The sequence below is a fragment of the Eublepharis macularius genome, chromosome 14 (genome assembly GCF_028583425.1).
Source record: "Eublepharis macularius isolate TG4126 chromosome 14, MPM_Emac_v1.0, whole genome shotgun sequence".
In the NCBI taxonomy this organism is placed as follows: Eukaryota; Metazoa; Chordata; class Lepidosauria; order Squamata; family Eublepharidae; genus Eublepharis; species Eublepharis macularius.
This window is the reverse complement of record NC_072803.1, coordinates 58,011,072-58,235,103: the sequence shown is the minus strand read 5'-3', so window position 1 is coordinate 58,235,103 and position 224,032 is coordinate 58,011,072. Positions and strand designations below refer to the sequence as shown.

Here is a 224,032-nt window from a genome sequence, read left to right as displayed (position 1 = left end):
CTAAGATTTCTTTAATCAGAGTGGAAGCCCAACATGACCGGGTTCATTTAATCTTATACTAGAGCTATATGTTGGGGGAGGCAACAGTGACAACACCAGGCCCTCCTCCTCCTCCTCGGTGCCCCATGGCATCAAATCTGATGCTCACCTGGACTAGTGGGTCATAGACAGATTCTGTAAAGATCCACCTGCCAGTGGCAGCAGGCCCTTTAACAGCCAGGCACCAGAAGCTCTGCCCTGGGAAAGGGCAGGGAGAAGATTGCTCCAGGGCTTTGGCCATGCCCCCGCAGGGTTTCTGGGTAGAGGGAGGCCACTGGGCATGCTCCTGGCCTGCCTAGGGCCTTTAAAGGGTTTGAGGTAGGAGGCTGAGGAGGAAGCACCACTTCTGGTTTCCAGCACGGAGGGGAGAGCAGCTGGACTACGGTAGTGCTCAACCCCCACCTCTCTCCATCTAGGGTTAAGAGGAGGTTTTTCATCCCAGGTGGATGCTGTTGCACAATGGCCAAAGTCCAAAACCTGATACCCTCTAAGCACTGACTCTGTGATCAGGAAGAACCTGCTCACGTTGCCGAATATCCTAGCAGCAAAATCTTGGTTCTGATGGCTCTTAGCCCCACGAGGATCTCGAAGTTCCGCAGGCGAAGAGGGCATAACTGGCCCAAAGTGAGTCACTGGCAAAGTGGGATTTGAATTTGGCTTTTCCTGGCACTCTGAGCATCGCCAGCCGTTGCAGCTGTAGCAGAGTGCTAAAGTAATTCCTAGCCATGGGTGAAGTTCCCAGGTTCCTGGGCTAAGAAATGTGGTGGTTAAATGGATCGGAGACTGGTTTAAGTTGTCGAACAGAGAGAGCCTTAATCGTGGGCAAAACTGTGTGCAAAAGGGATATTGATGCTGCTAAGTTTTGCAGGCTTGAAGTTTCAGAGTATCAGAAGGGACCTCTGAGCAGGCCACGGGTGGGTTGCTACTAAAAGGACATCTAGTCTCCTCTTTGATGTTACAATGACTTTGAAGTTTCCCTTCCCTCAGAGAATACTTTGGCAAGGCTGCCTGCACTAAATGGTGCTCCAAGCAAGGAGCGTCTTTGGTGTCGTTCCCTGCCCACCCCACACTGTTCAACTTTCAAACACAACTGTGACAGTACTCCACCACCACCACCCCTTGCTGATTTGGTGCCCCAGATGGTTTTTTGTCGGTGTTGCTTGCCCCAAATCTAGCCCTAAGCATTTCTGCTTGCTGAGGAAGGCCAGTGAATTCTCCATACTTGTCAAGGGGTTGTCACCAAGGAAGTCCTGATGGTCCCACAGTAAAGGCAAGTTGGTTTAGCTCTCCAGGGCAGAAATTCATAGCTGGAGTGTCCCTTTTTTGCCTCTATTGACCCCTCTCTGTATCCTGTTTGTATAACAAAATAAGAGTATAGCATTGCAGTCCAGTTGAAGGTAGGGACAAATCCAAGAGCAAGACTGTAATCTAATATACGCTTGCCAGGGAGTAAATTCCACTAAACACAGTGGGGACTTCCCACTGAGTAAACAAGCCTAGGATCACCTTGTAAGGCCCCTATCCAGTTTGGGAGTACTTGTGCCTAACTTCTTTGAAAACAGCGAGATGAGATATTGTAACTTAATTCATCCTGTTGATCTTCCAAGGGGGCAACTTGTGCACAGCAGCCTTTAGCTGGCTCTAGAGCAAACTGGACATATTTGCAGCTGCAACAGGTAGCTGTCTGAGAGTCTCAGTTTGCTGTGATTTGTGTGGCAAATTCCTTGCTTTGCACCTGATTGTGTGACCTTAAAACATGTGAAGTGGCCCTTAGTCCATCATCCCCCCCGCAAAAAAAGACTGGTAAATGCTGGCGGAGGTCACCATCTATTTACTTTGTGGCTATCTGCTGCATTTTGTACAGCTAAAATTATTTTGCATCCTTTACATCATTTTTTAACTTCTGCCTCAGTGGCTGGCTTGCCAGAACTGGGGAAGAAGCTCTTCCATCTAGCAAGAGGCTCTTTCCTGCCTTCTGATGGCGCCAGTTCCCTTTTGGCATGGAAGGCTTACTTATTCTGCTGGCAGCCAGCTGCGTTCCACGCCAGAAGGGGGTTGGCTCCATCAGAAGGCAGGAACGAGCCTCTTGCTAGGGAAAAAACCCTGGTGTTTCCAGGACTGGCCTAATTCATTGGGGGCATTAATTATTATAGGGTACAACCCACCAGAAAAGCATTTTGCCCAAGAGAGAACTTCCCCTGTGAATTAAAACTTCCCCACGCTGCACTTTGTAGCTCAAATCTGTCCATCTCCCACTTGAGCACCCTTGATAGCAGCGCAAATCTATCATGATCCATGGTAAGGCCACCTTTGGATCTTCTGTTGCATTCCATAAGAGATTTGGTTTCCTCGGGCCAGTAAAATGTATACCCGACTTGTTGGGAGTGCAGGGAAGAAGAGAGATGAACGTCGATGCCTTCCAGTTTTGGCTGTTCAGAGAAGCAGCTTCACGGCCCTTCGACTTCCACATTTCAGAGTTCCGTGTGCGTAAGCCTTGAGCGCACACCTGTTCTTCCCAGTGCCGCTTTCTCCCTGACTTGAAAGTGGAAGAGAAAGCTGCATGCATAAGAGGGAGGGAGGAGGCCCTATTCTGAAAGCGCCCTGCCTGCTGCATTCCCAATTTGGTCTTGATTCCAAATAATCATTCTTGTGGGAGGTCCTTGCTTTATTTATCTTTTATTCCCGAAAACTCACAACAGGTGGCATGGCTAGAAATTGATCCAAAACGTGCCATTCCTTATTAAAGGAAAGGTGGTGACTTGTGTGAGTGCGTGTGTGTGGATATTACTAATCTCTGCTTCCACTGTATTTCTGGTTAACCGCTAAAAGTGGTCTGGGTTACATACTTACAGCAGAAAAGAAGGAAGAGGAGCCGTGCCCCTTCTGCCCCTGTGCAATTCTAACAGGCTTAACTAGTCCACGGCGTCTGCTGGGAGGCACGCTCCGTTTTGAACCTGCCATGTTAACTGCCTCTTCTGGCATCTTTGACAAGAGTGTGATTTGGACAAATGCCTGGCTGTTCCGTTTGCTGTCATGTGTTCTAATTAAATAAGGAAGAATGATTTTGTCTCAGTCTGGTATCCGTTTTGTTGCTTTTGTGTTTGCGCATTTCTTCACACCACAATGCATTATCCAGGTAGATAGGCATTCTGCAAACTTTACCATCTTTTTTGTGTCACATACTCAGGGCTTTTTTTCTGGGAAAAGAGGTGGTGGAACTCAAGACCGCACAATGATGTCCCTTTTGGTCAGCTGGAACAAGGGGGGAGTTTTTTAAATTGGCCTCGGCGAAAATGGTCACATGGCTGGTGGCCCCGCCCCCTGATCTCCAGACAGAGGGGAGTTTAGATTGCCCTCCGTGCCGCTCGGCGGCACGGAAGGCAATCTCAACTCCCCTCTGTCTGGAGATCAGGGGGCGGGGCCACCGGCCATGTGACCATTTTTAAGAGGTGCTGGAACGCCGTTCCACCGCGTTCCTGCTGAAAAAAAGCCCTGCACATACCAATAATACCGGTCTTGGAAAAAATAGGACCACCGTCTTTTAGTCACGAAATTCAATTTATCACTTGCCTTTCTCGCTGAGGCTGGAGGCAGATTACAAAATATTAAAAGCAATTCAATCAGACCTCAGAGGCCACCAGTAAACAGTACGGATTACCGAACTGGAAAAGAATGTAAACAAAACTGTATTTATTTATTTACTTCATTTGTACCCTGCATTTCTCTGCAATGGTGACCCAAAGCGGCTTACATCATTTTCCTCTCCTCCGTTTTATCCTCACAACAGCCCAGTGAGGTAGGTTAGGCTGAGAGAGCGTGACTGGCCCAGGGTCACTCAGTGTGCTTCCATGGCAGAATGGGGATTTGAATCTAAATCTCTCAGATCCTAGTAGGACACTATGTCAAGCTGGCCGAAGGAAGAAGGTTACAAAGGGAGAGGGTGTTGTAGTAAAAAGGGATGTGGTACATGCAATAAACACTGCATTATTACCATCATCATAATTATTATTAAGCATAAAGTGACTGGTCTGTGAATCTGTTGGCTCGACTACCTCTAATGCCATGAGCTCTGCAGGTGGCCTTGGGTCAGCCACTCCTCACAAACCCAGCTCCCCAGCTTTATCATGGGGATAATAATAATCAGGACTTTTTTTCTGAGAAAAGAGGTGGTGGAACTCAGTGGGTTGCCAGCACAGGGGGCAACTCTTGGCAGGAGGTAGTGCCCCTGGTACCACATGTGCACACACAAAGTGCGCACACACACCCAGGACTGCACAATGACATCACTTTGGGTCAGCTGGAACGAGGGGGGAGTTTTTTTAAAGTTTAAATCACCCTAGGTGAAAATGGTCACATGGCTGGTGCCCTGCCCCCTGATCTCCAGACAGAGGGGAGTTTAGGTTGCCCTCCGCACCGCTGAGCAGCACCAGAGGGCGATCTAAACTCCCCTCTGTCTGGAGATCAGGGGGCAGGGCACCAGCCATGTGACCATTTTCAAGAGGTTCCAGAACTCCGTTCCACCGCGTTCCAGCTGAAAAAAAGCCCTGATAATAATACTGATTTTGTTCACTACTCTGAGTGTGGCACTAATCTATCCAGAAGGGTGGTATATAAGCACACCGTTTTTATTTATTTATGTTATTTGTAGTCCATTTTTCTAACTGAGACTCAAGGTGGATTACACAGTGTAAGTCAATACAATCAACTACTGGGACATTCAAAAAACAAATCCTGAAAAATAAAGAAAATAAATCCCACTGACTAAAGAAATATATCCCCCTGATACTTATACCCTAGCTTCTGAACAGTCTTAAAAGCCAATCCTGTAACACGTTGCTGTAATCTAATATTTCTTTATATTAAATAAATATAGCAATAGGCTACAATACTGATCCTTATACTAACCTCCTGAGCTGTCCCCATTAGCACAACGGGATTCATGATGACCTGTCTGAGATAGATAAGGTTATGTATAAGAATATTTGTTAATAAAATAGTGGATAAAATTGTTTAAATTCTACAAAATACACAGATAAAACTTAAGGTTGAACCTTGGTTGTAGATCACCCTCCCTGTGTGACGACCCGTCAATCAATCTTTATTAAAACGGTCCTAGACCAGCACAAAATGTAACAGCATTCTTATTCTCAAGAGATCAAAGGTAAAAATCATTAGCTCCCACATGACTAAAAAAAAATTAAACAGAATTTAAAATACAATAAAAGCATTTCATCACATTTTTATACCTTTGACGGGTGGATTTTATAAGCTGCCATGAAAAACTTCATGTTACATGTAACCTTTGTGTTTTCCTCTATTAATAGCATTCTAGCATATTTATTGTTGTTATTAATGTCAAGGAGCAGGTGTCCTCCTTCTTCCATCTAAGACCACCACTTCTTCTGGGGCTGCCCTTGGCCATCTGCTATGCCTGTATACGGACTCCCAATATTTGTTTAAATAGCCTGCTCCTGGACTATTCTAATGATTTTTTAAAAAATTATTGATTTTATGTTATTGTGGTTTTAATGTATTTTTAATGTTCTTAGCTGCCCTGAGCCCATCTGTGGGGAGGGCGGGGTATAAATCAAATAAATAAATAAATTTATATTCCACTTTTCTCACTGAGGCTCAAGGCGGATTACAGTGTGTGCAATTAGCACAGTCAGTTTCAAAGACATTCCCATCAACAATGCCACATGGCAAAGAAATACAAGTTCACAAAGCCAGAGCGTTAGCAGGAATCCCATACACGATTTGAAGAAATGCTGAAACAGAACATCAGCAAATCTAGGGCTGACACTAGAGAGCATGAAGCACAGGTTGCTCAAGGAGCACATATTTAAAGCAATACATTGCGGTGAAGTCTATGGCCCTTAACTCATTAGATCCAGAGGAGTTAGCCGTGTTAGTCTGTAGCAGCAAAATAGAAAAGAGTCCAGTAGCACCTTTAAGACTAACCAACTTTACTGTAGCATAAGCTTTCGAGAACCACAGGTCTCTTCGTCAGATGCATCATCAGATGTATCTGGCAAAGAGAGTTGTGGTTCTCAGAAGCTGACGATGCATCTGATGAAGAGAACTGTGGTTCTCGAAAGCTTATGCTACAGTAAAGTTGGTTAGTCTTAAAGGCGCTACTGGACTCTTTCCCACTTAACTCATGAGAGAAGCACCTACAATACAAAAGCCTCAACTACTGAGTGGAGGGCGTGCCTATTGAGCAACAAACTTGACACTAGTTCTATCTCCCCCCTCCCAAGCCACCCCCCATTTCCAGCTGGCTTCAGCCGGAGCCTCCGAGTTGCAAAGGTGCCGCCGGCTCCTCTCCCGCTGCAACAGACCCGCCCGGCCGCCTCCCCTCCGCCGCGACAGCGGCAACGCCTTCCCCGGCGAATCAAAGCGCGGGGTTGTCCGAGGGACACGCCCCCTTTCGCCATGGCGACCCTTCCCGTCCAATCCGAACACGCGGAGGGAGGAGCTCGGCGGCTTCCGCCTTGGGAGGCTGGGCGGGAGGGAGACGCCGCGCGGGGCGCCCCTCGGCGGGAGAGGATGCGGCTGGGGCGGCCGTGGGGCGGCGGGTGCCTGGTGCGGGCCGCGCACACGGGGCTCAGCTGGGGCATCGCGGTGGGGCTTTTCCTGTACCCGACAGGTGAGCTGTGTTCCGCCCACCCCCCAAACAGGCTTGCCAATCTCCAGGTGGTGGGTGGAGATCTCCCGGAATTGCAGCTAATCTCCAGGCACAGGGATCAGTCCCCCTGGAGAAAATGGCATTATACCCCACTGAGGTCCCTCCCCAAGCCCTGCCCTCTCCAGGCTCCACCCCCCCCCCCCAAACTCCAGGAATTTCCCAACCTGGAGCTGGCAACCCTACAAAAAGGCATGGGACGAGACAAATCCTCCTTACCCCCCTAAAGTGGAACTGAGGGGGGATAAGTGCTGGGGCTCCGCGTCTCTTTTCACCTGGAGAGCCTAATTGCAATGTGGTTGGAGTTCAAGAGTGAGTTTGGTCAGTGGTTATGGGGGAAAGCACTTTGCACATGAGCATAAATGTTTTTGATCTTTTCCCCTTCTCTTAATTATTAGTATTTTTTATTATCTATTTTATTTGCATATGTCATTTATAGTCCGCCTTTCTCACTGAGACTCAAGGTGGATCACACAATGTGAGATTAGAACAGTCCATTTCAAGGACATTTTCATAAACAGTGCCATAGGGTAAAGAAAGACAAGTTTACAAAGACATGAGCAAGATTCCAATACAGAGTTGAAGAAATGCTGAAACAGAACATAAGCAAGTCTAGGGCTGACATTAGACAACATGAAGCACAGGTAGTATTCAAAAGTACATATTCAAAGCAAAAGTTAATATGTAAGGCAACATAGTGGTGAAGTCTATGGTCCTTCACTCATTAGCAGAGCATCTGAGACCCCCTCCCTACAATACAGCCCTCATAATTCAGTTTTGCATCGTTTTCAGAAAGCCCGGAGAGTGGGGGCTCTCCTGACCTCCTCAGGCAGGCCATTCCACAGGGCAGGGGCCACCACAGAGAAGGCCTGTGTATGGGCTCCTGTTGATTCTGCCCAGGTAATGCTGCAGAAAGCTCCTGCTGGCCGTCTCAGCTGGCTTCTTTCCCTGCTTCCAACAGACGTGTAATTTCAAATTAATCTAAGCCATTCCCGGAAGTGTTTGGGCAAGTCTCCTGTTTTAAAGGGGGAATGTTCCCTGTTGAAGGGAGAGAATAGATTGGTGTGTGGGATGCATTTCCTACTAACTAAGCAGCAACTCCCCCTGAATTCCAGTTGCTGGGGGAGCAATGAAGGGCAAGGCTGTTCCCTCATGTCCTTCTTGGGGGCTTCCCGAGAGTAACTGTCTGGCAGTGTAGGAAGCAGGATGCTGGTCATCATGACAGGCCTTCGGTTTGATCCAGCAAAGTGATTCTCTCTGCTCTCCTTAATCATGACAGCAATGAATTGTACTCCCCACTTTCGAGGGAGTTTGTTTGACCCTCGCTGACTCGGTTAAGAGCCTAGGAGTTATACTAGATCCAGTGCTAGTACTAGAAAAACAAGTTAAGGCAGCAACAAAAAATGCTTTCTATAACCTCCCTCTAGCCTGGAAGATGGCTTCTTATCTTGACACGGCCGACCTGGATCCATGCTATGGTAACATCAAAACTTGACTATTGTAATGCATTATACATTGGTCTCCCATCTAAGTTAACTAGGAGGCTCCAATTCGTGCAAAATGCTGCAGCTCGACTGTTATCAGGAGCGAGTAGGAGCATGAACATCACTCCCATCCTACAGTCGCTCCATTGGCTACCCATCAGTTACCGTGCTCAGTTCAAGGTATTGGTTATTACATATAAAGCTCTTCACGGCCTTGGTGTGGCATACGTACGGGACTCCCTCCCTCCCTATGTTCCTCCATAGCAGCTTTGCTCATCTGAACAGGGTCTCCTGCAGGTGCCAGGCTGCACATAGGCGAAATCAACAGCAGCCTGTAAATGGCCTTCCTCTGTGGTGGCCCCTACCCTGTGGAACAGCCTGCCTGAGGAGGTCAGGAGAGCCCCCACTCTCCTAGCTTTCTGCAAACGATGCAAAACTGAATTATTCAAAAAGGCTTTTTACTCAAGGATGGGGTCTCAGATGCTTCGCTAATGAGTTAGGGACCATAGACTTCACCACTATGTTGCTTACATATTATCTGTTGCTTTAAATATGTACTCCTGTGCTTTTATGTTGTCTAATGTCAATCCTAGAAGTGATTATGTTCTGTTTCAGTATTTTCTTCTTCAGATGCATCTGACGAAGAGACCTGCAGTTCTCAAAAGCTTATGCTACAATAAAGTTGGTTAGTCTTAAAGGTGCTCTGGACTCTTTACTACTTTGCCGCAAACAAGTGTACTTTAGTAATATGCTGTGCCAGTCAAATTGACCCCAAAGTAATTGGAGTGGAGAGGGGGAACCAAGGAGATTGCATTGAGCAATTCACCCATTGCCAAGGGGTGTGTGTGTATATTATATTAAAATATATTATACAATTATATTTTATAGAAATATAATTTTATAATAAAAATTTTATAAAATATTTTCTGTTGGCAGTAAAGGAACAGAACAGTAGCAGACCCACAGGAGAGAAAATGGACTTTTTGTCAATTTCATCCTAAGGGCCCATATCAGTTTCCCATTTAATGCAACTGGAGGCAGAAATGACCCCAGTACCAGTAGACTGTATTGCTGCAGTTACAAGAAGGGGTGGTTGAGATGTGAAGCGAGTCATTTCTTTAAAGATGAGGGAGGCATAGAAGATTGAAAACAAAGTCTTGTCCATCCTCCTACCTCTCCAGGTATAGGTACACTTTTCTGTGAAGATTTGTTTGTCTTTCAGACCTGCGGCGCCAAGAGGAACGGGGCCAGTTGATTCAGCCCTTGTTCTTCGTCTTGTTGGTTCTCTGCTCCGTCTTGCTGTACTTCATTGTTTCTCTCATGGATCCCGGCTATGTTGAGCACGATGAGGAAGTGAAGGTACGTTGTTGCTCGGGCTTCCTCGGCTGCAGACTTCCCCCTCTGAAAGCTGCTTTGCCTAGCAGCTGAGTTTGCCGGATTTTATTGCATGCATATCTTTTCATTGTTAGGTTCGCATTTATTTATTATTTTATTTTATTTTTAACCCGCCCTCCCTGCAAGCGGGCTCAGGGCGAGGTACAACATTGATTAAAAAACAACTTAAAATCAATTAAAAAACAGATAAAATACTGTGCCCCTTTTGGGGCAACCAGCGGGAGTGGACTCTCCATACCCCTTGTAGAGGGAGACCGGTGGAAGGCTCGGCAATGATGGGCTGAAATTAGCCTCCACCATATGCCTCGTGGAACATCTCTGTCTTACAGGCCCACCTAAATGATAACAAGATCCTGGCGGGCCTGAGTGTCCTCAGACAGAGAGTTCCACTAGGTTGGGGCCAGGACCGAAAAGGCCCTGGCCCTGCTAGAGGCCAACCGAGCCTCCCTAGGGCCAGGGACCACCAGTAGATGTTTTCTGGTTGAACAAAGTGCTCTATGGGGCACATACAGGGAGAGACGGTCCCTTAGGTATGCTGGTCCCAGTCCGTTTAGGGTCAAAACCAACACCTTGAACCAGATCCGTAATTCTACTGGGAGCCAGTGAAGCTGCTGCAAGATAGGCATAATGTGTGTCCTACACAAAGCTCCAGCATGAGTCAAAATGATGCCTTGGCAATGGGTGAATTTTGCCCCCCCCACCACAAGCTTCAGGGAGGCAGTGTGCTTTTTAAAAAAATATTCCCTTTATAGCGGGGATAATGATAATGCTGACTTGTTCACTGCTGTAAGCAGGGCACTAATCTGCCTAGAAAAGCGGCGTATAAGAGCAGTTACTATGTACTAAGTTACTGTTCGTTCCTCTTTTTAACTTTTATTTTAAAAGTGCGAGTTTTTTAAAGCTGCAAAATGACTTTTGGGATGAGGATGGAGGAGGTATGTTGCCTGTATAAAGTTCTTTCTTCCTGCAAAAAGAAAATATTGGGAAGGCTCAGTGTTTACTATCATATGATTACTTGTTGGACTTACCTTTCTGACTCTGGGAATCAAGCAGCAGACTGTGGGGTGTGAATTGCATTGGATTCTCTGGTGGTACATTATTGTGACTAGATTCATCCTTGGTGTTGCACGTCACCTTGTGGAACATTTTAGGATTGTACTGTTTAGACTTAAAAGAGGTATTTTATTTTATTTATTTTTGATTTATTTTTGATTTATGTTCTGCCCTCCCCACACCAGCAGGCTCAGGGCGGATTACAAACACATACAAATTAAAATACATAAAAACATTAATATAAGTTAACAACCATAAAAACAACCAGAATTATACAATTTAAAATACATAATTCTGGTTGTTTTTATGGTTGTTATATGAATGGTTTTATGCATTTTAGCATTTTTGTAGAGGTTATAACTTAGTTTTACTTTTCCAGACTATATATTTCCAGTTAAGCACATGTCACTTTATGAATTACTGAGGGGATGATATCATGTTTCATATATGAGATTTATATGTGTGAAATGTATTTCAGTTTGTTTAAACTACTGCATGGAATGGTCTTTCTTAATGTGACTGATTGTTTTAGTTAGACAGTTACGAGGGGTTTGTCTGTCTTGGGCTTACATTTCGTAACTCTCTTTGTTTTTGCTGTATAAAGGGGGCTGTCAATTTTAACTAACCAATTTAGGGCCTGCTGTTAGAATGAAGTGGTAAAGCCCTTCTTGGATTGTACGACTTGAGGATGCAGGTGAGAAGGCTTCACGTCGGCATACTCCCCCGGGTGAGGAGCTGCCCCTGCATGCTGCATAACATGACGGAGGGAAGGATTAAAAGCAGGCTTCTCTTCAAAATGCCCTTGGAACATTTTCTCCTAGAGGAAGCATTTAAGCATGCAGTGCTCCACCTCCATCCTGAAGTGGTACAGTCCAGTTTGTATGAGTATATGCACAGGGGGGAATGGCTCAGGATGTAACATTGCGTTTAAAGAAACACGCCCCTCAGTCTGGGATTGTTTTAAGTTTTCCTTGTGACCCTGCCATACTGCGTCTTTCCTGTCCTCATTACTGTTTTGTCTCCTCTGGATCTTTCTCCATTCCTCTGTCTTGTGTGTATAACTTGATTCTAAGCTCTCTAGGGCAGAGACAGCCCCTGTTCCGTCCAGCACCACTCTTGGTACTAATCTGTTTTATAATAGCCACATTTAGCCATTTTCTCTCTTAGAGCCTTGCTACAAGTGACATTTTATACATGAAGGATAAAGGATCATTTTCGCAAGTCTTTCTGGGAACTGAAGTTCCTCTCCCCCACCCCTTTTCCTTCTGTTCCTTCCCCTCGCTGCCTGAAGAGTCAGAGAGAGCCTACGGCAACATCAGCTTTTGCAAATCATCTTGCTGGGGGGGTGGGGGTGGGAATGCTCTGGAGAAAGCTGAGAAAGTTGCAGCTGCCTGCCCCAAAGATCATTGAGAGCAGGCTTGTGACTGGAGAAACGATTTGCAAAAGTTGCTGTTGCCGCAGGCTTTCTGTCTCTTCAGGCAGCAAGGGGAAGGAATAGAAGGGAAAGGGGTGGGGGAGAGGAACTTCAGTTCCCAGAAAGACTTACGAAAATGATCCTTTATCCTTCACGTGTAAAATGTCACTTGTAGCAAGGCTCTAAATTAATAACTGTAGGTGTAACTTGAAACTCCTGTTGCTTTTCCCCTTCTGTAGGAAGTGGTGAGGGAAGAGGAAAAAGCAATGATATCCCAGCAAGTCCCAACAACCATTCGGCTCCGACGTTGTGGATACTGCATGGTGAAGGTGGGTATTTTGTGGACCCCTTATGGAAAAACGCCCCCACCACCCAAGAAGCCTACATTCAGGGCTCCACGTGCTTTGTAGTCTCTTGAATCAACTGAAAGCTCATCGTATTGGAAGACAGCACCTCCTCTAGCATAATGGGTCTGTGGGATCCAACCCAAGGTGTTAGATCCAGAGGAGTTAGCCGTGTTAGTCTGTAGTAGCAAATTCAAAAAGAGTCCAGTAGCACCTTTAAGACTAAGCAACTTTACTGTAGCATAAGCTTTTGAGAATCACAGTTCTCTTCGTCAGATTGCGTCATCAGATTTCAAGAATCACAGTTTGTTGCATCACAGTTCGTTGCATCTGACGAAGAGAACTGTGATCCTCGAAAGCTTATGCTACAATAAAGTTGGTTAGTCTTAAAGGTGCTACTGGACTCTTTTTGACCTCCCAGGTTGGCTCTAGACTAGCTGCTTTAAGGCCCAGGATCTAGTTTTAATTCCACACAATGAGTAACCCATTCTCAATTATTTTTTCCTGTCAAGATGCAGCAAATAGCCAGCCCTGCTGGCTCAGAGCGCAGGTCCATCTAATTCAACATCCCACTTCCAAGAATGACCAGCCAGATGCTTCTGGGAAACCAGAAGGAAAACCCCCTCCCTGTTTGTCTGCCCCCTGTAACTGGTTTTCAAAGGTAGACTGTCTCGGACTATGGAGGTTTTTTCTGCTTTCATGGCTGGTAGCCTTTGACAGACCTCTCCTCCGTGCGTTTGAATCTTTTTCATGCCCTCTGTCACGTTTTTATCATCTCATTCCTTGGAGGTGCTCAAGATGGTATGGATTCTCCTTCATTTCATGCTTACAACCGCCTTATGAGGCAGGTTAGGCTGAGATGGGTCTGGCTCAAGGTCACAGAATATGGTTCAAGGCAGAGTAGGGAATTGTATGCGAACCTCCCAGATCCTAGTCTAACTCTACACAAATAGGCTAGAAACCGAAAGCGATTAATGCCCCTTTTTCCCCGGTGGTGTTCTGTAGCAGCCAATGAGAGCCAAGCACTGCCAGACGTGTCAGCAGTGCGTCCGTCGCTATGACCACCACTGCCCCTGGATTGAGAACTGCGTGGGAGAGAGGAATCACCCGCTCTTCATCGTCTATCTGGCTGTCCAGCTTGTGGTTCTGCTGTGGGCCCTTCAGGTGGCCTGGTAAGTGCGGTAAAGAGGGAACATTCCTTAACCTCTTTAATGGGGCAGAGTGGGAAGGGAAACGGCCCCCATCAATAGCTAAAAAACCTCCGTTGTTACCTAAGCTAGCCCGGAAGTATGTGGTTTGCGACAAATGGGAGATCCTCAACACACAATGGTGCTTTAGACTATTGGCCCACATAGCTTGACTGGCAGCAGTTCGTCCAGGATACAAGGCAGCCAGTTAGCTGAGATCCTTTTACACCTAGAGATATCAGGGGTAGCATCTGGGACTTTTCATATGCAACTCTGGTGCTCTGTCACAATGGCTGGCTTGCAAAGTGATTGGTGGGAGGAAGAAGGGCCGTTTGCGGGAGTGGAGAAGCCCATGGAGTCTTTCCTCTATCCCTCGCTTCCTGCTCTTCCTTCTCTTAGATGCTTCTTCCCCCCCCCCCAACTGCAGGGCTAGAGTTGCAAAGGAAAAATTAGCTGACGGGGAAGCATGAAGCAATTCCTGCCGATCCTCTCTCTCCCCCACCCCCCATGTCCAGTTTGGTACTGCAATAGTAACTTTTAGAATTGAGCATTCCAGTGTTTACAGCTGAACATGCAATCCTAGTCTGGCAAGCAATATGTAAGCTAGAGCTCCCCTGCTAGATTCAAGCCAAGGGTGTTTAAAGCCCTTCACGGACTGGGACCTGCATACCTGCGGGTCCGCCTCTTCCATTACGTCCCCTGTAGGGTGTTGCGCTCTGCAGACAAGCAACTCCTGGTGGTCCCCGGCCCGAAGGACATCCGTCTGGCCTCAACCAGGGCCAGGGCTTTTTCTGCCCTGGCCCCGGCCTGGTGGAACGCTCTGCCACTGGAGATCCGGGCCCTGTGGACCCCGTTACAGTTTCGCAGGGCCTGTAAAACGGAGATGTTCCGCCGGGCCTTTTGCTGAGTGCCAGCGGGTGTCCTCCTTCTTCCATCTAAGACCACCACTTCTGGGGCTGCCCTTGGCCATCTGCTAGGCCGGAAACAGACTCCCAATATTTGTTTAAATAGCCTGCTCCTGGACTATTTTAATGACTTTTAAAAAATTATTATTGATTTTATGGTTTTGTGACTTTTAATGTATTTTTTTAAATGTTGTTAGCCACCCTGAGGCCATCTGTGGGGAGGGCGGGGTATAAATATAAATCAAATCAAATCAAAAAATAAATAATTCGAGAGGCTGGGGGCCCAATTGGAGGATATTGTTGGATCTTTCAGCGGCGTTCAACACGGTCAACCATGAATTGTTGGCCCACCGCCACACTGACGTGGGGATTCAAGGGATGGCCTTGCAGTGGCTTGTCTCTTTTCTCCACGGTCAAGGACAGAGGGTAGCACTAGGGGAGGAGGTGTCCACGTGCCAGTCATTGGTGTGTGGCGTCCCACAAGGGGTGATACTCTCTCCTCTGTTGTTCAATCTCTATATGCGCCCCCTCACCCAGCTGGTGTGGTGTTTCAGACTGGGTTGTCTCCAGTATGTATCTGTTGATGGGCGACCAACCTGACTCTGCCCGATGCCTTTTTGAGAGCTTTGGAGGCCGTGTCTGGTTGGGTGCAGCAGAGCAGACTGAAGTTGAATCCTGTGAAGATGGAGGTCCTGTACTTGGGCCATGGGTTGTCGGCTGCGGGGATCTATCTCCCGGCCTTGGGGGGGGGGGGGCGCGCCATTGGTGCCCATTCCATCGGTCAAGAGTCTTGGCGTGATCTTGGATTCCTCCCTTTCTATAGAGGCCCAGGTCGCGGCTGTTGCCTGGACTGCCTTTTTCCATCTTCAACAAGCCAGGCAACTCGCCCCCTCTCTCTCAGCCCGGGACCCAACAACAGTGATCCATGCAACAGTCACCTCCAGGCTGGACTACTGTAACTCGCTCTACGCAGGGCTTCCCCTGGGTCTGATCTGGAGATTACAGCAGGTCCAGAATGTTGCTGCGTGTGTCCTGATGGGTGTTCCATTCAGGACATATATTACACCAATTTTACAGCAGCTTCACTGGCTCCCTGTGGAATTCCAGATCCGATTCAAGGTGTTGGTTTTAACCTTTAAAGGCCTAAACGGATTGGGACCAGCATACCTGAGGGACCATCTCTCCCCGAATATGCCCCGGAGAGTGCTTTGTTCAGCGGACAAGCAGTTACTGGTGATCCCTAGCCTCAGGGAGGCTTGCTTGGCCTCGGCCAGGGCCTTTTCGGTCTTGGCCCCAACCTGGTGGAACTCTGTCTTTAAACACCTGGGCCCACCAAGATCTTGCATCTTTTAGTGGGCCTGCAAGACGGAGATGTTCCGCCAGGCATATGGTTGAGGCCGGCATTAGGACATCATTGAGTCTCCCACCGGTCTCCAGTAAAGCGTGGGGCTATTTAGTTGTAGTGAATTGCCCCACTTATATATCCGGTAAGCATCTCATCTATCTGTTTTTCCTCCCTCTCTGTAAATTGGGGGGCAGGAATGTGTAAGCAACCATTTTGATTCTGCAAATGATTGTTTTTGAAATTGTATTTTATGATGTATTTTATTATTGGTGTACCCCGCCCTGAGCCCGCTTGCGGGGAGGGTGGGTTAAATATCAAATAAACTAAACTAAAGTCCAGTAGCACCTTAACAACTAACAAGCGTTCCAGGATATAAGTTTTTGAAAGTCAAACTCCCTTCATCAGAACAGACCTTCCCTGCTGTGACCATATAGAAGTACAAAATGACTTATATATTCCTATGGGGAAGGGGTAGAGGACCGTATCTTCCATCAACTTCTGCTGGGCTCTTTTCTCGCCCACTGTCCACCTTTCGCGCAATCAACCGCTGCTATGCTGGTCATGATTGAATGTACCCAATCATTGCTGGTAACATCAGGCCCACTGGAACCTCACAGATCAATTAAACCATGCCCAAGTCATCTGCTCAAAAGGAAATGGAAGTTTCCTTGGCTGTAAACAGGATTTTTTTTCTGGGAAAAGTGGTGGAACTCAGTGGGTTGCCCTCGGAGAAAATGGTCACATGGCTGGTGGCCCCGCCCCCTGATCTCCAGACAGAGGGGAGTTTAGATTGCCCTCCGCGCCAATCTAAACTCCCCTCTGTCTGGAGATCAGGGGGCGGGGCCACCAGCCATGTGACCATTTTCAAGAGGTTCCTGAACGCTGTTCCACCGCGTTCCAGCTGAAAAAAAGCCCTGGCTGTAAATATCAGAGCTCGACCTGCAGAAAAGAATTCCCAAAGTATATATATTAAAGGGCGGGGGGGGGGGAAATTCCTATAGAAATGGCCTTGATCAAGACACGTGAAGCTGGTTTATACTGAAGTCAGTATTGTCTGAAATAGAGTCACAGACGACTGCTTACACAACTCTCCTGTAAATAGTAGTAGTAGCAATAACATTTATTGTTTGAATTCTCAAGCAGGCGCCGTGGGCGTTGCAGCCAAAGCAGCCTGGCTTTTCAGTGATGCCCTTTATTGCAGCACACACTTGCAGGGAGTAAGGCCTGTGTCCTCAGATGCCCGAGGCAGATCCTCAGGCGTCAGATATATATGCACATGTATTGTTGCGGAGGAAACAACTGAACAGCAAGTTCAAACTACCGTGAAATGCAGGCTGTGTTTAATTTTGACATAATCAAGAAGTGAGTGTTCACATCACAACAGCGATAGCTGGTGATATGGCCGTCTCCCTACTTATAATTTCCTTAAGTTTCAATCATTCAGGCTGTTTTAGATCACTGAAGGCTGGCTACCTCCCCAAACTGAGAGCTGATCTTTGGTCTGCAGCTCAAACTCCTGGCTTGTTCGTTGCAGCATTGGCTAGGTACTTCCAATGCCTTCTTTTCCCCTCTTAAACACAAGGTCCGGCCTGAGCTTTGAGCTGTCGTGGACGTGGCTCCAGTACAACCTCCTCCTCCTCCTCTCCTTCCTCGTGATTGTCCTCTTCACCGTTGTAGTGACGCTGCTGCTGGTTTCACACCTGTACCTGGTCTCGTGCAACACCACCACCTGGGAATTCATGTCCCGCCATCGCATTTCCTATCTGAAGCAGTGCAAAGAAGAGAACCCTTTTGACCAAGGCATCTTCCGCAATCTCTGGCGGTTCTTCTGTGCCTGTCGCCTAGTCTCATGGGAGAATCTGTACTTCCAAGACGATGGAGACACGGTGTGAAGGTGAACTGCCCTCGAGGGAGCCTACGCGCTGGGATTTGGGCCGAATGGTCCACAAGCTTTCCCCACCCTACTCGCTGTTCTGCAGCAAGGGTTCTTGTGGGCTGTGACACATGGAGACATTACAAGAGCTGGGCGCTGTTTTCAGCACATCCCAAGGGAATGCTAGTTTTGAACAAGAAACTCTTTTGTTGTTGACACAAAGTGCTTTTATGTACGGGGTGGGGTGGGCAGGCCAGCTGCTGCTGAAAGAGCCAGAAGGCTGAAAACAGCTCTTTGTGGTTTCTGAATATATGGGTATTGTCCCCAAAGGGGCAAAATCGCTGTGCAAGAATGGAGCTATTTCTTTCTTTCCAGCAAAGCTAAAGTCTCAGGTGATAATTTAAGATGTACAACCTAGCAGTAAGATCTGCTTTTTATTCTTAATTTAACTAGGAAGGGTTAAGGAGGATGGACCGCAGGAATTGCAGGGCTCTTTACAGATGCTGTATTCAGGAATCACCAACCAACCTTGGTGTGGTCTTCAGAGCAAACCGGGAAGTCAGCAGCCTCCCGGGTGTGGGGCCAAGACAACAGTTAGATGGGAAGTAGGAAGTTCTCTGTTGTGGAGGCTGAAAATGGGGGAAATGATAAATGTATCCCAGTCTTCAATCCTGGTTTGAAGGTAAGAACAAGCCACTCCCGCCAGATTCAGGAAACACAAAAATTATTTCAAAGCTAAGACATTTTTAGAATTCCGAATGACCTGGAGGACTTCTTGGCCTGTTCTTCAGAACAATCCTAAGTTGTTTGTGATGTTTGAGGACAGCCACGGTGGGCAGTGCAGTTGAGACGTTGGCTCCCTTCAGACTGTGGTAAACACATCATCTCCCTTAACCCCTAGCAACAGGGCTGTGCGTTACAAATAACCAGGGTTTACCTTAACCGCTCATCTGAAATCCATTGCAAACCAGGAGGTTCAAGGTCTGGTGAAACAGGCTTAAAACTGTAACTGTGGTTGATGATGCCGTTGAACTTGCTTGTCAAAGGAGCAAGATTTGTTTCCTGAAAAGAAGATGTATGCCAGAGGCCAGATTTGTTAACCACAGCAAACAAGGAGTTGGTGTTGGGCCTCCAGATTTTACATTGTGCCTTAAACCAGCAGAACTAAATAACTCGTACTAAAGCTTATGTAACAGAACCACATTTGGATGTGATGAAAAGTTTTTAAAATACTAGGCATTGTTTCAGTCTGTCTAGAACCAACAATTTTTCTAAAGATTTTCATTAAGTTATAGTGACTGATGTACTCCCAAGCTGGCCTTGAAAGGGAACCTAAAAGGGGAAAACCTTGAAAAATCACGCCATGCTTTTTTCTAAAACCTCAACTCCGCAATGAAAGGAGAAACAGGGAATAAGTGGTACTAACGTCCTTCTGCTGAGACTGTTCCAGAAAGGTTGCTTGCACATCTGCCTCCTCAAAGTAGGACACACTGGAAGAAACAGTCATCGTGGCGCACAGAAAATACCGAACGAATTCAGCTTGCAGAGGGTGATGGGTCCAAGGGCAGCCGTTTGACATTCCAAAAGAGACACTGCAACAACCAAACGGAATCTCCCTGCAAGGCTAAATATCTCTTGCCAAATTACACGTAAGTAAATTCATTTAAAGCAATTAATCAACAATAAGACATTTTTTATATTTCAATAATAAAGTGCAACATGTTCCAAGAACTAGCGTGTCTTCCTATAACCACAATGTATTCAATAACCTAATTCCTGCAAAACCTAATTCTATCATAAATATAAACAGAATATAAAGATTAAGAATATATTGATACGAAAGTTAAGACTATTGTTGACCCTCCAACTTGACTGTAAAGAATCCCTAATGGGAAGAATTCCCATGTGGTTATTTATAGGAAGACACACTAGTGCTTGGAGCACGTTGCACTTTATTCTTGAAATATTAAAATTTCTTATATTTATAGTTGATTAATTGCTGTAAACGAGTTTACTTACGTGTAATTTGGCAAGAGATTTAGCCTTGCAGGGAGATTCCCTTTGGTGGTTGCAGTTCCGTTTGCAAGGTTGCCTCTTTTCTGGTAGATTCCAAAAGAGACGGCCTGCTGTGCCAGATTTTGGGCCTTAGCTTGAATCTCTCTCTGTTTAGTTGAACACCACCGTTCAGATCATGGAAACTGTTCTAGGATGGGGCAGAGGCTTCAACACCCTTCAAATCAGGTCCCTGCATGCATGATCCCCCCCCCCCCGCCCCAAATCTCCTCCAATTGGCTCTGTTTATGGAACTCCCAGCGTCACTTCTAATTGAGCCCGTAGTGCCACCGGGGGAGAAGGGGATATAGCACTGCTCTGGGAAGACACAATCCTGGTGCAGCCTTTTGGGTTTTATAGTTGTCAATCACTTAAAACAGTTTCAGATCTTAAGAGAGAAGGTAGACACTCTTTCTCCTGCCTCCTCCTTCCATTTCTTGCTGCCTGCAGGTGGGTGGGAGTGGGAAAGAGACCCAAATGGCTGCATAACAGCAGCTAAACAGCCACTCTCTCCACCTTTTCCAGTCAGTTATCTATGCAAACATTAACTTCTAGGAACAATGAGATGTCCACGTTTTGTGCCTTCACAGGCAGCAACTTGGAAGTCCGCGCTAGCCATTAAATCATGCAAGAAACAACATGTTACAAGGTTAAGTAAATGTTTTCAAGATGGAATATACATACGTACAATTACTTGTACCTGCTTTCAGTGTACGGTGACTGAAACGTACAACTTTTAAAAGCGGAGTATGAGTATACCTGTCACCATGTCTCCACTTGCCTCTAGCTCAAATTTATAAATAGCTTCATTCTGATGAGCGGAGACTGGTGCCTGGTGCCACGCTTGTACATGCGTCATAACTTCCTGGTTTGATCGTGCTCCAGTTCATTGTGACAGGCAGGTGCTGAGGAGAGGGGAAGATCCTCAACCCCCCCCCCCAATTCAATAGCCAGGGTAGGTGGGGAAACATATGGTGAGAATAGGCGCCTGCATCTGGGCGTGCAAATAGGTTGGAGCTGCACGCATGGAGGGAAGGGAGAAATGGCAATAAACTGTAGCAAGGACAAAGTGCAGACTGTCATGACAAACCCAAGCAGCGTTTGAGCGTACAGAAATATCCAAGGCAACAAGTGGGTCACTTTCTGCAACTGGTATCAATCTGGACAGCAAGACGCCATGTTCAACCCCTTCAGAGTTTCTAAAAAGGCTGGTCTTTAGCCGTGTGGATCCTGCAAGCACCTGAAAGCGCAGTTAATGGGGAGGAGATTTAAAAGCTGGATTGATGACTATTGCCTTAAAAGTCTTGCTTAGCAGATCTAAAGGAATAAACATTGTTGGAACCCTTGACAGTTAATGCTATTAAATCATTAAAGACTTTAACTTAAAACTTTGACCTTGTCCCTTTTCTCCTCTCCCAGTTCAAGTTTGGTTCTTTCAAACTGGCTCAAGGTTGCGGCGCTATCCAACTAAGCTTCCATGTATGACAACTTTATCACAACTAACCTCTAAAGAACTGTATCTGATTAACCTCTGTATTCATGGCTGCTGGTTTTGGCTTGCTATGATGGCTGAACTTAAGGTAAAGGTAGTCCCCTGTGCAAGCACCAAGTCACTACTGACCCATGGGGGGGACGTCACACCATGACGTTTTCTTTGCAGACTTTTTACAGGGTGGTTTGCCGTTGCCTTCCCCAGTCATCTACACTTTACCCCCCAGGAAACTGGGTACTCATTTTGCCAACCTCAGAAGGATGGAAGGGTGAGTCAACCTTGAGCCGGCTACCTGAATCCAGCTTCTGCTGAGATCGAACTCAGGTCATGAGCAGAGCTTGGACTGCAGTACTGCAGCTTACCACTCTGCGCCACAGGGCTGAACTTAGTCTTGATTCATGTTTCCTTAACCGTAAGCAAGGCAGAAAGGAAGGAAGGATGAGGAAAACGAGACACATTCAAAACCAACAGCAGCAGGTCCTAGATCTGTTACCAGAGAAGACACATTTCATTCAAAGTTCACGTTCTAAGCAATTTAATCTTAAATACAAATCACAATAGGCATTTTAAGGCATTCATTACATGCATCTGCTCCACACCTACCCATTTTGGCCATTTTCCCATTCATTACCAAACCTTTCATTTTCTCTTTAATATAAAGCATCCATTTTACTAAACATACACAGTCAGAGCTGCAAAGAAATTTCACAGAAAAAAGTACAAAAAAAGAACATCCGTTGCAGTGAAATTTTTACTGACAAAGAGGGGAATAACTCCATAGGCTGGATGTTAGCACATCCTTAGAAATATAATACGAAGTGTTCATACAGTATTTAAGGACGCTACCCTCTTACCAAGCAGAATATAGGATCGGTGGAAACTCTGCAACCCCCCACTGCATAAGCAAACGCTGTGAAATTTTAATACAATCTTCATAAGAAAATCATTATATGACTAAGCAAAAGACTGAGAGTCTTTTCCCTTACCAAGCACCAGGGCTGATTCAAATGAATCTCTTTACAAATGTAAACTTGCGGCAGAAGTCCCATGGTTTGGTGTACGTGTGAAAGGGTTCATGGGTAAAATTTTCTCCGTGGTGGACTTGGGCACTGAAAATCAAGTCTGCAACAGCTCCTAACATCAACAGCAGCACAACGTACGCCTTACCTGCCTACCACGTTAAGTCATTTGCACATCCGGAGAATTGCCCTAAGAGTTCTCCTTTCTCTTGGAAACATCCCATCAGAGATGCGATTACCTTCTATTCCACAGATCCTTCACCACCTTGGTTTTTTAAAACTTCATCCACAGTATACCACAATAACAAACCCAAGCCCTGCTTGGAGAGGCAAGCAAAGCCTTATTGATGCCAACCATCAATCCCTGAGAAAGCTTGTTAGATCTTTCTCGATCTTGCTTACGCGGGGAGGGGTATGTATTTGGGGTGGCTGGGGCATGGTGAGATATAGGGAAGCTTCAATGTCTTGTGCTTCCTTGCCCGAAATCAAACTTCCAGAGAGGTGGTCCATCAAAGGGAGAGAGTTTCCAAAGTTCTACTTTAGGCAACAGGTGCAGGAGGAGGAGAAGTGACCCATGGCTCATATTTCCTCCACAATACCGTCACAGCAGCAGTAGCTCTGGGCTCCAAACGGAATCCGGTTTTCATTGCCCGCAGCTTTTCCAGCAGTCTCTGCCGACGGCTGTGCAGAAGGTGAAGTTCTCCAGGTAAAAATACTTCATCCCCGTCTGTACTGGAAAATATCATGCCATTCCCAACAAACCTTCACGTGTGTCTAGTGCATTCTGCAAACTTCACCATGCTCAACCCGTGTCAGAGTCTTCCCTTTGGCAGCAATGAAGGTGGGCCTTCAGCCCTACCAAGTCATACCCCGAGGAGGTGTTGGGAGACAAAGTCAAAGTCCTTGAAGATGGCCTGCTCCTCTGATGTAAGGGCCGGGAGGTCATCAGGTGGAGTCAGGATGGCCTTCTGAGAGGTGAACTCCTGGTCGAAGTTGCTGATGTCAGTGGCCCCTCTCAAGGTAGGCACAAATGGGGGCTTTACAGCTTTGGCAAACAGGGCATCCCAATCGATCTCCTGGAAAATGGAACAACATCAGAATAGTCAATGCAGAGTCCCAGATAACAGGAGAAAAAAAGATTCTCTTGTTTGATGTATTGTCGAAGGCTTTCACGGCCGGAGAACGATGGTTGTTGTGGGTTTTCCGGGCTGTATTGCCGTGGTCTTGGCATTGTAGTTCCTGACGTTTCGCCAGCAGCTGTGGCTGGCATCTTCAGAGGTGTAGCACCAAAAGACAGATCTCTCAGTGTCACAGTGTGGAAAAGATGTTGGCAGGTCATTTGTATCTACTCAGTTAGGTCACAAGGTCTACAGGAAACCAACTCACACTGATCGGTACTTACACAAAAACTCCGATCACCACCCCCGACAGAAAAGAGGCATAATGAAAACATTAGTGGATCGCGCAAGACGGATATGTGAGCCGCACTTTCTCAATGAGGAAATTAATCATCTAAACCACGCACTTCAGGCAAATGGCTACTCCAGAAATGAAATCCGAAGAGCAATCAAACCCAGGATGAATCAAACAACCAAGGAAAAACAGTCTCCTACAGGAAAAGTGTTTTGCCATATATCAAAGGAATTACTGATCAGATGGGAAAGCTTATGAAAAAGCATAACCTTCAAGCAGTATTCAGACCCACCCGAAAAATACAACAGATGCTACGATCAGCAAAAGACAGTAGAGACCCCCTCACCTCTGCAGGAGTATACCGTATACCCTGCAGCTGTGGACAAGTTTACATCGGGACCACAAAGCGTAGCATCCAGACAAGAATAAAAGAACATGAAAGACACTGCAGACTTGGACAACCTGAAAAATCAGCAGTGGCTGAACATAGCCTAACTCAAACAGGGCACAGTATCTTATTCCAGGACACCAAAATACTGGACAACACTTCCAACTACTTTGTCAGACTGCACAGGGAAGCCATTGAAATTCACAAGCATAAGCAAAACTTCAACAGGAAAGAAGAAACCTTAAGAATGAACAGAGCACGGTTTCCAGTTCTGAAAAACACCAGGCTAACAAAACACTCCACACCCGACAATAGCCCTGCAGAGAAGATTAGCACATCAAGCACCAATCCATATGCAAAAGAACCTCCTCGGGATACAGTGAAGCCTCCCGCCATTAGCATTCCACACCCTGGGAAACTCTTACAGGATGACTCAGCTCAACCCCACCCCTCCTGAGTAGATATAAATGACCTGCCAACACCTTTCCCACACTGTGACACTGAGAGATCTCTGTCTTTTGGTGCTACACCTCTGAAGATGCCAGCCACAGCTGCTGGCGAAACGTCAGGAACTACAATGCCAAGACCACGGCAATACAGCCCGGAAAACCCACAACAACCATCATTCTCTTGTTTAATACCTAGAACACCAATAAGTTGAATCCAGACCAGATGAACAACTGGAACAGTCTGTAATGGAAAAAGTCCAATGGACCCTCTAGCTCAGCAGAGTTCCCTGCCTACAAAGCATGCCCACCTCCTACTAGGCTATGCACATTTTGCTTTATACCGAGTAGCATCTCCGGCATAGATCTGTTTTCTTTAACTAGCAACAGTTCTCTGGGTTCTCAAGAAAAAGGCCCTTTCCAGCCCAGGTACGCAAGATCCTGTAAATATGGGTGCCTGGCACTGAACTCAGGATCTTCTTCATGCGGCTGCTCTACAGCTGAGCTATGGCCCATCCCCATAATTTAACGACGACAACAGAAGCAGTTCACTATATACCACTCTTCTGGATAGATTAGTGCCCACTCAGGGCGGTGAACAAAATCAGTGTTATTATCCTCACAATACAGCTGGGGAGCTGGGCTGAGAAGCGGCTTACCCACAGCCACCTGGTGAGTTCATGGCAGGAGTGAGAGTCGAACCAGCGAAGTGCTGCTCAATTACTTAACCACTGCTCTGCTTTATATCAAGTGAGTCTTGGTTTATCCAGCCCCAGGGCTTTTTTTCTGGGAAAAGAGGTGGTGGAACTCAGTGGGTTGCCAGCACAGGGAGCAACTCCTGGTGGGAGGTGGTGCCCCTGGTACTGCATGCGCAAAGTATGCGCACGCTCCCAGGACCACACAACGATGTCACTTAGGGTCAGCTGGAACAAGGGGGGAGTTTTACAAAGTTTATATCACCCTTGGCGAAATGGTCACATGGCCAGTGGCCTGTCTCCTGATCTCCAGACAGAGGGGAGTTTAGATTGCCCTCCGTGGTGCGGAGGGCAATCTAAACTCCTGTCTGGAGATCGGGGGTGGGGCCTCCGGTCATGTGACCATTTTCACGAGGTGCCGGAACTCCGTTCCACCGCTTTCCAGCTGAAAAAAAGCCCTGTCCAGCCCAATACTGTCCACTTCAACTGGTTACAGCTCTCCAAGGTCTCTCGCAGCTGTTCTCTCTCAGGTCTTAGATCTGGAGGAGTTAGCCGTGTTAGTCTGTAGTTGCAAAATAGTCAAGAGTCCAGCGGCACCTTTAAGACTAACCAACTTTACTGTAGTGTAAGCTTTACTGTCTCTCAGGCCTGCCATCCAAGACCTTTGAATCACACGAAGGTCCCAGGTTCAAACTTGGGCTCTACCATAGATCTGTGGCTCCTCCCATAGATCTGTGATCCTCCAGACATCTTGTGGCTGCTCTCATACTCCTGGCTGGTCAGTCTCCCACCAGGGCTGTGTTCAGGACTGGACACACTTGGTTCAGCAGAAGAAATGCACTGTTCTTTTAGGGCAGCAATGGACCACCAAGAAAAAGCAGCTCTCTCCCAACACGAGATGGAGACAACTCCCTACCGTGTAAAATGGATGAATTTTAATCTCCTCAGCATCTGCTGCTCCTGCCCCAAGACGCCGCTCTGGACACTTCCGGAGAAGCTGCAGGAAATGATAAAAAGCAAAACACTGTCCCAAAAGACACAGTGAAGACGAAGACTGGCACATCAGCTAACTGGTGATCTGTCCAGTCGCAGGTTAGGAGATCAGATAGGCCCTGATGAACTGAGTACAATCCACCAGAATGTCCCATTGAAATGAATGGGAGTTGCACGAGACCACCGCTCTGAAGACACAACGCAGAAGTAAAAGTGAAGAGTCACATCTCCTTAAGCAGGGGTCTCCAATTTTGGGGAATCCTGTGGGCACTTTGGGGAGTTTAAGAACAGGCAGCTGACATAGGTTTGCCAAGCTCCTAGTGGGGACAGGTTAAGTAAGCCCTGAGCATCCACAGCTTCTGCTGCTGCTCCAAGCAGAGGCAGAGAGAAAAAAAACAAAACAAAGGCATTGTGAGCAAGATGACATCACTTCCAGGGAAAACCAGAAGCGAGAGTGGTTAGTTCTAGGAACTGCTGGAATCTCTATGGTTTCGGTACTGAGATCTTCTCAATTCCTAGAACTACCCACCATCACTTCTGGGTTTTCCCCAGAACTGACATCATGCTTGTGACGACACTTCCTCCTCAACCTTCTTGCTATTTGCCAGGCTTGGTCTTGCAACCGAAGTAGGTGTCTCCACAAAATGGTGACCATAGAGGGCTGGGGCCAATTTAAAAAAAAAAAAAACATTGGGAGGTTGCAGCCCTGCTACATTGGAGACTGCTGTTTCTGATTGAGTGCTCCCTATGACGCCTTCAGGGATCTTCTGAAACACCTTCCACTGAGGTGGAGAAAAGTCAGGACTACCCAATTTGCTTTGGAGGAGAAACAAATTGGTGTTGGGAAACCCACCAACAAGTGCCCTGTTGGGGATCACTGACCTTGAGCAATGACTGGACCATACCTTACGGATTATGGAAATCGTTTCTGTAGAAAGGAATCGTGGGTAACGGACATCTTCATTAACAATGCTGTCAAAAACCTCCTCTTCGTTGTCACCAGGAAACGGAGACTAGAGGAAAGGAAGAGATTGCCCTATAGCTGGTAGGTATACTTCCATCTCAGTCAAGATTTACAACTTAGGTTAAAATAATTTACTAATTTCATGCTCCTTCCTCTGCTTGGAAGCCTCTGCTCTCTCAGGGAGGCCAGAATCACTTCACAAAACCTCCCATGAAAGAGGATTCACACACCTCACCAACAAGCATCTCGAAAATGAGCACGCCCAGCCCCCACCAGTCTACTGCCCGGGTATACGAGGGATCTGTTAGCACTTCTGGAGCCAGGAACTCTGGGGTGCCACAGAAGGTGCTGGTCCGGTCACCAAAGCCCATTCCTAGGGGATTAAAAATAGAAGGCCGTTTTAATATATCAGGAAGATATAGCCAGAACTGCCACCCACTGGCCGTGGGCTATCTGTTCTCGGTATTGACAATTCAAAAATCGGCATAATTCTTACTTACCGCAATAGAAGCTGAACGTTTCAGTCTTTACACATCATGTACACAAAACGTGCCTGCCTGCCTTCCCTTTGCATAACTGATCCTGTTGCTTCCAGTCACAAGGAGGGATGAGGGGCCAGGCACATGTAAGTTCCATCCCCTGACCTCACTAAGCTCCACCCTTCTGAACTTCTGGAACTCCTTTAGCTCCTCCCCAGAGTTCACGACCTGCCTGTGAAGATGGGCCTCAGGCCTAGAGCTTGGGACTGCGTCTCTAAGCCTGCTGAGCACCCACAGCCCCCCTCGCTTCTTGCAATGATGCCAGCTAAGCTGCCTTGCTTGTGAAAGGGATACTTAGCAGGACGCTGAGAATCCACGGCCTTCGGACCTTTGTCAGCAGCACAGCTACTCCTGATACGCTTGTGAGCCTTCCGGCAAAAGGGCCAGTCCCCCAATTTTGCTGCCTCCAACCTATCATTGGTTTTGTGGAAAGATTATGGGCTTGCTGCCTTTGGCCCTCAGGGTTAAATGCTTTCTGGCAGGTACACGGACATCCATACATCGATCCAGGCGTTTCCAGCTAGGCCATGTAAACATCGAGTGATGCCGGTCAGGCTGCGGGTCACTGCTGATCCCCAAAGGGCACAGCTCCTGACACCTAAACTCTTTGGAACTCGTTTTTGCAGCCACGGTGGCTAGAAACTTGGGTTTTCCTTTTCAAATAAGTGAGAGCTAGCTGAGATCAGCAGGGCTTTGAAATGTGTGCCTGCTATCCCAATAAAAATTTGCTCAAAATCTCACAGCACTCGCTTAAATACTGTAGCCCAATCACTCGGTTTAAGAGAGATCAATTTGGAATAAGGTTGCCAGCTCTGGGTAAGGAAAATCCTGGAGATTTTGACAGGTTTGAGGAGGGGAGGGACCTCACCAGGGTATAATGCCATAGAGTCCATATTGCAAAGTAACCATTTTCTCCAGGGGAACTGATCTCTGTTGCCTGAAGATGATGTAATTCTGGAAGCTTTCCAGCCATCACCTAGAGGTTGGCAACTCTAATTTGGAGCAAGTCTGTTTAGGATTTTCCCATTTCTGAATCATTTTGGTATCACTCACAAACTGGACAACCTTCTAATTGATCCCCAACTCCAGATGTATTTATGAATCTAGGAAGTGTTGCTGAGGAAATTCCATACAGGTATTGCAACTCAGATGCTGCAAACTAACCATGAACCGAAGTGCATAACTAGCGTAACTAGCATATGCATGGCCAAGATTACTCACCTTCCTTACAAAGTCCAAAATCGGCAATCTTTACAAAGCCTCGCACATCTAAGAGCAGATTATCCAATTTTAGGTCCCTGCAGACAGGGAAAAGGAACATGGTGAAATTCAGAAAGAATCCAGATTACTTAAGTGCTAACAGACCTTGAGTCCACAATTCATCAGCTCGTTGTTCGTGGCTGGGGCTTGAGACAGAAGATGCAGCCATATTATCTATCACTATTACTATCAATAAATACAAGTTCAACTTTGCGTTGACAGAGGTGCAGAATGAGAAGGGCCTTCTTGTTGTTGGCTTTAACCATCTGAAACCAATTACCAGTGGTTAAGAGCAGTGGGACTCTAATCTGGAGAATGGGGTTTGATTCCCCACTCTACCGCTTGTGGGTGACCTTGGGTCAGTCACAGCTTCTAGGAGCTATCTCAGCCCCACCTACCTCACAGGGTGATTGTTGTGGGGCTAATAATAACATACTTTGTAAACCGCTCTGAGTGGGCATTAAGTTGTCCTGAAGGGTAGTATATAAATCAAATATTGTTGTTGTTATTGTTACCCATTGCCCATGTTCTGTTTAGGGCCTTTAAAGTATAGTACTGCCCTACAGAATGATTCATAGGACTTCTACAGCACATTTAAAGGACCAAAGCATTCGATGGGGCTTATCCACACCATAAACTTAAATTAGTTTAATAGCTATTTTCTCTCCACAAAAAAATCTGGAAATCTTCGTTTTATGAAAGGCATGGTGGTGATAATCTCCAACAGAGAATGCTTAGTACTTAGCAAACAGCAATTGGGCGAAATTATGGTAGTAAAATTGGTACCAAACTAGAACAAGAGTGTAGTGTAGATATGACAGTTGTTCTCAGCAAGGGTTTAAACGAAGCTGCAAGGCAGTCCGTTTTCATTATCCTCGGTCTTGCAGATCTTGGACAGAGACAGCGGCTCACCTAAAGGAGCTTGTAATAGAGGCAAGATCTGGACTAGCAACTTCCCAAGCCAATATGCTCAACCTCAACAATTCTGGTGTAAGCAAGAGAAGTCATTCATTTTGTAGTGCAAAATTATTCAGACACCCCAAATAAAACATTAATGTGTTTGAAAGCAATAATGTACAGAAAAGATACAGATGTATGCAGCCGAGATACACTCTCCCAAGTTTTGGGTTGAACTTTCAGCCTCAATCAGTTTCCAATGCTTGTATATAAAGATAAGTGAATAAGAGTCCAGTAGCACCTTTAAGACCAACCAATCAACTTTTGAGAACTACAGCTCTCTTCGTCAGATACGTCTGACGATGCATTTGACGAAGAGAGCTGTGATTCTCGAAAGTTTATGCTATGAATAAGTTGGTTAGTCTTAAAGGTGCTACTGGACTCTTTACTATTTTGCAACTACAGACTAACACGGCTAACTCCTCTGGATTTATAGTGAAGGAATAAGAAAGCAGTGTCCCTGAGCACATGCAAAATGCAGGCTTCAGTACCATTCAGTAACCACAGCCAGTCCTCACCAATCTAAGATTATTATGGACATGTTCCAATAGGTCAGAAGTAGTTCTGGGATCACAGATACAATGTTTGAAAGGATATTATAAGTGTTCTAGAGAAAATTGAAAATGATTTCATATATGTCTCATTTTTCTCTAGTTTCTGTTCTTTTGTCTGTTTTATTCTTTTTTCCTCTTTCTTTTCCCTTTTTAATGGGATTTTAAATTTGTCAATAAAATAAAAATTGTGAATTAAAAAAAGAAGAGGTCGGTCTGGGATCAAAATAAATTCCTCTTCCCTCTCAACTAGTTTGCCTTTAAGTTGAGTGTCAAGTGACAACTGCAAACTGCAACAGCAACGACCATCCATTTACTCTACATCCGAAGAAGGATGGTTGGCTATTTCATTTATTTATTTGAACCACTTGGTCCCAGGGCCCACTTTGGCAGCACTGACCCTCAAATTGGAGTGATACAGAGAAGATGAGCGCAGCCCCTGGGCAAGAACACCAGACAAATTTAGGAAGTGTTCAAGTTAAAGTTTAAAAAAATGGGACGAGGTAAAGTGTAGATGACTGGGGAAGGCAATGGCAAACCACCCCGTGATGTGACGTCCCCCCATGGGTCAGTAATGACTTGGTGCTTGCACAGGGGACTACCTTTCTCTCTCTCTCTCTCTCTCTCTCTCTCTCTCTCTCTCTCACACACACACACACACACACACACGTATAAAAGAGTATCCCATATGCTTAGCCAGGGTGACTCCTGAGAAGGCTTCCAAATTTCCAAAGCACTGAATCGAAAGTTCAACCCTAGTCCCAATGACCACCCCCAACATTAAAAAAAAACTAGAACAGTAACAGCAGCATAAACTTAACATGCATGTTATTTAGAAGGTCAAATCAAAGATTTGAACTTTATTTCGATTTGGGGGGAAATTCCTTCGTATGAACTCGCCTGCAACTTTCCCTAGACTCTTTGAATACTCAACAATTTTACCTGTAAATTATCTTCTTGTCATGTAGGAACTGGAGGCCCAAGACCACACAGGCAGAGTAGAACCTACAAAAGCAAGATTTCAGCCGAGAAATGGCAACTACACACAGTAGGCAAAATTGCAAACATCCTGTGTCCCTCCCGTTCCACTCCAGCAACACCATACCACAATCTATAATAGCAGCAACTGTGTCCGCCACACATACATTATGCCAACATAATCCTCACAACGCCCCTTTAAGGCATATTCTCCTTTATAGATGGGGGGCTGCGACAGGCCTAAGGCCACTTGGTAAGCGGCCAGTTTGGTGTAGTGGTTAAGAGTGCGGGACTCTAATCTGGCGAGCCGGGTTTGATTCCCCACTCCTCCACTTGAAGCCAGCTGGGTGACCTTGGGCTAGTCACAGCTCTCTCAGCCGCACCCACCTCACAGGCTGACTGTTGTGGGGATAATAATGACATACTTTGTCAACCGCTCTGAGCGGGCATTAAGTTATCCTGAAGGGTGGTATATAAATCAAATGTTATTATTATTATTAAGTTTTGTGACAGGCAGGGGTTTCCTGATTCCATTATGTTATACCATATAAGATACGGTTTTAAAAAACTACCAAGCTGACATTCTTTATTATTATTTGCCTTTTTCATTTATACCCCATCTTTCTCCTCAACGGGGACCCAAGGTGGCTTTCATCCTTCTCCAATCCTCCGTTTTATCCTCACAACAACTCTGTGAGGTAGGTTAGTCTGAGACAGTGTGACTCAAGGTCACCCGCAAGCTTCGATGGCAGAGGGGGGATTCAAACCTGATTCTCCCAGAGTTCAACGCTCTGCCCATTACATCACACTGTCTCTCATGCATCTTCGACCTTTTCCCATAACTACATAGACTTAACACCAACCACCCTGTAGAGAACGTTTAACGGAACAAAACCATTTCAAAGCTCACCAGATGCCCAACTCTGTATGCATGCCCTGTCCTCACCTCTTCTCTGATGTCGTCTACATCAGACATCTGTACATTTTGCCTGCCATGAATCTGCTGAATCTTAACTGCCAGGCAAAATCCTATTTAGTATCTATCATATACTTTTGTTGGCTGAATTTCATTTCCTTAGTTGTTTAATAGTTCGCATTTTTATGACGTATTGTTGTGGTGTTATGGACCTCTGGTTTTATTGCTCTGTTTTTAGGGTGTTTAAATGTGTTTGTCGTTTATTTGCTCTAATTTTATAGCATGCTGGAAATTTTATGATATGGTTGTTTTTGTGCTGCTATTTATTGGTTATCGTGGTTCCTTGTGTTGCTCTGGTAAAAGCCACCCAAGGAAGCTCTTGGAACTCAAAGTGCAGGATAAAAACATTTAGATGAATACAGGAGATCTACTCCTGTAGATCTGTTCCTCAGTTCATCCCACATTCCTCTGGGGCAAGGAGCCTTCCACTTGCTGGACAAGCCAGAAACCAACGCCATTAGCACAAAGAACCCACAGGCGGCAACTGAACATTCAGAAGTCCAAACCAGATTGTAATGATTTCAAGTAAATGTGTGCATGTGTCTTTAAATGCTTGGTGTGAGATAGGTGAAGAGTCGGGTTGAAGGAGAGGGATGAGTGAGTGATATGATTGGTTGATGAGTGTGGGCGGAGTGAATGCAGTTGGAGACTGAGAGTGAAAAAAGAATATTTAGTCAAGGAAAGAGAGGCTAGCTGTGTGCTGCCTGAGTAACTTTAAGCAGTTCTGAGAGAAATACAGCCTGTATGGAACCTGAACTGAGCATGTTTGTGAAAGAACACTCAGGGCCAAGCTACACATGACAAATGACACTTGAACAGCAAGTGTATTTCTCCCTGTTCACTTGCCCTCCACTCAATCCACTTGCCGTTCAAGTGTCATTCGTCATGTGTAGCTTGGCCCTCAGTCAGGGAAAGAGAGGCCAGCTGTGTGCAGCCTGAGGAGGTTTAATATTTCTGTGAAAAATATTTAGTCAGAGAAAGAGAGGCTAGCTGTGTGCTGCCTGAGTAACTTCAAGCACGTCTGTGAAAAATATTGAGTCAGAGAAAGAGGCTAACTGTGTGTGAAGCCTTAGAAGAGACCTGTGTGAATGAGTTTAAATGAAGTAACTTTAAGAACCAAGAACTACTTTTATGAAACCGATACGCTTCTTGAAAAAATAAACGTTTATCTTGTTTTTGTTATACCCCAGAGTAGCTGTCATTGCTATATCCCATTCCTATCCTCAGGGCCACATAGAACCACGAAGGAGCCTGACGCTTAGGCATGTTACTAAAAGGAAAATTTAAATAAAATATCTTGGAATATAATATTCCTGGTGGCGACAATCTACCCAGAGGGTGTTAAGGGAAAGATTAAAGGCAAAATCTACCCAAGAGAAAGAAGGGGTCATAACACAGATGTTGCGCCGTACGTGATACAAAAGGGATATCTAAAGCAGTATTTACAGAGGTCTGATCTCAAGCCACTCACCGTGTCACGTGCTCCGGAAAGACATCAGAATGAATGCGCATCATGAGGTCCCCCCCAGGGGTGTATTCCATCACAAAACAAGCATGGCTGGGTGTCTGGAAGCAAGCGAACATGTTCACCAGGAAAGGGTGGCCAGAAGAGTTGACCACTTCAAAGATTCGCTTCTCGCAATTCAAGCTGCCAGAATCAAACAAGGGAAAGTGTCAGGCCAAAACCTTGCACTGAAGAAGAAACCGAATTGAAGGAGTTTTTTTTTTTTTGCATCTCCCTATAACCACAAGGACTAGAAATCTTTTTTTTTTTCAAATGAAGTATCGGACTTGAAGAATTTGGTGTTCCTTAATGCCTTAGCAACCTGCCAAGCTGCTTTTATTCAAGAGGCTCAATGCAGACATGATAGTGCAGTTTCAGCTAGCCAGAGCTTAGAAACCTTCAACCACGGTTTGAGGATCAAAATGTACAGGCAAACCATAGTTCATAGCTACTGGTCTCATTAGCATGCTAGACTCTAGATACACTGGCCTTTGAAGAAACGACAGGGTTTGTCAGTGCAGGCATCATGCCAAGTCAGTTACCACAAACCGTGGTTTGAACACTCATTCATACTTCCCTTTCTGATTCACCCGCTGATCACAAACCATGACTTCTCAATTTAGACAAACCACAAGTAAGGTTCCTTAACCATGGGGTTGGCATGATGCCGATAAAACCAGAAGCTTCTCAGTTCTTAATAGTGGCTGAGACTCATTTCAAATCAGGCATGCTGAGCAGCTGCCCAGTAGAGATCTTGCAGGGCATCCAAACCAGCTCTGGGCAAACCCTCACCTATCCATCTCATCCCGGCTGAGGATATCATGCTTCTTCAGGGCTTTGATAGCATACAGCCTTCCTGTTGCCTTGTACTGTGCCAGCAACACCTAAAACAGACAACAGAAACAGTTCAGAGCTCTTGGCAAGGAAGAAGTCCTCCTCTTTCTGGGATGGAACTGTGCAGGATTTCACCAATAGACACCCCCCACACACACTGCAGCAGTTCTATGCTCCTCTAACCACTGGCTAGACAGACAGCTGTTGGGAAAAGAACATCCAACCAGTTCTTCTCTGTGTAGAAGGCTGTCACAAAGTATGTGGAGGAGACACTAAGACCTCTCCCCCCACCCAAATTTTATTGTTGATTCTAACATTTACAACATATCCTATTGACATTTCATTTGAATTACAACGTATCTGACAACGAATTACAGATAATAGGTCCTATTATCAGAGCCAATTAAACATATCAAGTTGGAGCTAGCACAAGTTGCAAATGAGAGCGATATGAGCAATAACATTCTACTAATGATATCAGTATGTACTTCATGGCTTAACAGTGCACACAACAGAGAGTAAACTTAGATAATTTGTACTATTAAGGCTGATTCCGCACACGTTGGATAATGCACTTTCAATGCACTTTAGCTATCGTTTGGAAGTGGATTTTTTGTTTCACACTAAAAAAATTCAGTTCCAAATGATCTCTAAAGAGGATTGGAAGTGCATTATCCAACGTGTGCAGAATCAGATGGCTAAATTTTATACATAAAGGAGTTTTAGACAGAATGGGTTTGGGGGCTGGATATCCTCTTTGGTAATGTGCTCAAGAAAAGGGAGACATTTCTCAATGAACTCAGTTGTTTTAAGGTAAATTTCAGATCGAAGAAGACCATCTGAAATCTTTTCCATTATCAGATGATCCCATACACCAAGACCTTTCGATATATTCTACAGGAAGCTTCACAGCTAAGCGGGGTTTGAACTTCAGACTCCCTGATCCTAGTCAGATGCTTTAACCTCTGCACCACACTGGCTATCTAACAGGCTGCTTAAGTAGGGAAGCTATACCTGTCTTATTCTAGGTTGTTGCTGAGTGTGGTCTGTACACATCATAGATGCTGGACACCCAAGTTCTGTGAGAAGGAGCCACACAGCCTCCCGGTCTGGGCACAGAGTTGCATGAAAACAGCCAAGTGTAGCAAATTAGAACCGTTCTTAAAGATGTGGGATCATGAATAATCAAACTAACAGCAATTCAAAATTCTAAGAGTATTTTCGATGAGAAAAATTGGCCACAAGTGGCTGCATTTTTTAAAAATCCGTAAGCTATTGGAAATAAACAGATAAGAAAGGAACAATTATATCTATGTTCCGTTTCTTCCTTCCTTCATTTTAAATTTGTGAACTAAACATGCTTGCTCTGTGTACTAGATTTGATTATGTATTGTAGTCGTTTAATAAAAAATTACTACAATATATAATCAAACCTAGTACACAAAGCAAGCATGTATTGTAGTAGTTTAATAAAAAAAAAATTAGAGCCCCGTGGCGCAGAGTTGTAAGCTGCAGTACTGCAGTCCAAGCTCTACTCACGACCTGAGTTTGATCCCGGTGGAAGCCGGGTTCAGGTAGCCGGCTCAAGGTTGACTCAGCCTTCCATCCTTCCGAGGTCGGTAAAATGAGTACCCAGTTTCCTGGGAGTAAAGTGTAGATAACTGGGGAAGGCAATGGCAAACCACCCCGTAAAAAGTCTGCCAAGAAAACGTCGTAATGTGACGTCTCCCCATGGGTCAGTAATGACTCGGCGCTTGCACAGGGGACTACCTTTACCTTTACCTAATAAAAAATTAACACACACAAAAAACCCCTATTCAACTGTAGGAAAGACACCCCCATCCTGCAGACTGAAGTTCTAACACCCAGTTGCCCAAATCCCCCCATTCCGTCCTTCTCTTGCATGCAAAGGCAACACTGAAGACTTCCTCATTTGAAAACAACCAACATTTTCCCAGTGTTGTTTTTCCCTTGCCTACAGATCAGAGTTCTTCTGAACAAACAGCACGTAAAAATCCCATCCTGGAAAAAAAAAACCCATCAAATTATTTCATAGAGCTAGGCTTCAAATTTTCAGCACTTCTTTCACAGTTTTAGCACCTGAGTTAAGAATGCAGCTCTTTGCCTCTTAAAAATTCTACCCAAACTACTACTACTCCTTTTGGTGGGAGGAACAAGAGTAGCTTTGCAGGTTGAAATTCATGGCCCTGAGCATGTTTCTACTCGTGCACACCCACCCTGCTCTACGAATTTGAAAATTTACTTGGGTGGAACTACAGGCTCAGATATCTGTTTCACTCATGCAGGAAAAGTATTGGGAAACTGGACTGAAGTTCAGACAGCAGGTGTGGGATCGCATTTTGGAAGGCTTGCCTGTATCCCCTGCAACCAGAAAAACCAGCACAAGAAGCTGAGAGAAAGGGAAGAACCTACTTTCTCTTTGCTGAGCTGGCTTTCTATATGCAGGGAGGACAACTCAAAGTGGAACCAGCCACCTGCAGTCTGAAACCACCACGTCCATTCCACCATCTTCCTGCATGTCTAAGCCAAGCAGAGCCAAGACATCCTACTACAAGAAAAACATATATCCTCAAACGTCACCTTTCCAAAGTGGCCTCGTCCCAGCATGGCGAGACAAGAGAAGTCCTCAAGTTGGACGGTTTTCTTCCTGTTGGCAGAGAAATGCATGGCTGAGACAACTCTTGACAAAAAGGTCCCGGGAAAGAAAAGCAAGTCAGGGTTAGGGCAGTCTTCAGCAGAGAAGGGGAAAGGGGAAAGGAAAGGGTTCTAGAGATCAAAAAGAAAGACAGGAGAGCAAGAATAGATCTAAAGGGGACCAGAGAGATGAAGGCAGCATGTCAAAAGGCGAGAGGAAGATCGTAGATCAGCACAGAAAACCAACCACTATTATAAATGAGTGCTAGAGGGAAAGAGAGAACACAGAGCTAAAGCTAACAGATGCCCTAGAACATTTTGTGGACCACAAGCTGTTACCAAGGAAACCCTGAAGTAAATTCCAGGAACTGGGAGGAGGGAGGGGGGAAGGAAAATTAGACAACTTAAAAAGCTTCTTCCAAGACGATCCTAATGCTAAAGGCAAACTAAAAGCCTAATTTCCCTCCTGAAAACTGCCAGCAGGGGAATTATCATCCAAGGCAGTTATTGGGGGCAATACTAGAAGCACCGAGTACCTGGGCAGCCTGGCTTTGCAGCCCTCTTCCCCAAACAACGGCAGAGAAACCCAACACAACCACTCAGGAGAGGGGGCCGTTCCAGAACCCAAACGTTTCTTCAAAGACAAACCAACTTTATTGTAGCATAATACAATAAATAATACAGCTCTCTTCATCAGATGCATCATCGGCTTTCAAAAATCACAGCTCTCTTCGTCATATGCATCTGACGAAGAGAGCTGTGGTTCTCGAAAGCTGACGATGCATCTGACAAAGAGAGCTGTATTATTTATCGTATTATGCTACAATAAAGTTGGTTAGTCTTAAAGGTGCTACTGGACTCTTTAAGGGGATTTTAAAGGTCTTTTGTTATAACCTTTTTAAAGTCTAACTTCTTTTTTGGGCATTGAGAGTGAGGCTTAGCTGCCTACTTCCTAAATTGCCCTTCCCCCTGCTTTTGCTGTTTCTCTGTAGGTAAAAGATAAGTAAAACAAAAGAGGTGTTTGGAATTACAACAGGACATAGCCTGCAAAACACTTGAACATTACAGCTTATAGCGTTCTGCCTCTTAAAAATAACAAGAGGTGACATATGGGTGCCAAATGACACCCTTCTAATCTATATGACCGGTCATCTTTTTAGAAATTACTGATTTAATCTTATTTTTCTTACATACACTATCCCGTTTTTGTAAACAATTTTCTGATGACTTCGTAAAGAAGTTGTAAGAATGGGTGATTTCTTTGTAAGATATGCACTTTGTCAGACTTGTTTGGAGTGCGTCAGTTCATTTGAGTCATTTTCTCCAATAGAGAGCCAGTTTGGTGTCGTGGTTAAGAGCGGCAGGACTCTAATCTGAAGAACCAGGGCCGTTTCCACACGACTTACCTTATTCTGCAAAATAGCGAAATCTCACGCGAAATCTCGCGAGAAGACGCAATAACAGCGTCTTCTCGTGAGATTTCACACGAGATTTCGCTATTTTGCAGAATAAGGTAAACTGTGTGGAAATGGCCCAGATTTGATTCCCCGCTCCTCTGCTTGAAGCCAGCTGGGTGACCTTGGGTCAGTCACAGCTCTTCCACCTCACAGGGTGATTGTCATGACGATAATAGTAACACACTTTGTAAACTGCTCTGAGTGGACTTTAAGTTGTCCTGAAGGGCAATATATAAATTGAATGTTATGATGTTATTAAACTTTTCCAGTTCTTGCTGCCTTGGTTTAACTGAGATCTAGTGGCCTGGGTAGGAAACCCCCATTATTGGGACCAGGGGTATCCCCTCACATTAATAATCCAAGAGTGCCCCCTTTTCATCTTCTTCACTTCGGATGACCGTCCTCTCCACTTCAGAACCCACCTCAAGGAAGTCCGGCCCACCGTTTCCGAGCCAAGAGGCCTTTCTTCGAGGTGCAGCTTTTTGAGAGGCTGTAAAAGCAGAAAAAGGAGAAACTGTAACAGACCATCGGGGAGGAAAAGACTGTTAAAGTCCTGCTAGAGCAAAATGGAACCCAAGTTACTCAGTTCCATTTGGGCCTTCCTTGAAAAGACTGGAAAAAAACATTCCAAGGAGGGGAAAGACACAGGCCTGGGCTCCTAGGAATGCCCTCAAGAGAACTGAATTTTTCTTCCCCAGCCTGAAGTCACATTTTCCACTTCACTTGAACATCCCCGAGGGCTAGATACTTCAAAGTAAATGAATCAGGTATGCATTTTCTTTAAAAGAGTCCTGCTCTGTTCTTGCTGAATGAGGAAGCTACACAGCCGCATTCCTACTCTTGAATGGAAAAACCAGTATCTTATAATGGAGAGTCAAGATGTTAAATCAGGATATTTGTGTTCAAATCCCTGTTCAACCTTGAAGCTCAGAACTAAACTAATAATGAATACTTTGTAAACTGCTCTGAGTGGGCGTTAAATTGTCCTGAAGGGTGGTACCTAAATCGAATGTTGTTATTGTTATAAACTAAAGGAGATGGGGCAGACATGGCCCACCCTGTTCTTGCATAAAGCGTGCAAGGAAGCTAAAATCTGTCTCCTCCTTTGCCTTATCAGGCTTGAAGGATTCTTCCACCAGCCCAGCCTAAGATAAGCAAAATGAGTCTGGCTGGGAAGGAATAAGGGTTTCAAAAAGAACTCGGTAAGAGACAATGGATGATGGGAGTGTCCCAAGCTCTCCTTGCCCCCAGACTTCTTTTCCTACAAAAAACATGCAAGAAAAATTGCATTATGTCTAGTCTGGTCCCCACAATGGGTGATTTGAAGCCAGTCCCCTGAGCGCTTTGAATAGTTCATGGACTATCACCCTACTTTCAGGTTTTAAAATGCAAGAGATGTTATCACGTGGCAATGGTGGGGAGCAACTGAAGGAATGGTTGAGTATCCATGCCTGGCCAGTTCACACACAACACTTATTTAGACAGCAAACAAGCCAGCCACACATTCTCTACAGAAACCTAACTAGGCATGAACTCTGTACTGATCCTGCCATCTTACCAAAGAATCCACAGGAATCCGTTCCAGTTTTGGGGGAGAAGGTTCCAGGAAGAGGCGAGGCGGTTTTGGTGGCGGCTCATTGTCAAATGTCAATTTAAGCACTGGGCAGTCGCTGCATTTGGGAGACATATTTTGGGGGGGTCTTTCTTCCAAAGTCCTGCGGGTAGACACCACATCATACACCATGCACTATCAATAGAACAACTTTAGAAACAATACAGGTGCTGGTTTTGCTTCCTTCAAAGGCCTATTCCACCATCACTGCCACTCCAAGCTGCTTTTCAATGCTAAACAAGTCTTGAGAGATCCAGTGATAGTTCTCCCACACAGTCTGCAGTTTGACCCTTCTAGGTAAAGAAAACTCTGTCTTTCAAAACAGTTGAGTTGTTGCTCAGAACAAAACATAAGCTGACAACCAGTTAAAATATTTGCAGTTGACCCATCACCAGCTGCCATGTAATCTAAACATACTGGAATACTGCCACTCAGTGCCTTTCTGAGCTACTGAAACAAGAATGAGAAACTTTTTAAAAAATTTAGTAAGGCAGGCCGTGTTAAGTATTTTTCTTGTTCATTTACCATTATGTTAACTCACAAGACAAAAAAAGGCCTCAAAAGATAACCAAGGGGAATTTTTAACTCTCAGCTTCATTAATAAAACCTGACCATCCTCGCAACCAATCAGTTTATAGTTAATTAGCTTGATATCCGTGCTTCGCTACGGTATTTAACTCCCTAAATCCAGAGAGGTGCAAGCAGGCAGGAGCCGGCCAGTCACACATGAAAGCCAGGCTCCTCAGGGAGATTGGCAACCCTAGTGCACTTTTAGGTGAAGAATGGGAGGTGCATTTGATCTCAGGATACATTCAATGACTCCCAATAGCAACTGCATACTATTGAAAATGTGGGGGGTGAGGACCAATCAGCCTGCATATGCAAATAACCTTGAAAGGCTGGCCCAATAAGGGAAGAGTGGCTGAGCTGGCAGTGGGGGGGGGGGCGGGGGGGACAAGCAGACTGCAGCCTGCCAGCCACACAGGGAAGCTGGATCCCTTTGGAAAAACACTTAAGGGGCCTTAAGGGGCGAATTTCTTAAAATCCCTTCTTAGTGAGTGTTTACGTCATGAAAGGAATGTTCTCCCCAAATTTCATGTTTCTAGGTCCAGGGGTTTGGGCTGAGCGTTGCTGAGTCAGTCAGGACACTTGTGTTTATACATATATAGATTAATTTAAAAAGTAAAGATTGCAGCCGTGGTATATAGGGTTCAATGCTGAGGAGGCAAATTCAAACGTGCAAATTCTCTCAAAAACCACCTCTCATTGGGAGAACCACACAACTGAGGGTTGGCCTGCAGGAAGTGCCAGGGCCTGTCGCTGGCATCTCCAGGTAAAGAGTCATGGGAAACAAGGCCTTGGAGAACTGCTGGGAGTGGGAGTAGACCACACTAAGCCAAATGGGCCAGTGGGCTGACTGAGAAGAAAACAACTTCATGTGAGGTTGGAGATTCTGTGTTCCATATAATCTTCTTGTCCTACCAATTAAATGTAATGTAGAGTCCTCTTCCACTTTATCCACAGAACAACCCTGTAAGCAGGGCTTTTTTTCAGGGGGAATGCGGTGGAACGGAGTTCCGGAACCTCTTGAAAATGGTCACATGGCTGGTGGCCCCGCCCCCTGATCTCCAGACAGAGGGGAGTTTAGCTGGAGGGCCATCTCAACTCTCCTCTGTCTGGAGATCAGGGGGCGGGGCCACCAGCCACGTGACCATTTTCTCTGAGGGCAACCCACAGAGTTCCACCACCTCTTTTCCCCGAAAAAAAGCCCTGCTTGTAAGTTAAAGTTAGGCTAAGAGAGTAACCGGCCCAAAGTCACCCAGCCAGCTCCATGGTTGAGTGGGGATTTGAACCTGGGCTTCTTTGATTCTAGCTAACATATTCTTAATCACTATACTATCTCTTCCTACTCCCCATTCCCTCCCCATGTATTTTTAAAGTTCCATGCAACAAGCTGTATTATCTGCTATGCCTGAAACCGAATACACTCATTTTTGTTTTTTAAGAGCACTTAGATGCACTGGCAACGCTCACAATTTGCTGGCACTGATCAGAACGTATTTGTTTACCGATCCAACACAGCCACTGGCTCAGTTTGGCTCTGAGAAGGTACTGTGGAAGAGAGATCCGTGCGTGTGGAAGCCCGAAAGGGGGGGCTCAAGGTGGTCAGGGAACTGCAAGGTGGTAAGATGCTCATCATCAGACGCCCCCATGTGGCAATGTTGATATTCATCTGAGAGGCACGGAGGAACTCCTTCCCTGCGGGAATCAAAACTTACCAGCTCAGGAGACGGTTTTAAAACAACCATGCCCTGAAATTACGTGTGTTCTTTAATCTCTCAGTGGTTCCCAAGAGACAAATCATTAAGAACACACTAAGATACAGACACCACCTTTAACACTTTCAAGTCAATTTCTTCCACAGAAATTCAATCTGCCAAAGACATTCTACAGAAACACCTTGTATGACAGCAAAATAGTAAAGAGTCCAGTAGCACCTTTAAGACTAACCAACTTTACTGTAGCATAAGCTTTTGAGAACCACAGCTCTGTCAGATGCATTGTCAGCTTTCGAGAAACACAGCTCTCTTTGACAATGCATCTGACAAAGAGAGCTGTGGTTCTCGAAAGCTTTTGCTACAGTAAAGTTGGTTAGTCTTAAAGGTGCTACTGGACTCTTTACTATTTTGCTACTACAGACTAACATGGCAAACTCCTCTTGTATTACAGAGAATTCTAGGGCATGAGCTAGGAAGCACTCACCTCCAGTGGGGTATTGCCAAGCTCTGAGTCAACAGGTTTCCCCATATACACCATCAAACATCTTTTGAAAAGCAAGCCACATGACTTATTGGCATTATGTTGGACATGTTATTGTCAAAATGTACAAACTCTTATTGAAATTTGAGACAGAGGAAGAGCAAGTGAAAGAATTTATGATTAAATGGACTAAACATCTGGGGTATGATATACAAATGGAACAATGGGAAAATATGAGGTTAAAAGGGTTGTCATTTACATTTAGCTCTGGTCTTAAAGAGAGCTTTTATAAGATGATGTATCATTGGTATATGACTCCAGAGGAACTGGCCAAAATGTACAAAGCTATCTCAAGTCTATGTTAGAAATGTGGACAATATGAAGGACAGGTGCCTTCCCAACAAAAATAAAGAGGGATTGTGCCTATTAGACCTCCAGTTGGCTGTTCCGTAAAATTAGTCCTACGACAGAGCAGAAGACAACCACACAGCTCCAAGAAGTGACTGAAAGTAAAACACAACTCAGCTTCATACAAGGAGTGTGTGGACCTTCAAATGCCTAAGCCCCAGGCCATGAAGAGATACAGGACAACAGGATATTGTTCATCATTCATTGAGGAATCCGCAAGATGTTTCCAAAGAACCTCTGCAGCGTAACTGGATAGGAGGCATGCAAGAGAGGCCATGACCACGTAAGAAATATGAACTAGCAACATGACTATACACACTCCTACAGGTGTAGCTGCCCACCTGCAACCACCCACTAACCTTTTTGTTTGGGGAAAATGCGTTTCTGGCGCTGCAGCTTAGAGCGCCTCTCAATCACAGGGTTGCTGAATGTTACCTACAGAGGAAAAATGGGGGCAAATATTATTTTTTTCCTATGAAGACAACGTATCTATTTTTCCTTGTCCAGTTATAATGATTAATAAGTCAACTTGTAGTAATGAGCTTTCCAGACAGTTTGCAAAAAGATGAAAATGTTAACATCACAACCATAAACAGCAGCATATAAAACAAGGGAAAGGAAACCACCACACTGTAAAACTGCAGCAAATACCAGGGGAAAAAAATAATAAAGCAGAATTTCAGAGTTCAAACACTAGCCAACAATAAAATTGGAGAGAAGGCCGAGAGTGTAAAATCCTAGGCAAGGAGGAAGTTCTGCAGACGAGATGCTGCTACCGAGAAAGCTCTGTCCTGTGTAGTCACCCACCTCACCAAGAGAAGCAGCAAGCCTTTTGATAACAATCTGTTTACGATTTTAAAAAGACAGCACTAGCCCTTTAAGTTATATCCAGAAACATACAGGCAGCCAGAGAATCTCTTTTACATTCTGCACCAACTAAAACTTCTAAATAGCCTTCAAGGGTAGCCCCAGGCACAGCGTGCTACAGCTGCCTAGTAGGGAGTCTATCCAAGCTTGAATAACTGCAGCCTAGTCTTCTAGAAAAAAAAAGATATTGCAACCCAGCTGAACCTGGTTAAGAAGTCACTATCCACCACAGGTAAGGTCTCATTATCCTCCCAAGCTACAACTTCATATTTTGAGGACAATGAAGCTCCATCAAGACCCAGTGCCATGCAGTGGCTAGAGTTGGACAAAGACAGGACGGGGAGGGGCGGGGGAGAGGCCTGAGTTCAAATCCCCACTAAGACATGAAGCTTAAGTGGTGACCTTGGGCCAGTCATTCTCTCACGCAGGATTTTTGTGAGGATAAAATATGGAGAGAGAACATTGCATGCTGCCTTGAGTTCCTAGGAGGAAGGGCAGAGTTAAAAAGAGAGTGCAATCTGGCTAACCCTTCCTTATCAACAAACAGAATCTTAGTTTTGCTTAACTAGTTTTGGCACCTTATCCCTGCTAGCTGAAATTCTCTAATTGTTCATGTCAGGAACTGAACCTGGGATCCTCAGGATGCAAAGCCCAGTACTGAGTTTTATTCCTCTCAAGTTTGAGTCAAGATGCTGTATTTTTATACCTCAACACCCCATTTTCCCTCCCAATTGCTTATACGTGTTTCCCAAATGGCCTCCATTCAAGACACTGCCTGGCCAAACCTGCTTCGCTTTAGCGGCAGATAGATGCCCGAGACCATTCTTGGGACGGAAAGAAAGCCCTTGCTGAAAGGGGCTACCCAAAAGGAGAAAGCACAATCTACCCTTTACCTCTGCAAAAAGCATCCCTTGGGGTTCAAGGGCGAGGCACATGCCATGGCGTTCATTATCAAGGAAGTCATCCAGGCGCAAGTATTTCACCGCGCACAGCTCTCTCCAGTCACGCCAATAAACAGAAATCTCCAGTTCTCGGGACTGCAGAGAAATGGAACAGGAAACACGGAGAATGTTAGCCCCTTAACTATAAGGAAGCAGGTCAGCAACTGGCAAACCTCATATCGTATATAGTTAAAGGAATGAGCCCTAAATGCTGGCATTATGGTCAAGAAGTTGGCATATATGCGCATATGTGGTGGGATTGTAATGTGGTCAAGGAATATTGGCAAGAGATTATAAGGGTAATGTCTGGTTTATTTCAAGTTAATATAGAGGTTAATAGGGACCTGCTTATCTCCGGAAAATTGGGAAATAAAAGAGTAGATGGAAATAAGCAAGATCTATATAAAATTATGATTTTAGCCAGAATGGCTGTAATAGCATTGGGATGGAAGGACAAGCATAAATGGACAATGGAAAAATGGAACAATTATGTCTTTGAACGTGTACAATCGGATATATTTGTACAGATAACTGCTGATGAGACATGGGAGGATAAGCGTCAAAAGATTACAAGTAAATGTTATAGGCACTGGGTGGAAAGGGGGGAAGCCAACCCAAGCATTCAAGCCCGAATGAAGAATCTGTGCACATGGTTAAAGATATGAAGATATAATGGGGGGGGGAGGGAAGGGGTAAAAATAGATGTATACGGTTCAATGTATGATTATGTACATATGTTATAATAATAAAATTAATTTTAAAAAAAAAGCAACTGGCAAAGCTCAAGCAAATGAATGGAATTAACAGGTGCCCCTTTTCTTTCACTCAATGCTTGTGTAACCCCTATGAGCTAATTGGTGTAGCCCAGGAGGGCAGAATCAGTACCTACAGCCAGGCGGCTGAGGAAGAAGCTGGTTGCGGAGGAGCTTGATCTTAACCAATGTGCTCTTATCACCGTGAATAAGGTAATCAGAAGAGTTGTGTGCAAACAATATCACTAAAAGTAGTGTGTGTATATAGTGCTTGGTTGGTGTTTTTACTGGGATTGTATTGTTCTTACAGGGCTGTAATGCCCCAAGAAGAGGACCGAAGCCTGGGTTCCGGTTGCTTCAAATTGGAAGGACTGTGACGAAGGACTCCATCACTTGGTAGAATGTGACCAGTTGAACCGTTTACCTTTTCAAAGATATCGTTGGCTAAAAGTTTCTGTATGGTTGCACTCAGGGGTCATTTTGTGGAAAAAGAGCGGGAGGAACTCATTAGCATAACTCATTAGCATATGTCACGCCTCTTGCCAACACCGGAAGGGTCATTAGTACAACTGATTTGCATATGCCACACCCCCTGACATCACCTATTCTGGCTGTTTTGGACCTAATCCTGGCCATTCAGGGCCGAAATTGGGCCCAAAATGGCAAGAAGGGGCTGAAAATGGCTGAAAAGGGGCCCAAAATGGTCAGGATCAGGCTGCTGATGAGTGGGAGAGTGATCCATCACCCGTCAGAGGCCCGATCTGGGCCATTTTGGCCCCAATCCAGGCCAAAATGGGCCCCAAATGGCTGAGAGTCAGGTGGGCGGGGCCACCTGACATGTGACCTCTTTGGGAAACTGCGTTCCTGTGCATTCCCCCTCGAAATGAGCCCTGGTTGCACTTATGAGTTTAGTGAAAGAAAAAAAATAGTTGTATTGTATTAAAAGGATTAGGGAAAAAAGCGTTTTTTCTTAACTTACATGTGTGTGAAAGTTTGCTTCCTAAAGTAGCCCCGTAGAACCCATACAAAAGAGGTTACGCTTGTGTAACAGACTGTGCTGAGAAAATCGTAAAGGTGGGTGCTCAGCAAGAGAGAGAGAGTAAAGAGCTTAAAGCTTTTCAGTCGGGCATTTTAAGTACACCATCCGAAGTAGCCAGATAGATGCTGGGAGGTAAAGCAGACCAATCCATTGGGAGCGTGGAAAGAGAAAAGACACTGTTAAGGACCGGAGACGGTAATATTGCTTTTGCAGAGGACCACCGGTCCAAGGAGGGCGGTGGAGAGACAGACAGAAGAGTGGAAGCAAGAGAACAGAAGGCATAAGAAACATGCCCCGGGAGCCATCTCTCTGACAAAGGAAGCTTGACTCTCGGAAGCTCACGCCCTGGAAATCTAGGTGGCCTTTAAGGTGCTCCTAGACCCGAATCTTGCTATTTTACCCACAAGGGCTTTTCTTCTGGAGCTAGAGCTGCTTAGCAATTTGTCAGCACCTCTGGCCCACCAGACCGAAGTGCTGGAGAGCTGGGTGATGCTCCCTACAAAACTGGTGAACAGTTTGAGGGCCAAGTGCTGTGAAGTGCAGCAGAGTGATGAAGAAGGCCACATCTGGGTCCCTCCAACCTGCTTTTGAAGGCTCTGAGGAGGATACGCTGCGAGTGCATTTTCAGTGCTGGAAGCAAGAGCAGTCGTGTGTCCATCTCACAGCCCTACAAAGCGGGAAGAGACCCAATAGTGGCCTACCAGCCAAAGCAATTGCCCACTCTGATGAACTCTGTCCAGCGAGAACAGTATTCAAAGAACTGCTCAACCATCAAATGCACTAATTCGATTAATAGCAGCTAAAACATCTATTGCTTCTTGTTGGAAATCTCCATACCCACCTGATATAAATACATGGTACAATAAAATATGGGAATATATGGCAATGGAAAAAATAAACATAATACAACGCTCAACTGACTATGCCAAATTGTTAAATTTTACAGAAAAATGGCAACCTTTTCTAGACTATCTTGCTACTAAAGATGTACAGGGTGCGATAGCCCCATATCAGAAATTTTTGAAATTAGAACTCTGATGCAATAAAACTTGGTCACATGGATGCATACTACTATTCAAACTCTGAATACTCTAGGCCCACAATGATAAAAGAATATAAATATTTATAAATATTTAAGATAAGGGAAGAGAGAAGAAAAATGACACAATAATGCAACATCTATGCTGTTTATGTAGGATAATGTTTATCATATATTGTCGAACTCTGTTGAACTATGCTTGTTATTGTATATATGTTTAATAAACTATTTTTAATGCACTAATTAGATTGGGGCCATAGAGCATGTGTGAGACCACAATATGGGGAATACTCTGTCCAGAGCAGAGTGGCTGTTTTTATGCCTATCTAGGCTTTCCCATGTGAGCTCTAGAAATAAACTGTAACAGCACTAATGCAGGATCCATAGCAGTATATTTAATGGGATTAAAAGCTCCAGGTATCCCTAGCCTAGAAACAGACATACTTACTCGATCCAGTTCAATGACAAAGGTTTGGTCCCAGGCTTGGTTGTTCACTGGTCCCCAGTTCGTATGCCCAACCACTTTGTTGTCCACCTTGAGCAGAGCAAGAACTTCACCTGCAGCCAGGAAAGAAGTGAAGTTACACAGCATCGTCGAAGGCTTTCACGGCCGGAGAACGATGGTTGTTGTGGGTTTTCCGGGCTGTATTGCCGTGGTCTTGGCATTGTAGTTCCTGACGTTTCGCCAGCAGCTGTGGCTGGCATCTTCAGAGGTGTAGCACCAAAAGACAGAGATCTCTCAGACAGAGATCTCTCAGACACTGAGAGATCTCTGTCTTTTGGTGCTACACCTCTGAAGATGCCAGCCACAGCTGCTGGCGAAACGTCAGGAACTACAATGCCAAGACCACGGCAATACAGCCCGGAAAACCCACAACAACCATTACACAGCATCTCTTAGAAGGTCTACCTCACTTACTCAGGAGGAGACTGAGTAAAGATTACCAACCCATCCAAGAATCAGACTCAAATGGAGCTACTAGAGCATACCAAAACCAACAATCCAGTATTTTTTATTATCTTATTTTTACTTATTTCAAATTTCTATTCCGCCCTCCCTGCAAGCAGGCTCAGGGCGGATAACAACATATTAAAATACAAAACACAATAAAAACAACGTATTAAAACACAATAAAAATCCATACACATTTAAAACAGGATGGTGGACAGCCTTCACAGGGAGGGTTAAGATTTTATACACCTCCTTTTTTCCGCCCCCAGCCTCAGCCATATGCCTGGCGGAACAACTCTGTCTTGCAGGCCCGGCGGAAGGATAGTAGGTCCTGCCGGGCCCTGATTTCAGCAGACAGAGTGTTCCACCAGGTGGGAGCCAGGACTGAAAAGGCCCTGACTCTAGTGCTGGCAATTTCCCAGTGTCTAATGAGATGCCTCCAGATACCTCGATGTGGCTGACCTGGCCACCTGGATCCATGCTATGGTAACATCAAGACTTGACTACTGTAATGCACTATACATAGGTCTCCCATCTAAGTTAACTAGAAGACTCCAATTGGTGCAAAATGTTGTGGCGCAACAATTACCAGGAGCATGAACATCACCCCCATTCTACATTCACTCTTGGCTACCTCTCAGCTACCGTGCTCAGTTCAAGGTATTGGATATCACATATACTGCTCTTCATGACATTGGTCCGGCATACCTACAGGACCACCTTCCTCCCTATGTTCCTCCAGGGCAACTTTGCTCATCTGAACAGGGTCTCCTGCAGGTGCCAGGCTGCACATGGGCAAAATCAACAGCAGCCTGTACATGGGCTTTCTTTGTGGTGGCCCCTACCCTGTGGAAAGGCCTGCCTGAGGCGGTCAGGAGAGCCCCCACCCTCCTGGCTTTCCACAAAGGATGCAAAGCCGAATGATTCAAAAAGGCTTTTGTATTGTAGGGAAGGGCTTTCAGATGCTTCGCTAATGAGTGAGGGACCATAGACTTCACCACTATGTTGCCTTATGTACTATCTGTTGTCTTAAATACAAGCTCCTATGTCAGCCCTAAAACTGCTTATCTTCGGGTTCAGCATTTCTTCAACTCTGTATTAGATTCTTGCTCATGTTATGTCTTTGTACACTTGTGTTTATTTACCTTAAGGCATTGTTTATGAAATTATCTTTGACGCTGACTGTACTACTCTCACACTGTGTAATCCGCCTTGAGTTTCCGTGAGAAAGGCGGACCGTAAATGACATTAAAAAAAGCAGGGAACAGAATTCCAAGCCTTCTCCGGTTGCTTCCCTCCCCCCACCCAGGGTGCCCTATGTTAGCCAATAAAAATCAGTATTTTTTTTACCTCCACTGATAGAAGAACTTAGCCCACTTCCAAACACGCACTGCCAGCAGCAAAATCAAAACAGACACCACCAAGCAACCCAACCAGAAGTGGCAAACTTACTGCCCAGCTCCTCGTTCCGAATGGGTTTTGTAGCAGCCCCCCGGCCGTGGATGCTCACGCCGGCCCACGTCCGAGTCAAGGGCTTCAGATCACTGGGGCTCCCAAAGACAGGTGTTGAGCTAGCCACTCGAGAGCGGCCCGGGACCCTTTCCAGCAGGTCCTGGCAGCCCATCAATCGCACTTCCAACATCCCTGAGAAACGTCGCCGAAAATCAGCAGAGGGAAGGAGAAGAGGAAGATGACCCAAGTAGCAAAATTTCAGCAGGTTCACAGAACATGTTAAGTTCAAAAGGCACTCAAGTCCAACTAATTACCTAGTCATATCATAAAATCAGAGTGTAAATGGATTCTCCATTTATCAGGGCTACTGACTGAGTGATTTAAAGCACTTCTACCCTGTTTTTTCTCCGGCACAGAGGACTCAAAGAAGCTTAACATCTTGCAAGCACAGTAAAGCCCGTTCGCCATCACAAACAGCCAACGGGCCATGTCAGCTAACCAGCTGCGCCCGCACCATGAAAGAATCTATTCATATGTGCTTGTATGGAGCTCCGCCTTCATGAAGATATGGAGCTCAGGCGCTCTTCTCAGCATCTCCAGTGGATTTTTCCACGCAGAAGGCCCAGGCCAGGGCAGTTACCAGAGGCCTCCAGCAACAAAGCCCAAGATTTGGACGAGACAGCCAACAGGCATCCCACAGAGCGGATACTGTCGTCATCGTCATCCCCCCACCCCCCATCAATAATCCAATTTAAAATTTGGATACACTAAAAAGTTTGCTGCATTTCACCCATATGGAAACTCATTTTCAAAAGCCGTACTGGTCATACCCCACCCATTTACTGGCACATCCTGTGCAATACGCACTGTCATGTACCAGCAATGTCCTTCTGCCATTCATGGGGCCAGATTGGGACCATGAGAGGCTGGCTCACTGCACAAACTGTCCATTCCTGATCGCTCTCTTTGCCATCTCCTCAGCTGGGGGAAGCAGGCCGTAGCCACTTTATCGGGACTGCTTGCTCTTTCCAATGGGATCTTCTTTCGTCTGTTCTCAGCAATATAATGGAGCATACTGATGTCTTGCACTGCTGGAGTTCTCCCCTCCCCGGAGTACTTCTGCCTACTGGGTATACCAACTGATGTACAAGATAAGTAGGCTCTTCCTCACAATCGGTTCTGCCACAACACATTTGGTAGCCTTTCAGGTGCCACAAAGACTTGCTTTCCTTTTGGCTGCTGCTAATTCCCCTTAGGAATTCATCTTTCATTAGCTGTCAAGCCCCAGCCCTACCCATGTCCCATAGAAGACTTTTCTCTGCAGCCAGTGGTCCATTCCTTTGATAAGCAAATTGCTGGTTAATAGCCCAGGATGGCTGGCTGATGTTTCATCAGTGGGAGCTAATAATCTTCTAATGGTTGTGGTATCTGCTCTGCTTGGCCGCATAATCCCAGATGGGTAGCAATTTAAGTCCATTGCAGCAGAAGACAGCGCTGAAGACTATCAAGTTTTTTATTCTACCATAAACTTTCCTGGCCTACAGCTCCCTTCCCCAAATGCAATGGCAGGATCCTCACAAGGCTAGCACATCACATATGTAGTTACCTATGGAATTTTATGTGATATACTTCACATACCAGCAGGGTGGCCAAGTACGTCTTAGGAAATTCCTGGAGAATTGGGGGCAGTACCTGAGAAGGGACTTTGATCAGGTATCGTTCCAGGAGAACTCCAGCCCCCACTTGGAGAGGTTGACAACCAAAGCAATATGAAAGGAGGAAGGCAGAGAGTTATAAAGTCTGACCAACTCTGAAGGAGTTGGCTTGCGCAGTAGAAAGTACTTTCACCGCCTAGACCACTGGAGAACAGACTGGCGTTTGAAACCACAGACTATCCCCAACTGAGGACAATCCCCTAGGCAGTACCACCCATCTGCTTTCCCTGAAGATTGACAAAGGCCATCTGTAAACAAGTCCAGAAATATGAAAACGTGATGTCCACAGCATCTCCAAAACACAATCCCAAATTTAGCCTTACTGCCTGAAAATAACAACAACAACATTAGATTTATATCCCGCCCTTCAGGACAACTTAATGCACACTCAGAGTGGTTTGCAAAGTACATTATTATTATCCTCATGACAATCACCCTGTGAGGTGGGTGGGGCTGAGAGAGCTCCGGGAAGCTGTGACCGGCCCAAGGTCACCCAGCTGGCTTCAAGCAGAGGAGTGGGGAATCAAACCCGGCTCTGCAGATTAGAGTCCTGCCGCTCTTAACCACCAAAGACAAGGAGTTCATCAAAGAAACTCCCCAGGGCACTTCACAGAGAGGTGGATATTTGAGTGCTGCTGTGGTATAGGGGGGTTAAGAGAATGAGCCGTGACCTGGGAAGCCTCCAGTTTGAATCTCACCTCTGCCACTCACTAGATGGCCTCAGGCATGCCACTCAACTTGTCTCCTCATCTTGAATATAGAGATAACAATAATGCTGGGGTAAGGATTTATTAAGCTAGAATGTGAGTCCATCAGTCCTTATATCTTGGAGATGGAGTGATTACAGAGGCCGAATGATAATAGCCGGTGAATGACAAAGGCAGGCATGATTGAATAGGGTAGGGTATGCAGAGGGGTAGTGAGTGTGGAGAAATTAGCATTGATAATGAGACAGGAAGTCTTTGTTTCGATTCAGTCCAGGTGGCTGCGTTGTCTTGAGCTTTGTTATCAGTTGCAATTTAGCAGTCTCTCTTTCTAATCTCCCTTTGAAATTCCCCTGTAGGCTTGTAGGAAGAGGAAGTTGAGCTCTTCATTTCCACAGAGAATCATTTCCAAGCCGCTCTCCCACCCACTCCCAAATCCCCCAGAATGGAAAAGTTACCCGTAATGGCCGTGGGCTTGATGAGAGTGGCAACTGGCTGCCCACCGCCCTGCTGAGCACCAAGACAGAAAGTGTTCACCAGCTCCTGTTTGATGAGCGCCCTCTTGGGGTGATCGGGAGAAAGTTCGCCCAGAAGCTGCTCGAGAGAGAGGCGCAGTAGGTCGATCTTCTGCGCAGATTCTTGCAAGCACGCCTGAGCCTGGAAGAAGGAGAAGGGGTCAAAAGAAAAGCTCGGGCATTAAGGACCACCACTGCCTGCACTCAAAGGCTGCACTCCAACACCCTCTTAGACAGCATTTGCGTCAAATGCAGCGCGTGCATTCACTGTATCGTACCATCTTTCACTGCCCAACGCATGAACTAGCCAGATAGAGAGTCCTTAAAAATGGCCACTGAAGCATTCAAACATTCCTGATGCCTTAAAATTAAGACTATTACTGAGTAGCCTTTGCAAACGCTGCACTGCGGACGTGACCACCTTTTCTTTAACTCTTATTTTTAATTCTTGAACTTTGTTATAGTGTACGGCCTATGGGGTGTTAAGCTGAATAGTCTAAATTAAAGCGCATGCTTGGATGATTCTGCCAAATTTAAGTGAAAGGTCTCTGGTTGCTTCCACCAGCACCTCCCGCTCCGCCTTGCACCTCCAAATGCAGCGTCTCTTCTGGGGACTTCCACAGGACATCACTCATCTTTCCAGGTTGTCAAAGCAGAGCTATACTTTTGGTACAATCTTTCCTAAAAAAAGGTACCCAGAGCAGGTTTGGGGTAAGTGTGGAAGGGAAAATGTAGGTTTCTGCACCACAATTGCCCCCATCTGGTGCCACTTCCTCTCCTGCCCACCGGGGTTTTTTCCCAGAGTTTTAAAAATCATTGATAGTACATACATTGCAATAGTGTTAAAATATCATGATATACGAATTACTGAGTGATTTTAAAAAATTGCAAAAAACTCTCTGGAGGGAGGAGAGGGGGGAAAGAAGGGGGAGAAGGGAATCGCCCTGTGTGGAGGCTCTACACTACAATGGATGGCTTTCCATTTGCTGCAGCAGCGTGATATAAAAACAGGGAATCAGCCCCCTTCCCAGTGCAGAGGTAACCCCTATTTGGTGTAAACTCTCATCTGTCCAGTTCTTGCTGCTTTGCCATCTCCCATCTCCGTGGCCAGAGGGCGCAACACTATGCAACCGGCCGCGGTTTGTCAATTCAGACTCTTGAAGACCAGGTTGCTTTTGTTGACTCTCATGCTGCTAAACGATGATGATGAAAACTAGTCAATTGTTTTTGATGTATCCATTATCCCTGTTTATTTTCCATCTCTACCATTGGGCGTAATGGGGGCACGGGGGAGGGATCAACTTGAATTGCAGCACACAAAGGTTAACAAAACAGCTACAAACTCTGGTTTGGAATCGCAGCTTGGTCCCAATCATCAAAGCAGGGTTTGCTGGATTGTCTGCATCCAGACAGCCAACCAAAGTTTAATTAAACCATGGTTTGTTGTTAAGGTCTGAATGCATCCAAAAGGCCCACAAGCCAGTGTGGTGCAGTGATTGGCGTCAGATTAGGATCTGAGAGGCCCAGGTTTATTGCCCACTCTTCCCTGACTCACTGGGTGATCATGAACCAGTCTGTCAGCATAATCTACCTCACAGGGTTGTAGTGAAGATAAAATGGTGAGGGGAGAATCATGAATGTTGCCCTTTGCTTCTGGGAGAGTAAACAAAATATTCCAACAGAACACTGCATGAGAACAGCTTGGTGCCTGAAATGGAAACTCCAAGTAGCATCCCTTTTTCTACTCCTGCCCCACACCTCCTCTCCCCACCCCGTCAGCAGAAGGACAAATTCACAGGCAGTTGTCAAACTGAAACTTGCTTTGTGCAGCTACCAGGTGGTTCAGTAGCGTTTGCACAGGCAGGTCATACTTTGTGGGTTAGATACATCCCCACCTGCCCCTGTTCTGCTACACTTAATAGTGCCCCAACCTGAATGCCTGCAGCGGATGCTGCCCCTGGCCTCATGGTACGGTCCGCTCTAATAGAACAAAGATGGCGAACAGCCATTAATTGGGCCAGTATTCAAGAAAAACTTAAACAGCCATGGTTTTCTGTAGTTTTTCAGACTAGTTTCAAGTGGTGGCTTTAGCATTTAAAAGAGGAGCTCCGCTGAATCACGGGTCCGTTAGGAAGATACTGATCTCAACCCCTCAGGGAGGGGAAGGCCAGATTGGATTTCACTGCAGCTGCCCTAAAGCTTTCGAATGTCTTTCTTACCAGCATCAAAGTCTGATGTTATCAGGCAGCTGCTAAAACCCTGGGGCCACAGGAGGACTTGAGAGCCAGTTTGGCGTAATGGTTAAGAGCAGCCAGACTCTAATCTGGAGAACTGGGTTTGATTACCCACTCCTCCGCTTGAAGCCACCTGGGTAACTTTGGGTCAGTCGCAGCTCTTCCAGAGCTTTCTCAGCCCCACCCACCTCACAGAGTGATTGCCATGGGGATAATAATAAAATGCTTTGTAAACCGCTCTGAGTGGGCGTTAAGTTGTCCTGAAGGGCGGCATATAAATCAAATGTTATTATTATGTTATTATGGTTGACCTCTCAGACCCAGCACCCTGGGGCAGAGTGTATAGACAGCTGCCAGTCTTCATAATGGCAGTAAGACCGAGCCCTTGAGATATTCCCTCTTCCAAGAATTAAGAGATGAAGGGAAGAGAGTGTGTACCTGCACGCACATACAAGTGAGAGGTAGGGGAGTGCTTCGAGGATGCTGGAGATGACGAGTTTATGACTATAACTGTGTATTTAATTGTTATTTCTGTTCGCTTCTTTGACATGCTTGAAAAGTGCCCCAGAAACCTCATAAACTGCTAGTTTAAATGTTTTTAAAAGGGGATTACATAAATTCAAGGCGGAGAGTTTGGTTCTTAGACATGTTAATTAGAGGGAATATCCATGATTAGAGGCAGAACACCTCTGAAAGTCACTGCTGGAGAAGCAGATGCTGCAAGTGAGCAACTGCCTTGCAGCCCTGTTTTGGGGAACCTTGAGAGATATCTGTTGGCCACTGTGAAAACCTAAATGCTGTTCTAGATGGACCCATGGTTGGATCCAGTGGGGCCTGCATACCAAACTCTGAATACATAACCAATGGGAAAGCAGGAGTCAAGCTTGCCTACCTCAGCCAAAACTTTACGGTCCTGCACCCGCCTGCTGCCCAGAATCTTCACCACGTTTTTGGCTCCTTCGGCCACCGCAGCTTCAATCCGCAGGCGATGCCGGAGCTCCTCTAGGCGCAGGTCCAGCAGGCTGATCGTGCCTCCATTCCTTACTGAGGAGATCAGAAAAATCAGGTCACTTCCCAGTAAAGCTGCCCGTAACCTGGGTTCTGTGTATTGTGGAGTTGGAGGGCATGGAGGTGTAGAACTTGGAAGCAGCACAAGAATTTCAGGTTGCCTGCTTTTCGAAAGCAAGGCTCTGGTCCTAAGGGCTGCAGAGACAGGCTAAGAAAAGTGTCATCAATGTCTGGTGACCCCCACAAGGGGGGGGGCGCAAATGTGATTTTCGGTGCTTCCAAGAGTGGGGCTGCAGTGCCTTTCATAGCTGCTTACCCCTCTCCATGAGCAGCGGAAATAAATGATGCTAAATTAGCAACAACAACAGATTTATATACTGCCCTTAAATGGTTCAGGCCTAATCCCCTCCGGATGGAAGCTGAGCATAGTGGTACCTATGCACAAAAAAGGGGATAAATCTGACCAGGGCTTTTTTTCTGAGAAAAGAGGTGGTGGAACTCAGTGGGTTGCCCTCGGAGAAAATGGTCGCATGGCTGGTGGCCCCGCCCCCTGATCTCCAGACAGAGGGGAGTTGAGATTGCCTTCCGCGCCGCTCCAGTGGCACGGAGGGCAATCTAAACTCCCCTCTGTCTGGAGATCAGGGGGCGGGGCCACCGGCCATGTGATCATTTTCAAGCGGTTCTGGAACTGCATTCCACCGCGTTCCAGCTGGAAAAAAGCCCTGAATGTGACCCGCAAAACTATAGACCAATAAGTCTACTTGACACAACAGCAAAACTGTATAGCAAATATCTGCTGGAAATATTGGAAGATTGGGTGACCACCGAAAAAATAATTCATCCCACACAAGTGGGATTTTGGAAAGGTTTTGGAACTATAGACCACTTTCAAATGCTATACCAACTGCCCTTCATGACAACTTAACACCCACTCAGAGCGGTGTACAAAGTATGATATTATCCCTGCAACAATCACTTCTCCGTGTTCCCTTTTTAAAAACAGATTTGCTTCCGTTTATAGAAGTTAGGCTTCATTTTTTTTCTCTGTGAAGACTGCGAGTTGTTTCGGAGCGAGGCTCCAGCACCGCATCCCTTTACCTGCTGGATCCACTGCACTGTCTGCGCCACCTGCGGACTGAGACACCTTCGCAATCTGCATCCGGATCAACTCAACCTTGGTCTTGCTGTCCTGGAGCATCTGTTGAGCTGCGGCTAGCAGTTTCCGTTCCTGGGAAGAAACGGCAGCAGAGATCCTGGCTGTGCAAGACAGGCTTCTGGCACACACCGCAATATGGTGCCCTTAGGTACGTCCAGCAGCATCCTGCACTTCTCTCTGTGTGCTGCAGGTATCGGATAGGAGCCTGGGATGCGTCTCCAAGAAAGGTAACCCTTTTTCGCTTCAGGGCACCTCTGAAGCCAGACCGGTGGCCTTCGTGGCCCACATCAGCATCCATCAACTCACTTGGAGACTAACACGTGCTGAGCCCCACACGTCTGGAGCGGGGTTAGGGGGCTCCCAATCTTAATATTATAGCTGTTTGATCAGACTTTTTTTAATTTACTAGCATAACACCCATTCATTCTAAAGGGGGAAAGGTACACATACAGAGAGAGGAACTTTTACACTGCAGAGATAGGCAGGTATTATAGATCTGTGTAGAAACACATTGCAATGCTCCGCAAGCGCCCCATGAAAAGGGGCACAGCCTCCCACCACTGAGGGTGGTGCATGTGTTTAGGCACCACTACAACATTACACTACCTCCCCCTGTGCATCTGTGCAGACTGTGGAGGGGGGAGGAGAATGTAACACATAGCTTGGGCCTGAGCAAATACTTATTTGTATAGTTGCCCCCCCCAACACACCTGCACACAGGAAGGGATCAGCCCTGGAGCCAGCCAAGCCAAGCCGCCTCTGCAGGGCTAGTTGTGCCACAGGATCTGCTTGGCTTGGCCCTGGGCTGCGGTTATGATGGCGGTGCCTCTACGTGTGCCCACCCCGTTCCCATCATCTCCAGGGCCCATTTGGCTCAGCTTGTTCCATGCTGCCTACTGCCCTCCATGATAGCTGCTCACCGACAACCTTCCCGGTAAGTCCTTCCCGGCCAGCCCTACCAACACATCCCCATCCCGCTTCCCCTTCTTGGCATTATGTTAGTATTTGATGCATCCACGGCAACTTTTTTTAAAAAGATACTGATTTATTTCACATCTACCCTGCCAAAACTCCAAGCAGCTTACTCTTAGAAATTCAGAAGAACTCTCCAATTCACGAGCATTCATTTAAAATGTATAATGCAAAAACCAAGTCACAACAAAACTAAAAGCCATGTTAATAAAAAGATTTTTAAACACAAAGTGAAGATCTGCCATAGTGTCCTCGCACCTTGCTAAGCACAGCCTTTTACTCAGTCAAACTCACCTTTGGGGCGCTAGAATACATCTGGATCATGTTCTCTGCTCCCTGCTTCACCTTCAGCTCGATGTGGAGCTGTTTCTTCAGAGCCTCTATTCTCCTCGCCACTGGGTCTGGGCTCCTCTCCCAGAGGCAAGGGTCAGGGGACACATTTCCCTCTGTGCAAAGAAAACAGACACCCCCGTGATGCTGCATCACTCAGGCCCCGTCAGATTTTAGTATTTCCCAAGCAAGGGGATCAGAAGTAAAACTCTTGCTCCAGGAAACATCTAAAATGTTAACGGCTCCAGATGAGATCTCTAACCCAGCGGTTTCCAATAAAGGCGGGCACAAACTGGGAAAATGGTGGCTTGTTGCGGTTCGTGGTTCATCGTGTTTCACGAATCATGACCCGCCATGAATTTGCCCGGTTTGCATACCGGTTTGTTTGGTTCATCGCTTCCAGGGCTGCATAAGATCTGCAGAAAGCCCATCCCCTCGTTGACTAGGTAACAGACTGATCAGCGCCAGGCTGTATGCAGTGACGAACCAAAAAACGAACCATACGAACCGCTCTAAAAATAATAGCTGTTCGTCACAGTTTGTCAGAAATGAGCTCCAACAAACCGCCAGTTCACGAACCAAAAACCGGCCCAGTTTGTGACAAACTTTGGTTCGTATTTGGTTCCTGTCCATCTCTAGTTCCCAACCTTTTTGCGTATGCCGACCCTCAAGTCCAAATTTATTTCATATGGTGATCCATCCAAGGCTGGTCCAAGAGATTGAGAAGGTGCTGGGGGGGGAAGGGCATGCTGGGTTGAGGAGATGCAGGAAGATGGCAGATGTCACCAAAGATGCGGGTGGCAAGCAGCTCAGTGAAATAAATCTCCCACTGCAGAAAGAGGGCAGTGGGGCACCACAGAGGGCTGGGCAAGAGGTTGGGCTCCTGAAGGAGCAATGCCAAGACACAAACTGCATTCACACCCACCTCTTTCTTTCCCCCTCTAGTTTTCCCATGCACTGAACTCCCACCTTCTCTACAGCCGTCCCCGCCTTCTTCCAGCTACTATCATAACATTACTAGTTGCCAGACAGCTTCCCCCACCTCATTATTGTAGCAAAGAAGGAGGGTGAGGCAAAAATGTGAGAAACTGGAAAGGAAGAAGAGGAATGAAAGAGAAGGGTGCAAAGAGGAGGAGCCACTATTAAGAACGGCTGGCCTGAGACCCACTTTCAGAGGCTTTGAGATCCACAGGTTGGGAAACACTGCTCTAACCAGATTCCTGGACGCGTAACCAAGAATAAAGACCACTCTCACTACAGTGTTCAGCCTTGAAACTGAATGTATGAAACAGATATCTTGGAGGTATCAAAACTACAAGTATAATGTTTGTAAAGATAGGACAGGTGTTGTAGGGAAAAATAGAAAATGAAATATGTACGATTTTTCTTTGTTTTTTTCTTTTAATTTTTGTTCTTCTCTTTTTATCTCTCCTTTTTATTCCTTTTTCTTCTTTGCCCTTTTTATTGGGCTTTTAATCTTATCAATAAAATAAAAAGTATTCTTCAAAAAAAGAAACAGCTATCACATCAGATCACTGACTCATCTAGTTCAATACTCGGTCATGCAGTGATTCCACACACATTGGATAATGCACTTCCAATCCTCTTTATAGATCATTTGGAATGGATTTTTTCGTGTGCGGAACAAAAAATCCACCTCAAACGATTGATAAAGTGCATTGAAAGTGTATTATCCAATGTGTGTGGAATCAGCCATAGTCTTAAGTCTTTGACTGCTCCAGACCCAGCTTGAACACTCAGGCAGCAGCCTGGAGCCGTTGGAAAAAGGTAACGTTAGTCACATGACAGGAAGAGGAAATACCACATCCTCTAACCTGCCTGTGCTCAAAAGGAATCCTCTGGACTGAGTGACTTCCCATTGCTCTCCTGCCGTGCCTTTCAATGCGCAAAGGAGGGGGGGGTAGCACCCTTGCTTCCTACATATAGACCTTAGCAGAAGGTCCTTCCATGAAGAAACATCCCCAAGCATGCAGCTGTGTTGGGGCTTGCGACCCAGAAGATAGATCCTGACCCAGGAGCTGAAGACCACCAGGCCGAGTCAAAGGAAAGTCATTCCAAAGTGACTGCTACCTAAGATCCTTCTTGATGGGACTTTCTGTAGGCAAAATATGGGCTCTGCCACTGAGCTACATGCTCCTCATGCCACCACGGCTGTTTTCACACTCTCTAACATCGTGCAAAACTCACGGAACGAGGGCGTCTTCACAGCGCGATTTATGACGTCATCCTATCATGATTCCGTTTTCATAGTGTGCTGATGATGTCAGAAATCGCGCCATGAAGACGCCCTCGTTCCGTGAGTTTTGCGTGATGTTAGAGTGTGTGAAAGTGGTCCATGTTTCCGTTGTCATGGCTTTTTATCACTGGATTTTCACTGTGTGCATCCTGACATCTTATCGTAGAATTCTCATTGCTTTGATGTCCATTGTCGGAAGTTGCCTTGGGAGTAACGAGCTGTGCGGCAGGTGTAAACATTTTAAACAAACATGCTGTCCTGTCTTTGGTCTGTTCCAGAAGGGCTCTGACGTTCTTAGGAGAGGCATTTTGCCAAGTTCTCTATAAAAGCCAGCTTATTTATGTATTACATAAGATAATCACACAGTCAAGGGATTCTCGAGGGGACTTCCAACAGACCAAAACAAGATGATTAAAAAATTCAGCCCAACTGAACAGCAGCAGAAAGAAAAAGGCTCAACACCACCTTTGAAGCCTTGACCTGGATAGTCCAGCTCGTCAGATCTCAGAAGCTAAGCAGGGCTGGCCTTGGTTAGTAACTGGATGGGAGACCTCCAGCGAAGACCAGGGTTGCAGAGACAGGCAATGGCAAACCACCTCTGAGAGTCTCTTGCCATGAAAACACTGCCAGGGGTCGCCATAAGTCAGCTATGACTTGAGGGCACCACATACACACACCACCTTTGAAACAACATTTTGCTCTTCTTATCATAACAGAACAATTCCAGGGCAGGGTTACTCAGATGAAGGGGTGTCTCTCTGAAGACAGGAGCAGGCTTGATTCTCAAGAAGTCTCTGGGACCACCAGAAGCAGATTTATCTAACACCGCCTCACCCCACTGTGTCTCCTTTAATCTTACTATATTTAGTGCCAGCTTTCTGGACCAACTGGCTGCCACGGGAGCTAACAATGAAAATACAGCAGATACAAAATTCATAGTTGGGTATGCAAGTGTATGACGGGGGGGTGGGAAAGAGCCTGCGCTGCTCACAATTTTCTTTCTTTCTTGTCTTCTGAATTGCTGGCTAGTTAATTCTTGCCGCATCTTTTCATCTAAATGCAGGGCCAAACCCTCCAAGAACCACCATCAGTCTTCCAAAGACAGCAGTCAGATGCTAAGCTCTGTGCATTTTATTGTTTTTTTAAAAAAAAACATAGAAAGAAGCCTGTTAATGTTTTTGCTGGTTTTAATCGGGGTTTGAGTTACACAATTTGTATTTAGAACTTCACTTAGATTCGACTTTCTCCCCAATATGGACCCAAGGTTGCTTACATCATTCTCTCCTCTAATTTATCCTCTCAACAACCCTGTGAGGTAGGTTTGGCTGAGACTGTACGACGAGCCCAACGTCACCCAGCAAGTTTCCATGGAAGAGTGGGAATCTGAACCCAAGTCTCTCAGATCTTGGTCCAACCATTACATCATGCCAGTTTTATCTCCTATCGGCTAGCTTTAACTTCCTGCTGGTTTCATTCCGCTGCTATCACGGTCTCGTCATTTTGGTTTTGTGATTTGTAAATCACTTGGCAACTCTACCCTTCATTCAAGAGAAAAGCAGGGTAACTGGTAAGCTGGTTAAGGGGTTTTTCTGAGGACCCCTCTCCTAAAATCCAATGTGAGCTTTATTCAAGCTGAACACCCACACAGGAGGCAAATTTGCTTCAGTAGGCAGATTCTTTCTCCCTCACTTTAGAGATTAAATTGCAGGTCAGCTCGATCTTACAGAGAGACGAGAAAGTTCCTTTCAACTTGTAAACATTTTCTCTTGTTTTTACTTCATAACTAAGTTTTAGCCTTGGAAGAACAGTTTCCCAGAAAAGACTCGAACCCATAACAGAAGTGTGGCTCCAAGCAGTGAGATCATCACACTGAACTGTCAATCAGGCTTGTTGGGTACCATGCATCCTGGGAAATGTAATTCTGAAGAGATGTTTGTATTAACCTTTTTCTGTTCTCTGATGGAAATGGTATTTATGCATATGATCCAGAGAGAGGCAACAGGCACCTGGGCTTTATTTGAAACACAATAAAACACGTATTTCCTTGTATCACTGAGACTGGAGTCTTGGAATATATGTGAGTAAGGGGTAGCAGGGGAATTTGTAATTGGCAGCAGAGTACTATTAAAAAATTCCCCTATCACCACTGTGTGAAACGGGGTGTTGGACTAGAAACGGCACTAGAAATCCAGCAGGGCTCTTCTAATGTTCTTAGGAGACACTGTTGGAGCAGGACCCAAACCTGCCATTGCCACCCCAACGGGAAAAGGGCGAAGCGCCCTTAGAAACAGAACAAAGCTATCCGAGTGGAAAACCACATCTAAGGGAACAGAACAATATAACCAGGGCTTTTTTTCAGCTGGAACGCGGTGGAACGGAGTTCCGGAACCTCTTGAAAACGGTCACATGGCTGGTGGCCCCGCCCCCTGATCTCCAGACAGAGGGGAGTTGAGATTGCCCTCCGCGCCATGGCATGGAGGGAAATCTCAACTCCCCTCTGTCTGGAGATCAGGGGGCGGGGCCACCAGCCATGTGACCACTTTCTCGGAGGTAGCAACCCACTGAGTTCCACCACCTCTTTTCCCAGAAAAAAAGCCCTGAATATAACAATAAAGAATCTTGTAGAATACATATTTTAGAATTATTAAGTGATTTAAGGAGATTGCCTGTAGGTTCTCCACAATATGCAGACCTCATCTCTGACTGGACTGTGCTCATCACAAGACCAGCAACAGAAGATGCCCAGCTGGTCCCCAACACTCGACCTCCACATTCATCCCTGGCCCGTTACAGGTGCCACCACCCACCTGGAATCTTCTCCTTCTCTTTCTCAGTGGCCACAATCCGAGCATTGAGTTCCTGGAGTTCCCAGTGCAACCGCTCCAGCTTGCGGTTGGAAGATTTCAACACATTCTCCACGTGCACCAGGTTCTTCTTGTCGGTGGTCACTCGCCGCAAGTTTTCGGCCCCTTCCTTCATCTTGAGCTCCTTCTGGATGGCCCGACGGATAAGCTCTTTCTCATCCTCCAGTTTCTGTTGGAAGCCGGGATCCATGAAGTTTGCACCGTTGTTCAACTGCTGGAGACAGCTGCCCTACAATCAGTCCAATTCCAACAAGAGAATGAAAAGGATGATACAAGACAAATGCAGTGCTTCAGAGTGGCGACGATGACGGCTTTGCTCTCCTATCATGAGCTCAGGGGAAGGGCTGTGGTAGAGAACCAACTCCGCATGCAGAAGGAGCCATCTCTACTTAAAAGGATCTCAGCTTAGAGGTCTTGGGAAGATTCTCTCTGCCAGAGTCCCTGGAGAGCTGCTATCCATTGGAATAGACCAAAAAAGAGCATCTCTGCAAGGTCTTTGGCCGAAGAAGGTCTTTTCAATCACCAGAAAACGGAGATGCTGGGGACTGGACCAAGGACCCTCTGTAAAAAACACGTGCCCTGCTGAAGCATTATGCCCCCACCCTAAAAACAGACTGCACAAAGCTCAGAGATGGTTTTACTTATGGGGCAGCATGGGCAATTACCTAGGGCTCCACAGTGGGTGGGCCCATATGGCCAGCAGGAGTGATGAAAAATGGTGGGTGGAAAACAGAGCGAAGTCAGAACTGTGCTGCACAGTGAAAATCCCGAGCTTTATTCTTACTCGGAGAAAATAAAATGGGTGTGGCCCCCCCCCATCTTTGACTTTTGCTCAAGGCCCCAGAATCCCTAAGACAAGAGATCCCAGAGAGGGAGAGGGAGTCTGACCCACCCCAACCCCCAAAAAGCTTCACCTTCTGCAAACTCACAGCTTACTCTCGACTCTCTTTCAGACGTTTGTGCCCCTTTCCCTCAGCCAAAAGGGAATCCTTTTCTCTGAGCTCTGATTTGTTCAAAACCTATCTAGAGACCAGCTTTAAGGCAGGTTTTTTTAAGAAGGGGTGGTAAAGTCCACCAATTCCCTTTTCCCTCTGAAGACCCCTGAAGGAACATTTCATGAGTCTCTGAAACAGGAGAAATAGGCAGAAATCGCTGCCTATCAACATTATTTTGTCATAGGCCCAGGATCTAGTCCATCTTTGCTACTGGAACAGCAATAATTTCTGACCCGCTGACAAGAGCTGGCCACATTTCAAATGACAACCATACTGTTTGCACAGGTAAATCAGAGTCTGGGGCGGGGGGAGAATGGGACCTATCCTCCGTTATATAAAAAATGGGTGAATAGTATTACTCCTAAATTACCAAAGTGCCGGATTCTGTTTGCCTTAAAAAAAAAATCTCCAGATTTTGGTTTTTCATTAGGGCTATAATTTAAATGCTTCTTCAATCTATTGAAAAGTAATTAAATCAGTGGAAGCCAATTTTAGTCAGAGGCACTGCAAATCATAGGCATGGGCAGGGCTTTTTTTCCAGCGGGAACATGGTGGAATGGAGTTCTGGCACCTCTTGAAAATACTCAGCAATAGGGCTTGAAAATAATATTCTTTCAAAGAATCCCTTGTGTTTCTTCCTCATTTCCCTCTTGAGAGTTCTGCCGCCTCTTTTCCCAGGGGAAAAAAAACCCCTGGGCATGGGCGTACTGAAAGGGGGCATTTCTGGCTCAGAGGTCTTGCTGCAACTTTCGGGTTACATTTTAAAGGTATGGCTGGATCTGGCAAAGAGTTTCTGCAGATAGATGAGGCAGCGATTTTTGTTAGCTCCCTGCTTACGATATTCCTGGGTGGCCAGGCAGGCAGGCCGGGGGCAGTCCCTCCAGGAGCAGCGTTTCAGGGGATATTTGGGACTGCAGGGGGAAGAGGCAGAAGAACTTTATGTCCCTTCAATCATTGGAAATTTCCTATTATTATTATTATTATTATTATTATTATTATTATTATTATTATTATTATTATTATTATTATCCCACCCTCCCCACAAGCAGGCTCAGGGCGGGTCACAACAATAGATAAATATACAGAGATAAAATCACAATCATTTAACACAGCCATCTAATAAAACACATGCTCACCGTATAAAAAAACATATAGCATCTGACGGAGGTGGAGGTGCAGCTTAACCACGCATGGTCACTCATATATGGGGGGTAGATGGTCAATACCCCCCCCTACAGACATAAGGGAGACCGGGAGAGAGGCTCATTTGGTGGAAACCCTGAAGGCCTCAACCATACGCCTGGTGGAACATCTCTGTCTTACAGGCCCGCTTGAAGGAGACAAGATCTTGGTGGGCCCGGGTGTCCTCAGACTTACAGTGCCACCGGGTTGGGGCCAGGACCGAAAAGGCCCTGGCCCTGGTTGGGGCCAATCAAGCCTCCTTGGGGCCAGGGACCACCAGTAGGTGCTTACCAGCTCATCGCAGCACCCTCTGGGGAGCATATGAATTCAAGCCATAGCTTTTACCTGCTGAACTGGAAGCTTTAAAAAATGCTTCCCATTTTGCAACATTATTTTGTGGATAATGCTCCTTCATATTTCCCAGCACACAGCATACGTTTACTTTTTCTGTAATACTTTTTTTTAAAAAATCCATTTCCAAAAAGCAGCATAAAGCCAAAACAGCGTCTACTGAGAACTAACCCACCCCCCAAAGATTAGCTGCAAGAACAGGAAGCAGGCTTTTATTTAACGTCCTAACTCCAGGAAGTTCTCGCCCCAGTGAGTAAGTTGTCCAGGAGCCGAGCCAAAGACCCAGAGCGGGAAAAATCAAGCTTTTCGCTTCCGAATGACATGCGCAGGGCCTCAGCTATTCTGGCTAAATATTAACCAGGGTGAGGAAATTCAAAAGTCTGTTTGTCCAGAGAACAAAAGGCTGACAGTCTGCAAAAGAACCTTTTGAAAGGAATTCTTCGTGTGCAGGGAACAGATTTCTGATGATCTTATAATTCATATTGATTGTTCCCTGCCTGAGAAAAAGTGATCCACTAAATAAAATCGATAGCAACAAAGGGACAAGAATGGAAGTCTGAGATGCCAATGCGCCCCCCCCCCCCAATCCTTCCTCAAGGAAATGGGTCAGGGACACATCTATTTAATAATCTGTAAATGGGTTAATCCGTACCCTCTCCTCACAGGATTCTGGGAAGTGTAGTTTTTTTCTGATGAGGGGGCTAAGCCAGGGAACTCTGATGGAGAATTCACCAAAACCACAATTCCCAAGTATTCCTCAGGTGAAGACATTACAGATTTACTGCAGCCCTTTCTCCAAAAAGGCAACGTACACGGCTCCCCTATCTCCTTTCCCATCACAAGAATTCTGTTAGGTGGGTTAAGGTGATGGACACAGGTCTGCTTAAATCTTATGCAGTTACTCCAGTATAAACTTATTTTAATGGGCTTAAACTGGAATAACTGCATAGGAACACTTGGCTGCAAAGCAAGAATATAAAACCCAATTTCCTCAGTTTAACTCACTAACTCACTACCCAAATTAATTTATATTGGGTTTGTGCCAGTTTAACTATTAAGTACATTTTAATCCCATCCTTCGTCCAAAGAGTTCAGGTGGTGTTTTAGCCAGGGGTCATTTCGTAGAAAAAGAACTGGAGGAACTCATTAGCATAGCTCATTAGCATAACTCAGCATATGCCATGCCCCTTGACAACCCTGGAAGTGTTTCATTAGCATAACATTTGCATATGCCACACCCCCTGACATCACCTATCCTGGCTGTTTTGGACCCAATCCTGGCCATTCAGGGCCGAAATTGGGCCCAAAATGGCAAAAAGGGGCTGAAAATGGCCAAAAAGGGGTCCAAAATGGTCAGGATCAGGCTGCTGCTGAGTGGGAGAGTGATCCACCACCCATCAGAGGCCCGATCCAGGCTGTTTCGGCACCAATCCAGGCTGAAACGGGCCCAAAATGGCTGAGTCAGGTGGGTGGGGCCACCTGTCATGTGACCTCTTTGGGGAACTGCATTCCTGTGCATTCCCCCTCGAAATGAGCCCTGGTTTTAGAATAGATCTGCTGAAGATTCAAAGACTGTCTGGACATTTCTATAAGTTCAAAATGTGGTTGGCAAGTTTACCATCTGCGGCAGATAAACTCCCTCCCTCAGCCCCAGTCCCCCATCCTTAAAAAATTGATAAGCAAGAGAAAAAAAGTCAGTAAATGGCTTCAATAGTGACTCTCTAGGATTTCCCCCATGTCTCTACATTTTTTACCATAGAAATAAGGTAAAATTCCTATAACTTCGCTCTAAAGTGATGTCAGATCCTCTCCAAACTCCACCTTCCCCAGGCACCACACTCAAAATCTCCCAGCATTTAACACAGCAGTGTTGGCAACCCTAGTAGTGGCCAATCAACTATTGGGGAAGGGAGACGGGATCGTATCACTCCTGTGCTCGAAAATCTGCACTGGCTGCCTACACATTGGTGGTGATGGAAAGTGCTGTTAGATCAAGTCATCTGTGCAAAATAAACTCACATGTCATAGATGTTAAAAAGGTGTAAGCTAAGGCTACATCCCTACATCAGTTCTGGAGGCCTCACTTCAAAAAGGATGTGGACAAAATCGAAAGGGTGCAGAGGAGAGCGACGAGGATGATCAGGGGTCTGGAGACTGAGAGCCAAGCTACAAGTGACGCCTTACCCAGGTTGGACACTTGTCAGCTTCCCTCAAGTTTTGATGGGAAATGTAGGCATCCTGGTCTTGCAGCTGTAATGGAGAGCCAAGCTGTAAAAGCAGGACGCCGACATTTCCCATCAAAACTTGAGGGAAGCTGACAAGTGTCCAACCTCGGTAAGGTGTCATTTGTAGCTCGGCTCTGAGCCCTATGAGAAAAGGCTGAGGGCCTTGAGAATGTTTAGTTTGGAGGAGATTGAGGGGGGACATGATTACTCCCTTTAAGTAATTGAAAGGCTGTCATTTGGAGGAGGGCAGGGAGCTGTTCCAGTTGGCAGCAGAGGGTAGGACCCGAAGGACCCGAAGCAATGGGCTTAAATTGCATGCACAAAGGTACCGGCTGGATATTAGGAAGAACTTTTTCACGGTCAGAGTAGTTCAAAAGTGGAATCAGCTGCCTAGGGAGGTGGAGAGCTCCCCTTCACTGGCCAATTTTCAAGAAGAGGCTGGATGAATATTTGTCAGGCTGATCCTGCACTGGGCAGGGGGTTGGACTAGATGGTCTGTATGGCCCCTTCCAACTCTATGATTCTATGATCATTCTAGATCGTGCCTAGTCCTTTTAACTGGACGTGCCAGGGATTGCATCTGGGACCTTCTGCATGTCAAGAAGATGCTCTGCCACTGAGCCGTAGCCTCTTCCTCTTCGCATGCATAGGACTGGGCTGCACACCCAAAGCGATCAATCTTAAAAATGCTTCACTCCAGCGGACTTGTTTCCAGCCGGATCAATGTAAACAGTTAAGACGTTTTTTAACCCTTTCCAAAATTATCCCAGAAGAGAGAGGAGATCGCACAGAACAGGCAAAGGTTAAATCAAGTGTGGGCCCATGGAGACTATTTTGGGTGACATGTGCTGCTGCAAGAAGAAGATTAGAAATGCATTTTAAAGATAAGCTTGCTATTCCAGGGAGTCTACTGTCCCACAGAAATAATCTTCTAGGAAGTTTGTGAAAAGACTACATGAGAAGAGGGGTGGGCCCTTTTCTGACAAAGCATGGAAATGGGCTCCTTAGCACTGAAACAAAGAAAGCTCCAATTGCCAACACATTTAAGAACAAAAGAGCAAAAGTATTTCCTCCATACCCTTTTTTTAATCTCCCAAAGCAACTAGTTACACAGACATCTTGCTTTAGATGTAATGTTAACCTCACAATCTACATATATCAAGGGTTGGGAGTGGTCTTCACTCCTAAAGGACTGATGACTCTCGATTGGATTTGGTTTTAAACGGGCATTTCTTTGTAATTGCTTCCCCCATCCCCACCCTCATTATTTGCCGCTTTCAGAACAAATGTATCTGCCTAAGGGAGGCCTCCAATCCCCAACAGACAAAACTTTCCCTGAAATGAAACCTTGTTAGTCTTTAAGATGCCACAGGACTAGGGTTGCCAGCCTCCAGGTAGTGGCTGGAGATCTCCCAGAATTAAAACTGGTCTCCAGGCCACAGAGATCAGTTCACCTGGAGAAAATGGCCACTTTGGGGGGTGGACTCTATGAAATTATGCCATGCCAAGGTCCCTTCCCTCCCCAAACCCCACTTTCTGCAGGTTTCTCCAGGTTTCACCCCCCAGATCTCCAGGAATTTCCCGATTTGGAGCTGGCAACCCTACACAGGACTGTGGTTTTATTTTGCTCCTACAGACCCATTTAGAATGTTTGTCCTCTATGGTGGGGAGGGTTCTGCCATTCAGGACTACTTATTTTAACAAGGTGCTAAGTGTATACTTTTATTCATTGTATTTTTATCCACCCTTCCTTCAAGCCAGTAAGGGCAACATCCATGATTTGACCCTCCTCCACGTAATCTTCACAACAACCGTGCAAGGTAGATTGGGCTCGAAAGTGCTACCTGGTAAAAATTTCATGGGGTGTGAGAATTTGAACCCAAGTCCCCCAGGCCCTAGACCAGTACTCTAACCACTGCAATATATATTGGCTCTTCTCCTAAGTTTCTAGTTCTATTGAAGCGTACAGATAATATTTGAAAATACAGGCTAAATATTAATGAAAGGTGATTAGGGGCAAATAAAATCAGGCCCAGCTGATTTTCAAATCCATTCCTTCCACCGCCATTCTTTCTGCCTCATCTCCTCTCTAACCACCTGTACGGCCATTGTTAACACTTCCTACTGTCCTCTTTTCTCTAGTATTAATTTCCCCCCATCTCCAGTATCTTGCCCCAATTCCTACGTGACCTGGGGATTCAGTACACTGCATATCTGCGGCAAAACAGAAAATTTGGGGAGCAGCAGAAGGCGCTCTTCCTTCAGCATTTTTTCTTCCCCGTTTTTCGCAAAGGAAAAAAAAAACCTGGAAATTTTGAGTGAGCTCTGAAAACAAGTTCCTCTTTTGGAACAAGTGGGATGCATTTTAAGACATGGCTGAATGTACTCAATACAAGGCAATGTACATAATTAAAGAATGATAACTCCGGAGTATCCTGTAAACAATATATTATCAAAAGGAATGTTCACTACACTGAAAAACAAATTCCTTACCCTAACACTTGTTTTCTAATTTCCGCGTTTATTTTTTCCTTCTTCTCAGATGGCAAAAGTTAGCTAAGGTACCGCATGGTGGTTTGCAGTTTTGCTTACAGAAAACAAAGGCATTTATAATTGTCATAAATATGTCAGCTTCTACAATTTATATGTATTATAAATGATCCATTTTATGTTCTTAAACAGCAAAATAAGTTTAGACTTTATAGGAAAGTTAAGCATTGCATGTATTTCACACCCCCTCATGGGGGGAGGAAACCTCTTTACCTCATGGATTTAAAGTTTGAGGAGTTTTTACTTCTCTCTGGCCAAACAACATTCTTTCCTTTTGATTGTTTATTACAAAGCTTGCTTTCAACTTTTATTTTTCCCATCCATTAGGTAGAATCACAGAGTTGGAAGGGGTCTCCAGGACCATCTCTAGTCCTTAACAATGCAGGAAATTCACAACTACCCCCCGCTCCACCTAGTAGTAGCACAATTTTCTGCAATTTGTTTTCCAACATAACCCATTTGATAAAAATCTCCCACATGCCTAACATTTCCAGAAATGTTGGACCTTTAACCATGCCCAAAATAAGCCAGAATACCCAGCAAAACCACCCTTTCCACTTTGTCTCTCTAACTAAAAATGGTCAATTGAAAAATTACAAGACTTGAACCTGCCTCTAAAATCCCGTTTTGTATCATCTGGAAGCCCCGTTTCTATTATTAAATGCTTGCCCAGGGCTACAAATGAGGCTCTAACTACTTGGTGCGTATTCTGTTATATCTTCTTATGAATTTAATCCATGTTGTAGCTGCCAGTAAAATAGATTTATTTTGTTCTATTTCACAAATATTAGGTACTAGCAACAGAGCCCATTGTGTTTAAAAATACAATGGGCTCTAGCGGGCCTTGTGAGATCTCTGCTACCTTGCTGCATGGGCTTGAGAGGTCTGTCACAGCACCACGCAGCGGGCCGTTTGAGGCCAAACCGGGACCGTTTGAGGCTGAAATCAGCCCGCTGTGGAGCGCAGGACCACTCCAGGGCCCATTGCGCTGCCCTGGCCTGCTTGGGGCCTGCTTCAGGCCACCACCACCCTGGGCCTTCCCAGGCCTCCAGAGGTCCAGAGGAGGCCAACCAAGGCAGCGGGAAGGCAACCTGTGTTGCCGATGACTCACTTCTTATCCCCACGGATTGGGAGCTATTGACTTTTATGTTGTAACTTTAATACATTTTAAAATACACCATTTAAATAGAGGCAGGGCTTTTTTTCAGGGGGAACGCGGGGGAACGGAGTTCCGGCACCTCTTGAAAATGGTCACATGGCTGGTGGCCCCACCCCCTGATCTCCAGACAGCGGCACGGAGGGCAATCTCAACTCCCCTCTGTCTGGAGATCAGGGGGCGGGGCCACCAGCCATGTGACCATTTTCTCCAAGGGCAACCCACTGAGTTCCACCACCTCTTTTCCCAGAAAAAAAAGCCCTGAATAGAGGAATGCACTTTGTACATGTTCAGGCATGCTCCTTTATTGCTACTGCCCAAGTTTAAGACAGCGAGTCTTAAAGTCACCATTTAAAAGATTCCAGGCAAGACTTGGTGAGAAATTAAGGCCTGCTCTAATCCACCCACCCTCACCTCAAAAACGTTCCAAACTTGGCCACCCCTATCTTCCTGGGGGTACTCCTCCAAGGCTTACTTTCCCTCCCCTCTTATGCTTTGCCCCAATGCCTAACGTGAGTGAGAGTTCATCAGGGTTAACGCCCTGCCTTATCATCAACAATCAGTGCTTTTTTGTTTAAAAAATGGCGGTACTCATAAGGTTGCACTGATTTTCACCAATTCCCACCCCCAGGGCTTAAGAGAGTTCCCCCCGAAGGTGTCAGTACTCAGTATGAGTGAGCACCGCCACGAAAAAAGGCTTGTAATAACCATTAAGTGCCATCAGTTGGGAGTTTCAAGACAAGAGATTAGCAGAGTTTGCCACTGCCTTCCTCTGCACAGCAAACTCTGGTCTTTCTTGGTGGTCTCCCATCCAACCTTCACTGATTCTGCTTAACTTCCAAGCTTTGACAAGCTCAGGCTAGTCTGGGCTATTGAAACTCCTATAGCAATGGGCATGGCTTAATCCAATGCAGCAAAGAAAGTAAAGCCCTCAAAACATGCGCTGACTGTATTTCCTTCATAATTGCACAATCGCCCTAAACCCCACAAAAAGCATCTTTCATCAGCATCTTTGAGTGCAACAGACTGCAGACACGGGTGCTACCATACCCACTAACAGCAAAGCCATACATTTCTGCGCCTCCCGTCCATTTCTTTCCCATCATGTCTTTAGAAGAGTTCTGTAGAAGTCAAAACCAGATCCCAGGAGAAATTCACACATACCCAAGATAAGGGATGTGCGTGAGTGTACGGCACACAATTTGCACTTCCAAGTAGGAAGCGAAGCCAGAGCTTAACTCAAAACAGAGACCAGTTCGTTTCTGACCATATACTGGCGCATAATCCACCTTGGGCCCCTTTGGAGGAGGAAAAGACCAAAAGCAAATATTTTAATTAATCAGCCTGTTATAGCATAACCAAAGCATCTCCTGTGACACCTTAAATTTATTGTGGCAGAAACTTCTGTGATCCATAACACTCGCCCTCAATTGGTGCATGCATTCACCAGCTCAACTACAGAAAAATAAAAACAGTAGAAAACACAAATGAAGGAGGTCCAACTTGTGACGTTGCTCAAATGTATAAAAGAGCAGAGTGACCATTTAAGCAGCAAAAACACCGTTCCACTAACCTGGCAAAGCTAATTCCACACCTGCAGTTCCAAGAAGTGCCCAGGATATCAGCCAGCTAGAAGAACCCCAGCCAAACACACTCCACAGCTCTAGGATAATGGGGCTCAACTTCCAGGTTTTCAGAGAGAACTATATATTGCAATGTATACGGCAATACATCCCAAGACATTAAAGAACCAAGAACGTTACATTCAAGTCTACTCTGAATTCTTAGCCATTCTCTCTCTCTTTCGTACCCATTCCTGAACTTTTTAAAGCAGCTAGCCTGAAAAAGAGGTCTGGAGAACATACAGGCTTCCACAATATAAAATACATACCTAAAATGATAGCAGAGTGAGGATCCAGTCATTGCACCTGAAGAAGTGGGAACTAGGTCCACAGCAACTTCTACTGGAATAAAACCTTGTTAGACTTTAAGATGTCAAAAGACTCCTGTTTATTTCTGCGGCCACAGAATAACACAGCTACCCCAGTGGAATTACAGTGTTGCATTGGTCCTCATTATTATTGTCTCTCTCCTTATTATTACACGGCTTTCATTTTCGAAAGCAAAATTCAACCAATGCAGCCACCTGCAAACTGTTTATTAAAAAATATATGTGGGCTCAACAAACCCCAAACCTCTTTATTTACAGTTGTGGTTTCCAATTATGCTTCATAGGCTGATTCCGGACAGCTGCTAACACAAGGGAAAGTTTTAATTTACAGTCGTGTTGCTTACGCTTTGCATGGCTCAGGGGCACAGCACCCTGCACCCGAAGCTCAAACTCGGCAACTCCAGTTAAATTCAGATGGGTAGCCTTGTTATTCCAGAGCAGAAAAACAGAGTAGGAGTCCAGAGGCAACCTAAAGACCGGCAAAAATGTAGTCCAGCATAATTTTTGTGAGGCAAAGCTCACTTCATCAGATACATGATGAAAATGCATGAAGATGTAGATGCAGCTTTTATCATAAACAGTGAAGCATGCAGTAGCACCTTTAAGACTAACCAACTTTATTGTAGCATAAGCTTTCGAGAACCACAGCTCTCTTTGTCAGATGCATGGCGCAGAGGGCGATCTAAACTCCCCTCTGTCTGGAGATCAGGGGGCGGGGCCACCGGCCATGTGACCATTTTTGCCAAGGGCAATTTAAACTTTAAAAACTCCCCTCTTGTTCCAGCTGACCCAAAGTGGCATCACTGTGCGGTCCTGAGTTCCGCCACCTCTTTTCCCAGAAAAAAAGCCAGGCATACATGGCAGAGTGAAGATTCAAACCTGAGTCTCTCCGATCTTAGTCCAACACTCTAACCACTAAACCACGCTAGCTCTCACAGAGAAGACTGTACCAAGCTAGACAGAGTAACAGTCGGATGAAACGTATTCGTTTTTCGGACACGCTAAAGTACAAAAGAGCTCAACCAAGTAAAAAGGAAGACGATACAAAAATCTCAGGTAATCAGAGAAAGAGAACAGAGTTAGGAATTGTTAAATCAACAGGAAAAGATAACAATGTGGGACAGGAGTATTCCTTTATGGCAACTGTGCATAGCAGGCAGATTCTACCTTGGAGGAATAGAACTGGTTCCTCGGCATCCATGTGAATCTCGAAGGCTTTTGTTGGCAATTCACAGAGCCTTGTGCTGCACAACAGTGTAACAGATGTATTGTGGCAGAAGCTTTTTGGGCCCTTGAGCCCGTTTCATCAGATGTAGGAAACATGCCCTCAGTTGGCAAACACAGGGGTACAGGAGGAGAGAGAAATTTGAGCAGCGGCGCCAAAAACCCAGAAATTGTGAGAGGCATAAATGTGACATTTGCACAAAATATTTGTTTGGTTTTTAGCTCTGTTTTCAGATTTTTGCCTGTTGCCAGATTTCTAACATACACTGGATATCTCAGCCATTGATCATATTTGTCTTGCGCTATATAATCAGCCTTGAGGAAAGGGTGTGTGGAGGGGGCTTTTCCACCCCACCCTGTCACAACTTTTCCTTCATTTCCCTCCCACCCTTTTCTGTCTCTTATCACCGCTCTTTCATTGGTGACGCCTTTAATTAACCCTCACACACACACACACACACACACACACACACACACTAATTTAACCTGCGACCCTCCCAGTAGGAAGAGCAGGCTTTGGCTTCCTCCCCCACCCCCCAAAAACCCTCCCTTAAGAAATACTTTTGATCCTATCCAGTCTACTGAAGTGCTCTGGGGAGCTTAGGGGTTGGTTACCCCAAGCACCGAGCTACATTGTCCGCGTCTCTCACTGCTCGTGCCCTTGACCCTTCTTCCCCTTTAATCCTTGCAACAACCCTGCCAGGTAGGCTAGCTGGAGAGAGAAAGGAAGCGAGGGGGTTTGAAAATCCCCAGACCTCCAACCAGGGCTGCCAGCCTCCAGGTAGTGGCTGGAGATCTCTCGGAATTACAACTGGTCTCCAAGCCAGAGAGATCAGTTCACCTGGAGAAAATGGCTACTTTTGGGGGTGGACTCTATGGAATTATGCCATGCCAAGGTCTTTTCCCTCCCCAAACCCCACCTTCTCCAAGTTTCACCCCCCACACACACACCAGAGCTCCAGGAATTTCCCAACCTGGAGCTGGCAACCCTACCTCCAACACTTTAACCTCTACCTCCAGTTGCACAGGTAGGGTTGAGGAGGCGGGGAAGAACACCACCGTATATTTGCTGGCGGGTTCTCCTCCTCCTCCTCCTCCTCCTCCCGTGCAACCCACCCCCTGAGAATGTGCAGAGCGCCCTTCCTTTCTGCGCCCCCCCCCCCCACAGGCAGAGGCCGGAAACCTTCCAAGCCCCCCGCGCCCCTTCGAGGCGAGGCTTCGCCCAGCAAAGGCGGCTCCTTCGCGCAAAGGCTGGACGCCGGACCCCGGCGGCCGCTTCCCTCTCACCTGCTGGACCTCTCCGGCCGCCATTGCCGCCAGCGATCCAGGCGCGGCTCTGCCGGGCAGCGCTCAGGTCCGGCCAGCCCCGCCGGAGCCGCCCGCAACTTTTTCAAACTACTCCTGGAAGAGCCTCAGAGGGACCTGGCTGGGATCCAGCGCCCTCTGCTGGGCTTCGCCCGGGACCGGGATCCGCTCGTTGAATCCAGGGCTTCTCTTCGGAGGGAGATTGGCCTTTATTAACCCCGTTTAAATGGCTTTGCTGCTCCCCAATCCAGGGTGAGTTGTTTCTTCTTTCTTTTTGAGGTTTCCCAGGACCAGATTTTCAGCCAGACTTGATTCCGGGAACAAAAACCAATAACAGCAGCAACAAATTAAACAAATCACCCAATTAAAGAAAGTTAAGGTTGCCAACTCCAAGTGGGGAAATTCCTGGAGATTTGAGGGTGGAGCCTGGGGGGGGGGTGTGGCAAAGTTTGGGGAGAGACTTTAGCAGGGTATAGTCCCATAGAGTCCACTCTCCAAAGTGGTCCTTTTCTCCAGATCCAGAGGAATTAGCAGGGTTAGCCTGAATTTGCAAAATATTAAAGAGTCCTGTAGCACCTTTAAGACTAACCAGCTTTATTGTAGCATAAGCTTTCGAGAACCACAGCTCTTGTCAGCTCTCGAAAGCTTATGCTACAGTAAAGTTGGTTTGTCTTAAAGGTGCTACTGGACTCTATTTTCTCCAGAGGAACTGATCTTTGTAGTCTGGAAATCAGTTGTAATTCCAAGCCTCACCTGGAGGCTGGCAACCCTAAAGGTCACTGAATTAAGCATAATCCGGAGACCCCTTTCAGATTCTACTTTTTGAGCAAGATTTTAAAGCCCGTGCTCTTGGGTATATTTATTAATCGTTATGAAGTATTCATCATCGTTGTTACCAGGGCTGCCAACTGATTAAAGGGATTTAGTTTGATCCTATACTGTGCTTTCTTGGAAGGAAACCCCACTGTGTTTAATGGGAGGGGGTGTCTTTGTTCGTAGTAAGTGCGCACAGAAATGCAGCCCGTGCCACTGAAGGCGCTGGACAGCCATTTCAGATTCCAGATTCTCAGCAAGGCAAAATATCTGCTCAGATACAATAAACAGTTTATTAAATTGTGATCAGGGCGGCCATGCAGTTAAAGGAAATTGATTAAATCAAACATGTGCTTGAATCAGCTGCTCTATTAAAAGTGTACATTTAGCAACCTAGATATAAACAGCAGACCAACAGTTTACAGAAAGGGTAAGCGCTTGGCCTTGGATGTTGTAATAGGTGCCATCTTAGAAGAGGCATTCCCATCTGTGTGAGAGAAAAGGAGAAACACTTCTTCTAAAATAGTCTCTGTTTAGGATTGCTTACCTCTAGGTTGGGGCTTGAGAAGATCTCTAGCAATTTCCGAATCCATCCTTGGCAACGCTTCCCAACCACCTACGCCTTTTCCCACTGCCTATTTGGGAATTTCTTTTAAATAAAAAAATGTTAACTAACATAACAAAAAATGCAGCCCTTGTTTTAAAACAGTAACATGGCAGGACAGTTCATCTGGCGTATCTTCTGAAGGGTACACTCAACAATTTTATGAGACAGTTTCGGTTGTGTGTGACTGCTCCAAGAGCACTTGGTGAGCTTCCATAGCTGCAGGTGGATTTGAACCCAGGCCACGATGAAAGCAGCCTTAATTGGTTAACTATGAGAACATCATTTCAGACCTACCCCTTCCATCACCCTGATGATCTCAGAGTTGCAAATAAATAATAAAAAAACGTATTCTTAAGAGAGCTGTGGCAACTTCACAAACTGAATTTATTTGGAGATCATTTCAGGTGAGTAGCCGTGCCGGTCTGTATTAGAAGAGCAAGATCTACGCTCAGTTGCACCTTAAGACCAACTAGATCCCTAAGGGGTGCGCTTTCAACAGTCAGAGCTCTTTTTGTCACTCTCAAAAGCTCATGTCCTGGAAATCTAGTCCATGTCTAAGGTGCTACTGGAGCCAAATCTTGCTCTGCTTTTATTTTGGTCCATTTTGATCCTGCCCTTTCTCCAAGTTGTTCAGGGCCAGGTATATTGTTCTCCCTTTATTCACAACAATCCTGCATGGTAGGGTGATTGACCCAAGGTCACCCAGTGAGTTTTTTTGGTAGAGCAGGGCTTTGAATTTGGGGTTTGCCAAGCCTAGTCTGGCTGTCTAATCAACAACCACACAGGCCACTCACCCTTTTCATTTAAGCCACGGGACCCTTGGCATGCTGCTGCTGTAACTCCCATTGAGCACCTTCTGAAAAAACGTTATCCTTAAGTGTTTAGGCAGTTTAGCTAACTGATCTGTGAACGATTTGGTCCTCAGGTCCACAGATTCACTAGGGAGTCTTAGTTAAGTATCACTGCCTCCCCTGCTGTATGGGGTAAAACCTTACTAGCACATGTAAAGCTCACCAGATAAGGTGCTTTAAATACTGAAAATACTCCAGATTGTAATAACTTGTAGTTGAACCTAACAAAAGTAGTATTTGTCCGTTTTGTTTTTGCTAAGAATTATAACCAAGGAAGCTGGCCAGTAAGATGTACTCAGGTGCAGGAGAGCCTTGGTTAGTAGTTGGATGGGAGACCTCCAGCAAAGACCAAGGTTGCAGAGGCAGCAATGGCTAACCACCTCCGTTAGTCTGTTAGCTATGAAAACCCCACCAGGGAACACCGTAAGTCAACTATGACTTGAGGGCCGTATTTCATTACTCAGGGTAGGTGGCCAGAAAACCTGGGCACTAAATAGCATCATTTGAAAGTAGCTGAGACTTAGCTCCTCTCGTCTCAAATAGGAGCTAGAAGTGTTTACTCCTAGCCTAAGGTCAAAAGCACTTAGCACACATTCTCTTTACCGAGCCTCCAAGTTACTTTTTGGCAGAAGCCGCTTGTAAGATTCATAATATATGAAGCAAACACCTTTCAAGTGTCAAGTTTCAGCCATTTTATTGGCTACTGCTTTTGGCAAATGACGTTCTCTTGCACTTGTTGCTGCTTCTGTTACATTAAATCGATCTAAAACTATCTTATGTGGAATTTGACTTATGTTTGATAAGCCGCCTTGAGGACCTTGTGGTGGAAAAGGCAACACATACAGTTTTGGTTGCGGCAAACACTACAGTCCAAATATATGCACAACTAAAACCTGTACAAAATTTAAACTCTGAGCAGTTTGTGTGAAATGGTTCATTTTAATAGCTTAAAAGCACGTTACAATCCTGTACACTTTCCCCAGTTTCTGCCATCTTTGAAACATGTCAGTTTTGACTTTACAAAAGTATATAGATAATAAGATTGTAACTGCATTGTTTTGACAGTGCAAACCTAAGAATTACTCCAGTCTAAGCTCATCAGAGTCAATGGGATTAGAAAGCAGCAGCTCTTTTTAGGATTGCACTATAAATGTAAATAATGGTCCCCCCACAATTTAAAAATGCACTTTATTCTTAATTTCATTGGAAGTCACAAATTTTTAAAACAAGGAAAACGGAACCTCTAAAATACAGGAGTCAAGACACTTGAGCGCTAACATAAACGAATGAGGATGCTGACAGCAATCTATGAAATACGTGAGAAACATACATGTTGCCAAATATATGGTAAAACTGTAATTGAGCAAAAGATGGTACACTTTAATCTTTCCTGTAATGACTCTAGTCTGCCGTTCTATCAGTCAGTTGCGTCTAGATTTAAAAATCCCAAATACACAAAAGCACAATTCTCCAAGTGTATGCCAAATTGAAACTATTTAACTACTTGCAAAACACAAACTGCTAGGTCAGTTAATCCTGAAACTGATGAAGATATGCTCCTACTGGGTAGTTCCACGTCATGCTAATTATGATTTCAGAAAGGTTTCTTGTGTTTGGCTTTACACTAGTTTTCAAACTTTCTGCTGCCATACCCTACTGTATCTTTGTTCTTTTTGAATGTCTTAACTGTGGATCATACTGTATTTTCCTCCATGTCCTAGTTATTGATTATATTGCATTCACTTGTAGTGTGTAATCTGCCTTGGATATGTGAGAAAGACAACTTCCCAGTCTTATATAAGAGTACAAATTGAATAGTAGCAAATGGGCAAATCCTTTGCACCTTTTAAAGATCTGCTAACCTTGATCTGAAACACACCATTTTATACTTCATGCAGAATATGGTAGAATTTTGAGCATTGGGCTGTACCACTAGACCTGTGTCCCCTTCACATCAAAGCTGCCCACAAGTAATGAAGTAGCACAGTGGACTGCACTAGTGCTTTCTAACGTGTCGTTTACTTTATGGAAACTTCTAAAAACGTGGGAAGTATTTTTAAAGTGCAAGACTGCCACCTCACTCAGTTTTGCTACCTTGTTCTAGATAAATACATGAGCTATTCTATGCACTAATATTTAACTGCTTTTTCACTGTTTCAGGAACTAGAAACCTAAAGTCAAGACACAGCACAACCCAGCCTGATCAATATGAAAAAGCCCTGCCTCATCTCTTTTTTAGCCCTCGTTGCTTCAGAAAACAGCCACACTTCTGGCATCTAGAGTGCATCTATAGAAGAGCAAGGATTAGATCCACTAGCACCCTTACCAACTACATTTCCAGGGTACGAGCCTTCCCTGACACATCAGCTCCAAGCCCCCCCCCCCAATTCCCAAGGCCATCCTTTTTTGTGTTTCCGTATCTTCAAGGCCCCTTTCAAGTCTCCTTCCAACCTTCCTTCAAGTTTCTTAGCCCGTTACTTAATATAACTTTCTTCACTCTTTCTGCATCTTTCTTCTGCTTGTTGCCCGTTTTAGGTCACTCATTGCCTGCAGCCTCTTCCCAGTTTTTGGGCTGTCCCGCAAAACTTCCTGCTCAAGTGAGGGCTTTGTGCCAGCAAAATCTGAGTTACTCTTTCCCTCAGAGAAAATAAGCTGTAGACATTTCCTGACAACAGCATCTAACTTGCTGCCAATAGGACTTACCGACAGGGTGCCTGTTTAAAAATCATACCCGAACAGCCTGATCATCTGTTACAAGTTTTGGAATTAAGACGCCTAAAATTTCAAAGTTCTTACAACAGAAGACATTAAATCAAAAATAGTTTTTGCCACTTTTCAGTGTAACACACTTTAGCAACCATGTGGCATCTAGATTCACAGGCCTATACAAATAAAGTGTTAGCCATAAATTATTGTTTTCAGTATATCGATACAACATCGATATACTGAAAACAGTGTTATCAATGAATGGTTTTTATGTTGGACATACATTTTTACACATTGTACTGGAGAAAAAGATTCTGTTAATACTCAACATTAATACTTTTTAGGTATTCATCTAGAACATGTTATGGCAATGTTTTTGGCTAACCTATTTTTATGTGTTCTTGCTTAGTTGTGTTGTAATCTAATTTTTCACTTCTTACTTTATATGGAAGCCTTATTTACATACTTCACAAGCAGGAGCAGTGAAGGTTCTTCCATGGCCAATTAGGATTACTGTATGTCAGAAGAACAAGAGTTCGATCCAAATGAAAGCACTGCCAAGGAGAAGAGACTAGAAGTCAAAAGACTCTAAAGGACCAACACCCACTGACATGTGCCAATCCAGTGATGATCTTTATTGATATCAATAGATGCTGTTACAGTTAATTCCACCTACATTGAATATAATTATTGAAGTTTTACTCCTAGATCTTGAAACAGGTCCTCTCTCTCTCTACCCAGATACCACAAATGACTGAGTCCAAATTCAGAGAGCTAGTTAAAACAGCTTAGCTTGATTATCCACTGATGTGGAAACTGCAGCCATCTTCTACATTGACTGAGAAAGCAAGCCCCAAGCAAGTTTTGAAAAAGTAGGGATAGCATGGACAGGCAAATGCCTCTTCCACCTAAACCCTCTAGCCTCTCCAAAACATTAATCTTTGAGAGCATTAGGATGTATGAAGGACTTACTAGTTTGGTTAGAGGAAGGGAGGAAATGGCAACAATTTATATGTACATGTGGATGTCGCTGTTTATCATTCTTTCCTGCAATATATATATTTAGTACTAATGAAACATTTGTACACTGAGAAATCAAACCAAAGGTTTTGGGTCAAAGCATGCTTCTTCAGTGAAGACTATCAGCCCCCTCGTGTACACATTAAGTTTTATTGTAACAAAGCAACTTGTACACTTTTAACGTTTAAAACTGAGCATCTTTCTTTTCCAGTGAAACAAAAAAAAAATTGAAAAAACAAAACAAAGAACAAAATTACAATAGAGAATGTCAATTCCAAATAAGATCCTACAGGTTCTGTTGATTCTCCATCAAGTGGCAGGGCTCAAAAGTCATCATTAGGAGAGAATTTTATTTTAAAAGTGTCATCTTAAACTGTAAGGATGTTTGTTTAAACATCACAATTAAACATGCCAAAGGAGAAGTCATGTTTTGTCAAAATGCCCACTTAACCCACCCCCAACATCTGAAACCCACCCTCGCTTACCCTGTCTATAACCCCTTTTTTTAAGCTTTTTCATTTTTTTTTAAACAAGAGAGTAGACAGATACATGTTGGTAAATGCTAACTGTCCATATTCACATAGAGACACAGTGGAATCTCCGAGCCCGATATACAGAGAAAGAAGGGAAAAGCTCGATTCTATGCACTACTACACGGGGGCCCAGCACTCTTCCGCTTCCAGCAGAGTGAAGGGAGCAGAAGATTCTCTTTCTTCCCCACAGAACACGTTGTGTTGATTTCATTTAACAGTTTGTTTCAAAACAGAGGGATAAAAAAAAAATCGAAACGAGTAGAGATATTCTTTTACACTGTATTCTGCTCAAGATATTTTCTCCAAAATTTGTGAACCATGGTGAAGAGGAGAGAAAAAAAGACCTCAAGAGAACAAGGCGACTGAGCACAAAGGGGTGGGGTGGGGGGAATAGACGGTAACTTGCTCCCAGGGACTGGAGGAGGGGGGGAAGAGGGGAGGGGTAGAGGGTGGTTGGAATCCATCAGTGTTCAGTCATCTTCTCCTTCATCCTCCTGTTGAAAGAAAAGTAACTTTTAGAATATTGCTGTTTACAACCTTTTAAATCAAACTTCATCAAAGATTTTTAAAAGCTCATTCATTGCTACACTTATTTTTCAGGTATTCTACAACTCTCTACAATCCTACATACTTCTCTGAACAGTCTTACAAACTACGTATCGGTACTGGTACTGTTTTTGCTTTCTAGGATATTTTTGTGAAGGGATTAGGGTGAGAGTCAAAGACCAAACTGCATAGCACTTGGGCAAAGTTCCAGAATCCATATTATGGACTCTGTATCCACCTCCTTCCAAAATATACCACAACCGCTTTGCCCAATTGAGTTAGATAGTAAATGTGCCATAAAGGAAATCTACAAACTCACACACCGGCTCTAAGCCAAGCTGCAAAGTAGCTAGCCCCTGGCAAGTTCAGCATCACCTCCAGCCAAGAGATAGGGAAAGTTTTTTCTCCCTATTAAAAGAGCTTTTCAGTTTATTTATGCTCCAAAGATTACCTAGGCACACACAAGCAGGTGAACAAGTAAAAATCATGTGTGCGTTTATAATTGGGGCAGAGGAGTACTCATTTGCAAGGCTGCCCCAAACAGCTTCCTGAAGCCAATGCACAGATTAAGGATCAGGATTCAAATACTTTGCACAAGAGTAGTTAATTTTATGTACAATTTACCTGCCTGAACTCAAAAGTATCCCAAATGGCAGCATGTGTGATGCTGTTACTTAACTTGTGCCAAGTTCAGCTCTACTTACAGAGCAGCCTCTGGCACAGGGGCCATTGCACGATTACAGCTTTAAGTTTCTAACCTCTCCTTCTTCACCCTCATCATCATCTTCATCTTCTTCACCCTCATCTTCATCACCTTCCTCATCAATGTCCTCCAATCCTTCCTCCTCTTCATCATCGTCGTCATCCTCCTCTCCTTCACCTTCTTCATCATCCATATCAGGAACCTTATTTAGAACACAAACTCAAAATTAGTCCATCTTACTAAGCCATCTGTAAGAACAGAACTTCAAATGTACTGAACTTATAGGAGATTCTTACCAAGTAGTACTGCAAAGGATTTGGCCAGATGTCATCTTTAATGACCTCGCCTAGCTCGTCAGCTCCGGCATCAGAATGGTCAGTGAACCAGGTGAAGAAGCTTTCTGGTTCTTCATGCTGCCTCTTTCTGCTGGCCTTGTTCTGTGTCTGGCTTGAACGTTTTGTCAGATCCTGAAGCAGGAATACAAAGGATGTTAACATTGCTCTCCTGAAGTATGGGCTTTTCACCTACATGACTGCCAAGTACCTGTCGCCTGATTCAGACATGACTCAAGGCACTTATTGGAAAAAAACACTGGGAACTACCCTGGATATGCCATATTTTCCCCCTTAGAGAAAGACCCTCATACTACAGCACAGAAAACTTTTCCAGAGAAAGCAGGCCACAGAGAAACCCAATCCTAAACCATGCACAGAAAGCCATGAAGTTCTTTGGGGAATTGGCCGTACTGAAGCATCACTAACTTCAGTGGGGCCACTGATAGGGCTGCAATACCCACAGGGTACTTACATATTAGCTAAAAGAGACTCTTACAGTTCTAATTTAGTCAACAATTACTTTGGTATTGAGGGGAAACTATTTTTTGTTAACATGGACAGCTTTTAACAATGACAGTGAAGTTTGGACTACAAAGCCTCACTGGAACTTTCTGTAACTAAATCAAAGCACTTCAATTAATCAAATGTTAAGTATCACTTCATGTGAGAAATTTAGAGAACAGAGCCAGAGATTACACATGCTTCCTCCTCCAACAACTGTTTGATCTCCTTTAGAAAGGTTTCAATAGGAGACCACACGAATTCTCTACAGAGATGCAGCCCAGCTCAACTTCTCCCATCAGGAAACAACACATTCCGGTTAGAGGGGTCATGATGGACAGCCATGTTAGTCTGTCTGTAGCAGGATAAAAGAGCAAGAGTCCAGCAGCACCTTTAAGACCAACAATATTAGTGACCGAGTATGAGCTTTCATGAGTCACAGCTCACTCATGAAAGCTCATACCCTACCACAAATGACACTTGCAGTTAGAGGGGATAACACATCAATAGCCAGAATCAAACCCACAAGGAAACCAAATTGTCATCATACTGCAGTTCTAAAAACAAGACAGATACATACTTTCCCAGATTTCCATTTGATTTCACTGGACTTTGATGACGGGTCCCCACTCTCATTCAGGTGAAACTCTTTGGAGAGCATCTTATTTTCAAAATATGGATTCTCATCAAAATACTGTGGCAGAGAAAACACAACGTTAATATAGATACTGTTACACAGCATGCAATTGTCAAAGGTATGTATCAAGGAGCATAAAATCTCCTTACCATGCAGAAACATGCAAGAATGATGCAATGCACCGACACTTACAAAATCTATTCTGTAACCTGATTTGATGTCTTCAAACTCCGTCACCTCAACTCTGGTCAAATAATGCAGTGCTTCTTCATCTTCTTCTCCCAACAGTGCAGATACTAAGACAGAATTATGAAATGCCCATCACAAAATTGTTTTGCATGCTCTCTAGCAACACAGAGTATCATTGCTTCTACATAACCAGTTTTATATGGCCTCTCAAAACATAGAATAGTTGGTTCAGAGCGCGTCTGATAAAAGCATCACATCATACAACATTCAAAACTTTTAATTTTTTGAAACTCTTCTCTAGTCTCTCTACTACAAAGTTATTCCACAACTACCACAGAATAATTAAACTGCAGACTCCACCATGAAGTTGTTGATGGACAAGTCAAAATAAAGAGGGGGGGGGAGTGAAATCTGCATTATTAATAAGCAACAGACTTGCTTGCAAAATAGGTAAAAGGTACTGACTTCGGCTTACCTTGTGGGTGGTTGACAAATGTTGTTACCCAAAAATTTGGGATTTTGGCGATCAATTCTGACCTCTTCTGGAAGAATGGTTGGCGGAGTTTGTTGTATTTCTGTTCTACTTTCAAAATTTCCTCACTGGCTTGTTCATTCAGTCTGCAAAGATAAGTCAGATATAGCACGGTGATCTGAAGTTTACAGAAGTACTAAAGCGGTAAGTACTCAACAGACTTAAATAATTAAGATACTCATGTATGATTGTCCTGTGATGACAAGCTAGTACAACTAAAACTCAACAACTATTCTGAACTATTATTATTGAATGTAATATTTATCTTGATGCCAGTTGAACTCAATTCCTCACTTGACTGTACTATGTTTCCCATTGAAGTAACGATGAAACAAGCAAAAGGTTAATTGCAGGCAGCTAACAGTACCAACTCTTGCATATGTTTCCACTAACCAGAAGCCTACAATATGTCTTTTTTAAGGAATTCAGCGTTTAATAGTTACACATGTTCTCTGGTAACAAAAATGTGCAAAACTTAGCATATTGTTAATATCATGCAAGTATTTTACTGCATAGCAGATTGCATATTATAATAACGTTTCTGGCAAAACTTCTATTCATGTTAACTCAGAAGTGCAAAACATCAGCAACAGACTGCACTGTCTGCATATAACCCATATCTGACTGTTTGGAATCTCTGATTAAGGTGACTTGAATCAAAGCTCTAGCAATCTGTGCTTAAAACCCTAAGGGGCTTCCCTTCAACTTAAATTGACGGCAATAGGGCTGCATGAACCATTGGATTTACTCCATATAAAGAGGCTCTTTTATTCAGCCCTGGTACAGTTGTATAGGATTCTGTAAAACTGCTAATAATTTAAGGAATCTGCATTAAAGCAATATAACTAGCATTTGAGTTTTGTTTTCTAGAATCTACTTTTGGTACACAAGGCACCAATATCATTGTAATACTTCTGGCCTTAACCAAGTATGCTTACTTTCTTTTCAAGTAAGAGCTGAATGTTTGCATACATCTCTTACTAAGAAACTACTTAGATCCCAATTAGCTTTATAACTAGAGCAGGGTGAGTGAGTAGCGGCTTTTCAATCAAATAATCAAATTTTGGGAACCAAATATTTTGTACAATGCCAACATTAGCGTAATATAACTTATTTAACTTCCACAGAAGAAACATGAAGACTATATATAGATTACCTGTCAATTTCATTCTGTACTTCATCAATATGTTCAATTGCTTCCTGTTGCTCTTTGTCTGAAAAAAATACCAAAAAACATTATCAACAAAATGCTTAGGGCAGGATCAAAGGAGTTATAGCACAATTCAACACAAATAAAGCTAATTTTCAATATTATGGAGTAAAAATTACTTGGATTGATAATAAATCTTCAAACTCTCTCCTGAGAATAAACTTGTCATCTTCCAGCCCATCTCAGAGGGAAACATGTAAGTTTACTACGTAGGTTGCAATCCTGAGCACACTTATTTAACCTGAATTCAACTTTGAATTCAGCAGTGTATATACTTCCAACAAATATATAAAAGCTTGGTGTAAATGGTAAGCTTGGCATAAAAATTTTGAAGAACATTATAGTTAAGTAGTGAAATATCAGAAACTCAGTTCTCAAAACTCACAACATTGCTGTGTTTTAGACAAACCAATAAAAGGGTTTTCATCCTGCATTCCACCACCATTAACACTGATCTAAGATAATTTTGTCAGGAAAAAAAATTAGAGCTCTTTAAAGTTCAGAATTACTTTGCTCAACAGTGCAATCCTAGGCAGCATTATACCAGTCTAAGGCTGCTGATTTCAATGTGCTTATACTGGAGTAACTCTTCTTATGATTGCATTTAAAGTATATTAAGAGAAAAGTTCTTTGAACTGAAAGGTTGTAGCAAGCACAGCTAAATACCTGAGTCTTCTGACCTTAAACACAGGCAGACCATAATCACTAAACAATAATCACAATAAGTTTGCCTTGAGTCGGGCAATATGTCTGGTACACTTTGGGCCGGAGGAATGGAACAGAAAAGGGCCGTTTAAAAAGTTAAAAGGCGCGATTCAACATACGCCCTCGGGCTATGCAATGAGAGTATTTTTATACCGCCCATCCAAACGCTCAACTAGGGCTACAATCTTTTCCTTGCACACTTATTTGAGGTCAAGGCCCAGAGAACGCCGTAACGCGTGTACATGTTCCCGCAGCCAATTTACAATGATCGAACAGAAATCTTTAACAATAAGCACAAGCATAACACGAAAGGAACTCAAAGACCTCCGCACGTGTCTTTGCACGCTTGCCCCAGCCAGCCCGCGGGGAGGGGAGGGGGTTACAAGCAACAAAGTTGGGGACCGAAGCAGCAGAGCCCGCTGTTTTCCCTTATCAGAAGGCCGCGGTCTATTTTATGCATCTCGCATTTTTTTTTAAAAAAAAACTCCTCCCATTTTCAAAAATCCAAGTCTCCTTATTTTTTTAAAAAAAGCCTCACCAACTCATAATCCAACTGCGATTGGTGATTTTAAAAAAATAAATTTCTCCCCCGCTTTTGCAAAGTCATAAGTTTGGAACCGCACGTGGCAGCGAGACAACTTGCAAAGCGCCACCCGAACGGCGTTATAAAAAGCGGAGCGGAGGGGGGAGACTGGCGCGTCCAAAACGCCGCCGCCGCCGCCCTTCAGCCACACTCTTTACATGGAGGTGGAAAGGGCCGCCCTCCCCTCATCTCGCCTCCCCTCTGCCCCCAACGCGCCTCCGCCAGGCCCGCGAGGCCTCCGAGGCGAGCGGCAGCCTCCGGCCAACCATGCGGCGGAAGCAATCATGGCGATCCCCGCCCGCCCTGCACAATAAAAAAACCCCACGCGCTGGCCTGGAAGCACGCGGAGGAGAGGGGGGGAGAGGAGGGAGGGGGGAGGCATGGGGGCCGGGAGGGGGCGGCGGGGAGGGGGCCGCTCCGCTCCGCTCCGGGCGAGGCGGGAAGAAAGGCCGGCCGAGGCGGCGCGCGCCGAGACAAAAGGGGCGCCGAACATGGCCTCCGCCGCCGCCGCGGCCTGCACATCCGGCCCGAGTCCCCCGCGCGCTTCCCTTCCCGCCTCCGGTGATGGCGGCTGCTGGGGAAGATGGCGGCGGCTGTGCCAGCCTCGGCGGCGGCGGAGGGGAAGGGGCGCGCGCCGCCCGCCCCTCGCCGGCCCCGCCCGCCCGCCCGGGCCCGCCGCGGCGCCCACCTGAGATCTCGTCGGCCCCGTCGTGGTTGGAGTTGAGCTCCTTCTTGCTGACTTTGGCCGCCGGCGCCGACATGTTGGAGGGGAGGAAGGGAGGGAGGAGAGGGGAGGGAGCGCGCGAGCGAGCGAGCGGGGCTGTGCGGGCTGGGGCCGAGCCGAAGCCTCGCCTCAGAGCGGGCCTGCTCGAGCCGCTCGTCCGCCTCCACAGGGCCCTTCCTGCCTTCGCTCCCCGCGCCCGGGCTCTCCGGCGATGGGGTGGCGGCGGCGGCGGCGCCTGGGCTCCCCTCACGCTATCTCCACACAGCCAGAGCCTCCGCCTCCTCCTCTTCTTGCTGCTTCTGGCGAGAGGCGAGCGAGCTCCGCGCACGCGCAGAAAAGCTCTCCGCTTTCCCCCCCTCCTCCTCCTCCTCCCGCGGCCACCACCACAGGGATAGGGATATCTCTCGGCGCATGCGCAAAACGAAAAAAAAGCTTTCCCTCCTCCGCCTTCCTCCAGCGCGCGAGAGAGAGGGAGTTGTGCGCAAGCGCAGAAAAGCTTTTCCTTTCCCTCTCCCTCTTTGCTCGCGGCCACCATACAGAGAGAAACACCCCTAAGGCGCCTGCGCAAAACTCAATCTTCCTTGCTCCTGTGCTTGTGTATAGATGTGCGCGCGGGCGGGGGGTTAATACGCATGCGCACAAGTTTCTATCGGGGATATTCTGCGCAAGTGTACAGGTTCTCTCCCCCTCCCATCGGGTACAGAAGAAAACCTTACGGAGTAACAGCGCAAGCGCATAAATGCCATCCTGCCCTACGGGTACAGGAGAGGTTTGTCGGTGAACTGCGCAAGTGCGTCAAATCTAACACACACACACACCACCCTCCATCTAGAGGAAGAAGGACAGTGAGAGAGAGCCTACGCAAGCGTGGAGATCACTGTCGGACCGCCCACCTCACGGGTAAAGGAAAAGAAAGATGAGCGCAGGCGCAAATAGCCTCCCCGCTTTCTCTCGTAACGCTTTTTTCAAAAAGGCCGGTCATGAGCGCAGGCGCACACCTCTCGCGTTTAACCCCAGCTTTGCCGGCTGCTACAGGCAGAGCGGGAGAGGTAAGTGGGCGGGGCTCAGAACACGCGCAGAGAACAACTGGAGAAGAGAAAGTAGGACGGGGCAGGCGCGCGCACTAGCGCGTGCGTGCGGGGACGGGGGCGCGCCTCGCCTGTGCCGCTGATGCACGTGGGTTGGAGGAGAAAGCGGAGGGGCTGCAGGGCGCCGCCGCCGCTTTCCAAAGCCCGCGCCTCGGAGCCCCTTCGCCCGAGCAGCCCGCTTCAGTTCTCCCCTTTAGAAAGAGGCGCTTTGCCTTTTTTTTTTTGAGTTTTATTTGAAAAGAAAAAGAGAGATAACAGTAGAAAGTGCATAGAAACTTATACAACATACTAAATTTAAACAACAAAAAGTATATTCAAGAATTTCATTTTTTTTTAAGTAAAGGCGCCTGCATTGAGCCCAAGCTGTCCCTTTTCATCTTCGTGGCATCGCTGAAGGACAGAGCGGGCCCAAGTCTGTCTGCTAGCCCTCTTCTGGTTCCCTGCGCTGTTTTAAACGAGTGTGTGGGGTTGCAGCCTTGCACTCCACGTTACTCAGAAGGGACGCTAAGGCTCAATGCAGATACAACCCCAAATTGTTCTTGACAAACACGAACCTGCAAAGTCCTTGGGCTTGCATGACCTGTCTCTTTTTCTTCTTATGCGTGCGTACCTCATACTTCCCAAGAAACCATCATTCATTGTAGTACCAGAATTGGTCAGTGGCCCTTTGACCTACAAATCAGAGTTAAACTGTGGTTTGGAGTCCTGGTTAGTTGGCAAGGTGAGTGAAAGTTTGCTGTTAGGTTTGCTCTTTTGTTTGATTGATACCACAAACTGCAGGCTCAACTTTTCAGTAACTCGAGTCCTACATACTGTTTTGGGGTTCTTGAGCCGCCAAACCCAAGGACTTGCCAAGGCCCGTTCAGCTTATGAACAAACTCTGGTTTCCTCATTTCATTTGACCAAAGCCTCATATGGCTTCAGTATGGAGATCCCCCCCATGCATGAAATGCAGCATGGCCCTGCAGGGAGGGGCATCAGCATAGGGTGTACATGGTGCTCACCCTCACACACACACACACACATGCACACACACCACCACTCATGGCTTTTTCTGCAGTGGATCACCTCTCTGTTGCCCCCATGTGGAAGCAGCTTAAGACCACCATGTGCTATGAGCGTTTAATCTGTGCACAGTTGGGATTGCTTCTGAGCAAGCACGCAGAGCAGGATTGGGCTGCTGTTGGAACATGCCTTTATCTTTTTCTAGTGTCTGCTGTTAAGAGTACTATCATATATTGTCGAAGGCTTTCACGGCTGGAGAACGATGGTTGTTGTGGATTTTCCGGGCTGTATCGCCATGGTCTTGGCATTGTAGTTCCTGACGTTTTGCCAGCAGCTGTGACTGGCATCTTCAGAGGTGTAGCACCGAAAGACAGAGATCTCTCTGTGTCATCATAGTTTTTCTACAATGTGGTTTTCCCATTGTGGATAGTGCTGTCAAGTCAGAGCTGATTTACAGTGACCCCTGATGGGGTTTTCAACGCAAGAGACTAACAGAGGTGGTTTGCCCTTGCCTGCCTGTACAAAACTGGTCTTCCTTCCCATCCCAAGTACTAACCGAAAGTGATCCTGCTTAGCTTCCCAAGATCTTATGAAATCAGGATTGCCTGGGCTCTCCAGGTCAGGGTTTCCCCATTGTATACCCAATGGGATTACCTTCTGAGTAACTTTGCACAGTGTGACAGTGTAAATGTGCAGTCCTAGGCACGTTCATCTTTTGGGAGCAAGTCACATTTAACACAGCAAACTTACTTCTGTGTGAACATACCTTGGATTGTGCTGTTTGAGCTATTTTTTTTCCTGTAAAACCTCAAGTTCAGTATCCTAAACAGGGTTGCATTCTTCTTGGCCCTGGCTCCCGCCTAGTGGAACTCTCTGTCTGTGGAGACCCGGACTCCGCAGGAATTGTTATCTTTCCACCAGGCCTGTAAGACAGAGATGTTCCACCAGGCATATGGTGGTTGAGGCGGGGGGGGGGGGGGGAGGCGCTGTGAAACCAGTCTTCTGCCCTGGGAGGGGGTGGGGGTTACCCCCTGTTCTGTTAACATCTAATAGTTGGCCATCCGGCCCCATGGGCTGCTGTTTGGGTTGTGCAATATTTGTGCTGCTGTCTTTTAGAAATTCTAATCCGCTCTCCCCCGTGGGGAGAGCGGATTAGAAACATAAATAATAATAATAATAATAATAAATCCATTGAAGTCAGCGGGCTTAGAAAGGTGAACTCTTAGTAACCGTTCACTGGGACTGTGTTATATGTGAAGGATACTAATGTGGTCTAAGGAAGTAGGGTGGGGGGAGATCCATTTTCAAGGCATCTTTGTAGATGCTGCATTCTTGCATATTCTCTTTCCAGCCTCACTTCCGTCAAGGGATGTCTCTTTTGCATTGTGGGAAGGTCACTCGGCCCTAGATGGAAATGAAGGTTTTGAGGCAGAAAATGACTCCTTTGGTGGTGATCAGTCTGTTTAATAAAGACAGCAGAAAGGGATTCTAGAAGGGTGGCTTGTATTTGCTGCAGCGAAAATACAGAAGCCTCTTATGGCATGTTAAAAACTAGCACATTTATTGTGGGAGAAACTTTGGCCACAGCCCACTTCATCAGATGTAGGAAGGATTTTGTATTTAGGTGGCACATGAATTCACACCTGAGATCACCATGGCGATGGAGGTGGGGATGGTGAGAAAGCACGTATATGTAAAAGAGAATTGTTCAAGAGAACATTTTTATAAAGGAAATTGGGAAATATTATCATGAACTGGATCACGAAGGTGCTTTTATAAAGAGAATGAGACTCTGTATAGTATGTATTGTTTTGCTGTATGTATTACGCCGCTGTCACTTTATTGTTTTATACTTACATAATACCCTTTTTTTGCATTGTGTAGTTTATCATCTCTAATGCTTCATGTTTTGTTTCAAGTTTTTGTAATCCTGGTCCTATTATGTTTCTTATTAGATGTCTCCTATTGATTGCATTGGCTTGCACTGTTTTTTAATTTACATTATTTATAGTCTGCTTTTCCATGAGCCTCAAGGCAGATTACACAGAGTAAATCAATATGGTCAACAGCAGGGACATTCACAAACAATGCAATGGGGTATGCAAATGCAAATTTATGAAGATTTGGAAAAAAGCAGAACTCTGCTACAGAGCTGAAACAGTGCTGAGAGTTATGTAATCCACTGTGAGTCTCAGTGAAAAAGTTGGACTCTAAACAAAGTAAAAAAATAAATAAATTGCTCTTTGAGGTATAAATGTATGTAGCTGCCTTATACCAGGTTACACCCTGGTTCTTTTCTTTCAGCATTGCCTATTTTGAGTAGCCATGGCTCTCCCAAGCTCCCATGCAGAAAAAAGTATCTTTCCCAGTGCTTGCAACCTGAAAATCTTTTAACTGGAGACGATGGGAATCGAACCTGGAACCTTCTGCATGTAAAATATGCTCTATCGCTGAACAGTGGCCACTCAAGAAGCACACTAGCAGCAGGCATCTGCCTGTCTGGCATGCAGGTGAGGTAGTCACACAATAAAATAGTCATGGTATCTCACCAAACAGCTGGCAGCAAAAATAAACCCCCCAAAAGAGGTGAGGATTTTGACTGATCTATTTTATTTTGAACAATTTCTCCCTACCCTTCAACCAGAGGCTTCACAATAAATGCCACAAAGGACCACAAATTTAAACAATTCAGTGAAATTCCTAAATGCACAATAAAGCAATCAAGATATCCAGTTTCCAGCAACATTTGGTAAACCAGTATTCACTGTCCACACTCAAAAAAGTGTACAATCTCCATCTCTCACAGCTTTTAACATTTTTAGCGCATCTTGATTAAAATGTGGTAGGGCTGCTGGGTGCCAAATAAAATTGTTCCACAGGTTGCCAACTTGGCCATCTCAGGCCTCTCTGACTAAAAATATGTTTCTTCTGAGCGGAAATAGTAGTCACACTTCTGTCGAGGAGCATGCTTCACCTTATATTTCCAAATAGGGATTAATGTTTGACCCAAAATAGGCAGTGGAAGATAAATTAGTTGAGTTTGCCCCGACCTTAGGGCAGAAGATGCTGATTCCTAGAGCAGACAGGTCAAAGATAGGAGAAACTTTGAAACGTTGAATTCTTGTACATCTGAGGAAGCTGATGAGCACTTCTCACAGGACAGACAAAAGAAAGTACTTCACATAATGTTGTCTTACCTTGTGGAATTCTCTATTGCAGGTTGTGGTGGCGGCCAGTTGCACAGGTGGCTTTAAAAGGGGTTAATAAATTAATGCATCCATTAATTTATTTACATATCTATACCCCACTTTTCTCCCCACTGGAGGCCAATGCAGTTTTCGACATTGTTCTCCCCTTCATAACAACAACTCTATGGGGTAGCTTAGGCTGAGAGAGTGACCGACTCTGGGTCACCCAGCTACCTTCTGTGGCAGAGGTGATTTGAGCCTGGACATTCATAGACAAGGGGCCCATCAATGGCTATTGGCTATGACAGCTACATGGAACCTCCATGTTCCGAGGTAGTGTACCTCAGATTACAAGTTTGTGTTGTGGTGGAGGAGGAAACTAAAAGGTTTTCTTGTTATTCCTTGAAGGCTTTCTAGGAACATTTGGCCAGTGGCTATGGTAAACAGGATGCTGGACTAAATGGACAATTGGTCTGACACAAGAGGGCTCCACTTACGACCTTAACACTCCCCTTGGCTGGCTTCTCTCTTTCCAGATAACGCCTCCCCTTATCTGTCTCCCCAGGCAGTGCTCTGACATTGGGATAAAAGTGCTCGGGGGGGAGGGTTAGAAATAAGCAAGCGCTTATCCCTCACCCCACTTGGAGATGAAGTGGAGATTTCCAAGATGGTTCCCACCTCTGATTCGGCACAAACCCTCACATTTGTTATCGCTATATCCTTAAACTGTTCGTCCCTTTGACCATTACCAGAGTACTGGTCATACATCTGTACCTAGACAGTGATGTGAATGATAGAGAAGGATGGTAAAGCTTCATGAATAACTGTAACAAGAATCAGATTCCAGCAAAGTAGACAAGCGACTCGTCACTGCAGTCATGGAGCCGAGACTCCTGGAGTTATTCAGATAAATCTGATGTATCTGAGGTAGGGGTTTGCAGCCAATGGCCCCAGGGTCAAATGTGGCTCAGTGCAGAATCAATTATGATGACTTCTTTTCAAAATGAAATCTTTACCCTAAAGTGTATTGAGGGGTAGGAATGATGCTCAAATAACTAATACAGGAAGGGAATAGCAGGCAAAGATCTTTATGAGACTTCTTAGAGATGCTTTACCAAAAGGGAAATGCTAAAACAATAACACAGGGTGCTTCTGTGTGTATTTATGACTTATTGAAAGACCTTGTGTGTGCCACTTCATAATAAAAGACATGCAACAACCAGTGTTTGGGTTTCAGAATCTTTATGAATTTATTCATCCACAACTCAGTTATCAGCAATGTTATATTGTTTATTTAGTTCTGCAGCCAGGCTTTTTAATACTGGCTCTTTGTTGATCCTTTGCTCTGAATTTTGATGTGGTTTGGCTCTTTAGTTATAGAAAGGTTTCTGACCCCCTAAAGGAAGCTTGGCTTTCTCAGGCTCCATGCAGTCACCCGGCTGGAATATGTTTAATGTTAAAAGTGTGGACTGGTTACGGTCCATCTCCAATTAACAATTCGAGGTGAGTGTTATTGAGAAGCCAAATTCTAACATTCTGTGTTGGATTAGGGGAAAAGGAGACGACACCCCCCCCCCCCAAATTTGTAGTACTCGCTTTCCATAGAGCTAGAAAGGCATTGCAACCATTTTAAATCAAGAGCCAGCAGCTGTTCCAACAGCATACATCCGCTGTTGGACTCGGCCTGCTTACAAGGTCAAATTAACAGGAAGGGAAATCTCATTTGTAGCACAGAGTAGGGGGCGGGGGATGCCCTGGTTATTAATACCTTTGAATTACTTGGAACAAACCCAGGGAGGCCCCAACAAGCTACATTCCCAAGTTTCTGTGAGAAGAGAGAGGTTTGTGTGTCTGTTTGTATGCCGAGCAGGGAGCACAGCCGAGCTGAGAAGGTCATTCCAACCATTTCTGTGTGCGGAATTTCACTTGACAGGCGGCAGAACCACTTTGTTTCCTAAATTCCATAAAGGCAGATCAACAAACACACAAAATAGACAGATGTCTCTTATGGGGTTGTTTCTTTGCTAATCTCTCTCACACACACAATCCCGCAGATCACGAATTTAGTCCTGACTCCTGAGCGATTAGATTTAGGGGTTACCTCACGTTACAAACCTATGTACGTGCCACTGAGAGCTGCCTCTCTTTCCTGAGGTACAGATGAATAAAAGTGTAATTCAGTAGGATAAACAGCCTCCTCCATCTCCTGTTACATCATGATCAATTTCTGGCAGCTCTGCAGTCCTTCATAATAAAAGTTTGAAAATAAAAGTTTATAAACAACATAGTGCGAAGAACGTTGTGGTAACTTGACTTATATTAAGTGAAGAAACACAGAAAAGAGAGGTGTAAATAACTAAATAATACTCAGGCTACCAGAACACTATAAAGTTTGTTAAAAATAGTAACAAAATTAATAATGACACAAGTAAAAATACAGGTAAATAAAGTAGTATTTAAATGTAATTGACGCAGTCGAGTGATGTGGTAGAATGAGCCTATCTATATATGAACCAGGGCTTGAAAAGCAGTATTTTATCGTCGCCATCTGAAGAGAAGCTGTATTGTATTTATTGTATAAAGTTGTTTTATTGTTATTTGTATAATGTTTTATCTGTTTTTAACTGTTGTTTATGTAAATTGAAATGTACTCTGCCCTGAGCCCACCTGGTGGGGAGGGTGGACTAAAAATGTAATATAATAACAACAACAACAATAGAATCCAGAAGTGGTAGAATGGATTGTACCAGTTCAGACTGCAGGTGGACAGCACATTTTTTAAAATGTTCCCTGATATTAAAAAAAAATTCCCTGCAAGCAGAAAATTAGCTCAGCCTGATGAAGAAGGATTTTTTTTAAAATGCAGGGCACCATTACAAAAAATATGACCCTTCACTTTCAGTCTGATGGGATAATGCATTCAACCCCTTTATTCTGCTGCATGAGTAGACCAGGCTTCAAACACATACAAATCTAAGAACAACCATAAAATTGCATGCATTGGTAGGCATTCAGCTATAGGCCCAAGCTCTCATCCCTTTCAGAAGGCAGACATGAATAAGTTCCCCTTTCCTTCTTGAATCAGACTGAACCAGTCTGGAAGAAGCATACGGCTGCCAGTCCCCTGGTGGGGGCAAGGGATCCCCCACTCCCAGCCTCTGCCCCCTGTCACCACTCACCTGGTTGGCAGGAGAAAAGGCCCAAGGGAACGGGTCCGGGAGGGAAAAATTCTTCCCAGACAGTGCATGAGCATGATGACGTCACTGATGACATCACTCCTGGAAGTGATGCCATCGCGCCGTGCCAGGATCACATATGCACATGACTGTTACTAAAACATCTGCAAGACAAGCAAGCAAGCGTTCCCTCCCTGCTCAGGGTACCTTTGCATATTCTCAGAGGACTCAGAACACCGGCAATAAACACAGAACATCACTGAGGCATGAATAAAACGCCACCATGACAGATATGCCGGGGCTTATCTGACAGCACAAGGACTTAGAAAAGGTGAGTGCCCCCACACGCTGGGAGGGTAAGGGGACCTCGCAACCCTAAGCAGTGGAGTAAGCCCAGTGCCACCTGTGAAGAAACTAGTGTTGCCCCTGTCCAGTTTTCCCCAGGACAGTCTGTTTTCTTGTTGGACTATCCAAAGGAAACAGAGTTAAAATACCAGACAGGTGTATTCGTCCTGGCTTCCTATGTGCCGGGGGAGCGGTGCTCACCTGACTACCTGGCCTACTGCATGCCGGATGAGCAGCCAACTGGCTAGCCTACCCAGCCTCTTGTGCACCAAAATGTCACTTTGAGAAGTCACGTCATCACGCTGGGGCTGATTGTGCCCCCATGTTAATAACCAGTCATAGAAAGAAGGGGCTAGGGGTACGGTTTCCAGGTCCAGTTTGGGAAATTCCTGAAGATTTGGGGGGTGGAGCCTGGAAAGGGTGGGGTTTGGGGAGAGGAGGGCCTCTGTGGGGTTAAATGCCATAGAGTCAGGGCTCATTTTGAGGGGGATAGTGCAGGAACGCAGTTCCGGCAGTTCCCCAAAGAGGTCACATGTCAGGTGGCCCTGCCCACCTGAATCTCGGCCATTTTGGGCCCATTTCAGCTTGGATTGGGGCCCAAACGGCCTGGATCGGGCCTCTGACAGGTGGTGGATCACTCTCCCACTCAGCAGCGGCCCAATCCTGACCATTTGGGAGCCCTTTTCGGCCATTTTCAGCCCCTTTTTGCCATTTTGGGCCTAATTTTGGCCCTGAATGGCCAGGATTGGGTTCAAAACTCCAGGACAGGTGATGTCAGGGGGTATGGCATATGCAAATCAGTTATGCTAATGACACCCAGTGATGTCAAGGGGCATGGCATAGGCTAATGAGTTTCTCCAGCTGTTTTTCTAAGAAATGTCTGCTGCATAGAGTTCATCCTTCAGAGCAGCTATTTTCTCCAGGGGAACTGGTCTCTGTTGCCTGGAGAGCAGCTCTAATTCCAAGAGATCTCCAGCTACCACCTGGAGGCTGGGAACCCTAGCTAGGGGCCATTTTGATTCCTTTGGCCAGCACCAAAATGTCTTGGGCCTCCCTGTTGCTTTTCTCTTAGAAGTGCTTCCTTGGGAATGCAAAAGCATTTTTCTGAGATGAATGGCCTGGTACCACAAGTAATAACAACAATAATAATATTCGATTTATATACCACCCTTCAGGACAACTTAATGCCCACTCAAAGTGGTTTACAAAGTATGCTATTATTATCCCCACAACAAACACCCTGTGAGGTGGGTAGGGTTGCCAGCCTCCAGGTAGTGGCGGGAGATCTCCCGGAATTACAACTTGTCTCCAGGCCAGAGATCAATTCACCTGGAGAAAATGGCTACTTTGGGGGGTGGACTCTATGGAATTTTACCATGTCAAGGTCCTTTCCCTCCCCAAACCCCGCTTTCTCCAGGTTTCACGCCCCAGATCTCCAGGAATTTCCCAACTTGGAGCTGGCAACCCTAGAGGTGGGTGGGGCTGAGAGAGCTCTGAGAGAGCTGTGACTAGCCCAAGGTCACCCAGCTGGCTTCAAGTGGAGAAGTGGGGAATCAAACACGGCTCTCCAGATTAGAGTCCCGCACTCTAAACCACTACACCAAACTGGCAAGCCCTAGGTGGCTGTATCCCCCCCACCCCCATATCTTCTTGCATGAGGTAATCGTGTGTGGGATTTTCTTTATTCCGTAGGGTTTGCCCTTTTTAATGAAGCTTTGACGCAAAGCGAACAATTGTGACAATTTTATTCTGCCCTTCCTCCAGGGAGCTCCCAACAATGTACACAGTCACCCCCTTTCCCCCACTTTATCCTTACAATAGCCCTTTGCGGTAGGTCAGAGTGACCGATGAGAGGGGCTGAGTGGCCAAAGATCACCTGGTGAATTTTGTGGCAAGAGGGGATTTCATTCTAGGCTGAGAAAACTCTCTGAAAACCTAAACAGGGACAAACCAAATCCATACGGTCTGGGATGGGTGATTAAATTGAGCTCTCCCACAATGCAGTTCCTTTTTTCTGCTCCGTATAACGCAGTGGAGACCTTTTCTTAATTCATTTGTGGAGAGTGGGAGAAAGTGGCTACAGTCAGGAAAACTGTGAGGAGGAGGGAAGGAGACAATTGCATACTTGTCTCAGATGTTGCAGTTCCGAAAATACGGGGTGGGTGAAGAAGCTTTTAATTTTTTTAAAATATCTGTATTTTAATAAAGACAGTAGGCAACAATGAAATCCGTATCACATTGGATCACAGTTTAAAATCATCAAGGAAATTGTTTACATCCATACATTATCGGGTCTTGCACTTGACTTTATCAATAATTCGCAACTGAATTGCCTTGTCCACCCAGGAAAATTCAGTTGCAAACAAGTAGTATAGTATAACAGCTGCACTCTGTCAACTGATACATGGATGCAGCCCCAACCTCACAAACAGCTCCACGTCAGAACAATACCTAGGTAAGATGTGGTGGGGTTAGGTTTGCCAGCCTCCAGGTAGTGGCTGGAGATCTCCTGGAATTACAACTGGTCTCCAGGCCACAGAGATCAGTTCACCTGGAGAAAATGGCTACTTTGGGGGGTGGGCTCTATGGAATTATGCCACGCCAAGGTCCTTTCCCTCCTCAAACCCCGCTTTCTCCAGGTTTCACCCCCCAGATCTCCAGGAATTTCCCAACTTGGAGCTGGCAACCCTAAGTGGGGTCCAGTAAGAAAAACATTTCCAACCTAAAGCCCGTTGCTGATGCATCCATGGGATCTTCTCTTACCAGATCAGCGGGGGGGGGGGGGACTTTTCAGAATTTAACAGCCTTGAACAGATACCTGATCGGCCCTTATGAGCAGATCCCCTGCTGTTCTTTTGTAAAGCAAGATGCAAAGAGCTATTCCCCTCCCCATGGTCCCCAAGTAGGTTGGATCCAATTGCAATTTGACGCTACAAATCATGGGACCTGTTTGCACAAAAGCCATGTGGGGGGAGGGCTTTTTGTGTAGAGGGAATTGGATTAGATTGAGTGGAAAAGCTGGCTGGAGCCAACCCCATATGAGGAAGTGACACAACTCCTGATATTTTCAAATAAGTGTCATTATATAAATGTCTGTCCTGAGGGCCTAAAGAATATAATAAATACTCTGAAGAAGAAAACCTGTGCCTGAGGTACTTGGATGTTACAAAGGAAACAAAAGATTTCTATCCCATTAATGCTCATACAGGGGCCGTTTTCACATTGCTTACCTTCCCTCGCAACGACCCGGAACATCGCGCAAAAACCGCGCAAGATCATGTTTTCTCGTGCGAGATGTGCGCGACATCGCGCAAATCTCGTGCGAGAAAACGCAATCTTCTGCGTTTTTTGTGCAATGTTCCAGGTCGTTGCGAGGGAAGGTAAGCAGTGTGAAAACAACCAGAGTCTGGGGTGTGTGATTTTCTGGGGAGAATCAGTGAGCAGGACGAGAGCTAACTGCCCCCCCCTCCCGTGAAATCCCCTTACTAGTCATCTTGCAAACTATGTAAACAGAGTTGATTATGAGGGAATTTTTATAAAGGTAATAGGGCTATAGATTAGGGATTGGTGCAGGAAGATACTTTTTAAAAAGAGAACAGGACTGTAGTCTATTTATTTATTTATAACATTTGTTAGCTGACTTTCTACCAGACAGAAACTCAAGGCAGCTTACAAGATAAATAAAAACAATAACAGATAAAAACAAAGTTTAAAAACACACCCAGTAACATTAAAAATGATAAATAAATTGTATGTAGGCCCCAGAAACCTAATTAAAGGATTCCATGTTTGTTCTGTTAGCAGTCTATCGTTTAGCAGAGGAAGCGTGATTATAGGTGGTTGTGAGCTGGTTCTGCTGGCTGCTGTGTGTGCAGGAAAGAAAGTAACAAATCATACACTTGCTTTATATTTAGAAAAGAAATAAGAGTTCTTTATTGTAGGAATTCCATACTCTGGTAGGAAAGGAGGACAGATCCTAACTACCTGTCTAGTCTACGGATGTACATGGATACCAGGACAAGTCCTGCATCCATGCTTCCAAGATGGATGGAGGAGAAGGAGAGAGATGTTGCCTGGAACAATGCCAGGAAGAGAAGAGGTTAGAGGAAATCAGGAGGAGGAAGTCCTGAGAAAGCAATTTACATATCAAAGGACAGTCAGAGCAGTAAACAGTGCGCCCTGACCTCTCTATCTTTCTAACTCTTTGGTTTGTCCCCCTCTGAAACCTGAGGAAAGGGACAGCGCAACTCTTCCAACAAAAAAATTAATTAAATTCAGTTCTAAATAAAAAATGTGCCCTGACATAGATGGGCCAGCCAAACCTTATCTTGCTAGATCTGGAAAGCCAAGCAGGGCCAGCCTTGGTTAGGGAGATCTCCAAAGAAGACCAGAGTTGCAGAGGCAGGCAAGAGCAAACCACTTCTGTCTCTTGCCTTGAAAACCCCACCAGGGGTTGCCATAAGTTGACTGTGACTTGACAGCACTCTACACCACCACAACCAAATAAAAATGACTTCAGCTGCCTCCCGAAGATTGATAGTGAAGGGGCTAGGCACACTTCCCTGAAGATGCTGTTCTGTCATTGTGGGACTGCCATCAAAAAAGGCCCTCTCTCATGTACCCACCAGGTGAACATCTTTAGCTGATGGGGACAGTCAGGCTTCTTCCTGTGATCTTAATTCCCGGGCAGGAACATATGGGAAAAGATGGTGCTTCAGATACCCTGCTCTCAAGTTGATCCTGCTGTTGACACCATTTGCTGCTGTTACTGAAAATACGAAGTTGCTCTAGGACAGTGATGGTGAACCTTTTTGAGCCCGAGTGCTCAAACTGCAACACAAAACCAACTTATTTATTTCAAAGTGCCAGCACTGCAATTAAACCTGAATACTGAGGTTTTAGTTAAGAAATAACAACTCATACAGTTGTCCCAACTAATTAACATCTCTCTCTCACTCACTCACTCACTCACTCAAGAGCCACGACTGAAAGTAAAGCAAGTTAAATCAAAGCAGTTTGCCCTTCTTTAGACCAGCAGCCCGCTTGCAAGCACTCTCCCTCTCACTCACTCACTCGAGCCACGACTGAAAGTAAAGCAAATTAAATCAAAGCAGCTTACTCTTCTTTAGAAAGCCAACCCCAGCAGCCTTACTGCTGCCTCCGCTTCCTGCTGCTAAAGAGACGGGCAGCAGGGAGGCAGCCTTGAGGCAAAGGAATCACGTGGGCAGGGCCAAAACCCATGTGATCTCTGCTCAGAGCTACTGGAACGCTGTTGCAGGCGTTCCCCCTCCAAATGAGCCCTGGACCTAGCGATCAGCGACTTGGCTCGCGTGCCCACAGAGAGGGCTCTGCGTGCCAGCTGTGGCACGTGTGCCATAGGTTCGCCATCGCTGCTCTAGGATGATTTCATCAACAATGGCTGCAACTCTGCAAAACAAAACAAAAGCCCAGTCGGTGGCACTTTAAAGACTAACAATATTTATTCCAGTATGAGCTTTCAGTGAGGATGCCAGAACCCCAGTGGGGGTGGGGGAACCCCCGCCCCTGCTCCCTACACCCCGCCCCCACTTACCTAACCAGCGGGGGGTGCACCTTCCATGTGCGCTCCCCCGCGGCACTGCGCACTGCCATGTGCAGCAGCCGCCGGGATTGGGCCCCTTTTGGTTTGGATCGGGGCTGCTGCGGAGCGCGGGAGCGCTTCTGCGCTCCACAGCGCTTCAAAAAACACACATCCCATGACCCGCCTGTTTGTGAACACCGAATTGGGCTGGTCTGTGTCAAATTTTGGTCCGTTTTTTGGTCCGTGCCCACCTCTGCTCCGGAGCTTGCCTGATGCACCTCCCAGATCTGCCCTGCCGCCACCACTTGGAAGAAGAAGAGCCACAGGTAGCATTGCCAGTGCCTCTGGGGTTTATCTTGCACCTGTGTACAGCTGCTCTCTTGAAAACATAGTGCCGTATGCAGCCACGTGTTTCACTCTAGTGGTGAACCAGGGCGCACTCATCCAGAGAAAGCCAAGTCCTGGCAGCCCTGCCTTTGGATCTTCTTACTGCTAGGGAAGTGGCAAGTGCCTAACTGTATTTATAGTTCAACTTAAGTTTGGTTTGGAAGTTTCTTACGATCTCTTCCTATCCATAGGACACCCAAGAACAAGATTAACAGGTGTGAATTTTAGCCCACGTGTTTGTTTTAGAACTTGTCCAACTATTAGAATGCAAAACGCGCAAACCACAATCTTCTACGAGTCCTCAGAACATAAGAACAGTCCCCGATGGATCAGGACGATGGTCCTTTCTGATCTAATTTCCAGATATGTAGATGTGTACACCAAATAAACTTCCACTCAGAACACACCCATCATAAATTAGAACTGCAAAGAAGCCTTTAGTATCCCAGTATCCCTTGACTCCAATAACGATACAAATTTCAGTACACAAAGATCATATTGCAGAACAATGCAACAGCGTATGAGAAAAAAATGATCAGTAATTCAGTAGTAAGTTGTTGCCATAGCAACAGCCAACAAACTTAAAAGGCAATGTGATAATTTTTATTGATTTTATATTACTTCATTTATTGTAACAACAACATTCAATTTATATACCGTCCTTCAGGACAACTTAATATCCACTCAAAACGGTTTACAAAGTAAGTTATTATTATCCTCACAACAATCACCCTGTGAGGTGGGTGGAGCTGAGAGAGCCCCGAGAGAGCTGAGATTGACCCAAGGTCACCCAGCTGGCTTCAAGTGGAGAAGTGGGGAATCAAACTTGGTTGTCCAGATTAGACTTCCGTCACTCTTAACTACTACACCAGACTGGCTCTCCCCAAGGGGGACCCAAAACGGCTTATATCATTCTCCTCTACTCCATTTTCCCTCACAACAACCTTGTGAAGCAGTAGACTGAGGGTTTGTGACTGGCCCAAGGTCACCCAGCAACCTTGTATGGCAGAGCGGGGAATGGAAGCTGGGACGACACCCAGATCCCAGTCCATCACTCGAGCCACTCCACTCCACTGGCTCTCTTATATATAATTAAACATAAGTATTTGAATATTGACCATGTTACCCAAAGTTTGATAAAAATGCATTCGTGTAAACTTTCCTGGTATGATGGTATCAGAAGGATACTACCATATTAACACGGAAGCAGCAGCACATATGGTTCAAGCTCAAACTAGTTTTTTTTTAAAAAAGGGCTCCATTATAGGCAAGGGTGCACACTTTGAGGCTCCCATACAATGTGGAAACTCCCCTCCCCCAGCCCTCCTGTCAATAATTTGGCTGTCTCAGTTAATACGAAGGACTCTGTTGCCTGACACACTTGGTTTAACAAAGGAGCTCGATTACAGAGATGCAAGAAATTTCCTGCGTTCTCAAAACAAAATTTTTTGTTGCCACCTTAGGACTTCTCACTGCTTGAAGAAGTGAAGATTTCTGCTTAATAATTGTGTATAACTACTAGTAGTGGTGGTGAAGAGAGCCCTCAAGTCAGAGTTGATTTATGGCGACCCCTGGTAGGATTTTCATGACAGGAGACTAACAGAGGTGGTTTGTTATTGCCTGCCTCTGGAACCCTGGTCTTCCTTGGAGGTCTCCCATCCAATTACTAACCCAGGCCAACCGTGCTGAGCTTCTGAGATCGGATGAGATCAGGCTCACCTGGGCTATTCAGGTAAGGGCATAACTATTCTTCTTCTTCTTCTTCTTCTTCATGGATGTTTAAATTAAAACATGTAAACTATAGATCCAAACCTTGGAGATGTGGGTTCAAGCACTCCCTCTTTAATACAGGCACTAAGCATTAAATGCTTCAGAAAGTCAGACTAATAACTGAGCAGGAGTTGATGTGGTCTGAACGCTCAGGATTCCCTAGGACTGGGTTTCAGAGGTTTACTCTCTCTGAATGTGAAGGCTCCTTTTAGTCACCATGGCCACTGAAGGCCCTCTATGATTCTGTCCAGTCTCCTTTAAAGCTGGCTATGCCAGTGCCCATCACTACATCCTCTGACAATGAATTCCACATCTTAATCACTCACTGAGTAATGAAGTCTTTCCTGTTGTCCTTTTGCCTCCTTGAGTTTTATGGATGACAGACAGACAGACAGACAGACAGACAGACAGACAGACAGACAGACAGACAGACAGACAGACAGACAGACAGACAGACAGATAGATAGATAGATAGATAGATAGATAGATAGATAGATAGATAGATAGATAGATAGATAGATAGATAGCTGGGCCTCCATAATCAGTAGAAGGGTAGCAGAGGAGCATCAGTTGCAGAGAAAACATGATGGGTGTTTGGATTTTCTGGCTGGTGTGAGTGTGTGAGAGAAAATAACAAATTTACAGCAGGCTTAACTTTTGAAAAGAAGTAAGAGTTCTTTATTATAGGAACTCCGTACTCTGATAGAAAAGTGGAGAGATAAATTCCTATCCACCTGTCTAGTCTATGGTTGGGCATATATGACAGGACAAGTCCTGCATCCATGGTGCAAGATGGAGAGAAGAGATAGTTGTGTGACAAACAGAGGAAGAGAAGGGTGTCAGGAGGAGAAAGTCCTGATATTAACAATCTACACATCAAAAGATAGTTCAGTAAATAGTCAACAGATGCCCTGATCTCTCTATCTTTCTAACTTTCTAAGTATTTAAATTTTCACTCCATGTATCAAGCACTGAAACAAGTAATGTGATAGCTCTTCATCAAATGTCGGAATTAAAATGTTTGCAGCTGAAATAAAGAATGCTTCATTTACTTACTTAAAATGTTTCTACTCCACCCAGTAAAATGTTATTAGGTAGCTTTCAATCATCAGTTAAAAAATAAAGCCCATTAAAAACATACCAAATACAGCGCAGCATTAAAACAGAACAGAGCAAAACTATTAAAAACAGCATCAACAAGCAAAACTATCAAAAGCAGTACCGAGAAGACAAAACCTTTATGTATTTATTTATCTAGATATTTCTCCCTCTTTCTCCGCAAAGTCAACCTGAAGCTGCTTACCGCATCATTCTGCCCTTATAACAATAATCCTTTCAACAGGGCTTTTTTTCTGGGAAAAGAGGTGGTGGAACTAAGTGGGTTGCCCTTGGAGAAAATGAGCAGCGCGGAGGGCAATCTCAACTCTCCTGTCTGGAGATCAGGGGGCAGGGCCACCAGCCATGTGACCATTTTCAAGAGGTTCCGGAACTCCGTTCCACCGTGTTCCAGCTGAAAAAAAGCCCTGCCTTTGAGGTAGGTTAGTTAAGAGAGCAACTGGACCAAGGTTACCAGCGAGCTTCCATAACCAAGTAGAACATGGATGTCTCCGATTCTGACCACCATACAATGCTGGTAGTGTAGTGGTTAAAAAAAAAGAGCCGCAAATTCAAACTATCATTAAATCACCAATATCACAAATCAAATTAAAAATATCACAAAAATATTTTTTTTAAAAAAATTAAAATTTAATTAAAAATCACAATGGAGGATTGTTATTCAAAACTTTGGCGTCTAAAAGACTGCATACTTAGTGCCTAGTAAATTTTGTGGGGAAGGAGTTAAAGGGTCATGCTGCCACAAATGAAGTCCACATCTCTGGTTACCCACCTGAGTTGGGGCACACAGAACACAACCTCTGAAAAATGCTGATCAAAACAGTAGAATAATATGGATTTTTTAAAAAAAAGCATTCTAATTTGTATTATTAAAACAATTAAGCGCCAGCATGGAGCACCTATCAATTAGGGAGAAGATAACCTCATTTGAAATGTTTGCATCTCTTCCAGTTTTTATATTTATTTTAATTTCCGTGGGGAACCGTAGCAGCTAAGCAAACTAAATAACTTTCTAACACATTAGATCTTTGCTTCTCTGAAGTTTACTTTTATAGCACGATTGTAAAAAGATTCCTGCTGGCATTGAGCTGCTTCCTATCCCGCTACATCGGTAAGCTGAGCTCCAATAAAGACCGTTTTTATTGCATTTGTGAGGGGTACATGACCAACCCCCCTTAAGCATCTCCAAGCGGTAGTCTGCCAGTGTGCTGAGAAACGGAGCTTTTCCTGAAACTGTTAAGACTACAACTTTGGCAATAATGGGAACAAGAGTGCTGTTTTATGATACAAGAGTCTGGTGGGTTCTGAATTAATACACTGTGAGGCAGAACAGCTACATTTTGCTCCAGACAAGAAGCTGGATTCCTGCTGTGAGGTAAACTAAGCGCCCCTCTTCAGAGCTGTAAGATTCTCTCTTTTTTAATTGCGTTATAAACATATTTGTAAGATGGGTATGTTTCCTGGGTCTTCTATACCCTCCGATGTTTTTATGTTCCATCAGTGCTTTAACTCTCATGCGATCTCTAAGGAACTTTGAAATGCCGAGGTGCTGAGAATTCTGTGAGGAGGGTCTGTACCCTCCAGGTTTCATGGCAGGTGGGATGAGTTGAGACTCGGGAGTCAGTTCACATCAATTTAGGCTCCTAGCAAAACAGACTTGGAACACAGAAGGTTTTTTGCATGTGTAATTGCTAGTTCATCTAAAATGTTTACCTTGCTGTTCAGCCAAAGGCAGCCCACACGCAGTTCATTAACAGGCATATAAAATTCACTAAAACAAACACAGAAATCACAAAATAAGTTGCCAGTAAAACACGCCACAGGCCTAACAACAGCCCAGTTGAGTAAAGAATTGGCAGAGCAAGGTTTTTAAGAAAAGAGTCCCATAAATAACTTCCTGACAGAGCGGTCCCTCAGTGGAACAGGCTTCCTCAGGAGGTGGTGGGCTCTCCTTCTTTGGAGGTTTTTAAGCAGAGGCTAGATGGCCACCTGACAGCAATGCAGATTCTGTGAACCTGGGCAGATCATGAAAGGGAGGGCAGGAGGGGCTGCATCAGTGCTTAGTTCTCATGGCTCCTTCTTACATGCCCAGGGTAAGGCCAATTTAGGGTTGCCAGCTCCAAGTTGGGAAATTCCTGGAGATACAGGGGATGAAACCTGGAGAAACCTGGAGAAAGAGGGGTTTGGAGACGGAAAGGACCTTGGCATGGCAAAATTCCATAGAGTCCACCCCCCCAAAGTAGCCATTTTCTCCAAGTGAACTGATCTCTGTGTAGACCAGTTGTAATTCCGGGAGATCTCCAGCTACTACCTGGAGGCTGGTAACCCTAGGCCAATTGCCACCTTGGGGTCTGGAAACAATTTTCCCCAGGCCAGTTTGGCTAGGGATGCATTCCTGACAATGTTTTGCCACCTTCTGGGCATGGAGCAGGGGTCACTGGGGTGTGTGGGGAGGGGAGGTATTTGTGAATTTCCTGCATTGTGCAGGGGGTTAGACTAAATGACCCCAATCCTATGATTCTACAGTTCTAAGTTTCTTAATGCTTTCAGACCCCAAAAATAAAGGAGCAGAGACTGAACATGTTGATATAAGAATCATTGGCTTCTATAAATCCATGCACGGAAAGCCAATTTTCCTGCATTCCATTCAGTGCCACCTTCTGAAATCATTCTTAGGTTTGTTGTGGCTGGGATCGACACAGAGGAACAGCCACGAAGGGGGTAAAACCGCTGATGGGACAGAAAGAGGGGGTGATTGTACCCCGTCCTTCTCTGCACCGCAACATCCTGACCTTCGTGGCTATTCCTCTGCAATCCCAGAACTGTGAGGAATGCAGGAAGACTCCATGTGCATACGTGGCTGGAAACAGAACAGTGTGTTTTCAAGCAGGCCTCGATATATAACAGTAAAGCACTGAAAGGAACATTCACTAATCCTCTTTCTGTGGAGTAAATTCTCCCATTCCTATTTATTTCAGTTTAGGAAGAACCAAGAGCACCTGCATTGCTGGCAGAACCTAAGACAAAAAAATCTCAAGCGCCATTTGTTAATTGGGTTACCGTACAGCTTAATTAATTGAGCAAAGAGATGGCTTCAATGGCAGGTCTTCTAGGAACGTTTACTGCAAAGATGTAATCATTAGACATGCATTCATCACTGGGTCAGACATTTTTCGAGCTTCAGTTCAGTTGCGTACCCACCAACATTTTATAAAGGGAAGATACTTGTAAGACCTACCCTCATAGGATCACTTTCTGAGCTTCTCTACCCCATTAATGGGGTTTGTTTATTCAGATATTTTTATCTGAAGTGGCAAGGCTTTTGCGGCAGTTTGCAACATCGCTCAAATCAGCATAAAATGCCAATAAACAAGACAAGAAAGGTGGTAGAAAAAGAGTGGCAATAATAAAAACAAAGAAAACCTACAGATCAGTAATAAAAGCAAAAGTGTTAAGCCATAGAAATGTTCTGAGGGGTTTTGTCTGCTGAATTCTACAGATGAAACTTTAGATAAAAAGACATGATCAGGGCCGATTCCAGACGACTAACCTGAAGGCGCTGCATGCCGCCATGTTCCGGATCGCGACGGGGAAAACGCAAAATATCGCGTTTTCCCCGTCGCGATCTGGAACATGGCGGCATGCAGCGCCTTCAGTCTTAGTTGTCTGAAATCGGCCCAAGCCAGGATTTTGTTTTTTCCTTTTTCTGGGCAGTTGGCATTTGGCAACCTCACCTCTTCCACAAAGTAGAAGTCTCTTCCGTGTTTTGTATTAAAGTTGCTGTCAATTGCCTCTCCTGCATTGGTTTCTGATACAAGAAGAAGGTGCCAGCAAATCACAATCAACTCATGGGACCCCAAGGTGGTCCAGGGAAGAGAGAAGCGGAGGCGGTTTTGCCTTTGTCTTCCTTTGCATAGCAACCAAGTCTTCCTTGGTGGATCTGAGTCCACCAAGGAAGTCTTGGTTGCTATGCAAAGCACTGACCGTGGCTAACCCTGCTTACCTTCCAAGCTTTGATGAGTTCAGGCTAAGATGAGCTATTCAGGCTTCTCTCTTATATATAAAATACTAGGATAACAATCCCCCATAGGTAAATAACTATACACACAAAAAATCTCACGTATCGTTATAAATATAAAGTGCAAGGTGTACATTTGTAAATAAAGTAAATACTGCAGGAATGCTTTAGATGGTTAGCTGTGTTGGTCTGTATTAGAAGAGCAAGATTTGGATCCACCTTAAAGACCAACTAGATTTCTAGGGTATGAGGTTTTGAGAGTCAAAGGTCCCTTCCTCAAGGATGCTGTAAGTCTCCTCTGCTCTCTTGTCCAAATACAAAGCCAGGTAAGTGTTATCTCTGGTACTTTACACCGTTTGGGGAAATGGACCATGCATAACAATAGGAAATCTATTATCAGATCTTTTCATCATATTTTAATCTTAGAAAGCAGCTACAGAGATGTGTGTGACTTGGATTGGGGCTGTCGCACTGTAAGATACATTGTTTTAAGAGCTGCTGTAGCACAGTGGTTAAATGGTTCAGTTGCGAATCAGCACTCTACTGGCTTGAATCCCCGTCCTGCCATGAGCTCAGTAGGTGGTCTTGGGGAACCCACTCCTCTCAGCCCCAGCTCCCCAGCTGCATTGTGCGGATAATAACACTACATTGTTCGCCGTTCTGGGTGGGACACTAATCTGTCTAGAAGAGCAGTATATAAGTGCAGTTATTGTTGTTGTTGTTATCCCTACACAGTTTTCCTGGTAGAAACTGCTCCTCCTTCAAACTGCTGTTAGGCTCATAACAGGCATATAATCAAATCTCCATCTTTGCTCTATTGGGGCTAAAAGCTGCTCAGGAAAGGGCCAGTTTATGTTGTGGAAATGGTGGTGAAACACCACAGCCCCTCAACAAATTGCACCACACCAACTCTCTCTCACACACAACTCTCTCTCAAGCTGTGGCCAGGACTTCTCCTGGAATTACAACTAATCTCCAGACACCTTTAAGTGCAACAGAAGTTTTGGATGGTGGACTCTCTCCATACCATAGAGTTTACAAATGGAAGTTCTAGAGTGACATCGTATCTCTGTTGAGCTCACCTCCCTCCCCAAACTCTGCCTCTCCAGGTACTAGCCCCAAATCTCCAGGAATTTCCCAAACAGAATTGGCAACCCTATCACGAGATTACTTTTAAGGGTTTAAAATTGCACCAGGAGACCTGATTACAGATAGGCCACACAGGTAGGAAACAAGAGGATAAGTTTATTTCCCCTAGAATGTAGATACAACTATCAAGAGAAAAGAGCAATGCTGATTTCTAGCTACTTCTGTTTCTATGAGTTTTTAAGCTATCTTCTTGCTTCTGATGTAAATACCCATGTGGATGACGAAGATCTGATATGCAGAACGTCACAGAAGGCTGGTGATTTATTTTCAAAACCCCATTGGACAGCTGATTTATTATTTGCTACATCAGGAAGCCTTGTAATTAATGCATATATCTTGTTGTTAGTACTACTGCTGGTGCTTTCTTACTACCAAATCTGGATGGGATCTTGTACTATTTGGAATATTATTTTGACAACCTCATTGCCAATCTGGGCAAACTTCAATGGTGGCCCCTTACATGAGTTCCTTCTCTATAGCTGATTCTCTGCTGATTTACTAGGAAGTAAGCATATCCCACGGAGTTTAACCGGACTAGAGTGTTTAAGATACCAGCCACAGTGTTTTTATTGTACAAGAGGAAAACTTAACTGAAAGAGTTTTGGATACTAATTCCTCTAACATTTTTTCAGTGATCTTTTGCTCTTATTTTTATAATTATTATAGTGAAAAACAGATTTGCTGCTATGACAAAATTCAGAATGTAAGCTTATCGGGGCGAGGAATCTGTCCTTTCCCCCTCTTATTACTCTGAAAATTAAGGTCTAGATGGAATCTCCATGTTCAGAGGAAGCAACCAGTTCCGGGAAGCAAGAGCAGAGGGGAGGCTTTGACTTCTCAGCTCTGCTCATAGGCCATCTGCTTGGCCACTGTTTTAAAAGGATTGCTGGATGAAATGGATTCTGGCCTCATCCAGCAGGGCTTTTCTTACGTTAAAGCGAGGTGTGTTGTTGGTGCCATAGAAATAATGATAATCTACCCTCCACAACATTTATGCCACAATAGCTCCTGCACCGAGGACATAACTCCTCATTATCCATGAAGTCAAGCCGAAAGTCATGGAATCGGGTTGTATGTGGCTGTTCACACCTCTCATGTTTGATCCCCGTGGCCCTATGGGGTTTTTTTTGTCATATTTGGGCAGCTCCATTCCAGCTGGTTCTCAGGTTGAGAATTGGAGGGTTGGAGGAGGCACGGACAATGACAACCTGCCTGCCTTCAACAAGGCAGCTTTAAAAAAATTTCTATTCCCAACATACCTGAATGGAAATGGGAGTGTAATTGACCAGCCTCCTCTACTTAGCTAGGAGGTAAAATTGATGAAGGTCGGTCAAATTCAGTTGTACAAGAATGAAAAGGAAACTTCCCTCTTCATGGTCGAATCCATATTCACCCATTACCCGCATGTTTATTGGATATCTTCCGTTTGCCTCCAATCCGCGATTTTTTCCTCTTCGTTCACATTCCTGCTTCCAGTCTGTCTTTCTCGCGCGTCCCTCCAGTCACATGGCCGCTTGAAAACCGCTTTTTTGGGCGGGACCTTTTTTCCCCGCCCTTTTTTATTATTTTTTTGAGTGCACTTTTCCGTTATTTCGATCTTGCCTTATAAAGAAACATCATTGAAGATAATGATGCCTCTCTTTCCCCCACTGACAGCACTGATGGCTCTCTCCCATTTCTTTTTTGGAAATTTGGAAGCATGTGGGAAGCTTTCGTGGGCATTTCCTATGCAGGACAGTTCAGTACCTGAATTTTACTGAAGTTTCACTTCCTTGGAGTGTCATTATTTCGATATTTCGTAATTTCGATATTACAGTAATATAAAATTTAAAAAAAAACAGTTAAAAAGGATGTTTCGCGAGTCCGTTCTGAGGATGGATTCACCCCAAAATGATTTTTCAAACTACCAGATTTGATCCAGAAACAGCATAATCAATAAATCCAATGCTATGAAGTCAAAAACAGTCTTTTGCAGACTACGGAGCACTTGCAAGTTGAATCAGCCAATAGGAACTCTCGGAACAGCCGGGGAGAACCAGGAAGGGGGGTGGTTTTTTAAAAAAATGCGTAAATTGCACATTGGCCCATTCACGGCCACCGTGAAACTCCCGTTGAAAACCTGTGACCACATATTCGGGAGAAATGTGAATGAAATGCGTCTGTTTAATGAGGTAATGTGACCGGCGCTCGGGATTGCGTGGGGAATGCGGGGAACATGCGATTTAAAATGAGTAATGTGGATTTGACCCATGCTTTCACACCAGCCTTCATTGATCCTGCACTGAACTTAATGTTAAAAAAAGAGAGGCAAGAGAGAATGGGAGAGGAGATGGAAAGGAGGAGGAAGGGAGTGGAGAGTAGCCAATCACATTGAAGTGGGCTGGCAGAGGACAGGAGAAAGAAGAAGAGGGTGGAACGCCCAAAAATGGAATAAAGAATGTGCACAGGAAAACAGAAGACCGCAAAGTGGATTTTAAAAAAGAGTACTTCTATAAGCACTTCCAGGACAGCTGCGGAAAAGCTGCATAGTGGCAGGAATCATTACTAATGGAGGCAAATCTGGTGCAGATGGTCAGGCAAAAAAACACTGCAGTATGGGAACTAAACCAGCAAAATTGACCAGTGCAGAAGGGGTTAATGTGTGTGTGTTTTAAGGTGTCACAGGCTTCTCTGCTGATTTTCATTACTGCCACCCATTGTAACACTTTATCCTTCCTCTGCCGCATGTTCGCCTTTCTCATTGCCTTTCAATGGGGGTCTTGTTCACAGAGGAGATTTCTCAGCTGTCACACAGAGGATCTTTCTCCTTTTGGTTCTGGGCTCGGAGGTTCATCCATCCTCTCAAACATTCCATAAATGAAAATAAAGGCACACTTGTACCACATCTGTTCTCCCATCAACAAGTATTTCTACCCACTCCCAGTATTACACCTGTTGTGTGTTGCTGTTCTCCACTTGCTGTATGTTGCTTTTGCAATTGTGTGCCCTGCACGGGGTTCTGAAGCAAAGCATGTTAGAAAACTAACCAGAAGCCCAAACTTTTCTTAAAACATAGGAATACTGAACAGAACATATATTCTCACAATGGATAGGGTTGAATTTATTAAAGAAAAGCTGCTACAGAAACATTAATCAATATTCATTTTCTTTCTTTCTATAAAAAAGTTCTATGCTGCCTTTCCACCTGAATAGAATCCCCAAGGCAGTGAGCATCAGACATCTGAACATTTCAATGGTAAAAAGGAAATAAATCATATATTAAACAAATCAATAAAAACATATAAACATACATAACATCAAAAACCAGGGAGATCAATAACAGTTATTGGGGGTATGCCAAAGAAACAAAAAAGTCTTCACTCCCTGGCAAAAGACAACAATACAGACAATACCTCTTTGCAGGGAGTTCCAAAGTTTTGGTGCCATGACCTGACTAGCCTCAGATAATAGAGGCACTTGAAGCAGAGCCTCTGAAGACGACCAAAATAGATGGGTAGGATTTTAAAGGACAATACCAGCGCCCTTAATAGGAGCTAAGTATCAATGGAACGAGCTGTATGGCACCTACAATCCACTCAACATTCTGGCTGCAATATTCTGTACCAGCGGTACTTTCTGGACAGTCTTCAAAGTAGGGTTGCCAGGCCCCTCAATCTCCCAGTGGGGGCCTGGGGCCTGGCTCTTTTTGGCACGGATTGGGCCCGTTTTGGGCTGCTGCGGAGTGCAGGAGCCTTCCCGCGCTCCGCAGCGGCCCTGATCTGGCCCCAAACGGGCCCGATCCTGGTGGCTGCTGTGCGCAGGAGCACACAGCACTGCAGGGGAGCATGCATGGAAGGTGCGCCCCCTGCTGGCCAGGTAAGTGGGGGTGGGGGGTCCAGGATCCCCTGCCCCCGCCAGGGGTCTGGCATCCCTACTTCAAAGGCAGCCCATGTAGAGCACATTGCAGTAATCTAATCCAGATGTTACCAAGGCATACACCACAGCGGCAAGATCTTTCCTGCCCAGGAAGGGCTACGGCTAGCTCAAAAGATAAAGCTGGTGAGTGGTACTCCTGGCCATGGCTGACACCTGTTTGTCCAGTAGGAAGTCTGGGCCAAGAGCACCCCCAAGCTATGAGTTTAACCTCATCCAGAAGAGGAGATATGATCTCCAGACCGATCTAACTGATCTCCAGACTAATAATAACTGCTCTTATGTACCTCTCTTCTAGAAGGATTAATGCCTCACTCAGAGTAGTGAACAAAGTCAGTGTTATCATTATCCCCACAATACAGTTGGGGAACTGGGGCTGAGAGGAGTGGCATACCCAAGGCTGCCTGCTGAGCTCATGGCAGGAGTGGGATTTGAACCTTGACAGCAGCTCCCTACAGAGATCAGCTCCCTTGGAGAAAATGGACGTTTCAGAGGGTGGGCTATGTGGCATCCCATTGTTGCTGCGTTCCCTCCCCTCCCCAAGGTCTCAGCACCTCCCCAAACGTCCAAAAATTTCTGAAGCCAGAGTTTGCAACAATATTCTAAACCCATTGACTTCAGTTGGTTTAGGATCATGTAATTTTGTTTAGGATGATACTGCTAAAGACTTGGATTGGGGTCTAAACTTGAAAGAACTGTGGTGGAGCAAGGTGAGAGGCCCCTGGAAGCAGGGTCTCCTAAGTTGTGACACCTCTACTGCCAATAGCAATATATATTCTATGCTCCAAGTTTATCTAGTTGTTAGGGCTGCCTGCTAATTCCTGGAGACTATGAAGGCGGAGCCTAAAGAGGGGTTTGGGGAGGGGAATGATCTCAGCGGGGTATAATGCCCTAGAGTCCCCCCTCCAAAGTAGCTGTTCTCTCCAGGGAAACTGAACTCTACTAGTTGTACCAGCTTTTTAGTTAGGAGTGTTTGTGCTTTGCTTCCCCTGCTGATTTTTATGTTTTGTCTATTTATCTGCTGACTTGATGACTATAGGCTTTTATTTGGTAGTTTATTTTGGTTGTATTGGTGATTTGTGGGGTAAGCCACGAAGGCACTTCCTGAGAGGGTGGGTTAAAATTTTAAATAAATAAAGAGCAGGACATATGTGAATCACTCAGAAGGGGGGGGGGGAAGCCTCTCAAACGTAGGCAAAATAAAATTTATGGCCAAAAAATGGGGACTGTGATGCCCATGGCAAACAGAAACGGTTGGAGTGTGTGTTTCTTTCTGGTCCCACAGCAAAACATACTGCCTTTTTGTAGTCCACAGCGCAATCCTAAACAGAGTTACGCCTGTCTAAGCCCATTGATTTCAATGGGCGTAGACTTGTATAACTGTGTTTAGGACCGCACCGGGAATGTGGCTTCTCAGAAGGACTCCTGCTCTGGCCGTTCTCCTCGACGCCATAAGCAAGTCCACAACGGGCGCCATTTTTATTCCTGGCAGCCTCCCACCCCCCTATCCTGGAGTTGAAAATACCGTCCCTTCGATTAAGTTTCTGTCAGTCTACGGCGAGTCAAATTCAGCATCCTACCCAAAAGCGAAAATCCGCCCTACGGAGAGCGACGGGCGGGCAGACGGCGGAAGAGAGAATTCTCGCCCGTAACAAAGTTGGCGTCCAAGGGCAAAACGCGCAGTATTTCGTGCCCCTTATGCAAGATGGCGTCTTCCGCGCCGTTTCCCCTCCCTCGTCGCTTTACGGTGACGCAATTCCGAATCGCCACAGAACTCTGACTTTAATGGTCATTTGGTTGCTATGGTTACCGGGCCTTCGCTGCGAAGAGCCGGCCTCTGGAGCGGTTTATCGGGATGTTCGGGGACTCGGAAGCCAGCGGGGTTGATGTGGAGTCGGTGTGGAGGAAGGGCTGGGGGGCCCGCTGCGAGGAGGTGAGGGCGCTTTTCTGGAAGGGAGAAAAAAGGCAGACGGGCCAGTCCGCACTGCATCTGTTGATCTTGATAGCTCGTAATGGTACCTCCATGTACAGGGACAGTCTACCGCTGAATGGCAGTTGCTGGGGACGGGCGAGAGACATTGGGAAAGGGCTTTTGCCTTTCGCTACTTGCCTAGCTTGTGGGTTACCAGAGGCATCTGGTTGACTTAGGGCTGCCATCCTTCAGGTAGTGGCGGGAGATCTCCCGAAATTACAACTGTTCTCCAGGCCAGAGAGATCAGTTCACCTGGAGAAAATGGCTACTTTGGGGGAGTGGACTGTATGGAATTATGCCATGCCAAGGTCCTTTCCCTCCCCAAACCCCACTTTCTCCAGGTTTCACCCCCCAGATCTCCAGGAATTTCCCAACTTGGAGCTGGCAACCCTAGGCTGACGCCTCTTGCAAACAGGATGCTTGGCTTAGACGGATGGTTGGTCTGATCCTGCAAAGCAATTCTAATGTTCATTTATTTATATCATTTATAACTTGTTTTTTTCTATCAGATTGACGGCCAAAGCAATGAACAGTGAAAGATTAGATAAATTCAAGGTCAATCTGTAGCTCATAATCATAACTGTGAATGGAACTTGCATGTGCAGAGGCAGTTTGCCTCTGAATACAAGTTTCTGCTAGTGCAGAAGTGTGACAATAGGGGAATGTTGCATGCATGCTGCTTTCTGGAAGCATCTGGTTGGGTGGTGATGGACTCCATGAGACGTTTGTCTGATCTTAGGAACATTTGAATAAGTATTAGTTCTGCCTGTTTCCCATGACACAACTTAAACCCTGATGCTCCCAAAGTAATGTAAATTGATCATGCCTTTGAAAGCATGTGGTGTGCAAATGAAAGTGCAGATAATTATCGGGGGAGGGGAGCGAAGAATCCAGGTCTTTGTTTTAATGATGCTGTTAATATATTCAATAATCCTGATATTTAAGGGCTGCTTTTAAACTATGAAAAAACGAACACAAACTCTAGGTCCTTATTCACAACCGCAAACTGGTCTATTGTCCCATGTTAAGGTGACTTTCATTACCAAGGAACCACAGCCCAGCGCTCATTCTGGCAGTATGTAGGATTGGGACTGAGGCTGTCCAGAGTGAAGGATTGGTTTGACTTCCATTAGTTGTTTGGACTCCCCCCTCTCCCACATGGCAGGGTATCTAATAAATGTGAAGAGCAGAACTGGGGACTGGATGCATTGGGGGGGGGGGTTTAAACTGAGACATAGAAGTATTTTTTTACAGAGGGCATTTCTTGAGTATTCGTTCTTAGGGGAATATCCGGTGCATTTATTGTATTCCATTATGTATTCTTCAATTTATGTGATTGCTAGAGTTAAATCCAAGGAATACAAACTACAGGGAGCAGAGGAGTTAGCCGTGTTAGTCTGTGGTAGCAAAATCAAAAAGAGTCCAGTAGCACCTTTAAGACTAACCAATTTTATTGTAGCATAAGCTTTCGAGAATCAAGTTCTCTTCGTCAGATGCCTGATACAGAGACTGGTGTCTCTGTATCAGGCATCTGACGAAGAGAACTTGATTCTCGAAAGCTTATGCTACAATAAAATTGGTTAGTCTTAAAGGTGCTACTGGACTCTTTTTGAAACTACAGGGAGGTTACTGGGAAAGCAGTTTTGGTTAAAATAATTTTAACCAGGGTTTTTTTTCAGCTGGAACGCGGTGAAACGGAGTTCCGGCACCTCTTGTAAATGGTCACATGGCCGGTGGCTCTGCCCCCTGATCTCCAGACAGAGGGGAGTTTAGTTTGCCCTACTCACCACCCCTCTGTCTGGAGATCAGGGGGCGGGGCTACCGGCCATGTGACCATTTTCACTGAGGGCGATTTAAACTTTAAAAGACACACCCTTGTTCTGGCTGACCCAAAGTGACGTTATTGTGTGGTCCCAGAAGCGTGCACGCACTTTGCGTGTGTGCATGTGGTACCAGGGGCACCACCTCCTGCCAGGAGTTGCCCCCTGTGCTGGCAACCCACTGAGTTCCACCACCACTTTTCCTAGAAAAAAAGCCCTGACTTTAACCAAATTATACTTATATAATTTGTTCAGGCTTCTACGTTATGTGCTAGGACAATGATCGTTCTTTGACCACTGGGCTGAAAACAGTGAACATTTTTGTCTTTCACAGAACTGTTAACTGGGAAAGGAACAGTTCTGTGAACCTAGGAAGCCTGCATATTCCTGTATATATCAAGGCCCTAATCAGCAGCTAGCTGTTTTGAATAGCCGCACTGAGAAACAAGTGAGGGATGATGAATCACCATTTAAACCTCTACTTTTTAAAAGTTCTGCCAGCAAGTTCTGTTGCCGTGTGGGCTATTTTTCCCCATACCTTTTTGGCCCCTAAACCAGAAAGTGAAGAATTCACTGAAGATAGGGGCTATACTGTTGGAGCTGTGGAAGAGCGACTTACAGGAATCTGGTGCTTAGTAGCTGGGACGGTGGAGGTAACAACATTGATTGATTCTTTCAATGTGCTAAGCATTTAATATTATCCCAGTAATATTCCTTTCCTTACAACAATCCAATAAGGTGGGATTTGTTTTATTATAAGTGAAAATAATGACTTCTAAGTAATGTTAAATATGGGAGGCTGAGAGGCAAGTGGCTTGTTTAAGATTGCTTCTTGGCAGAGCTGAAATTTAACGGGAATCCCACTGCATGGTTTTACTTACCCATCTGCATCACTGTATATACTGAAAAGTGTAGATTAAATGGCTTTTGTGGAAGTAAAAATGATGTTAAAGTACAAAATAGAGGGAATTATTGTTGTAGTGGTTCTTTGCTTTAAAAGATACCCCTTCCACCGAACTCAAAACAGCACGATTGCTTATAAAATCCATCCTGGCACGTTTTGTTCTGTGTCTAAGAAGGGTGGTCTTGCAGTACATGCTTTCGACCACAAGGTGCAGACATAGGCCTAGTTATCTCCCCCTTTGCTGTGTAGTAGGATGCTGTTTTTGAGCTTTCCTTTGTTAGGGGCTCAGGAGTTTTGGATTAGGATCAGAATCCAATCCGGGCAGCCCGCGTGGTTCAACAAGTGAACCAAACCAGGGCTTTCTAACAGGGCTTATATTTGGTGCAGAATTCGCTTGTATGGCCATTGTCAGTTTGCTTCTGTTCTAATTTCAGGGCACTGAAAGCTGCAGAAATTCCAGCATAGATGTGATTGTGAGCGAACTCAGTCAGTACTAAAGCCTTTGATTTGGAAGGGTGAAAAGGCAACATGGCCCATGTATCTACAATTTGATCTTTGTCAACATTTGCTTTACATTAGAGATTTACTCTCTTTCCCTGTGATTTGGGTCCGTCTTCTGCAGGGCTTTTTTCCAGTGGGAACGCGGTGGAACGGAGTTCCGGAACCTCTTGAAAATGGTCACATGGCTGGTGGCCCCGCCTCCTGATCTCCAGACAGAGGGGAGTTTGGATTGCCCTCCATGGAGGGCAATCTAAACTCCCCTCTGTCTGGAGATCAGGGGGTGAGGCCACCAGCCATTTGACCATTTTCTCCAAGGGCAACCCACTGAGTTCCACCACCTCTTTCCCCAGAAAAGAAGCCCTGGTCTTCTGTACAGGAAGTTAGTAGGGCATTAGGCACTAGCTGATAACTTAAGGGCCAGTGCCAGGTTAGTCCCTTGGTGCAGGGTATCTCTGTATTTAATTGCAGGGTTGCTCCTGGCAAACATTTACCTCTACTCTGTGATGTGGCATTCTCCCCCCTTCTTCATTAAAACTTATGAAACATCCTGGGTTAGTGTCTTCTTTTATCTTGGGTGGATTTTGAAAACGGGGAAAAATATATCACCTTGTCCTCTTGAACAAGTATAAGGAGCCAGTGTAAGAAGAACATCCTTTTGAATAAAAATGATGCTTCGCTTATCTCAGCAAAGCTTTCTCAAGGTGCCATCCAGCAAATAGTCGAGATCGATAGCTGCCTGTTCAGGCACCTTCTCTGTGGTAACCCCGCCTTGTAGAACAAGCTGCCTCGATTGGTCGGGAAGGATCCTGTCATTCTGCAGAATGTACAAATCAGAAATGTTCAGGAAGGGCAAAGGATTAGAACAGTAGGATAATAGAACATCTCAGGATGTTGCTTTTGAAGGGATTGCGTTGTAGTCTATGGCAAAGTTTATTTATTTATAGTCTATCTCAGTGAGCCTCAAGGCAGGTTACACAGTGTAAGTCAATACAGTCAAGAGGGTGGAACACCCAATAAAAATGCAATAGGGTTTGGATTGCAAAAATCTAAAACCAAGCAGAAATCTGAACAGAGCTGAAACAAAGCGTAAGCATTTAAACTTGACATATTCAATTATGCAGAAACTGCGAAGTAGGAGCCTACTTGGTGGTGGTGGAGAATGCCATCAAGTCATAGCTGACTTATGGCAACACCTGAGGAGCCTACTTACAGCAGTACTTTTAGTATAGTCCACATTTCCTATCCCTTTACCAAAGTGTCTTGCTGAACCATTTCATTACAGTAGAGTATGAGGCACTTGGCTGTACTGGACTTGATATTAACCAACAAGAAAGAGTTAGTTGATGGGGCAGAGGTGGTAGGAATCTTAGGGAGAACTGATCACATCCTCCTAGAATTTCTTTTGTCAAGGGAGTTTGTAGCCAAACTCGCAGGATAGATTTTAGTAGGGCAAACTTTAACAAACTTGAGATATGATGAGAGCTATTCCATGGACAAGAATGCTAGAAGGGAAAGGAGTGAGTGACGGGTAGGTAAAGGTAAAGGTGTGCAAGCACCGAGTCATTACTGACCCATAGGGGGATGTCACATCATGACATTTTCTTGGCAGACTTTTTACGGGATGGTTTGCCGTTGCCTTCCCCAGTCATCTACACTTTACCCCCAGGAAACTGGTTACTCATTTTACCGACCTCGGAAGGATGGAAGACTGAGTCAACCTTGAGCCGGCTATCTGAACCTGGCTTCTGCAAGGATCGAACTCAGGTCGTGAGCAGAGCTTCGATTGCAGTACTGCAGCTTACCGCTCTGCGCCACGGGGCTCCTAGGAGTGAAGGGTAGGCTCTCTTAAAAGAAGAACTCTTCTTGCAGGCTCAAGCTATTACCATTCCAGCAGGACAGAAATGGAGGGTCTAAGAAGGCAATGTGGATGAACAGAGAGCTCTATGATGAGTCAAGGAGGAAAAAGCAGATGTCCGAGAAAGGAAGGGAAGGAAATGCATCCAAAGAAGAGTAGCTAGGAGTAGCTGGGCATTGTAGGGCAGCTGTCAGAGAGGCCAAAGCTCAGAATGAGCTGAGATTGTCCAGGGGGGCTCGCGACACCACAACAAAAAGATGTTCTTCAGATATGTGAGGAACAAATGGAAGGTGAAGGGGGCGATATCCCAATCGCTGGGTGAAAATGGAGAAATTCTGACAGAGGACAGAGAGAAGGCAGAAAGGCTCAATGCCAGTTTGGTGTAGTGGTTAAAAGCGCGGGACTCTTATCTGGCGAGCCGGGTTTGATTCCCCACTCCTCCACGAAGCCAGCTGGGTCACCTTGGGGGTCAATCACAGCTCTCTCAGAGCTCTCTCAGCCCCACCCACACCACAGGGTGTTTTGTTGTGGGGATAATAATGACATACCTTGTAAATCGCTCTGAGTGGGTGTTAAGTCAGCCTGAAGGGTGGTATATAAATCAAATGTTATATTATTATTATTATTATTCAAATTACACGCAACACAATAATAAATAAAGATCACATGTTATCATTGATTGGCCTTGTTGAGCTGAATACAAGTTTCCGCCAGAGACCTAAGTATCAGCCAGGTATTGGTGCAATAGGTACGCGGTTCCAAGTAATGCCGTCTTTTGCAGTTCTGTAGGTGTTATGTCAGAAAGCTGCAGTTTTTCCATATAAGTTGCAATTTTTTTTGAAATAGTTCCCAGCGTCCCAATGACAATGGGGACTGCTGTTGCATTCTTTTTCCATAGTTGGGTGGTTTCTGTTGCTAGATCTCTATATTTAATCATTTTTTCTTGTTCTTTTTCTTCGACTCTGGCGTCTCCCGGAATTGCAATTATTATCCAAACTTTTCGATTTTCCACAACTGTTATGTCTGGTGTATTGTATTCAAGGTGTCAATCAGTTTGTATTCTAAAATCCCACAAGATCTTGACTTGATCATTTTCTATCTTTTCCACCTGATGTTCCCGTGAATTCTTTGATACTGGCAGATTATACTTTTTCTCAATGACCAATGAATCAGCTTTGCGACCCTGCCATGTCTAACTTTGTAGTCCGTATGATGATGATGATGATGATGATGATGATGATGATGATGATGATGATGCCTCAGTTTTCTCCCTGAAGGAGAGAACAGGCCCACCTAGAGATGGCAGTAAGCAAGGCATGACTTTGGGGCTGCTGGTTGATATAGGAAGAGAAGTTGTGGAGAAGCACCTTGCTGCACTGGATGTGTACAAATCCCCTGGATTTAAAATTATAAATAAATATGTATGTTTTCTGTAAGAAAAATTGCAAGTATGCCCAGTACTTGAGAACTAGTTGCATACTCTTGCACCTTTGTTACCATTGCACATCTCTCTTTAAATTTTTGCCATCTGAGAGAGAGAAGAAAAAGTTGAAAGCAGAAAACAAATTCCGTAGTAAACAAAGTAAAGTTTATTATTTGAACAGACTAATAGAGTCACGGTAAGCAGGACTACCAGTGTGTTTGGATACTAAGCTAAACTTTATAGTATTGAAAACATTGAACTCAGTCTTTAATAATTAACAATTAAGGAAACACATTATAACATACTATTAGTTGCCAAAAATATTTACATTTACAGCCAAAAAATCCTGAAAATTTTGTATATGTCTATAATATGAATTTTTCAATATTTCCTGAAATTTCCAATTGGAAATTTCCTTTGGAAAAATTGAGAATGTCCTCTTAGTTTTTCATGGTGTACCTTTGGTAAGAGTGACATAAGGGTTTACTCACTCAGAAAATATTTAATAGAAGGTTTTTTTCAGTGCTTCCCTCAAACTTGCCAATTTTTCCACTGAAAACATTTCCTGGAAAAATGGGGAAAGTTTTCAGACATTTTCATGCTATACATTTTGAACATGAAAACCCTTGCTTTGGGGAACATTTGACTCATTCTAAACCAGAAAATATTGCTTAGGATTTTTTCCCCAGTGCTCCTCTAAATTTTCTAATTTTTCAATTGGAAAAATGGGGAAACTGTCCTTGGAAGAAATATACATCCCTGCTGAATTTTTCCTGGTTTTTGTGCCCTTCACATCTTTAGCCAGAAGTCTTTTGATCATCTGAAAGTGTTATGCAAATGCCAAGAATTATGAGTGTTGTTGAATGCAGGGCTTTTTTTCTGGGAGAAGAGGTGGTGGAACTCAGTGGTGGAACTCAGGACCATACAATGACGTCACTTTGGGTCAGCTGGAACAAGGGGGGAGTTTTTTAAAGTTTAAATCGCCCTCGGTGAAAATGGTCACATGGCCGGTGGCTCCGCCCCCTGATCTCCAGACAGAGGGGAGTTAAGATTGCCACATGGTGCGGAGGGCAATCTAAACTCCCCTCTGTCTGGAATCAGGGGTGGGGCCACCGGCCATGTGACCATTTTCAAGAGGTGCCAGAACTCCATTCCACCACGTTCCAGCTGAAAAAAAGCCCTGGTTGAATGGATACTAAGGAAGCCATGAGGGACATGGGAAAAGAGGGGAGGTCTGAGTTAGAGAGAAAGTTACCCAGGGTTGACTCTTTCCAGTCTGACTGTGCAGTTCTAACGCTCACTTTCATAGAGGAGCACCCAGACAGGGGTGATCTCCACGGGAGAAGCCCAGACCCAGTCCTGCTGCTTCCAAGATGCTGGCGTGCAGACAGATGCGAGTGGAGAGAGACTCCAGGCCGTGGGGCTCCAGACACCAGCAGCTGTGGATTATGCTGGCCTGCTCTCCTTCCTGCAGAATGTGGAAGAGGTTGTCATCAGGGAGCTCAACAAGAACTGGAAAAGCCATGCCTTTGACGGCTTCGAAGTGAATTGGATGGAGCAGAACGAAACGGTAAAGTGCTGCCAATGCAGGGGGGTGATGCCGCTGAGATGTGAGGTTGCTCTCCCCTCTCTCTGCCATCTTGAAGCAAGCTGCTTCTGTTCTCCTGGGGTCTCCCTCCGCAAGTGAATGCAGGACACGGAGAGGCTAAATCCCCATCTTGGCGCCCCAAGCAGGATAGACTCTCTTGCCTCTCCTGACTGGTCTTGTGTGGGAAAACAGGAGAGGCAGAGGGCAACGGGGTTGATGTAGGAGCTGCTGTGGGTCTCTTTGTTCTGGCTCCCTTTCGTTTACCTCTGTATGAGGACCAATGGGAGCTGGAAGAGAGCGTCAAACTAGGATGTGCAAGATCTGGCTCTGTAGCCGCACTCTGCTGTGAAGCTTTCTAAAGGACCTTAAGCCACTAGCCCACTCTTTCAGCTTTGCCTGCCTCATAAGATTGTTGTGAGGATAAAATAGAGAAGGGAGAACTGTTTGCACAGCCTTGAGCTCCTCGGGGAAAGGCAGTGCAAAAGTGAGACTGCTAATTTGATTGGGGAAGTGGTGCTAAGGGCGGCCAATGTTCCCTTCCCCTGCAGTGGCACAGTCAGGACCTAAATTGCTGCAGCACTGGGCACGGAACAGGGCATGAGCACCCGGTGGAATCCCCCTGGCACTGATGTTGAGGCTCTCGTCAGAATGGGGCCTCCAGTTGCTCCTCTGAAAAAAGGGGGGGGGAGGGATCTAATCAAGGATTCACCACATCACATCTGTTTTGGCCTTGTCAACTTTCAAACTGCACATGCAGGCATCATATTCTTCCTAGTGCAATTAGTACATTGTTTATTTATTTATTTGATTTATACCCCACCCTCCCCACAAATGGGCTCAGGGCAGCTAACAACATTCATAAAACACATTAAAAAATCACAAAACCATAAAAATCAGTAATAATCTTTAAGAAGTCATTAAAATAGTCCAGGCGCAGGCTATTTAAACAAATATTTGGGCGTCCATATATGGGCATAACATGTCCGAGGGCAGCCCCAGAAAAAGTGGCGGTCTTAGATGGAAGATGCACTTGCTGGCACTCAGCCAAAGGCCCGGCGGAACATCTCCGTTTTACAGGCCCTGCAGAACTGTAACAGGTCCCGCAGGGCCCGGATCTCCAGTGGCAGAGCGTTCCACCAGGCTGGGGCCAGGGCAGAAAAAGCCCTGGCCCTGGTTGAGGCCAGACGGATGTCCTTTGGGCCGGGGACCACCAGGAGTTGCTTGTCTGCAGAGCGCAACACCCTGCAGGGGACGTAACGGAAGAGGCGGTCCCGCAGGTATGCAGGTCCCAGTCCGTGAAGGGCTTTAAACACCAAGGTTAACACCTTGAACTGGATCTGGAACTCCACTGGGAGCCAGTGCAGCTGGCACAGCACAGGATGAATGTGCGCTCAGATTGGCATACCAGTAAGGACACATGCCGCTGCATTCTGGACCAGCTGTAACTTCTGGGTCAGGCCCAAGGGCATCCCAGCGTAGAGTGAGTTGCCGTAGTCTAGCCTGGAGGTGACCGTCATTATAAGTTCTTGAAAAATGGATGGAATGAGTTAGACAGATGATTGTCTGGTTCTATGTAAGGCAGAGTGTACTTATGAGAGAAGCCAGTGCCTCTTCCCTCGTCTTGCCCAGCCGGCACTGCTTATTCTCTTCCTCTGCAGTTCTGCCTGGCTGCAGGCTGGGATCGGCCTTATTGAGGACTACTGTCCCAACAGCTGGTCATGCTCCTACTGTGAGGGTTGTGGTGGCTTCCTCTCCACTACCCCAGAGACTCTGTTCTCTAGGGAATGGTTTGGTGTAATGAGTGCCATGCTCGTCAGGAGCAAGAAGCAGAGGCGGTCATCGTTTGTCCAAGTCTGAAACATTGGGTTTCAAAGTCGTGCTCTTACAGACCCTCTTGCTTTTCTCTTTGTAATCAGCCCTACATGTTATTCTGCCTGTCGGCTGCCATCCTAAAGGGGTTACGTCTGTGTAACATTTGGATCTGTGAATGGGCAGAGCAGGGTGGGTTGCCCGCTCTTTCTGATGATCTTGTGGATGTATTCGGGGACGTGATTTGTTCATTCCTCGGTCTGTATAGCAGCAACTTAGTTTTGCTCTTCGTAGGTGTCTTGCCTGCACAGTCTAGCATATCCGGAGGCTCAAGAACAGAAGCTCCAAGTCACCAGCGTTTCCTGGAATGCCACTGGGTCAGTCATTGCATGTTCGTATGGCAGGTGAGTTGACCCTGATGAATAGGGGCTGTGGCTCCTGCTGGGTACAGGCAGAAGGTCCCAGGTCCAGTTCCCGGCTCCTCTGTCTGAAGGATGCCAGGTAGCAGGGCTGCTGAAGACTCTTCCTGTTGCCGTGGGGAGCGTCTGCCAGTCAAAGTAGACTATGTTGAGCTAGGTGGACCAAGGACCTGACTCAACGTACAGCAGCTTCATGGGCTGCCTTCAGTCTCAAAACTTCCCAGAGGGCTCCTTCTCTTTATTCTCAGGCCGTCTGCTCCTAACAGAAATTTTGCAAGGTTCCTTGGTTAATTTCAAATTCATTTAATAACCTTGTGCTTAATAACCTTGTGCTTTACCAACAACTTGATATAGGTGCCCATTTGAGGTATTGTAGGAGCGGCAAGGGCTTCAGATTTCTGTTGTATGGTTAGAAAGAGAGGCCAGCTTTGGTATTTTGTTTGTGGTCACTATTACTGCAATGCAATCTCCCCTCCCCCCCCCATAGACGTAATCTAAAAAATGGAACTGATAAGCCTTTAACTGACTTAAATGTCATATTTGAGAGTAAGTCCTGTTGAAAACTATGGGGCTCATTTCAAAGAGGAAGGGGGCAGGATTGGGGAATAAATCATTGTCCAAGCCAGTTGGATGTACAGCTGGGGGCAACCCCTATCTGACCACCCCCCTCCTTCCAGAATGGAAGACGGTGATTGGAGCACTGAGAAATCGTACGTCTGCACCTGGAATCTCGATCGCAGGGGGCTGAACCCAAATCGGCCTGATCTTGTGGTGGAAATCCCCAGTTCTGTGATGTGCCTGGCTTTCCATCCACTGCAGCCTTCACTGGTAGCCGGTAGCTGATCCTCCTTTTTATTCTAATCTTCATGCATCTCCATCTTGTTGCCTGTAACTAGAGTCACTGTTTTTCTGTGTGCAGAGAAGTTAGCCGTGTTAGTCTGTGGTAGCAAAATCAAAAAGAGTCCAGTAGCACCTTTAAGACTAACCAATTTTATTTTAGCATAAGCTTTCAAGAATCAAGTTCTCTTCTTCAGATGCCTGATACAGAGACTGGTCAAACTGGTTTGACCAGTCTCTGTATCAGGCATCTGAAGAAGAGAACTTGATTCTCGAAAGCTTATGCTAAAATAAAATTGGTTAGTCTTAAAGGTGCTACTGGACTCTTTTTGTTTTTCTGTGGTGCACCCCTTCTTTACTACTTCAGCAGAAACCAGCCTCTTGCGGGCACTTGAGTGGGTGCACTATGATGGTAGCGAGGGAGAGGTTTATTTATTTATTTATTTTATATAATTGATAGTCCATCTTTCTCACTGAGACTCAAGGTGGATCACACAGTGTGAGATTAGTACAGTCAGTATCAAGGACATTTCCATAAACGATGCCATTGGGCAAATAGATACAAGTTCACAAAGCCAGAGCGTTAGCAGGAATCTAATACAATGTAGTGGTGAGGTCTATAGTGGTGAAGTCTAGGGAGGAGGAGGAGCAGGAGGACTCGGCTCATGGAGAAGGATGGCTGGTGTGTAAGAGGTCCCAGCAACAAACCCACACATTCATGCTTTTGTTTCCAGCCCTGAGGGATAGCAACTTGTCCTTTTATATTAAAAAACAAAGCCGAACAACTGTGTGACATCCTAGTTAAAGACCATGCAACTGAAATGCATCTCTTTCCCCTTGGTTCTTTGAGTTTAGAGTAGGGAATTGGAGACGCGTGTTGGACCAAAATATATCAGGTTTCAAACCTCCACTCAGCTGTGGTGGGCCACCTTAGGCAAGGCACTTTCACCTTATTTTCTTGCACGTAATGGCAGAGGGATGTTTCAGAGTTCTAAGAGCAACAAGGTAATCAATAATCATAACGTAATAACAGTCAATTTATATACCACCCTTCAGGACAACTTAATGTTCACTCAGAGTATGTTATCATTATCCCCACAACCAGGGGTCATTCCGTAGAAAAAGAGCTGCAGGAACTCATTAGCATAAATAATTAGCATATGTCACGCCCCTTGTTCGGGCCGAAATGGCCAGGATTCGGCTGCTGCCAGATGGGGGAGTGTTCCCCCACCTGGCAGTGGCCCGATCAGGGCCGTTTTGGTCCCAATCCAGGCCAAAACGGGCCCAAAATGGCTCAAAATTGCCATTTTGGGTACGTTTGGGCCTGGATCAGGCCCCAAACAGCCCAGATTGGGCCAGTGCTGGGCAGGGAAGGGGTCCCCTGCCAGACACCAACCAAATCCTGGTGGTTTTGGCCTTGACTCCGGCTGAAATGGGCCCCAAAAGGCCAAAAATGGCCATTTGAGGCCTGTTTGAGCCTGGATCAGGGCCAAAACAGCCCGGACCTGGTCAGTGCCAGGCAGGGGAGGGTTCCCCCGCCCGGCACCGACACGATCCTGGCCGTTCCAGCCCCGATCCCTTCGGAAATGGGCCCCAAATGGCCAAAAATCAAACCCAGTTCTTTATTAAGAGTCCCGGCATTCTTAACCACTACACCAAACTGGCAAATAGTCTGTGTAGAGTATGAAATTACATGTTAACATTTTACACATTGAGGCTTTCGCATTGTTTTATGATGGTCTCTTGTCCATTTCAGGAGGTCTTTTCACTGGGGAGGTCCTGGTATGGGACACCAGCAGGATAGAAGACCCGTTGGTCTGGAGGACGGGCATGACAGATGACACTCACACTGATCCAGTTTATCAGGTGAGGGAGGGAGGGTTTTCCAAAGGCCATTGCCATAATCTCCTCTGGTTCTTGAGCACACAGACGTTCATGGGATTGGAATCCCTTTGTCAGAAGAGGGTGAGTGTTTCAGGGATAGCCTCTTACAGCTGAGCGCACCCAATCCTTTTGACTAATAGATAGCAAATTAAGAGGCTAGTGAGGCAGAGCTTTAATGCTGCCTCTGGGTACACTGCACGCTTTCCCCCTTAAATCGTGGCCCATGGGCCTACAAAATGGCACAACTTCTCACTTAACTCTGTGTATCAATAATTCTGACCTTTCAGTCACGTTTGTATCCTTTCTTAAATGAAACCGGGCAAGGCAGGATTGTTCTAAAGCTTAGTGGCTATTGGGCTTGGTTATACAAGCTAACTATCTTTTTGCCAGAGCAGTGGGGTCTGTGATTGCACAAGGTGCCAAACTCAACCTCCTGCAAATTTTTTGCTTTTTATTCCCCAAAAAAGTGTCTAGTCCTCACAGCTGCGAACAGGGCTTTTTTCAGCTGGAACGCGGTAGAACGGAGTTCCGGAACCTCTTGAAAATGGTCACATGGCTGGTGCCCCCGCCCCCTGATCTCTAAACTCCCCTCTGTCTGGAGATCAGGGGGCGGGGCCACCAGCCATGTGACCATTTTCTCCAAGGGCAACCCACTGATTTCCACCACCTCTTTTCCCAGAAAAAAAGCCCTGGCTGCAAATATCTGACTAATGTTCCCCAGGAATGGATACTCCCTGCCAAAGGCTGAGAGGGATTCAACTTGGGAAGGCCCCACCTCAGGAAGTGGGTGGGCAGGGGGCTACTGAGCACTTTAATAATATTTGATTTATATACTGCCTTCAGGACGACTTAACACCCACTCAGAGCGGTGTACAAAGTATGCCATTATTATCCCCGCAACAAAACACCCTGTGAGGTGGGTGGGGCTGAGAGAGCTCCAGGGAGCCGTGACTAGCCCAAGGTTTGGCTTCAAGCGGAGGAGTGGGGAATCAAACCCGGCTCTCCAGATTAGAGTCCCGCGCTCCTAACCACTACACCAAACTGGCTCTCTTCCTTCAGAGGCATGCCTTCTCTCCAGGGTCTTGTCTTGTCTTGCTTGCTTAATGCCCCAGTGGATTCAGCAAGGTGCTGGCTTTGACCCCTCACTTTTGTGTCAGGTTGGCTGGATACAGGGCTCCAAGCACGGCCACCCCTTCCACGTTTTGAGTGTGTCCACAGATGGGAAAATCTTGGTGTGGCAGGAGGAGAGAGACGGCCTGCTTAAGATCACGGATGGCTTTTCCTTGGTGTGTCAGCAAATCCCCAGGAGCACTAAACTGAAGAAGGTGAGAGAGCTGCAGGGTTTGCAATGCGGAGGCCTGGCCAAATTGGCACCCAGTCTGAAAGGCCTTCGGGTTTCTGCCTTTGGGAGAAGAGCAGCAGCATTTGTGACCACGAGAGAGAATCTAAACTACCCTGCCTTCCCTCTCACTTCCTGTCCTCCTCAGGTCAACAGCTCATACATGATGGCAAAACTACTCGGTTCTGCTCCCTTTCCACCCAAGCTAGCTAAGCCCAAGGGACAGGCAGGTTAGTTCATTCAGACTGTGCTACCACAGTAACCCACGATGGAGAGAACTCAGGAAAAAAACTCATCATTGCAAGGCAGGAATGACCGGTACTTAGAGGAGTTACCTGCTCCAGTTACCTTCCTCCCCAGATGGGGAATGCCCACTTGACAGTCTGGGCTGGATCCAGTGGAGGATTTCAGTAAATGGAAAGGGGGGCCAGTTTTTGTCAATTCTCTCCTCATGCCTGGGCGCACATGTAGCCAGGCTGGGCTGCGGCCTGAAGGCTCTGGGGGGGTCGGGCCGGGGGAGGCGATGACGCTCCAGCTCACCTTGTCCATTGCAGCGCAGCCTGGCGTGCCTGCTTGGCCAGGCCGAGCTGGGCCCGGAGTTGTGGTGTAGGGAGGGAGGGGGTGAGCAAGGGGCGAATGCTCTGGCCAGCTGCCGTGCTGCCCTGGAACAGCCAGGCATGGATGCTCGGCCAGGCAGCGGGGAAGGGGAAGCGCTCACGCCCCCCCGGGCATCACCAGCACTGGGAATGCGGCCCTGGTTCAAGGGGGCAGGCGAGGGGCCCTGAAACCCCCAACACACACACCCAGCAGAGGGAAAGGGGGGTGCCCGGCGAGAGCCCACTGCCAGCCCTCCCCTGCCAACCGTATGTTCTCCCTTCAATTAAATGGGCTTTTACACAGAGAGCCAAGCAGCAAGACCAGGACACCTACACTTCCCATCAAAACATGTCCAACTCGTGTCAGGCATCACTTGTAGCTTTGGCTCTCAGTGGAAATTTCCATTGGATTGAGATTACACCTTGGAAGTATAGTGATAGGCTTAGGCTTTCCACTGGAGCAATAAGCGGCCCTCGTGGTTTCTTAGCAAAGATTGTGAAAAGGTGCTGGTTTTGCTTTGGCCTGTGAACCTCATGACGTCTTCCCTTCTGCTCCCAGCATTCACGGGGAGACATGGTGGTGGGCGTGACATCCCTCTCCTTCTCCCACTTCGAGCCTAGCGTCTTTGTCACTGGCACGGAAGGTGGCTTTTTGCTGAAGTGCTCCACTGCAGTTGAGACCATTGCTCTGCAGAGAGGCTGCTCTTTTGCACTTAAGGCTCCAGCACAATTTGTCTTCTCCCCACATGGAGGACCAGTCTATTCTGTGAGCTGCTCACCTTTCCACAGGCAAGTAATGTGCACTGCTAGACTTCAACCTGAACAGCAGTTTGTAGGTCAATGGAGGATTAGGTGAAAAGCCAACCAAGAACTGTAGCAAGCTGGCAAGTGCCTGAACGGTTTTAGCAAGGGGATCCGTGAATTTGTAACTTTACTTGCTATGGAGATCAGCAGCTACTTTATAAAAGTACATGGCGTTACCAGTGTCTCTGAAAGCTGTAAGGGAGAAATGATCTAACTTTCTTCTCTTAAGTGCTGCGGCCCACATTTAAGTAAGTTCAAGCTGTGTATCAGCAAAAGGCTCTAAAAGGTTTTAGTTCAGAGATGTGCTTTAGTGATTTTAGACAACAAACAGGAATCATTTGCCTTATTTAGACAAGGCTGCAGTCACTTAAAAGTATACCTCTGCAAAGAAGTCACCCTGGACGGCTGAAAGTTTCTCATCTCCTTACTCAACATTTGTTTACTTCCAGGAATCTTTTTTTGAGTGGAGGAACTGATGGCCACATCCATTTGCATTCCATGTTACAAGCTCAACCACTTATTTCTCTTCAGTTATCAAAGAAATATATTTTCAGTGTGAGGTGGTCTCCAGTACGGCCTTTGGTTTTTGCCGCTGCTTCTGGTGATGGTAGGTGTGCGCTAGCTTTTAAAAGGGATTAGTGCTAGGAGAAAACTTAAATTGGAAGTTGTATCATTAGATAGCATTAAAATTAGACTGACAAAAAGAATGGTCGTCGTCTCTCAAGCCAGTTTGAGAGCCAGTTCGGTGTAGTGGTTAAGAGCGCGGGACTCTAATCTGGAGAGCCGGGTTTGATTCCCCACTCCTCCAGTTGAAGCCAGCTGGGTGACCTTGGGTCAGTCACAGCTCTCTCAGAGCTCTCTCAGCCCCACCCACCTCACAGGGTGATTGTTGTGGGGATAATAACATACTTTGTAAACTGCTCTGAGTGGGTGTTGAATCATCCTGAAGGGCGGTATATAAATCTGTTGTTGTTGTTGTTATAAGCAGAGATTTAAAAAGGTCAGTCTAAGAAATTCTGTGCTCTAACTTGGAGCAGCAACTAAAACGGATAGCAATGAAGTGGTGCTAGTTTTAAAATTAGATGGTGTGGAGGGTGAAGAATCTTGTTATGATTTAAAAAACCCTTGAAATTAACTGCTGCCTGATGGCTTTATGTGAGGCACCAGATGCAAAGCAGAGGATTTATTCTATACTGGCAGAAAGCATACGGATTAATTTTCAGACTTGTATGTGGCTGCCCAATTTGCCTCAAATTGAATTTGAATTTTGTTTTAGGCAGTGAATAACTGGCAAACTAAAGGAGTGTTGAGGCTCCTGAAAGGCCTGTGGCCACACTGCAGGCAAGGGGCCATGGGTCTGGCTAGTAAATGCTCACGTGTGACTGCTGACATTGAGATTTAGCACATGGCAAATTGCGCCTGGATTGCATCCTGTGGCAACAGCTGTGCATTGATCAGAACCAAAGACTCTTTTAAACTCTTCACATAAAATTTGACTTCAGTTTTTGTCTCTCTGCCTGCTGAGGCTCACAGGATTTTGTGCCAGGATTTATTAAGAATGCATATTACTACAACGGTGCCTTAGCAAAATAGTTGCTGTTTTTAATGCGATTACACATAGTACAACATGTTAATGTTCTTTGTTTTGAAGGGGAAGTGCAGCTGTTTGACTTTGGGAAAAGCTCTCAGAAGCCATCCGTTTCTATCCAGCAAACGCCTGACCAGACCCCCGTATACTGTTTAGAGTTCAACAGCAGACAGACCCAGCTTCTCGCTGCTGGAGATGGCCGCGGCACGGTGAAAATATGGCAGTTAAGTTCAGATTTCACAGCAGTAGGACCACGCGAAATGAATCACCTGGACCAGTTGGCAAACGAGATCACAGATTAACAAGGACACTAATAAAAGACCCTTAAATATCTATATAAGGTGCTGCATATTGTTCAGGCTACTTATATTGCTTGATGGAGACATGACCACCAGCTGAGTGGGGGCTGGGAGAAGAATGCATTTTCCTCAGTCGAGAGGAGCAAACTTTTTAGGGCATCATTAACCAGCCATAACCAAGTCTCACTTGGACCAGTAACTTTTATTGAAGCATACACAGCAACGGGTTTGGCTCTTTGTACTAAGAGGAGTTTAAGCTATGCAGGTTAAGGTTACACCAGAGAGTCACATGGATTATCTTAGAGCACAACGGTGGACACATGCAGAGAGCGAAGAGGCAGCGGAGGCGAGTGCATTTGGGGAATCCCGTAGTGCTGGTGCTGGATATCAATTCACAAAGAGCGAGCGTGTAAATTCAATGTAGTCGTAGGCAGAGGGAAGCTCCCTGCCTTTGCTGTCCATGTAGGGCTTCATGTGAGAGATGCAGTAGTCTGCCTGTTCCCGGGTCAGGTTCTGAAAGAGAGAATCAGTGAAAGGGGGGGGGGGGAAGCATTTGTGTAAAAAGTGGGGGGGGGGGGTAGCAGCTCAGGTCTCGCTACGCATGACCCTGTCAGTAACCGGCTCCTGCTGCATTTTCATCAAGCACAGGCCCTCCTGCTGCAATCAAGGAAGCCGGGCCTGGCATCAAAGAAGCAACGCTAGGGAAACAAAACCTGGTGGGCCACAGCCCGCTTTCCCATCTACACAAAACGTAAGACCCAGCATGGTTTGAAAGAGTCAGAAGGCCCACCCAATGCTGGTCCACAACCTGCATGCACTTCGTTCAGTAGCCGCTTGTATGATTTTAAAACAGCCATAGCCAACCTTTCCACAGCACAGTCTACAATTAAGGTCAACACTGACTTACACATGCACCGGAATAACTAGAGCCAAATAATGAGCAGCAGCAGGGCCCACCAGTCTGCTCATCACGAAAAGCTGGTTGAGTTATTTGGGATAGAGAGAGCTGTGCCATGGTCTCCCTGGAGCAGGAGAAAGCCCAAGGGCAATCCCCCCCCCTCCCCGCCACCCCCCCCCCCTGCAATATGCCCTTACTTGGTAGAGTTCCTCCTTGGTCACATAGGGCTTGCCCTCTGAGCTGAGGGCACGGAAAGCACTTTCAATCCCCCCTCCCCACCACCCCCCTGCAATATGCCCTTACTTGGTAGAGTTCCTCCTTGGTCACGTAGGGCTTGCCCTCTGAGCTGAGGGCACGGAAAGCACTTTCAATCCCCCCCTCCCCACCCCACCCCTGCAATATGCCCTTACTTGGTAGAGTTCCTCCTTGGTCACGTAGGGCTTGCCCTCTGAGCTGAGGGCACGGAAAGCACTTTCAATCCCCCCTCCCCCCCCCTGCAATATGCCCTTACTTGGTAGAGTTCCTCCTTGGTCACGTAGGGCTTGCCCTCTGAGCTGAGGGCACGGAAAGCACTTTCAATCTCTTCGCTGGACTTCACATTCTCGGTCTCCCTGCTGATCATGAAGGCCATGTATTCTTGCAGAGAGACGTGGCCATCCCTGTAGAGAGGAACACACGCTGGGAAACAAGAGTTTTTTCCGCCCCTCTGCATGCTCAGTTAAACCAAGGAAGGAAGAAATACCTAACAAAATTTCTGTTTGAAAGGGCGGGGCTTTTAGGCTGGAAAACAAGTTTGATGGTGACCAGGAATCTAGCCAAGTCAGTCTCAGGTCTGAAGACCATAATAAAAAGTCAGAGGTGAACAGTTTATACTTGGCTTCAAGGACCACTTTGGAAGCAGGAAAAGAAGTGTAATCAGGACAGACTCTATATGATATACATCTAATTTAAAGTTATATTAATAAGGGGAGAGCTTGATTCAAAATATAAAGACTGAAAGAATTCCTTCAACACCTGCCTGATCTGTAACCATTTCTGCAAGTGGGGAGGCTAAATGTTTTTCAAAGTAAAGGGGGTTTTCAGAGTGGAAGCGATCCCCTGGCTCTGGGTAGTGCCCGATTTAGAACATGCCTGATGGCTGTGTACCTGTTGGGGTCAACGGTGTCAAGGATAGCCTCAAATTCTGGATCCGGCTCTCCTTCCTCCACCATAGGCAAGTCGTAGCCTAGAGAGCGCAGGCAAGATTTAAACTCCTGGTGATTCAGCCGACCAGATTTATCCTTGTCAAAGTGTCTGAAAGAAAAGACGAAAAGCTATTAAAGTAACTAGTTAACCACCCACAGTCCTTTTCAGGCAGTTTACAAAGGACCCCCCCAATGACACTTCCATCTGCAAAGGAATGCTGGGATTAATAATTTATATCGATATCCAATAACTGGACATCAGGAATCTGATAGCCCAAGCCCCTTCCCAAAATCTGTGGTGAAGGGGCTATTTGGAAATCCTTCTTCCCCAAGTGTCTCCTCTGAGGAGACTACAAGCTCTGAAGAGCTAGAGCAAGCTAATCCCCTGCGCACGACCCCCCCCCCTCCAGTTTAACTGCCTCTCAAATGCTGCACCCAGACCGAGGGCAATGAGCATGCTCAGTATACTCATCAGGCTCCTATTTCCTGGCTGGGAGCAGCGTTGTGCTTATTCTGCATATCCGGGGAGTCTCCCACTCATGCGGTATTTCCAGTCTTGTCTGTCGGGGCCCTTTCACTGCCTTTGTGATTACAAATGGAGGCCGGGGGGGGGGGATCCCTGTGGGAGGGGAAGATTTTGAAGTCTCCCTGTATAAAGCTTCTATGGCTTGAGCAGGCCAGTTTCCTTATCTTTCTGCACTTCCCCCTTTGACTGGACATCCTGTGCCTTCCAGAGCACACACAGGCCTCATCGCCCCGTTCTCAGTGCTCAGACAGCCCGCCCGCCCCGTTACTTTACAATCACTTTTCCTGCATACCGAGGGGGTTCCCACCAGTATGTAAAAACCCCAGCTTGCTTGTGGGCAGTCTGGTTGTGCTGCTTTTCCTGCTGGGCATGAGACACCCACTTGACCATTACTATATTTAAGCATTAATGGTAAACTTCATTCAAAGTATGGCCTTGGAGCTTCTCAGTTATCCTCGTGCCTTTTCCTCCAATCAACACAATACTGGGAGGCAGCTTTACATCCTAGAGAGCAACACAGCCTGTTTGCTTTTCCCTTGTACTGTCGGAAGTACGAGGGCTAGCAGTTTACTGTTTAAAAAAAAAAATGACAAAACATTCAGAAAAGGGCCCTGGAATATCCTTCCTGACTCCACCCGAAGAGCCTAGCCTCCGCTGCAGAGCTCAACCAGAGCGAAGGTTGGTGGACAGAAGGGATTTGGAGTCCCTTCACCGTTTTGTGCTGTAGGCTGACCAAATATCAAACTCTGCACTTACTTAAACATCATACTGAATTCCTTCAGGGCTTCTTCAGTGACTCCAGTGGTGTTCCTAGAAGGAAGAAGTACCAGTTTAGTGAGAGTGGCTTGTAAATAAACCCAATTCACACAGCAGAGTGAAAGCCTCTTCCCCATGGTTGTTCCTTGCACTGTTGGAGTAGTGGGTGTATGTCGGAACCATGAACCGTGCAAACATGGCTCTCCTGGGGGTTGGGAGATGAGCATGGGAGGATTCACGTCAGTTGCCCCATCCACATAACTCCAGTGCACGTGACCGTGGCTGGGTGAATCCAATTCACGGGGAAGCAACTGAAACTGAGGTCGTCTGATAAAAAGAACGATGGGTCAGCTCAGTAGCAACTTTTTCTGCTAAAGGCATAGGCTGCTGTCTATTGAGGCCAGAAATAAGGTCCTAATTTAAAAAGGGTCTTGAGCAGGGAGAATACGTGACCGGTCTGGCTTGGAACATGCCCAGCATCTCATTTTAACGCTGCAACACACAGTATTCTCCTGTCAGAGAGCTGTAGCCCAGTCAACCATTGTGGTGGCCCAGCTGACGTAAGATGCTGGGGCATGTGCAATGTTGCATGGGTAAGCTCTTCCTGACAATCAGTATTGTGTTTAAACAGGGCTGGAGTTAAAATAGGAGAAATGTCCCCTGGGTTATAGGGTTCCCCCATCCTTTTCCAACTTTCCTTCTAAGCAGCCCTGCCCCCAAGAGAGATCTTTGCTTGGCTCAGCCACCCATTTGCAATGCTCAGCCACCATTAACATGGTGTTACCTGGCCTGTATTTGCTGTTCTAGATTGTGTTGCATTCTCATGCCGAGTTGGTCCAGCTGGTCCCACTGCTGTGCCAGCCCCACCGTGCTGTGCTCAGTGTACTTGTTGTCCAGGATAAGAGCTTCCTCCATAGCTGCTCCGAGGTCCTCAATCTTCTTGAGCTGGCTCCTCATGGCTCGGATCTCCTGGTGCTTGCGCTGTAGGGAAGAGCAAACGCCATTAAGCAAAGTATGCGAGTGGGGGTGGGGGTCTTTTTGGCTGAAACGAGAACAATCCCACAAAAGACACCTTGCTTTACATCTTGGATTAGCAGTGTCCACAAGGACTTCCATGCTTCGCTCTTGTAATTACAACTGCTAACAGGGCTGAATTTCCACTTCGGAAGCAAGTGAGCATTGGAAGGTTGGGACCTCTGGTATCTTCCTGGCACTGTACAGTAGGCAGGACCTGAACTGGGAGGAGCTTTTCCCCTGCCAGCGGCGATGACAACCTGTCTAGTTTAAACAGCCCTGCCTGTGGAGCAAGCAGAAGAGTGGTCCTCATCAGGACACCTCCCCGCCCCCCCGCCAGCAGAGGACACGGCATTGCAGAAGCAGAGAAAAGGACATTAGCAAAAGTGCTAGAGGATCTTTACAAACCGGATGCACTCGAACAGCCTTTTGGTCCATTACCTTATCTGACTCTCTTTTCAAAGTAGATGCTTTTAAAAAAAATCTTAAAAACAGGCTATTTTGTTGATGGCTGGAAACAGCTAATTTAATTTAATTTAATTTAATTTATTATATTTATATTCCGCCCTCCCCGCTTTCGCAGGCTCAGGGCGGATAACAAATACAAACATGTTTAAAAACATTAAATAATACGTTTAGCAAGTATTAGCTAGCAAGTCAAAGCACATTGTACAAGGATTGGAATAACCGTGCGAGTAATTTACTTATAACCTTTAGGCCCCCGTTTTTCCTCCATCCTGGAACGTGAGGTGGCCTATGCTGGGTTCCACAGAGGTCCTCCATCCGTCCTGGCACGGACCAGACCCGGACCTATTTAGTTTCAGCAAGGTCATGTGCCTCCCTAACCCCCCCCCCCCGGGGCTCACGTCCAAAAACGTCCCTCTTTGGGGGGGTTCATGTGCTGCCCCGAATCCTGTGCTTGGATTTTTGTGGCGCCCAAAATCCAGCTCTGCTATCACCACCAGAGGAATACTCTAGAGTCACTGTGTCACCCTTGCCGCTGACTTGCAGTGACTACAAACTGTGCACTATTATCGCAAACCCTTTTGGATCCAAGCCTTGCTTCCTTATAAAGCAAGCAGGCCACAGTCTACTCTGAATATTTTTCTCACTTTCAGTTCAAGGAACACAGTCATTAAATGAAATCTTCCCCACCCCCTCTGATTAACTTCAGGGGAAAGTACATACTTTAGTCGCTTCCAGCTGTGACTCCAGGGTTCCCGATTCCTCCACCATACAAGACCTAGACACAAGAGATTCAATGAAGGAGGGGTTCTCAATAACCGAAACAAAACAAAAACTCATTGGGGCTCAAAATCAATGCCATGCCTTTTCGGTGGATCACCTAATTTCGCTGCCAAGGCAGGATTTTTTTTACATATGAGCCCTGGGGTCAAAAATCCATCAGTGTCTTTTGCACAACCGAGAGATTTTCCCAGAGGCCGAATCTCTACTGCAGCCTTTTAAGCAGTTTCTAATGAGAGAAAGGCTTCAAATTCAAACTCGGTACTAAAAAAATATATGCCAGTGGGATCTTCCAGATCCAGTCCTGAGCTGGCTACGTTTGGCAGCTGCAGGCAGTTAATTTCCAGCCCCATGCCACAAGCCATATGGAAACACATGCCAAATCCAAAGCGCTCACCTCCTCGATGGACTGAGTAGGCTTCCCAGTGCAACTTCACCCACCCTCCCTCCAACTGTGCCCCACACACACAACCACAAGTGATTCGCTTGAGATGAGCTTGGATTGCCGATGAGCGACAGGAGCTCTAGCGAGGCTTTGCACAGAGAACGTGTGTGGAAAACCTTCATAAAACTACTGGCTCAGTTTGAACAGCAAAGGTAATGGTGTCTGCAGGGCGAATATGCCTCAGTACAGGGGTGGTTCGTCAAAGACCACCTCGGGGGGAGTCCTACGAGGGACCCATCCCTCTTGCACCCCAGTGGAACAGAGGGGTAACTCTGGCACAGCCGTAATTTAAGGATTTGTTTTATCGTTTGTTTTCATCTTTGGCATAGAGAACTTAATAAAAAGGCCCTTGGAAGGCCAACCTAAGGTTAACTCTAGAGGAATCAACTAGCCAAATAAAATTACTCTGCGTTTCCTTCTAAACAACAAGGCAGCAGTTTTTCAAAAAGTATTTAGAGCCTCTGTCCTGAAACATTCATGGTGCAAGATCACAATGGATAATCTGTGTACAAACAGCGAGTCTCGGCTGCCGTGCAGGTGGGTTGCACTTCCTTTGAGTCCCTGTGAAATGTAAGTTCTTGGTGGGAAGTCAGGTGCCCTTTCTCATCCCAACCAAACTCTGCCCTCCAAAACGCAAGGGGGCAGACTTCCAAGCTAAGTTTGGCAGTTAAGAATACTCCATATTAATATAAAGGTACCAAATTGCCTGGGCGATTTTCGCTCCCAGAAAGTTACAGCTCACAGTGCTTGTTTAAAGAGGTCAAAATGTGTGCCCGGGGTATTCCGGGCAGCAAGCTGTGAGCCAACGCAAGGAAACACACTCCCTCCCCGCCAAAAGCATCTCACAGCAGTGACAGTTAGTCAAAAGGAAAGCGAGTCTTTGGGATTAGGAGTGCGCAGTTTAAAAATTAAAAATAACACAGTGAGATAAGAAAAATAAGGAGAAAAACCTTCCAGACAGATCATCCCCAACTTCATACTGATAGACACGAATGACACGACGGTATGCTATGCTAGTCAAAGAAAAGAAACCAAGTGAATTCCAGATGGAAAAAAGGGAGCACAAACTGCAAACCAGCACCAGCTCACAAACAGCAGCAGTCACAAGCGACGCCGTGCCAACTGCCACAGCAGGCGCCAGCACAGGCAGTAGGGCACATTCCACCTCTCCAGGCACTCAACTATGCTTCGCACCGAGGAGCAGAAGCCCCCACAGGCCGGAGCCTTTGCTGGGCGACAAGTAGGGCAGCGCACATACAAAGCTGCCCTCTTCAGAGTCAGGACACAGGCCCAGCTAACTCTGGGATCTCGGGCAGAGAAAGATCCTTCTTCCCAACGTCTGTCACCTGGAATACTTTTAAGTGGAGATGCTGGGTGTACCTTGTGTGCGCAAGCAGATGCTCTACTATGGAGCGAGACTGAACGTATCAAGAGGGACCAAGAACAAAGTCTTTTGCATGAGTCCACCTCTGAATGGAGCGGGAAAAGTAACTCACTTGTGGACACCATCTGCCACTGAAGGACCAGCAAGTCCTCCTTCCCCCAACCCACTGCTTTTCTGAGTGGGGGGTTTCCCCCACCTATGCAGGAACACTCCATACTGGACCCCCCACCGGCAGTCGGAAACGGTGCAGCCCAGCAACAGAGCTATCGTCTGGGGATGCTGTTGATTTGCTCCAGTTCTCAAATGGTGCGGAAGGGCAGAAAGAGATCATCCTGTTAAGTGCAGTTTCCCATATACAGAGGAAGAAGAGGGAAGGCGCTGGGTTGACACAGAACCCTCCTACGCTTCAGCTAACTGAACCACCATTTTGCAGTCAGTGCTGAAGTCTGTTAATTGATAAGAGAGGCTGGAAATGCAAATCAATGCTCTCAATTTTTTTAAATAGAAGGATCCCAGCCTGTTACCGGACACTCAAATGAATCCATCTGCACTCAGAACACAGCGAGAAGAGCTAGCGCATGCAGCACCCGGGCCTGGTGGCTTCCAGCCAGACCCACCAGCACCAAGGCCAAGAAACTGGGTCTCATCAGGAGCTGTGTCTAAAAGTGAGGAAATTACCATCGATTCCCCCCCCACCCAAAAACCCCCAGCCATTTCACTTCTGATACAGCTGAGGGTTGATATGGCATTTGAAGCAGCTGGCTGGCCAAATACACCCTTTTTCTTCAAGGTGAATAATTACATTAAAGAAGGGACAAACCACCTGTTCCAGGAAACCCATTCCTCCGTTTTAGGAATATTGTGTTTTTTGCTGCAGGCAGTTGGCTTCTTTGCCATTTGAACTCAGCTGAGAACTGAAGGACTGAGGACGTATTTTTTGTCTCCCAACTTCACATGTGTGTGTAAGAAGTGCCTCCAGGTTACAGCCGACTTACAGCGACCCTGCAGGGTTTTCAAGACAGGAGACGAGCAAAGGTGGTTTGCCACTGCCTGCCTCTGCGCAGCAACCCTGGATTTCCTTGGTGGTCTCCCATTCAAATACTAACTAGGACTGACTTAACTTGGCTTCCAGGAGCAGCCTAGCCTGATCCATAACTTCTAGGACACTAGAAACCTAAAATTCCTTTATTGCAATTTAGTGCCTAAGAGAAGAACTTTACTTTCACGGTAGCAGAAAAAGCAGCTGTCAAGTTAAGATGCTAAACCACAGTTGTTTAATCCGATAGTCCAATGAATACACACAACCCTTTTGATATCATGGGACATTACTAACGGGCAAAAAATGAACACCTTACTTCCTCCACTATCTTGAAAGGCGAAAAATATGGTTTGAAATACAGTTGCAGGCCAATGCACAGCTTAAAATGTTTGCAGGGCAGGCTGGGGGGGGGGGGGGGTGACGCTCGCTGAGAACTGTAGAATAATGGAAAGAAGCTCGACGGGAACTTCATGTTCCTGTCCAGATCCCCTTGTCCAGGAGATGGGGCAGGAAAGGGACTTTTCCCCTCATTAGCTGCCCTGTGTTCTGTTTCCTGTGCCTCTGACAGCAGATGGGGAAGCTGCTCATGCACGTCCCAGGCAGAGATTCTCAGACAAGACAGCTTCTGACACAGCTGTCACAAGCAAAGCAATGGCAGAAGAAAGCACGCTCACGCACACCCCCACAAACAAGAAAATTTGTGAAATGTTTCATTTTGTACTAACCCATCAAGCAGGTAGGTCCTGTTGAAAGGATGGTCCAAACACCAGGCCACAGGAGAAAAGGGAACCAGATGAGGGGGTGGGGGGCGGTGAATGGAGAAAGAAGAGAAACACAGATGATCAGAGGTGGCTCCTGTTTACATTTCAAAACCCAAGCAAAAACAGCCAGACGTGGTGCTTTGGGGCAGAGCGTTTATTCTGTGAGCTGGCTGTTCTCTCCCCAAACCTTTTCTCTAATGCCTTTGTCAAACTGTAAATGCTTTGAACACTTGAAGCACAGGAACAAATGCAAACATAAATGAGATGAAAGCACAGCATTCATTTCAAGTACGGGAAAGTAGTGTTCCCAGATAACTATGCCTTAGGGTCTGCCGTTTCAGTATTGAGTCTCTACACACCATCTTTCAGTAAACAAAATGCTTTGTTACTTACCACATTTCTCTTCAATTTTCTCTGTGAAGTAAGATAATTTATGACGGTGGCTTGCACCAAACCACCCAATGATAATTGATGGCCGAATAAGGATTTTACTCCTAACACCAGCTACTGCCTCAGACAGGACTGCCCCCCCCATGTCCTAAGGCACGATCACTTGGAAGAGGGACAACAACCTGAGGTAAAAGCCAGGATACGCTTTTCTCAAAATAACCTCTGATTTCAGATAAGCATAATCAATGCCTTCATAAGAGATGCCTAAGCACCACTAAAAAGTCAAAGGAGCTTCCCATCTGGAGCAAAAGTAGCTGGCAATTCCCCACTGGGGCTCTGAAAGGGTAGTCTGTGGTTTGTCAGAGAGTAAGAGAAGATTGCATGGGGTGGGGGGGAGAATCAGCACCTGGTCTCTTGAATCCATTGGTGGAAAGCATTGGCATGCTGAGCGAACTCCTGGCGCAACTTGTCATTCTCCTCTTGCCTGCGCTGCTCCTTCTGCAGTTCCAACTCACGTTCCTGAAGAACGAAGAGACATTTGAAATCCCAGGGCGGGAAATACAGGCTTCACCCTCTAGAAATCTGGGAGCTCAGCAGAGGCTACGGAGGAGGGCCGGAGTTCAGTGACAGAGCATCTGTTTTGAAGGCGGGTCCCAGGTTCGGTCCCCACCGTCTCCACTTAAGAAGGGTCTGGTGTTCGGCAAGACCCCAGAGAGCAGCTGCTGGTCAGAGTAGACAAGCCTGACCAACTGTCTGACTCCGCGTAAGGCAGCTTCATGTGCAAAGGATTGTGGATTCTGCTACGAGCAATTCTGTATTTCTGATACCCTGGAAGGTGACGGGTTTTTTTCCTTTCCACTATCTATTATGTTTGTTATCATTTCACTTTTCCTTCACAGAGGCTCAGGGCCTGGTATGTGATGCTCCCTCATCTTTTATCCTTGAAGTAGGTAAGGCAAAGAAACTGACTGGCCCAAAGTCAACTAGTGAGCTTCGTGGCTGGGGGGGGGGGGGAACCTGAATCCAGGCCAAACTGGCTCCTAGCTATTACTGCTGCATTATTTCTGCAACACGCAATCAAACTGGTGGGTGGGCAGTCTTCCTCTGAAACAGATACGACCCACAAGTGGAGCCCTTCGGGGTGGGAGCACATTTCCCAGCATGCCTCAAACCCCTGCCTCAGTACCACAGCCAATGCTTTCGGCCCCCTTTCCATCCTGGCTTCTTCATCCCCCCTTTGTGGTTTCAATAATTAATCCCTCCTAGAGACCTACTTATTATTGGACCCGTGGTTAGCTTAATACTCAGAAGTGATCAAAATCTGGTGTTTGTCCCCAAATGCCCGACTAGCCTCACGTGCAAGCAACGCTCCCCACTGATTCCAACATTTGTTTTAAAAAACAAAATATACCGCTCCACAGCTCCAGGCGCCATGGCTTGGGTAAGTGCGGGTCATGTTACACCTCTTGTGCCACTAGACACTGCCATGGATGAAGGTCCCTTTCCTAACCCAAACGGCTAATCTGGGGAAAGGTGGTGGGGAGTAGGGGCGCTCAAGGGTGAGAGCGCCTGGTCTGAGAAAAGTCTGCGGAAAAGGAGCGGCATGCGCCCCGAAAAGCTGGCCACTGCAGAGCAGACCGGGACAAAATGGGGTGGGACGAGCCTTGCTCACTGGAACGGACAGAGTCTCTGCTTCATTTGTACAATCCCTATTCCTCACAGAACAACACAAATAGAAGATGCAGGACGATGAGAAAAAACAATGTGTTCAAACAGCAGGACTGAGGGTGAATGTTCAGAAAAAGTCCACGTGGATATGTGGCTGAGAGCACCCTCTTGTTGTTGGCAGCGCACTGTCTGCAAAGGAACTGAGGAACAAAGGAATGTCCAGGAACAGGCCTCACTGTCAATTACCTTGATTATTTTCTGCAGGTTCCTCCAGGTTTCCTCGAGAGCTTCCATAGTGAACCAGGTATACGGGTTGGAGGCCACCCGGAAGCTCTTGATCTGGCGGTCCAGCTCAGCTAACTGGTTGAAGTCGGCCTGGGCGGAACTAAGTGAGGAGCGGAAAGCATCGTGGGCCTCCCGCAGCGCTTTGATCTCCTCCAGTGAGTTGCAGCGCACGGGATCTGTCAGGTCCTCCTCGGCATTCTCAAACCAGCTGTTGAAGGCTGAAGCTTTCTTGGCAAAAGTCAGGAACAGGTCTTCAACCTTGGAAAGAGAAGACGACCATCGAGGTTCGTTAAGGAGTGAAGGGCCATTCAGGGAGCTCAATGCAAGACTGAGAACACATACGGAAACACTAGCAACGAAGCCCGTTGCGTGAAAAAAATACAATGGGCTCTAGGAAGCTGTTGTTGGTCACTTCTTTATTTTTCATGAAACATAACAGTCATCAATGTTGAAAGACTTCTTTGTATACAACATTTTTTGCAAAGATTTTGTCGGAATTGGGAAGTAACTTGGCATTCACTGCCACCAGGGCTTCCGTCTTCTCCTCAGTGACCTCAGGTGAGGTGCAGGGAGGAGTGCTTGGGCCGTCAATTTGGCAGGCCCCCTCTCGGCAATGTGCCTATGCAAAAATTAATTTGTATTCTGCTCTTCTTCCCCTCAGCAGCCTCCTGCTCTGTCCTGGGGGCCACTGCAAAGCACCTGCTTGCAACCGCAAGGGGGCCCGGCGAATCAACGGCCTGAGCACTTCTCCCAGTGGCAAGCAGGCACTACACAGTGACCTGGAGGCCAGAGTGGGAGGGCTCTGAGGAGAGCTGTGGGGGGGGGGGCGTCCTTAGGCTGTCGATTTGGTGCGCCCCCTCCCGGCAGCGAGCAGGTGCTTTGCAGCGGCCTAAAGGCCAGAATGCACCTGCACGAGGATAAAAAGTGAGTTGTTGCCAAAACAGCTTGCCTTTTATATGGTAGGATTAGCATTTAGGATGTTGTTATGGTTAGGAAAGAGGGGGAAGTGGCTTTCCTTGCTGGAAACAACTTTAGACCAAAGTTTTCCTGGAAAGCACCCAGGTAGTCGCTTGTCACCACTCAGGTACCTCCTGAGAACAGCTGGACTGATCCACTGGGAAGCAGCCCTTCCAGTTCAGTCCTAGCAAAATAACAGAGTAACAAGGTGGAAATCCTGAAAAACTATCTTATAGCTAATTGGATAGTACCCAAACGGTCTGGCATGTAGGGAAGAGAATCAGAGAAATATCCCAGAGAAATGGATTGTACCAAGGAAGCCAAAAATGCCTTTATATAAAAAAAAGGTTTATTATAGAAAAAATGAAGAAGTGTGGGTGGATTCAAAGGTTCCTCAGAGCATATACAGAGTTCCTTGCAGTACCAAGACAGTGGAGAAGTCCTTAACCTCTGGCCCACCGGTTCTGGGGTCCCCAGATGTTCCAAAGTGGGGACAAAGAAAGTTCAGAGCTCCCAGATATTGATGGGCAACAGAGTCTGATTTAAGCCAGTCTCCTCAGAGCAGAACCACAAGTGACGCCTGACACAGGTTGGACACTTGTCTGCTTCCCTCAAGTTTTGATGGGAAATGTAGGCATCCTGGTCTCGCAGCTTCACTCTCTGACTGCTGTCCAATGGACTTTTCAACGGTCACTTGTCCAACATTCCGCCAAGCTGCCTACATTTCCCACCAAAACTTGAGGGAAGCTGACAAGTGTCCAATCTGTGCCTTTTGTCACTTGTGGTTCTGCTCTCAGTGAGATTGATTAGCAGATCTAACCAATCCCAATCAACACTCCATCTCTGATGTCAGAGACTATTTCCACCAATCAGAAAATTATTACATTTTAACGGCTCTGTACGAATATAGCAAAAAGGGAATCTGGCCCAAACCGGCTGTCCTTTGTCAAAAAGGGATTAAGTTGGCCAGGCAGTCCTAATGTGGTATAAAGCGTTATTCTCATATAAGCCCCGGGGGTCCAAGAAGCCAGGTGCTCTAGCTGGCACCCTTGAGCCCTATGGAATCTTCGGGTTCTGTCTAGGGATGCGTGCTTCAGGATTCAGGTTTTCGACCCGAATTGGGCCCGATCCAGAAAGATTTGGCACTTCTGAATCAGCCTCAGCATTGCTGAAGCAATTCGGAAATGCCTAAGCAAAGCTCACCTAAGTGCTTTGGTAAGGTTCCAGTGGTGGGGCAGCGCCTTCTCTTGCTGTTCCTGCAAACTTGCAGGAAGAAAGTACTTCCTGCAACTTCCTGCCTTTTTTTCACCCGATGGGGAAGGGGGAGAGGGAGGGAGAGGGAGGGAGAGGGAATAGAGGGGGGACTCAGAGAGTGTCCAATCCCTAGAGCAGCTCTCCTTCTCTGGGGATTCTCTCTGGAAGTAGAGTGCCTTTTTGGAAATGCTGCAGGGATTTTAAATTGGAGGCTTGCCTTTTAGCCAGCCTCCATTTTGCCCTGGCCTGGAGACATGAGACTGGTGCCTGCTTCCTGCTGGCTTGCCTCTGTCTCTGGGGTCTGGGCTGTGACTTGGCTGGCCTGCCTGGGACTTACTGCTGGACCTGCTGTGCTGACTGCTGGATCTGCACCTGGAGACTGGGTAGGAGACTCGCTCTAGACTCGCAGGGTTTTGTTCTTTGGGAGGAGGTAGATAGGGGAGGTCAGTGTCAAACCTTGACACTGAGAGATCTCTGTCTTTCGGTGCTACACCTCTGAAGATGCCAGCCACAGCTGCTGGCAAAACGTCAGGAACTACAATGCCAAGACCACGGCGATACAGCCCGGAAAACCCCCAACAACCATCGTTCTCCGGCCGTGAAAGCCTTCGACAATATAAAGAAACTTGTGTCTGAAGACATACTTTCTACGAGTTGCAAAAGCAGCTACGCTTCCCTGGATCTGTGCAGTTTTCCCTCTCTAGCACTCCAGGGCTTGGATCACTTGCTTAAGTTACTTAGGCTTCCCAAAAGCAGCTGCAGTCTGTCTGCCAGTTAATGTGGGCTGGCTCATGTAGGATGATGAGGGGAGCAGAAGGGAGATAATCCAGCCTTGTAGCAGGTGGTCTGTAGAGATACGGGCCTCTTCCGTGGGTACTAGCTTGACTCTCAATTACTGACGCCTACAGATTTTACACTCACCTTTCTGAAATGCTCTTGGGCTTCCAGGAGTTTCTTTTTCCTGGCAGCTGAATTTGCCAGCAGCTGGTTCCAGCGTTTCATGAGAGAGGCATGCCGCGCCTCAATGGCTTTGGACTGGATGTGTTTGGCTGCGAGAAGCTGATCTTTGAGGGCCGTGATGTTGGCAATCCCTTCTTGCTGGAAGGCCTGCAGTCCAGCATCAAAGGTTTCCTATAACATTAAGAGAGGAAAAGATTATGCTTAAAACTTTGCTGTGTTTAGGGATGTTCAGGAAATCAGTGCCAGTTCCTGAAATACGCCTGTTGAGGTTCACATATCCAGCCTTTACCAACCTGTTTGGTTAGGAGCGTTTGCACGGAAGAGAGATCTCGGCCATAGTCGTCTGTCTTGAGGCTGTTTTCCTTTTCACCTACAAGAAGAGAAAAACATAGAATAAATCCTGTGCTCAAAAACCCACTTCCTAAAATGAAGCAAAAGGAACTCTGGATGGGGGCAGGATGAGGGAAAGGGACTGCTTTCTTGACACTGGGTTTCCATTTTCCTCCTTTATTTAGTTGGGGGATTGACAGGCTTCACAAAACTAGAACCCAGGGGAAATAAAGGAGGAAAAAAGAATGCTCATGAACGAGAACCAAAAAAGCAACAAGATGGTTTCCTAAGTTAAAGAAGACAGAAACCACCAGATAATACATATTTGAAGAACTGGCACATTAGTACTAATTGTATTACAAGACCGATAATCAAATACAACGGCCGGGATCCCAACAGGGCCCTGTCAAGTTCCTCTCTTCACTGGACGGGAAACTTCTCAGCCCTTCAGATGAGGTGGGTGGGTGCCTCTGTCCTCTCCGCCTGTCCTCGAGGCACTGCACGTACCTATCCACGACTCCACCACATCAGCTTTCCAGTTGAACTGGAGGAAGGCAGAATTCTCATCCAGCTTGGCCTTCCTCTGGGCTGCCGCTTTCTCCAGCTCAGACACTTTGCCCCTCAGGCTCTTCATCTTTGCAGTAATATTCTCTTCATGGTGATTGTTCTGCCAAAGGAGGGGAAAACATGCATGTTGCTCCTAACTAAAATGTGCAATTCTGTCCCACTTTGAGCATTAAATATCTGGATATGCTACCTAGGCGAGATTTTATAGCCGAGCGTCATGAAAGTGTAAAATGGGAGCACCCTTGAGCCAAGGCGAGATGGGGTGGCCTTAGCTATCTTGCTGATTTAGGTTAAGAAGTCTTTAAAAAGGGACAGATCGCATGAATCACGTGAAAAGGGTCACATAAATGGATGTATCAAAGAGTGACAACTCCACAGCACCTCAGCAGGAGCGGCTTCTTTTGGTTTACAAACTGCTTTCTTATATGCAGACCTTGTACTCAACCTGAACAGCTGCACCAGGGTCCCCGCTCACCTTCTTAATGAGATCTTCACCGTTAGCACAGACATCATTCACTCTGTCCTTGTGCACTGTAAAATCGGTCTCAAACGCTTCATGCTTCTTCAGCAAGCCCTGGAAGGAAGGCACATTTGTAAGAGCTGGAACAGAACTGTTGTGGAGTGCTGGTGAATACTGCTTTTTGTAAGCTGCCCTGACCTGCCATTGATGGTGAGATTGAAGTATTTTAAATAAAGTAAACTAAACAAGCCCCAAAATATTTCCCAGAGACACAACCTGCTGTAAGAGAAAGCTTACAAGTGGGGGACCTGCAAAGACTTGTTGGGAGGGTCTCATTTCCCCCTTCCCACTATTTCCCTGTTTCCCTTCTCCTAGCAGCCCTCATAGCCTGACATTTTCCTACAGTGTTAACTGGCCCAAAGTCATCCAGTGAGCTTCCATGGCAGAGTGGTGATTTGAACTTGGGTCTCCCAGATCCTGGGATGAAACTCTAACCATTACACCTCATCAGCTTTTGTGGGGAGGACTGCTTTTTAACAGTAGCAAGCAGCCAGTCATAGATGAGTCATGCAACTCGTGTGGCATCAAGTTACCCAGTGGTTGCTGCTGGGCCTGGCCCTAATGCGTCTTCTCTCAAAGGCCAAAAGAACCCTGGAAAGGACCTGGCCCCTCACCCCTGTCTTTTACTGACAGAAACTGAGGCTTGAAGCCTTGCAATACTTTTATGGTTGCCTAGTAATGGTCTCTGAAGGCATTTGCATCTCTGGATTTAACTATCTATAGATTTGGCTATGTTGAGAATTAGATATACTGATGATATCTGAAGTGATCTGAAAGTTAGTTTAACAACTTGCTATTCAGTGGAGATGTTACTTTTCATGCACATCAAGTCTGTATGAAGAGGACTTGGTGCTAGGCTGCATGGGCTGCCATTCTGCTCCAAATGTATCCAGTGGATCCCTCCAGACCAAATGCTAAGGGATGTGGCACAATACTAGCGGGCAGTGTTCTAAAAGGCTCTCTGCTTTACATGACCAGAACTCTTTCTTCCTGCTAGTAAACTGGTATTTGCTGAGAGCCCTCGCGGTGCAGCGGACAGGACATTGCCTCCTGCACACCTGGATGGCAGCAAGGGTGTCACCGTAATCTTCACTGGCCACCAGTGTCATTTTCTCGTTGATCCAGGCTTCCTCTTCTTCCACGTTAGCCACAAACTGCTGGTACTCCAAGGACTCCTCTAGCCTCTGACCACTGTCAACAGAAGTACAAGAAAAAATATCGTTTTGTGTGTCGTGTCTTTGATTCTTCATTTCTAAACCAAACAGATATTATTCTCCCCATCTGCTTTCTCTTTCGCACAGGGACTTTTTCCAACAGATCTTGCCCATAAGGCCTACTTGGAATCCAATTAACAAAGCTTCTGAACTCACCAGTCTGATGTTTCGCCCAGAATGGGACTAAATAGGACTACAAAAAGAGCATAGGTGCAATGTTTACCCACTTGAAGAAGAGTTCTGTGTTTCTCCAAGGCTTGCTTACTGAAAACATTTTAAAATGTTGTTTGATCCACAAAAAAGATTTCCTCTTACACTTGGCTCTAGGTTTACTTAGACCTCTTCCCCAAGAAGAAGGCAAGCTGGAATTAAAGCCCAGCTATCTCAGAACTGGGTCTCACTCACCGAGCGGCAGCCAGTTGCTTGAGCTCTTGCCAGTGCTCCACAAACTGAGCCAGTCTCTGCTGTATCTCTTCCTTTCCAATGGTGTTGTCATCAGACAGCTTCTTTCCTGTGTCCAGCACACCCTGAGCAACAGACGAAAGTCAGAGGCTGTTGGAAGGCGTGCACGGTGCCCTGCAATTTCTCTGCACTGCTACGTACATTTCCTCACTTTAGCAGATGTGTAATTTTTTAAAAAAATCACATATTTATAAATAATTTAGTGTGCTTTGTGAAAGTATAAACTACTTGATACATACTTATAAACTGAGGAAGAGTAAATCCAGTTGGCCTGCTCTATCATGACAAAAGGTAAATATAGGTTTGCATGGTACTGAATACTCATCATCAGCATGCTCGGCTTGCACAGCTCTCCATAACACTCTTAAAGGGGTTTTTATTTTATCTCTGCTACAAATACCAATCGAAGCTCAAAATCTGGATAATCTCTGCTTTTTACCAAGAATACGATTTTAAAAAATAGAAGACAGATGGGAGACATCCAAATGTATTTTTAAAATGGCCAAAGAACAAAGAAACCTCCTGCTCTGGATAGAGTTCCCTGTGGCGAGGAGATAATACAGTTCTTTACTGTGCAGACTTCATCCTTAATACCCCCAGCTCTCCAAGACTCAAATCTTCTGCCCTCCAGCTAACTCCTCTACTCCTTTCCAAACAATACAAAGTTTTTAGAAATTCTACAAATCACAGATGTTACCCAGATTAATACAAGGTATGCTGAGTTTTCATGATGTATCCTAAAGCTGAGTTTTGGCCCTGAATACACATGTAGGTGTTATTTTAGTACTCTGCACAGCTCCATAATTGGCGATTTGAAGATACAATGTTTATTCGGTTGTAACAGAATTGTTATCCAAGAGGACCCAAACCAGGGTTAACGTGGAGAACTGTGCCAAGAAGAATCTTCAGTGCCCTATTCCAAGCTTCTACCTGGATGGCAGGTTCGTGGGCTGCCAATTCTGCCTCCAGCCGTTTATGCTTCTTTCTCAGGTTCTGCACTCCAGTTAGGTCTCTGCCGTAATCCTCTGAGCTGACCAACAGCTTCTTCTCCCTGAATGCCAGAGGGAAAAGAGAGCAAATAGGTTTTTTAAAAATCCCCTCTCGAGCCCAACAGCTACCTTGTGTGGACAACACCACAGAGAGTGCTGTATATTAAGCCTCTGAAGTTCTTACTTGATCCAAGACTCCTCGTCATCCATGTCCCGGAAGAACTGATGCAAACGATGGGACTCGTTCAGTTTTGCACGGCGGGCGGCTGCCATGCTTTTGATCCGCTGGAAACGTCCATTGATAGTGTCGCGCTTGTCCTTAACTTGGGAGGTGTCGAAAGCACTGCTGGTCATCAGGCTGTCGGCTTGGCCATTCAGGTCTTTCAAGCGGTCCTAGAAAAACATGAAGAGCAGGTGAGAGATAAAGCACACAATTTGGGCCCCTAAATACTGGGCTCAGCACAAATGCCAGGGAAATGAAATTCAGCCCAAGTGCCAGGGAAATGAAAGGTCAAGATGCCAGCCAATTCATATTTTTTTCTGGTCTGGTGAGTAAAACCATGGCCCTTTTCACACTACTTACTTGCTTCCGGAACATCGCGAAATGTAGTGCAAAACCCACGGTAGATAGCGTCTTCTTGCAAGCGTTTTCCGCGACGTCGAGCAAAACTCTCGTGAGAAGACACTATCTTCTGCGGTTTTTGCGCTACATTTCGCGGTGCTCCGGAAGCAAGCAAGTAGTGTGAAAAGGGCCCATGTTCTTTTCAGCGACCGATACTGGGGCCTGATAAGGGAGCAGACTTGGTATCCTTCGCCCGCCAGATTCCACAACAGCATCACTCTAGCTTGCGAAATCTTGCTCCCACATCCCAGATTTTGACCTGGCTGCTGTCTTGCCCTCAGCCAGTGCTCGCTCCGCAGCCTTGCCTCACACAGGCCCACTTTTGACCACAAGGAAACAGAGCATCTTTCTAAGGAACACTTCAGAACTGCTTGGAACTTTTTCACTTGGGGGAGAAGGCGAAAGCTGTGTCTGTGTGTTCTGCTTTAAATGTTTCTCATGTATTTCATCTTGTTTTAATTTTTTTATTGTTTGTCACCTTCGGAGCCCTTAAGTTGGGCGAAAAGGCAGCTTAAAAATGTTTTGAATAAAAATGAGTAAGTAACTGGTGTATAGTGGCATAGCCTTCTGATCCCGCTTGCAGGGCGGGCGGGCTAGAAACCGAGTCAGAAGATAAAAAAACAAAATTAAAGCCTGCTTTATCAGCTACTAATGACATTTTCTCATTTGTGGGGAGACGCTTCACCTCATGGGCAGAGATATCCGCTTCCAGCAACTGGTGCTTTTTGAGGAGGTTGTTCACAGATGCCAGGTCCTTCCCGTAGTCTTCTGATGCAAGGAGTGCTTCCACCTACCGAAGGAAAAGAGCCCAGCTTTGTAATGCCTCACGATGGAAAAACTGAAGATGTGTTTTTAGCTTGTTAAGTATTTATTCCTGATTCATAAAATTAATTCTTTAAATTTTTTTAATGAAATATTAATTTTTTAAAAAATATTAAAGACCAATAGATTGTAAAGTAAGCTTATAACTCAATAGACCAACATTCAACCTGAAGTACCCCAGAAAATAAAGTAGTTACACAATAGAGTACTAATAGTTTCGATACAAGTCCTTATCTAATACCAACATATACAAATTTCAAAATCCAATATTTACAGGGGATAGAATAAACTTATTTAAGTGGACATCCGTATCTTATAATCAGAACAGTTTGGTATAACGTTATTGGTTCAAACTTAAGCAATAACTGGATCCCAATAAGTTTGCATATGGTTAAATTTAGAAAGTACAGAATCTCCCATAAAAAAACAATTTCGAGTAATTTGAGACATAATAATTGAGACATAATTATATAACTATATAATATGATAGGATTTGGGGAAAAAAATAAAATTAATTCAAATTGACGATCCCATCCATCTCCATGCGACTGAGGTTAGAGTATAGGAATGCACATATTGTTTTAACTTAGTCCTTTAAACAAGTTTTTTAAAACAAGGAGCTCTGTCAAAAAAAAATGCATGCTTTCCCATAATCTGCAAATGGTTTTCCTACAGTATGACGCAATCTAAAGGCAATTCAAATCAGAGGAGGGGTTGGGCTACCTCCGACAGCCAGAAGTCAAAGTCCTTGATCCCAGTGTTGAAGTTCTGCTGTTTGTTGGCTTCCTTCAGTTTCTGGCTCTTCTCTGCCGATTTCTGCACCAGGAACTGCCACTGGTCAGCCAGAGCAGCCAAGCGGGCCTAATCCGAGGATCAGAAAGAAGGTCAGGAGCAAGAAGTATGAAAACAAGATCCCTAGCAAGTGGCACTTGGGAACAAACTGCGGGCTCCCCTGATTATGCCACCCAGATGGATCCATGAACACTAAAGCAAATATGAATCTAATCCAGAGAACCAAGCTAGGGAGCATGAATTGTTTAGGAGACAGCCTCCCCCCCCCATTTCAGGCTATGAATTACTAACATAGGAATGCATTGGCAAGTGGGCCAGTAAAACGCTTTTGTGGTCTAATAATGTCTGTGGACTTACTTGCTAGGCCAGGGTGATGTGCCTCTTAAAATCTGCTCTGCTTATCAACACTGCCATCTGCTTATTCCCTACTCTATGACACCACTGGCACATTTCAGTTGATAATCACTGGTGAAGAGAACAGTTATCAGTCTTTTAAAATTGTTGAGGTGTATCTTTGGCTTTTCCACAGGTTTGGGAATCCCACAGTATGAGTGAGCTCCTCCTAGAAACCCCAAATCACTAGCCATTTTCACCCAGAAGCTAGGCTCTGATATGTGACAATGCCTCCTGAGGAAGAATTTCTTCCAGCTTACCCCCTCTGAAGGAACAATCCCCATCGCCTAAAACGTTTACTGTTTTAGCCTACTTTTTCCAAAACACCAGGCTCTGAGACAACACAGTCTCCTGAGAGAAAGGATTCTTCCAACCTAACCCTCTTGAGGCACACATCTGGCAGCTTAATGGATTCTTCCCTCCACTCCCCCCTTCCATCTGTCTCCTCCAGACTTCCAAGGTCTTGATGGGCTGTTAGCTGCTCTGAACGAACACCTTATCCTTTAATATAAATAAATAATATAAATATTGAAAAAATAAAACCAAATGTAGGGCTTTTTGAAGAGTTCTGTCCTATGAGAACAGGTCACTTCAGATAGTAACACCCACCTTGACGGCATCTTCACTGCCAGCACAAGCTCCACGGTCAATGAGGCTATTTCCCACATCGATGACGCCACGGATCCGGTCAGCATTGGCATGGAGCTCAGCCTCAAAGGCCTGGTGCTTCTGATGTTTGCTCTGAAGGCAACAAAACAGCAACCCCTTAACAATGAGCACTGGCTCTCAGACTAAGCCTTTTGTGGGCAGGATCTCCCTCAGAGAACACATTTGGTAGAAACAGGAAGTTGGATACACTTGACGGGAATCAGAAACGGGTGAGCTTGTTAACTGTTCCCATCCACAACTGTTCCCATCTCCAACCCCACTCCATCATGAGAAATTCTACTTGTAGGGGAATATTGAGTGTTTCTGACTTGAAAGGAGGAAACAATGAACCCATTTATGTACTATTTTAAAAAGCTGATTTTTATTCTCTTTATTGTTCACTGCCTTAGGATCCTAATTGGATGGAAAGGCTGCATGCAAATATTTTAAATTAATAAATACTTCCAACCCTGGAAGAGTTTTTGGTTCATTATATCCTGAAACAGACTTGATCTCTGAACTGAATGCTCCAAAGCTGTTTGATGGGGTTGTTATCTTTGCCTCTCTGTTTAAATTGCAGGCAGAAGGAGGACCAGCGTCTCCTCCCCAGGGCTTTTTTTCAGCGGGAACGCGGGGGAACGGAGTTCCGGAACCTCTTGAAAATGGTCACATGGCTGGTGGCCCCGCCCCCTGATCTCCAGACAGAGGGGAGTTCAGATTGCCCACCGCGCCGCCAAGCGGCGTGGAGGGCAATCTCAACTCCCCTCTGTCTGGCGATCAGGGGGCGGGGCCAACAGCCATGTGACCATTTTCTCCGAGGGCAACCCATTGAATTCCCCCCACCTCTTTTCCCAGAAAAAAAGTCCTGCTCCTCCCTCACATCAGTCCAGGGTTTCAAAAACAACAATTCTGTCCTCAAATGCTTGAAAACAGAGAAGTAATTTCTCTTGTGGGCTCTTGAGTTTGGACATCTGAGACAGTTCTATTGTAGAAGGAAATTTCAGCAACGAGCTCCACTAATCTTTGGCACTTCGTTTCAAGGTGGCTCTAGGGGTTCAGAAAAGAGTTTCCAGAACATTTTAAGGGGACTGACAAAAAGAGACATTCCTTAAAGAAAATTCTTAAAGGCACAGCTTCTCAAAATTGCCTAAAACGCAAGGAGCCAGTCATAATGAAAATATAGAAGCAGAACTCTGACTTGAGGGGAGAGAAAGGACGGGCTCTCCTAGAAAGTTCTGGGCTTGCTGCTTCGGCAGGTGGGAGGAGTAACCCATGAAAGATGCCCTCCTCCGCTGACAGAGAAGGGCCTTCGCTACAGTAGCACCCCAAATGGCATTAAACTGACGGGTTTAATGCCATTTAAGTTTGAACAGAAGTAGCTCTCCAAGGCCTATCCGAAACCGACTATCCAAGATAGCAAAGATAGTCCCTGGAATCTTATGAGGGCAAAGCATGATCTTGGGGGGGGGGGGGGGTCTTGCAACTTCTCTGTTCACACAATGAAAACATGATGCAGATATTGCAATCACAGACTAAGCCTTCTGTTAACATTCCATCTCTCCCTGAGAGAATAAACAAAGCATGGCAACAAGAGGGCAATGGGGGCGGGGGAATATGGGTCATGCGTATACCCAGAGCAAGCATAAATGAAAAGAAAATAAATGACAAGAAAGCATTTAACAAACGCCAAATAAAAAGACTAACAAAGGCTGACGTGGCAAAATATGCTGTGCTGCAGAGCAGCAGAAGAAAAACAAAACATGGAAAGCTCGACAGCACCATCATCAAGAATTCTGCATGAACCTCTTTGCACTGGAAAACAGCTGTTGCTAAATGCCGGTGTCACCTGGTTCACCATCTAAAGCTTAGTATTCACACTGTAATTTCCACTTAAATTCAGCATTTCGTGTGTGTGTGTGAGAGAGAGAGACAGAGACTAATATTTTCATCTTATACATATTACCATTATCACAGATTCAAAATTCTCATTTAAGTAGCAGATAACTCTCTGTACATGCCTATAAGACCGTAATAATTTGACTGGGCCCCAGATGCCAGAGACAGGGAGAATGTTTTGTTCTCATGTTGTTCCATCTCTGCAATTTCCTCTGCTTTCTACTCTGCATCCTTGAAAATATCAGTAAAGGTTTCATACACCCCTAAAGATAGTTAGTGCTAAGCTAATATGCAAGAACTATCTTTTATTTGCTTAACCCTGAACTCTGGATGATATTAAGTGCTTCCAGATGAATCATCTGTCCTCATTTTGACTTAATTACATTTACTGTTTGTTTACCTAAGGGAACTGTATTATGAATGCTTGAGAATCCTGTTCTAAATCAGTCATCTTGTTTCTGGCTACATTTCACAGCCAGTGGTAAAAGATTCACAAAGGGAGATTTTGTTTTATTCAGAAAGTCTGAGCAGCAGCAAATATCCCTTTTCCTGGGGATCTGAGACAAGAAGTACAGAACTGACTTTACTAGTAGGGGAGGCTCCCAAATCCCAGACTGGGAAGACAAGGAATAAAGGAGTAACTGTTATTTATTTATGTTATTTATAGTCCACTTTGCTCAGTAAGACTCAAGGCAGATTACATAGTGTAAGTCAATGTGAGCTATGGCTGGAATACCCCATAAACCATGAAATAGGTTACAGCAACAGTCAGTATACAGTAATGTAGCCTGTAGTCCCTATAGTACAGCCCTCCTACCTGTGTAAAAAACCCCGCCTGAATAACTGAGTTCTGTATAATTTGTGGAAAGGGCAGAGAGAGAGAGAGAGGGGGGGGGGGAGAGGGAGAGGGAGAGAGAGAGAGAGAGGGAGAGAGAGAGCGCATGAGAGCGAGAGTGCGTGCGAGAGAGAGGACAGCTGTCAATTTTGCCCATGTGCAGGGTGCTACCAGGGCTTTTTCTCTGGGAAAAGAGGTGGTGGAACTCAGTGGGTTGCCCTTGGAGAAAATGGTCACATGGCTGTTGGCCCCGCCCCCTGATCTCCAGACAGAGGGGAGTTGAGATTGTCCTCCGCGCCGCAGAGGGTGATCTAAACTCCCCTCTGTCTGGAGATAAGGGGGCGGGCCACCAGCCATGTGACCATTTTCAAGAGGTGCTGGAACTCCATTCCACCACGTTCCCACTGAAAAAAAGCCCTGGGTGCTACCTGCAGGAGTCCTGTTCAGATGAGGGAAGCTGACATGGTGGAGCTAATACCTTGAACAGAGCCCAGCAAACGATGAAGTGACTGCAGAATGGGAGTAACATGTATGCTCTGCCTTGCTCCCAATAATAACCAAGCTGCAGCGTTTTGCACTAACTGAAATCTCTGAGTACGCTTTGAGGGGACACCTGTGTAGAGTGCATTACAGCAGTCTAGTTTCAACCAGGAAATGGCAGTTAGCTATCTGAATATTCTCAAGGGGAAATGAACAGGACCAGGATGCAAAGTCACCAAATGGAGATTGACAGGGTAAAGCAAAAACACCCTTTCGAGGGAGGGGCTTATAAAAGCAGCAGATGCAACAAGGGCCAAAGAGACTGAGGCGACCTCCTGGCCCAATGTCTGTCACAGGCAGCAGCAAGTGATGAAGATTCAGTTGTTTTAATTCCTAGCGAACAAGGGTGGGTTTGCTCAAGCCAGGGCCGTACCTCTCTCCTCTAACGGAGGAATGAGCAGCAGAATCGGCTCCCTGGGGATGTGGGGAGTCCCCCCCCATTGGCAGTTTTCCAGGAGCTGCTGGATGATTACTAGTCAGGGATGCTTTAGGCTGTTCCTGCACTGGGCAGGGGGTTGGAATTGATGGTCGGAAAGACTCCTAGTTCTATGATTTTACGATTCTATGAACTTAGTGCTATAATTTCTAATAGAACAGGCAGTAATCTATCTCCCTGATGACTGATGAGCCAAACGAACGCAGCTTGAGATCTACTCAGCCATGGTAGCTTGAGCCACCACAATGCCCAAAAGATCTCTTCCATTACGTCCCCTGCAGGGTGTTGCGCTCTGCAGACAAGCAACGCCTGGTGGTCCCTGGGCCGAAGGACATCCGTCTGGCCTCAACCAAGACCAGGGCTTTTTCTGCCCTGGCCCCGGCCTGGTGGAACGCTCTCCCGCTGGAGATCCAGGCCCTGCAGGACCTGTTACAGTTCCACAGGGCCTGTAAAACGGAGATGTTCCACCGGGCCTTTGGCTGAGTGCCAGTGGGTGTCATCCTTCTTCCATCTAGGACCACCACATTTTCTGGGGCTGCCCTCGGCCATCTGCTATGCCCATATACGGACTCCCAATATTTGTTTAAATAACCTGCTCCTGGACTATTTTAATGACTTTTTAAAAATTATTATTGATTTTATGGTTTTGACTTTTAATGTATTTTTTAAATGTTGTTAGCCACCCTGAGCCCATTTGTGGGGAGGGTGGGGTATAAATAAAATAAATAAATAATCTCTACAGAACTGGGGCACCAGAGCTCCACAAAACTTTAGCTCTCTCAATGTAAGCCTTGACATCTAGCATATGCCTCCACTGCTCCAGGTAATTTGAGATAATAGGGGAAAGGGGGTAGGGCAGAACCTGTCCTGGATCTGACAGGAAACATGTTTGTCTTTGGAATGGCCCTTGTCTCTGTGAATGATCCCAAGCTCCTTTTCTATACTGACAGCATGTGCCTCCTCAATCCAAGACACTGTCACTGCCCTAGAGAAAACAGTCTCCCTGGAACATTCTCACAGGCAGAATCCCTTCTAACAGGTGTGCTTGAGCTGTTCCAGTCCTCTAAGGAACCTCTTCACATCAGAGTGAGAAGAGACAACTGTCCAAATCTCGTAAGAGAAGCCAGACACAACAAAGCTGTCTGATGCCCCTTCAGCAGCCCCCATTATCACCCTTGTAATATTATGAGGCTGACATACAGAGCCCCCCAATGCTTCGGAAGGTAAAATAACACGTAAGCATGAGAAGCCAGCCACGTCCTCTTCTTCGTCCCCCTCCTGGGAGCCTCTTTCTGTGGGGAAAAGATCTCCCAGGCACAACGCTGCTGTGGCGTGGAGGAGAGAGGACACCCTCCCTCAAAAACAGCCTCCGCCAAGGGCAAGGCTCTGGGGCAGCATCTCGATGAGGCTGGAAAGGAGAATCCCTTCCCTTCAGAGCCTCAAAGCGGAGGCAGCTGCTGCCAACACCATTCACTGTCAACTAGCTCAGGATCCCTTTGCTATCTGAGAGCCAAGCTACAAGTGAGGCCTGATACAGGTTGGACACTTATCAGCTTCCCTCAAGTTTTGATGGGAAATGTGGCGTCCTGGTCTTGCAGCTGTAATGGAGAGCCACAATTCCCATCAAAACTTGAGGGAAGCTGACAAGTGTCCAACCTGTGTCAGGCCTCACTTGTAGCTTGGCTCTAAGAGAACTTGAAATGACAAAATAGCAAATGAAGGAAAGCAGTGCAGCCAAAGGCAGGCACAGCTATGCTGAGAACCACTGATGGATGCCTGCTTGCTTGAGGCCCAGCCCCGGGCATAAGGCCAACTTTATTTCTTGACTCCTAGAAAGAGGGATTCCTGAGTCTGAAACCAACCCCCCCCCTGCCCCCACTAAACAGTCACGCTCCCGGGCCAGCTTCAAGAATAAACTTTTTTCAGGGTGTAAGCTTTCAAGAGTCAGCTCTGACTCTCAGAAGCTTATACCCTGGAAATCTAGTTGGTCTCTAAGGTGCCTCTGGACCCAAATCCTGCTGCTCTACTTCAGACCAACATTGCCACCTACCTGAAAGAATAAATCAGCAATCTATTACTTTGCCCTGTTTAGTTTTTTAACATTATAAACTTAGGTAGAGTGCTGGCCACGCTCCAGTGAAATTTCCATTCAATTACTATAAAGTGTGGAACTGAAATAACAGGTCAGATTCAGTCATTGTTGCTTGCTATTCACAGAAGAGTACACTATAACCTGACAGGTTTTTGTTTTTTTAAAGAGAGAAAAGACGGCCCCTTCATTCTATCTTTATCAGGTACCTTCTCAAAACAGGCTAGCAACAAACCAGCTAAGTCAACTGATCATGCAGAACACTGCTGGAAAACAAACATGTTAATATGATGCTGATGAGGCGTTACTTAAGGCAAGGATGGAGGGGAAAAAAAGAGACACATCCTGATGTAGTGGGCAAAAGCTACACCCGGATGGCAGGTCAGTGAGTAACACAAAAGTCACCGAGTGGCATAAAAAAAATAAAAATAAACGAAGTGAGAGACTGAATGAATGGACGGGCAAATAAATGAAAAACACTGAAAACAAGCAGACCTTCTGCCCACATGTAATTTGTGCAGAGGGACAAACATATATCAAGCCAAATCCAGTCAAACCATTACAACTTACCAGCAGTTTGGAAAGCTATAAAACAGATTGAGAGAAGAACAGAAGATCAGGGCATTTCATACTGATCCAATCAATGGTATTTTAAAAAAAAATAAGAAAAAATGAAGAAAAAAAAAAACAAGCGGGCAAGTCACCGAAATAGATTTTTCAACTGTTGTACGAAAAATATGTTCTGCATCATAGAACTACATGTGGATCTTGCGTGTAAAAAAAATTCTCCTTTTGTTAATTGGGTGCTTAAGAAGGGTGGGAAAAATGACCTGTCAGATTTAATACACGCTGTGTATTTGTTCCGTGAGCCAGGCTTTTTATTCAAGTCACATTAATAACTCACCTTCTTCTATTTAATTTAAGTACAGCACATGCCTCCTTTGTGATGGAAGTAATGTTGTACTTAAACATTAATTTAAAACACACTTTGTTTTCTCGGCTTAACGCAATCTGAGCATATCTTGTTATCAGCAACAGAAAAATGCTACACGTGCGCCACCCTTCACTTTGCCGTTTACAGAACAACTGGTCACCTGGATGTTCGTTGGATCTTTATACGATTCATCAGTTGCAGTCTGGAGTTTCTCACTGATCCAAGCCTCTATTTCATCCACATCACGGCTGAACTGCTGGAGGGTCTGAGATTCTCCCAGCTTCGACCTCTTCTCGATCATTTGAGCTTTCAGTCGGCGCCACCTGGAAGTAATAAATCCCCCAGCTGGCATCAGTGCATGACCAAAGCATTTATCTGAGAGCACAGCTCTTCAAGTGAAAGATGCAAGGGCTAAAAGATGTACAGAATCCATCTTGGATTTTAAGCTAGTCCACCAACCTGTCCAGAACTTCATTTCTTCTGTTGGCAATGACCCCTTTAGCATAGTGGTCAGCTGCAATCAGCTGGTCAGCAAAAGACTGCAGGGCAGCAATCTTTTCCTCCTGCAGAAAAGAAAAGAAGCAAGGTGGGGGGAAGTCAGGATATCCTGAAAGATCAAAACAATACCAGCTTGAAGAGCCATGTGGAATACAGGGGAGGGATCTCTCTGGAAACACAACATACTTATATGAACATAGGAAACTGCCTTATACTGAATCAGACCCTTGGCCCATCAAGGTCAGTACTGTTTCCTCTAACTAGCAGTGGCACTCTAAGGTCTCCAGTAGACTCTTTCACGTCACCTCCCACTTGATCTGTTTTTGGCTGGACAAGCTGGGGACTGAACCTGGGACCTTTGGCGGGTCAAGCAGATGCTCTACCACTGAGCTACATCCTGAATACTTTTAAAACAAGGATGCAATTCTGGGGACACTGTTTGCCACCGTCCTGAATAGTAGCAGGCAACAAGCAACCATTCTTTCACCCAGCTACGATCATCCGTCTCACCTGAACATTGATTGCCTTATCAAAATCCTCATGTTTCTTGATGAGAGCCTCCACGCTGTCTAAGGAATCACCTTTATCTTCAGTGTTTAAGAAAGCCTCCCGGGCTGCCATCCAGTTCTCTGCCTGCTCACAGTCTCTGTGGAAGAGCTAACAAGAAAAAATAAACATGTTAACTGGACTGAAAAAAACACACGAATCCTCAAAACTCTCTTGGAGAAGGGACACGGTTTAGTCAAACAGGCGTACCTGTAGCTCCAGGCACTGGTCCAGCATCATTCGGCGCTGCACCCAGGCTTTCTCCAAGTCAGCCCGTTCTTGATCCAGGATGTCCAGTTTCTCTTTGATCTCTGGGCTAGCATAGTGGCCACGTGCCAAGAGCTGCTGCCCAAACTGTTCAAATGCCTGGAAAGTGCCAGCCCGGGCATCTATTTCAGTGCGATGTTCCTATAGTAAGCGAGAGGCGTTTACTAAACAACAACGATAGCATACTGAATGTGGCCATTAATTTGGCCCGAACATTTCCAACAATATACAAATTTTATCTTAATAGTACATCCTTACTACTTACAGCAACTTCCTGTTACTCTGAGGCTCAAAGACACAACAGTATTCCATGTTCATTAGGCTTCGACTAGCCAGGCTTCGACTAGCAGAAAAACCAAGTGCTTGGCTGAATTGGTTTATCTACGGTTGCTGAGACCAAAGAGTGCTTTGGGACACACGGAAGAGACTATGGACAGCCCTGCCAGCAATTCCTTCCACCCCCTCAAGAGTCTCCAGATGGAGCACTCTCCCAGCAACACCACATGCTATGGCACCACTACAGTACGATGCTACCCCCCCCCGCTTGCCTGTGTAAGAAATCACAGGGTGTGGCCAGAAGCCTGTTTAGGTACCTGGTGTCTTTCCAGCAAAGCCTCTGCTCCTGTCACATCCTTTGCCAGTTCATCTGAAGAGACCAGCCCACGGATTCCATTGATCCAAGACATGAGGTCCCTGCAAAACGCACATGTAGACTCAGAAGTGTTTGGAGTCCATGGGAGGAGTGAAACCTGCAGTTGGTTCTTGCTGGGCCCAAACTCTCTCCCAGAAAAAATCTACCTGAAATCGCTGAGGAAACGCTGCAGGTCGTGGGAGTCCCCAAGTTTCTCTTTGCGCTGGTTGGCGCGTTTCCCCAAACTGCTCCAGGCTTGGTTCAGCTCTGTGCATTTTTCCTGGAGATCTTCAGCAGACTCGGGGTGAGACTGAATCAGGCGTTCAGCAGTCTCTCCTAGAGAGTTTACCTACAGCACCGCGAAAGGGGGAAACTTTTAGAAGTGGGGCAGTAATGGCCATTCAAAAGCCATTTAAAACCTCTTCATCCTTTAGAGCTATGTACATCACTAATGCTATATTCAGGGTTTTTTTTCAGCTGGAACACGGTAGAACGGAGTTCTGGCACCTCTTGAAAATGGTCACATGGCCAGTGGCCCCGCCCCCTGATCTCCAGACAGAGAGGAGTTTAGATTGCCCTCTGTGCCACTGTCTGGAGATCAGGGGGCGGGGCCTTTTAAACTTTAAAAAACTCCTCCCTTGTTCCAACTGACCCAAAGTGATGTCATTGTGCAGTCCTGAGTTCCACCACCTATTTTCCCAGAAAAAAAGCCCTGGCTATATTAATAAATTCAGAGAATACAAGGAGAAAAATGTGAGTTCACATTTGTTCTTCTGTGCAGTCCCACATTGAGACTGCGCACGCGTAGGCCTGTGCAGGCGCAGTCCTAATGTTTGCCTGCACAGAAGAACTCGATGAACAGAAGTTACAGGTATGTACAACCCTGTTTTTCCCCACTCTCACCTTGTCTCCGAGAGCGGCAAGGTCTCTCTCAAAACCCTCGTGCTTGCGTTGAAGGGCCTGCACGCTTGCCAGATCATGCCCATAGTTGTCGGTATTTAAGGCTTGATTCTTTTCTTCAATCCATTCCTTTGTTTCGTCAGCATCTCTGCGAGACAGGCAAGAAATAAAATAAAGAAGTTTACCATCAAGAATCTTTTGTAGAATTCTTTCTATCTGAGCTCTTTTTAGAGATCTGGGGGGTTCAATTGGTAAGCGGGGGTCTAACACATATCACATTTGAAGCTAACTGAATTTTAAGGAGACGTTTTATTTGTTAATTTTTATTCTGCTTTTCAATCAGAAACTGGCTCTCAAAGCAGCTCGCACGAATCAAAGGCTGTTTTCACACTGCTTACCAGGCACGGAACATCATGCCGAGCTCCCGGAATGACAGCGTCTTCCTGGTGCGATTTCGTGCGACTTCTCACACGAAATCACACCAGGAAGAAGCTGTCATTCCGGGAGTTCGGCGCGATGTTCCGTGCCCGGTAAGCAGTGTGAAAATGGCCAAAATACAAGAAATCATTGACATTGTATTATTATTATATACAAAGCCCTCCTCAGGTACGGCCTCTCCTAATAACCTGGAGAACATTAGTTCACCCCAGAGAAAATGTTCTTGGGGCAGCTCAAATCCCCCAGATACAAACAGCATTAGCCATTATTACGGCTAGATATTTTCTGCCTCATGAGAAAGTATGTTTTCAGGCTCTGGGTGTTTCAGTATTCTGAAACACAATGCCTTTCAACAACACAAACATATTTTGCTTTTTTTTTTTAATAGTGGGACATTTTTTCTACTCAAAGACATATTAGAATTTGGTTTGGAAGGATTGATATACCCCATAATACAATTTTTGGAAGTTTTTTTTTTCTGTGCACATTAGCAGGGATAACAAGTGACATTTCCACAAATGCACTTAAAGCAGGTTCACAATGTAAAATAATAGCCTACAGCACAATAGATGATACAAAAGAAAAATGGATGGAAATGGAAATAAGCAAACAGGTATCCACTTGCATAAGAAGGAACAGCCACTGAAGAGGAGATACGTGGAACAGGAAGAGCCAAATGGCTCCTCCCCTTCCAGATGAGCCAATGGGGCTGAATCAGCGCTCCCTGCCTCTTCTCTTCCTCTCCAGCATTCATGTTGTGTTCATATCATTATAGTTCTGAGGGTTGCTTTGCCTTGTCTGATGTTAAAAGCCTTATCCTCACAGGATAATTTAAACACCCATTTTTTAAAACTAACACCCTGTTAGTTTTAACCTTTCTTTCATTTTTCAAGCTTGCCTTTCTTAAGATCCTTTTACCATCAGCTATAAAACCATCAGCTATAAAATGTGCAAATTTTGATGGCAACTGCCTGCAGAGAGATCAAGAAGGAGACAGAAACTTCAATATGATCAGCATATATTCCATCTCTGACATCACATCCTGCGTGCAGAAAAAGAACTTCTGACCTGTGAAACCTCTGGACCTCGTGGGCACTGCCTAACAGCTGGCTTCGCTCTTCTGCCAGCTGCTGCAGAGATCGCCAGCGCTCGTTCAGTTCCTGGAAGACAAAGAAAACCTCATGAAACCCACGAACGACAAGTCATCTGCCCACAACTGTTCTTTGTAGGACTACAACCTTCAGTCAATTTGTTGGTTAGATTAACTCATTAAAAAAAGAAAAGTCTGACTAAATAAAAAGATGCCCAGATAAAGGCAATGTATTTTAAAGAAATATTATTTTTAATGGAAGTACTTTCAAAAACTACGGATAGCAAGTGCCATCTTAGGAGAGACATTTCTCTTCTTCCGTTCCGGAGAAAGGGACCTGCTGAAAGATGCATGTTTTCTTATGTTCTTAATTCAGACAGCATAAAGCAAATTCGTGGAGGACATGTCTATCAATGGCTATTAGCAATTATGCCTAAATGGAATCTCCACGTTCAGAGACACTGTGTGCCTGAATCCCAGTTCCTGGGGGAGGCTTCTGTGATGCCAGCTTTTCAGGGGAACCTAACTGATCACTTTAGGAAACAGCATGATGGACCACAGGGACATTTGTTGTGATAAAGGAGGGCTATGTTTATGACACATCTTTTTTTAAAACCAAAGTATGCCTTTTAATTCAAAACTATTGTTTCAGGCATATGCAAATGTATGCAGATTGATTTATTAACCAGTTAAACTCCTATGATTAGTTGACTAAAAGAAACCCTCGCCTGGACAGCTTCATTCAAGGGGATAATGAAATGCAATGAAAAACAGATATTCAGCGCTAAACACGGGAGAGGCAACAATTTCCTTTGGAATGCAGTAAGATACTGTAGACTTGCCTTGATGGAGTTGAATGTTGCCACAGTGTGCACCATCAGCCTTGCAGACTGAAAAGAGAAGGTGAATTTAAAAAGTGTTTTAGATGTATGCCCCTATCAAGTTCGGACCACACTGCAGTGCAGGACACGTTCTCACATGCATGCCTATCAACTCCTAGTGCCCCATGCAAACCACCTTAGTAAGACAACAACAAAAACCCCAGAGACACAAGCTGATCCTTTCCTAAATTACTTCTAAAATTTAAAATGTTCCTTTTCCTTAGTACCAATATCGACGTAACTTTTTAACACCTGCATCGGATCCTAAGAACTAAGTGCAGCAGGAAATTCACAACTAGCACCGTTTTGCAAAAGTTTCTGCAGAGAGGCTGTGCAAGCGAAAGAACGCGTTTGGAGGTTCCCATCTCCTATGCAACACAAAATGTAAAACTGCCTTTCCACGAGCAGAAGACATCTTCCGTGTGTGACTGGCACATGCAATTTGAAGATATTTTGTGTTGTTTGCAGCTATTTGCCACACCAAGTCAATTAGACATTCTAATATCAACATGCAATCTAGCAGCTTAGTTTACAAAAGAACAAAGTCAATTAGATTAGATTGACGCTTTTTCAAAAAACAGACACTGGTGCAGATAAGAGCAACTTATTTCATCTCATTATGGCTGAATTCAGATATTCAGACTGGTTCATACAAAAGATCCTAGTCAGTCTTCCATATGTGTATTAATAAATCATGGTTAGCCCACTTCTTGCCTCCTCTCCACCTGCCAACAAGTTTATTGCAAGCTCCGAAAGCATCCTATGTAGAATGCTACTTCCCCCCTGCTTTCAAAAAGGAGTATTAAAGCCAGTCACAAAAGCATTTGCTACGAAAGCAAGGAACATGCACGAGCAGGATACATAACCTTGCTTCAAATGCCCTTGCCCACACTGATATCATTGGACCTACCTTCCAAGGAGATGCTGTCTTAGAGTCAGTTTCATCCTGTTTGGAAGAATGATTAAGAGATCTTCACAAACATGATGCACAAATCAAAATCACCAAACCTTGATTTAGAAAGCGACTGTTCAATGCTTAGCTTAATATCTTAAAAATATGTTGCATTTATGTTTTTCGGAGAATAAGAAAAACAAGACTTCAATCCCATGAACACTTACTTGAGATTGTATCTTATTGAATTCTGCAGAACTAACTTTGGAGTAAGTATGCAGGGGACTGTGTGGGTTAACATCCTGAGTGTGCAATGAATTACGGAGTCAAAACAATTTACTGGGAATGGGGTCAAAGAAATGCGCATGACAAGCAGATTCAGAGATTTATAAAACAATTTTTTTAATGGTGGATGGTGGGGTTGGGCAGTCTATTTAGTCATCTATTAACATGGAAAAAAGGGGTGAGAAGGATTTTTCCCTCCTTGCATATAAAAATGGAACGTACAGGTGATGAAACTATACTTTGACCCTACTCTTCCTCGCCTCACTGTGCTCCGTGTCTTTAAGCATTTTCTTAAACGAGGCAAGCGCAGGGTTTAGCTCCTCTTATGGACATAATTTTGTATGTGTGTGTTTTTTAAAAAGAGAAATACACTTCCCCATGCCTGCTTTATCCCCCAACCTCTCAGGATGGTCCATTACATCAAATCTGACCATACTACAAAAAAGAATTACGGCATGATACAAACACTCATTGGTGTCACAGCTTGAGTGGCATGCACTTACCAGACATCTCTGCACACTTTTTGAAGAGACTCAAAGTTAAATAGTACAGAAGATGCTTACCCGTGGCATCATTCCGTAAACCTCCTGGAAGAGAGAAAAAATGCTTGTGTTTATTTTTGTATGAAAAACTCCAGAAAAATGTGAATTCTTTGGAAAGGGGAAGTTAATAACATTTTCTTTGTGTCTTGAATTAAGAATAGACAGGAGCTTCGCAACATGCTGATTTTCTGAAGGTATTTTACAGGTAAATAATGTTCGCAGCTGTTCATGATATATTAGTGCAATGTATTACTCAAGGGGTTTCTAACAGGAAGCATGTCGTATCACCATACTGTCTGATTTTGTCAGGCTAGACAATAAACAGACACAGATGTGGAAAGCTAATGATGTTTCACTAGGCAAACAGTAAATGAGATTAAGCTTATAATAAGTCAGCCGTCATCCTTAGAACAGTGTGTGTGCTTTCTCCAATTCACTGGTGGAGAAGAATCTGCTCAAGACACACTGCAAAAGCCAAGGAAATCCTTGATATGACCCACTAAGAGCCTCTTTACATGTTAAAAAAGTAGCTGTGCGCTCACTGTGTTTCTCCAGTGAACCCCATGACATTAGAGACAGCTACCCACATGTCCTCTGTGTAAATGCGAGGCAAGGATCCAAGTGGCATACTTGAAGTACTAATCCAAAAGCAAAGTTTAGTACAACTGAATACAGAAAAGTTCCATCAGGGGGGAAAAAAATATGTGCAGCTACATAGCAGAAATACATTTCTAAGTGTATTATATGGGAAAATGAAATCAGACCGGAACAAACCTGTTGCTGTACTGCCTGTACTTCTTCGGCAATCAGCCCTTCTGATTCTAGGTCATCTGCCACCTTGTTGATGTCCTTCAGGCGTGACTCATTGGCTTTCAGATCCTGTGCAGAGTAGCAACGTGAGAAGATTAAGCCATCAAGACACATTTTTCACCAGAGGTGAAGTGCAGGCTATCATGACACACGTTCTTGGGGCTTTCAAGAGATGCTTTCTGTCAGTAATTCAAGCACAAGGCCAGTAAGTCCTACTCCGTACTACAGCTGCTTATACTGTAACACCCGCTCTGGTTTGTATTGATTTTTTAGGATTCTACTTCCATCGATACTAGAACATACGAAAGAAAGAAAAAGCAGGAGCGTTTCCATTTACATTGTACTATTATAGGATCAGTGGGTTTGAATAGGTGAGTGATTTCTATCTTATGATGTTAGAGATTAGAGCGCCTAAAGAAATTAAGACTCGTCTTCCCTTAACTGGCCCAGTGGTTGCACTTACGGCAATCGCTTGACAGATGGTATTTTGGGATCACAAAAAGGTAAGGCAAAGGAAGAATATATTTAGACATTCAGTAAGTGCTTTGCGGGAACAGGAATTGATAGTCTGTAAAGATTTAGAGGATATCATTATGTAAACAACCAGCAAATCTAAGCTGCTGTGGTACAATGGACAAAGACATGGTGGGGAAATCTCAGTTTGCTGGGTGGCTGTAGGTCACTCGCTCTCTTATAGAGTTGATGTTTCTCAAATGCCTGAGCTTGAAAGAAGGGCAGGATATAAACATGAGAAAGTTCTTATTCTGGAGGGGAGGGGGGAATGCATTCCACCACATAGGAAGCCACAGCTCACCTTCTGGAAGTCATCAAATTTCTTCTGCAGCACCTCGACCTGCTCCAGATCTGCTCCCACCTCTTCATTGGTCAGTGCGGTCTCCTTCTCATTGATCCACTGCTGGAGCTCATTTGCCTCGCGGAAAAGCATGAATTTTTTGCAGCTTTTCTCCAGCATGCCTTTGCGTTTCTCTCCCAATTCAAGGAGAGAGCGGTATCTAGAAGACAGACGAGGGCCAGTCAGGTCTGAACGCTCTGCCACGCAGATATATGGAAGTTATTTCACATGGACTTCAGGCATCAGAGGGGGGAGCGATGGCTAAGATGACAACAGAGAATTCTACAAAGCCACACCACTATAAACTCTAAGAGGTTTCTATCTGCTAAACAAGAGAGAACATTGAGACGAGGCCTTTAGCACACAAGGCTCTGGAACAGGGAGATGCAAAGCAAACTGCAGCCTAGAGTAAAGGCCACTGATAAGGCAGAACAGAGCTGCAATGCTGGAGGAGGAGATTTAGCGCAGGATAACTAAATGCAGGAACCTGTGCGCTGCAGTCTTTACTTCTCTAATGAAGGCATTCTGCAATCACGTTTTTCATTTTATAGCAACATTTCCCACCTTTCAACTCCTCAAAACGAAGTGCTGTACTTGGGATAAGCGCCCAAGATTCAAAACTATGCACGTATCAAATGCTTCCCATGTGCTCAACCTGCAATAGTTTTAACAGAATTGCAGCCGTTGCAGGCAAAAATGTATTGATCTGTTCACAACAGGCATTACAACTCCCTGGTGGGGGTGGGGCATTTTCCTGTACAAGTATCCTGTTATCATTACTACGTAAAGCAAAGCAAAAGGAAGCCTCTCATTATATTCCTGGAAGCCAAGCCTGCTGCCCTGACACCAGCAGTTTCCATGTATTAGAAATTGCTGGTATATCAATAATCTTTGAAGCAAGCTAACAGGCTCCAAGCACCCAGTAAATACAACCAAAGGATCTGACAATTAAAAAAAATGTAATACAGGAATACTTTGCTGTCAGAAGGTCTGACAAACTAAAAAATTCCACATGAAAAGTCATTCTTAAAAATCTTTGCTATGGCTGGTACAGTGATCTTAAAGCTTGCAAAACCGCAACATTTGAGAAGGCGCAGATTCTTTTCATTCTCTCATCTAGCTGAGAGCTGGCCAGTGGTAAAGCCATTTGCTGTGAGCCTATTAACAGGGGGCTGTACCAAAATACATTAGGTACATCCAATTTTTTAAACTGAATCTGAGAAAAAAAATCAGCATTCCTCCAATTCCAAGATTCTCTAATTTGGTTCAGGTATTTCTGAAAAAATTGACCATTGTTTTCTATGGGAAAATCACTCTGGGAAATAACTGGTAGGTTGGAGGGGTCATTTTTCAACCAAACTTCATCAAATTTGGAAGGAACCTACTATTGACTGTCCTCTAAAGTTCCCCCAAGTTTCAAGAAGACTGGACCCTGGGGGCCAATTTTGTGTGTCCCCAAATAAGGTGCACCTACTCTCCATTAATCCCTATGGGGAAAACTATCTGGGAGTTGTCGGGGGGGGGGGAATTTTCATGCAAGCTCTACCAGATTTTCAGGGAACCTACTCTTGATTGTACTCTAATGACTCCCACCCCCATGTTTTAGGAAAATTGGACCCCAGGGACCAATTCTATGAGCCCCTGAACAAGGTGCCCCCAGCCCCACACAGTTTCCTATGGGAAAAAAGTCAAAGCTGGGCTCATCCCAAAGAAAGCCCAATAGAACTAAACTGAAGCACAGAAATGGACCCCCCCCACACACCTGAACCAAAGTGAATGAAGGGGACCCACCACTACATCGGAGAATGACATCCATTCCACCCAAGCCAAACTGAAGCAAGGAACGTTGTTACAACTTAGCCCAACAGAAACAACCTAAAGCAACAGAATATCTTGTGCTTGTGACTGGGTACTGCGTGTTTCTGTTCTGTGGTGTTTCCCCACTGGCTGAACCCAGTGTCTGCTGCTGCTGTGAATGACACTGGTGCGGTTGGATTTTCCCACAGAAAACAATGGCTGGATTTTACCAATTTTTGTGTGTGGAAAATTTGGTATTTTAATCTGAATTCCAAACCAAACTGTACACTCCTACCTTTTAAATCCAGAAAGATTTAATAGATCCAGTAATACTGTGGCTATATTACAGTATTGGAACGTATGGGTGTGTGCACCCCCCCCCCACCAAAAAAAACCACTGGGAAATCTGGTTCTGGCTTTCAGGAATTTCCCAAAAATCCAGGATTCCTGAAATCCAGGAAAGATTCTCTGATCCATTTAAGACAGGTCAGAGAATCCTGGATTTATTCTTTATGGGGAAAACGATCGTGGTGGGATATCCAGAGTCTGGGAGTGACATTATTCAAGCAACTGCCATCACATTTGCAGGGAACCTACTCCTGAGTGTCCTCTAAAGACCAACCAAGTTTCAGGAAGATTGGACCCCAAGAACCAATTCTATGAGCCCCTGAAGGTGCCCCCAACCACTCTCCAGCGTTTCCTATGGAGGAAACATTTCCAAGCAGGCAGAAATACAAGGGGGCAAGACTGCCAGTGGCCAAAGGCACACTCCTAAATGCAACCTCAACCCAGAGAAAGCCCAACAGAATCAACTTAAAGTTCCCCCCAAACCCAAGTGTCCCTTGGACAAGATGCCCGGCCATTTTCCATTGTTTTCTATGGAGGAAACATTTCCCATCAGGCTCTAAGGCAGAAACGAACAGGGGCAAGGCTGTCAGTGGCCAAAGGCACACTCCCGAATGCAAGAGGAAGCCCAACAGAACCAAACTGAAGCCTGGGAATGGATGGGAACCCCCCGCCCCCGCCCCGCTGAACCAAAATAAATCAAGGGATCCAGTATCAAACCACAGATCTGTGTCAAAACCAAACTGAAGCAAAGGACACTGTTGCAACTTGACCCTACTGAACGAGCGTCACTCACAGCAGCCAGGTAGACAGGGTGAGCGCCTGCATGGATTGGCTACTCACTCCCTCTCTTTTTGGAAAAAACGTGGGAGAAGCCCAGAAAGGACCCAGCCAGAGGCTGAAGCCACATTTCCCAGATTAACTTGGATTTATCCAGAGTCTTGATCTGGGTTCCTGGATCAGATCCAAGATTCTGATTTGATTCGGGAAAGCTGGATTTAGCCTGACTGGCAAAAATCTGACTTTTTCCTGAACCCGGATTACACTCCCCTACTGGAATGTTTCCAGCAGGGCCCCCAAAGAGGGGGCACCGGGCGCAGCTGCCAGCCACTGGGAGCACGCCGGCAGCAATGCGGGCAGCTGAGCGGCTGCCCACGCCATTCGCCTGCAGGACAGGGAGCGCGCAGCAAACTGGCCGCCCCCTCAGCTGGGCAGGTGAATGGCACGGAGAGCTGGGAGGCCGCCTGCACCATTCGCCTGCCCTGCAGGACAGGGAGCACGCGGCAAGCTGACCGCCCCCTCAGCGGGGCAGGTGAGTAGTGCAGGCGGCCTCCCAGCCACCGGCGCTGCTGCTGCTCCGCTGCCAGCATGCCTGCCCTGCGTGATAACGTCAGGAAGTGACATCATCACACAGCGCCAAGAGCACGTGTGTGCTGTGCACGCAAGGGCAGCCAGACTTGGGTTGTCCCGGGCACCGGGAACCCTAGATCCGGCCCTGATTTCCAGTGCTTTCCCAGAATTCCACTGTGGTCATAAAGAACAGCTGCCTGGCTGGCTATCTTGGGGTTAACAGCCAGGTTATGGAGGAAAGGATCAACAGGATGCGAGTTTCACACAGATTTCCAACATGACCTCTTCTAAAAGGTGAAACGATAGCTACATGTATCCACTCTCAGTCTAGAGGAACGCTGTACAGAATTTGCTAATCTGTTAAAACACCTGCTCACCATTTGCAGATTTTTTTTAAAAGCCCAATGATAAATATAACTCCTCGCAACAGTCAAAACAACAACACGGGTAGACACTGGGATTTTTATGCAAAGCAGTCCGCTCAATAGCCTCCAATTTAGCAACACCAACACAATGACAAACTCAAGTCTGCTCAAAGATCACCTGGACTAATACATACCAGTACGGCAATTTAAGTAAGTTATTTTGAAATTAAGTAAAGTGGCATAGAGTGTTGCTCCAGAAAGACAAGAGGAGTGACAGTGACAGAGAACGAGAAGGCAACTGACACAGAGACAGCATGGGTTGCAAAGGGCTAGTCCTACTCACAGTTCTTCGACCTGTTTCATACGCAGAGATACGCTGCCGACTTCCTTAGTTATGAGAGTCCTGCACAGATAGAGGGAGCACAGCAGAAAGCATGCACAAAATTAGTCAGATTAACAAAAATAAATGAAGGCAGAGGCTCCGTCCAAGGATCATTCATGGTGGGCAATGAAGTGAGGGGTACATTAAAAATGGAAGGAATGAGGATGCTGTACAAAAGCAGTGTAAAGCAGATCAGAGTGTGGGTGCAAATGATTGTAGAAGAAACCATCAGCAGTACTGTTCAGCTCTGCTCACAGGGCCACCTCACAGCTTTTTATCATTTGAGCATTCTCCTATCCCAGAAGAGGGGAGATCCCGTTTCGAAAGCAGGCAACATCTTTTTTTTTGGAAGTAGTCAAGGAGAACGTAGAACTCGATTCAGGACTGGGAGATGTGAGTTCAAATTCTGTTTTGGCCCTGAACTTGCTGGTTGCCCCTTTCAGTTTCTCAACTATATACCGGATGCAAAAACGGGGCTTTTCAAGGGCTGCCAAGAAATGGATATTGTTAGGATTGTAAAGTACTTGGCATAAGAGTTCTCAGTTGGTGGACGGTGGCTGCAAGCCAATACTAGCTGCACCTCATATCATACGCGGGCTGAACCACTAGCTATGCTGTCTGATGAAGAGAGCTTTGACATTTGAAAGCTCTTGCCCTGGAAATTTAGTTGGTCTCTACGGTGCTACTGGACCCAAATCTTGCTCTTCTACTACAAACCGACATGGCTACCCACCTGAAACTACCTTTGTAAAGGCAATGTCATTTTCTTTGTGGGTTTTCCAGGGGCAAAGAGGCACAACATCGAGAGGAGAGAGCAGCCAGGAAGATGCACCAAAACACAGCTCTGTCCTTCCCAGGATCATGATACAATGACTCAGCACTGCACACCTCCTACCATCTACTGCTCTGCTCAGAACTTAATGCGCGACTGCCATGCGCTCAAGAAGGGGGCAGTTAATTACATTCTGCGGCAGTTTTGCTCTTTGGCACAGTAAAGTCTTGAGAATTTATAAAAAATGCATGTACGTATGCCATGAAGCTGAATAAACTGAACAACCCCTCCCCGCCCCTAGTAATTAGTTGCCTGCAGGCAGCCCTACAGAGGGACAGTAGCGTGCTTCAGGTGACTAGATTTAGCAAGGCATTTCAATCAGAATCACATGCTTGGAAAAATCTGGGAGTTACGATTGTCAAAACAGAGGATGCTTAGAACTGAAATGGTGGGAATCGTCAGACACACACACACAAAAGCACAGGTAATCTAACAGTCAGGCAGGAAGTTTTAAAATTCTGTTTTTGAAACAGCTGAAAAAAGAAAGGAAACAGAGAAGTCTAAGGGTACAATAAGAGGAAGTAAAAAAGGAACCATATGGTAAGCTTTTCAATGTAACCATGTGCTGCAAAAAAAGTTGCGAAATGGCTCTCTAAACCCTGTGCTGCTGGTAGGAAAAAGGATAACTCCTCCCAAGCTCTGTGGGTTGTCCTCGTTTGATCTTACTGGTTGTCAATTTGCTCCTGCCGCAAGGCTATGCTTCCCTGCTCATCCAGTAGGTTCTCCCGCGATGCAGACTGGGCTGGGTCTAATTTTTTCACATAGGCAGCTGGTACAAAACCCTGCCGGTCATTCACTTCCACTTTCCACCAGTCCTGAAGGAAAAGAAAGATGCAGCTTATTTAACCCCCCTGAAGTCACTGCAAGCAAAGATTTGTTTACCCATGGAAGGGAGTTGAAACAGTCTTCAATCCCAAGCAAGCAGAGAGACTCCATTCATACCCAGGATAGGAGATTATGTAAACAGCAGAAGGGTTTTGTTATTTCTGATGAGCAGCATCCCTCAGAGAAAGCACAGCCACAAGTGAATGATTCGAAGCACTGCATGTTACTAAAAGACACTGGCAATTTGGGTTCGTACATCCAGGTCTTTGGATAACAACGCAGACTGAACAAACCTACAATAGTCTTCTGACTTCCACTAAGCCTCTTATCACTAGACATCTTTCCTCTTCTCTCTTTAACACATTTTTGTTTAACACCCAACCTGAGGAAGAGTTCTGTGAAACTCAAAAGTGCTTTATGACTTTTGGTTAGTCCCCAATACAATTTCTTGTATTTGGATTTTCTCTGAATCTTCAAAAGGAGTCCAGTAGCACCTTTAAGACTAACCAACTTTATTGTAGCATAAGCTTTCGGGAATCACAGTTCTCGTCGTCAGATGCATCTGACGAAGAGAACTGTGATTCTCGAAAGCTTATGCTACAATTAAGTTGGTTAGTCTTAAAGGTGCTACTGGTCTCTTTTTGATTTTGCTACTACAGACTAACGCGGCTAACTCCTCTGGATCTCTGAATCTTGACAGTGTAAAATGAGCCCCTCCCCACCCCACGTTCATTGCCCAAGGGTTGCCATGTGGCTTATGTGAGCAGCAGCCTAAAGTCCCGAGAAATGAAGGCTTACTTTATTGGTGCTGTTCAGTAGAGTCAGGATGTCTCCCTTCTTCATTGTTACCTCCCGCGGACTCTTCTCTTGGTAATCATAAAGAGCCAGGACCAGTTCTTTGCCAGTTTCATCATCCGTGGGAGCCACTTGTTGCTGGAAAAGATGGTTGGTTCCATTGGTAAACACTCAGAATAACTATCTGGGCCTAAACCAAAGTTAATAGGAAGCTACCAATAGGAAGAGATTTAATTGCCGCCTCTGCTTAACAATGGGCCTGAAAAGTATTGTGCTTTCCAAACTTGAAAGAAGAATAAGCTTTATTACATAAATCTTGTCTTTGTTGACAATACTGGATTTGAGAAAGCAGAGTTGGGTCTGCTAAACAACAAACTGAAATACCCACGGGTAAATGTGGATCACGTCAGTCTCTCTAAAAAAAACTTCTGTTGCAAAAGTGACTGACTTTAAAGCACTCACACGTTTTAAAGATTTCCTGATTGAAAAAAGACCTTTTAGGACTCAAACATGGGCTGCTGCTAGTTTGCCAGAAACACCCTCCATAGTGGGACATCCCGTCTTTGTCGATACAAGAAAGCAGTGGCAGCAGCTGGTTGCCACTTGCCGCTTACCCGGCACGCCTGGGCTTGCTCCCTCAGTGCTTGAATGCTACTGCCATAGGCAGAGAGGTCAGACATCAGCGCTTCATGCTTCTTGAGGAGAGCCTGGAGGCAGAAAGGGAAGCACATCAGAACATGCATATGGTTAATTTTTCAAATTGTTTATTTTATTCGATTTATACCCCACCCTCCCCACAGATGGGCTCAGGGCGGCTAACATTAAACAATACATTAAAATCACAAAAACATAAAATCAATAATAATTTTTTAAGTCATTAAAATAGTCCAGGAGCAGGCTATTTAAACAAATATTGGGAGTCCGTATAGGGGCATAGCAGATGGCCGAGGGCCGCCCCAGAAGAAGTGGTGGTCTTAGATGGAAGAAGGAGGACACCCGCTGGCACTCAGCCCAAGGCCCGGCAGAACATCTCCGTTTTACAGGCCCTGCGGAACTGTAACAGGTCCAGCAGGGCCTGGATCTCCAGCGGGAGAGCATTCTACCAGGCCAGGGCAGAAAAAGCCCTGGCCCTGGTTGAGGCCAGACGGATGTCCTTCAGGCCGGGAACCACCAGGATTTGCTTGTCTGCAGAGTGCAACACCATGCAGGGGATGTAATGGAAGAGGCAGTCCCGCAAGTATGCAGGTCCCAGTCTGTAAAAAATCTATTATTGGGGGTTCTGTCTTGTTAAAACCAAACACAAACCGATACACGCCCATCCAAATTGTTCAACAGAGAACTCTGGATTTTGACAGATTTAATTTGTTACCATTTACCCAGGAATCTAGCGATTAAGCTTTTCTGAAAGAAAAAGTTTAACCCAAACCTAATTGCTTGCTTGTTTTTAGCTTCTATTATGCATCCTGCTGCCCACTACCCCAGAATTATATTTTAAACATTTATTTTTTTAAACTGTCACTTGCTGGATTTATTTCTTCAGTGTTCCTGCTGCTGCTGGCTTTAAAAGCCCTATAAATTTTGGTTTTTATTAATAGTTTCATGTAATTTTAAACTTTTACACCCCCCTCAAGAACTTGTGTGTGATGTAAAAACGTAACTTGGATACATTAAATTGCAAAGGCAATTCAGCTACTGAATATGTATTTCTCAATATGCTGCTGTGATGAATCCTAACACAGAGTGATTCCGCACATGTTGGATAATGCACTTCCAATCCTCTTTATAGACCATTTGGAACGGATTTTTTCATGTGCGGAACAAAAAATCCACCTCAAGCGATTGATAAAGTGCATTGAAAATGCATTATCCAACGTGTGCGGAATCAGCCACACTTCAAATCCCAAAGAGCATAGTTTGAACATATCCCTAAAATTCTTAGTTTTGATTAGAGTATTAGGTCTTTTATCTATGAAAAAGTACATTTTGGGATAGCATAGAGATTAGTGATATTCTAGGCACACCCTCTAGATGTGAAAAAGTAAAGCCCACAGCCTTTCAAATTAGTCTTAGTTGCATAATGGCTGATGCTGGTTACTATCTTCACATAGTCTTTACGAACTTCAGAAACTGAGGCGGCAAATACTGTCCACTATTCCTTTGCAATACATATCTATTCCATTTTTAAAGTATGCCTTTATCTCATACACCAGTCCATTAGCCCCGTACCATCAGCTTCAACAAGCAGTATGTGAGCTTCGGGGTCTTTCTTAACCTCCTCTCTGGCTGAATCTGCTATTTGGGACTTGACTTTCTACATGAAAAGCATGAGGTCTGCTACTGAGCCGTGGCCCCTAGCTGCTCTTTTATTTTATTGATTTTAGAGCATTTATAGTCTTGCCTTTCTCAAAGGCAGATGTCCACATGTACCATTCTGAAAAATATTATTGATTGTATTCTGACACATCACCAGACCATTCCAGATGTTGGCAAGTCATACCTCTGCAGAGTCCTCATCCTTTCCGTAGTCAGTGCTGCCCACTATAGGCTCCTTCTCCCGCATCCAGGACTCTGCCTCGTTGGCATCCGCAAAATACTGCTGGGCTTGCAAAGAGTCTTCCAGATCTTGCCTGCGCTGGGACGCCTTGCCTTTTAATGATTCCCATTTCTGGTTTAGGTCGTTCAATTTGGTTTTCACGTCCTCTGCAGCAAAGTGTCCTAAGTCACAAGAAACAGAGTTCCAAGTAATATTCAAGTACGGAATGACGCCTGAGCTGTTCATGCACTTCATCTGCACCCCCGTCTTCGATTATCAGGGAAAGATGGGGAGCAGGCCTGAGGATTACGGAGACCCTTCCCAGCTCCCTTCACCACAGGAGAAAGTGAATCAACGAATTAGGGAGATCCTGAATGCATGTGAACAAACGAAGAATCTTTCTGGTTCATCTACTCACTGTTCCCCATATTGAGAGGACTGGGGAAGGGAATGCAAGAACTCAAGACCACCTCGTGCCTCCTCCATATGGCAGGAGCTGGATGTCAGGAAACAACCAGGTACCCCTCCCACTGTGCTCAAGTCCAGCTGCAGCTAACACCCCCCTGCCTCCAATTACCATTACCAAAGACAGCAGGAAGCCACCCAGCACCTGCAGTCGCTCCTGGTTTTTTAAATTTCAGATACAGAGAGCACCCCATTTATCTCTTCCTGATGCAGAAAATGTTTAATGCAGAAGATACCCAGCACTGATTGCAATGAGTCAACACCTGGTTTGCTTGATGGTGAGTGTCCAGGATTGCTAATTTAACCTTTAAAATAAATCCACAAAAGTGACTAGTCCATAACATCTTTAACCGGTCCACTTACTCCTATCAGCCATGCGCGACCTAAGGGCCAAAAAGGATCAATTTATGTAAAATTTAACATCTGTCCGCATGGAACGATGTCATTTTCCCCACAGGTGGTAAGGAAAGTGGCTCTTTATAGGCATATACCAATGAGATCAACGAGATCCAAGCCCCTTATAATTTAACACTAGCACAGGAAAAACTCAGATGCACTCACCTTCTTCCACCATGTTATTTCCTTTCTGGGTGACGGCTTTAATGCGTGGTTCATGGCCAGCGATCTCTGCTTGCAAAGCCTGGTGCTTCTTCAGCAGGTTCTGGACTCCAATAAGGTCTTTGCCTGGAAGTAAGCAGAGCTGATATCATGATCTATACTCTGTTTTTGCATTCTGTAATTTTAACAACTGGCCAAAAAGTTTCTGCCCTCTTTTGTTTGTTCTACCATCTGCCTCTTTGAATATGGATGCAAAGGAACCAGTGCCTTCCCACCCACCCCTTCATTAGAGCAGGCAATGAAATGAACTAGACAACACTATGGTTGTTGTGGATTTTCCGGGCTGTATCGCCGTGGTCTTGGCATTGTAGTTCCTGACGTTTCGCCAGCTGCTGTGACTGGCATCTTCAGAGGTGTAGCACTGAAAGACAGAATTCTCTCAGTGTCAAACTGTGGAGATGATGTTAGCAGGTAATTTATATCTACTCAGGAAGGTGGGTTTGGGCTGAGTCATCCTGTAAGAGTTTCCCAGGGTGTGGAATGCTGATGCTTCACTGTATCCTGAGGAGGTTCTTTTGCATATGGATCAGTGCTTGATATGCTAATCTTATCTGCAGGGCTATTGTAAGATGTAGAGTATTTTGTTCGCCTGGTGTTTTTCAGGACTGGAAACCATGCCCTATTCATTCTTAAAGTCTCTTCTTTCCTGTTGAAGTTGTGCTTATGCTTATGAATTTCAGTGGCTTCCCTGTGCAATCTGACAAAGTAGTTGGAAGTGTCGTCCAGTATTTTAGTGTCCTGGAATAAGATACTGTGTCCTGTTTGAGTTAGGCGATATTCAACACTATGCTTTTGTTTCACAACTGGACAAACTCTGAGAAAACAATGAGTGATTTTCACAAACTAGCATCTCAAACCAATACCCGGAACAAATTCATGTCAAATAATTTTGGAAGCCCAAGACTTGGCCCTAAAAAGACGTGTGAATGCACAACAGAATCAGCAACACACCCCACAGTACAATTGTACAATATTTTACCTCTATTGGTTGAAGCTGCAATAGGTTCCTTCTCTCTGATCCAGGTTTCTTCATCTTCAACATCACGGAAAAGCTGCTGCAGGCGAAGAGAGTCTGCGAGCTTTTGCTTGCGTGCCACCATCGGGTCCTTCAGGGCTTCATAGCGAGCGACCAAAGCCTCCTGCTTCTTTTTGATATTGTCGGCATCGAAGTGGCCAGCTTCTTGGAACTGCCGAGCTTGGATAGTAATGCCATCAATGCGATCCTAGAATAAATAATTTGGTATAAAGGCTTGGAGTCAGCAGCAGCATTCTGTGTTTTCTGAGCTCTCACCCAACACTGTTCTCTAGCCTGGGCCCGACTGTGGGACCCCAACAGTAACTATTTATCTTGCCCTTCCTACAAGGACCTCAGGGCAATCAACGTACGTGGGTCCCCATCATTTTATCCTCATCACTACTCTGTGTGGGAAGGCAGGCTGAAAGAGAGCAACTGGCCCAAGGTCACCCAGTGAATTGATGGGAGGTTGGGGATTTAAATATGGATCAAATTGGATCAAGGCTGGCAGGGCTTGGGAAGGTCTGCCTCTCTTAAGGAACAGCGTAATTTGCATAAACCCTGCCTTGGAAGGAGTAGGAGACGTAACCCAGATGAGGATAACTTTCCCCCTCTGAAGGAGAACTAGAAACTAATCAAAGGCCACAAAGAAGAGCCTCAGAGAGCATCTAAGGTTGAGTGGGTAGCATGCAGCACGTCCTGATTCAATACTGGGGACAGAAACAAAGGCAGGCCAACGCTGTACCTGATGAGCAGCAACATCTGCCTCCAGAAGGGCATGTTTCTTCTGAAGGTTCTGAACGTTGGTCAAGTCTTTGCCGTAATCATCTGAAGCCAGGTGCCCTTCCACCTCGTACAGCCACAGTTCGATGTCTTCCACATTGCGGTTGAACTGCTGCTGCTGGTTGGCTTCACGCAACTTGATCCCTGGATGGCAAAGTAAAAAGAGGCACTAATTGGTATTCTTTTAATTACTATTGGTATTCTTGGAGAGCAGCTATCATGTGCTTTGAACAGATGAAGCTACCGTGTAACAGGTCAGGCACTTGGTTTAGCAAGCTTGATATCGCACACTCAACTAGCAGCAGCTCTCTGGGGTCTCAGGCAGAGATCTTTCATATCACCAGCTACCTAATCTTTTTAACAGGAGACTGAAACTGACTTTCTGCATGCCAAGCAGAAGCTCTACCTATGAACCATGGTTCCTCTCATTTGGACTGTGATTTTTTTTTAAAAAAGCACTTTACAATGCAACTGCCCATTTTTATAGGAGAAAATACCCTCTCAGCCTAGCCCTTTGCTCTCTTCAACCAGCAGAAACATCATACCTTTCAATTCAGTTGCTTCCAGTAGCTTCTTCCACAAACTGATGACTTCATTCATACGAGCTGCTACTTCATCAGATGCATAATGCTTGACATCAATCAATTTCTGTCCAGCTTTCTCCAAGGCATCAATGCGACTCTGATTGGCTGAGAGCTCAGCTTCAAAAGCCTGATGTTTCTGGACTTTGCCCTGCAGATTAGATGGATCCTAGAAACAGGAGGAGAGGACCAGACATTGCAGTCTTGAGTTAGCAGAATGTTACGCGCTGTGAGTTTCCCCTGTAGAAAGAGACACAACTTCCGTATCATGGAAACTGCTACCCCTGTATCGACAGTAGGGGTGTGCAGGGACAGAAAGATTCAGTTTTCCCACTTTGGAATTTCCAAAGCAGGAAAAAGAGTCAAAAATAAGCGATTTCCGAAGTGGCAAACTGCTTTGGAAACCACTTATTGCCCTGCTTCGGTATGCTCCGTGAAGATTCAGAGCACATCGAAACTTCCCGCCCGCCCAATTATTTCACCAGATGGGAGGAGGGAGTTTCCTCCTCCCCCTCCCATCGGGTGAAATAAGCCATGGCGGGACTTCCCTCGCTTCAGCTGGCCACCCCCGCCGGACAGTTGAAGTTTAAAGGGTCCTTTCCCTGCTGCTCACAAGCAGCAGGGAAAGGGCCCTTTCTGCACTTCAGCTGGCCCACAAGGGAGGGGAGAATCCCCCCGCGAGCCAGTTTAAAGAAGGGCCCTTTCCCTGAAGAGAAAGGGCCCTTTAAATTTCAGCCCCCCCTCACATGGGCCAGCTGAAGTTTCCCTGCCACTTTTGAGCGGCGGGGAAAGGGCCCTTTAAGCTTCAGCTGGCCCAAGGGGGATCCTCCTCCACCGGACAGCTGGAGCCAACCGCGAATTCTGAAAGCACCCCGAATTGCTTCGGGAAGCTTTGATTCAGCATTTCTGAATCAGGGCCAGCATGCTGGGCCTGATTCAGAAATCCCGAATCTTTACAAATCACATCTGATTTGGGTATTTATCCCAGAAACCCGAATCGCACATCCTTAATCAAGAGCAACTGTAAAACACACATGCAAATCACCTTTGAATTGACGAGATACTGGTTTTACCTTGTAAGCCTCGTCAGTTGCAGTTTTCATCTTTTCATTGACCCAGCTTTTCAGCTCATCAGAATCTCTGAAGAACTGCTGCAGGTGGAACGAATCGGCAAGCTGGGTACGGCGGTACATGGCTCTTTCATGCAAAGCGTTGCGTCGGCTCAATAGCTGAAAGAAGCCACGGAGAGAAACATGGTTATGAAAGACATTCGCTATTATTTCCTTTAGCCACAGGAGAATCTTTCCAGAGTCACAGGCATCAGACATGCTTTTAAAATAAAAATGCACAAGCTGGGAAGCTGCATGAGCTTCTCCGAAACTTACAGCATCTCTTCGTGTAGCAACATCTTCCTTGGCATAATGGTTATTCTGTATCAGTTTTGTTGCAAATTCGTCTAGGGCCTGAAATGAAAGCAATATTTATGTATTTAGTAAGTGCTTACTGAGACATTAAAATAACCCTTTGCAGAAATCTCAAAATCCTAATTAAATAATTTCTGTATTCACTCCTATGTCAACATCATTTGGTCTATCCCCTTTAGCATCTTGATTAAAGATGCTATTATACCCTCTTACAGAATATATCAGCTCCCTATCAAAGCTGTTTGTTTATATATCTCCTCTCTATACAAGTACAGTAAACGTTTTTTTTTTTAAATCAACATCCATGGGGAACTGAGGTTGCCAGTTAGCCAAATACAATGGCTCACTAAGCTTTATCCCAGACAGCCTGCCTCGTTTGCTTGGTCAGCACGCCGTTTAGCTAAGCTGACCAGTTAACAAAGCTTTTACTGTACCTACGAGGCAGATCAACGCACCCCTCGCCCAAAATATGAACAAAATAAAATCTAACAATAAAATACTGCATAAAAATTCTAATTAAATGTAGTAGTAAAAAGCAGAACAAAACCATGTAAGATTAGAAACTAAAAAATAGTGTCAGTTTAAAGCAATAAAATTTTATGAAACGATGACAGTCATCTATAACTACTTTATACTTTAAACAGAATGATGCAGCTTGGTTATAAGCAGGAACTAGGCTGAGAATGCATATTACTCCCATTCTGCAGTCACTCCATTCTGCATTCACCCATCAGTTCCTGGGCTCAAATCAAGGTACTGGTTATCACATACAAAGCCCTTGATGGCCTTGGCCCTTCCTATCTGTGGATCGCCTCTCTCCCTAAGCTCCACCACAACAGCTTCACTCTTATGAGCAGGGCCTTCTGCAGGTGCCACCCTACAAATGGGCAAAATCAACTCTGGACTATATTACTGTGTATCGTCTGTTGCTGTAGGAGGACCCTACTATGTAATTTCTACATTGTTTAATGTATTCTGTTAATGCTTTATGCTTTGTTTCAGTTCTGTTCAGAATACTGCTTGGTTCCAGTTTTCTGAAATCCTAATCCTATTGCATTGTTTATTGGATGGCCCGTCCTGCTGAATAATACATTTAATGAATAATAAATACATTTTTATTCTGCCCTCCAAGGAATTCAGAGCCGTGTACAAAGTTCTCCTCTCCACATTTTATCCTTGCACCAACCTTGCAAGGTAGGCTAGGCTGAAAGAGTATGGCACACTAAGGTCAGCAGGAAGCACCATGGCTGAGCAGGACTTTGAACCTTTGTCTCCTCCAGTCCTGGTGCAAAATGCTGACCACAATATTGCACTGGATCTCTTCTTAAATGCAGTAAAACATTCTAAAAACTGATGACGTAAAAACAGGACAATGAATGAAAACTCCACCAGGAGCATTTTTCTTCTAAATGCTGCAGAAAATAAATATAGAAAACCCCAAAGCAAAAGAAAACAGAACAACATAGGACAAGTCCCTCTCCAAGTCCTTTATCTATCTAAAACAACAGAACTCAGTAGCAAGTGAATACAGTTAATAAATTTGGGCAGCAAAGTATTAAGCAAGGAGTCTACCCAAGGCAACAGCTCTACAAGGTAAGCCAACTTAAACTGCTGCAACAGAGGAAGACCTGAAAAATTAATTCCTCCTCGAAAACTGGGTTTCAAATTTATAAGACAGTCAATAATACTATGCCATACAAAGAGGATTTTTAAACCATTTCTTTGCATATGGTACACATTACTCCAAAGAAACGCCCAGTGTATATTCAATGAACATATATCGTAGATTTACTTTTGATGGAATTAAGATCAAGATGGCCTTTTTCATTACGGAGTGTTACCGCCCCCCCAAAAAACCCTTTTCCATGCTACTAACCCATTTTGGGAGGATTTTAAACAACCTGGAACTTAGTATGGCAGAAGTCCTTTATTGCAATCAGTGAAGGGGCCTATTATAGAAAGCTGGATTCTTGAAAATCTAGGGCATTCTCATTAAGGATCAGAGCTGACCCACTTAAGAAGGGCTTAGAGAAACACTGCTTGTTTGTTACAAAGCTGTGAGCGACACTTCTGCATTATGGCTGTTTCCTGCAGCAACTGTAATGCGTAGCTCTGCCTTTAGAAAACGCAACAAAAATAATTTTACACAGAACAGGTCTCCCTTCCTCTTATTATAATTAATAATAATTTAATATGTATTGTCGAAGGCTTTCACGGCTGGAGAACAATGGTTGTTGTGGGTTTTCCGGGCTGTATTGAAGATGCCAGCCACAGCTGCTGGCGAAACATCAGGAACTACAATGCCAAGACCACGGCAATACAGCCTGGAAAACCCACAACAACCAATAATTTAATAGTTACTAAAATTTAGAAATCCCACATCTCTACGATGTTTATGAAATGAACTCATGACACACCATAGTCTATACAACTAATTCCAGTCTCAGGCCTACGTGTTATCTGTTTCTTGGCTCTCTTCTGCTCCCACCAGGAAGGGTATCATCTCAATACTCCAGTTTGCAGCCAGGCAGCAGTGAGGGTTGGTGCTACGCTAACTAACTGTAGCTGATGTATTCAGATGGTACAAGAAATCACAATTAATATGAGACAGTTAACTAATAAACTACAATCCCTACCTTGAAATCCCAGTTTAGTGCCAACCAACACATCCCAGGTTGTTGGACTGTCTCCATTCAGATGTTCCAGCTAACTGGAGTTTCATCAAACCATGGTTTATAAGATAGCAAAATGCAGCCCTAGTTTAAAACGGTGAACTATTCAACTTACAGCCAAGTCCTACATGTATTTAACTCAAAAACAAGTCCCATAGAGTCCTATGTCCAAGTCAGCATGGACAGAATTGCATCCTTAGGGACAAACCTGTCAAGATGCAAAAATTAACAAGCTTTTCTGTCCTCCCTTCCATTTTATCTATGATTTAAACATAATTCAAATTAAAACAAAAAATAGATACAGGAAGGGAAAATGTAGCATTTAGCAGTGTGTGTTATTGTATGACAACAATGGTTTTGTTAAACTGAAAAATAAAATGGTGCAGGGGGGTAAAAGCCGGCTGTTGCTTTTGGCAGCTAGTTGACAATATTTGCTGCTGAGCTTGCGATGCCACTTTTGTCTCTCACAAAATAAAGAAGAATCTGACACAAACAATCTAGTATAAAAAAGCCTCACTGTGATTTTCTCTTCTTGGGCACTCAGGGACTTTTCAAAGTCCTCGTGCTTCTTTAGCAGGGCTTCCACACTGTCCAAAGAGTCACCCAGGTCTTCATTTAACAAGAAAGCCTGGAAGAAAAACAAATAAGTAGTGATTTGTGCATGCACTGTCTTTGGCCGTCCTAATGTTAACAAGGCCACAGCATCTAGAAGTATGGTATTTTTTTGATGGATGTGACCTTAGGACATCTTTCATAAATTTTGAAACTTTGTTCCAGAATTGTTCATACCAGCTCTCAAGAGACATTACATTCAATTCAATATAAATTGAGAGTTATGCTTCAGTATTCTGATTTAATAAAGTAACAGCTGTGAAAAGATGGCTTAAAGTATAGAGGAAACATCCATTTTTTTACAGGAACCATGACATACGTTGATTTGGTGAGTGCTGCATAATTTCAGGACAGACATACGAAAATACATTACTCAACAAATAATAAAATTGTGGAATTCCTTGCCAGTGGACGTAGCGATGGCCTCAAGCACGGATGGCTTTAAAAGGGCTTAGACAGATTTACTGAGGAGAGGTCTCCATCAATGCCTACTAGTTAAGAGGCACTAAGCCCCTGAATACGAGCACTAGGAGGCAACAGCAGGGGAGGCCTACTTGTTGGTCATCCAGAGCAACTGGTTGGCCACTGTGTGAGACAGACTGATGGACCATGTGTCTGATACATTTTCTTATGTTCCTGCATAACTTGCAGGATCATCCCCCACTAAGAATGCCCACTTGTTACATTATGCCCAGCATAATTCAGCAGGACACCTACTTCTTGTTTGCTCATCCAGTTGTCCACTTGCTCAGTGTCCCTGTAGAAAAGCTGCAGGTCCATGCACTGCTCATACTGCTGCCTGCGGAGCTCCCACAGTTCCAGAAGAGCAGCTCTTTCATCTGATAGGATGGTCAGCTGAGGAAGGGAAAAGACCCATTTCAGTGGCAACTCATTCAAACCTTCAAGGCCTCTATACATCAGTGTTAATGTTTGAGAGTATCATCTCTTAAAAGAAAACATGACCATACCCATCAATAGCCTCCTAATTTGGCATCCTGTCGGAAGGATATTCTATCGGAAGGATATTCTAAACACTTACAGGAGGGACTGTAGCTTAAGGATTAAGTGCCTGCTTTGCGTGTGAAGGTCTCAGGTTAAATTCCTGGCATCCACTGTTAAAAGGCACTCAGACAGGCAGATCCTCTCAGAATATATGATCTTTTTGTATCTCCCTTCCAAAGTTTCTCTTTCTTCTGGATATCATCTCACCTTCTCTCGAACTTCATCAGACGCATAATGACCAGCACCAAGCAGAGCTTGTCCAGATTCATCAGCAGATTTAAAACTATCTTCATGGGCATCGATTTCCCCCTGTAACAAAACGTATTTTCATTTTTCAAAATGGTGACACTGCCATTTTAAAATAAACACAGAGACTCAGTCCAGGAAATTAAAGCACAAGTAGAATTCAGATACACAGACAAATCAGTTGTTATTGTTGCACAAGAATAATGCATCAGAGAATGTTAGAAGCACAGAATGCTAGGAAGAAATTTAAGAATCACAAAATTAACTCCTGCCTCTTGGAAAGGTGAAGGAAAAGCACCTGACTGTGTCAAAAGAAACTTATCAGTTATTCAAGAAAGTCACTAGTACTGTGGAACAAAGCTAATGTTAATGTCGTTGTAAACTTGCATTTATTTATCCTATGGCATTGTCTATTGAAACGTCCTTGATATCGACTGTACTAATCTCACACTATGTAATCCGCCTTGAGTCTCAGTGAGAAAAATGGACTATTAATGACACTCATAAAATACAAACATAATAAATGTTTGAGTACCAAAAAACACTAATCTGATCAGCAAAATATGGAGTTCAGACAAGGTGTTTTGAGCAACTTCTGCCACAATGAGAAATTATCAGGTTGCCAATATTAAAACACTGATGTGTTTATGATCATGGCTCAAAACCATGCACGGTACTTTCTGTTTATGACAACTCCTAAATTAGTACCTAAGAAACATTAAGGCCAAACTTCTCTTTGATTCTCAGAGCTAAACTACACAAGGCAAATTACACGAGGCCGCTAAAGTGAAGGGAGTTGCAATGTTAGCCGGGAAGCAAAGTTTGAATTTCACCTCTCTACAGAGTCCACAAAGATCACTCCTCAGAAGGTCTGTTAATAATTGATAGAGCCTTCAGGAAGGCAAAGAAGAAATTAACAAACCCTCTGAGGAGTAATCTTTGTCAGCTCCATAGAGAGAGGTGAAATTCAAACTAGGCTTCCAGGCTAACACTGCGTCTCCCTTCACTTGAGCTTATTCATGTAATTCGTCTCATGTAGTTTAGCTCTCAGTCTTGATGAAAGGGAATAAGGTAATTGCTTTCTTCTCTTCTCTCTCCATTAAAAAGTAAGCTTTATTTTAAAAACCAGTTAGAAGCAGACCCAATGTCTTCTCACTGAAATGACCACTTTCATTCAAAACCTTCATCCACTCACAGAGAAGTCTTTTTACAAAGCTTATTTTTACAATATGCAAACATAATAAAGTAACCTTTGTTAATCAGTAAATCAGCAAACGCAGGGGTTGCCACAATAAAAACCCTGATACGGTGGAATTACCATTCAGCTGTTCAAAATACCAGCATCTCCCCAGGTGACGTAACAAACACAACAAGAATGGTCAACAGCAGGCATTGGTCCTAGGCTGTTACCTTGTGCTCCTGATGTCTGTCTAGCAGGGCTTCAGCTCCAGCCACGTCGTTGGCAAGTTCATCAGCATTAATCAGAGCCTTCATCTCAGTTACCCAGCTAGTGAGGTCTCGAAAGTCCGCAAGGAATCGTTGCAACCTTTGGGAAAGGAGGAGAGGAGCTGTTAGAAATGAAGCAGGCGCCGGGATACCAGCCATGATAGTCAGCCCTGTTTAGATTTCTGCAGGAATTCCTTGTTTCCCTCTGCCTCAGTTTCAAACCTCATTTGCTCTCTCTCCTTGCTGCTGTTTAAGGACAACCAGCCATTACTTTTTCTCGTCATCTCCCACATCAACCTTTATGCATTCTTATTTTTTTACTCTGCTGGTTTTGTACATGTGTTTGTATTGAGTACATTCTATCTAGGGCTTTTTTTCTGGGGAAAGAGGTGGTGGAACTCAGTGGGTTGGCCTCGGAGGAAAGGGTCACATGGCTGTTGGCCCCGCCCCCGGATCTCCAGGCAGAGGGGAGTTGAGAATGCCCTCCGCACCGCACCAGCGGCACGGAGGGCAATCTCGACTCCCCTCTGTCTGGAGATCAGGGGGCGGGGCCAACAGCCATGTGACCATTTTCAAGAGGTTCCGGAACTCCGTTCCAGCTGAAAAAAAGCCCAGCTTCAATCATATTTATATGTACAATACAGGTCATTTATACAAAGAACACATATGCAATGCAGCTTAACGAACAATGGAAAACACATACTTTGCAGGAAAAACGTGATATGTTTGGAAACAAAATGGCACGAAAATAAAGAATCACAGGTTCTATTTTCACAAGAAAAATGAACTGAAATGAAGATTTTCAAATTCAAAACTAGTGATAATGGGTACTAGAAAGTCCCTAATTCAAATGTCACCAGCCAAATAATTAATAACAAATCATTGTCTGTCAGCCAACATGAACATACTAACACTATCCTAGTGTATAAGGTTATTGCAAGCTATGTATACTCTCCAAGGTAGAGCATAACTAAACATATAAAGCCATCCATTACGCTCACTGTGCTCCTCAAAACCCACTTTTGCAAATCATTTCTTGGGCCACTGGAGAGTCTATTTTACCACTGGGTCCCAAACTTCCTTATTACACCTGACCCTCCTCTTCACCTTTGCCCTATTTGTTACACTGGCTGTCAAGTCAAGAACAAAGCACAACTTATGTGCCAGTACACTGCTGAGCAAAGGTCCTTGCCCAACACCGAGATTAATCCCCGCACACCCATAACATGTCATGTAAATTAAAAGATAAGCATAACTTGAAAGGTGATGCAAGAAACAGTTCTCTGCCTACTCTATGGCAAATGAGCAATTCACGCCATCATTTGTACAATGCTAGGCATGCACTTTTCCCCCAATATTGAGATTAATATCCATATCAAATAGAAAAGCACAAGAGATGTAAACATCTTTACTAGTTGATCAGCATAGTAAAGCATTTATCTCATTATATGGTTATTTGCATAAGCACAGTAAGCATTTGTCTCCTTCCTGTCTGCAGATATAAAAGCCTGGGCGTGGCCAGAAACATGAGAACCCAAGGGCCGGAACCAAAGAGCTCTTGGCCCTTGGCTTGTAGCCTGTGGCTCAGCCTTTGATCATGGTGTGAGCCATCTCAGAGAGGTCAGAATCTGCTCAGGATGCAGCCTTTTGCTTTTGTGCTTTGCTTACTGAAATTGTATTTTGTTTATATTGTTGCTTTAAATTATATTTAAGTATTTTTATAAGCCACTTTGGCAAGGAAAAAAAACAGAGGAATAAATTAGCCGGTAAATAATTGCTCAAGGGAAAACTGGCAGCAATAGAATTTAACAATACCTACTGTGAGGAAACAGCAAGAGATTGCTTATCAACCAAACAGTACTGCCAGCTTTTAAGCTGCGGTTTCTGTCACAGTAAAAGGCAGGATGGAGGGGACAGGACGTTTTCCAGGGCTATTCTGGCCTTTGATGGAGGGCTCATCAGAGCTAGGCCTGGAAGAAACCACTCAGCAACTTGCTACCATGCTACTTGCATGATCAGGACTAGTGGTTTCTACTTTTTAAAAGATAGTGTTGTGTAGTGGTTAGAGTTCCAGACTAGGATTTCAGAGACCCACTGTCCACAAGCTCACTAGGTCACCTTGGACCAGTCCTCACACAGCCTAACCTACTTCGCAGGGCTGTTAAGAGGATAAAATGAAAGAGAAGAGAATGGTGTAAACGACTTTGTGTCTCCATTGGTATAAATGAAGTAACTAAATAATAAATACTGCTGATGAATGGGGGTGGCAGATAAAAGGTTTGTTGGAAGATGGAGAGGAGAGAAGGAAGCAAAGAAAGGTGAGGATTATGGGGGCTGTCACGAGGAGGGAAAAAGGAAACAGTATTGTCAGTCCCTGGCAGGTAGATCCCTTTGTCCCTCTCCAGTGAACACACATTTGTTCCAACCGGAAAGGTTTTATTCAGGATTTCACAGTTCAGGTCTGCACTCTGTCACAGAGCTTGGTAGAAGCGAAGAATCAAAACCTAGTGACAATAATATACTTCAGGTTTCCTGCGCCTTACTAACGGTTACTTTTGGCGCGCAAGTTTACACGGGTTCTGTGGGAACCCTTAATAGTTATGGCTACATGATTAGTACACAATTAATACATTCCCAGTGTCTAAGCAAAGCAGCTAGAGCTGGCAGTGGGAAGTTCCAAGGTCACTTCTAACTAGAAACTGCTTATTAGAGAGAGAAGGGGCAGAAGCTCTTCTTTGGGCCTGGAAAGTAGTAATTATAATATGGAGAGAACATAGTTAACACGGAAAAAGGCTAGCATTAACAACAGGTTAGCATTAAGGCATTATGGTCAGAATACTGTGGCATCAGTGACACAACAAACCAATAAACATGGCTTGACTAAACAGAGACATGACAAGCATGGGGAAAGACAGACGCCCTCCTGCAAGTACGTGCAGGTTCCTCTCCATGCAGCTGGGCCCAGCTCAGGTGCCAGCAACATGCAACTGGGCCAGAGCTTTCCTGAGCAGAGACTGCCAGGTAAAGGAAAGGAGAGACAGCTGAAGGCAGGGGGTAGATAAATATAGGTTGGCTAGTGGGTTATAAGGAAAAAATGAAACAGGAAAAGGCAGGGCAGGCCACAGGAGCTTTCAGGGAAAGGAAAGATGAAACAGTCGAGGAAGGGAAAATAAGATGACCCCTGCAAAGAAGATGACCTCTTGTTTCCTTCTAATAGGAACAACAGTTTGTGAAGACTGGATAGTATGATGTAATGCTATCGGTTCATGTTCCTAAAAATGGAGTAAAGGCATACGCTAACAGGAAACCATTAGAAACTTGTTATGATTACAGATGACAGAACAGATTTCTTTCACTCATCCAGCAACGGTTCATTAAAATATGTACCTTTGAAGTGAAAGCCAAGACAAATACACATTCATGAAATATGAACCCACACGAAACTTGTCAAGATGCCTCTTTTCTCCTTCCCACTGAAGGCGATACGTATCTGGGTGTGGAAATTACACATTTTTAGAAGTCTTTCCAGACATACGACATTCTTACCGATAGGAATCATTCAGGCGAGCATGCCTCTCCGCCGCCCGAGTGCGAATCTGTTCCCAGTTGGCAATCAGTTCTTCCCGTTTCACATGGATCTGAGAGGCATTTTGAGGGTGGGACTGTTGCAATCTTTCTGCTTCTGCGCACAAAGCCTTCACCTAGAGGCAGAGAGAAAAGAGCCCACAAGCAACAATAAGGCCAGCAGCGCCACATAATTTCTTGGCCCAAATAAAAGCACCTGTTCCTTCTACCTTGTCTTCCAGAGCAGCAAGGTCCCTCTCCAAACCCTCGTGTTTGCGCAGCAACGCCTGCACGCTTGCCAGGTCTCTGCCAAAGTCATCAGAAGCCATCAGCTGCTCTTTCTCTTTGATCCAGCTTATAGTTTCGTCCACATCCCTGCAAGAAACAAATACCAATGTGGGTACTATCAGGGTACAAAGGAACAGACCTCCACAAAAGCAGCACTCTCTTTGAGACAGGGCTGTCATCATGCACGCACAAATAAAAGCCAAGTGCTCTGCACAAAATATATTTTATGCCTTTCAAATACAATACAAGAGAGACAGGCCTAGATTCTCTGGCAAGTCTGAAAACAAATTTCACTTGGCAGTTGCCCTAACATGCTTGATATGAGTTCCGAAACTGTCTTCTCCATTTCTCAGTACCCAACTTATATGGTGTCTGAACACTTCTTTACTGCATACATGGTACATGGATCGGAATGTTCAGGCTTGGCAAGTATTGTCCTAAGAATTTAGTTTAAGCTTTAAAAAGTATTGTATTAAGATCTTAATTAATCAAAATGATGTAAGGTTCTTAAGAACAATTGTGTAGGCAAAAGAAAAGCTGTGAAAGGAAACGCATAGGAAGTTCTAGCTACAATGCTCGCAGAAAATATGTTTGTGCTGCTATTAGGCTATAAAAAGTGACATTTACCTCCCCTACGGAGGATGTTAAACTATGAGACAATTTCATCTGCTTCTTCTGAAGAATATTTAATTGGTGAGATAATCTCATGTGATTATCTTACAGAACTACTGAAACACTGATTCTGATATTATTTCATTATATACTGAAAAACCCAAACATTTACCTGACCACCTAAGATGGCTATCATCACCTGCAGAATCTAAGAGGCTAGAGTTGCGCAGAGGGAAATTTTTTGGCAAAAGCCATCTCTTACTATTGCAAGCAACAATGGGAAAAGTCACACTTGCCAATATTCTCCCCTTTATGCAACTGACAAAGGCTTAGGAAGCCGATCTTGAACACCAACCACATTTGTAAGGCACAGCTGTATTATGCTACAAGAACTGCCAAAAAGCATTCCACAGCAATGAGTGAAAAGAGCTGATGGTATAAACGTTGGCAAACAGTGCATACAGACTCCACAGCAACTGGAGACAAAAGAAAATCTTTGGTTGCTCAGTTACAGAGCTGGAGTGAATAAGGGTTGTTGTTAGGGAAAGAGTAGTCTTTTTATAGTTAACTGGTAAAAATCAGGCTACAATTTCTCTCTCTCTCACACACACACACATGTACGCGCACGCATGGAAGACACTAATGGAGGGGCCGTGGCTCAGAGGTTGAGCATCTGCTTTGCATGTAGAAGGTAGCAGGTTCAATCCCCAGTGTCTCCTATTAAAAGCATCAGGCAGCAAGCACTATCAAAGATCTCCGCTTGAGGCCCTGAAGTGATGTGAAAGACCTCTGCCTACCAATGGTCTGATTCAGTATGTGGCAGAGTGTTCATTCTCACAGGCAAGCAGAACCCTAACAGAAGTAGGCGAGGAACCATATGATGATGATGATGATAACAACAACATTCGATTTATATACCGCCCTTCACAACAACTTAATGCCCACTCATACAAAGTATGTTATAATTATCCCCACAACAATCACCCTGTGAGGTGGGTGGGGCTGAGAGAGCTGTGACTGACCCAGGGTCACCCAGCTGGCTTCAAATGGAGGAGTGGGAAATCAAACCTGGTTCTCCAGGCTAAAGTCCTGCTGCTCTTAACCACTACACAAAACTGGCTCTCTGAGGGGGGGCATAGCCCTGAGACAGAGTACATGTCTGTGTGCAGATGGCACCAGCTTCAATATCGGCATCTTGGGTTAAAAGATCCCAGATAACAGGTCTGAAAAAGAAAAAGATCTTTTCCAGAGACCCTGGAGACCTACCATCAGCAAGGACAGACAGTACTGGGCTTGGTGGACTAAGGATCTGACTAGATATTAGGAAAATTCACACACACAATTTAAAATGCAGTATTTTTTTTAAAATGTAATTATTCATTAAGAAAAGTGATTGACAGAACGGGCCAAGCCCATACCTGTTAAAACGCTGCACTTCTGCTGCTCCAAAGAGTTTTCCCTGTCTTTGAAGAGCCAACCCTTTAAGACGCTGCCAGCTTGCGTTGACTTCATCTTGCTTAGATTTGATTAATTCCTCTTCAGGGTGCTGTTCCTAGAAAGTGAAGGGGGGGATCTTTTGGTGAATCTGCATTTATCTAAGCTGCGCCTGCTTTCCTAGGGCATTCTCTTTCAGTAGCTTCCATTATCTTCATAAACTCAATTACTCCTTGTCACCCCAGCAGTGAACAGTTATATGGATAGGATTACTTCTAGCTCAAAGCTCCCCCTAGTGCACTCTTTAACGAGCAAAGGGCTGACAGGTTCTGTGAAGCTGCTCTTGCTGGAGCGAGCCTCCTTAGGTCAAGGGGGAAAAATTACTGGTGTTGCAGACACACACACACACACACTCTCTCACAAGTCTTGTCTTTTGTCCAAAAGAAAAAAGATGAGGCGAACCTTTGGGATATTTTGCAAAAATCTGAAGTACGAAAATGTAGGAAGACTGCTGTTGGATCAGACCAATGTCCACTTAGTTCAGGGTTCCATTTCCCAAAAGAGGCTGGCTGGATGCCCCCAGAAGGCCTTCAAACATAGCACAGAGGACAGAGTCTCCCCCCTCTTCCCACCGTTCTTGACCCCAGCCACTGATATTTGGAGGTACACTGCCACTGAACATGGGGGTTCCATTTAGCCATATACTACATCATAGAGACTCACTGTGGTGTAGGGGCTAGAGTGACAGACTAAGATCTGAGGTTCCAGGAAACTGAACTCAGGTTCAATTTCCCATTCTGCCACGGATGTTTGCTGAGTCATCCTGGGCCAGTTACAAACTCTCAGCCTAACCTACCTCACAGGGGTTGTTGTGAGGAAAAAGATAGAGGACAGGAAAATGATATAAGCCGCTCTGGGTCCCCACTGGGGAGAAAGGAGGGTATAAATGAACTAAAATATATAAATAAATAATAGCCATTAAGGGACTTACCCGTCATGAATTTATTTAATCCCCCTTTACTGCCATCTAAGCTACTGGCCATAACTATGGCTTGTAGTAGTGAGTTCCACAAATTAATTATGAAATTATTAATTCTTGATTGTTCTGAATCCATTTCACTTGATGCCCTTGAATTCTAGTATTAGGGAAAAGGCAGATCTTAATCAAGTACGTCACTTGTCAAAGCAGGTGGTTAAGCCCACTGGCCACAACAAAGAAAGAAACTTGGAATACAGAAACTTTTGAATTGCTGTAAGTGGGAAGGAGTATGAAGGCACAGTGCCTCCTAAGACCAGACAATGCACACAGCTGAATGAAAGAGGCAGTTCCCATTTCCCATGAAAAGAAGGCTACAGTGCTTCAGAGAGCTTGCCTCGTCCCTCACACGAAGCGTTCGCTCACTCTGGTTCTTCCAGGAGGCTGAGTAAACAGATCCAGGAGGGGGAGCGTAACGATTTCAAGTAAATGTGTCCATGTGTCTTTAAATGCTTGGTGTGAGCTAGGAGGAGAGCGGGGGGGGGGGGTGAGAGAGGGACGAGTGAGTGATACGATTGGTTGATGACTGAGAGTGTGGGCGGAGTGAAGGCAGTTTGAGACTGACAGGGCAGAGAAAAAATATTCAGTCAGAAGACAGCAGGCTAGCCGTGTGCTGCCTGAGTATACTGAAGTATTTATGAGAGGAATAGAACCTGTGTGGAACCTGAACTGAGCATGTTTGTGAAAGGACACTCAGTCAGGGAAAGAGGCCAGCTGTGTGCTGCCTGAGGAGTTTAAGCATTTCTGTGAGAGAAATATTGAGTCAAGAGAAAGCAGGCAAGCTGTGTGCTGCCTGAGGAGTTTTAAGCATTTCTGTGAGAGAAATATTGAGTCAAGAGAAAGCAGGCAAGCTGTGTGCTGCCTGAGGAGTTTAAGCATTTCTGTGAGAGAAATATCGAGTCAAGAGAAAGCAGGCAAGTTGTGTGCTGCCTGAGGAGTTTTAAGCATTTCTGTGAGAGAAATACTGAGTCAAGAGAAAGCAGGCAAGCTGTGTGCTGCCTGAGGAGTTTTAAGCATTTCTGTGAGAGAAATACTGAGTCAAGAGAAAGAGAGACTAGCTGTGTGCTGCCTGAGGAGTTTTAAGCATTTCTGTGAGAGAAATAGTGAGTCAAGAGAAAGCAGGCAAGCTGTGTGCTGCCTGAGGAGTTTTAAGCATTTCTGTGAGAGAAATAGTGAGTCAAGAGAAAGCAGGCAAGCTGTGTGCTGCCTGAGGAGTTTTAAGCATTTCTGTGAGAGAAATATTGAGTCAAGAGAAAGCAGGCAAGCTGTGTGCTGCCTGAGGAGTTTAAGCATTTCTGTGAGAGAAATATTGAGGTCATAACAGGGAGTAACAGCATCCAGGCAGTGAGGAGGTTAGAAATGCTCTCCCCGCACTTCTCCTCAGACTGATGAACAAAACAGCCATCAGATTCTCATGTGACTTCAACACAGACTTCAGTTATTCTCCTCATTCACAACGTGTGCTTTGAAATGCAACTATCAGTATTGGGGGGGCGGGGGGGCTGTAGTTTAATCTGACTCAATTCCACTTCTGCGTAGCATGCACAAGGACCTCCGTAGCCGCCCAAGTTATTACCTGGATGAGCTTGCCAGCAAACTGGTTCACTTCGTTCACTCTCTCTTCATGGGCTGCTAAGTCTGTCTGGAACTCCTCAAATTTCTTCTGCAGGACCTCAACGTGCTCCAGGTCCTGGCCGAGCTCCTCGGAGGTTACTATCGCCTCCTGGTGAGCAGAACACAACCAGTTTCAAATGCACCAGAATGCCAAGTCGTTACTACATGTCATCAAAACGAGGAAAGCTCCAACGATTTAAGAGCATCAAGACAGCACATTTTGAAAGAAGCAAAGGAAAAGCCTCTGCACTGCAATTCAACAGAAGAATATTGAAAGAAAAAAAAATATCTGAACACCACAGAAGACAACTTTGTAAGCCAAATTTTTAGTTTTTGCATTTTGCAGTCTACTGGACCCAAATAAAGGTTATTATCCCATTTCATTCTGGGGTACCAATGTAGCTACTTGTTCCTTAAAACGGCATTGTAATGTTCTAGAATTATTAAAGCAATTTAGTGAGCTGAGAGCTGCCAATGCGTAAGACAAGCAGTAATAAGAAAAGTTACATGGGAAGCTTGTGGCCTTTAACGTCTAATTGTGGATGATGTTGCTAGTTACCCAAGGTAACAAACGAGACATTTTTCAGCAATGGAAGAAATGTACTCCGATCACAGTTCTACTCTCAAAAGACATCAATCCTCCTCTAAATGTATTACTTCATTTATGTTCAATTCAAACAGATAGGCTGTTTTGCCACTATACAGCCTTGATTGCTTAAAAAGCAAGCAACATGTGCCTTACAGCTTACAATTTTACTATTGTAAAATATACACATTTTAAAAGCAATCTAAGATATTGGCCTCGCTTTTCAGTGCCACTATCTCAAGTTCTTTTTTCGTTTACCCCTTTTCTCCCTAATTCGACTATTTTAAAAAACACTTCCCCTGACATTTCCCAAAAAGGCTGTAATGATCTAATGTTTATTCTCTCGCCAAAGAATTGTCAATTGTAACTTAAATTAATCTTACTGTGCTACTTTTGTGCCACAGTGAAAACTATTCCACATGGTTACAGGTGTCTGAGCCCCCCTTTTCCCCCTCAATCCAAGCCCAATTTCCCTCAAAGCAATAGGATATCAAGGAGTTACATTATCCCAGCGAGTGGCCTTAGCTACAAGACAGATACCTTGTCATTGATCCAGTCCATCACGTCCTCACATTCTCTTAAATACTGCACAAGCTTCTGAGCTTGCAGAAGCTTGACTCCCTTTTCCCTCATCTTCTCCAACAGCAGCTCCCAGAGACGATGAAGCTCTTGCAGGCGAGTCTAAGATTTTTTTTTTGTAAATTTAAAGAAAAATGAAGTAAGTAGCTACACATAAGATATTACACAGCAGTTACTACTGGAATTGTTCTTGGATATACTCAAGCTTTACACAGTTATATCATACGTTGTAACGCTTTCATTTCATGATCTTTCAGCTTTCTTATGTCTCTCTCCATATCTCCATGTGTATGAGATATATGTAAAATACAGACATGCCCCTACCATCTGTGAATAACACTTCATACATCTGACAAAGTGGTCCGTAGTCCATGAGAGCCACAATAAATCCACCAGTCTTTAAGATGTCTTTAGGCATTGCCTCTGTTTGTTGAAAGAGACTAAGATGGCTCCTTTCTGAAATTTGTCCGTGAGACTGTTAGTGCAGTTCAAACACAGTCTATTAAAAATTGCTATCACACTGCAAACTTCAGAAGTCTCTCTCAAGCAAACAAGACTAGTAATAGTCAAAAAGAGTTTGTGTTGCTCACAGTGACAACAAGAAGTCACCCCCTCACTTCCAAAAAATTACTCTATGGAAAAGATAACTGATTAAAAATTATTGATATTAAAGTCTGGGTATAAGCAATCAAGGACAGAGACAAAAAGAACTTTTACATAAGCAAGTTGTGTTGTCACATCCTTTGAATACATTCTTCTGTTGTAGCTTAAATGTAGCTCAAATGTAGTGCTCTGTATTCTGCATTATATGCACTTTCAATTGTCATTTCTATTTCTTTTTCAAATAAAACTTTATTTAAAAAACAACAAAAGATTACAACACTTATGAGAAAACAAGGACTTTAAGGAGAATCTCATGCACCCGAACTCCAAACTCTGATCCGCTGCATCAGCGGGCTTTCATATATCCTTTACATTCCTTTTCTTCTGATAAACAGTTTGCTTCAGAATTGATTCACATGAACTACTGTACGAAACCTGATTTAAATCAAAACTTTCTCTCTCAAAGCACCAAATCAAAGACAAACCTCACAAATAGCTTTGTGAGGTTTATAGGATACTGTAATATGAAGTAGGATGTTGCTATATAATCAGATTTAACAATACTGTTTTCGCATCCAGTTTATTTGTATCAAGTTACAAGTAAACCCTATTAGGTAGGAGAGATGACAGTTAAATGTTTATTTAATGACTAAATTATTAAAATGTAACAACACAATGATAGTCAAAGCCTGGAAGTCTTCTCAGTCTGAGAAAAATTACTGAAGAGTATAGAAGTGCTGCTTACAATCAAAGAGGAAATTTTAAATTGGAAAAAAAAGGACATCAAGCACACATTTGAAAACAAAAAGGGCCAAGATCTGCTCCGCCCAGCATTTACTGTGCTGCAATCATCAAAGGCAACTTGAAAGTCAGGCTGAGGAGGATGGGGGAAACCTTATGAAAAGCATAACCAACTCAGTTGTGAGTTTTAAAAGGGAAAGAAAACAGCTCACACTGCTGGAGATTATAACATTCACAGGGCAGATCTACATGTTACTAGAACCAGGGCTTTTTTTCAGCGGGAATGCGGTGGAACGGAGTTCTGGCACCTCTTGGAAATGGTCACATGGCTGGTGGCCCCGCCCCCTGATCTCCAGACAGAGGGGAGTTGAGATCGCCCTCCGCAGCGCTGGCGTGGAGGGCGATCTAAACTCCCTTCTGTCTGGAGATCAGGGGGCGGGGCCACCGGCCATGTGACCATTTTCTCCAAGGGCGATTTAAACTTTAAAAAACTCCCCCCTCATTCCAGCTGACTCAAAGTGACGTCATTGTGCAATCCTGGGAGCGTGCACACACTCTGTGCGCACGCATGTGGTACCAGGGGCACCACCTCCTGCCAGGAGTTGCCCCCTGTGCTGGCAACCCACCACCTCTTTCCCCAGAAAAAAAGCCCTGACTAGAACAATAAGGCTGCTGCCAAAAGGCATCCTGGCATCAAGTTTCCCCCTTGGTAATGTGTAGTAGAAGTTACCCAGCATGCTGACATCACCACATTTATTTCCCCACACCCACTAGCGTCAGCCCACCCCACAGAGCAAGAGTGGGGAAATGTACAAGACAGCAACAGGACATTCTATTACACATCTCAGAAGGGGAGAACTCCATCGGGATGCCCCGTGTTGCCTTCCTGCAACATGCAGTTCCACCCTCAAGCTGTAAAACATCAAATCAAGGGGAGGGGGGGAAGGACAGAGGCATTCCAAGAAAGTGAAAAAAACAGCACCCACACAGCCAATAATCCACCTACTCGTATGTGTGACCCAACTTGGATAGTAGTTACTATTGGCCGCTGTGCGGTCCTGTATGGCGTGAAAGACTGAACCATTAACACACAGGTTACCAATGCAAACAGAACACATATCAGAGCCAGTATCTATGAGCAGAGCCCATTATTATCATATTTTTAGAAAAAAATGAGCCTGCATTCCACAAAGCTATTTATTTGAGGAGTGGCTTTGCAGGCATACCATTCACGGGAGTAGAATGATGGCCATCTGTGGAGCAAGCTGTTTGTGAACTAAAGCTTTAGATGCTGCCCTCTGAAAAGGAGATCCTTTTTTCCCCTTATGACGGCAAAGTCACCATAACAACCTTTTAGCACTTTCCTAAGTTCTGCTTGGTAGCAAGGATGAGCAGTTGTTCTGCCACTTACATATTTAAATAAAAGGTATTTTGCACATTTGGTAGTTCTAACCATTGTTAGCAATCTGAAGGGAAACAAACAAGCTTGGGATCTCATTTTATAATGAAGTATTGTTAAATAGTAGTCCTAAGAGCCCAATTTCCTCAGAGCTTGGAAGCTAAGCAGGGTTGGTATTTGGATGAGAGACGACCAAGGAAGACGGGGGCCGCTATGCAGAGGAGGGCAATGGCAAACCACGTCTGCTCACCCCTTGCCTTGAAAAGGTTTTCAAGCTGGTTACTAAAACGGACTTGACTAGGAAGTAGAATCATCCCCAGCATTGCGTCTGGAGGATTGTTATCTGCCATGCCATTTGTTAAGACACTGCTCAGTTGCCGCACTTCACTGCAGAACATTACAAGAGTAACTGGCCAGGGATCCCGATCAACGCTGCTACTATGGGGACCCTGACAGAGCGCTTAAAGCTGCTCCCCTACTGCAATGCTACTGGAAGTGGCCAATTAACCAGCAGCCCATTATAGAACAGCCATGCCAAATCTCCAACACTCACCCTTATAGTTTCGGAAGAAAAATGTCCCTCGTTAATCATCTGGTTACCAGTCTCATCCAATTTAACAATGGCGCCTGCGTTGGCTTGCACTTCAGCTTCAAAGGCCTGATGTTTCTGCAGTTTCCCCTGAAAGAAGGAAGCGTCAAACATGAGCCATGCGCATCACCTACATAATTTCCACCCAGATATTTTAAGGTCTTCGACATGCACCACTGTCAACTATTAACCTAGGCCTAGTGCTGACAACCTGAAGGCAGCCCCTACCTGCAGATTGGTTGGGTCTTTGTAATTTTCATCAGAAGCGATCTGGAGCTTCTCCTGGATCCATTTTTCCAGCTCATCTGCATCACGCTGAAAAAACTGGAACCTGTAGGAATCTTCCAGCTTTTGGCGCCTCAAGGTGGACAGTTCCTTGAACCTGTGGTAGCGGTCCAAAACCTGTTGACGCCTCTCTTGGATGTCCTCTGCTGTTTCCAGCACTTTTACTCCAGTAGGATCCATTTTCTAAAAGTCAACAGATGTTGATTAGTTCTTTGACACGAAACACCGCCAGACCCAGCAGAAAGGAAATTCAAATAAGGAAAAATCACACGTCCCTTTCTTCTCAAAAAATATTAAAATGGCAGAACCTAACGAAGGAGTTATTTTGGTCTGAAAAGTCTGGATGCATGTTAAAAAATAAAGGCACTACAACACAGAGCAGAAGTAGATAGCAGGGGAAACAGAGCAAATTCACAGACTGGTTTATGCTGCTGCAGTCCTGTGGGAGCCAACAGGCTTATGGTACTGCAAGATGCCTGTAAATTCTCACAAATGAGATTTTTAAAAGTCAGCAGAGAAAGAACTCCCCACCCTTTTAACTGAAACAACAAGAGACTGGAAAGCTTTTCATTTGTTTAAAATTATGCCATAACAGCATGCGGCACGCACAGTTTCCAGAATGACAATGGCTGTAGGGAAGGTCATTTGGCTAAAATCACCGGGATTTTCAGAACAGTCATGTTTACAATTTGGTTTTCTGCATTCTCATCATCCTTCCGTTAAATAAAAATGCATATCTTTACCGGCAAAATTCATGACAGCATGTTTGCAATGTAGCTCTCTTGCCTAAGTTCTTATTGGCCACGATCAATCCATCTTTGCCGGCTGTGCATTTTGACTGCAATTTTAACCCTGGTGTCTTGTTTCATGTCTAAAATTCTAGAAATTATCTATTGCCTCCTCAAGCTCTGACAAGCCTCATAGGACACTTTCTATCCTCTTTCCCAAAGTGCTGGAGACGCATGTCTGTCTCTCTCTCCCTACATCCTATTAATATCAGTGATACGAAGATACAACCTATTTGACTAAATTAGATGAATTTGGTGTCACAAAGGCTGAGATACAAACAGATGCACACACTGTAATTTTGTCATGTTTTCTCTTTTTCAAAAAAGGTTTTCCATGTAGCACATGAGGGAGCTATTCAAGGAACACCAATCCAAACCACTCTGTGTAGCACAGAATAAGAGATGCTTCTAAAAAAGCTGCCTGTATTTGGAAGACATTACAGTCATATCAGTTCGATGCATTACAAACAAAGATGGTTAAAGTAAAAGTAATAAAATATGCAAATAAGACAAACACATGCTTGGAATCACGAGATATTCACAGAAGAGCCTGGAACGGTTGCTTCTTCATTTTGCCATGTGTATTCGGTAGCAGATCTGGGTTTGCCGCTCTCCTATGTGAGGAATTGCACTTAGGCCGTGGTAACTACTCACTGACCATTTAAGCCAGCAAGAGTCCAGTCCAAGAGGTTAGCAATTGCCAGCTTACCGGCAAATAAACTTTTTGCCATTTTTTGGTGGGATCTTTTTTTTAAACAAAAAACTAGCAGTTGCTTTCAGAGCTCAAACAACAAGCGGCTGTTATTAAATCTCTTCTCAGCTGCATGCCAAACCTCCCAATCACCATCCCCGAATCACATCTGCATGCAGTTTTGTTCAATAAATTCCCAAAGGTAGGAAACTATTTGATACAGCCTTATCTTTCCCATTAGAAACCAGGCTTCCGACAAGGACAGTGGTTGATGGGAGCACATGACACATGGGGGTGAATTCACACATTCCAGCCTGTTCTCCCATCACAATTCCACCCTGCTGAAGGACAGCTGTTTCAGCAGCAGTAGTTATTTTTGTGAACTCTGAGGCCCCCAACTGCATTGCGGTATTTTAAGAAGGTGTGTGTGGGGAGGGGGGAGGTTGCTGGGCTCTGTCGGCTTTCGTAATTGTATATTTTCAGTATTTTACTTCCCAGACAAAGCTGGAACATGAAGATGCCTCTGTCTGCTTTCAGCATCCGCACAGTCACGCATCAGCCACTGGGCAGTTGAAAACAGGCCGTCCAGCTATAATTCCAGTTCAACACCAGATTAGCATCACTGACCAACCAGATGCTCCCTCCCTTGGTTCCAGTCTAGTAATAATTCTCCCACAAAAGCAACAAGGACATGCAAGTGACTAATTGCTACAAATGAAATGCTAAGTGACTGCAATCATGCTAAACCTAATCTTTGGAAAGCTGCGCTGGCAGGGCGCGGCAGGAGGCTGCACCTGCTCCCAGTCGGACTCGCCTCCACCTCCTGTTTCTGCCCAGTTTTTAAAACACAAGGAAACATTTTGCTTTCTCCCTCAGGAGCAGCTCTTTCTTTTACTGCTAACTCTTTGTGTTGTTTCCATAGAATCCACCATTATTCCCCGGGCTCAGCTGCTTGAGAAATCCACATTGTACTCCTGTCCAAATACATTTTAGGATTCACGAGTTAACCATCCCCTCTCTCGCTATTCCAATCACGCTACTCAACTTGCTCTTTCAGCAGAATTTGCAAAAATAAAAGGCTCTCTTTGTAACTGGAACAAGTCAATCGGAAAAGCAGTGCCTTGGTCCAGCAATAATGGACTGCTCTTTCCTGCAGGAGGGGGAAAAAAGCTGACGTCAGCATGCCTGTGTTCTGCCAAAGCACGATCATCAGCGCTCACTGGGGAACTGCAACCACAGACGGCCAGCAGTTGCTGATGCTGCAGAGCAACGCATTGTGCATTCCACATTTTCACCTCAGAACCGCAGAGGCCCCTGCCTCGAGCCGACCTGAAAACCATTCGTCAACCTGCTTCTGTACAGCCGGTCTCTAAAACACAATCATCCTTGCTCTGCAAAAAGGCCTGCGTCTGTGCAAAACAAGGATGGGTACCCAAAGGAACCTGTGATGATTTTAAAATGCAAACGTAAATTCTGCTGTGCTTGAAGCTGGACGTGGAACAACAGACGTTGTTCTGGGGCTCCGCGGCACACAGACGCCATCACATTCCACGCATTACTGCTGGCTGCCTGGGCTGGTGCAGAAGAGAGACCAGCCCCTCCTGTCTGCAATCTGCACTGTGCTGATAAGGTCAAACACTAGATAGAAAGTTCCAGGCTGAGCAGTGAAGCTGAATTAATTACGCTACTTTCTTCCGAGAGAAAGAGCTCTGACTATAAGCTCATAGTGTGTGTGAGGGGGTGGAATTAAGAAACAAGATTTTCAGTGCTGCCACAGTCACCTTGGAAGTGGCACGATTCTTCAGCAGTAAGTTAAAATCCTGGGAAATGGATAACACCGGGGGAACTCAAACGCTAATTAAACAGTCTCCCTTTCATTTTAAAGTTACAGCTACTATTATAGGGGTTTCAATGGGACAACTGCAAAGATGTGGACTTGGGGTGGGAAGAAAACCAACAGTGATTAAACGCTCGACTGCATTTTTAAAAAATTGTTGGTTGAAGTCCCTCAGAAGCAATAATTAAAAAACAGAATGCCCGGCATCTTATTGGGAATGTCAAACGGTGGGTATTTTTAGATACTGCAATGCAACAGTCAGGATGTCAGCAACGCTATTCACGAAGGAAAAGCTGTTGTGAAGAGAAGCGTTAAAGTAGCATTAAAATGGTGTCCAAACAAAAACATTTTCATACCACACCACCGTCACACACTTATGTTTCCCCTACACATGAGTAACCACTGAGGAGGAAAAAAACCTTTGCACACTTTGGCAAAGAATGCAGCAGCATCTGTTTTGGGGCGTGGATGCAAGCTGGAAAACGAATGGCCATTTGCTGTGAAACACACATGCACTCTCTCTACACAGGCTGGGGTACATACTTGCCCTTCATTGTGTGAGAAAAATGTCAGAGGTTAAGAGCTCCTTGTTCAATATCTTCATTCCTACCATTATGCATTCTGGTGCTTAAACTTTGGTTGCCCGCACAAGATTCTTAGTATCTGTTATTTGTGCAAGTAAGCAACAGAAGACAAGTTAAGTGTAAAGCTTCGTACCACTGTAACAAGAAAACCAATTGCTTAGGAAGAATAAGTGGAGATGTTCTATGCCTTCCCCCAACCCGGGGTTTCTGTATTTTAAAGGCACCCACTGTAATGGGAAGCATTTTGCTAATTTAAAAATAAAGCACAATATAGGCAGACACTCCCTTAATAAATTTTGCATCCCTTGATGTCAAGATTTTAAAAAATCAGTAAGCCATCTAAATTTAACTCCCTCCAAGAGGCCAAAATTAATCGTTGTGGCTTTAGTATATTCTCATTAGCCATCAATAGCAATTTTTAAAAATGAGCTTTTAAGGGGGCAATAGGGCTGAGTGACTTTTAGGGTTGTGAAAAAAAAATTCTATCTGCAGAACAAATGTTGCAAACCCACTGCGGCCCTTAACCTCTGGTTCCAGACGAATATGAAGATACATGATGCCTTTTCCCCATCATCTACCTGAATTTCAAGTTATGGCATTTTAGAAGTTCTCCCTAGAATGCATGCAACAATCTCTCAGCAGAGGCCAGAATGTCTGTTTGGATGCCCAGCAGCCTCAGCCTGCTTTGGATCACTTCTGCAGTACTTGGCTTGACTTCTGTTACTTTCAGAGGTGACCTTTAAGCATCACATACTGGGGCCATTTCAAACAGGCTGACCAGAGATACAAATGGCAAATTTACCCAGGAGGAAGGAGTGTTCGTGTTCTTTGGACACAGGAAACCATGGTTACAAAAATGAACTGACCACTGCCAGGAATGCTTACCCTGAAGTCAACAACCAGGTTATGGCAATCATCTTCATCAGATGGCTTTCATAATGCCTGCTGTGCGTTTTCACACAGGATGGCATAAAAGAGAATCTTTGCAACTCATGGAAAATTAGGACTTTTTAATGCAAGATGTAACAGAAGTGTCTGACAGTAACTTTTATTATATACAGCTTTTTAACACTCCTCCATTCCTTACCAGACATGGACTAGCAGCAACTGCATTTTACACAAAAGCTTCTGAGAAAAATCAATTATCTTGGAACACATGCCATTAAAAAAAACCTCAGTGCAAATAATCACTCAATTCCCTATCCTATTCTCCTTGGCATTATCTTGCTATCATCATTTGTACCACTGTGTAAATCAGCTTACTTTATCTTGGAATTAGTGAGGTTTTACATTCTTTCTGTTGACCTAAATTCTGTCTTATGTGACTTGCTTATTTTCATTATACTGAACCAAACAGAGAAAAATATAACCGCCCCTAGAGCAGCAGCAATAATATAGCAACTGCAGACCAACGTAATAAACAGCACTGAAGCGCTCCAGTAGGTTATCATCAAAATGAGTCTAAAATGCTGCAATATGCTGGGGTAGAATTTGCAGGTGGATTGCATCAGCCAGTAGTTGTAAAAGGTCAGACCACTTTGAAAAGACAACCCATGCCAGCAACATCTCATACAAAAACATCATGCTACTTACGAAATCCTCAGAAACTGCTAGAAAAGCATGCTGATCACACACCATGCGGGAGAGGGGAGGGGGGAAAGAGCTGAAACCTTTAAGACATCTAGAGCCCCCAAATTGGAAAGCCATAATTAGACTGCTATTGGGTTGCTTTTTTTTTTTGTTCTAGGTAGTAACACACACACACACACACACACACACACACACACAGAGAGAGCTTTAAGGAAATTCAATGAAAATTTGATCACTGCCAAAAAGGAAAAAAGCAAACAGGAAAAAGGGTGGCTCTATTATTACATGCATATTGTAAAGTACCTGGACTCTGATTTTGCGAAATGATGACAGCATGATGGAGGAATGCGAAGTCTAAAAGGGAGGAGTATACTGAGATCATGTCTTATGAGCTATACGCATATTCAATTAAGTGAAACTTTTGACAACTCAGAAAATATGACCAACCATCTCTCACAGCCCATCCTAATTTGTAAAAAGAATTTCACAGCTATTCAAGTAAATTTCCACACATTTTGTTTCCATTTAAAATTAAAGCAGCCAAACATCATGAAAAAGCATCAACAGCTTCTCAGGTGGGAAGGTGTTCTCCTTTTTTCCCAAAAATTACCATGTGAAATAGCTCTGGGCAGCTACCCTCCAAGTAAAACCTCACTGTGTTTAGGTTTAATGAACAAAACTCAGGTTTGAAGGTTCTAGATGCAAACACCTTCCAAAAAGCCATCTTCAGGAGACAAACACCTCAAATAAGAAGTGGGAAATATCTGTGTGACAAGTTTTGAAGAGCAGGACAATGGTAATGTCAGATATAGGCCTAATAAGAATTCACCACATAGGACAGATACACTCCATGGTGCTTCATGTGAAAAACAGCATGTCTCTCTCTTTTGCCTCCTTCTTCACGCAAATCCGTGTTTACCATGACATGCTTAACACATTATAAATTATTTCTTATAGTCAGACTGTGACATGCTGAGCTGCTTGATCCTTGACCAACCAACAGGAGCCAGCGCTAAACTGCATTTGGCAATCTCTCTTGTACCATCTGCAGTCTGCTCCACCCTGTTACACTGGAGCAGGTTCCAGATACTACTAACAAAGGGGAAAGAACATTATGGTTGTCAGAAAAGAAAAAGGTCCCAGCTTAAAAGCTACTGCATCAATGGGCTAAATGAGTGAGCTCCTCAGCAGCACACACCAAAAACGTAACAACTCAACACCACCTTCTAAAAGGCTACATTAACAAAGCGTTATTTAAATCAACTTTTTGGGGGGAAGAGGAGCAATTTCACATAAGTAATCCAAAGGCTGGTAATCAGCAAGTTACATACTTTTGTTAATTTCATGGCCACCCATACAATTTTTTACTATTAAGTTGCAGTTATGGAAACACTGCTGTAATTTTATTTACCCAGTTTCTCTCTCATTAACTCATTTGTGGCTTCTTGCCAACACTGCAGAAATGTTCCTTTGCCCCCAAAGCCATTTGATAATTTCTGCTCTACTGTTTTATAAAACCAATGCAATTTTATAGGGCAATTGATTTGATAGTCTTCATTAAAAATTTAGAATATAATATTTCCCCCCAAAGACTCTTTTTGGAATAAGCAAAAGCTTATTACTTTTACTTCTCATGTATGAATAATGCCTTTAAAATATGCTGTATATCCAGTATTTTTAAAAAGCAGAGGGTTCCCAGCATTATTTTCTAATTGTTTGTTCACCCCCTGAAATGTTTGATCGCCCCAGAAGAAATACCTTCTGGAATCTAACTAAGATCATATACGAAACAGCTCAACTGTTATCCAGGTTTAAGGAATAAAATCTGCAGAGAATGCAATAATTACTGCAGCATATATGACAAATATTTCCCTAAGCATAAAAATGAATCAAATACAACTGAAGAATTGCCTAAGTCATTACAGTGGTAAAACAACATCCTTTTACTGTCAACACAAGGATGAATATAATTAAAATAATGATAAACCTCTAGCCTATTAGGTATTGTATATAAACTGACAATGGGAAAGAGACTATCAGGCTTAATAACTATTTTCAATTTACAGAAAATGTTCTATGATCAAGCAGGGTCACGGGAAAAGGACATTGTTTTTAGACTGTTAGTGCTGTTCCATTATTTTAAATTTTAAAAATGCAACATCCTCTCCTTTCTGCTAAGTCAAGAGAGAACCCTGTGCCACCCGTTCTATAGTTACCTGATTTATTAGGTGCAGGTAATTGGTTTAGCTGGGAAACCCTTTCCCCTAGAAATCACACGTGTTCCTCTGCTATGCTGTTATCGTCTGACCTTGGACTGGGCGGAGAATGTGAACGCTAAGGGAAGCCATTGCTGCAGAATGCAGGGGCGCTCAGCGGCTCTTCCTCTGTTCAATTTCCCCCTTTCCAATCAGGATGGGGAGCCATCTTCTATCCAAGCTTGCCTCAGGACCGGGGACGGGGAGCCATCTTTCTGGCCTTTTTCTTGAAGAAGCGGAGGGCTTGCTGTCGGCATGTATTTGTCAAGCATATTTAAATCACTCTCAAAGGCTCTGAATGAAATTCCTGTGGCTGCTACGAAGGGCGGATCCTCTTCTTCTCTCTCCCGCCCCTTCCCCCCATACTATGTCGACTCCAACATCTTGTCCAAGGGCGCAAGGATCAACCAGTCCATCAGGGGCAGGAAAACAATGCAACAACAGTCACCCCACCCAGGTCTCCTCCACCCTCATCCTCTTTTATACACTCAAGCCTAATGAATCAAGATTTGGAATGCAGTTGCTGCTGTTAAAGATGTGTTATATATATTTTTAAAATGTGTACTGATGTGTCAGTGAACATGTAAATGTCTGCAAGCATATCAATGGCAGGTGGTTTTGTAAACAACAGAGCAAGCACTCAGTATCACAGATTACTCTTAGAATAACTACCACCCCCTCTTTTGCAGTCACTAATACGGTAAAAATCACCATATTCAAATTCACAAAACAAAATAAAGCAGGTGTCCAGTGGCACCTTAAAGACTAATCCAATTTTTAGTATAAGCTTTCATGAATCAGATCTCTCTCCCTCATATGCATCATTATTTTATGACGGAATAAATTCTGTCAAGGCTTTAAGGCGCCACTGGACTCCGGTTTTATTTGGCTGCTGCAGACTAACATGGCTACCTATCTGGAATTATGCAGCGTACTAGTTACTATTTGTTAGTGCTATCTTCATTTTAAAAAACCACACACAAACATGCGGTATGATAGCCACCTACAAATCTCCCTCTGGCATTTCCATGCTTTTAATAATATTTTTTAAAAGAGCACTTGCCACAGGGTACTGTAGCCTTGCTATAAATTTGTGAGCAAGTGCTGACGGATACCAAGGACAAATAACAGGTAACAAGGACAGGCATTTACAAGGAACCCTGATGGTAACCCAGAACAAGTCAAAGTTAATTTTGCTAAGAGCAGGGGAAAGGGACTGGTTGGATGTTCAAAACAAGGCTGAAAAATACATGTCAGAACCCACAGCAACAAATTTTTTTAGGCATCTGTCCCAAGATCTTTCCTCCCAGATGATCCAAGTCATTATCAAGGAACATATTCTGTTTGTCATATGTGGAGGTTTTTACTTGCACAGAATTTAAACAGGATCTTGCTTATTGTCAAATGTCAGCCAGCATGATATATTGGACAGAGTGTAAGGCTAGGATTTGGGAGACCTTGCTCCAAATCCCGACTCTTCTACGGTAGCTTCCTAGGTGACCTTGGACCAGGCACACACTCTCAGTCTAACCTACTTCACAGGGTTGTTGTGGGAATAAAACGGAGAAAAGAATGATGTAAGTCGCTTTGTCTCCCAATCGGGAAGAAAAGTGTTGTACCCATGAAGCAAATAAATAAGGTGCTGCTTGAACAATTGAACCATATGAATAACAACCACCATTCCTTCATGAATTCAAACATGCATGCCAGCAATTAGCAGCCCAAGAGGCAGAGAATTTTTCAAAAACATTCAGTTTAGTCTCAGTACAATTAGATAGTAAATCTAAACAGAAGTGTACAAGCTTCCCCACCCATCAATTGTGTATCTAGAAAGAACAGCTCCTAACCCAAAGGCAGCTTGGCCCTAGCATATTTACTCAGAAACAAGTCCCATTTTACTTTAAGGGTCTTATTCTTAAGTAAATGTGCATAAGACTGTAGACAACCTAATTTTATGCATATTTACTCAGAAGAAAATCACACTGCTTGGTCTTTGCTTCCATCTTAGCCAAAACTTCTATAGTATCCTAAGTGTGTTCCTGCAAAGTACCATGCACGTCAATATTATAACTGCATCCCACTTTTTATCCAAAACTCCAGTCCCAAAGCAGCTAGCAGAAATTTTAAAAACCCAGTACAAATGCCAATGAACAAGAGGATCCTCAGCTCAGCAGGATCCAGGCAGGAAAGCAGGCTGTTTGGCTGCTGTCTGCCCTTCCTTTGATAACAACTAGAAGGGAGGGAAGGAAGGGCTGTGAACTGGCTCTAGACATGATGGCGGGATGTATGACTTCTGCCCTCTCCATTCTCTGCTTGCCTCATTGATGGCGATTTGGAGGAGGAAGGAATCCAGGAACAACTAATGGGCACTAATTTTGTCAGTCTTATAGGTGCTACTGTACTCTTGCTCTTTTCTACTGCATTTGGTAACTAGTACTCTGAAGTAATTGTAATATATATATATATGTAGAGACGTCAACCCTAATCAATCCATGGCTTTAGCATCCTCCTCCCCTCTAAAAAACAGCAACACCCAATGCTGCAAACAGCCCTCAAACATCAGCTCTCTCTGCAGGCACAAAGGCTGCAACACTGGCAGGCGCCTCGAGGGGGCGCTCTGAAACCCCACCTTCGCGCCCGCCTCACCGACGCGGCCCCTTCCCACCCTTACCTTTGCGCCGCGGCCTAAAAAGACCCCTCCTCACTTTGAGGGCCCTCTCATGACGGACGCTGTCCATCCTCGTCCCCCCCCCTTCTCCCCACCCCTCCATCTCCTCCTCACCGGGTCTGTCACGAAGGGCCCCCTTCCTCTCCCAAGCACACGAGCTTTGCTCCTGCCTCCCACCGCACCTCTCCCTCTCAGACACCGACTGCCCGGCGCTCGCGCCAACGCCCCTATTTATAAAGGCAGCGGAGGTGACGTCACCACCGCAGAACGCGGCGGCTAGGAAAGGCGGAAAAAGGCGAAGCGGCGAAAAAGAGCGGCCTCGCCCAACCCGTCTGTTCGGCTGCGGCGTTCCTTTCCCTCCGAAAGGTGGCGGAAAGAGCCGAAGGCATGGGGAAGGTAGCAGCCGACTGAAGCCGAACGGTTCCGGACTGAGCCTAGTGACAGCGCAGAGAGGCTTCTATTTTTTTGCTCCTGGACCATTCCAGACGGGAATATCTTTCTGTCGCTTCTCCAGACTTTTCCCTTTTACCTAATCAAGACCAGTCCAATGAATGATACTGAATGTTTAACTGAGGGTGCTACATACGTTTGTGAACAAGTCTCATTTAATAATACTAATAATTTAATAATACTAATACTAATAAGACAACTTAACGCCCACTCAGAGCGGTTTACAAAGTGTGTTATTAATATCCCCACAATAATCACCCTGTGAGGTGGGTGAGGCTGAGAGAGCTCTGAGAGAGCTGTGACGGACCCAAGGTCATCCAGCTGGCTTCAAGGGGAGGAGTAAGGAATCAAACCCGGCTCTCCAGATTAGAGTCCCACACTCTTAACTACTACATCAAACTGGCTTAAGACTTCCTTTCTGGGAAGGAGATGAAGAACAAAATTCCTCTGTTTTAGCCTCATTACCACCATGTCAGGTAAGAGGCTTAGAGAGCAAGAGAGAGAGATTGGTCCAAGGACACCCAAGAGCTTTATTTATATATGTCATTTATAGCCCGCCTTTCTCACTGAGACTTAAGTCAGACTACACAGTGTGAGATTAGAACAGTATCATGGACATTTCCATAAACAATGCCATAGGGAAAATAGACACAACTTCACAAAGACACAGCATTAGCAGGGATCTAATACAACATAGTGGTGAGGTCTATGGTCCCTAAGTCATTAGCGGAGCATCTGAGACCCCCCCCCTCCCTACAATGCTTCCCTCCTGAGTAAAAAGCCTTTTTGAATAATTCGGTTTTGCATTATTTGCAGAAAGCCAGGAGAGTGGGGGCTCTCATGACCTCAGGCAGGTTGTTCCACAAGGTAGGGGCCACCACAGAGAAAGCCCGTGTACAGGCTGCTGTTGATTTTGCCCATGTGCAGGGTGGCACGTCCAGGAAACCCTGTTCGGAAGAGCAAAGCTGCCACGGAGGAGCATAGGGAGGGAGGCTGTCCTGTAGGTATGTTGGGACCAAGGCCATGAAGAGCTTTGTAAATAACCAATACATTGACCTGAGCACAATAACCAGTGGAGTGACTGCAGGATGGGAGTGATGTTCATGCTTCTGCTGACAGTCGAGCCGCAGTGTTTTGCAGAGAGCGTTTATAGCAGAATTTGAACCCAGGTCTTCCCCCTTCTCCTCCAACACTGAGTAGACATGCAGAGGATAGGGGAGTGCCTGGCTTTCACCATAACCACATGCTTACTTGATACAACTTACCTCCAAATAAATAAAAATTCAGCTGCATGGCTTTACTCCAGTCGCCTCTCTCTTTCCATGGTACAGTGGGCGTCTGTACAAGACAGGATGCTCTTTGGAATGATGCAGAAAATAACTTCTCCCCAAACACACACCCCTCCCCCTCCCTCTCTTGTTTTCAAGCAGCACTTAAAGGCTATTCTCTACCAGAGCATTTCTGGGATGCCCTGTTTTCAATATGCAGTCAAAGGAGATCGTGGCAGATTACATTTGTAGTCAATAGTTTTTTTTAATGTTCCAGCAGCTTTACAGTTTCAAGTTTTTTATTACAATGCTGTTTTCAACGTCCTATTTCACTTTTAGCCTTTTCACAGTAGCCGCTTGCCTTGGAGATTTATATAAAAAAGTGGGGTATAAAAAAGTAAAGTGAACGCAAGGGAACTTGCTTTGGGAGTAAACATGAATAGGATTAAAATCACAAAATCTTGGGGGCACCTTAAAGACTAACATGTATTATGGCATGAGCTTCCACAGTCTTTGGCGCACAAGAATCATCATTGTTCACACTGAATTTTTTTACACACACCCCCTGGAATACAGAGAACTGAGCACTGCTTGAGGTTAGGAGACATTCTCTTGACTCACACGCATCAGTAAGAAATGGGAGAGAATTCAAAGTGTTTTCTTTTATCCTCTTCATCCATGCAAAGCTAATTAGCACAGGCAGTTTGCTAGTTATTTATAGTCTGAGCCCATACATATTTATTCAGAACTAAGTCTACCTGTCTGTGGGATTTGCTTTCCAGAAAACATGCACAGGACGGCAAAGTGGCTCCTCTGATGGGTGTTGACTTACAATAAGTTTCACCAAGTTCAATGTGGCTTACTCCCAAGCATGCATATGAGTGCAACGATTCCTATGCGCTGAACAAAAAGCACTTTTAATTCCAAAGGGGAATGTTTTTAATTTCTCAATTAGTATATTATATTGCCATTAAATACATTACTGGCCAACCCTCGGATCTTCTCACTACTTCTTTAGCAGTTGTCGTGTTAAGTTCAAATATCCAACTTTTACATCCTGGGGAGTTAAAATATAAGAACATAAGAACATAAGCAAAGCCATGTTGGATCAGGCCAGTGGCCCATCCAGTCCAACATTCTGTCACACACAGTGGCTAGAAATCCAGTGCCATCTAAAGGACTGTCAGTGAGGCCAGGACACCAGATGCCCTCCCACTGCCTTCCTTCCAGCACCAAGACAACAGAGCACCACCTCCCCACAAAGAGAATACCATCTATCTCCTGTGGCTAATAGCCACTGATGGACCTCTGCTCCATATATTTGTCCAGTCCCCTCTTGAAGCTGGCAATGCTTGTAGCTGCCACCACCTCCTGTGGCAACGAATTCCATGTGTTTATCACCCTTTGTGTAAAGTAGTATTTTCTTCTATCTGTTCTAACCCGACTGCTCAATAATTTCATAGAGTGCCCACGAGTTCTTGTATTGTGAGAAAGGGAGAAAAACACATCTTTCTCTACCTTCTCTAACCCATGCATTATCTTGTAAACCTCTATCATGTCTCCCCTCAGTCGTCTTTTCTCCAGGCTAAAGAGCCCCAAGCGCCTCAATCTTTCCTCATAGGGAAAGTGTTCCAACCCTTTAATCATTTTAGTTGCCCTTCTCTGTACTTTTTCCAGTGCTATGATATCTTTTTTAAGGTGTGGCGACCAGAACTGTACACAGTACTCCAAATGAGGCCTCACCATCGATTTATACAGAGGCATTATGATACCGGCTGATTTGTTTTCAATCCCTTTCCTAATAACCCCTAGCATAGCATTAGCTTTTTTTATGGCAGTCGCACACTGTGCTGACGTTTTTAGTGAGTTATCTATCATGACTCCAAGATCTCTCTCTTGGTCAGTCTCCGCCAGTTCAGACCCCATCAACTTGTATTTATATTTTGGATTTTTGGTTCCAATGTGCATTACTTTGCACTTGGCTACATTGAACCTCATTTGCCACATGGATGCCCACTCTTCTAGCCTTGACAGATCCCTTTGGAGTGCCTCACAATCCTCTCTGGCTTTCACCACCCTGAACAATTTCGTGTCATCTGCAAATTTAGCCACTTCACTGCTTAATCCCAATTCCAAATCATTAATAAACAAGTTAAAAAGCATTGGACCCAATACCGACCCCTGTGGCACCCCACTGCTCACCACCCTCCACTGTGAGAAGTGCCCGTTTATACTCACTCTCTGTTTCCTATTAATTAGCCAGTTTTCGATCCACAAGAGGACTTGGCCCTTTATCCCATAGCTACTGAGCTTACTTAGGAGCCTTTGATGAGGAACTTTGTCAAAAGCTTTCTGGAAGTCAAGATAAACAATATCTATCGGGTCTCCCTTGTCCACTTGTTTGTTCACTCCCTCAAAGAACTCTAACAGATTGGTGAGACAAGATCTTCCCTTACAGAACCCATGCTGAGTTTTCCTCATCAGCTTTTGGTCATCAATGTGCCCACTAATTTTATTTTTGATAATAGTTTCCACCAACTTACCCGGTATTGACGTCAGGCTGACTGGCCTGTAATTTCCCGGATCTCCCCTGGAACCTTTTTTAAAGATGGGGACAACATTAGCTACCTTCCAGTCCTCAGGAACAGATGCAGAGTTTAATGACAGATTACATATTTTTGTGAGGAGATCTACAAGTTCACACTTGAGTTCTTTCAGAACTCTTGGATGTATGCCATCTGGGCCCGGTGATTTATCAGTTTTTAAATTATCTAGCAGTCGCATAACCTCCTCTCTCGTCACCTCAATGTGACTCAGGTCTTTCAAAAGACCTGTGTTTTTCAGGTCTTTCAAAATTATGCACCCATATGGATGGGTGCATAATTCAGAAATTAAGCCTAGAGCTATCTAACCCCCTTACCATCAAAAAGCACACCAGTTTCTATTTCATTTCCTTTGCAGATATGAAAAAATTCCAAGTGAGGAAAGCTGCGACTCGCACTGCAGCATTATCAGGGAGACTGCAACAGGATCTGAATTCTCTGGGAAGAGTATGACTCAGAGCATTCAAACTAGAACAGGACCTGCATGCACAAATATTCCTTGAGCTGCATTGTGCTTGGCATGAAGTCAGCAGAAAACTCTGCAGCACTGTTTTAATACCTTTAAGTGCCATTTTTCGCACATTCCAACACTACTACCAATGCACAGGTACAAGCAGATCAAGGTCGCAATTCGATACATTTTACGCATGCCTGAAGCCAATTATTTCAATGGATAAAAGCGCACTTCGTTTTGTTTAGGACTGGGCTAAAGGAATCCAGGCAACACACACAAAAATTGAACTGCCAGCTGGGAAAAACTGGACAGAGATGTATTCTCCTCCCTGCAACTTCTCCACCAACATATACTGGAAAAAGAGAAAGAACTCAACTGGATCAGACCAGAGATCCAGGGCCAGTCAGAAGCTTCCACAACAAGAGAACCCCAGAAAAATGGTCATGGCTAAACATACATAGTTTTTATAAGGTACAAAAGATTTTCAAGACAGCACGATTAACAAGTGGATCCCACAGATTACATATCAAACTGCACCAGCTAGGGTAGGTTTGCCCTTTTTTCTTGAAAACGTAATGCTTCATTTGGTGAGTTTGAACCAGCAGGCCCAGGAAAGACAAAGGGAAACAATTCTTCACACAAAATAAAACTTAAATTTTATTATCATCTCGGAAACTGCTTTCTTCAGCAATGTATTTGCCCAATAATCATCAATATAGCAGACCAGTACAAATAAATCCAGTGCTCCATACACAAAATTGCTGACAAATGACGCAAGTGCTGTGAAGGAAAGAGCAAGTGCCTTTCCTTCCCAAGCAACAATGGCTGGCCCTTGCATCTGGTCCACGCGACACTCCGATAAAACCCATCATGGGAGGGCTTCCTTTACTCGATAGAACTAATGCATGATTTTAAAAATGCATCTTTGCCATTTAATCCCCCAATATATTTGAAAATAAAGGAACAAGAAAGACAAGT

At 45.1% G+C, this 224,032-nt stretch overlaps 5 protein-coding genes across 12 annotated transcripts; 2 read left to right on the top strand and 3 right to left on the bottom strand.

Annotated features, from left to right (window-relative positions):
• The first annotated feature begins 6,575 nt into the window (after positions 1-6,575).
• On the top strand, positions 6,576-18,922 carry ZDHHC12 (zinc finger DHHC-type palmitoyltransferase 12). Its single transcript, XM_054998530.1, has 5 exons — positions 6,576-6,688; positions 9,431-9,567; positions 12,310-12,399; positions 13,420-13,586; positions 17,434-18,922. Exons 1-5 carry the CDS (start codon positions 6,589-6,591, stop codon positions 17,741-17,743), a joined length of 804 nt encoding a protein of 267 aa, XP_054854505.1. The 5' UTR covers positions 6,576-6,588; the 3' UTR covers positions 17,744-18,922.
• Positions 18,923-21,847: 2,925 nt separating this feature from the next.
• PKN3 (protein kinase N3) lies at positions 21,848-77,467 on the bottom strand. The gene is made up of 22 exons (XM_054998531.1): positions 77,396-77,467; positions 64,418-64,703; positions 59,318-59,469; positions 57,994-58,123; positions 56,780-56,931; positions 53,597-53,795; positions 50,720-50,911; positions 48,764-48,873; positions 45,438-45,581; positions 44,037-44,112; positions 42,579-42,768; positions 40,456-40,612; positions 39,320-39,387; positions 37,387-37,453; positions 34,744-34,835; positions 33,919-34,095; positions 31,436-31,498; positions 28,947-29,023; positions 27,417-27,559; positions 27,128-27,235; positions 26,146-26,226; positions 21,848-23,363 (listed from the first exon to the last, which is right to left on the bottom strand). The coding sequence occupies exons 1-22, from the start codon at positions 77,417-77,419 to the stop codon at positions 23,151-23,153; spliced, it is 2,901 nt and encodes a 966-aa protein (XP_054854506.1). The 5' UTR covers positions 77,420-77,467; the 3' UTR covers positions 21,848-23,150.
• Positions 77,468-83,541: 6,074 nt separating this feature from the next.
• Positions 83,542-90,945, bottom strand: SET (SET nuclear proto-oncogene). Of its 2 annotated transcripts, none has more exons than XM_054997602.1 (8): positions 90,573-90,945; positions 88,543-88,600; positions 87,330-87,472; positions 86,858-86,961; positions 86,609-86,722; positions 85,489-85,659; positions 85,304-85,394; positions 83,542-84,437 (listed from the first exon to the last, which is right to left on the bottom strand). In XM_054997602.1, the coding sequence occupies exons 1-8, from the start codon at positions 90,643-90,645 to the stop codon at positions 84,430-84,432; spliced, it is 762 nt and encodes a 253-aa protein (XP_054853577.1). In that variant the 5' UTR covers positions 90,646-90,945; the 3' UTR covers positions 83,542-84,429. The 2 variants fall into 2 exon arrangements, with proteins under 2 accessions (XP_054853577.1, XP_054853576.1); XM_054997601.1 differs by having other exon boundaries at positions 85,248-85,394; positions 90,573-90,944.
• A 628-nt stretch (positions 90,946-91,573) lies between these two features.
• DYNC2I2 (dynein 2 intermediate chain 2) lies at positions 91,574-137,132 on the top strand. 2 transcript variants are annotated; one of them, XM_054997505.1, is made up of 9 exons: positions 91,574-91,657; positions 127,107-127,367; positions 129,489-129,598; positions 130,291-130,448; positions 132,207-132,316; positions 133,492-133,659; positions 134,829-135,058; positions 135,523-135,680; positions 136,725-137,132. In XM_054997505.1, the coding sequence occupies exons 1-9, from the start codon at positions 91,589-91,591 to the stop codon at positions 136,961-136,963; spliced, it is 1,503 nt and encodes a 500-aa protein (XP_054853480.1). In that variant the 5' UTR covers positions 91,574-91,588; the 3' UTR covers positions 136,964-137,132. The 2 variants fall into 2 exon arrangements, with proteins under 2 accessions (XP_054853480.1, XP_054853479.1); XM_054997504.1 differs by lacking the exon at positions 91,574-91,657 and adding an exon at positions 119,128-119,255.
• Positions 137,133-137,143: 11 nt separating this feature from the next.
• SPTAN1 (spectrin alpha, non-erythrocytic 1) lies at positions 137,144-218,462 on the bottom strand. 6 transcript variants are annotated; one of them, XM_054997502.1, is made up of 58 exons: positions 218,394-218,462; positions 207,810-208,049; positions 207,546-207,671; positions 204,211-204,351; positions 203,047-203,193; positions 200,419-200,552; positions 198,331-198,475; positions 198,083-198,237; positions 194,501-194,636; positions 193,052-193,153; positions 192,560-192,697; positions 191,748-191,858; positions 188,520-188,597; positions 188,208-188,363; positions 187,099-187,303; positions 186,516-186,697; positions 185,735-185,978; positions 184,699-184,821; positions 183,637-183,854; positions 181,754-181,846; positions 181,143-181,277; positions 180,186-180,334; positions 178,649-178,708; positions 174,410-174,608; positions 173,560-173,664; positions 172,807-172,830; positions 171,977-172,012; positions 171,028-171,075; positions 170,164-170,255; positions 168,661-168,805; positions 167,925-168,106; positions 167,720-167,819; positions 167,070-167,267; positions 166,824-166,970; positions 166,275-166,378; positions 165,976-166,138; positions 165,452-165,466; positions 159,047-159,178; positions 157,976-158,113; positions 157,116-157,220; positions 155,993-156,201; positions 155,750-155,870; positions 154,763-154,884; positions 154,202-154,334; positions 153,099-153,197; positions 152,564-152,723; positions 152,020-152,096; positions 151,688-151,897; positions 148,517-148,813; positions 147,009-147,121; positions 146,177-146,194; positions 143,979-144,041; positions 142,527-142,581; positions 141,109-141,305; positions 140,325-140,378; positions 139,005-139,151; positions 138,370-138,517; positions 137,144-137,473 (listed from the first exon to the last, which is right to left on the bottom strand). In XM_054997502.1, exons 2-58 carry the CDS (start codon positions 208,044-208,046, stop codon positions 137,348-137,350), a joined length of 7,497 nt encoding a protein of 2,498 aa, XP_054853477.1. In that variant the 5' UTR covers positions 208,047-208,049; positions 218,394-218,462; the 3' UTR covers positions 137,144-137,347. The 6 variants fall into 6 exon arrangements, with proteins under 6 accessions (XP_054853477.1, XP_054853472.1, XP_054853473.1 ...); XM_054997497.1 differs by lacking the exon at positions 143,979-144,041; XM_054997498.1 differs by lacking the exons at positions 143,979-144,041; positions 218,394-218,462 and adding an exon at positions 215,573-215,622.
• Between the last annotated feature and the right edge of the window lie 5,570 nt (positions 218,463-224,032).

Bases quoted from the DNA above. Each gene is read 5' to 3' on its own strand.
- ZDHHC12 (XM_054998530.1), top strand. From the start codon at position 6,589: ATGCGGCTGGGGCGGCCGTGGGGCGGCGGGTGCCTGGTGCGGGCCGCG. The intron at 6,689-9,430 runs GTGAGCTGTGTT...TTTGTCTTTCAG, and splicing joins GCTTTTCCTGTACCCGACAG to ACCTGCGGCGCCAAGAGGAA. The intron at 13,587-17,433 runs GTAAGTGCGGTA...CTTAAACACAAG, and splicing joins TGGGCCCTTCAGGTGGCCTG to GTCCGGCCTGAGCTTTGAGC.
- PKN3 (XM_054998531.1), bottom strand. From the start codon at position 77,419: ATGGCGGCCGGAGAGGTCCAGCAG. The intron at 59,470-64,417 runs GTGGGTGGTGGC...TTCTTTGCACAG, and splicing joins AGAGAAGGAGAAGATTCCAG to AGGGAAATGTGTCCCCTGAC. The intron at 27,560-28,946 runs GTGAGTAATCTT...TTAATCCCCTAG, and splicing joins TTTTGGACTTTGTAAGGAAG to GAATGGGCTTTGGTGACCGG.
- SET (XM_054997601.1), bottom strand. From the start codon at position 90,645: ATGTCGGCGCCGGCGGCCAAAGTCAGCAAGAAGGAGCTCAACTCCAAC. The intron at 86,962-87,329 runs GTAAGCCGAAGT...ATTCTGTCTTAG, and splicing joins ATTTGTCAACCACCCACAAG to TATCTGCACTGTTGGGAGAA. The intron at 85,395-85,488 runs GTAAGAATCTCC...GTTCTAAATAAG, and splicing joins ATCCTTTGCAGTACTACTTG to GTTCCTGATATGGATGATGA.
- DYNC2I2 (XM_054997504.1), top strand. From the start codon at position 119,178: ATGTTCGGGGACTCGGAAGCCAGCGGGGTTGATGTGGAGTCGGTGTGG. The intron at 127,368-129,488 runs GTAAAGTGCTGC...TGCTCTTCGTAG, and splicing joins GGATGGAGCAGAACGAAACG to GTGTCTTGCCTGCACAGTCT. The intron at 135,059-135,522 runs GCAAGTAATGTG...GTTTACTTCCAG, and splicing joins AGCTGCTCACCTTTCCACAG to GAATCTTTTTTTGAGTGGAG.
- SPTAN1 (XM_054997502.1), bottom strand. From the start codon at position 208,046: ATGGATCCTACTGGAGTAAAAGTGCTGGAAACAGCAGAGGACATCCAA. The intron at 173,665-174,409 runs GTGAGCTGTGGC...TACTCTGCACAG, and splicing joins AATTTGATGACTTCCAGAAG to GATCTGAAAGCCAATGAGTC. The intron at 171,076-171,976 runs GTAGGTCCAATG...TTCTCTTTTCAG, and splicing joins AGACAGCATCTCCTTGGAAG to TCTGCAAGGCTGATGGTGCA.